The following is a 288,358-nucleotide window of genomic DNA, read 5'->3' as shown; positions in this document are numbered from 1 at the left end:
GGACTGGTTAAGCACAATGCATCACCTGCAATCGGTTTGTATTTGAGCCTTTCAGACCAGGGCACCCATGTTTTTTAGATCAATTACACTCTTTTAAATCTGTGTACTTCTCGGCTTTGGTCATTTCAATAATTCACCAATAAATAGGCATGGCACTCCAGGAGCTCACACCACTCACTTCGTTAATGCTCTCACTCGTCAGCCACACCAAACTGCACGGCACACTGCACTTCACAATGAATCCTGGTAACGCGCGGTCTATAATGCTTATAGTGTTATATAACACCTTGACAAATGGATGATTATTCTATGGTTCTTTCGGTAAAGTCACGTAGATAGAAACACAATAATATCGAAATGTCGTGAATTTTTTATATGTTTTATTCACTTTATTGTAATTTTTATTATTTAATTGTAATTTGTTATTATTTTTTATATCTACATGACTTTACCGAAAGAACCAAGAAGATTAATCCCAGCAGTCACGAAAGCTTTAAATCGAAAAATATTTTATTTTCTGACGAAATATTTATGAAATAACAAACTCAGTCATGAACGTTTTAAACAAATAGCTATTATCCATTAGGATAGTGCTCAGAATATATCTGATCAATTGAGGGTATGGCAGATATACGAAGTCATTTTCCAAATTCATAAAATGGTTAAAATATCTCACTTGTTACTGACAAAATGTGCTCTATAAGTGACATAGATTGTGAAGTCGCAATGACTGATGGCAGGCCCATGTTCAGTGGACTGCAGTTGATAATGTTCAAGTCATCTTTAATCCATACTCGAAGTGCAGCATCGCACTAAAACAATGCAACAATAATAATACAAAATTCTTACGGGAAACTGATATCGCGATAAAAACCACGTCGTGAAATTAGTATAGCATAAAAACATGTATGGGGCCGTCCATAAATGGCGTCACGCACCTAGGGGGGGGGGGGGGGTTCAGACATTTGTGACGATGTGTGACGATGGGGGGGGGGGGGTAGTGAGAAACGTGACGTCAAATAAAAATGCGCAACTTTAAATATAGACAACACGTTCTACTCAATAAAAACAATTTGGGGGGAAGGGCAGAGCTTTGTGACGTCATATCTGAGAGGGGGTCTGACTTTTTGTGACGCCGTGTGACGAAGGGGGGGGGTAAAAATTTGTCCAAACTCGCGTGACGTCATTTATGGACGGCCCCAATGTTGACTCGTACCCAGTGTTAAAAAAACACCAATATATGCTGTCCCTAAAATGTACACAGATGTAACCCACTAGAGGGCAGTCTTGCGAGATAGCTCCTGCTTGCCAATGCAAGTTATCCTGCATATTTCAAAGCCAAGCAGAAATTAAAATGAGTGAGCAAATTGGATTTCATATTCAGTGAACATTTGATTCATTTTATCTCCATTAATTGAAACTCTGAATGCATTAAACAGCACAGGCCCGCAACATTGGGCCCCAAGGTGACTGACACGTTATCAAGGCAATGCGCTACACGGCTGTGAATTAATTATACGCAAGAAAAGTTTCCGAGCTTATTTGTAGTAGAGAAATGCGTCACCGCGTGGCATAATCACCATTGTGATGAATACATTAACAAAAATGTAACTATGTAAATTTAAGCTGGCCATGATTATAGATTATGTTAACGGCAAACCTAACACACGATTAACTTTTAGCTATCTTTAAATTGAATTCTTAACAATCCACATGAAGCGTGGTGAATAGGTTAGTACGCCATTCACACTTCTTTAAAAATATATATATAGATAATAATGTCCTGAAAGGTGTGAAGAAAAAAAAAATCAAGGGATCCGATAATGCACACCTTTTCATGCTTAATTGCATACTCCTGATGCGAGGATATTATAAAATTTTCTATCCATGACCTGTGTGCAGGACTGAGAGTTAAAAAAAAATATTCCCAAAAAAGCCTCACTGAGTGTTCAATGCGTTTTTGTTCAAGAGGATTCCTCTTCCAGGCGTTAATGACCACCGGAGTACCGGTGTGTGCACGAAGCTTACAAGTGCAGCTGCTATACTCTGAGATTGCCAGGAGAAGGCAGTCAGCAAATGTGGACCCGATCGTGACGACACACGTTGTTGTCCCCTCGCACGCGTGGGTGTTCTCCAGGAGCTCCGATTCACTCTGACAATTGAACGATAATACCTCAATATTGATTTGAAGCTTTCGCGACTGCAGGAATCCATACTCTTTGGTTCTTTCGGTAAAGTCACGTGGGTAGAAAATAAATAGATCACGACGTTTCGATCGCAACACAAGCAGCCGTCATCAGGTGAGACAAACACTGCAGGAGATTTCGATTTAAAGCTTTCGTGACTGCAGGGATTCATCTTCTTGGTTCTTTCGGTAAAGTCACGTAGAATTGAAATAATCAAATAATAAAACATAATAAAATAATTCTCACGACGTTTCGGCCACAACGCAAGCAGCCGTCCTCAGGTGAAGACCAGGTCTGTCGGACGCTGTCTCCCCGACAGACCTGGTCTTCACCTGAGGACGGCTGCTTGCGTTGTGGCCGAAACGTCGTGAGAATTATTTTATTATGTTTTATTTTTATTATTTTATTATTTCCATTCTACGTGACTTTACCGAAAGAACCAAGAAGACAGCAGGAGATCTGAAAGAACCCAAGAGTATGAATACAGTACCTTAATAGATAGAGAACTGGGGCCGGCGGGGGGCGTGGGGGGTGGAAATAATTGGCGCTGACTCATTAAGTGGCTGCTGCCATTCGTGCTCGTCTGTGGTCCGACCACACGACTCTGCGTGGCTCCCTCTCGTCGAGTGTGAGCAGCGACTGCCGTGGCGATACCGCTGCAATTGACTCCACCTGATTAATGACACGATGTGAAAGTGTTTACACCATTGGAACCTCATTTGCCAGTAACAAATTATGAGAATTGGTTTTTTACCCTTTTATCTGGCAACAAAACTGACACATTTTTTTACAAGGAGTCATGTTTGCATAGACCACAATACCTGCAGTCGGAATGCAAAAAAAACATAACTCTGATAATGTATGCACAGTCCTTGAAATTGATTGCGCCTTTTGGCGTCATCTGGTCCAACACCATTGTGAGACTAGGCTCTAAAGCAAGCTGTCTCGGTGTGGACCAATACATTTCAAGGACTGTGCAGACATTATCAGAGTTATGTTTTTTGTTTGCATTCCGACTGCAGGTATTGTGGTCAATGCAAACATGACTCTTTGTAAAAAAGGTGTCAGTTTTGTTGCCAGATAAAAGGGTAAAAAACCAATTATCATATGTGAAAGTGATTTACATTATAATCATAAATCTCGAAAAACGACTCACTCCTAAATCTTTTGTAGTCATTTTTGTATCACTTTAGTATGTGAATTTTTATTCGTGCGTTGTTTTATTCTGGCTTTACGTGAACGAAAAGACACAAATTCGCTCGTTTTCTCATTGAAAATAGGTACATTTCAAAATATCACTGTCCTGGTCAGAAAAGCAAAGTTTGCCGGGAATAATAGCAATTTTCGGTACTTTTGAGGCATAAGCAATTAGGAAATAACACTTAGTACCCAGGAACAAAAACAATTGTGGCAGTGTTATCAAGCAGGCAAGTGTCAGGCTTGGCATGTGTGAGCCTTGCTCCCCGCTTGGGGTGTCCACGTTCCACCTGCACGTACCAACACGGCTGCTCAATGCGAGTAACTCATAATCATGATTGTTTGTAGCTCTTGTCCGAATTATTTATCTTGTAACAATAAAACCAAAACACGCGTCTATTTTTGTTAAAGAATTATCGCTCGAAGTGACAGTTTCCTTTTTAGACGTTAATGGGTTAAATTAGCGCGGTTGAATAAAAAAAGAATTCCCCAATTTACGCAGCCATTACGCTTAATTATTCGTAGCAGTTACCTGCAGCATTTTCGATGCTTTTTGATATGTCGTCACTTTTTAATTAACTTAGTTACCCCCCACCCACCCCCACACCCGAAACCCTCATAAAACATTGTATCTTTACAGCTTGAAATGCTTCGCGAGTACGAAAACGCTGCCTAGAGCCCGCCGCATTCTATCGTCACGAAACTGACTGCAAAAAAAACAAGTAATATTTAAAAATACTTTTTTTAAACACGCTTTAATTAAATGTACCGTACGAGTAATGGCAGAACTCCACGACTCCAGGAAGTGGCCCCGAGGCTTGCCATAACGTAAGGGACGATGGTGATTTACAGCCAACGTGAATTGAGCGTGGACAATTAGACCCAAGCCGAAAAATAAGATATAAAAAGATTGCTTTAAAAAATATATATTGTATTTGTAATGATAGAATATAGTATTGCCATCAGTATGACATACGAATACCAAGCTTGCAGTCGATACGACATTAAGATGTGGGTTACAATTGAGTTACAAGATTTGAGGATACGACAACAGACAGAGTTGAGGGTACAACAGACAGAGTGAGTTAAATATAAAAGCTTGTAATAAAAACAACACGCGTGCCCGGCACTTACGAGCCAAATTTTTTTTTACCCCCCCAAGCCAAAATCAGTAGGTTTCTTGGTTTAATTAGGGCATCCAAACATGACCTTCCAATACTGCAGCGTCGCGCGTGCTGTGTCGGAGCGCAGCGGGAGATTTCCGCTGCCGAAAATAAGACAGCAAGAACGGAATCGATTAAGCCCGCCCAGCTTCGTCGCAATGCTAATTGCTCCGTCGTAAGCGGCGCTGAGCATTTGCATCTTTGGTGGCCTTGATCAGGGAAATCTGCATTGGTTTTTGTTTTTTCCAAAGTCGACCGTCCACCCATGGCAACGGCGGAGACTCTTTATGGATGCATTGTCACACTCTGCGAGAGTTAAAAATTCGAAATTTGCATGCATCGTCTGCAGAAAATCTATGAACGTGATTACGTTGCAAGTTTATTAAAAACGTGAAGACTGAAGTGAGGAACATAGGTGACAGTCGTATTTTTGTGAACAGATTTGTTTTTTTTTTTCAAAAATGTGTCTGGAATAATCATGAAAGTCAAATATGCATATCAACTGCAATTTCAGAATGTCAGTGTTATGCCTCCCCCAAGACTCTTATTGTATAATGCAGTCAGAATGGTGCATTGTCTTTGAGTTGTGCGCCTTTTGGCGTTATCTGGTCCAACCCATGTGAGAATAGGCTCTAAGGAAAGCTGTCTCGGGTGTGGACCAATCAACTTCAAGGACAGTGCATACATTATGAGAGTTATGTTTTTTGTTTGCATTATGGCTGCAGGTATTGTGGTCTATGCAAACATGACTCCTTGTGAAAAAAAGTGTCCGTTTTGTTGCCAGATAGACGGGTAAAAAAACAATTTTCAATGGCAGACGTGTTTGCTTTTTTATGTTTGTTATTTCAATTTAAAAAAAAATATTTCGAATTAAATTGTGGTTAATTGCACCATGCTCTAAATTTTTTTATTTTTAAACATCGTGGAGGTTAGGATGTCACCATGGCTCCTGCGGGTCTGTGATCCATTGTCGAAGCTAAACAGGTGTTACAGAGTGTAGGTCGGAGACTATGATGTCTTTGTCAAGATGAACAGCCGTTCCTTCCATGATCATTTGGCGCCACCTCTGTGAATTGTAGGAAATAATAAAGTAGATAAACGGATCTCGGGGTGTTTGTTTCAGGTCCAAAATGGAATAACATATGCTACTATAACTAGGCGACCTTCCAATATCAATTTATCTCCGTAATAGTTTTTTTTTAAGAAAACAAACCCTGGACTGGTTTCAACTTCTTCAGGTTTCATCAGCATGGTGTGCCTGGTGCAACATTTGCCAATGGGTTGCTTATTATTATGGACGAAACCCAGGTTGAGTGATACATTTGATTAAAAATGAATGTAAAATGATGTCTTAAACACACTCGCATTTACGCAGATTAGAAATGACTTACAGGATATTTTTTTTTACGAATCATGGAATGTGTTAAAACTGGGATACATCCAGCCAATGTGCTGCTCAGATGTGGCCTAAAAATATTCATTTCGACATGAAATGCTTGTGGATTTTTTCAGGTTTTATTTATTTTCTTGAAAAATAATCATCTGCAGGATGTTTACTACATTCCGTAATTACCAATGTGTGTATGCATGCGTACAATTGCATGTGTGTGTGTGTGTTTGGGGAGCGGTAGTGTAGTGGTTAGCGCGCCGCGCTACGAATCCAGCGAACCGAGTCCAATTCCCGCTAACCACAAACACCGGTGACGATTATTTAACCGGTCCTGGGTCTCCCCTAGGTCGACTCAGCCTCAAATGAGTACCCGATGCGATGTGTTAACATCGCCACTGGGGAGACAAAGGCGGCCGGGCGTGGTGCTGGTCACCCACCCCCTCGTGTGCCGTGCCAGCCTTTATAGGTGCTCACTAACAGCACTTACCCCAACAGTCTGTTAAGGCTATACGGGGGATCTTTGTCTTTGTTTGAGTGTGTTTGCAAATGCACTGAAGATACAAAGGTGGCCAGGAATGTTTCTAGCTACACTACCCCAGCACATTCTGCAGCGGCCGTAATAGGTGCTCGCCAACAGCACTCGCTACCACAGCACATTCAATCAAATTGCGGATTTGTATGTGTGCCAGTGTGGGTTTTCAAGCTGGGTTAACCTTTCACAAATCCGCGCTTGATTCCTGACCATCGATACTCGGCACAGCCTACCATCAGGTCAGCTTAACCTTGCCGCAAGTACCCATTGCGAATACAAAATAAAATAATTGCCAGCTAACAATGTTGGAAACCGCTCTCTTTTCCCGTGAGCGTTGCGCATGGCTATTGAGTGAGAGCAGTGGCCTGTGATCAGCTGGTGCGTGTGGTCCTCCCTTGTCACCAGTCGCGGCCAAAAAGCACCGAACTGCCAGTACTGAAAAACCTGGCTGAGCTGGGGGAAATTTCAATTTTATGAAAACAAATGAAGGCTTCGTGCTACCAGCCTCAATCCTGCTAACTTGGCAGTGTCCGAGACAAGCATACGGTGCCCAGTGTGCGCACGGTTGAGGCACGCGGGGCTTGGCGTCCGCTCAAGTGCTAACGCATGCAGGTGGGGAGCAAAAATGTAGAGGGAAAAAACACTAATGCCCATCCTGTGTACATACTCTACTGGTAACAACAGCCACAATTTGCCATTAAGTGGTGGTGATGTCACCACGGTACTTGTGCCAGGCTAGGTGCACTTCCAGGCCATGTGCAGTGTTGGAGGCTTGCTGACAGGAGGCCACGCGACAGACCGAGGTGCCATGGGTTGACTGACTGAGATGACTGGCAAATTGACAACTTGTGCTCACTACTGCCCCAACCTGCGTTTCCGCAGCCCGGCGCTCTCCCCATGTGTGTGAACGTCGCTGCTCTGCCCTTCGCTGGTCTTGCTGGAGGGTGACTGCCTCCAATTTCCCAGTAGCGTCCTTCACAAGATCCTCACATATTAGCACACATGCACAACAACAACTACCACTCAATGACGGTGACGTCACCACAGTGCTTTTGCCAGGCGGGATATACTTTTGAGTCCGCAAATACTCATACACAAGCGCACACCCAGCATACAATGTTTCCATACTACATCAATTATATTTAAATGCATGGGAACTCTTCTTACCCGCAGTGATATGGGGGACCCATATTGGGGATCCTAATATCGGCAAGGTAATTTTACTCCTGCGAATAATAGCACAAATTCTGCGTGACTCCACTTATCTGCGAAAAGCTTCGCGAGTCTTAGGAGTCAGCTTCGCTGTATACTTTGGGTAACACTGCGGATACTATTGAGAAGTAGAACCACGGATAAAGGGAGTTTTAAGGACCCTACAGCTGCCGTGGCTAACAGTGACATGGGAATATTATTTTTCCTGTATCTTTTTTTGGGTACACGAAGCTTGAAGTAGGCACAACGAGTATCGGCTTACAATGCACAAGAATATTTTTGTAGTTTTTTTACCCCCTCCAAAATGCCACATTCTGTGGTGTCTGCATGAAAGGTTACAACTACATAACTGTGAAATGTTAGAGGTCAACTTATTACATAGCTCGCTTAAAGGGAATTTAAACAATAATTATTGAAATTAAGCTACAGAGCTATTTTTCAGAAGCAACCTGGCCACAAATGATAGCTCAACGAAGTGGCTTATCACGTGCTAATTGAAAGCAGCCAAATACTCGAAACGTATGTTTCTAAATGTGGAGGGAAAAACCGAAGGACCAGGAGGAAAAAACCCACGTGACCACAGGGAGAACATGCAAACTCCAAATATATATAATAAAGGTTATGTCGGGTTAGATCGCGTAAATATAATTGTGTCATAATTGTTTTTTTACCCTTTTATCTGGCAACAAAACTGACACCTTTTTTTACGAGGATTCATGTTTGCATAGACCACAATACCTGCAGTCATAATGAAAACAAATAACATAATGCACTGTCCTTGAAGTTGATTGGTCCACACCCGAGACAGCTTTCCTTAGAGCCTAGTCTCACATGGTGTTGGACCAGATGACGTCACGTCATCTGGTCCAACACCATGTGAGACTAGGCTCTTTAGTAAGGTTTGTCACGTAAACAAAACGTGCCAATTAGTTACTACTTCGGCACACCAGTGTGTTGGAGAGTAAACCCACTACATTTAGAATTATAAATGTAAATATCCAGGCATCAGTGTCGGAATCAAACCCACGCCCTCCTGGACACCAGGCGAGGTAGTTAACATCTCTCCACCGCGACAAGATTAACGAGATGTAAACAAATGGTGGCACCCACGGTTTACCTGCCACCAAGAGCGGACCATCGATTGACTTACAGCCGTCTATCTTGCTAAGGATTTCACCTGTCTTGATTGAGATTTAATCGTTGCTCTTTTGGGCTCGTGGGTCTAGAATGTTGATCTTACGTTTTACTGTCTGTTGAAATATTCCCCGTAACAGTTTCTCACTTGTCAATTTACACCATTGTTTTCTAATATTAATAAACAATTTTGCTTCGTGAAAAAAACGACACAATACGTTAATGATACAGAAATATATTGCATGCATGTGAATCCATGATTGCGTATTTACAGCTAGTGCTAAAGTTTTGTTACGTAGCATTATGTTATGTAAATGTAGGATTAATCCCCGATGGTGATTATAATTGGATCTGGTGTGAGTCTATGCGCAAGTTATATTGTAAAGAGAAGCCCCTTGATTCCTTTGGAATTGCACGCTTTGAAATTATACAGCATCGCCTGCCTGTCCAGCAACATTACTCCAAAACACTCAGCTCAAGCATTGTACACGAGACACAATTAGTTAAACATTTCCCATTCTAAAAGACGTATGGATCTGTCCACATTGATCCTGATAAAATGTAACCAACGTCTACTGAATCAAGATTTGATTGCATATATCGATATATTTACGAATATTTAACTATTACCTATACCCCACTGCGTTATGTGATCTTTATCCATTAAACATGATACTTTTTTTATGTTTAATTCTTTGTTTGATATTTTATTATTAACCTTTGCTTGGTGAGAACCTGAGAACCTTCATACGTTCCCCAGACTTTCAATTCATTGTTTATGGCTCCAGGTCTATAATGTTGCATGTGAAATATGAATAGTTTTTATATGGGGAGTTTTAAATTTAAAGCAGACTCTTTTGTGTTTGAAACCAAGACTTCATAAACATCTGCATGCTATGCATGGTTCAAAAAGGACCCAGTAAAGCACTTCACGTCCAAAAAAAAAGAAAAATTAATGTTCTGTGCAATAACAATAAATAGTAGAACGAATTCATATATTTTTTTTGGGGTTAGGTCATAAAAAAAAGATGTGTGTCGTAAACCGTCCTCCACCCGCCAGTCAATTGATGAAAGTGTCACGTGAATCAAACGTGCCAAATGAATCACCACCGATGTTAATACTAATAGGATTTTTCCTCTTTTTTCTGGCAACAAAACTGACACCTTTTGCAAGGAATCATGCTTACATTAACCACAATACTTGCAGTCAAATGCAAACAGAATATTGTTTTTTGTTTGCATTTGACTGCAAGTATTGTGGTTAATGTAAGCATGATTCCTTGCAAAAGGTGTCAGTTTTGTTGCCAAAAAAAAGGGGAAAACCCCTATTAGTATATTTTGGTACTGGCAAAGGAGGTCCCATGAATCACCACCGATGTTGTTGGAGAGTAATCTCACAGCATTGAAATAGGCACAGCGTTTCGCTCGAGGTGACATACAGCATTCTCAATTATTAATTATAATATTGGTTGTGAAAGCCCAACGTATACCAATTAATGCAGTTACTACTTAAAAATAATTCAGAATTCTAAAAAAAGGATGTGAGGCCAAAGGGCAATATTTGACCCATAATCCATGGTTTCGAGCTTATTTAAAAGAGTAATGGAAGTGAGCCAGTACATTCATTCCGCAAAAAGCACTTTAAGGTCTCACATAATAGGGGAAAAAAATACAGCAGCACTTATGCTAGATTTGAAGCTTTCGTGACTGCAAGGATTCATACTCTTTATTTTTTTTCGGTAAAGTCAAGTAGGTAAAAAAAATTCTATATTTTTTTTATAAAATAAAATAAATGAAAACTAAATTAAATCACGACGTTTCGGGCGCAACACAAGCGTCCTTCTTCAGGTGGGGACAACGTAGCGAAAGCACAACCGCTTGGAGGTGTAATGGCAATGTACGTATGTTGAATTTATGTTGAACTTCTTTTGCACCGTACGTAGCCAACCGTGCTAATCGGAGGTGCGGGGGAAGGACAACAAACCAAACACAAAAAGTTGTTTTAACGAGATCAGTTTTAAATCTATATTTAAAAGTAATTCTGCTGTGACGGTTCCACCTGAAGACGGAAGCTTGTGTTGCCTCCGAAACGTCGTGATTTAATTTATTTGTTTTCGTTTTTAACCTACGTGACTTTACCGAAAAAAACAAAGAGTATGGATCCTTGCAGTCACGGAAACTTCAAAGCTAAGGCTGTGTTGTGTGGTGGTCCTCCGACCTGTTGAAACTATTGAAACTGTTTTTTATTTTACCAGGTAAGGCCCACTGAGCTACAGAGCTCTTTTTCAGAAGTGACCTGGCCACAAATGATAGCTCAACGAAATTGCTTATCGGGTGGAAAAATATCACAGCCACATACTCTAAACGCATGTTTCTAAAACCTGAGGACTCGGAGAAGAATCCACACAACCATGGACAAAACATTTAAACTCCAAATATACAGTCGTCAGGGTCGGGATCAAACCCACGAGCTCCTGTATACCAGGTGAGGTAGTTAACATCTCGCCACGATAGCGCCCCTCTTTTAAGATGTCTAGCCAAAATGGAAAAGTAGGCCAAACACCCTCTAGAGGTACCTCTCGTGGAGGGCCTTCCAATAGCAGTACAATAGCAGGGTCACATCTTTACCTCTTCTGCCTTCGTCATATGCTATTCATTGAAAATGCTGCAGTGTTCATGCTTGCATAACTCTGCCGTGATTTGGAATGCCGCATAAAGGAACAGATATTGCATTCTGACTGTAGATTTGAAGCTTTCGTGACTGCAAGGATTCATACTCTAAGGTTTTTTCGGTAAAGTCACGTAGGTAAAAATAATAATAATAGAAATAAAATTATTATCATTTTTTTTTTTACCTACGTGACTTTACCGAAAAAACCTAAGAGTATTCTGACTGCACACTTGTTGGTAACTAAATTAAGTATCATATTTGTGCGCAACTGTCAAAACGCCAGGTATTCTCTTTGACAAATAATATTTTATTTGGTAGCGTATTTATTTATTTATTTACATCGCAAGTTGTCATAATTTCTAAAACAGACATAGCCCATACAAGATTAATGGACATGCTCTTCCCCAGACGTTTGGCCAGCATGTAACAGTCGGCTATAATGCCCTCTCTAGAGCTCCCTCTAGTGGAGAACCCTTCCGCCAGCAGTGGCATGAGCAAGGTATTTCAAGGGGTGTATCTTTGCATTTCAATTTACATTAACAATAAAATCGCCACGAAGCGACGGAACCAGTGGGAGCGCTTCAGAAAATGCAGTAGACGAAAGCAAAAAAAAAAGCACGAGACATTGAATAAGGGCCCTTTGTGTCGTCCACTATGATTGGATTTTACAAACATTGTGGCGATCATCACTTTTCGTCTGCCCTTTCCGTTCTTGAGTACCTTATTTTAGCTGGAAAATCGTCTCAATCGCCACCGCCACGACGATCTGTGTCACCGATGGTGACATGGACACACGCTGGCTGGCTGACGAATTGTTTGCAAGTGGTCACGAGCTTTATATGGTCTTGTTCCTCCATCCACCCACACACACAGATTTTCCCAGCTCCTAACCTAAGTTATTTCGTGAAGAATGTAGGTGACCTTTATGCCATCGGCAACAACCTTGCCGCACGTCGATAATGAATGTCTATCCAGCAAGGTGCTTGATTTACAGGGAACATTGCTGTTCTTTGAATACAGGTATTGTCAAGGCAGAATGCGTGGAGAACCAAAAAACTGCAGACATCAAACTTCAGCCATAAAAGGATACCAGTTACATCATGGGACCACCTTTGCCAGTACCAAAATATGAGAATAGGTTTTCCCCTTTTTTCTGGCAACAAAACAGCTGTTGTTAAAATGTTAAAACACCAAACTGAAACCTTTTACAAGGAATCATGTCTGCATTAACCACAATACTTGTGGTCAGAATGCCTTTTGGCGTCCTCTGGTCTAACACCGTTTTGAGACTAGGCTCAAAAGAAATGTGTCTTTGGTGTGGACCAATCAGTTTCAAAGGCAATGCATATATTATCAGAGTACGTTTTTGTTTGCATTCTAACCACAATTATTGTGGTTAATGCAGACATGATTCCTTGTAAAAGGTTTCAGTTTGGTGTTTTGTTGCCAGAAAAAAGGGGAAAACCTCTTCTCAGGATACCAGCTGTTTAGGCTTTGAAAGCATTGTATTCTAAATATCTTGCAATATCTGGTATTACCCCCTCATACACGTATGATGGTTTGGCATGCATATAGTATTTGGAAATAGTTTTTAAACACCGTTTGCTGTGTTTTGTTTGAATTTTCCACAGAAATGTTGAATAGTTTGCCAACGCTGAAGCAGCTCCATATCATGAAGGGGGGGGTGTGATTGCCCCCCCCCCCTCCTAAATTCCGGTAAGGTAAATAACTGTCAGTTTGGTATTCAACACCAGTGCCAATTGCGTTGTGGGTTTTGCAGCATTTCATCGTGCACATAGAGGGAAAGAGTTAGGGCAGAATGCACGCCAGATTCAAGCAGATGTATGTTGAACTTATTTCGCACCGTACGTAGTCAACCGTGCTAATCGGAGGTGCGGGGGAAGGACAACAAACTAAACACAAAAAGCAGTTCTAAAGAAATGAGTTTCCAATCGAGATTTAAAAGTGCATAGCTCCAGTGGCTTCCTAAAATTGGAAGGAAGAACGTTCCAGAAGCCAAAGAAGCGCATCTGGAAGTCCGCGATGCGGTGGCCATCTTTGTTCAATTGTTAGCCAAAAAATGGTGGCTTTACTCATTCTGAGTTGTACGCCTTTTGGCGTCATCTGGTCCAACACCAATGGAGACTAGGCTCTAAGAAAAGCTGTCTCGGGTGTAGACCAATCAACTTCAAGGACAGTGCATATCATTATCATCATCAGAGTTGTTTCTTTTTGTTTGCATTTTGACTGCTTGTGTTGTGGTTATTGCAAACATGATGCCTTGTATAAAGGTGTCAGTTTTTTGTACCAGTTGAAAAGGTAAAAACCTATTACTATACTTTACTCATTCTGTTTAGCGTTTAACGTTTAGAGTTTGTGCAACATTGACTGTGTCGTAGGCCCCCTGAGTTTTTGTATGCCTCCCAATTATAAAATATCGCGCTACAGGGTAGCATCGACGTCAACTGTTTTATTGCTGCAGAACCACTGACATTTTCCCTATGTAGTACCGTGTATATAAATGTAAAATATATTCCACATTTCATTTCCTGAGTTATTACACTTCCTTTTACTTCTGAAGCCGCGGTCATTTTCTCAGAATGTCTGCAGTGTCTATTTCCTCGTCTGCAGTGTTCACTCCACCTCCACGAGTGACCGTACATCAGATGCCTTTGCCGATGGCTTGCAGCTTACCCCATATCTGTTGCCGTGTTAGCGTTGCATCCTCAATGTTGTTTTGTTCAGGCCTAAAACTGAACGCTACGGCCTTCCAAAAATTCATTTGCGGAGCCCGGCAGTGCCCTTGAATGGCTTGTCGTGGCAAGGTGAGGCCGTGCTTCGCCTTGGTCGACAGGGTAGAGCAGAGCTAACGACATTCGTACCTCATGGCAAGGAGGCCCTGGGTTCGATTCACGACTTGGGTCTCTTCCTGTATGGAATTTGTATGTTCTCCCCCTGTTCTACATGGATTTCCTCTGGGTTCTCCAGTTTCCTCACATAGCTAAACAAAAAAAGCATACAATGTGTAACTGTATGGGAACCTCATTTGCCAGTAAAAATATGATAATTGTTTTTTTACCCTTCTATCTGGCAACAAAACTGACACCTTTTTACAAGGAGTCATGTTTGCATAGACCGCAATACCTGCAGTCATAATACAAACAAAAGAACATAACTCTGATAATGTGCACTGTCCTTGAAGTTGATTGGTCCACACCCGAGACAGCTTTCCTTAGAGCCTAGTCTCACATGGGTTGGACCAGATGACGCCAAAAGGCGCACAAGTCAGTTTTGTTGCCAGATAGAAGGGTAAAAAAACAATTATTATATTTTTACTGGCAAATGAGGTTCCCATAGTGTAGATGCTTGCCCCGAGCTCTCATACTCTGATGGTGCATTGTCTTTGAGTTGTGCGCCTTTTGGCGTCATCTGGTCCAACCCATGTGAGACTAGGCTCTAAGGAAAGCTGTCTCGGGTGTGGACCAATCAACTTCAAGGACAGTGCACATTATCAGAGTTGTGTTCTTTTGTTTGTATTAGGACTGCAGGTATTGCGGTCTATGCAAACATGACTCCTTGTAAAAAGGTGTCAGTTTTGTTGCCAGATAGAAGGGTAAAAAACCAATTATCATATTTTTACTGGCAAATGAGGTTCCCATAGTGTAGATGCTTGCCCCGAGCTCTCATACTCTGATGGTGCATTGTCTTTGAGTTGTGCGCCTTTTGGCGTCATCTGGTCCAACCCATGTGAGACTAGGCTCTAAGGAAAGCTGTCTCGGGTGTGGACCAATCAACTTCAAGGACAGTGCACATTATCAGAGTTATGTTCTTTTGTTTGTATTATGACTGCAGGTATTGCGGTCTATGCAAACATGACTCCTTGTAAAAAGGTGTCAGTTTTGTTGCCAGATAGAAGGGTAAAAAAACAATTATCAATGTGTAACTGCTTTTGCAGAATTACCTGCAAAATTCTCATTTTGGATTATACACATCAATATTGCCCCAGACTGAGAAAACTTGGCAGAACCCTCCTGATAAAGAGTCTTGAGACTCAGCGAGGCTTTCCTGAATAAGCAAAGATAATAACAATAACCACACTCTTGGCTTCGAATCTAGATAATAACAACCACCACCGCATTAGTAATTGATAAGCCCATCAGGTATCATTGACTGGCTCGTAGTGCCAAGGTAAAGTCGTGCTTTTATTGAATCTTATTTTTAAACCTACTTGATTAACTTCATGTTACATTTTATACATTGTCATATATATTTATACAAAGTGCGGCTTTATTTGTTTTATATCATTTAAACCACGTCAAGAATATACCGTGTAGTATTGTACAGTATGCATGTTCCACAGCAACACTTCAAATTATCCCTCCTCCTTTCCTGGGATTTTGTCCTCATATATTTATGGCTTTTAAGCCATCCAAAGGCAGTCATCCCAGAGAAGGTTTTTTTTTATGCACATTTCATGTATTTCACTCGAGATCATGGCCTGTCCTGTTCCAGTATAGGATTAGGGCTGCCGATCAATAATTCAATATCACCACGCAGGTATCTGAGCCAGTCGCCTGAGCCTGCCGGCTCCTGGGATATGAGTCATTTGCGGGTCATGCTTTTCCAGCTCATAAAACACACTGCCAATCATGTTTCTTGTTGGGAATTCTAATTTCAGCTAATAGGTATTTGCAATCGTGGAGCAATTAATGCCTATTACGTTAATTATAACCAATTTTTGCATTGTACTTGGGAAGCCCAAACGATTAATGTGCCTGTATATTTTTCCGCCTACATCTACTTACACGATGTACATGCTAATGGTTTCATGTAGGCATTTTCTTTAATGTACTCGACAATTGCGATTTCAATATGCATGCCAAAGTACTTTATGCATAATAAATAGCTGCACTGTAAATCCTTCCGTATGTGTACTGTCTTAAAAATATAACATTTACAATAAAATGCCACTGACTAATTTTTCCTTATTTAAACGTTTTTGTTTATTAAATCGTTTTCTTGACGCTTCATTTGGGGTGCACCGCGGTGGACTAAAGACGTTTCGCAGACCGCGATCTGTAAAGGTGGGCAGGGCCAAATCGTGGAACCCGTAGGAGAAATGCATAAGTGCGATTTTGTGTTATTTCGAAAATTAAATATTTAGTTTTGCCCCTGCACAGACGAGCCATGCTCGTGTGATTTGTTTAGTTAATAACAATAATTAACATTTATTTGTAAGAATAAGGCAAGGCCAAGAGACACGAAGACGCTAAATCGAATAAACTGACTTTAAGAAGATGTCTTTTAAGACGAGACTCAACAGTACCCACGTTATCGGATAAACGAATTTCCAACGGGTAGGAAATTCCGCAACCGTGACACGGCCACAGCAAATGCCCGCTCGACCTGGGGACGCAGCCGGTATCGAGGCACGCACAGAAGGACAGAGTCTGCAGATCTTAACGACCTTGAAGCGGTGTACGGATGAATTAATTAACTCGTGAATATATAGGTGGTGGTACCGGCCCATGCAAGGCTTTGAAAACTCGTAGAAGGCTCTTAAAATCTACTCGTTTCAAGACAGGAAGCCAGTGTAATGATTAAGAAAGACGGAGAAATGTGGTCACGCAATGGGGTTCGGGTGAGCATCCTGACTGCCGCGTTCTGAACAATTTTTAATCTACCAAGGACCTTATTTGAAGCACCAACCAGCAAGGCATTGCAGTCATCGATTCGCGAGAGAACAAGTGCATGGACCAGCCTCTCAGAATCAGCCGGTTTTAGATGTTTCGCAGTCGAACAATGATTCCGAGGTGAAATATTATTTTTTCGCAACCTTGGATATCAAAATAGAAACACGCCCTTTGTCAAAGATAGCATATTTGCAACATGTTTTTTTGGAAAACTCATAATTTTGTAAACCGTCAATTTATCGTGGATTAATACAACAACTAGTCACGTGACATGCTTCCTCTGTAATCCGCAAAAAAAGTTAGCCGATTCCTGACATCGCACAGCTGATTATTCCCGTAATCCGTGGCACACCGCGTTGGGCAGGAAAACATTTCCGCACATGATTTGGTTTAACCTCCTCGGTGTGCCACGGATTACAGGACCCATAATATGTATGGTCTCCCCGTATTAACGCAGATGTCTGCTGTACTCATACTGTGAACGAAGATTCGCCAAGGGAAGGGTGTGTTAAGCAGCCCGATCGCACACAGCACGCGCTACATGGGTTTGCAGAGGCCTGTCAGTTTTCGGGTGCACGAGTGGCCACCTTTTTTATCGTTCTCTCTGAAATAAGAACACAGGTTCGCTTGTGAATTTCAGTCACGTGTAATGTAATTATCAACAGGGGTTGCAATAATCAAAGAAGTAATAGCCTCTTTATTACATGGACCACTTTTTTTTTATTTGACTCTTTCTTCAACCCCATCATCTGCCACAGCATTTTCCAACTCCTATTTCAGAGAAGGGAATTGACAAAATAAATGTTGTGGAGTTTATTCGCTATTTATTTTTAGTTGCTTCTCCAATTCAAGATAAAGTTCCGTGTTTTTTTTTTATATAAATGCTTCAACCCCATTATCTGCTGCAGATAATGGAGCAGTGAATTTAAAAATATGATTTGGTTTGGTTGAGATTAATAGCTAACAGTTTTTTTGTCAGTTGCTTTTACACATGAAGATCCAGGCTGAATTTGCATTGTTTTAAACATTTATTATACACTTTGTTTAATATGCAATGTGATATGGATTCAGAGACAACACAAAAAGGGAATGTTAAATGAAATGCTGCATGAATTAGGCGTTGACATAAATGTCCAAGCCAATTTTTGTCTCCTGCTCATGCCCACTTTGGACTTAGCCTTGAGCTCGCTGTGTGTGCCGTGAGGGTGCATACTATGAGCTGCTTTCAACCGTCCGCTTGCCCTTTGTTGCTGTCGCTCAGTTATTGATGGACTTGCCTCATGCACCTGGGGGTTTTTAAGAGGCGTAATACGGGGAATGTTAATTTGAAGAACAGGTCATGACTTATTTTAATTTGGTCAAATAAAATAATTGCATGGTGGTGCAGTGTGAAACTCGGGTCCCCTCCCAGACACTGCAAATGTGATTTTGTCATCCATGCTAACAGCGGGGTACGTGTCAGTGGAAGAGATCCTACTTGATCATTGCTGCATGCAATCTGTGGACTTTGAAGAATTAAACGTTGTTGAATTGGAAACAGGATTAAAATACGTTAACCCGGGCCATTGCTGGTATCCGTGGGGTTTCAAGGAAGGGGGATTATTCCATATTATAGAGGGACAGGTGAAGTAATTATAGAGGAGTGGGATTTTTAATCTATCTGATAATCAGACAATTAGTATAAGGGTTCAAAGGTTCATCATATTGAGTTGTCAGCGTCCTTTAAACCCCTCGAAACACTGCAATTTATATATCATCCAAGTATATGCCCCAACAACAAGCGACGGTCGCACAGAGCTAAACAGCATATATGAGGATACTACCCAATGATTGAACGGGAATAAAATGCGTTTCAACACCATCAAGGGTGACTTGAATGCAAAAGTAGGTGACGGTGCAGAGACGAGAAGATGACCGGTAGATTTGACAGGAGACTAAAGAATGAGAGGTCAGCATCTACTAGAGTTCGTAGCCAGCACAGACATGAAAATATTGCATACCTTTAAAAAAAAATTGGGAATCTCTGAAATGGACGTTCAAAACCCCAAATGGGGATTTGAGGGGTGAGGAATGAGATTGACTTGATTCGTCAGACGTCTGTTCTCAACAAATACAACACAGAAAGGGAGCGCAGACTGGAGCCACGCACGCTGCAACTAGTTGCAGGCAAACCCAAGATAATGAATGTCAAAAATCTGTCAGTGGGTAGTTGATTTTAGACAAACTCTGTGCAATAGATTTAAATACCCAGGGGGGTCGATTGATAAAATGATATAATAAATTAAGCTGGCACAGTAATGGATAGTGCATTGAAAGGGGAGGGCATGGTTCGAAAGCAAACAGAAAGCAAATTGTTTTGAAACAACAAGTAAGTTGTTGAGGAAGAAGCGATATTTAAAGAGAGATGGTTATGCAATACTGAATATTGAATACACGTGTAGTGACATAGCGCTGACTGTTGGACAGTAGCAGCAACTGCAGGTGGGCACTTAACGCACACGCCGCTGAGCATATACGCGGCAGGGCGGAGGAACTGGGGCAAGGGTCACGGTAGACCTCGTGTGGAAGCTCCTGGAACCCTCTAAAGCAGGGGTCCCCAACCCCTGGGCTGCAGACCGGTACCGGTCCGCGCCCTGTTAGGAACCGGGCTGCACATCAGGAGGTGAAAGCGGTGAGTCCGCGCGTGGCCCGACCCCATTATTATATTTACCACAGTTTTGGTAAGCCCACAAGCTAACCTCTAGCCAAAATGAGTAAAAAACAAACGTTGCTGGAGAGCTTCTTTGAAAAAAGGGAAAAACCCAATGATGACCCCCCCCGCCGGTCCGTGAAAAAATTGTCTTCCACGAAACCGGTCCCTGGTGCTAAAAAAGTTGGGGTCCGCTGCTCTAGAGGCTTCGAGGAGGGAGGCGTGGCTAGGGCGGAGCCATGCCGTGCCGAGGGGAACAAAAGCAGCGGAGAGCGAGGGCTCCGGGCTGTGCCGGTTCTGGGATTGGACTCATCTTGTCGTCACTGTCGTCGTCATCGCCCTCGCCGCTGCCGCCTTCGCCCGATTATTGACGCAAAATAAATCGAGGAACACAAAATGGGAAGATGAAAGCAACAAAATGAGGTTGATGATTGGCAATTCACAAATGGTAGTGCTTAAAAAGAAAGGTGCCACCATGACTAATGATAGAGATAGAATATTAAAGTTAGTGGAAGAATTTGTACTCGAATTGTAAATGTATTGGCAGTTTACTTTCCAACACACCGGTGTGCTAAACGAGTAACTAATTGGCATGTTTTGTTTACGTGAGAACCCTTACTAATTGGCTGTGTAGTGTGGTGGCGTGTTTAACGACACGTATGTATGCGATCTAACCCAAAACACACTATGTTATGGATTAGTGGAAGGATGTTATCGAAAAAACTCATAGAGCCAAATAATCACACCGTCGCTCATATGAAGAGGACGTTCCAGATGTCACACTTGAAGTGACCTCTGCCCTTTCGCATGATGAAAAAGAGAACTCCTGGACCAAATGGTATAAACTGTGGACATCATAAACGCATGATCAATTACTGTTCAATAAATGTCCACTCAATATCTACACAGAAGTTAAATACCACACTCATGGAATGATGCCTCGATCATTCTTCTATTTAAAAAGGGCGATACGACTTACTTGAAATACAGTACCACAGACCCATTCGCCTCTTATGGCACCTATCAACAGTGCAAATAAAATAAGGAAACATGTACTGTATTGGCCTACCAACCATGGGAGCAAACGACGTTTAGGAAAGGCTTCTCTACCATCAACCTCATACCGTTCCATTCCCTGGCTACCACATTCAGATAAGTCCCCCCCCCTCCCCCTTAACTTGTATTTAAAAGCTTGTCTCTTGGATTCTTTCCTCACTTGATACAGTAAATTTAGCTGTGACGGTCCCACCTGATGATGGAGACTTGTGTTGCCTCCGAAACGTCGCGATTTATTATTTTATTTCTATTATTTTTATTATTTATTTTTATTTTTTACCTACATGACTTTACCGAAAAAACCTAAGAGTACTCATACAAGCTATGAATTAGATTTTGGAAAACGCTAGTGATTTAAATGACCATTGTGTCTAGGCTTTGTAGACTATACAAAGCACGCATCTCAACGTACTTACATGGAATCACCCACGCTCGCACGAACCAAGGAATAAATAAAATATGTTTAAGGATCATTCAAATATTATTTGAGTGTTTATCGAATGTCCGGGCAGATAGCCCGTAGGTGTCCACTGCACATTTCGTCATTTGTTTCCATTTCTCTCTGTCTTGTGCCAATATTGCTAAAGGAGTGCCACGTCTTTCTGGGCGCGAATCTCTAATGTCGTCATCGTCAAGACATTCTCTGTTAGCTCTTCCTCTCTTTCCGGTTCCCTCCATATTTTCGAACAACACAATTAAAATGTTCCTGTTGTTGTCCCATCCTACATGTGTCCACAAAGTGTCAGTTTCCTTCTCACCACTGCCTGCATCATCATCAGGTTGTCTTCTTCTCTGTGCAACATTTTTCCTACCTCTACGTCGGTAACTCTTTGGGTCCCGTTTAGATGCAGCAGTATCCTTCTGCAGCGATACATTTCTAGTGGCAATATCTGATCTATGTCAGTATATTTTTTTAATATCCAAGTGTCGCAGGCGTACAAAGCTGTACTGGTTCCCCAGGAGAGACCAAGAGAACGTAACAAATTGTGTTTTGAAGATAATTTGCATAAACATATGAACCTGGGCAAAATTAGACCTTTCTTGTATGTTATTCTATGGACATTTATAATTTTAATTGGCTGTGTGGAACTATCGCAGCAATGGTTTATTGTGTTTTGTTTGCAGTAATAGTCTCCTGCAGTAGTAATTGCAGGCGATTACAGCCTATGCTCATACATTGACATCGCCTTGTAATTACAGTCACCTAAGGAAGTCTGTACATCTGAGGAAATTCTTCATCAAAAGCATGGTGATCAACCCGTCACGTGGAGCATTACTACAGCCTTTCAATCATCCCCATAATACTAGATTTGAAGCTTTCGTGACTGCAAGGATTCATATTCTTAGGTTTTTTCGGTAAAGTCATGTAGGTAAAAAAATTCAAATTTATTTTATTTTACTTTTATTAATTTGAATTTTTTTTACCTACGTGACTTTACCGAAAAAAACTAAGAATATCATCCCCATAATGTAGATTGCTTATGCCATTAGATGCCAATGTGGACATGAGGTGCATGTCAATGCATGATTACATTATTTATATCATAATAATCATCACCCATGGCAAATCCACTGCTGGATGAAGGCTTCTCCAAGTCGTCGCCATCCCTCGCGATATAACAATCCACCAAGAACCTGTACACAAGCCCGTTTCATCGCTCCATCTCCTTGATAGATGCGGTCTTGGATGCGTTCCATTCCTTGGCTGCCACCCCATCACTAACCTTCATTTGCTGGCCATCAATCCTTCTCGCGACATGTGCTGCCTCAAGCCCCCTTACTTTTGTTAACAGTTTGAGTTGTCCTTCACCTGCGTATGTTCTATAAGCCACGTAGTTCTATTTCTGTCTCTCAATGTGATTCCAAGCGTGTATCTCCCCATACCTGTGTGCGTTTCAAAGTTTTTTGTTCCATTGTTTTTGACACCACGTCATAACAGGTCGCGCTCGCCGATTAAACTCTTATTCTTTAGGCGCACAATCGTTCTTACTCCCGAGTGCAATAACTAACATACAGTCTGTTCTCCTAGAACGCGTTATTTTCACCACGCGAAATTGATATAACGCGATGTACTAGGGAACACTATGCACTGCCTGTTTTATAGTAGACGTTAAAGATCCCCTGATGTTATTCGCAAGAGCAGGCCACAGTGTACCAGCCAGGGTCCAAATTAGCTCAATTAAAAAATGAACTTCAAATTACTCAATGGGGATTACACACACAGTGGCAATCACCCCACCCACCCCAGGTCACTTTTTCAAATGAGGCTATCCTGCGTCTCTGAATTCTCCACCTCGTTAGCCAATATAAACTGAAACTTATACATACTCTTAGTTCTTTCAGTAAAGTCACGTAGGTAAAAAATGAAATTAAAATTAATAAAAATAAAACAATAAAAAAACAATTTTATTCATTTTAATTTCATTTTTTACCTACGTGACTTTTCCGAAAGAACTAAGAGTATGAATCCTTGCAGTCACGAAAGCTTCAAATCTAGAATGAAACTTATACCTCATAATTTAATACAGGGACTCGTCTACTTACAAACGAGTTAGGTTCCAGAGGTCTGTTCGTAAGTCCAACTTTACTCCTGTAGATTCCAAACATGTTAAACTGCATGCACACTGAACACGGGAAATAACTTTAAAATATGTATAATCTTTTATAGGTATAGAAGATGACACCGGTTCTTCATTTCCTGCCGATGTAGATTGCCACCGCCGCCATTGCGTGGCAGTTGAACTTACAACTCTCGGTCCGAACAGGCAACTGGATATAAGGACAAGTTTGAATGTTTGTAAATTGAGGAGTCCCCGTATTTGACATTCTAACTGCTTGAGGCACCCACTTGCAGGAGCAGTTAGTTTCCAGATGGAAATACAAGTAGGCTGCCACTTCCTGTCCTGAGCATTGCAGTATCATGTATACACGCTTTTATTATAATTGTGACTTACCGAGTTTCTCTCCACAAGCAAAACTGCTGAACGTTGCATTGGCCAAATATCCCAAACAGGAGCCTCCTAACAAGTCTTGCGAGTTGCGATTGAGTTAAAACTATTTTTTTTTCTGGGTAAACAATGAAAGCCCATAATTGCAATGTTATTCATTTGTTTTGCAGTGCAATGTTTGCTGCTTTAAATGTTGACAGAAGAAAACGAAAAACTTTACCTCGATAAATGATTGCACTGTTCAGCTTTCAAATACGAGGAACAATTGATTTTTGCTATTTTAATTTTTAAAACCTTCAAGTTAAATTCATAAAAGTTTCAGCATGTTGCACACAGCTTTCCCAAGGTCTGACAGATTCACCAAAACTTTGTATGTGTGCAGATATATGATGTATATATATATGTTACTGATGCCACTAGTACATTGAGACTTACCCTTGCCGTAGGAATATGGAATGTACACCATTGGCTCAGGGTTGTAAACTGGAGATTATCACTGCCTGAATCACTTGAACTTTTTTTTTATTTTAAACACATTATAGTTTAACACGTAAGCCTTCGCGACCAATATAATCCATAATTTATCATCCATAATATAGGGGGTGTTTTTTATAGTTTTTTTTGTAAATGTGGATTTGCTCTCCAACACACTGGTGTGCTGTACTAGTAACGAATTGGTATGTTCTGTTTATGGGACAAACCTTACGAATTGGCTATGTGAGGTAGTGGTGGGTTCAACGACACATTTATATTTACGCAATCTAACCCAAAAAAACGATACTGTATTATGGAACATATTTGATATTTTTATTGTTTTGGTTGATTAATTTGCGAAGGCATCGTTTTGTTGAAACTACTTTCAATGTTATCATCATCGCCATTGTCATCCATGAACAATCCACTGCTGAATGAAGGCATTCTCAAGCCGTCTCAATCTCTGGCGATCCTGCAATATACAGTACGGCAAGAATAATCCAAGCACCTGCACACAAACTGATTTCATAGATCCATCTCCTCCGTGGAAAACTACTTTAATATTCCATTAACGGTGTGTCTGCTCAGTGATGACAGTCATGCTTTAGCAATTAACACACACTGAACAAACAGTATACCGCAAAAAGAAATGGTTAAAACGCACCGTTTATTCTGTACATCAAGAGGCAAGGCTGCAATTGCCCGGCTGATGTATAGCCTCGATAAAACGTGGCACTCAATATATTCTTGATGTCAATATTCTACAAACTATTGTTGTAGAAGAGTTCAATACCATACAGGAAACATAAATTACCGTTAGTATGCCAAAACAATCAGTATTTTCATTGAGCAGATCAATACCGGCGCACATAGTAATGACCCAAATGTTTAGACCTTGGGAGGCTGCCGTACACTGCATGCACATTGATTCCAAATGAAAAGCAGTTTTTTAAAAGGCTCATTTTAACTAACACAAGCGTCTGGTGCAATTCCCTTTAAAATGTTTGGCAGTATATCTAGGACAGAAGAAAATGTGAAAATGATATATCTATCATTTCTCTCCCTCCTGCCCATGCTATAATTCTTACAAAACTCCTAAAACATTTGAACTCCGGTTATAACCTTGAAATACGAAACTTTGTTGAGCGCTGTAAAATTTTCACATGGCAATTATATCCGATGATAAGTTTGTCTCGTATATGCGGCGAGGCGTTTTTTTTCTTATATAAAATGTGGCACCGTTCAACAGCTATCTGCTTAGCAAACATTTTTGCAGCGAGATACAATTAAAACGTGTGACAAGCGAAAACTTTTATTTTTCACTATACATTTACTCGATTTACAAATAAGTTGCGTTTTTTTTATTCAGAACACTCTCGCCGAGGAAAGGAACAGTTTCAGGAGTAACATTTACAAAAAAAAGTAAAGTTCATGTAGGTCATCTGTTAACATGCCATTTGCACAGAGGTTTTCCACACATAGCGGATATGTTCAATTGCAACACACGATTAAGCCTCGCAGATGAATGCAGAAAAAAATTGTACAGCTTTTATGACCGAGGTTCAGATTCGTCTAGAATTGGGCAGGGGTTTGTTGGCTGATAAATGTCATTCTTTTCTGTAAAATGGTTGGGAAAAACATGTTTTTTTTACAATCATGGTGATCGAATGTGAATAACGGCAAAATTAACAGCGAGAGCCCCAATTTGGATGACTCAGGAATGCTCAGCTATATTTCAGTGAATAAAAGATCAAAGTTAAAAGTCTGTATTCCTCATTACATACTTTTGTATAATAGTCCAAGTATAATGATGAAAGGCTAATTTAGTGCAGTGTGTTTAGCAACATTTGCTCATTGCTCATTAGCAAGCCATACTTCTTTGAAACACTTATCATTTGATTAAATTCAGTATCTGCTGCGTAGTGTACAAGCATGATAGTTTCTCATACGTTATTATATTTTGCCCTTTTTATATGCAGAAAAAATACCAGATATGTTTTAAGATAAAATTCAGGAATACACATTAGTTCCTGGATTTTTATCATCAAAGCCCACCGTTACATAAAACATTACACGGTTATGTACTGCATGCTAAGAATTGTAACCAGTGTAGTTAGCAGATATATATTAAGAGGAAGTATGTATAATTTCCTATGGGACATTGAAATTTTAAAAGTATAAAAAGTGAACATTTGTTGTTGACAATGCCAAATATTTTAAGATGGCTTTAAACGTTATTTTTCTTCTGGAGTAACAAATCATGAAACAAAATTATTAAACTTTTCACTACATGTATGTATACAACCTAATACCGTAAAAAATCTATTCATCACAAGAATGAGGGAATAAAAAACAGTTATACATGTGGTTTACAATGAATGTCACGGAAGAAATTTGTACTTAACATCAGACTGTTAAAATCCATCACGTCAAACATACGTGACCTGGGAGTGACATTCTGTGCCTGCCAACATCACAAATTATTTTTCTGGGACATATCCAAAAATGCCCCACATGCCATATATCTCAAAGCTAATACATTTTCCCTTGGAAAATCCCTCTCAACCGACGTTTGTTTAAATCCCCCACTAAAATATCTATTCTCGTGTGAATTTGATCCATCTGCATTCTGAAGGTAGGATACAAACAAGAACACCACAATGATGCACTTCTCTCCCTTATTTCTATTTTCAATTCCCCCATTTTCCTCATTTCTCACCCATACAGGTAATTTTTTAAGCAATTATCTGTGGGGGTATTTTTTTAAAGTTGTCAGGCACAATGCGGAGGTGGTATCACATTGTCACATATACCTATTTGTTTCGCCCAAAATAAGTGTATCGTGCACGTGGCACGAGCTGTACCATCCGGAAACGTGCGCATTTGTAAAATGCATCGTGTTTTGACAGGAACATAACAAGCTTGAGAAAAATGCTTTCATTTAATAGAGCTGAGAATTAGTGTCCACAAATAACTCTTACGAGCATGAGTTGCTGCGAGATTACCGGTTATTTTTTTGGTAATTTTGAAAATGTTAAATCGCCTTGAGTAAAGTGCCTGCTACAGGCACTGGCGATCACTACTGTGTGTGGCAGACCGTGTGTGCCACTGCGTTCTACTGCAGGACGAGCAAATCGTTTTTGCCAGGTGCATCCATTAGGGGTAATTGCAGAGACGCTGTGTTATGATTGACTGTCAGTACGATTACGCGAGCATGGATGAACCGTTCATTTACCACCCTTGGACACACCTAGTGTGCATAATTTGCAACTGATGCACCAGGTTAGAGTGTTGTACCGCTCATATTGGGCCATGCAGGTGCTTGATGGGATAGCTGGCTGCGATGCAATTATTTTGAGAAAACTCACATGATCGAGATGCATCCTATCACCGCCTCTGACATAATCACCACAATCGAATTTAAAGGAGAAACACCGGAACACCGATTGCAAAACCGGCCAGAACCTGCTGGTAAATGATCTCTCTCTACAAATGGCACGCTGCTCAGTAGGGCTTCTCCTGCAGGTAGTCCTTCATCTTGCTGGGCAGCGGCAGTTTCCGGATCAGGTCGATGCGCGTGCTCTGGCGGATGACGAAACGGCACAGGTACTGCAGCGACCGCACCTGCATGAAGCGCGACACGGGGACGGTGAGCCGCACCGGGTAAGTTGCGGAGCCAGGCAGGCGCGAGCGCGAGTAGCAGAAGGCGCCCACCTCCGAGTCGCGCACGGACCGCTCAACGAGCTCCACCACGGACGCCTGCCCCTCCGCCTCGAGCTGCTCGTAGAAGCTGAAGCGGCCGTTGGAGTGCTCGATGCGCGTGTGCAGCGTGCGGTTCTGCGAGCGGAAGCTGAGGCTGAGCAGGTAGCGCTCATCGGAGCTGTCGCGCACGAGGAAGGAGCCGTCTTGGAGGCCGTGCAGCTTCTCCTCGGCCTCCCAGCGCGTGATGGGACCCCAGTACCAGCCCTGCCGCGCCAGCTTCTTGAGCTCCTCCGTGAGGCTGGACACGGCGCCGGGCCCGTCACGTCGCACCGAGTCGTACACACGGCCCACGCCTGGCGCTGACGTGGGGTCAAAGGGCACGCTGTGCACTTGAACCCGGGAGGACGGCGGCACTAATGGAGATGCGGGCGGCCCATCCGCCGCGATGAACAATGCTCGCAGGCCAGGGGCGTTCGCTTCCAAAGTGTCTCGCTCAACTATGTTTCCATTTAAGGCACTTAAATTGTTGACGTCATCGCTGAGGATTAGCACCTGATCTTTGCTTTCGCATTCTGGCTCTCTGACAATGGCGTTGCACATGGAGAGAACCGTTGCTTTTTCTTCTAAAGAGACGGCTGCAACTTTGCTTTCTTCAACCTCCGAGTACCCTGGAATATGTTCCGAGTCCACGCCGTCCATCACGTTGTAGTTGAAATAGGCATTGCAGTTCAGCTCGTTGCATACTGCAGACTGATTAAATTCCATCATTGTCACATCTGGGTTGTGGTTGCCATCAAGACTCAGCTCCATCGCACAGCTGTGAGGGTCCAGACTTGCCTTGCAGCCGCCAAAGGTTACGTCACGACACTGACATCCGTTGGCCAGAGCTTTGAGAGGGAAAAAGTCCAAGTCAGCTGACACTTTAACATCCGCTTTGGTCGAACTACTGTTTCTGGGAGCGTTGCCTCCTGCTGGCAGGGGGACCACGTCGTATTGGTTGCCCTGAGCAAACCGGTTATGGTTGCAGCTTTTGGCGTGGACATCGGCACCCTTGCTTCCTGTGGAAGACACTGACGTTGCCGAAAACACGTCATCGTCCACCGTGCCGATGGAAAGAAAGAGGTTTTTTCCAACATTCTTCTGCCGGAAGGAGAGTTTCCGTCTCAGGGTGCTCATAAAGCCGTCGCTCTGCGACCTGTGTTTGCTCTCTCCTTCCAGGGCATCCCAGGGATTTGCATCCATGCTGCTTTTGTCTGACTGCAGCCCACCCTGGCTCTCCCAGGAGGCTTCGTTCTCCGTGTCTTGCTCTACCAAACAGCCAGACACGGTGGAGGCTTCATCCTTGGATTTCTTCAAGTGGAAAGACTTCCGTAGCGACACAAGCCCCTTCTTCATCCTTACAGCAGGTGCCTCCACTCAATTGCGAAACATGCGCTTCTGATGAGACAAAAGCTCGCCCTTGTCAAATTGTTTATGGGTTTCCCATGCCTTGACGCTACAGCAGTAGAGTGCTGTGCTGGGAATTGGCTTCTCTGAAACCTAACGTAAGACAAATAAACGGCATTTAATAAAACGTGGTATGCCGCATATATAAGAGTACATACAAGACACAATATAAAAAATAAGAGACATTCACAACATCAAAGACACTTCTAGTCTCTAGTCGGTTTAATTGCTGTGATGGACACTTTTATCTTCAAACCCAGTATTGTGCATGCAAAGCATGGGGCTGTCTAGCCGAGGCTCATGTATAAACATGGAGCCATGCGTAATTGGGCATATTGGAGTACAACTTTACATCCATGGGGATTATACGTGTACAGCAGCAGCATTTTTCAGGTGCACTTCTGATAAAAAATTTCAGTTAAGCTACATTATTATTTGAGGTGTATAGCATGGGACCAGATTAAGTTATCTAAGCAGTAATACTGAAAATAAAATGCACCTGTATCAATAAAATAATAGTTTCTAAATACAGTCATTCACATACCCTTTGTCAATCCAATGCTGGATGATGCTCCACCTGCCCATGCTATGTCAGTCATACGGGGGGGGGGGGGGGCTGGTTTAATAATATGTATCAAAATAAAAAAAATGTACTCTAACCATAACGAATGCCCGGCAAAGCCTTTTAAGGCCAAAGCATATCCCAACACTGCATGGTATGAACACATTAGAGCGATAAAATGCTTTATAAAATGCAGAAAACCAATAGTATGCCCACGTAGGAAAAGCACAAAATGAGGGAGGGAAAAAAATGATATTATCCTGTGTGTGGCCAGGAAACCATAGCTGGTCACTCGTCAGTATATTTTATGGGCGTTATACTCGGAACCAATTTAAAAGTTTTAATGAGGCAGAAAGTTATAAAATATAAAGGCCGTCCTGGGGGTCACTTTATAAGAGAAAGGAGGCATCTGTTAAACTAAGTGTTTTTGTCTTTGTTGGTGTTGTTACTTTCTCCCCCTTAAACATTTGTATTCATTAGACCCCCTCTTTGCCTGTGCAGTGTTGAGCACCGCGGCGGCGCAGCCAACGCCCTTTCACATGCCCTCCTACCCAGCCTCGACCACCTTGACACGCCGTCGCTGACGCCCAGGACAAATACACACGAGATACCTTCGTTAATTTAAATATACTTATGAGCTTCAGATGTGCTAGTACAATGCACTTGATTAGTATATATTTTGACTACTGTGTAAAGAGCAGTGGATAGAACAAATAATAATCGGGTCACAATGTAATGTTTAGATTGTGCGCAGCTGAGCAAGATTTTATTTTTAAGATCTGTACTGCTGTGTTCAATACGAGAGTGGGTAGAAGCATTTGCCTTTAGTATTATCGAATTTTTTTCTGCAAACAAATACAAAGATCTCTTCCCCCATATATCCTTTTACAGTGCTGTTTGCAAACACCTATTAGGACCGGCATGTGAATCAAGGAGGGTTGCGTGGCTACCATCACGCCCAGCCGCCTGTCTCCCCATTGCTGATGTTTACATACTGCACTCAGCGGTCATTTATGGCCGAGTTGATCTAGGGGAGGCCCAGAACAAGTCAAAATATGACTCGCCACTAATATTGTCCATGGCTGGAAATCAAACTAGGTCGCCAGGTTTGTAGCACAGTGCACTCACCACCATGCCATCAACCACCATACAGCACATGTACACACACACACACCATTACCGGGTAATAACTGTGTACCTCGAAACACAATACAAACGTGTGCTCAATGTTATCTTGGTCAAATTCGAAAGCATCCAACCAATTTGCGTTGAAATATTATCATGCTTTTACCACTTGAGTGCAGTGTGATTCTGTATTTATTGATCTGGCCTTTTCCACGATTATTAAAGCCATGGGGGAGGAAGAGTTAATGCACTTAATCTTGTTTATAATGCACCACAGCCAAGCAAGAGTACTGCACTCTGCCAACCATATATTGCCGCACTCATGGGGGACAGAAATGTTGACTGATGTCACACATATAGCAGTATCGCTTAGTAGTGATTCTTTATGTGCATCCAGTTAGATACCGCCTTTGCTAACCTGCTAAACGTGTTAATTTTCAATCACACAAAGGCATTAAATCACCCTTTGACGCCATATCAGGTTAACAATATCCAAACATGTGGCGAGGGTAACAGCTAAACATGTGTATGCCGTTGTCCTGTAGTTAAACTGATTATACCTAAATTGATTGATTATACCTACCCCATTAGTCAGTATAATCCTACCAACCCATTAGCAGGACCCACTGAAATCAATAACCTTGACAACTCCATCACAAAGGCAAAAAACAAAGATCCCCCGTATAGCCTCAACAGACTTATTGGGGACAGGCAAGTGCTGTAAGCGAGCACCTTTAAAGTCCCGGCACAGTACCTGGTGCGATGTTCACGCATTGCACCAGGTACTCATTTGAGGCTGCGTCGACCTAGGGGAGGCCCAGGACCAGTTCAGATAATCTTCACCGGTGTTGGCCATGAGCGACAATCAAACTCGGGTCACTGGATTTGTCTGCGCAGCGCGCTGACCACTACACCACCGCTCCCCCACTACCAACTCCCATCACTACGCGCACGTGCTTGTCACCCGATTGTCATCTGCTATGAGCACACAAACACAAAGATCCCCCATATAGCCTTAACAGACTGTAGGGGCAAGTGCTGTTAGCGAGCACCTATGAAGGCCGGAACGGTACACGAGGAGGTGGGTGGCCAGCACCACGCCCCACCGCCTTTGTCTCCCTAGTGGCGATGTTTACACACCGCACCAGGTACTCATTTACACACAGACAGACACACACACAAGTGGCCGCTCGTCACACTCACCTGCCTTCCGACTCAAGGCCATGCTGCTGCGCCTGTCAAGATTCTCAACATCCCTCATCGGCAGCGGCCACCACGGTCGCGGATGTCTTCCCATTCGCGTGGCGCTGTCATCGCCACACTGCGAGCAACAAACACAAAGAGACCACCCCACCACCACCACCGTGTAGCCTTAAACAAGAATGTTGGGACAAGTGCTGTTAGCGAGCACCTACGAAGGCCGGCACTGTGTTGGCACGCCACGGGGTGGGTGGCCAACACCACGCCCGGCCGCCTTTGTCTCCCTGCCCCCCAGTGGCGATGTTTACACACCGCACCAGGTGCTCATTTGAGGCCGAAGTCGACCTTGAGCGGAAATAGAACTCGGGTTACCGGGTTCGTAGTACCGCTCACACTACGGCGAGCAACAATCACACAAACACACACAGGGAGAGAGAGACACACAGGGAGAGAGAGAGACACAGGGAGAGAGAGACACAGGGAGAGAGACACACACAGGGAGAGAGACACACACGGGGAGAGAGACACACACAGGGAGAGAGAGAGAGACACACAGGGAGAGATAGACACACACAGGGAGAGAGACACACACAGGGAGAGAGACACACACAGGGAGAGAGACACACACAGGGAGAGAGAGAGACACACGCAGTGTCAGCACCTTGGAGACATACTCAAAGTGCAGGAGGGGTTTCCACGAAATCAACAAAGAGCAAAACAATTCATTTTTCTCCCCCCACGCTTCGTCGTCGTCGAAATGCTTTACTGTATTGACGTTCTATTTAGTCGTTGTTGTAGTATGTACTATGTATGCAGAGCATTTAAACATCTGACCACTTCTGACAACCGATGCATTGACAGCAAACTGTCGAGGGATGATGTCTGGTCAGCTGTACGAATATCTTTGTTTTGCATAATTATCGTAGGTATTTAGACGTTTTTTTTTATGAGGCCCATCAGACCCAATAACAGGGCTTCAGTGCCATACAAAAGAAAACAATCACGTCTTATTTTACCTAACATCATAGGAAAATAAGGTTTATAGTTTATTTTTAATTGTGAGAATCTCAGTGTTCAGGCAGAGCATTCCAAATCTGACAATTACTAACAGACAAAATATACAAATATCCTCTGCTCAGAGATTTCACTTTCAAAACCTTTAACAAAAAAAAAACCATCCCATGACACGCAGAGTACAAATAGCCTGCGTGGAAGCAGAATTTTTGTGTTGTTGTTATAATAACTTCACAATTTTTTGCGTGAATTGTCCCTTACCATTACATATTAACGATTGCTTCAATTGCAATCAAAATGTTTCACGGAATCGCAGATGACGAGACCAAGTCCCCACCAATACCCAAAGCGACTCATTAGTGTTGAGCAGAGACACTGGGGCCTGACTTTTAAAATTCAACTTCACATTCTTTCGCGAACATTTCAACTCCCATAACCACCACCAGAAGAAGAAGAAGAAAGGGTGGTGGTGGTGATGGGGGGAAGAAAGTGTTCCTTTTCAATCGGAGAGAAATAAAATCAAAATTTATTTCGATAACGACGAGAAAGTCACCACCACCAAAGGCAATTGTGGTGGTCCAACTCGCTCGTACCGAACGTATTAAACACACCGTGGCACACACACGTACCACTGAAATAACCATCTTCACGGTTTAAATTAGCATCATCGCCACCATCCCTCCCTGAGCGAAACAACAACACAAACACACCGTGCCCCATGCTTTAAATCACCCGCGCGTACGCCTTGAACCTCATCCGCCGTTGTGCGTTGATGCTCTCCGTTCTGACCTGCACAGCTGCTGATGATGTTGCTGCTGCTGATGATGATGTTGCTGCTGCTGTTGCTGCTGTTGCTGCTGCTAATGATGTTGCTGCTTGCTGACCGAAGTGTCGTTTGCTTTCGTTTCATCAGCCGGCTTGGGGTACCGTGGTTAGTCAGCCAAGGTGGTGGTGGTGGAGGAGGAGATGATGATGATGGGTGGGTGGTAGAGTTTGTCGCCTAAGTAGATTCACGCCAATCTTTACCGAGGGACCCTATGAGTCCACCTCGAGATGTCTGCAGCTCTGTCATGTGGCATCACCAGCCGCCCGCCCAGATGCCTGCCTGACTGCCTGTCTGCCTTGTCTGTCTGTCTGCCTTGTCTGTCTGTCTGTCTGCCTTGTGTGTCTGCCTGTCTTGTCTACCTGCCTTGTCTGTCTTGTCTGTCTGCCTGGCCGGTCGTGGCTGCTGCTGCTCCAGTGGCCACGGGCTCACGGACGCAGAATTTTCACGTCACCGGCTCGCCCAGCCCCCTCCTCCCCCTCCTCCTGCTCCTCCTACTACTACTCTCGTGGGCCGCGCGGTTAAAGGGACGGCGTTCACTTTGTGTGTGTCTCTGTGTGTGTGTGTCTCTGTGTGTGTGTGTCTCTGTGTGTGTGTCTCCTGTCTCTCACTTTGTGTCTCTGTGTGTGTCTCTGTGTGTGTGTGTGTCACTCTGTGTGTGTGTGTGTGTCACTCTGTGTGTGTGTGTGTCTCTGTGTGTGTGTCACTCTCTCTCTCACTCTGTCTCTGTGTGTGTATGTCTCTCTGTCTCTGTGTGTGTCTCTCTCTGTCTCTGTGTGTGTGTCTTCTCTGTCTCTCTGTGTGTGTCTTCTCTGTCTCTCACTGTCTCTCTGTGTGTGTGTCTCTGTCTCTCATTCTGTCTCTGTGTGTGTGTGTCTCTCACACTCTGTCCCTCTCACTCTGTCTCTCTGTGTGTGTCTCTCACACTCTGTCCCTCTCACTCTGTCTCTCTGTGTGTGTCTCTCACACTCTGTCCCTCTCACTCTGTCTCTGTGTGTGTGTCTCCTCTGTCTCTCACTGTCTCTCTCACTGTGTGTGTATCTCTGTCTCTCACTCTGTCTCTCTGTGTGTGTGTCTCTTACTCTGCCTCTCTCTCACTGTGTGTATATCTCTGTGTGTGTGTCTCTCGCTTCAAACTGACGCACGTGCAAAAGACACCGCGGGATGTTTTATTTGTAGGAATCCGATGAGCTATCAAGTGACCCTCGTTTTTTTCTTCTTATCGTTGCACAGATGTTTAGCACTTGCCCTCCCCCCCCCCAACTGTCCGTCAAAGTAGCCTTTAAAAAGTAGCCCAACATTCTATTAAATCAGCCTTTAACTGAATGTTGGGGCAAGTGTTATTTTTTATTGCTTTTGATAGAGCAATAAAAAGACAACCATCCCTCGTATAGCCGTCAGAATGAAAATAAAACTTTTTTACTGGAGGAATCTGATGAGCCATAACGCTCTTTTTGCACAGATGTCCAGCACTTGCCCCCAAAGGTGTGTTAAAGTAGCCCGTCTGTATAAAGTAGCCTTTAACAGAGTGTTGGGGCAAAGTGTTTTTTGTATATAATTGCGTTTGATAGAGCAATAAAAAGACAGCGATTCCCCGTATAGCCTTCAGAATGAGAATATTTATTTATAATGAAGGAATCCGATTAGCTCTAAAGCTCTTTGCACTTGCCCCTACAGTCTGTTAAAGGCTCCAGTTTGCAGACATATTCTGATTATGAAGGCGATACGGGGGATCTTTGTCTTTGTCCCAACAGTGTGTTAGAGTAGCCTTCAAGAGACTGGTGGGGCAAGTGCTGTTTTAATAATTGCTTTTGATAGAACAATAATTTTCAAAAGCAATGTTATATCTTTAAGACGAATGAATTCGGAGTAAATATTAACTTTAATTATTCACCAACGGTCATCATTCTACATATGAATTTCCTTTGGCGGTACAGTACTTTAAATACATGACTTTGTGAAACACACACATGCGATTAAGATGCGGTATTGAAGATGTGCTACTGGTAGTAACCTCCTGGTTACACCAGCCCACAGGGGATTATTGTGTCCGTCCGTCGTGCAGGGAGGGGCTGGGTGAGGAGGGAAGGGCTGGGTGGGGAGGGTGGGGAAGGGCTGGGTGGGGAGGGAGGGGCTGGGTGGGGAGGGTGGGGAGGGGCTGGTCACCCCGTGGTGCCCTTATAAAACTCAACGTTTAACCTACTCACGCCGGCTTGTGCCCGCCCTCACAGTCGGGCATATTTGCGGAATACACCACGCCGCCGTTGACCCTGGCCATTGACCGAGCAACCCAACGTTCCTACCAGCTCCCTCCGCAGGAATGTGTTTTACAGATGCAAAGTAGAGACAAAGTGAGTAACCTGTATATGTAAACAACATATCCCCCGAATAGCCTTAACAGACTCTTGGGGCAAGTGCTGTTAGCGAGCACCTTTGAAGGCCCGCACGGCACACGAGGGGGTGGGTGGGCCAGCACCACGCCCGGCCGCCTTTGTCTCCCCCAGTGGCGATGTTTTACACACCGCACCCAGGTACTCATTTGTGGCTGAGTCGACCTAGGGGAGTCCCAGGACCGGTTTAGATTAGTATTCGTCACTGGTGTCTGTGGCCTTGAGCGGGAATCGAACTCGGGTGGCTGGGTTCGTAGTGCCGCGCGCTAACCGCTACACCACCGCTCCCCCAACTGCACAAATGCAAAGACACACAACACATTTCTGCGGAGGGAGCTGGTAGGAACGTTGGGTTGCTCGGTCAATGGCCAGGGTCAGCGGCGGCGTGGTGTATTCCGCAAATATGCCCGACTGTGAGGGCGGGCACACGCCGGCGTGAGTAGGTTGAACGTTGAGTTTTATAAGGGCACCACGGGGTGACCAGCCCCTCCCCACGCAGCCCCACCCCTCCCACCCCCCCACCCAGCCCCACCCTCCCCATCCAGCCCCTCCCCACCCTCCCCATCCAGCCCCTCCCCACCCTCCCCACCCAGCCCCTCCCTCCCCACCCAGCCCCTCCCCACCCAGCCCCTCCCCACCCTCCCCTCCCCACCCAGCCCCTCCCCACCCAGCCCCTCCCTCTCCACCCAGCCCCACCCCTCCCATTTTTGGATGCACGACGGACGGGCGGACACAATAATCCCCTGTGGGCTGATGTAACCAGGAGGTTCCTACCAGTATTATTTTTTTGTCAGATATGATGAGCACATATGCGCATGTAGCCCGTGCATATTTAATACAGGCGTTGAGTATAAGGTTGTTGTCTTTTTTCCGTGTTTGGATCGTACAAATTGTTAGTTCATGTGCCAGCTCAAAATTAGCTCGGGTAATGCGAGACCAACAAGTTACTGTGATGAATCACCACCGTGTGTTAAATAACACGAGGCAGAGAATCTAGTTATAAATCTGCCATGGAAATTGTTAAAGCGTGTTTTCTTCATTCGCACAGTAAAATGCCAATTTAGCAGTTTTTTTTAAACCCCACTGCATATAAACCTGCCAGTCTTCCAATTATTGATAATCTGAAAGCACATCCTTGTGACTGACACTTTACGATAATGTGTGTGGGGAGTTCCTAATACAAACCACTAACCTCTTGCCTTGCGGGTTCACACTATTACATTAGCGAGCGCATGGTAACAATTTTACATAAAGTGTAAACATGTAACCCCAGTTGACAAGCAGAGCTGAACAGCACCTCGTAAATTTACATTGCCATATAACCTCCAATGCCACAGTGTGGCAGATACTAAGCTCATAGAATCAGCCTTAATCTACTGCTAGATGCAGTCTTCACCAAGCCACTGCCATCTCTCATGGTTCTGCAATGCAATGATCCATCTGCAAGTTCCTTCAAACAAACTGCTTTCATTTCTCCGTCTGTGCAGTGGAGGTCCTCTATTGCTCTTCTCGATCACCCCCAAGCCCACTTTCATCAACACTCAAAGTGTTGTGTCTTCCACATGTCCTGCCATCTACACATTCAGTGTGTTCCTCTTCCTGCATCTCGGCAAAAATCCCTGCATCATCGATACACATTGATCTAGCGGCGCTAATAACAACGGGTTATTACGGGCTTGGCACGCATTAAAGTTTTTTTAAAAGTTATTAACCAGCACTCTGTAATTTTTTTACGTCTGTAGTTTCCTTTTAATGCATGTCCCACGTGTTTTAATTGCCCTCTGTTCCTCGTGCCTCTGATATTGCATGCACGGCAGCCTTCACAACAGTGACAAGGTCGTGGATAATTCCAGTCGCCATGACCGTGTGTGCCTTATGCCTCCGATTGCCCATGGTGCCTCAACCCGCTCACCATAGCCTCTGTGCAGCAGCGTTGTGCCCTTGTTAAACAACTAGCTGACATGTCTATTTCATCTACGTGTGTATGTCTGACCCACAGACTATGTCTATATAAGGATGAAGGCGGTTTGAGAGGGTATCACAACGTTCTGAGAACAGGCTATTCAAATTTAAATATACATCCACTGAAAATATGACTCCTGTATCCTTAATACATTGCATTTGGAATTTACAAAATAACAGCAGGACTTCCAACGTGTTCACTTGAGTATGTGCTGATAACCTTCAGGAATTATCAAGTCGTTGTAGGTTTAACTTTTCCCCACTCTCTGCTGTGCTTAACAGCAGAATTCCATCTCATTGACACATGCCAGGGTGATCTTTCTTGGTTGCCATTTCACGGCAGATTTGTGTCATTAGCGCTACCGAGATATGTCTGCCAACAGAAATGCATCAACCCAGGGTTGCTGTTTGTCACGATACAATCGGTATGACATCTCTGTTCATTGTTTTGCTGTCCATGCTTCTGAACATGTCTCTCAATGTGAACCTGAGAATGCATATATTATGGTTGCATTATAATGCTTCCTGTGAATATAATACACTCTATATATACATTATATATGAACAGCCAAAAACATTTTCGGAATGGCATATTACGTTTCCACCAACGTATACACGTTAATTTATTTTCAAGTCACTTTATTTGCCATATAAGTTAGCCACCTATTTGACAGAGCTTCAAAAACATTTATTTTATAAATAATGTAAATGTGTTTCGACACATTTTCTTTATACTTTAATGAAATGTTTTGATCTCCCACTAAATACACACACATATGTGCCTCCATGAAGTGAATTCTTCTGTATAATCCCCTTGGAGGGTAGTAAAAAAAATCGGTGGGATTTTTTTTTTGTAATGAGAATTTAAGCACCATACGTTATCACACTTTTATCTGATAAATATCGGCACCTCTGTGGAGCTAACATACGGCACTGCATAATGTATTAGTCCCTCTTTTAAGGTTATCTGTGAGAGGGAAAAAGAATTGCCTGACAATTAAACTCACATTATACAATGATGCCCTGCTGTTACTGTTTAATGTCACTCATTTATTTAGCACGTTAGTGTTTTTTTGCAGTTGTGCATCATTTCTGTAATAATTGCATATGCTAGATTCTAATGCTTATCGCCGGCGTAAATTTTATGAGCGGTAGTCAAGATGTTTTGAGAATGGCTTTGTTAAAAGTGCGCATACACTCCTGCTTATTGAGGTGCTCCATTGCTCCGTGCGATAGCCCTTAAAACCACATAGTCTACAGTACGATGCATATTCGAAGATGTGGCCTCCGTTATCGGAATGTTTTAAAATAAACACAACGCAGAGGCAATGCATTACTCGGCATCATCATCATCAGCCGTGATCAACCCACTGCTGGATGAAGACCTCCCAAAAGCCATCGCAGCTCCTCGTGATCTTGCGTCACGAAAATCCAACAAATAACTCCACATGAACTGGCTTCATCGCTCCGTCTCCACGGTCGACGTCCTCTCAGACACGTTCTCTTCAACCCGAAGCTTTTCCTGCCAAATCACACGAAACGTACAACATCTCATCGCGTATCAGATGCTACGCAGGTTGAGCCTGGTAAGTGCTTGAATGGGTGACCGCCACCAGGGCTTGTCAGGTGTTATAGGCTTGGTCCGGCTCGGTGACCAGGACATTGCAGCGCCGAGTGTCACTCCTCAAATGCCTGGGGTTTCTTTTTTCTCCAGGTACTCCGGTTTCCTCCCACATGCCTATCATCAATGGAATTGTCCAGGACCCCTCTTGAAAGATGAAACCTTGAGACTCTGAGAGGGTTTCCTTGGTAAAGAATTGATACTATACAAGGTTGAAGCGATGAGATGTTTTGTCACTTAATTTATCATCATCAAACGTGCTGTTTGCATTTCTGGACGAAGGCCTCTCCATCTCGCTGTGGCACAGGAGCCGATCTCATTGCCCCATCTTTGCAATGGCCCTGCACTTGGGCGTGTTCTCTACTTTGGCTGTTTTCTGTCACCAGTCTCATCCATCAGCAATAATCCCTTCTAGTGATGCTATGCCCAAGCCCACTTATTTTTATAAAGAGTCAAAATAATGGTATTTGTTCTCGAATCCATGTGTTTCGTTCCTTCTCAATGTCAGCACCCATGTTGGCCCATATTCAATACCCTCGGTATATAATCCCTGTAGCACAATTACTGCCGCAGAGACGAGGCAACTGAGACACAAAAATCCATAGCAAAAGCGGTAGCCTAGTCACATGGTTACCCAGAAGCCTCGCTTTACTTCTCTGCAACAGAAGGCTATTACTCCGTAGCTTAATTCCGTGTATTTGTATGTTTCTCATCGTTAATGTTCTTAATCTTATTTGCTTTATATTTTAGGAGCCTACCATGGCTCAAAAAGTGAATCTTTTGGCACCCCACTCCAGCTTGACAAAGTGACCATTTTTTCTGCCAAACAGGAAGCATGTCTGGCTTCAGCACAGATATTAATTTGATGATGCTCCTGCAGAGCGAACCTCACCAAAGAGGACAGCGATTTTTGCTCATCTGGGAGTGATGCACGGCAAAAAAAGGGTTGTGAGGCACGCGCAGGGATTATTTGCTGTGTATTTCCCCATATTTGCTGGAAGTGCGCGACTCGTATTTACAGCCATCGCGAGATGTATAACGAATGTGGTGTGCCGGGCGCGTCAATACTTTCCCGGTCGCTGACCCAGATAGGACCCAACTCACGTTAAACCTGGTCACGTGGCCAGCTCCTCAAGATTGAATGCCACGGGAGATGGGCATGTCTCTTACGCTGGAGAGAATGCGATGTGACAAGTTGACCAGGCTAACCCCACGTCAGGACCGACGGGATCACCGCGGGACCGTTGGCATTGGTGACGATAAGGAAGGCTGCTTTCCGCTTACTCCCCATTACGTCGTGTCTGAGTGAGCCCATCCTAGATTTTTTAAATGATATTTTTTTATTTTAGCAGGTAAGGCCCACTGAGCTCTATAGCTCTTTTTCAGAAACGACCTGGCCACAAATGATAGCCCAATGAAGTGGCTCATCACGTGAAATCTTCTAGCAGCCAAATACTCTGAACGCATGTTTCTAAATGTGGAGGTAAAAACCGGAGACCACGGGGAGAACATGCAATCTCCAAACATACAGGAGTCAGGGTCGGGATCGAACCCACGACCTCCTGTATACCAGGCGAGGTAGTTAACATCTCTTAACCACCGCTGCACCCATCCTCAAGAGGTAAGGGCACAAGAATGGTGGGTGGCCTTCAAGCCGCACACACAGCATGGACCTGCGGGGAGCTAAGGGCCATGAAGCTGCTTGCCGTAAGCTAATAAAGAGCACGTTGATGCATTCAATATCTCCATGGGCACGTTTTTCAAGGCCGACAATTTGCAAGTGGCTAAAGTAACTTCAAGTCATCCGGTACTTTTGTAAGGCACTGTAGGCCGGATTCTTTGGTCTTCAGGGAAGTATTGTCAGTTGTGTTGGCGCTGCTTTCGTCCATCCCGTCCACCAATGTGGAAAGCATTGGTCGACATGATCAGTGCGAAGGGTAATGGATATGGGCTGATGTGGTTGCCACCAGCGACATGGAAATAATAAGGTCTGTACTCTTGCGAAAACATCAATTAATGCATTCCAATTAAAGATGAAAGGATTATACATTATACCTGTACGTCTGTTTGTAACGCCAAGGTACAATAACTCTCATGAAGACGATCCAAGAGGAACTATACTTTTGTAAAAAGTTCTGTTGCTTTTATTACATTTGCCTACATGGGCGTATAACGCCCCACACATTGGCGCGAGCGCTACGTTTGTATGTTGAACTTCTTTCGCACCGTACGTAGCCAACCGCACTAAACGTTGGTGCGGGGGATGGACAACAAACTAAACACAAAAAGCAGTTCTTAAGAACAGTTTTCAATCTAGATTTGAAAGAGCGTATAGTTCCAGTCGCTTCCTAATATCGGAAGAAAGAGTGTTCCAGACGGCCGCAGAAGCACATCTCAAAGCGCGCGATGCGGTGACCGTCTTTGTTATTATTGCCTTAAAAAGAAACACTTCCGAGGAGGACAAACGCACGTTTGACATCGTCACAGAATCAATTCTCACGAATGGTTTTTCTTCCCCGATTGTACAGTCGTTGGTTTTGGCACCCATATATTCGGGCCCTCTCCTCTCCTCCGGGAGCACAGAGGGTTCCGGCCCGCACCGTTTGTGCCAGTCAAGCAAGCGGCGCCTATGCGAGCATATTGCTTGTAAGAAGAGTTATCACGAGGATGCACGTGGCAATAGCCCAAGCGACAATATAATAGTGGGTGTCTCAATGTCATTCCGGGGACCCCTATCCCCTTACACTGCCAACGGTTGTCGCGCGATACCTTAATGTTGTGTCACGGTGTTCGGTACTCGGGTTGCATGAACTTGTAGAGTGGTGGTGAACATTATTAGGATTCATTCCAGACCTGTGTCTGTTGTATTCCTGGGTCAGATGATAGTCCCAATCCTGAGTTGGGTAGTTATTATGTTGTGTTTGTATAAGTTGTTCCTTGCTGACATTGGTTTAGTAAACATGCTGGTGCGAAAGTTCTCGGTTCAGTTATGCATTAAACGGTGCTTTTCGTTAACGTTTTCAGGATACCACTTTCAGTAGAGATGTTTTTTTCTATGTCAGAGTCTCGTCTGTAGTCACAGTTGGTGCAATGTGGAGAAAATGTCAAGGATAGTGAACACGAGCTTATGTGGATGCCAACATGCTCTACATAAAATGATTTTATGTAAAAAATTACAATTTCACTTCTGTCTAAGCGCAATTTCAAATATGCATCTCTCAACGCTTCTTTGCACACTTTTCAGCTTTTGCTTATTTTTTCTTCACCAATGGTAGAAGTTTCCAACACATGGCAGTTGATATGCACCGATTGAAAACGATCTTTTAATGTTTTGACATTTTTTTCAATGCAGTGATATATTACATTTTCTATATATGCTGTATATAACAAAGATACGTAACATAATGTGATAGACTTGTATTAAAATATTTATACTGAATATGCATAATGGTAAATTATTATTCAATATTAGAGACTTTCAAATGCTGTCCCCAATTTTGAAATATCATAAAAACACATCTTACACCTTAATTTAATAATTCACCAAAACGGATTTTTAAATGCTAAAGGTACTGAATATTTTGCATGCAGGGAATTGGTTGAAATTAGATAACACACATTGCAACCGCACTTATTTGGTTTGCCAGACTAGAATTGCTGGGCAGTAGCACAAGGAACGAGAGTTAATAGTGTCATCTTTGGGGGGGAAATGCTGCAAAAATGTAAGCAGGCTTTGGACAGGTGGAACAGAAAGATACGGTGACAAATGCCCCCACACTCCCCATAACCTTCCTTATATGGATGTATCAGTGAGTATGAATCTGCCAATGTGTGATGCCCTACAAAGGATATGTCAGCCTTTGTCCATCCATTGTATAAAGCGAGTGAAGGGAGCGTTGAGGTCTTACTGATGAATCCCTTTGATGTCGACAAATTTTCTCGTGCCACGGCGCGTGATGAATACCCACCGGCAGTACTCGGAACGATGCCATGGTAAGCCTCGGAGAGTGGCTGTTTTGCAGCCTTGATCTCATGAGCTGGTCCAAGTGCATCGCGGTGTGTAATGTACTTCGCTGCTGCAAACCCATTTCGCGCTTGGTGTTTACGGGTTTTTTTGTGTATCTTCAAGTCAGCTGCTGGTGTTTTTACTACCCGGTAGCTCACAAGTTGGAGCATGCAGGTCACGTGACCTGCAAACAAACACACGCATTGTTGCCATCACCGTTTATATTGTATTGCAGCCTAGCTGACATTACAATTTACAGTTCATTGTCAATCCAATGGGCTGAATGGCAACAGGCAATACGATAAAGCGCCGAGAGCCTTGGTACAGTCCTCCCCGTGCCATGCCGGTAATGGGAGTGATATGACCAATGATCAGTGCATTGTGAAGGATGGAATGGTTCAGATATCACTCGCCACCAGTGGTAGCCATGGCTGAGAACCGAACATCGGCTGCTGGGTTCATTGCATAGTGTACAAACCACTTGTGCCACTCGCAACACGGACACGGTCTTATCAAGCCCTTAAATTATTTTTAAAAAAATTATTTGTATTTGCCATTTGTACTTGTGCATCACTGCTAACACAGTTTCACCAAATCATGTGTTGAGCCTTTGCTGACAGCCCCTTAGCGGCAGTGTTGGTGGATAGAGCAATGCATGGCATTCGTGACACCCACCTGCAGAGATGTGCGGCTATCGCCTCTGGGTCGGTGCTTCAGAAAGGGTGCGCCCTGGTATTTTCGGAATGACGGGAGCGAAAATGACCTCACCATTTTGCACGTTGGGACGGACGCGGATTCTCCGTGCCGTTCAGTGGCCGATCCCCCTCACCCGCCCCCACCTCCTCCTCTTCATTGGTTGTGGCGCGCAGTGCGTCGACCCCCACAACTCCCCTCGGTCGCGCATGTGCAGGTGGGGGCAATCAGTGTGCCGCCAAGATCCGAGCAAGGTCAAAGAGTAACGCCGTTGGAATGGAGGGGCGATCACAATAACAAAAGTACGGTAACGGGGACGGTGGAACGAGGACTCGTGTCGTCAATCCGAAACTATCGGTATGCCCCCCGGCGCTCTTCGATGGCTTTAAGTTGCCACGCTGAACATCCCGATCTACAACCATAAGGAAGTAAATATCTTGAATGTGTTCAATAAGGGCCATTGCCCAAAGCATTAACCCACTCTATTTGGTTTTATGGTCAGCGTTTGTGAAGCGTGTGTTTTGTTTTCGTATCGCTTTCTGATCGTATAGCAAGTAGGTGATGGACAAGTATCTGGATTCTAGATTTGAAGTTTTCGTGACTGCAGGGATTTATACTCTTAGGTTTTTTAGGTAAAGTCACGTAGGTAAAATAATAATAAAATAATAATAAATCACGACGTTTCGGAGGCAACACAAGTCTCCGTCTTCAGGTGGGACCGTCACAGCTAAATTTACTGTATCGAAACGTCGTGATTTATTATTTTATTTTATTTCCATTATTACTTTTATTAACTTTTAATTTCATTTTTTACCTACGTGACTTTACCGAAAAAACCTAAGAGTAAGTATCTGGATACTTGCGTGTTAGTTCCCCTTGCACGTGTATTTTGTCTGGTTTTTTTATCCCTCGCGCATTCAAATCTTGAATAAGAAATGGGCCAAACATCCTACAAAGGGTTATCGTAAAAAGCATCGATACTGATTCATCCCTGGAAGAACAATCGACTCGTGTTTCGTTTATAACACTTTCAACAAATTGCACATATAACGCAAACCTAGTTTTAGCGCAGTTCACAATACCAATTTTACCAGCAGAAATGCACGTAAGCATACATTACGCATGAAGTATTATTATCAACTTCAAGGAGAGTGCACATTATCAGAGTTATGTTTTTTGTTTGCATTATGACTGCAAGTATTGTGGTCTATGCAAACATGACTCCTTGTAAAAAGGTGTCAGTTTTGTTGCCAGATAGAAGGGTAAAAAACCAATTATCATATTTTTACTGGCAAATGAGGTTCCAATGGTATTATTTATTCACTTTCATAAAGTGCTACTTTTATTAAGCGTCATGGTATATGCTTATTACAATCTCGACTTTGGTAGTGATGTTCGTTGGAGGACTATGGATACATTATGTATCCATGTGAGTTTTGTTTAACCGAAAACGACCTTGAATTTTAATTGAGATATATAACCAAGGGCAATGTCTGTTTACATTGGTGTTCACAAATACAATGAAAATACCACAGATGCATCATAATAGCTTTGATAGTTTCCCGCGTTGTTTTTACTTCAATGAGAGCCCGTACTGCGCTTAATGACATTCAGGACATTGACATGACGGCAAAGTAACTAAGATAAAGCAAGTACACCCTTGATAATATCCAATAACAACAGGTGATGCAACTAAGCTGCCAACATGGTTCGATTTCTGCAGTGCGGTACTCATTCCTTGTGCCACTGTGGCCTATTGTGTTATGCCACGTACAAATCCGTTACTCGTTTAACACATTCCTGCGGAGGGAGCTGGCAGGAGCGTTGGGTTGCTCGGTCAATGGCCAAGGTCACCGGCGGCGTGGTGTATTCCGCAAATATGCCCGACTGTGAGGGCGGGCACAAGCCGGCGTGAATAGGTTAAGCGTTGAGTTTTATAAGGGCACCACGGGGTGACCAGCCCCTCCCCACCCAGCCCCACCCCTCCCACCCCCCGCCCAGCCCCACCCTCCCCACCCAGCCCATCCCCACCCAGCCCCTTCCCACCCTCCCCACCCTGCCCCTCCCCTCCCCTCCCAGCCCCACCCTCTCCACCCAGCCCCTCCCTCCCCACCCAGCCCCACCCTCCCCACCCAGCCCCTCCCTCCCCACCCAGCCCCTCCCTGCACGACGGACGGACACAATAATCCCCTGTGGGCTGGAAAACCAGGAGATTCCTACCAGTAACACATTATATACCATATTCTCTGGTTTATAAGACGTACTCGTCCCGACACGATTTTAAAGCAAAAGTTAGGAGCGCGTATTACCATCCGGAAGGTGTGTGTGTGTGTGTGACCAGATTTGTATAACTTCGTGCACACAAGACGCAAGTTTTTGGGGCGCCTTTTACTTTCAGAAGCGTGTTAGAATCTTGAGACGATGGTAACAGCCGTGTCAAATACAGTAGAGCTAAATACACAACACCTTACACGTTTACAGGCACATTTATTTGCACGTGATCCATGGTCCAGAGCAGGTATTGGTCTCACCAAAGATAGCAAAAAATTTGCCACGTCGATTTATTTACACGGCTAAATAATAGTGAATTATTTGATAGCCAGCTCATTTTATAATGTTTCACACAATTCACTATTATCGGCCACATACGGAATTTGAAACGACTAAAGTAATGGCACATCAGGTGGTTACCGACAAGGCGAGATATCTCGTGGACTAATGGGAGCATTATGGTTGTTATTTTTTTTCTCTCTACGCTGTTGCACGAAACTCTTTTATTTTGCCCCAGAATGTTGAATTCTACTTGGCGTTGCGTATCGTTTAAGGCGCCCGAAGAACACGCTTCCACTGTGGAATGTGCGTGCGCATTCCCTCATGTGAAACCCGTGATTGGAATTGGATCACCATCCAGAGAAAATGAAGTCACGCACCTACAACGGGACTCGCTTCCTTTCTTTTCCCAGTTACGTGCAGCATCGCTTTAAACATCAGCGCGGAACGCCGCACAAACCCTCGAATTTTTGAACCTTTGGACCGTCTCGGCTTGATGGCACAACTTGATTGTGCCACGTGGCAAGGAGCCACCTCTCTGCAAATGTGTAATCTTGAAAGTTTCACAAAGATTGATTTCAGTTCCTTTATCATACAATAACAATGCACTTGTTTTACCCCCGTTTACACAGGATCGTGGTAGTCGCTATAAAACGAGTCGTGTTTATGGTAAAAAAATATATAACAAGCACAAAAGCGCTCGTTGTGACTACATATAGAAAGTAGCATTCACATCATCATTAAACCGCTTCGGAGCATTTTAAAACACGGCCATAGAAGTGTCAACCCTCGGCATTGAACGTGATGTGTCTGTATCGGTGCGTACCAAATGGACGATAGCAAATGAGCACTTGTGTTGATGACGTGACAGCGAGGCAACTGGTACACCCAACGGAATTGTTTTTGTAAAAAAAAAAGGCAGCTTTTATCCGGTTTCTTTATTGACATGATCAGGTGTTAAATCGGGCACATTTTAATCGTCGCATCCTCGTTACCAGGTGGTTTATATTGTTTCGTGTACGCTGGAGGAAAGGATGAGCAATTTGCCAGATGTGCACGCGTATATGCGGCCATCTAATTTTAAAGGCAGTCTTACTAAACCATTTACAGCTTGGCGACTGTAAATTATACAATTATCATGACAATACTTTGCGATTACATGTATCATAAAAGGCGGTTTAAGAATAACGGTATTCATTGAATAACCGTCGCTTTAGGGCTTGCTTAAGTACATGTGGAATATCATACTTCATGAAAAGCACATAAATTACACTTTTATGCCGATTTAGTCCCTTGTTTGAACTGCGTCTTCGTGAATGGCTATCATTTACCTTGGTATCACTTGGAAAACGGCTGCATTAAAAGCCTGACTTCTGACATTTCACTGAAATGCACACACAAGGCAATTTCAAACACCTGCTAACATTGGGCAAATATGACTGGCTTTTGTAGGATTTTAGGACCTGGAGATTAATTTAAAGCCCAAAAAGAGGCTTCCGCTTTTGGGGAGAGAAACACCTCAGCGGCTCGTGAAGCAACGCTTTAGGGGGTTATAACTGTAACGTGTGATATATTTTAATTGGTGTAATTTGTTTGTATTAATATACCGTTCATGCTTTTCAAATACTGTACCCTAAAAAAATACCAGCACTCTATTATAGCTTCAATGTATCAACTTGTGTTTTTTTTTTCGAATATATTGAAGAAATATTATTTAACCTTAATATTAATAAAAGCTGTACATTTGCAATATGAACATATTTTTTTTAAAAATCTAGGTACTGTACCATAACAAAAAATAAAATTGTTTTAAACTGAAATCTTTAAATGTATTTATTGTATTTGCTCCATAAAAAAAAGGAAGCCATCTTGCAAATATTCAATTAATTTTCTTGTAAAATGTAAATGTGTACACACATCGTATAAAACACTTGACATCCCATTCTACTACATACGTACTAAATACCTTTTTTAATCTTCATATAGTAAGGCACGCATACTGAACATTTATATTAATACACTCATAATTATCGACGTTGTGATATGTCTCAGGGTTTTCTCTCATTTTCTTTAAACAAGCGTTTTAATCGTTAAATACTCTTACACGGGAAACAATTGAACACTGCATTCACTTGCTTAAATTCAACTAATCAACAAATGGGGATGATACAATTTCATTAACATTACAGGCCATGCTTTCAACACCGTCCGCAAAAAGTGAAGAAATAAAATAAATTCACGAATGACCACCGCCTAGTTGCGTGTTCACGGACACGTGCGTTCAACCTACTGGTTGTAAATGTTCACTTGTGGATCTGTTGGGACTCGCGCGTCCGTGTTTGCCGTGTGGAACTCCACTGCCTGTATCTGAACGATAGCCACGTTCGTGGCGTGGACTGCTCTCTGTACGTCGCCGGGGTTGCTGGGAGCATTGGGGGCATGGGTCCCCTGCCAGGCGCGGAAGTCACAGAAGCAGCTGCCACCGTACAGCAATGTCACCACGAAGGCAAAGAACTGTCAGGGTTAAAAATAAGCCAGTGGGCAAGATGGAAGGGAGGGATCAGGATGAGGTTGGGGAATAGGATATGGAGTGATGCAGTGGGGAGTCAGCAGGCAGGGTGGGGGAGGGGGTGGTCGAGGGTGATATTTGCAGAAAGCAGTGGCAAGCACTTTTGGCACAATAATTACTTCCAGCATACATATTATCATCACAGCTGAGGTCTAATGAAGGCTGAAGGATATTCCGACGCTCACTGTAATGTCAAAAGTACAAACGTGCCCTCGATCGCATGTTGATAATGTTGTACAGTTTAGTGTGGTGTACATTTTAACTATGACGGAGTGTACATGCACGTACGTGGCATTCTATGGCACGCACAGTTAAATGATTTTTGTATAGCAGAGCCGCAGTGAAAATGAGTATGAGATAAGTGGTTTTCAAATTGAACATCTCGATCACATGATTACAAACCAACGGCATCACTAAAGTAACTGGCATTATGAAAATGGGTGTACCATACGTGTGATATTCTCTAATAACTTTCTGTTTTCTTACATAGGTGTTTAAACATTGATCTCTCACGATGAATTCAACGCAAGGCTGCTTTCACAATTTCAAGAGAGTGATTTGTTTTCAAAAGCACATAAACAATTTGATTGAATCTGTACAACACATGCAAAAGCCACCTTAGCGTTACGGGATTCACAATTTTCGTGGCAAAAATTGGGTCACTAAAAAAGTTTAAAGCCTCTTGAAATAGATGTGAGGGTTTTTTTTATTTTCTGTAAACACTGACAGAACTGGCCGGTCAGCTAATCGATAACTCAATCTTACACGCAAAACTGCTACATAGTGAGTTCCAATCACGCGCCACTCTGTAAATAAATTTCACCCGGTGTGCAAGGGAGGTCAATTGATCTCGGAAGAATGCAGAATTTTTTTTTAAAGGAGGTTGCTATTATAACATTTCCAAACCAGTTCGATCAAATAAAAAGATTTAAAAATTGACAAATCAGCAAACCAGTCATGCTGCACAAAAAAGTTTTATTCGTGTTCTGTGTAGATTTTTTTTGTTATATAAAAAAAACATGTCAGGGTGGCAGTTTTGTAGGTAAAGCTGTTAGTACCACATTGGCAGTGGCAGCTTTCTAAGGTCTAGGAGCTGGTACGCCACGCTCGGTAACTGAAGCCAGTGTTGGCACCATAACAGCAGGTGACCACAAAGGCAAACACCTGCAGGGCAAAGGCAGAGGTGGAAATAAAATCATAATAAATCACCAAGATTCACATTCTGCCGATCAGCACATCAGTTTTAGTGCAGTGCTTGTCATTTAAGCATCACCGAAAGGCCTATAAAGGAATGTTCTATTGATGTATTTACATTTCAATTAATAGACTAGGTAAGTGTGCAAAATTGCACACTTCTCAATATGAGGTGGTTAAGGATGATGTCTGGTACTCGTGGGGTAGGTGATGGAGGCAGTTTAAAAAGCATTCTGGAACGCACCTGCGTTTTAACAATTTAATTTTCATAACAAATAATGCCTCAGTGTGTTTCACTGTCACGGTGAATATCACACAGTAATGAATGCATTTGTAATTGGTATCAGTAATTTTAAATTGAATGATGATATTGGGTTTAAGTTAAAATTGCAAACATTTTATTTCTGTACCACTAATTTCACTCATAACTAAATGAAAAGCAATGCACAACATACTTAACCTCAACAGGCCCTTTGCTCAACTGTATAGTAGCAAAACATATTCACATAGAAGTTCGACTTCAAGCAACAGGGAAAGAATAATGAAAAATGTTTAAAATTCATGAAATCGATTTTAAAAAGTCGTGCCAATTTATTTCTGTTGTGCTATAGGAGTGTGCCCCATATATTTCAAGACTGGCTACAGAATAGAATCGCCACAGGACTTCTAAAACATCATTCAATTGGCCTTTGTACCAATTATACAGTAGGGGGTGAATGTTATCACGTGATCCACAATGAGATTGTTGCATGGCAGTCAAACCGATTCATTCACAAGGCTGGAATTTGGACACGTCAGATAATATGTGTTTTGTGTGTACGGTAATCAGTGACTTATACTCTTAGTTTTTTCGGTAAAGTCACGTAGGTAAAAAAATGAAATTAAAATTAGTAAAAAATAGAATAATAATAAAATAAAAATCACGACGTTTCGGAGGCAACGCAAGTCTCCGTCATCAGGTGGGACCGTCACAACCAGATTTGCTGTACGGCAATCAGTGACTTATACAGCACATCTGGTTGTGACGATCCCACCTGATGACGGAGACTCGTGTTGCCTCTGAAATGTCGTGATTTTTATTTATTATTATAATTTTTATTTTATTAATTTTTATTTCATTTTTTTTTACCTACGTGACTTTACCGAAAAACTAAGAGTATGAATCCTTGCAGTCACGAAAGCTTCAAATCTAGAATCAGTGACTTGACTGAAACCAGAACCTCGCAACACCTAGGAATAGGGTTTAATCATGGGTGACTGAAATCCATGTTCGAACTCAACATCTCCGTAGCGCCTCTCCATCCCCCACCTCTATGTCAACAATTTTAGACTTGACACACAGATGAGCAAAGCGCCTGATGATGTATTATTGAATTACCTCACAAATTTTATATTGCACATTGATATTATCAAATTCAACATCTTACACACTATAATATAATCGTACTAGTGACATTATATATTAAAAAAACACAAAGCATTCAATTTAGCAGGTTTAGTTTAAGATCAGTATTGTCCATGCAGTAGAGACTACGTTGAGAATACAATTTAACTACTTTTGAGTTGAAAGGAATATATACAATGGCTTGTGCTCCTAATTAAAAAAACGATGTTTATATAATTAAAAGATCAATCATTGAGTAACACAATCATTCCATTATGCAGGTGTAAGCATCAAACATTGACATGCAAGCAGAGACAAAGTGGCCATCTGTTAGAAATATCAGGGTATTCAATATAAAATAATACATTTCCTTTATTCAGTTTTTTTTATTTAGCATAGCTATATCGAGAGCAGGTTGGCAAAACCATACCACTACGAAAAGTACTCACTCAACCCTACTCCTTACCCCCACCATCTGCCACGTGTGTGGGTACAATGTCACGGGCATTCAATTCGCGCCACCGTTGCGCTTTGCTAATTTTATTTGCCGGCTGCCGTGTACTGTGGCACAACAGCGGCAAAGGGAGAGAGAGAGATCCCACTCTGCAAGCTAAAGGACCTCATTTCCACTCCAGTACTTCTCCAGGACCTGAGGGCTCCGTGTGCCCAAGCGTGAATAACGGCGCTGTTCACGTATGCCGTTTCCCAGAATTTCAAACAGCGCTGTGTGCGCTCATTGAACAGCCAGGTCAAACTTGGCAGCGACTCTAGTCGTGCCCAAAGGTTAAGTGACATCATTGTAAGTTTCTGTCTCAGAGACTGGGGGATCGGGGGCGGGGGGGGGTCACAAATCCACATTTCTGCAATTGGTGATGAAGGTGTCACAGCGATTAGGCCACCCTCTCCACTCTGCATGGGCCACGGATGAGCATAGAACTCGCCTCCTATGCAGCTTGAGAGAGGCATAATGAAAACCATTGCTCTGCACTAAGAATGACGTTTATGGCTCACGGGTGACTTCAGCCAAAATGAGACTCCTAATTAGGAAGCCTCACTTCAGCAGATCCCTCAGAAATTATTAGATTGGCGAGCGCTGGCTCGTGGATTATGATTGGTGGTCTCAATTGCGTTTAAATTGAAACGGCTGGCTCTTATCTTGAAACGTAGCTAGTTGGCACCCGAATGCGGCCACCTACTCTCTCAAATGCTACCATAAAAGTCCCTGGATTTATTTCAACCCAATACATTTCAAGTTCCTTAATCCCCTGATATTTCTTGGACAGCGAGAAAGGATTTGAAGCAGAAAAGCAATGTTTTTTTGCACACAGAATGGTAAATATGTATTGGCACTGTACCATTCCAACAGCAGATATTGCTCGCAATGAAAAGCAAAGTGGAGATCTTTGTTTATATTCATACGATACCCTCAGTGTCGGTGTGGTGCAGCAACATTGCATTAACCCTGGACAAGAATCCAACTCAGACGTGCTCATGTTATGGTGCAGTGTGCTTCAGTCTACCTCTTCCCGTGTCCGTCTCTTTACAAACGCACACAAACCTGACGAACCTGTGTTTGTTCGACGGCATTTTTTAAGTGAAAATATGCAAACGCAACAAAGCATACTTTATTGGTACCATGAAGTGTGAATATTCGGACATTACTTTCATACAAGTTGTCTTATTTTTGTGTTTTCAATGGCCACAAGTGAACGTGCAATACTAGGTCTAATTTGCAAACTACTATGTTTACAGATCAAATCATTGGGTCTGTTTGGAGCCTTGGCGTATTTTTCGTATTAACTTCTTGCACATCCTCCCAATTAGGAAACAAATTCACTTTATCAGGGTCTTGCCCTGTTAAAACACTCACAATTTTACAATGTGATACAAAAAAAAATCATAATAACAAAAATAAAACTGTTGCTGGTGGATATGTGGACAACATACCGTGGATGCCACCAGGTGTGATCGCTCATATCCTTCGTATATGTTGCTGCTTGCGGCGTCAGCGATGGCAGCGGTAAGATAAATGACTGCAGCAGCAAGGTTATAGCCAAAACCCTGCAGTAAGCCCCACCCAGCCCGCACCCACGACAAGTCCCAGCGGAGAGCGCACACCGGCATGCAGCAAGCACAAGAAGACAGAGAGACAAGGGAGAGTGGTGGGGGGGTTATGAGTGCCTAGCAACCGGAGCTCGCAGTGAATAAAGGCAGCACAGTCTCGCAGCCGACCAAACGAGTCAGCTCAGGTTTTCCTGAGCCACCATCATCATCATCATGAGGTGGAGCCAATACAATGCCGCATTACACTGAGTGGCAGTTGAATGTGAGGGCATTCATTATGTAAACCACTCATCTGGCCACGCCTGAATTGGGGAGAGCCAAGTCTGGAATTTAGTTTAATCTGGGCAGGGCACACATCATTTGCAGAAAAGTAACCAGGCCATCATTTGCCGTTGGGCCGCAATGATCTGACCAGAAGTGTATAATCTTCCAGCAGCCACTGCGATGTTGTCAATGTTTGAAAACAATGCCAGCCTTGACTGCTCCATATACATTTATCAAGTAGTTGGTTTATTTGTCAATCACCGTATGCTATTATATTGTGTGCACACACTTGGAATTGGTATTCAGATAATTGTATAATGCAGTGGAGACCTGTCATTTCGCAGAATGAATTCCACGTGACAGAGTTCCAAAAAAAGAACCTCTTGTGCAACATGCCATTCCTTTTGCCCCTCGGGTCATTTTGCCTGTGTTCTGTAATCATCGCGTGCCACTGTAACACATGCTCTCTGTAACGAGCAGCCTCGGCTTGTCTCGTACACACGTAGGCGTCTTCAGTTCCATTATGCCCTTCCGTTTTCAACGAGTAGGTATTTTATACTTAGGGTTCGGTTTTTTATTTCACCTCTACAGAATTAGAAAATACTGCAGTGAGTTGTTTAGTACAGTTACAAGTTTTCCTGAGAGAGCAAACTATGGAGAATAATTAGATACCCCTTAAAGCTGAAAACGGTGGGATCCTTTTACAAGTGTGTTCCAGAAAGGATAAAGCCTTTTTACATTCAATACTTCAGCGCTTCACTGTTAAATGGTTATTTTGTGGGATTTGTATGCCACTTTGCGTGACTGTGCAATGCATTACCTTAAAACTTTACAATGCACAGGTTCCATGTCATTCACTATTAACCTCCACCACACGGACAATTGTAGCTTGTCTCTTATTTAAACTAAAGTGTTGTGAAGCCAATGTGTGCACACCGTGCAAGCGACCATAATGTAGCAAGCACGTCAATGTCGGTCAACCCCAGATAATAGCTGGTTGCATTACCATCACGGATGCACGAGGTCATGAATGGGCATGTTGCAGGTGAGGATCAGAATTAAACGTGGGCCAATTTCAGCATAAAAAAAAACAAAGGGAGTATTTCCACACCTAAGCAATCAAATGATTTACTTGAAATATTCCACCAGTGCATCACTGGGCAGCTACCAATCCAGGTTTCCGGCACATTTAATTGCAAGCATTGCGGCTCAACCAACCCTCTCCACCTTAAGTCGAGGAATTCGACTTGCGTTTTTTTTAGGAAGCACCCACCAACAAGGCATGCGCGAACCTTCCCCAGAGATGACAGTGGGCAGCTGCAACTGACTGCACCTACCGTGGCGGCAATGTGGTGCCCGTACATATCGAGCCCATCGCGGGTCCAGGAGCTGGCTATGGTTGCCTCCACTATGGCAGCCGAGAAATAAAGGACGCTAGCGAATGCGTTGAAGACCAGGCCCTGATTGTACAAACAGCAAGTGGACATTGAGAGCTACGCATTCGACTAAATTACATCTTTGTTAACGTTATGTACATTTAGCAAACTTTTTTTTTTCCCCGTCAGATATAATGATACGTTTGTGTTGTTTTACTTTATTGTAATCTGACTTGGTGAGTCATGATTTTATCGTTATTACGATTGATATGGTATTTTATATTTCTGTGGGCTGATACAACTTGATCAAGTGCAACCACATGTCATGTTATGTTAAGGGTTTTTTTGTCGCTGGTAATAGCTCCTGCATAGCAGCACGAATAAACCACTATTCATGTGCTGCAGTGGAGTTTGAGGTTTAAAATATGTCAAGTAAAAATGTATTCATTTTTAAAATAAATGTCAGCCCTTTGCCAGTCTACTGCTGGATGAAGGCCACCCCCGTGCCATGTCGGTCACGTGGGTTGGTTTGACCAATGACCATTCTTCACTATGCAGGTCGCCATCTTTATAGCAGAGTGAACCAACAGCTGTGCCACCATTCGACTACGACGAATACTTTACGCTCATGTAATTGTGTGCATCAGCTAACTTTATTTCGGTTAACAAGCTGAAAACTGAAGAGACCAGGATGATCTCGTTTGCAAAAATTACCGGGGTATCTCATGCTTTGGTTCTTTCGGTAAAGTCACGTAGAAGGGAAATAATAAAATTTAAATATAATAAAATAATTCTCACGACGTTTCGGCCACAACGCAAGCAGCCGTCCTCAGGTGAAGAACAGGTCTGTCAGCGTCTTTCCAACAGACCTGTTCTTCACCTGAGGACGGCTGCTTGCGTTGTGGCCGAAACGTCGTGAGAATTATTATATTATGTTTAAATTTTATTAATTTATTATTTCCCGTCTACGTGACTTTACCGAAAGAACCAAGAAGATGAATCCCTGCAGTCACGAAAGATTTAAATCGAAAAAATCTGCTCTATTCTTGTTGGTTCAGCTCAGGTAGGGATTTTATAACGGAGGGCATGCTCTGCAAATTGAATAGATATTAGGACATTTGTGAGCCCTGTTGTAACACATTCAAAGATTCTGCTAATGTTTTAAATGAGCATGAAATGTTTTTTTAAATAATTAATGGCGATGCTCTTTGCTATTCTCACTTTGTTTTTAAAGTGGTGGCACAGCAGCTGCGATGATAGTAATGAAGTGAAAGTACTTGAGGAATGAACATTTTCTCCATGTTTAATCCTGTAACATAAAGCTCAACGGAGCCACGAACAGGATGTCATAGCTACACACAACTTATATTTCATTATAGACAAAAAATAGGAAATCACGTTGATACATTTAAATGTAAAAATGTTGAAGAATTTAATAACTTCAATAATAACACGATATAACAAATAATCAAATGACCCTGAGAGTGCTCCGCTCTCTTTGGATTTTGGAAGCTATTTAGGGTTGAGACCAGTCAATACTTGTATGAGAGACTCTCTTGGTATACTAGGTTTCGCAGGCTTGGGCTATGAGGTGCATTGGCCATGGCAATTCAGCTATGGATGTTTGAATATATGTGTGTTGCTTTGATTGTTATCCCCTTCTATCTTTTCTCTGCATACTCTGGTTTCCTTTCACATGCCAAACACTCATGAAATGAACTGGCCAAACTTTCTAATTTAAAACATGTCCTGAGACTGGGTAATAATGGCCATTATTTTTAATGATTTCAATACTTTACTTATGCAGTCCTTCGAGCTGGAAAAAAAGTTGAATAAAATAAAGTCAGTTTGATCGTTTAGATGTGTACCGTGCATTGGTTATCTGGCTAAAATGATCAAACTCATTGCACTCAAGAACCTGGTTTTATTATGAGTGGCTGCCTGGATTGAAACCGTGAATCTCAGCAGTATAGTCCATGGCCCCAAGCAAAAATTTGAACCACCTAAGGTATGAAATCTTTTACACATTTATTTACATGGATAATAAGACTCATTTAAAATATTTTATAAAAAATATTTCACTGTTATTGACCACATAGAGAAATCGGAACCACAAAGGTGATGCCACGCCAGGTGGTACTGACAAGCGACAAATCCGACCTGGGCTCATGGACTAGTACTGGCTTGGTACTCTTTAAACAGGGCAGTATGGAGCCCCGTGGGTTACTCAACCAAACCTTTTCATGCATTCAATATTTAGAGTGGGGCCCCTGTGCGTCTCGAAATCTTACCACCAGCGACCAGTTGATGTTCTGTGCCCGGGTGTAGAGTGCAAAGAGGTCGACAACGAAGAAGAAGACGGTGAGAAGCCAAAAGAACACGGCCACGAACAGGACCCAGCCAAGTGGAGGCACGGTCGTGTAATTGGTGGCCGCGACCAGAGACCAAACCAGGAGACCAAACACCTGTGCACAGGGGAAGGTAGATGCCACACAGACGACGGTAGCTTTGCTGTCTGCGCGTGGCCTGCATCCTACACTGCGTGCGAGCTCGTTGACGGTTGATCTTCTAACAGCCATAGTGCTCGATTCACCTATCAGCGGTCAAGTTGGTTTCACTTGAGTTTTACGCAGAAATGGCAATTCCCGATGCGAAGAGTGGAAAATCGGGCAACATGCTTTATGCTAAGATGAGATGGCAATCGGGCTCAGTTGATTATCATGATTGTAATGTCTCCTGTCTTTGCAAAAAACATCGCGTTTCAGCTATGTGTTGCATAGGTAAGCGATTTTGTCTCAAAAGAGGAAATTGGCATTTTTGTATGTCTACAATAGTGATTATGTGTCTTGTTGAAGGGATTCCAACAGGTTCAGACCCGTGTATGAGAAACAGTATTTCTCAGCCAAAACACATGCTTACAAAAATGTATGTGCATTCATGAGTTTCAATATATGCTTAAGTGTGTGTGTGTAAACCAATTTGCACAGTGAATCTTAATGTAAGAACATCTCATTACAATACAGCCCCATGCTAAAAAGTCAACACATATCACACATTGCCCCTATTACAAAGAAACGCTGCGTCAATATCGTGGACGGTGCGTACAGAAAATCTTTAGTTCATTACAGGTCTCTGATGTTTGACTAAAACTTGTGCATTCCTGTGGAAAATTGAGAATTGTTGTAAACGGAAATGATTTCAAGATTGTGGCATTGTCATTAGTTTCCGCGTGACATCAGCATATAGCAGCACACTGTACTTTCTACATTTTAACGTTTATTACTCTTAATACACGTAGATGTTAGAAAGTGTAATTTTTTGTTTATTATGATAATTATTTCGTCAGATCAAAGTGCTTTGCCCACCCTCGCAAGCCACGGGTAGAAGACTATAGTTTGACATAATCAGATTTCGGTGTCTGCCATCTGTCCCATAGCTTCACACTGGAATGGATTTGCCCCTATCAAAGAGCAATCCAAATCTTAGTCAATTTATGGCCGAGTCTGGATAGAGAACAAACAAACAAAAACCTGATTCACGAGTCATTTTATTTGGTAATATACATGAATGTCTTGTGACACCTCAAACTTGCTGCCTTGCTTCCAAATTCAAACCCCTTTGCACACTGCAGACACATGAATGTATTTGCTAATGTGCCCAAACGCATTGAATGTAATACTGCAGGCAGCAGCAGTGACTTAGTGTCTCCCACTCGTAGGTCATGTCGGCTAAAGTCCTTATTGATATTGCGCCAGAAAGTATTTTCAGTTACCAATTACCAGGGCTCCTCTCAGAACCACACTTAGATTACTCACCGTAGCCGCAACCGGTGGATTAAGCTTCAAACCAGTGAGCAATGTTTCACATGTGCACGAGTCATGGGAAAGCCTAAATGAGTCTTAAACTGGGTGGGGTTAAAGGTGTTTGCTCTTTGCATTGCTTTGAGGTTTAGTGTCAAGCCACGATGTCGTAAGTCATGAGCAATTTGTGTCCGTGACCAGCCAAGCCTTGTCTTTGGATAATATCAGTGCACAATGTCGAATAGTTTCATATGTTATATAGATTTTTTTTGGAAAAAATTGTCCTAAAACTGTAATCCTGTACTAAATTAACAACATAACTGTGTATGTACGTACGTTTAACTTATTTCACACCGTACGTAGCCAGCCGTGCTCATCAAAGGTCCATTGCATAACTATGCATTGCATAGCTCATGTAATGGGCATTAATAATTACTAACTCTTCAACGATTCACCTACCTTTTGATTTCCAAAATTGTCACGTTTCCTTTTTTTGTGTCACATTGTGGTCATTGTAGCACCTCTTGGCCGTATGGTTCAATACAAAATAAATGTATAAATAGAATGGATTCTTACACGCTACATTTTTAATGCATGTGTTGCGTGAGCACAAGAATCCATTTTAATTGATGAATTGATTATGTGTGTACATACACTGACAATTAATGCAATATTAGTGTAGCAGCAGTTCCCCCAATGATGAATTGATTGCGTGTGTGAGCAAACGTTACAAGCACAAATAAGCACAGAATTTTTAACAACAAAAAACATTTTCCCAACTTAACCCCAACGGTGAACGTGGCACACTTCTAATGCATGAATGTAATACATGTACAGGTATTATGAAATATTGACATAGCAATACACGTATAATCACGTTACTATAAGTGCTGAAATTATGCTTATTGTTTATACCTGAATATATTTCTAACTCCATATTAAAGCTGCGCTATCTGATCCGATTATAGAAATAATCGATTACTCTACCGATTACCAATTCAATTATACACGATATTGGATAACACGAAAATAGTTTGGGGAAAAAAAGCCTCACCTCTGTTCCTGCGTGTGCCACTGGACATAGGTGAAATGTGCTGATTGGTGACATCACTAGCATTATCAGCCTCATTACCCTGGGCGTGGTTTGTAGGGGGTTTCCTGCCTTCAGGAGGTGATGTCGGTGGGTGAGTGGAGGCGTGTTTAAAGGGACCCGAGAAATCCGCCACAAAAAAAGTCGTTGATTTAGAATATTTAGTTGATTTACCAACTTTTTCGACGAATCATTCCTAGCTCTCGTCAATAATATTGAACAATTCAAGAGCTTATTAGCTCACAGGGCAATTCTAAAGTAACCGTTCAAACTGAACTGCAAGGGAAGCAAGAAGGCACACCTTCGTGACTTTGTTTGCTTTCATTTCCTACACTTTGCACTCCGTTCGTTGTTTTGTGTATTGTTGCAATGTTCTGACCCACCCCCTCCTGGACATCTGTGAAAATGAGCTTCATAGCTCATCGGATTTCTCCAGGATAATTAAAGATTCTCATTCTTAGCGACTGTATTGATTTGCATCAGGTACAGCAAACATAATTATTGCATAGTGGTATTTACAAATTCAACTATTTGTACTGCCCCAACTGTGCTGCCGTGCCTCCTCCTAATATTCAGTCAGTCAGCCACCCTCTAGTGGGGAATAAAAGACTATGCAAAAACATTCTTAGGGAGAATATGGTTAGGACACGTGGCACGCCTGGTTTTAATCATTTCAATAACATTTTGAGATGTCTTGCAATGCTCAGAATTCCATGAATGCGACAGCAGGTGTGATAAAAAAATATAGATTTTACCAGGTAAGGCACATTAAGCTATATAGCTTTTTTTTCATGAGCGACCTGGCCACAAATGATAGCTCAACGAAGTGGCTTATCATGTGGAAATGTATAGCAGCCACATACTCTAAACACACGTTTCTAAATGTGAAGGGAAAAATCAGAGGTCCCGGAGAAAAATGCACGTGACCACGGGGAGAACATGTAAACTCCAAATATACAGGCGTCAGGGTCAGGATCGAACCCATGGCCTCCTGTATACCAGGCGAGGTAGTCGACATCCAGCGAAACGTCGTACTCAAATTGTAAATGTTGTAGATGTACTCTCCAACACACCGGTGGGCTGAAGTAGTAACTAATTGGCGTTTTGTTTACTTGACAAATCCTTTACTAATTGGCTGTGTCGGGTGGTGGAGGGTTACGACACATTTATACTTACGCGATCTAACCCAAAAACCTTTATTATGAATAATATTAGTCGCGAAAGCCTCCGTGTTAAACTGCCTGATGCCTGATTGTAGCGTCGTCTATTTTGGCAGTTTTATGGGAATGCTTTTATAGCCTCGGGGCCAACAGCAAACTTGAACCCGACCTGTGAACCATGGTTTCAAATGCACGTGTCAATCGTGACACCGCCACTCCACCAACAACAGTGGTATTTCAATACGTCTTCCTTACACTGCGAATAACCTCCGCTATCAAGGTAGCTGACAATGTCTTTTGTTTACATCAAGACGAAAGTAAAGGTTGTACATGAAGCTGTAAGCTTTTGTTAAAGGATAAGCGTTGGACAGAAGTTTGAACTGCGTCGTTGAATTATTTGCGGTTGTACAAACGGTATTGTCTGCACAAAAACTGAAAGTCTTAAACGGTCTGCAGCAGCACATAAGGCGAGCATGTGAAACAAATAGCGGCCGAAATGTTGGAAGACATCTGGGTCTTTTGTCGCCAGTGGGGACGTCGAGGTTTTGATGGATGAGACTAATGGGCTGAGATGTGTTTGTGTGGTCTTAGTGGCTTAACTCAGGCTGCTGTCTAATTACCGTGAACGTGTCTTTCACGATGAAGAAAAATATATAATAGGCGACGTTTTGGGCAATCATCCTTCTTCACAACGCATAAATAAGTTGTTTTTTATGCAGAGAAATTTGTGGATTTGTTAATAACAGACGATACCTTTAAGGAAAACCTGTCATTTTTGGCATCTATTTAGACTACGTTTAGCTTTCATTTTTTTTATTCCATTCACTTCACAGGACATTGTGACTCACTATGTAAAGTATATATTTAAAGTGTATAAAATGGATTGCCTTTAAGAGTAAATTGTTCGTGTTTAGGCTATTTATACATTTTATGTTTTTTTACTCATACAAAGAGTAGCCAGCGCTGACCGTGTCCTTCAGATAAGTTAGCCTTCTGAGCACAAAGTCCACTGCTGGAAAATAATTGTCTAATCTGGATAGTAGTGAACCCCATCTCATTAGTTCTCAGTTGTTTATGTCTAACCAGAGTCAATAGAAAATACATCTGTTGGCTGATCCAGCCTCACGTGCTTTTGAGAAATTAAGTCCCGTGGCATGGAGAGGGAGGGCATGTCGTGACGTCAATGAGAAACGTCGGGGTATAACTGCGAACAAGCTATTAACTTTTCTCAGTCCCGTGGGTGGCAATATCTTTGAGCAATTGAGTTTCTTCCTCGGTTATTTCATGCGGTCGGAACTACTGAAAGGGAACACGTGACGCTGAACGGGAGTGAGAGAGGCGTTGGTGCCTGATGATTGATCTGAATTTAATATCACTTTGTGCTTCACAAATGTATGCAGACGAATTAACACGGACACATTGACGGTAATCCACGTATGTAACTCTCCCACGTGTATACGTTCAACAGTTGGCAATATTCAGTACTTTAATATTATTCTAAATTACAAGCATTGTTATTGCCAAAGTTGAAAGATTAAACTTAGCAATTAAATTACTCAATTTCAACGAGTGAATTGATTAGCCTCATCCAAAGCCTGCCCTAAATATATAACAACATATTCACATGGTAGCTTTTATCTAATGATTAACAGGCTACTCGCTATACAAATAATCCTATAATAAAAGTCGCAAGATGGTACATATTAGTTAGTACATGCAATAGGCACATTCAGAACGCGTTTTGGATAAATATTGCAAAGTATTACTTTTCTAAGGCTTCCAACTAACTTCCCTTGGAGCTCGCAACAAGTTTATTTATTTGCATTTACACAGCGATGTGTTCATGTTTTTAATTCACAAATGCCGCAGTTCATTGACGAAACATCATTCACAAGCGATTCACATTGACAGCATGAGTTCCTGTTTTTTTAAATCAGTAATTAAGTACAAACTAATAACTCTGCCAAAGTTCCACATACTTTACCAAAGTGAAAAGCCCGTAGCAATTAAATGGCTCCATATCGTGATCAATAATGAACTCGAAAATCTAAAACTGTCACGTTGCCAGAGTGCCGAATTACAATTTACAGCAATATTCGGTCATAATTCTCATCATCTCTGTTGCAATTGCATCAGACAAGAAGAGCAGTAGTCTTCTTTCGTAAGAAGTTCACCTGATCAAAAAAATCCGTATCCGTGACAACACAGAAGTACTTACATTATTGAAATGCAGGTGTATGCAACGGTTGAAGGCAATGTTTTATGAGTGTTTGTCGTACATGTCGTGTGCAATACTCACTATTTCGAGGATCATAAGAATACCCGGAATGGTTTTCACAAATCCTTTGTCCAAAGCGATTTGTGATGACGATTGTGCTGCCGGGTAGCTGCTGGTTGTGTTCGTTGAAACTTTGTCGGGGAAATCGGCCATGGCTGAAGCTGCTTACACAGCCAACGAAACAAATACTGCAATAACAATCTGAGCTTTACAAAACTACTACTGAGGCTACACCTGCAACGCTATCTTATCTGCTTGATTCAAACTGGACACGCGCGTACGACTGCCACAAATACGTCTCAAAAAAGACCTGTTCGTCAATGAAGCAAGCGAATACGCGTGTTAAGAATCGTCGACGAGCTTAATGTTGTCAGCCGGCGAATGTGACGTAGGGGACGTCCGTCTATGAGCTAAGCTCAGCAGCAGTCGGGCAGGTATGTCTTGCTCGGATGGGGGCTGGAGGAGACACTGAACTTCAAGTCTGAGCACATCCCGTAGAGACACCTCGCCCTCACCTGTGCGAGCACCACGCCCCCAGTGGGCGTGACTCATCACCTGCCCTGTGACGTCATTCCACGCGAAGAAATCTGCGGCATCTTCTTGGTTCTTTCGGTAAAGTCACGTAGAATGGAAATAATAAAATAATAAAAATAAAACATAATAAAATAATTCTCACGACATTTCGGCCACAACGCAAGCAGCCGTCCTCAGGTGGAGAGCAGGTCTGTCGAGGAGACAGTCTGAATGACATTCTGAATGACATTCAGACAGACCAGCTCTCCACCTGAGGACGGCTGCTTGCGTTGTGGCCGAAACGTCGTGAGAATTATTTTATTATGTTTCATTTTTATTCTTTTATTATTTCCATTCTACGTGACTTTACCGAAAGAACCAAGAAGATGAATCCCTGCAGTCACGAAAGCTTTAAATCGAAATAAAATCTGCGGCAGTTCTCGTTCAATCGGCCGTTGCGAATGACTCTGGTGGTCACATGTCATGGTCCCCATGACATAAAGACAAAGACTCCCCCCCCTCCCGTATAACCTTTAACAGACTGTTGGGGCAAGTGCTGGGAGCGAGCACCACGCCCGGCCTCCTTTGTCTCCCTCGTGGCGATGTTTACATATCGCACCAGGTACAATACTCATTTGAGGCTAAGTCGATCTAGGGGAGGCCCAGGACTGGTTCAGATAATCGTCACCGGTGTTGGCCGTGCGCGGGAATCGAACTCGGGTCACCGGATTCGTCACGCAGCACGTTAACCTCTGCACGACCGCACACACACATGACATGGTCAGTGTGCAACATGCATGGCGTAATCTAGATTTGAAGTTTTCGTGACTGCACGGATCCATACTCTTTGGTTCTTTCAGTAAAGTCACGTAGGTATAAAATTAATTAAATCACGACGAATCGGGCGCAACACAAGCGTCCGTCATCAGGTGGGACAACCACAGCAAGAAACAATTGCTGAAGTAGGCAAAAGGGCTGCTGTAACAAGATGCTATATAGGTAAGAGATGATGGAGGAGTCAGGGAGGAGAGATAGAGAGGGTGGGGGTGTGGGGTAGGTAGAGTGGGGAGCTGCAAGACGACAAAATGCCGGGGCTGGGAAGTGAGCGGGCTGGGGGTAGGAGGCTGAAGAAACTGGAGATGCGGATATGAAGGCAAATTATGAAGCATGATAATTGGTGTTTTACCCTTCTATCTGGCAACAAAACTGACACCTTTTTTACAAGGAGTCATGTTTACATAGACCACAATACCTGCACTCATAATGCAAACAAAAACATAACTCTGATAATGTGCACTGTCCTTGAAGTTGATTGGTCCACACCCGAGACAGCTTTACTTAGAGCCTAGTCTCACATGGGTTGGACCAGATGATGCATTATGACTGCAGGTATTGTGGTCTATGTAAACATGACTCCTTGTAAAAAAGGTGTCAGTTTTGTTGCCAGATAGAAGGGTAATAAAAACAATTATCATATTTTTACTGGCAAATGAGGTTGCAATGGTGAAATTATGAAGCAGTTAAGGTTTTACCTGGTTAATAACATCCTTCCAATGATTGCTCAATTTGTATCCATCTTCTCGGTTGAAGTTATATCTATGTTTATATATCTGGATGGCTTCATGAACAAACCTTTGATAGTAGCCTGAATGTTTGCAGAGCACCTTGGTCTCGGAAAAAACAATATCATGAGAGCCCACAGCATTATAGCAATGGTCAGCCACGGCGGAGGTATTAGTCCTGCCGTGTTTCAGATCTGACTTGTGCTCGCGAACACGGTCCGAGACATGTCGTTTCGTTTTCCCAATGTAACAATCACCACAGGTGCAACTCAGTTTGTAGACTCCAGGATATTGCATGTCAGGAATGACATCCTTCACAGATGGGATTAGATTACGGATTTTGTGTACTGTATGGCTGACCATTGCCGTGGCTAACCATTGCTATAAATGTGTCGTTAAACCTGCCACCACCTGACAGCCAATTCGTAAGTTTCGTCACATAAACAAAACATGCCAATTTGTTACAAGTTCAGCATACCGGTGTGGTTGATAGTAAACCCACAACATTTACAACAAAAAACCTAGTTTGTGGATATTGGTCGCGAAAGCCTACATGTTAAACAGTTAAAGTGTATATATTGACAGTGTTCGCCACAGCACGGGAGACATTCATTATTCCTTGCTACTGTTGATAGTGTGTTCGTGATACAGCAGCAGGAACCTCGGTAATCAAAGCACTCGTATATGCACAGTTATATGGTCTTTAACAAACAAAACCAATGAGAAAATAACTCAAAGGTGCTCACTTGAATTTGCATGCGCGAAAAAAAAGGGGCCATCGTCCAAAACGTTGCCTATGTTAGAGTTTTCCTTTCCAGGCAGTGTTTTGATAAATGCGATGACTTTCATTGCTTGGAATTACATTGCGAGATGCAAAGAGGAGCACAGTGACTCGAGAACATACGCGGGTTGAGGCCATTAATACAACTGTCAATCGTCTGGACACGTCGCCAGAATGAATGATGGCGGCGGAGTGGTAGCTCATCATCCATGGCACGGAACGCATCTGAGAGTGCGTCCATTGCGGAGGTGGAGGGATGAAATAGGTTTGTGTGCAGGTGCTGGGTGAGTTGTTAAATCGCTAGATCGTGAGAGATGGTGGCAGCTTGGGGAGGCCTTCATTCAGCAGTGGATAAAGCATGCTTGACTCCGATAATGATACCCAATAAATGGCAGTGCAATCAGACACGACCACCACAGCCCTGCGGAGCAAATCATGCCGTTATCAGTGCACGGTCAGGTCAGTTTCAGAGTAGAGGCAGGCACAGACTTGGAGACGCACCACGCGTTTACAGCTGCCCTATAATTTCAAATTTATTTTTGAAGGTGATTCGACCCTGGTTTGTTAAGGCATTGTACTTTGTGAACCTGTTGTTTCGTTTGCAATAACAGCCACAGTGCACTGAACTTTACAATGTGTGTTTTGAGGCAGGCAAATTGTATTGACACACTGTGCTCTACGTTATCTGTGTGTTTTTTTAATAGCCCAAGCAATGACGATCTTCGCAGGACCATATACAGTTCCGGCGGTCCTCGACTTACGAACACGCGACTTACGAACGCCCGCACTTACGAACCAGCTTCGAAGAAACATCGACTTCAAACGCGCACTTGCAAGCTGAACCGCGGAACTATTTTGTTCAGCAGAGCGATCCTGAGTCAGCCTCACGCCTGGGGTGAGTGGTTGTGCGTGTTTTTTTTTAAGTGACTGTGTGTATATGTATGTACTTGAACTTGATGTATGTGAACGTAACTGTGTGTGTGTGTGTGTTCGACACTTCACGTGGCCTCAAGGTGCACACGGCCTGGCACAAGCGTCGTGGTGACGTCACCGCCACTTAGTGGCGAATGGCGGTTGTTGTTGTGTGAAAGTGAGTGTGTGCGCGTGTACTAAAGTGACATGACATTTGTCATTAAAAGTACGATGTCATAAATGGATGTAATGTCCGGCGATGTCATCCTTTTGGATCACGACGAAACAATAATTTTTTCCCGTATTCGAAACATCGTTACTAGGCCATAGTTTCAGGTTTTTTTAGATTTATCTGAACATTGGGAGGACATCCCTGGTTTCCACATCCAACCTGCAGCAAACATGCAATGCCTGACGGTTTCCACATCCAACCTGCAGGAAACATGCAATGCTTGACCACTGTTCTTGTTATAAAACGCTGTTTCTGGCAAGAGCAGGCTTTGCCTTTCAGCAGAATCAAATAATGACGCTACGTGCTCAGCCCTCTTTACATTGGCAAAGCGATGTTGTTACGTATACGCCATCTTGAGTCATTTGTAGGTAATCTTTTAGCATTGGGATGTTTGGCCAATTCCAGTTACATTTTTGAGGATTTTTTTTAGCTAAGGAAGTGAACCAGAGGGCCAAAAAAATACATGCAGAACAAAGAAAGAACTTACAAATGCCACCCTAGCCTGGAATCGAACTCAGGTGGTTGTTCTTGCTGTGAGGCACACGTGTTCGACCACTACGCCACTCTGCCACCCAGTAGTTTGGAGGAGGGGATAGTGGATTACACAGAGTTCATGTGCACTAGATATCCACCTTCAGAGATGTCAGTAAGAGACAGTACAGCAAGTAGGATCCGCACTCATGTTTATGGAGTTTCCGTTTAATACCCCCTGGCGTGCATAGGATTACTCTAGGTATTTTTTTCACGCAAAAAATACTGTCCTAAATAAGTCTCATGTTTCAGCAAGGCTTGGCCAGGCATAATAATCATTATTTATTCTACCGCATATATTTACGTGGTTGTGCTACACAGCTCTCCAATATCTCAAATGGAGTTTTAGGTTGTTGCGACATACGAAGCTCGTACATTGACATGCTAATCTCTCACAATACAAAGGCCACTTCCACAGCCTCAAGGAGACCATCTCTAGCCCCGCCCTCTTACCCTGATTCTGCACCCATCTCAGGCCTATACAAGACCTTGTTTCAGTAGCTTTCTCTCTCTCACCTGTGTTGCAATCGAAACGTCGTGATCTATTAATTTACTATCTACGTGACCTTACCGAAATTTCCCAAGAGGATGGATTCAATGCAGTCACGAAAGCTTCAAATCAAGATTGAACCGCCTCTACGGGGAGGGTTTTCACAGAACTGTTAGATATTTTAACAGACTGCGAGACAAGAAGGCTCACTTGATCGAGTCTCTCACCTTTATGAAGATATGCCGCGACACCAAGGTAATACCGATCGCCTTCACACTCACGTCAGCTCCTGTCACTTCTCCTAATGCTAAACGGATCTTGTTCAGGGCTAGCCGAGCCCTGATCTCAGAGAGAATAAGAATGCTCCGATTTGAACTTGATAATTTAGACAAGACTCTCTTACAATCTCACTTAGCATTGAGAGAAAAAATGTCCACATCTGATTGGGACCATGTAGATAACATGATAGTTTCTTCTGCCGCTTCAATGTCAGCCAAATTTAAAGTTAACCTGATTGCTAAATTCAACTTCCTGTCTAAAAAGAAGCAAGATCCACATGTTAAAAAAATTACATGTTAACAAGAGTGTTATTAATCAGAGTGACAGCCCAATTTCTGACAGCCTAAAATCGGTATTTGCTTAAGGGTTGAATTTCGCAGTCACCCCTAAACACATTCCAGTGGATGATATCATTGCCCAGGTCGATGTAGCCCTCAAAGGCTTAGGAAAGATCCCGGCAGATGTAGCAAGATCTGAAATCGCTGTTATCCTCAAAAACTCTAAGAACCCCATTAGCAACATCAGCAAGGACAAACGTTTTGAACTCGCTCAATTAAAAAAGAGAGATGATATTGTCATACTCTCAGCCGACAAGGGCAACGCCACTGTCATCATGGATAAAACCTTATACAACACAATTCAGGACCTTCTTATAGATGCTAGCTAGACCAAAATAAATAGAGATCCTACCAACCGCTTGGTTACGAAAACCAACAATGTCATCACTAACTCGACTTCTCTAATCGAACCAACCAAGCTGCTCTCTCTAAAAACTTCTGCTGCTAGACCACCCAGATTTTATGGCCTTCCAAAAATCCACGAAAAAGGTACACCGCTCCATCCCATCGTCTCCACCATTAACTCACCGTCCCATCGTCTCCACCATTAACTCACCCACCTACAAACTGGCACGATTTCTGTCTGAGACCGTGCTTCCATTCACTGGCAAGACCACCTCAGCTGTACTTAACTCAGCTCACTTGGTTTATCTAATCAGACATCTCACTGTCTCCAGATAATTTGCTTGTCAGTTTCGATGTAGTCTATCTGTTCACTAAGGTACCTGTGCCTGACACCATTGCAATCATTGAAGACTTGGTCGAACAGGGTCTGAATTCTGATGTGCCAAGTTTGGTGAGGCACTGCCTTACCAATACTTACTTCACTTGGAATGGTACATTCTACAAACAAGAGGAGGGTATCCCAATGGGTTCTTCCTTATCACAAGTGGTAGCGAATGTTTTCATGGATAAATTTGAGACAGATGCCATCCAGACATCCACCCCACGTCCTTTCTTGTGGAAGAGATATGTCGATAACACATTCATCACCTGGCCACATGGCCTGCCAGCACTGAATCAATTCTTCAACCACATCAATTCCATACACCCAATCATCAAATTCACAATGGAAGTGGAAAAGGATGGCACATTACCATTCCTGGATGTTTTGATCGAGAAGAGACCTGATGGCTCATTGGGACATTCTCTCTACAGGAAAGCCACTCACACGGATACCTATCTAAAGCCTGACTCCCACCACCATCCAGCCCAGAAGAATTCCCTCATCAAAACACTACACCATAGGGCCCATTGCATCTCCGACCAGCACCACCTAGCCAGTGAGCTGGAGCACGTACACTAAGCCCTCAGGATGAATGGATATTCTGACCGTACAATCTGCAAATATGTCTCCCCAGCTATGGGGAGACAACCATCTGAGGACCCAATCAAAACCATCACCTTGCCATACATAGCAGGGGTTACCAAAACTATTTCCAAAATCTCAAACAAACACAAGATCCAGGTTCGTTTCAACACAGTACACAAAATCAGTGATTTGATCCCATCTGTAAAGGATGTGATTCCTGACATGCAATATCCTGGTGTCTACAAACTAAGCTGTGGCTGCGGCAGCAGTTACATTGGGGAAACGAAACGACATGTCTCGGACCGTGTTCACACACACAAGGCAGATCTGAAGCACAATAGGACCAATACCTCTACCGTTGCTGATCATTGTTTTAACGCTGTGGCCACACACGAAATTGATGTTTCCAATACGAAGGTACTCTGCAACCCCACAGGCTATCATCAAAGATTTGTTCATGAAGCCATCCAGATATATATACACAGACACAACTTCAACCGAGAAGATGGGTACAAATTGAGCAATCATCCTTCCTGCGAATTTAGTTGACTCTCTGAGTTGCATTATTATGTTGGATGTCTTTGTATTGACGGGCTGGATGTCCTTCTCGCTCAGTCACCAATGCTGCGACATACTAGGCAAGTCACCGATGCTGCGACATACTAAGCTCGTGCATTGACATGCTAATCTCTCACAGTACAATAGCCACTTCCACAGCCTCAGGGAGACCATCTCTAGCCCCGCCCTCTTACCCTGATACTGCACCCATCTTAGGCCTATATAAGACCTTGTTTCAGTAGCTTTCTCTCTCTCACCTGAAGACGGTCGCTTGTGTTGCGATCGAAACGTCGTGATCTATTAATTTTATATATACGTGACTTTACCAAAATAACCAAAGAGTATGGATTCCTGCAGTCACGAAAGCTTCAAATCAAGATCGTACCTCGTGTTGTTCGGACCGATGCCTGATGATGTTTCCTGATGTTGCCTGATGTTTCGTCCCATGTGCTGGGAGCCTGTAAAGTCCAATGCACATGAAGCCGGACAACACGCGGTAACAACTTGAAAAGACATCGGAGACAATTATGACTCACCATCATCAACGTGATCAACAGCCATGATCATTCCACCGATGGATGAAGGCCTCCCCAAGGCGTCGGTCTATCTCACACGGCACTGCATTGACGCAATCCATCTAACGCTGATTCTACCACTCCATTACTGAAGTGGACGTACTCTGGGGCATGTTCCGTCCTTCGGTTGCCACTCCACTGGCAATCCCTTCTAGCAAAGTGTAAACCTATCCAAGACCGTGCATTCTTTGTAGCAGTCAATGTGATATATCTATCTTGCATGTATATTCTGTAATCTGTTTCTCTTCATATCGATCTCATTGTAATTTCAAGTGTGCATCTCCCCATGCTTTACTGAATACCTATCAGCGTTTGTTCTATTTATTTTGTTTGATCTCTGATCTGCACTGATTAAAAGCTTTCCTCTCAAGGCACATTTGTCTCTAGCCTTTCGTGATCAAGCTGAGCCATTCAGAAGCACTCCATCTAATCTGTCTTGTTATTTCATCATTTTGATCTCGGTTTGTCTTACATAACTGTATAAGCATGGGTACTGTACGCATATTCTGCTGTGGTTTCCATTTGCGACCCTTTGGCAGATATTTCCAGTTGTCTGGTGAACTTCTTGCGCGTGCCTTGTATTTGCTCATTTATCTGGAGCCCACCTCAAGAGCTGACAAACATGGGTGTTGTAATGTCCAATGGGTCTCGCAGCCTGCACTCTCACCCCCCTCCTGCAAATTCAAAATTTGTCTGCGTGGGTTTCTTTCAACCTCCAATTTAAGTCTCACACTTCACCTCTCCTCCTTCAACTACACTTGCTTCCCATTTACCAATCCGTTGTCTTTTCAAAGACCTGACATCTCTCCATGGCCTTGCCCCACATTCACAAACTTCTCTGTCTCTCGCTCTGTCCATCCTTCTCCTTGTGCCCAATCTCATTTTCGACCCTTCTTCCTCCACTGAAATAAACTTCCCCCTGTACATGATAAGCAGTCCCCCTCCTTAACATCCTTTCATTCCTCTCTCAAAGCTCCATCTCTTCTCCATTACCCGTTCCCTTACTCATCCCTCCCCTCGCCCCTCCACTGCTTCCCATCCCTCCCCTGCCCTTTCGTGACACCTCTGTGCCCTCTCTTGTAGTCACTCATTCCTCGGCCCTTGCACGCCCCCTGCCATCTAAATTACTCTCTTGTTCTTGTTACTGCTTGTTAAACTATGTAAAGCGCCTTGACCTAAGGCCCTCTATCATTATAAAACAAGATCAGATGCGTTCGGAGAACTCGAAAGACATTGCTGCAAAGTTGGAATCGACATAAATTGGCTACTGGAGTAAAAAGTAGCGCTTTCAAGAAATGAAACACGCGTAACAATAGCACTGCTTTTAAAGCCATTACGTGTTTGTTATTTATGCTTGTTGCACCACTGCTAATGCAGTCCTGCTATTTAAAAAGAAAGTATTGTCAAGAGGATGTTTCTTGAATTTGACGTATTTTTTTTCTCCATAAACTTAAAAGGTCGAATTTGATCAAATAGCAAAGTAACCGGGGGACAAAGCAGCGCTGGGTTTCGATATTTGCCGCTCGTGTGCATGATCATAAAAAAAATACCTTTCAAAGTCAACCCCATAAGCGTGTCCTGCAATGTGTAGTACATGCACGTGACCAGTAGATGGCACATGTGGAATTAAGTTGCAAGGTTAAAAGTGAATGGCAAAAGGGTCAAGATTGTCCAGCCAACGTTGCCACACCCTGTCCACCACACGCACACTTCCACGCATCTGCAAAAGGGTAGTCGTAGTAGGTACATCAATCTATCCAAAGCGAGCACCGAGAGAAAATGATAAATCCATACGAGCGCTGTATTCTCTTTTGACTTGGGTGCGGAAACGCACAACCACACACGGATCGCACACGTGTGTCTGCTCTCCACGTTGAGGTGTAATATAACGTTACCAACATTTTCCACTGCAGCAATGTCGTCCCCTTGACTCATGTCTGCATCTCTGCCCAGACCAACATTCCTGGCACAAACCCACCTGCTTTTGCTCCTCGGCAACCCAGCCAAATATGGAGCAGATTTCTTTTTTTCCCAATTTTGGTTTGGAGTCAAGTCATTTCCAAAATATCTGCAGAAATGTATTCGCTTTTACTGCACTCAATAGGTAATCAGATATACAGCACTGTACACTTGTCGAGAATAAACGATGGCTATTTTGTAATTTCAGACAAACTTAAAAGTCCATTGCATAAATAACTGTAACGTATAAAACGTGACTTTTAAGATTTAAATTTAAGTGCAGTGATTGGAAGAGGAGATGCGTGGGTCTGTTCTGCTCCTTTGTAGGAGACAGACTTGGGAAGTTACATCCCTTACAGAAGTTTTATGTTCATGGTCAATCAGATTGATAAAATCGTGCCTTGCGGTAAAATCGTGTCTTCAGGACCCTTCAATGAAAACACACTTAGCAAAGGACACAAACACTTTTTGGAATGTAGCCATGTAAAGTAGTACGGAGAGTCGTGGATAAAGTATAATACAGATGAAAGAGCTTCATGAATGCTTTTTCATTACGATGTGGCTGGGTGGATCATGGTCTATTCGGGTTAATGTCTGTCGTGGTACAGAGCCAAGGGCCTCTGTGGTCATGGGTTCATTGCCAGTGGGAAGACAAAAGTTAAAGACGGATGTTTCTCATGGGCCAGGGAAGTTCTCACGAGAAATGGCGCTGGTCTGTTATGCCTGTTATGCAATTCACGACTTAATGAACGTAACACACCGTTTGGTCAAATTAACCTTGGGATTGCACACTGAAGTGGAGGAAATTAAGTGGTCGAACCAGTAGAGGGCATAATGACACAGAAATGAAATAACAAATTAGGCTTTGAATACCAGTGCGCTTATTCGTATGATATTCATTTGGGTGCAGCGATGCATCACGTCTCTGATTGGTGGTGATTCTTAAGCTCACGATACATGCATTTAATCGCGTTTGTAAGAATCAGTGTTGTTTAGTTAAGAGATCTATGTGATGGCTTGTTGTGACCCCTCCCGCCGCTAGAGGTCCCTATGAGGGTTGTTTTTATTCAATCGAATCGAGGAAAAATTCATGAATCACAATGGAGGAGGGGAGTTAAATTATTATGGACCGGTGTGATTAGGTATGGTCAAACAAGTCCCATGACCAACAGTGTGGGAAGGCCTTCACCCAGCAGCGGATGCATAAAGAGCTGTGCATCATTTAACAGTTACTATGTACGGGTGGCTTGGCATGTGCTCACATTGGCGCAACTTCCAATGTAGTCGAGCAAAAGTAATCTTATTCTCTTTCTCATCCTGTCCAGTCCCTTTAAGAAGGCTGCTGGAAACTGTTTGCGATCCTCATCATCGTCATCATATCCCTTCTGCTGGTGTCATTCTCTATTCTCATGCCTCCTCTTTCACCTCATGAGGCCAATCTTTTCTCGGTCGCCCTGTGTGCCTCTATTACCTTCGACTGTGCTCGTGTTGCCTGCCATTGCTTCTTTTCTGGATTCCTGTTTTTGGCGACTATGTTAACTAGTAGCCAATAACGAAACATAATTAAGATCCAATTTCGATTTAAAGCTTTCGTGACTGCAGGGATTCATCTTCTTGGTTCTTTCCGTAAAGTCACGTCGAAGGGAAATAATAAAATAATAAAAATAAAACATAATAAAATAATTCTCACGACGTTTCGGCCACAACGCAAGCAGCCGTCCTCAGGTGAAGACCAGGTCTGTCGGGGAGACAGCGTCTGACGCTCGGGGAGACAGCGTCTGGTCTTCACCTGAGGACGGCTGCTTGCGTTGTGGCCGAAACGTCGTGATAATTATTTTATTATGTTTTATTTTCATTATTTTATTATTTCCCTTCTACGTGACTTTACCGAAAGAACCAAGAAGATGAATTCCTTATTGATGATGATTATTCGTGGGATCGATCATTTAGTGCAGGTTTGATTTAATCGAGCACACCTCCTATTATATTGCCAGGTAATGGTATGTGTATTGTGGCTACTTTTCTATTCTTGCGTGTGGCAGCAATGCGTTCAGGAATTGAATGCCAATATCGAGGTCTGCTGGCCATGAGAGGGCTTCGTGAGCGAGTTAGTGTAGTTGTGCTGTTCCTCCATTGAAGGATTGCAAACTACTGTGGTTTACTCTTTGGTCCATAGTTTGAGTTGCATGGCGACAGTTGTACTGTGGCTTATCTTTAATATTCAATTTCATGTGTGGTACTGAATATGCTTAACCTTAGCAGGACTTCTAATTAGCAATGAAACATGATTATGAATTAATTAGTTCGTCGTTACTTCCTAATTGGTGTTATATATTGCACACAAAACATAAGCAAGAACCGTGTAATATTCAAAGAGATTGTTTTATTACAATAAAAAGCTTCATTAGATATCTTACATGCAAAATAGACGCTGAGTTTGGAGTAATTTGTGGTTCATCGTGATATTTTATTTGGACAGGAACAATACCTTCAAATGTATTTCCAAAGTTATTACTATCTGGTAGTTACAGTTTTAATAGTTTAATGTAATATGTAGTGGATATTCCAACAACGCATAAAACGGGTGCCAGTACATTTTGTTTAGCAAAGGGATGTTAATTGAAATTGTAAAAAGTTAGAGAAAAAATAAATTAATATCAACTTTTCACAAAAAAGTTGGTTACATTTTTGCCTCGTAAGCATTTCTGGGAGAGAAAAAAATTATAATAAAGTTGTAGTGCTTACTCAACTAATTTCGATGCCCAAATTACACTGTCATGGCTTTGGGGACCATAGGTATTGCTGAAATAGCACCTAATACTGTTGCCTAGTTCATTCAAATAAGATATTATCTTACAAATAAAATGTGATTCTCGCTTGACAATATATCATATACACACACACAAACTGTACACACATAGTTTTCATTTTTGAAAACTGTGATCTCTATTGTACACATGTATACAATGTACACCAAAGAGTTCAGAAGACACAGACAAGCACTTTGCATGAGTTTGCTCAGTTTTTTTTTCATACGTGTTGTAATTTCTTGTTTTTAATGCATGAGCTAAATGTTGTTGTTGTTTAGATATACGGACGTTTCACTTGCCACGTGCGTTTTATCCAATAGCCGATATCAATGGCGCTGGTCTCGGGCCTGTTAAGCAATCACTCAAAACTAAAAAACAACTTGGATGGAAGATTTTATGACCACCGTACCTGTAACCTATATGCCCTTCTAAAAGCACATTCACAAACCCTTATTCTCATGGAAATGCTATATCGCAAAAAATAAAATCGGTTGTTTATGCAGTTTCAAAATCCTATGACATCGCCAAAATTACTGTTTGAGCAATATTACAATTGTTTTGTTTCAATAATGATGCAGTTCTCGTTTTAATTGTTCTGGTATGAAGTCCTAACCCATGCTCATTCCTTCCCAAAGGAACAATTTCTCCATTCAAACTGCATTGCAAATAACCACAGCAAAGAGAACACAAACTGCATCATAGAGTGTTAATCAAAGTCCATGTGCTAAGTTGTAGTCGATTGTACATAGTTACACAGTACTTCATTACCAAAACAACATCATATTAAATACTTAGCCAATGGCAGACTTTTGCAAATTACAGATACACATTACACGTCTCCTACAAACGACTCCACTTAGATCACCTTACATAGGGAAACAATATTATTGTTTTGCAGATCACTGTCTTTCCCAAAACTGGCTGCAATATTATTTCTGAAGGTTTTTTTTTTTACTTTTACAGCATATAGGGCAATGTTAGAAAAATAGTCTCTTCATTTTTCTTCTTTAAACGTCAGCATTTTAGCATTCGCCCTGTAAAACAGCGCCGTCTCAAACTCTCCAACCATTCTGTCACACAAAGCTCTACTCAACAGAATCAACACACATTCAACCCTAAACAGCATTCGTCCGTCTACATCTTGGGCTGCTGAGTGTTTTTTAAAACCACTACGCAAAACACAAGGTGCTGAACGCCTAAAGTACTTTATGAAAATATCCCAACGATGTATCTTATGAGTTTGCAAAATGATGACTTAGATGTAATGCAAAAAAACAAGAAAAAAAGTACAAAATTCAAGATGTATGACTGTTTTCCTGTGGACTGAAATGTTGAAAGTATGAATCTGTTTTTATTAAAGTGGCGTGGTTTTGACGCTGGTTTGCTATGAATGGTGCCATGAAATATGTCTGTTTAGACTAACTAGTCTCAAACTATGTTCACACTGGATACCCACAGATTTGTACTTAACTATTAACAAGCAATGGCAAATACATTTAGTTTAACCCACACAGCAACGGTAAATCTCACTACGGGGGAATAAAATCTGATTAATATGTAATGCAAGCAAATACCCTGAAATCGTTGTTGAAATATGTAAAACTTTGATAAAAGCAAAGTAAGAAATATGCTGAATGTGGTTTGTGAGAGTCAGCAAGTAGGCAAACTTAAACATGTGACTATGATTAACATGTTCTGTTACCAACGTAAAGTGTTCCATTTGGTTTCACAAAGTGCATTTTTCAAAATAACAAGTTTGAACAAGGGAACAAAACGCAAAAGAAAGTTAAACAGAAGGGGGAAAAAAAGGAAATAAAGTTACTGCATACAAATCCATCAATATTGACCTAAAACAACATATCTTACTTATTTTTGCTTGTCAGCGGTTCATTTTTTTAAGCATTGTGTAATCTGAGCTTAAACACACACATTCACACTAGAATGCTCGAAGAGACCTTTGGAAAGTAATTTTCTTGGATTCATACATGCTTCTTTAACACGTTTCAATCATAATAATAATAAAACACGTGTGTCCATTCAGGGCACCAAAATAGTTATACAAGTGCTGTCATTTAAAATAAAATGGCAGCATATTACAGAAAGAAAAAAACTAATTTTGAAACAAAATTGCTACTTATAAAAGTAGGTTTAGTAAAAATAAAATAATGCTCATTAGAAAAAAATATTTTTCAGGGAACTAGTTTGAAAGAGTCTAAAAGATTTTGTTCATATTGTTACATAAAAGTCAGTGTTTTCACGGCAAAGGCTATATGAGTGGCTATGTTTAGTGGGACAGTACATTTTTTCCCAGGTGGCTGTATTTGTTTAGTGGTTAAAAAAGTAATCCAAGTACCAAGACCGAGACTTATTGGTGACTGCGTAAAATGTTTGTTTTACTCTATCCGACTGTTTTGGTTTCCTAAAGGCACAATGTCTTATTAAATTGAATGAAAGCGTAATTGTGTTCCATTACACCATGCACCTTTTTAGCCTTTGGTAATAACATGTGTGTGTGTGTGCAACGTTTGTCCAATACAGCATGACATCGTTGAGATGGCCACAATTAAACATTAAATTTTGTGCTCATTTTAACAAGTAAAAGTCTACAGTTCACATTTGTGCCACAGTGGATCTCTCAAGAATCTGTGGCTGGGGCTGGGTCTAGAAAGGAGGAGGGACATTGTGCGCAGAACATCTCCCTACACTTGCAACTCCGCGGTGCCCATTAACCCCAGGGCTTGGGCCTCCTCTGGGGTTAACCCACTCTTCAGGGTTCGGCGGACTGCAAAAAAAAGAAACACACGCACAAAAGACACACGCGCAAACACGTACGCACGTCATCGACGTCAGATAAAAAGGCATTTAAAAAAAACAGTCATGTCCTCAGGATTACAATTACTGTACCAGGATTATTGATGATCCTCTTGGTCATTTGGTATGCATGCCAAACAGCTCAGAAGAAGCACACTGAGACACCTTAATGAGATTGTGGTGGATGGGGGTAGGAGATGAAACGGATGAGGTAAGAAAATACTAAAGAGACGGTGAGTAATACGACTGGGTAGGTTTTTTTTTGCGGTTGTGCAGTGACGCTCCCCGATGTGTTTTTCGGGCTGCGCCAACAACACCATTCCCTGAGGTTTCTCCCCTCCATGCGCTGGGAATTCAAGTTCCTGAAGGAGCTCCCAGCCAGGGCCGGATTAAGGTTCTTCTTCTTCTTGGATCTTTCAGTAAAGTCACGTAGAAGGGAAATAATAAAATAAAACATCATAAAATAATACAATCTCACGACGTTTCGGCCACAACACAAGCAGCCGTCCTCAGGTGAAGAACAGGTCTGTCGGAAAGACACCGTCTGTTTTTCCGATAGACCTATTCTTGATGAATCCCTGCAGTCACGAAAGTGTCTGTCTTTCCGACAGACCTGTTCTTCACCTGAGGACGGCTGCTTGCGTTGTGGCCGAAACGTCGTGAGAATTGTATTATTTTATTATGTTTTATTTTAATTATTTTATCATTTCCATTCTACGTGACTTTACCGAAAGAACCAAGAAGATGAATCCCTGCAGTCACGAAAGCTTTAAATCGAAATTTAAGGTTCTTCTGTTTCGTAGGCCTTCAGTGATAACTTTCCACAGTTGCTACTGCTGCTGCCCCATGTCACGACTGCCACTGGCACTCCGCTTGTTTCACGCGGTAATAGTTCCAGCCGCTGGACAGATGTCGTTACTGATACGCTCATTGTTTGGTCTGTGCCTTCATTTGATGGGAGCGAGCACTGCGTGCCACCGATTAGCAGATTCAATTTGAAATTTGTTGGGGGGAATAACAAGGTAAGCCTAAAGATATTACGAGCAACAATGTATTCAACTATTCCATACGATGGTTATATCGGCTGACGCGTGTTTTAAAAGAATGCTGTTAATTTTCATCCATAAAATATTCAATGTTCTGACAGGATGACCGCATGGCGAGCGCCATATTGCTTTAATTTTATCTTCTTGGTTCTTTCGGTAAAGTCACGTAGAAGGGAAGTAATAAAATAATACAAATAAAACATAATAAAATAATTCTCACGACGTTTCGGACACAACGCAAGCAGCCGTCCTCAGGTGAAGAATCGTCGTGAGAATTATTTTATTATGTTTTATTTTTATTATTGTATTACTTCCCTTCTACGTGACTTTACCGAAAGAACCAAGAAGATGAATCCCTGCAGTCACGAAATCTTTAAATCGAAATGCTTTACTTTCGTTTAAGCTTAAAATGTTTGACTGTTATTTTAGCTGTAATGTGCCTCAACCTGCTCCATAAATATATTTATTCAAGAAGATATCTTGGTTTACTTTTTTTAACACACAAACAAAAAAACACGGTCGCATTTTTTTCCGTAGGCCCTTCAGTTTCCATAGGGCCTAGGGCACAGTGCCTACTGTAGTGCCTACAGTGCCCTAGGCATAGGCCTCCTGTGCCTATTGGATAATACGGCCCTGCTCCCAGCACGTGGAGCGAAACAACAGACAACACGTGGAAGAGCTTAAATAGTGGGTACATTCATGCTTTAAGATATACAAACGGCACTGAGTTAAAGTCGCACACATATGTAATGTATTAATTGCAATACACATTCGAGGGCAAAAAAAAAGTCATGCGGATTTGGAATGCCGATGCAGCATGAGGGGAAAAAATTGCTCCCGCCATCTAATTGGAATAATAATGAATACAATCTTTACGTTGAATTGCATTGGTTTTCTCACTGAAGGTTTTCTCTTGCGGTACTTTAAAACTTAGTCTTGTATAAGAAATGCGAGCCAGCCTGCACATTATTTGGTAATTAACTGACAATTACCTGATGCCCGATATAAAGTATGTTGTGATATTATGTGACACAGCTGTACAATCCATTTAATTCCTACCTTAGTTTATTATAAAGTACCACATCCTGTCGCAACCTTTTGTTTTAAAGGAAACATTGTCATTATCGTGACATGCAATACCCTTGAAACCTGCTACAGTAGTAAGAGCTGCAAATGTCTCTAAATGCTACAGAAACAGCCTTGGAAATTCTATAACACATTGATAGCCAGGCATTCTGGACACCTGGATGCAATTTAGCATTGGTTAATTGCATCCTATTTTGTGTGACCTATTGAGTGAATCTTTATTCTGTTGGCTTCGATTGGCATCACCGTAGGAAATGTCCTTAAGTACAGGTCTGTTGAGCGCACGTGTGCTGTGTTATAATAAATCACGTCGTGATGGGGATACTCTGCCGTGGTGTGATGGTCAGCAATAGGGCTGAACGATTAATCGATTTCATATCGAAATTTGAAAAATGCGATTATCAAATCGCAAAGGCTACGATTTTTTGCAATTTTATTATTTTTATTATTATAACTTTATTTATTTAACTTCACAATTGTTCTATGTTTGATTGTTCTATTTCAATTAAAAGTTTTTTTATAAATACATGTTGGAAGTAAATTAATATATTTTAAGTTCTCATCCTTGCATTAGAATATATAGAGCAGTTCATATTTTGATGGTATCATGTGGTAATGATCCATCACATGTTTTACATCTACTACACAGTGAATAATGAACTGAAGCTTGACTTTAAAAAATTTAATCGCAAATCAAATCGCAATATCTGTCAGAAAAATCGCAATTAGATATTTTCCCCAAATCGTTCAGCCCCAGTCAGCAACACTGGACGGATGTCACCGGTTCTACTGCATCTACCTGGCGCGCCAGTTGAAGCAATAGTGCACATTTCTTAAAGTCCAATACCGCCTCTTCACCTGGCAGCGTAGATGGGTGCATCGGTTAATACTCTTAGACTTTTTGGTGAAGTCACGTAGGTAAAAAAATGAAATTAAGATTTATAAAAATAAAATAATAAAAATCACGACGTTTCGGAGGCAACACAAGTCTCCGTCATCAGGTGGGACCGTCACAGCCAGATTTGCTGTATCAAGTGAGGCAGGGATTCCAAGATGCCTCACTTGATACAGCAAATCTGGCTGTGACGGTCCCACCTGATGCCGGAGACTTGTGTTGCCTCCGAAAAGTCGTGATTTTTATTATTTTATTTTTATTAATTTTAATTTAATTTTTTTACCTACGTGACTTTACCGAAAAAACTAAGAGTATGAATCCTTGCAGTCACGAAAGCTTCAAATCTAGAATGCATCGGTTAAGTCGATCGGCAGGTCACGTGTGGTAGGGTGAGACGTGGATACTCCCACTTCTTCCCAGATGTTTGGCCAGCGTAGAATGGGTAGGCCAAATTAACTCTCTAAGAGAGGGGGGCTCTCTCTAGCTGTCTCTAGTGAAGGCCCATCCACTGACAGTGGCATGAGCAAGTAATCGCAGTGCTGCACCTTTGCCTTCTTTCCTGGCCTATTTGGCTCAACTGTTTATGTTACGTTCAACTAGTGTGTGCACTTGAACCCTTCCAATGGTGTTTTGAATGTGTGTGCTCTCCTGGGGACCCGACTTGTCTTTTGTTTATAGTGTGCAACCCTTACCAAAGGATCCTGACCGATTTAAAAAAAAAACGTCCCACAGGATTCTATAGGAATTTGAAATTTCCTGTAGGATGCGGTAGCATTCCCATGGGATTGCTGTGTGATTTGTTTCGCAAAAAAAGTAGGATCTTGTAAAAAGGTGGCAAAAACTGCAACAGATATTTTATATTTTTTCATGTTTGTGCGTTGAATTGTATAGTTTTTGTTTAGTGAGATAATATTAATGACACCAAGAAATATTAAAGCCCATCTATGCGATTGTCATGATATTTAAGTAATGAAGAATGTGATGTTAAAGATGACTACGTTAAAATAAGCAATAACTTGAATGCTTTGCAACGCTTTAAAATCTCATTCGTAATACTTTTGGCAGAACATGTTGCATGGATAATTAGAAAAGGCAAGATGGTAGATGGCATAAACTGTAAAGAAAGAGTGTGTCCAGATTTTTTTTTTTTTACAGATGCCACGTTTTTAACTGCACAGATGACAGCATAAAAAAACACGTCTGGAATAGAGCGCACAAGGTCGTACAGAGACAGACAAAGATTCCTCTTTTTGTCGGGGCAAGTGCTGTTGGCGAGCACCGATAATGCCAGGCGTTGGTGGCTATGCACGTGACCTGTACTCCAGCAATGTGGAGGTAGCGAAGGTTGGTGCATAGCACAAATGTTGTGAAATTCCCCTCCAGCAGGTGTCAGGGTGGCTTGCCGCGACCGGAAAAAGGCAGTACAGCAAGTTTACTAATTGCCATCTGTTTCCATCTGTATGGGGATAGAGTGTTGCTCCCTTGCGCGCGGGGGTTTTCTCAGGTTTCCTCCCACTTGTATAAACACTCATTCATTGGCTGAAAACATCTTGAAATAAAAACCCAATGCAGGACCCTCTGGAAGAAGTCCTAAGACTCACTGTGGCTTTCCCAGATAAATTAGCTTCTTATTATTCGTATTATGACGGGCATGGCACACAGAGTGGCATCGCCTGCACCACTCCCAGCTATCTTTGTTATCCTTGTACTGATCTTGTCACACCAAACCGGGCACTCATTTACAGTTTAGGCTAAAGTCTGAGACCCTCAGATGTCACTTGCCACTGATGTAACGATAATAATTTACAGTACTGCTGGGTGAAGTCCTCCCACACTTTTCAATTATGGGGGTTGTTTGCCCATACTTTACTGCAGTCGTCAGTGCAGGTTGATAAAAGGAGGGGGGAGGGGTGCGATTGGCAGGACTGGTTCACATATCACTTACTAGTGATGCTTGCCATGACTGGAGATTGAACTTAGGTCACTGGTTTTATAGTGCACTAACGACTTAGCCTAACCACTCATCCACCACTCCACCCCCCACTGATATATCCCAGTTCCCCGGAATGCTACCACGCCTTCCTGCACACCATGCATATGCATAAAGGGAGACATGTATGTGTATATAGGAGGTCGTGGGTTCGATCCCGACCCTGACACCTGCATATTTGGAATTTGCATGTTCTCCCCGTGGTCACATGGTTTTCTCTCCGGGTCCTCCAGTATTTCCCTCCACATTCATAAACATGCTTTTAGAATATTTGGCTAGGATACATTTCCACGCGATAAGCCACTTCGATGAGCTATCGTTTGTGGCCAGGCCGCTACTCAAAAAAAGAGCTGTACTGGACAGCACAGTTAGGCCTTGTCCGGTAACATTTTAAAAACATTGTTGTTTAGTTTAGTTCTAAAAACTATCAAGATGCACCGCATTGCAGAGGGGCCGACCGGGGTGCACTGTGTGTGCGAGGGGGTGGGGGGTGGGGGCTGCTGAAACCTACGGGATTTGCGGTTGGCTCGGGAGCGACGTCGCTCGCGAGTAGCTGCTCGCTGGCACGGGGCCTGCGTGGCCGACTTGACGATGCGGTCCATGATCTCATCGGTGGCGTCGTCCGTCGCATTGGGGGAGTCGTCGAACACCGGAGCGCTCCCCGTGCTCACCCGGCCTGCAACCAGGCGAGCGGGAAAAAAATGTTTCATGTTAAAAAACACGAGCCCTGCTTAATGCCCGTCATGAATCGCTCCGCCGGGGCAAACATTCGAGGTACCGTACAGGTCACGAGTGAAAATAAGAATCATAAATCATTAATCTGGCATTGTCAGCGCCATTATGTTGGTTTTACTTTTCCCCAAACTGGAAGTGGAGAGGAGAAAAGAGAGAGAGAAAAACTCCTTAAAAATAATCAAAACAACAAAAAATATTTTAAACCTTCTAAGTCACCCTTTAGGGTGTTGATACGTTTTGTCACATTGTGAAATATTTATTTTGATAAATATTTGATGAGGTTAAACGATCTGGGTTCATTATGTGTATATTTGCATTACTTATGCAATTTAATAAAAGCCTGTCCAGAAGAAGTTTCTCACACATAAACCATTGCGACATAAACTCAATGAAGTTTTGTTTGTGTTTTTGGCAGGGAGAGGCAGTGGTAATGACAATAGCGTTTGGTCATGCGCTTTGACGTTAAAATTACACTATACTATTTATCTGGAATGGGAGGTTAGAATTATGTCAAACTGTTTCCCCTTGCTTAAATTAGCAACGAGTCTTATGCTCAGAACTGTTGGGGATCCAGAGCCATTATTGTCATTCCACATATCTGTGATGGAGCTACCAGCGAAACATCGTACTCAAAGAGTTAATTGTTGTGAATTTCTCTCCAGCACACCAATGTGTGGAAACACCACGAGACAACCTTATTAAATGTGTTGGGTGGTGGAGGGTTTACAACTAACATTATACTTACGCCCCGATCTGACCCAAAAATCGCAATGCATCATGATATTGGGCATGAAATCCTGGTCGTGTTAACGTCTGTCGCGGATTAACAAGGGGGGGGTGGGGCTTTATCTTGACCTGTGTGTGTGTGTGTGGCGGGAGCGGTAGCGTAGCGGTTAGCGTGCTGCGCTATGAATCCGGTGACCCGAGTTCGATTCCCGCTCACGACCAACATCAATGACGATTATCCTGGGCCTCCCCTAGGTCAACTTCATCGTCAAACGAGTACCTGGTGCGCTGTGTAAATATCGCCGCTGCGGAGTCAAAGGCCACCCCACGCCCCTCGTGTGTCGCCGTTGCCGGCCTTCGTAGGTGCAGCTACGCTAACGGCACTTGCCCCCGCCGGCCGGCTCAGGTTACTTGCAGGGGGAATCTTTATCTTTAAATTTCGATTTAAAGATTTCGTGACTGCAGGGATTCATCGTCTTGGTTCTTTCGGTAAAGTCACGTAGAAGGGAAATAATAAGAAAATAAAAATAAAACATCATAAAATAATTCTCACGACGTTTCGGCCACAACGCAAGCAGCCGTCCTCAGGTGAAGACCCAGGTCTGTCGGGGAGACAGCAAGACCAGGTCTGTCGGGGAGACAGCGTCTTTGTCGTTGTGGAAATGTCAAAACGGGAGCGGCTGTCGGGCGATTCACTGACCGCGGCTTGCGCGGGCGCGCGCGCGCGTGCGAATCCCGGGCACGGACGAGTGTAGCCCGCCGCTCGCGTGCACGGACGTGCGCAGGACGGCCTTCATGTTTTCGTGCTCCGCATCGTCCTCGGCCGCCAGCTGCCTCCGCACGGCCGGCACCGACGCCGACGCCGTCAGCGGCGACTGGGCACTGCCGCCCGAGAACTTCCCGCTCTGCGTTTCACGAGCCGTGGCCGTAGCGGGAAAAAGGGGAGCGGGGCGCCACAGTTTTGAAGGGATGTTAGGAAGTCACCGGAGCTGTGCGACTTTTAAATCTGAAGTGAAAACTAATTTCTTTAGAAGTGCTTTTTGTGTTTTAAGTTTGTTATTCTTCCCACCCCCCCACACCTGTGATCAGCACATTTAGCTACGTACGGTGCGAAAGAAGTTCAACAATTAATCAATTAACACCTCCGTGCGGTGGAAGAGGGGTTAGCGGACTGCACTGTGAACCTGACGAGGTTGATTCCGGGCCATGGCTTAACGCCGATCTCGAACTGGCTCAGCTTGGTGAATATTCAAACAACGCTCATGATCGACATTGCATGGATTGGCAAAAAACATTATCATAATTACACATGATTAATTAGGGTGCTCTTTTCATTTGCATATCCAGTGCACTGCATGGAAGTTTCTTCTTTCTGCTACGTAGTGGCCAACATTTGCAAAACGTCTTTGCAGAACATGACATGTGGTTGCACTTGATCTAGTTGGATCGGCCTCATGCAAATATCCAAGTACCGTATGCTGGCGACTGTAATGGTACTTTAAATGGCGCTATTTAATGAAACTAATATCATGGCTCACTGCACTGTGAACCCAGTGGGTTAAGTTCAATTCTCGGCCAAGGCTAACATCTGTGGAGGGGGTTGTCTGAACCAATTGTGCCCCCCCCCCCTATCAACCAACACTGATCAGCATGTATGTTGTATGTATGTTAACCTTCTTTTGCACCGTACGCTGCGCTAATCGGAGGTGCAGCTGGCTACGTCGGGTGGTTAGGTCAAACAACCCCCATTCTGTGGAGAAGCCTTCATCCAGCATTGGAGTGATAAAGGTCTGTAATTATCATGACATTATTATTATACAGCAACGAGATCTTAAAAAATGTGTGTGTGCATGCCAGGAAGAGTACGATTGCAATGGGGGAGAACCCATTGAGACTGGATGTCTCTTTTTCAAGGGGGATCTGGGTCAAGAAGTGACAATGGAACAAACTTGACATCAAGCAAAGGGGAAAGGTTAACATCCCCCCCCCCACCGAGGATTAAAAGTGAGACAAGATCAGGGAATGGAATGGGATGGAAGTGTAGAAGGTGTGGAGCTGCTGCTCATCTCCTGACTGTAGAAAAACAAATTTGACTTGAGTCAGTGGTGGAAAGTCTACATTCCGAGGGCGAGGGTCAGCATTTGAACTCGCGGCCTCGTGATTGCGAGTGCTCTAACCAGAATTAACATTGGAAGGACACGGGACAATTACGTGAAGTAAATTGCGTGTGAAACTTAATATCATTGTTAATATAAAATGTATGATAACGCACGGAGCGGATAAACCCTGACTATAACAAACCTTCCCCTCCGTGGTGCTTACAAGTTTAACGCATTTGACAGTTTAATATTTATTCTTCTGCAACTCCTGTTCTATGTTGCCATTATAGCTGATTATTTTTTCCATTCCTAGGACGGCGGCGGGGGCATCTTGCTACGATTACGTTCGACTGGTGGCTCGTTAAAGGAGATACCCCAATGGAGGTTGGAGAAAAAAAAGTTGGCAGGCGTACAACAATCCTGCTCCCCTGTTCTGACAGGCGCAAGCGGCAACGGTGCGGAGTGCGACGGCCATGGGACAGGAGCTGCCTGCAGTGACGGCAACAGTGGGAGTGCAAACCACTCCTTGTCCCGCATGAAAATGCTGAATATGTACAATTGTCACATCATATAGCACTTACACCAATACATTGAAAAATCCCATGGTGCTGGTGTTAAAATATAAGTATATTCTCATTGCGTCTGTATGGGGTTTTTTTTTTTTTACAAAAGGCTAATTTAACAATGTAGCAGACATTTCGTTTGTAGTGTTTTCCATGGGAAAGCCTCGAAATAGTTGTTAGAATAGGCCCCCAGATAAATGTCAAAGCAATTTCTCTTTTGAGGACAGTCATAGGTAAAACAATGCATATATGTGAACATACACAATCGTATAGGTGGTTTAAAAAAATGAAATGCTTTGAAACGAGATATGGACAATTACAATGCAGTCTTGTAGTTTTTCATTTATCATATTAAGATCATTGTTCTGGGGTTCACTTACAATTACGTTAAGTACATAATGGGGCTCTTAAATGGAACAGTTCTTTCGAGAATTATTATTATAAAAGGGAACATCCTCTGTAATTTTCCTCTAAAAGGTGAAATTCTAGATATACTCTCCTTGAGGCCGTGTGTGAGGCTCGCAGCCGAGAGGATTAAAGTTCAGTTACGGATTACTCAGTCACAAAAGTATCTCGCATACTGTACATGGCGGTAGGGGGGGGGGAATTGCGCAGCTCAGCACGAAATAACGAGCCACATATATCTTCCAACTCCCCAGTGCAAAAAAAATGCAAACAAATCTATTGTTTTAACGTTGCTGCCCTTGTAACCTTGGAAATGGTGCAGAATTGGCCACATGGTGCAGGTGATATGAACAGCATTTGCATTCTTTGTTTGCGGTTCAAGATAAGCACTCAACTGTAACACTAACCGTAAAAGCTAGCTCTATCGCTACCACTCTAAGTGTAACTCAACCTGCTAATGCTAAATGCGAACACTTATCTTAACGCCAGTCAATCCTAGTTCACATATTCAAGATTTGACCTTAGAAACGCATTCAACTAATTTGCCTCGGAGGGATACTATTGCATGGTGTGTGTATATATGCGCACAGATGCAATGCGGGTGTTCCATTTCAGAAAGTCAAACTTGCAGGACTAAAGATGCAGTTTGCTGCAGTGTGGACTGCGGTAAGGTGGATTTACGTAATTAATGAACGTTAAATATTTGCCGTGGTGTGTACAGTGGTGGAAATTAATGAAAAAAAATATCTGTAAAAGGTCGTCGTCCCATCACAGTAAAAATGCATTCGCATTCTCCTTTGCCGAGGGCTCTGATTGTGTAAAGTGCTGCACAAGGGGGACCGGGGGTACGAGGGAGAGGAGAGAGGAATGGATCAGATTGCATTCGCGGCCGAGACGTCCCAACTGTGCACCGTGCGTGCAGCCCCCCACGCCATCACCGCAAGACAATCGTGCAATTACAGCAACTCCGCTCGGCATTTACGTTAAGTTCGAGTCAGTGGTCTCAAATGGAAAGCCTGAATACTCGAGGGGAGTTGGGGTGGGGGGGGATAATCTGTTCCCAACTTTTTCGCTACTGGCACCCCCTCCCTCCCCACCCCTAAAAAAATAAAGATGGTAAACTCACACTCGGTATGTTGTACGAACGTTGAACTTACATTATTTATATTCTTGGTTCTTTCGGTAAAGTCCGCTTGTGTTGCGATCGAAACGTCGTGAGTTTTTTTGCTTTTATTATTTTCAATTTATTTTTTAATTTAAATTGTATTATATTTTCTATCTACATGACTTTACCGAAAGAACCAGGAATATGAATTCCTGCAGTCACGAAAGTTTTAAATCAAAACTTACATTATTTGCATTAAATGTAACTCAGTATATGAATGACTCTCACCATTGTCACTCAACACACGTGTGCATCACAGAAATAACTGGGCAGTCGAACGCAATACTAAAGCATGGTAACTTCTTAACGTGTACGGCTACTCTCATAGATGCATGAAACTATTGTGTTTGTCAAGCAATGTTATATCTAAATGGAGGCAAAATCGAGCAAAATTCACTGGGAAAATGTATAATAATGAAGGTTTTTGGGTGAGATCGAGTGAGTATAAATGTTTCGTAACCCTCCACCACCCGACACAGCCAATTATAAAGGAATTTGTCACGTAAAAAAAACGTCAATTAGTTACTACATTTACTCTCCAACGCACCGGTGGGCTGAAGTAGTAACTAATTAGCGTTTTGTTTACGTGACAAATCCCTTTCTAATTGGCTGTGTCGGATGGTGGAGAGTTACGACACATTCATACTTAAGCGATCTAACCCAAACAACCTTTATTATGATACATTTTCCCAGTGGATTTTTGCCCACCTTTTCGACCACCTAGTCTATATGTAACATACCATATGAAAGTATGCACATCCGAAAGAAAGTCTGGTGGATTAACCAAATATGACTTGTATTTAATTTACAGCCATTTGTTAATTCACTGCTGCAGGAAGGCTTCACCGCACTGCACTGACCATGGCGGTTGTTTGACCATACTTCACCACGCTGGTCATTGCGGGTTCATACCCGCCACTGATGCTAGACTTGGCACAGGGATAAAACTCGTCTCGTTGGGTTCGCAGTGCAGTGCCCTGATCATCCATGTCGACACTCTCCTGCTTTGTATTGCAATGCGCATTAGAGACAATAGCAGCAACCGTTCACCGGAGAAGATGTGAACACGCGGAGAGATATGACACGCGCGCTGCGCATATTTGGAGGAATTTCAACCGCTTTTTTTTTAATCTTGGATTAAGATCAAAGCGGCCGTTGGGATCGGTTTGCACAAGAGCCAAGGTGCAGCAATGCTCCATCTGCAGCGCACTGTTAAATGCCGTCGGACCATCGAAAGGCGCCGTGCATCATCGAGCTGATGAAACTTTCCACAAATGCTCCAAACAAACCGCTATGGTACTTGTACACCCTTAACGGAATTAAATGTATATTCATATTTCACCCTCAGTATACTATGTGTGAAATATTTGTTTTTATTTACAATGCTTTTCTTTTTACCCGGGAGAGCCTCAGTGAGTATTTTTGCAAGAGGTTCCTGCAATACCGCTGCTGACTGCTGTGTGTAATCGCAGCTGAGTAATTGCAGGAAACTTTTCAGCATTGCAATGTTTTGGGCAATACCACGCAGTAAACATTTTATGCTTTGCTTTGTTTTGATTGTAAAGCTATAGTGCCCTTGTGTAGATACGCTTATGCTGAGCTGTGTAAAAGATTTGAGCAGCAATTTGCGAATGATTAGTAGAACTTCATTCTAGATTTGAAGCTTTCGTGACTGCAAGGATTCATATTCTTAGGTTTTTTCGGTAAAGTCACGTAGGTAAAAAATTAAAATTAATAAAAGTAAAAGAAAAAAAGAAAAGAAAAATCACGACGTTGATACAGCAAGCGTGCTGTGACGGTTCCACCTAAAGACGGAAGCTTGTGTTGCCTCCGAAACGTCGTGATTTTTATTTAATTTTTATTTAATTTTACTTTTATTAATTTTAATTCTTTACCTACGTGACTTTACCGAAAAAACCTAAGAATAAGATAAGTAGAACATTCATGGGTATTTGTTAGATTGCAAACCTATCGGATATGTATTTAAATCCTGATAAAAGCATTGTCTCTTTCAACAACAACCATCTTACTTCATTGCTGTTGCAGTCATTATTGCAACCCTCCGAGCAAGGCAACTTTCAATCTTACAGGTTGACAAAGCAAGCTACTGAACAATCTAGAGTTTACAAAGTTCAGTGCACTTGTGGCTCTTACATTACCTGTGATAGTATTTTCAATCCCGGCAAAGGTTAGTAAAGCACTGACAGAAACGAGCTGGTCTTGTGAAGGCGAGGGTGTAAACGTGAGTGAGTGAGAGAGTCATGTATTTGTGTGGTGTTTGGGTGCACACGTGTGTGTGTACATGTGCATGCCTTCAACCAACAAGGCCCCATCTAAAACGTGCTTTGAGTTGACGATCACAAGAATGTGGAACATATATTCCTTTTTTGTGTGGATGTATGTCCCTTTGATCAGAATGAAAGTGTTTATTTAGACTGCATGAGGAATCCGATTATCCATGAAGCTCTTTTTATAAAGATGTCCAGTATGGGCGGGTCAGTGTGATAAATGACAAGGCAATTGAAAATAAATTTCCTGAAAAATAACGTAGTGAATTCAAAATGAAAATAAAATGAAAATGCATTTTGCATGTAGAAAAATATCATTGGCATTCATGTTGTATATTTTCAATTCCAAAATCTTTACGTCCATATTTTTTTTAAGTAACAAAATTTGAAGAAGTAAAATAACAATTAAAAAAACACAGCAAACATTTTATTGCCTCTTCCCCCAACACAGCAGATCGGTAGGTTGTGTGTGGTAGGGTATAGTCAGGGTACTTCCACCTCTTCCGAAACATCTGGCCAACGTGGAAGAGTAGGCCAACTAAGCTTTAGAAGGGCTCATAAGCTCCTTCTGGTGGAGATCCTTCTCCCCCCCTCCCCAGAGTCACGTGAGCAAGCAATTACAGGGCTGTCCCCTTTACCACCACCTTTACTGCCACCTTTTCTCCCGACAAAAGCCATACATTGTGGGCACCATCAAAGCGTGATTTAAACGAGGCCCCAGGAGTGAGCTGAGCAACGCGGGGAACACGATGAGGGTTAGTAGTGAGTTTACATGTTTCAGGGTACTCTACCTCCGCCGCCTCTTCATCGTCGGTCTATGAAGAAGAGGCAAAGGCGCGATGATGGGACACGGGTGGGATGCAGGAGGAAACAAATGCAGAAGAAAAGCAAAAGAGTTACGAGAGAGAGTACGCTTGATCAAAGTGACTACAATGAAAAGTTAAACAAATTTCGCGAAAAGCACATTCCAAATGCAATACATTTTGCAGATAGCGCTGGTTGGCAAAACACCATTTGTTATGATTTTTTTTTCTCCTACTTTATCGTACTTTCTTTGCCGTGGCTACGGCCAATGTAAACTGGCCAGTATAATTTGTCAAGCGGGATTAATTGATCTTTTTTAAAGCGTGCTTCTGAATGCAGGCTTCTCGAAAGGAAGGAGCCTACATTTGAAAAGGACTCAAAAGGATGAAAATAATACTGCCTGGCGTTTCAGTGTGTAACGCTATCGGCACATAAATAATACAGGAGGCATAACTGAAGGGACATCATGCATTAAAATTAAACAGATGGGCAATGACAGGAATTGCAAACAAAAGATACCACATTGTAATGAATAGATGCTTTCAACACAAAAGATTGATTTATTTTTTAAGAAACATGTACGAAAGCAGTGAAGCTCTTTGTCGGTGAATATCTGTAATGTATAACAGTGGTGGCCCAACAGTTGAAAGAATATAATGATAGCTGTTGAATGTGTTTTTTTCCTCAACTATAAATTCAAGGAAAATGGCAGTTTGAACGTTAACAAAAAAGGGTTATTGTTTATAGTCACTAAACATACGTAACTGAACATTTTCCCGCTACTGCAAATAGATTTTATTTTTTTATGAAACAAAGTATGAATTTTATAGCATGTAATAATTTGGAATGTAAATTTGAAACAATTATCCGTTAAAAAGGTTTACCGACTGTTTAATGTTGACATTTTTCATAACATGAAATTCATGTATTCATCTTAACCCTGAATTATTGTTTTGTGATTCCAAGAAGTAATGCTTACTTTATATCGGTATTTCTGGTCTCACTACGGGGCAGATGATGCCTGCTGTGTGTATGAGTTAACGTGCCGTTTACCATCCCATAGCAACCCGAAAGGAATGCTGTTAGGGCTCTATAAATGTGGAATACACCAAATGATACTTTGGTTGAAACCTACATTATTTTTATTGAATGTAACTCGATATATGAATGACTATCTCTCACAACTGAGCTTAAATCACCCCTGTCCACATCACAGTAATAACTGGGCAGTCAAACGTAACGTAACATTATAGTAACTTTTATCATGTAAGGCTACTCTCATAGATGCATTAAACTATTGTTCAGTCTTGATTTGAAACTTTCGTGACTGCAGGAATCCATACTCTTTGGTTCTTTCGGTAAAGTCACGTAGGTAGAAAATTAATAGATCACGACGTTTCGATCGCAACACAAGCAACCGTCATCAGGTGAGACAAACACAGAAGGTGAACTGCTGTCGCAGGAGTAAACTATTGTTGTTTTTTGAATATCTAAACGGAGGCAAAAACTGGAGCAAAATTCCACTGGGAAAAATGAATCCTGTTATTAGAATAATGTGCGACTGCGTAGGATTTAGCAGTTTCCCTTGCGTAGGTCTCTGATGCGTTCCCGGGTTGTACCGCGCGCTGTTCGGCACGGTGTCCGACGGTTCGCTCCGCCACGTGCCGGGAGATTCTTTCGGAACTGATCCTCCCAACACAAGGGTGGGTGAGACGTCAACATACGACCCGGCCATTGCAGTAACGGGACCATTACAGACGACAGTACGTGCCATAAGCAGGCGATGCGCAGCGGGGGGCGGCTTTTGCGATCGATTGTTTTTTGCGGTGGCTGTCATGGGGGGGGTGGGGGGGTGGGGGGGTGGGGGGTGGGGGGGGGTGGGGGGCTGAGTGGTGTGGGGGTTAGTTCCACGTGCAGCCTCGCGGGGAGCCACGCGGGGGACGCTGCCACTCACGTCGGTGATCATCTTCCCCCGAGTCTTGTTGCGCTCGCGGTGCGTCGCCCGCTTGAGCCTCTGCTGCAGCACGCGCTCGCGCGCCGTGCGGTACTCCAGCGCAAACTCGCTCACGATGCGGCAGAAGCGCGTGATGCTCACGTCCCGGATGGAGTAGGGCGCGTGTCCGATGAACAGCATGAACGCGTGGAACCTGGCGACGGCGAGAGGGGCGGACGACGCACGTCAAGCCGTGGGCTCGTTTGGCCGACGCGCCGTAGTCCACGGCCGTCATTTGATCACTGAATCGATAGCCTCGTGTGGCCGGTGTGTGAGCTCGCCTGCGATTAATCGCACGTATAATTGTGCGGGTAGCCAGGTGGGTGTTTTTTGTTTATTTTAAGTGAAGACAATGGTGACCGGGGATAGGGCCCCCGAGCCCCATGTGCTCTGTAGAGTACAAGCCTTCCAATTTAGATTTGGGCGGACTCCGTGCTGAGAGATTAAGCTGCGGTGTTGTGACGCGGAGGGTGTTACCGCTCACTATTGCAAATACGCAAATGACCTTAGGAAGAACATGTGGAAATAAAGCTTTGCCGTTTCACAAACCCCTGGTGCTCAGCTGTTGCGGAGTCGCCCACAATGCGGAGTGCCCGCTCATCGTCGCCGAAACTTTATGATTTTTGTTGTTGTCTATTTAAGCTGACATGTCCCACTCGTTAGGAGTCGTGGGAGGAGAGGGACAGGGCGTGCCGGCTACGCTGTAATTGTTACGCGGTTCTAATCGTGTAAGAATCACGATGAGAAACATAAAAGAACACAGACAAGTATCATCCGCAGGCAGACACATCAAGGTGGCGACAGACACCCTCGATCACCTCTTCATTGTTCGGGAATCAGTTTTGTACCAAACCACGGCAGCTTTCTGTGCACTGTGGCTCTTTGTGAGCCAACTGTGTTCACTGTGGCGTAAGCGGTTGTGATTCCACTGCGATTGACCACTGCTTAAAACTCACATCACCTCCAAAACGACAGCGAATAAATGCGTCCAGTAGTTTCAGAATCTTTATTTATACTGGGGGAATCCGATGAGCTGTAAAGCTCTTGTTAACAGCTGTCCAGGAGGAGCGGGTCAGAAAGTTACAACAAACGATACAAAAACACGGCAGTGAAAAGTGCCGTAAAGGTAAGCAAATCCCTAAAAAAATTAAGTCAACAATTATTTATTTTCCCAGGAAGCAATTAGATAATCTTTCAGAAGCAACCTGGCCACAAATGATAGCTCGACGCAGTGGCTTATCGTCACGTGGACATTTATAGCAGCCGAATAATGTGAATAATCTGAAAGTAATGGAGCACCAGCAGGGCAGGCCGAGAGAGAGGTGACTTGGCATGGTGAACCAGGACACAAAGAGCTGTGCAATGGACGTGGCGATGGTCGAGTACAGGTGTAGAGGAGTAGAAGAGAGTAGTGGCGTCATGTGCGTTGTCCGGTGCGATGGCGTCACGGGACGTGGGGTCATGCGCACTGGACAGCGCACATGACGACACAGCTCCTCGAGGATAAAGGGGTCGTAGCTGGAGAGTAGGGTCGAAGTAGGGTGGAACGGGGGGAGCCAGGGGCAAGAGGGTAGGAATAGGGGATAGACAGCGTCAGGGATGGACGTTGCCGTGCTCCTCGGTCGGCCGTGTTGGCTGATCCCACGGCCGGCGCAGAGGAGACGTGTGTTGTGTAGCCCTTAATAAACGACGTGAGTCGTCGCCAACTCTTCTACACAAGGAATGAGCGAAGGGAGTCTGACCCGGGTCGGCAGACGCCACACGAGTAACGGGGAATGCTCAGAAGAAGATCGAGTCCTCAACGGACGGACATGCATGCGCACACGCACACACACACACACCTGTTGACGATTCTCCGATGCACGATCTTGAGGATGATTATTCGCTCGGCGCAGTCTCGGAGGAACTCGGACATTTTGGTTTTGAGCACCGGCTTGGTTTCGTGCTTGGCGATGGCCTTCAGGTGGTCCCAGCAGGCCCGGCACCTCCGCTCCATTTGGTTCAAGTTCTCCTGCACCTGATCAAAGTCCACCTGAGTGGTGGCAACACCGAGACGTTAATAACTTTCCCAGCTCCGGCTGCTCCAGCCGTCTCTCTTCAATCCCTGTCTCTCCGTAAAGTTATTCCTCCCAAGGGCAGATGCACGGATCGAGCTCCCTGCATCCCATCCAATCTCATTGTATGTTTGTTGAACTTCTTTCGCAGCGTACGTAGCCAACCGTGCTAATCGGAGGTGCGGGGGAAGGACAACAAACTAAACACAAAGAGTAGTTCTCAAGAAATTGGTTTTAAATCCGGATTTAAAAGTGCGTAGCTCCGGTGGCTTCCTACCCCTCGAAACACCACACCGCGCCAGCGATCCAGCACTTTGGAAGCGAGCATTGGTGTGTCCTACATATTTGTGAAACTCCCAAACCCACTGCGCTGTGAGGTAGGCAGCATGCGGCAGGTTGGCCAAATCTGTGTGAGGCTTTGCTTGTTATCCTCTCATATGCGTGGGTCTTCTGTGGGTACTTCAATTTCCTCCCACATGCCAAACACTCATTATTGGAATTGGACAATTATTCCGATACATGACCCTCCTAAAAACTCTCAACAGTCGGTGATGTTTTTCTGGATAAACAAACGGCTGTGTTTGCTGGTTTCCCATTTCGGAGACACCATCATCCGGACACGGTTGAATGTTATACCCAGCTCGATCAGATTCTTTATTTATGTAAACAAAAGGGGCCAAGCGTTGTCAGGACAGTTTTGCTGCAACTGAAACTCATGCAGCTGAGATATTTCTAAAAGTGTTTTTTTTTACATATATAACAGAAGGCTGAACGTGGCTAAAGGAGCTCATGTCATAGGGTTACCGAGCCAATCGCGCTGCTAAAATCCCGTGGTCAAGCACTCAATTGACTCCGCATTTAAAGTAAAAAAAAATGCCCTGTGCAGCAAGTTAGACGGTTTAAGCAAAGTAAGAGATTGTACATATTTGCACACAGTCGATTCACTCATCACCTTCCAACGGATGCAGCTCTTTCACGGCACTACTTTCCACGTGGAGATGAGAATCGCAGCAGCCGAAACGCGCGTTCGATAAAACCGCACTGGGCGAGGTTTTTCCTGCGATAATGTCTGCCGAGGGCCCGCAATTACCCATCACCACCCCTGGATATCACATGGCACGCGGAGTGAAGCATCGCCGCTGCTGCTGCTACTGCTACTGTCACCTTGGCGGAGCGTGTGATGGCGCCGATCTCCGAGTACAGGTCCGTCGTGTCCGGGAACTTCTCCACGACCATGTTGCACACGTGGTGTAGCAGAGACTGCTTGTGCACCGTGTCTTTCACCTCCGGCACCTTCTCCAAGTAGTACAGCTCAAAGCCTTTAGCCTGCACGGTTGTGACCGGCAGGAGAGGGGTCTCAGCGCATAACAAAGTGCATGCGCCACTGGGGACGATATTGCACCCAGTGTTTTCAGCTTCCATCTGAATTGAATTTCCGTTGGTTGCTCAACCCGAGCTATACTCAAGAGAGATGTCGATTGATCTGGCAAGGTGGCACTCACTTCCGCATAATTAGGTTATGAGTTTAATTCCCAGTTGGCATTCAGCTCATCACCCAGAGTAACGCTCTGTGGGATGTCACAAGTGGCTGTCCCATTCCCTAGACTGGCCTCTGCCATGGAAACGTGGAATGTCTACCAACGGCTCAGGACCACCAACTGAGATTACAACTGTCTCATTACGGATGTTAGCAGCTACACTATTTGACTTTTAACGATCTCAATCAATGTCAGTTTCACATGAACGTAAATATTAGGAAATACCAGGTGGCTAAAGCAGTCCGATGCAAGATAATGGTGTGTGCCGCCGGAGCGCAAAGGCGTTCAGAGTCGCAAGTAGAGCTGGGATCATTAGTCAACTGAGTCGATTAATTGATAAAAACATTGTAATCGAATACTTATTTTGTGCTGAACAACTGAGCCACTTATAAAATGGCGGCCACCCTGACATCCTGCCCCCCCACCCCTTAGAAGTTACAGGTGCCATGGCGTGGCCGACGATGCCGATGGCGTCACCAAGCGCCACCCGTCACCAACCCATGGGGAGAGAGGGGGCGAGACGTTTTCCCAACGATGGTCATGTTATCCGATTGGTCGAACAATTGGCGCCGACAATTGGGGGAACCGTCGATCACTTAAATAGTCGGAGAGCCCCGGCTCTAGGCCCAGGCAACTGGGAATGGAGAGGCTTACGGTCCCACTCACGTTTGTGCCGTTGAGGAAGTTCCCCACAGCCAACAGGGTGGTGAGGATGCATCTCAGGGTGCGATTCTTCTCCACCTGGTCCATCCCCTCCTTGATGTCCTGAAGGGGCTCAGCCACTTCCTATGGAAGGCACAAGACACGTGGGGTACGCAGATCAGGGCTTGAACTTGTACGTATGTACGTGGGACTCCTTTCGCACCGTACGTAGCTAATCGGAGGTGTGGGGCTTCACTGGTGTCTCAAAGTGAAAGGACTGCTTTACGTGCGGCACCCAGCCGCGCTGTTTGGAACACGCCCTCCTGTATTCGGAGAGATAGAAAACTGAGTTGACTGTCGACACTTTGATACGCCGCGGTGTATTATTATCTTTCTTTATCAACGAATCTCTAAACTGGAGTGGGTTTTTAATTTGCAGGACTGTGTATACAATTCTGCATTTACCTACCAGTGGCACGATGACACAGGAAGTGCTCATCATTAATGAATAACTGCAAATAAACAGCCGTTTGACACGCTCCTCTTTAAATTAGCAAATTCGTTAAGTTATTTTATATTCATGTTAAAGTGTCTCCATACTTCAGTAAGCAATTGCATGGCACTCATTTGCTTCGGTGGCTGATGGGGGTAAGCTTCTCCATCTAACTACTGCTGTTGATTTTCGCACCAAAGTGGTACTCAATTTAAAACCCTGAAGGGATGATGGGCTGAGTCAACCTCCAACCAGGATTTTAAGGAGCAACCTTCCGAATGTGAGCCACTCGCATTTCCATTGAGCCACTCCGCTGGTTACTCTATACGCATATCTACGTATCAAAATCATGAAGAAATAAGAACAGACTTTACCCTTCCTGGAAATAAAACAGGTGTTAAGATGTTAAATTACCAAACAGATACCGTTCGCAAGGCATCAAGTCAGCATTAACCACTCTGTTCACCTTTTGGCGTTCTATGGTCTAACACTGGTGAGACAAGGCCATACAGAAGGCTGTCTGTGGTGTAGACCAATCAGTTTCAAGGGCAATGCATATATTATAACCAGAGCATGTTTGTTTGTGTTGCCACAAGTATGTGGCTAATGCAGACTTGATGCCTTGCAATAGGTATATATTTGGTGTACGAACATCTAAAACACCTATAAACGAAATTATTTTTATTTGACCAAGTATAGCTCTTTTCAGAAGCGACCTGGTCGCAAATGATATCTCAACAAAGTGGCTAATCATGCGTGGTGGCTAATCATGTGGAAATGCATAGCAGCCGAATACTCTCAATGCATGGTTATAAACGTGGAGGGAAAAACCAGAGGACCCAAAGAGAAATCCACATGACCACGGGGAGAACATGCAAACTCCAAATATACAGGCGTCGGGGTCAGGATCTAAACCACAACCTCCTGTATACCGGGCGAGGCAGTTAACATCTCGCCACATTGGCGCCTGATTTATTACTCTGCACACGCCTAACCCGAGCGGGTTCCCACAAACCTTCTCCATCGTCTCGTAGTCGAGCTTGAAGGCCCAGAGCTGGAGGCGAGCGGAGAGCTCGCTGATGGACGACAGCGTGAGCAGGAACTGCTCCGCAGAGCCGAGGGGCACGTCGGGGTTCACGAGCTGCGCCTCCGTGATCTTCTGCTTCTCCTCCTCCGTGGGGATCATGGTGAGCAGTTTCTGCAACGGGCCACCATCAGCAACACCGTGAGCACCATCGCAGGCAAGGGATTTCGCCGACAGGGTAAATGAGTGTGCGGCAGAGGTCGCAAACGGGTTTTGATTCGATAATTTTTTTTTTACCCTTCTGTCTGGCAACAAAACTGACACCTTTTTTACAAGGAGTCATGTTTGCATAGACCACAATACCTGCAGTCTGATAATGTATGCACTGTCCTTGAAGTTGATTGGTCCACACCCGAGAGAGCTTTCCTTAGAGCCTAGTCTCACATGGGTTGGACCAGTTGATGCCAGATAGAAGGGTAAAAAAACAATTATCATATTTTTTACTGGCAAATGAGGTTCCAATGGGGTTTTGATTCCTTACCCATACCCGTACCCGGCCGCACCAGGGTCGCAAACGGGTACCCGTACCCGGCCGTACCCGTACCCTACCCGTACCCGGCCGGGTACGGGTAGGGTACGGGTATCGGGTACCTGATTGCGACCTCTGGGATGAAGCCATGTTGCAGGTGCGGGTGGGTTGATTCTAGGAACTTGAATTGTGAGAAGAGACAAGACGTTGGGAAATGAGTGACAAACGGTTACTCACCAGTGACTCACGGTCTACCCGTACCCGCCCGCACCAGGGTCGCAAACGGGTACCCGTACCCGGCTGGGTACGGATAGCCGGGTATCGGGTAGGGTACGGGTATCAGGTACCCGGTTGTGACCTCTGGTGTGTGGCTATCGATGAGGAATTCTGATCTGACAAGCCCGTTTGGAGGCGTGTCTTACTTCGATGCCCTCCTTGTTGAGGGCGTATTCGTCAAAGTTGAGGATGGCGGTTTTGATTGTGCGCGGTGGTGGAAGGACGGTGAGGCCAATGTTGATGGCGTTACTCCGCTTCGAGTCCAGCACGATGAGCTCCTGTCGCTTCCCATCCGTCGTGCTCCTCTGTAAAGACACGGCGAGATTTGTAAAAACTAAAAAAACTAAAAAGTCAAATCTTGGACTATCGACATAAAGAAGTACATACATAGCATGTATTTATGTAAGTTGAACTTCTTTCTCACCGTACGCAGCTCACCATGCTAATGGGAGGTACACACAATAAAGCCATATGCTAAAGTACATAACACAAAATAGTTAATTATGCATCGAACTATGAGCCGTATCTAACAGAGAAGGTCCTGGAGTATGAACATCTGGCAGCTCACCAGCTTTCGTTCAAGCGAGACTGACTGCTTACGAGACACTGCTGAGATTATGTACTCCAAGAAACCCGCGTAGCTGATGGAATGTATGTGTGTAGAAATTATTTTGCTCCGTATGTAGCCAGATGTGTAAGAAATCTTTTTTTTTCATGTGAATGGACAGATGTTAATTTCTTTCCACACTTCAAGGTGTGATTTATCATTATCTCTGCCCTCGCTCTACTCTCAAGGAGGCCGACTGCCCCACACATTAGCCTACTGCCAATCATATGTCCTTACACAACGCAAAAGTAAAGGTGCGGCCCTGCAATTGCTGGGTCACGCCACTGCTACCGGGAGCGACCTCTTCCGGACGGTACGCTAGAGAGCGCCTCCACGTCTGGCCAGTCGCCTCGGCAGAGGTCGGAGTATCCACACCAACATAGGCAACCTACTGATTGGCAAGCTGTGAATGATTACTGTGACTGTCATAGGGCAGCGTTAAACACTAATATGGTGACTTTTGGATTGATGCCTCTGCAGCACTAAAAACGCAGTCACCTTAAAACAATGCACATCATAAATTAGAGCCCACTGATGCTTCCATCTCGTTTATTCGCTGATTAATTTCAATGTCTTACGACAAAGGGAGCACCGAGGTGCAACATTGGATGTCACTCACAATGCGGTCCCGGTAATTGCTGGTGTCATGTGTCACTACACTCATTGTCGTGGATACTTAACAAAACATGACATAACATAGTTGATAACACATGTCAGACAACTGCACCTCACTTGACCCACGTGTTATTAGTCGTACGTGAAGAGGGCGACGCAGGGCATTTCAGAATATGGCAACGTTGACAAACAAATTACAAAAATAGTAGGTCACATGTGCTGGCGTCACGGTCCAAAGTTTCCGAATTTGAAGAATTGCTCGCAAATTACTGAACTTGGTAAAACCGCACAACAACAACAGCCCCCCACCCACCGTACATGACAACACACATTTCCGAAAGAACCAAGAATAAGTTGACATAATAGACTGCCAGTACGCTCACTCAGTTTAATAACCAGGCTACAGTCTACATTATAGACTGCCAATACGCTCACCAAGCTTAAGAACCAGGCAACAGTCTACATTATAGACTGCCAGTACACTCACCCAGCTTAATAACCATTGCTACAGTCTACATTATAGACTGCCAGTCCACTCGCCCAGCTTAACAACCATCGCTATACTTAACACCAGTGAATTTACACCTGTCTTGTTGCGCGTCATAAATATGGCGCCATGAGGCCTACACCAAAGTATTCTCATTTACAAAAGTGGGCAGTGCATATCCTCATGGTTGGCCTGAATCCAGTCGTGGAAAGTCCGTTTACCCAAGGCAGTGGGACAGTCTACGCACAAGTACGTACTTTAAACTTCTTTGGCACCTTACGTACCCAACCACGCTAATCGGAGGTGCAGGGGAAAGACAACAAACTAAACGCAAAAAGCGGTTAGAAATAAACATTATAATTATTGTAAAAATGATCATTACACATGACGATTACTGTAAAGTTACCGACAAAGCTCTGCTCATCTCATCAATGAATCGTACACCGAGCTGATTTATGATCAGGATCTGAACTGGCGACCTTCCAGTTGTGAATTGAGAACGTTGCACCAGGAACTGCTCAACACGACGACGATCGCGACGACGCCACCGAGAAACCCTCACTTTCGTGACGGGCAGCTCCTTCGACTTGGACTCGAAGAGGATCTCCAGCTTGTTGGTGTCGACCTCCACGGGGTCGAGCGAGGCCCACAGCGAGCTCTTGCCGTAGCGGTGGTTGCGGTGCTGCCACTCCGTGTGCCGCACCTCGCTCCAGAAGAGCCTCACGGTCTTCTTCTTCTTGAGGGAGTGGGCGAGAGCCGGCGAGCCGGGCCCCCCGGGAGTGCCCTCGCGAGCCTGGTGGGCCGGCGAGGCGAACAGAGGGGGCGGAGGGAGGATGAGGCCCGTCAACGCCGACGATGGTGGCATTGTAGGAGGGCAGCCCGGAGGTGGCGGCGGCGAGAAGAGCACAGAGGCCATGGACGGGAAGATGGGCGGCGGTGGTGGGAGCGACACGGAGTCGCCCGAGCGTAACAGCAAGTTGTCAAAGTCCAGCATGTCCACGTCATCCTCCTCGTTCAGGTCCGTGAAGTCCATGTCTGCCGAGAGATGCATGGGGTTGGTTGACCAATGCTTTTGCTCCTGAACAACACCCAATAATAGCATGTGTCTCATTTTCAAAATGTTGCCCATCCGGGCAATCATTCAATATGGCAGTGGAAGGTTTTTGAACCACAATAGCTTGCAGATCTCGTCAAGGATCATAAACCCATCACCCAAACTCCGATCATCCGCACAGTGGCTTTTGGCAAGCCATCAAATAAAGACAGTCACTGCATCGCGCGCTTTCGGATGCACTTCTGCGGCCGTCAAGAACACTGTTCTTTCCAATATTAGGAAGCCACCGGAGCTATGTACTTTTAAATCTAGACTGAAAGCTAATATCTTTAAAACTGCTTTAAGGATTTAGCTTCTTGTCCTTCCCCCGCACCTCCGATTAGCACAGTTGGCTACGTACGGTGCGAGAGAAGTTCTACATACATACGTCCTCATCCAGTAATGGATCGACAAATAACATTACCCGCTTTTGGGTAATCCCTCATAAGTTCGAAGACTTTAGTGAATTCATCAGAAGCCACCCACAGCTTCATCCCCATAGCTGCGGAAGCGAGAAAACGAGAACCAAGACCCCCTCCGTTTATAATCTCTGGGCCGAACCTTTGATGCGAAGCTCGTGCGTCTTGGCCAGCATCTGCTCCCACAGCTGATCCGATTCCTTGCGGGGGGGCGGCGGAGGAACGGGGGGCATCTCCTTCTCGCCCTCCTCGTCCTGCTCGGAAGAGGCGACACGGCTGAAGCGCTCCGCAAATGTCCGCGGACCGCTCGGCTTGTCGGGAGATACGGCGGTCGCGTCACGTGCCGGAGCGATTTCCCGGCGAGCGCCTCCCTCGGGGATCGTAGGCGATGACACCCGAGCCAGAATGCCCTCCGCCAGGCCTGGACATTGACGAGGTGGAGCAAGGAGACAATACAGCATCATCATTCTCTGAAGTGTATTCCCGGATTTTACTGCGTAGGCCGGCCGAGAGCCCGAGCCGATCAGCAACACTCGACGCTTGCGAGAACAGCGCTTCATAGCCCATCGGATTCCTCCAGTATACTCTTATATAAGCGCACAACTTTATCTATCTGTGATGAACGCTGCACTTTCCATCGTTTTCATGCAGGGGGCGCTGCAAACCTACGCGCCCCCTGCATGGACGACGGAGGCGCAGGGACAGACGTTCGATTACGTTGAAATAGATCTGCAGATGGCGGTCTTCTCGCACGGCCAGCTCTATGTCGCCTTATCTCAATCCCGCAATCCCAGACAGGTGAAAGTCCGCATCGAACTGAACCCCCAGCAAGGCCATCTACTTAACGACGAGAGAAAATTCACACGAAATGTCCTTTTCAATGAAGTCTTCCAGATGTAAAATAAAACAATACAATTAAAAGATGTTTTATTTTAAAACTTCAAAACGGAGCATCGGGTGCTTGCGTGAATGCGTCGTTCGTGTGCAATTTTTTCGTGACTTTCTTGGCCGAAGGCCGTAAATGGTTGTGAGGGGGCGCCACAGGCACCCCCGAACAACCCCAAGTAAATAAATATTCAGATTCTGAACACCAGCAGCAGCGACATCCTCCCCACACAGAGGACGAGGGCCATTACTGCCGGGTCGTCGTTTCTCCGTGACAACCCCGCCGTATGGAACGCCATCGTTGTGCCGCTCCAAATTGGCAGCAGTGGTCGATCTAACTCGACTTGAAGGGACGCGTAGAGGCCCCACCACCTCATTTGCCTGGTCTTTGAGTGAATCAGAATCAGAAAATGTATTTATACTCGAGGAGAAATCCGATGAGCTAAAAAGCTCTTTTCCACAGATTTCCAGTCGGGGAATGGGTCAGAATGTTCCAACAACAAAAAATTAAAAAATTCGATCGGAGTGCAAAGTATTGGAAAGGTAAACAAATCACTTAAAAAATATGCAAATAAAACTAAACATTGATTTATTTTACCAGGTAAAGCCGACTGAGCTCATCAATTATTTTTCAGAAGGCACCTGGCCACAAATGATAGCTCAACAAAGTGGCTTATCAGGTGGAAAATTTAAATCAGCTTGGCTCTGTGTCTCAGTCATGGTCATTTATGTCTATTAAATATTGTGCACGCTACAAACCGTATTGTTATTAACGTAATATAATTGAGATAGAAAGCGAGTGGCTAAAGCCAGAAGATATAACACCTCACCCAAGATGGATAAGCAACATTCAACCCAGAACGAGATAGCGTTACAAATCGTTCTATTATATCTCTTGCCGATAATACCCTGCAACAAGAGCCATTGCCAAGTGCACAATAAATCGTGAAACATGAAATCATAGCTCACCATCTGGCTCATTCTTGCTCGTATCTTCCGTCTTCTCTCCGAGTCCAACAGGTTCGGAATTGGTGCCATTGGTCAGGCTCTGCACGGGCATCTGATCGGTCGCCTCGCCGCTCTCCTCCTCAATGGCTTTCTCCTGCGGTCTCTTCTCTGGAAGGCAGGAAGCAGACAGGGCTTGAGTGAGTGCGAAAACCCCAGAGCGTCGGGCATGTCCAGCTAACGAACCCGCTTCCACGTATTCTGCTGTTAGCATCCGACCACATACATTTTCGCAGGGCGCAATCCGAGAATGCGTATACCATCTGCTGTAGCCCTGTGCATTAAAGACGAGGCATGAAACGATTCATTCCCCCTGATACTTAACGAATTGCCATGTTCAGGGCAAATGTTGAATTCAAGGCTGGATTATTACGTCTTCTTTCTACTGTAATGTTCGTATCATCTAGAAACTCAACACGTGCGCTAATGACACTGCAGTAAAGAGGAGGTGAACCTCTCTGGCCTATCTCTGTATGTGTTAGGAAGAAGGGCCATTGGTAAAAACAAAACATTGTCTATATGTTTTTCCTTTTAAGGCCAAAGTGTTATCTTCTTCTTCTTAAGTATGGCTGGGGAAGCAGTTAATGCTTGATCTCGAGGTTAGTAATCCATTCGACGGCTTCAGGTGAGAGTTCTGCTGTTGTTGTTGTCCTTGTGCACCAAACCCAATGAAACATCACCAAATGTTTATATCATCTGGTTCATTTGTTCCATCCCATTTTATTTCATGAGCCTAAAAGTGATCATGTTAAATAATGTGCATTAATTGTAAATTACTGATTCTGACAAGCATTGTGGGTATAAAGAAAAATACATTTTAATGAATGAAAATATTAATTTTAATGTGACTATTAATGTCTCCCGGAAATCATTTAAATAAAAGGTCATCATATAATTTTAACATTGTTTCTATTCATTAAGCGCATCTCATAAAGGTTCACAAAGCACTGTACAGCACACACTGGGCATAGCAATGATGTACTGTAGATGTGCTAGAACCATAATCGTCAGCAGCAATGCCCAATCCACTGCTGGATGAAGGCATCCCCCAAGCCACCGCCAACTTCTGCGATGTACCCAGCACCTGCAACGTCGACTGATTCCATCGCTCCGTCTCCTCGGTGGAGGTCACCTCAAAATGCATTCCATTCCTAGACTGCCACTCCGTCAATATCCTTGACCATCGTCGTCTGGATTTTTTTTTCGTTGTCAAATTCCAATTAACCTACGACAATCTTTAAATATCCCACCTTAGCAGATATTTCTGCCGTTTTGTAATAATTCTGATGCTGCTGAATGCACGACCCTCCCTCCCCCCCCACCCCCACACATAAGCCACTCGTCCCTGTTGCGTTGGTGTGGGGCGTAGCATAAACGCGATTGATCTGATGTGATGTGTTTAAAGTGGAAGGGGCCGCTTCCATCAGTCACGTGCCACGTGAGCCACATGTGGGGTTGTTTTTTTCTGTGTGTGTGTGTGCGTGCGTGTGTGTGTGTCTGTGTGTGTCTGTGTGTGTCTGTGTGTGTGTGTCTGCGTGTGTGTGTCTGTGTGCGTGTGTGTCTGTGTGTGTGCGTGTGTGTGTGCGTGTGTGTGTGTCTGTGTGTGTCTGTGTGTGTGTGTCTGTGTGTGTGTGCGTGTGTGTGTGTATGTGTGTGTGTGTGTGCGTGTGTGTGTGCGTGTGTGTGTGTCTGTGTGTGTCTGTGTGTGTGTGTCTGTGTGTGTGTCTGTGCGTGTGTGTGCGTGTGTGTGTGTGTCTGTGTGCGTGTGTGTGTGTGTGTCTGTGTGTGTGTGTGAGCGCAAAAAACTGGAATCTGAAGAAACGTTCGTCATGGAGCGGCGGCCGTTATTCTCCCCCCCCCCCGCTTCTGTCTCGACGCTCTCTTGGGAATCCCGACATAAATCCAATGGCCAGCCTTCCCCAGGTGTGGATGCACACGAAAATCGGGGGGGGGGGGGGTAGAGCAGATGAAAAGGTGGTTGGGTTGCTTGTTTGATAGAACTTTCCTCGGAGAGAAATACAGCCCCTTGTAGCAGTTCTTTCAACAAACCTCCTTTGAGTTAATGCCGAGATGTATGGGACATGAGCGCTATTCCAGACGTGGTCCAAGCATTATTCCTGGAATTGTAGATGGTGCTGCTGGCCCACGCTAAGATTTAAATGAAAATATCCGTGTACCAGGTTTCACCACGTAGCATCACGGCCAAGAGAGATTGCTTTCAACTACAAGTTACATTTTGCCACAGCAAAGGACAATTGCGATCAGCTGTGGTAATTTTAATCCACACATTCACGGTTGGCTGTGTAGTTGTCTCACCTGATGACGATTGCTTGTGTTGCGATCGAAACGTCGTGATCTATTATTTTTCTACCTACGTGACTTTACCGAAAGAACCAAAGAGTATGGATTCCTGCAGTCACGAAAGCTTAAAATCAAGATTGTACCTCAACCTGCAGAAGGTAGTTCATCGAGTAAGTTTGCGACCTCGCCGTTTCAAGCTTGAGTGTTTTTCCCTCATATTTGTGGGTTTTCTCCAGTTACCCGAGCTTCCCCCGAAATGAAAAGTTCTCACGAAGAAGGTTCACGGAATCTCTTCATGTAAAATTATCTTGAAGGTCAAGGAAGCGTTCTCTCTTTTTGAGTCTCAACGAAGGAAAGGAAATAAACGATCGCGTGGTGAAAAAAACAAAAACGCCTCAACGGTCGGCAAAACACGCACCTGGCTCCTCCTCAGCGCGATCGCGTTCAAGGGTGCTGCTGGCCGACGAGCTACTGGAGGCCGAGCAGTTTTCCTTCTCGTTAACGGCCTCATTCTCCCGCTCCTTCGCGCTCAGGGGAGCCACCTCCTCCGCCGCAGCTACAACAGAGGAGACAAACGCTGCAATGTTCACCGCCGCTGGCGAGGGAGTTTCATCGGGCCTGGGAAACTATTTTGTGTTGTTCCAGCGTGGCCTTGAAGTTGAACTGTGGTGATGTGGGCACCATTGCCTGAGATGATTTAGATTATTTTGCTACTATAAATGTCTGCATGATAAGCCACGTTGTTGCGCTATCACTTGTGGCCAGGTCGCTTCTGAAAAATAAGTTAATACCTCAGTGGGCTTTGGCTGATAGGATGGGGATGGTTTAGTTTAATTTGTACGTGTTTGGGTGATTTCTTTACCTTGTACTTTCCACCCCTATTGTGTTTTTGTATTGTTGTTGTAACGTTCAGACCCGCCCCCTACTGTGAAAAAGAGCTTTATAGCTCATCGATTTCCTCCAGAATAAATAAATATCCTCACTCTGATTCTGTCTCTCCCCCAAAGCTAACTCCGCGATGCCACGACTGTTTCTCAGGGGTTGACCTGGGTGAAAGTGGGACACGCGTTGAATAAAGCCACGCAAGATGAGCCAAGCGCAAGAGTTGTGTTGCCGAGGCAAGGCCGTCATGGAAACCTGGGCCAGACCCAGTTGCCTGGTCCATTAACCCAGCCGGGTTTATTTCCGGTGGCAACGCGGCATCTGCGTTGTGACTCAGAAGAGTATTCATATTCTTAGGTTTTTTCCGGTAAAGTCACGTAGGTAAAACATTAAAATTAAGAAAAGTAAAATAAAAATAAAATAAAAATCACGACGTTTCGGAGGCAACACAAGCTTCCATCTTCAGGTGGAACCGTCACAGCACGATAGCTGTATCAAGTATTATTAATTTTAATTTTTTACCTACGTGACTTTACCGAAAAAACCTAAAAATATGAATCCTTGCAGTCACGAAAGCTTCAAACTCAGAAGAGTGTTGTTTGTGAGCCCTAAGGAAGATTTGCCCTTTGGTGGTCACTGGAGAAAGACCCTCGGAGGTGACCGTGATACCTGAGTGACAAGAGACCGAGCTGTGGACATGGTGCAATTGGGTGCAGCCACAAGTCACGCGACCTGTTCGGTTGCTTCATTTTACACGCAAATATAAACAGCCCAAGTGTCACGGTGCGGTGTTTTAGAGCGAATGCCGTTCGCGAGCACCGACTGAAACTGGTTTGGTACATGAGGCGGTGCTGTGTCCAGCAGCACACCCGACCGTCTTTGTCTCCCCAATCTTCCACATTAACAAATCACACTTGATACTCCTTTAAGGTCGAGTTAACATAGCGGATGCTCAAGATACCAACTTGCCACTGGTGTTAAGCATTGCCAAAAATCGACTCCAGTTAAATGAGTTTCAGACACACACTCATCTAAGCTATTAATAATAATAACATAATAGTTCATATTGTCAATCCACTGCAGGGTGAATGCAACCCCATGCAAGCTGTGCCGGTCATATTACTAAGCATTAAACCCTTTTAGCCAATTTTTTTTATGATCATATCCTTAGAGAGCTTTAATCCCAGCCTTCTTAAATGTGACACTTCACTAGGATGTTGATGCTGCAGCAATGTTTAAAGTGAACTCAAAGGAACATGTTTATCCTGGAACACTAAAAGGCAGCATCATTCATCTCCCACACTTGATAATAATATTTTATATATATATAAAATCCTTGTCAGAATTCCGAGATTTCTTATTATCGAAGTCTGTGGGCCTCAAAGTTCAGGCTAGCGGCTCACGGAGTTTGGACCGCCTCCCATTAAGCAATAATAATTCCTTTCCTTGGGCAACATCCCTCGTGTGGTCCAACACAAACACTCACGCTCTTCTGTAGTCTCCTCTGCCGCTTCCTCTGGAGTCTCCCTGGCGTCTGCGAGCCGCAGCGACGAGCTGGGGGTGCTCGGGACACGAGCAGGGGGGGGTGGCGCAGGAATGCCGGCGGGCGTCGCAGGCCGAGAGGTTGACGGTGACGGCGCTGGTGAAGCGAAGCGCGCGGGCGACGCTAGTGGCGCGGGAGATGAACACGTCACAGGCGACGGCGACGGCGATGGGGTGAGTGATGGGGCGAGTGATGGGGCGGGTGATGGGGCGAGCGATGGGGCGGGTGATGGGGCGGGTGACGGGGCAGGTGATGGCGTGGGTGACGGTGCAAGGGCTGGTGATTGTGAACGAGTCGGCGATGGGGAGTACGATACCAGGCGGGGTGACTCAGCTGAACGGACGGGTTGCGGAGAGGGACAGGCTGATGGTGTCCCTGGAGACTGTGATACGAGGGTCACGGGGCTAGCGTTGGTTGAGGGTGATTGCAAAGTGAGGTTGAGCTCCATCCTGACTTTGGTTCTGTTACGCAGCTCCTTCTCTCGCTCCTCGGCCGCAATTCTCTCCAGGTAGCGGTTCCTTGGAAAGGAAGGGAAAGGCGTCGACGATCATTTACCATTTCTTTGTTCGGCTGAAGGCTGACGTTTTGGTTTTGTTAAAAGTTTCAAACCTCACGTGTTATTCTCACTAATGTTTTCTCGAGATATATTATTTCATTAAGATTATTATTTTACAGACGGTATTGCTGAGGACCAATTTAAAATGCGCACACACACACTTGTATTCATGCATGCGCACTCATACGCTCGTGAAAACCATCGTTAATAACACGCCTGCTTGCCAGATAAGTTTGCAAACCTTAAAATAAATATTTGCACGGTGTGACTAAAACATAATTATTTCTAGAAAGGTGAATGCGTTGCAAACATTCTGGAAAAGCCAACAAACACTACCTATGGTTATTGCCCTGTACATAAATTAGTTTAACCCTCTGCATCTGTAAGAGGCCTCATTTGCACGACGAAAAAGCGGAGGACGAAAACAAATATTCCCCATATAGTCTTCAACAGACTGTTGGGGAAAGTGCTGTTAGCGAGCACCTATTAAGGCCGGCACGACACACGAGGGTGTGGGTGGCCAGCACCATCCCTGGCCACCTTTGTCTCCCCAGTGTTGATGTTTACACACCACACCAGCTACTAATGTAAGGCTGAGTCGACCGAGAGGATGCCCAGGACCAGTTCAAAAATTCGCCGCTCTTGTTGGTAGCGAGCGGGAATCAAGCTCAGGTCGCCGGTTTCGTAGCGCGGTGCGCCAACCGCCGGCACCAGCGCTCACCATTTGCAGACCAACACAGGCGCACACAAACAGACACACGCAACGACGCAATGTCTTTTCTCTCTCTATTCTTGGCCGCCAACCAGGGCATCGCACGACGAGTGGATCTCCGTGAGAAAGCCGCGCGCTGCCCTGCGAGCTGCAATGGGCGTTCTACAGACTGAGGCATGAGGGAGCGCACGCTGCACTAATACAGGAAACAATTTGTTGGGTGGGAGGGGCGGCGGGGGGGGGTCCCTAGTGGCACGAGACGTCGGAGACGGCGCGGAAATGCCAGCACAGGGCTGGCCTTGGGAACAGCGACGCAAGGGTGCAATCATAGCCCCAGACTTAATTAAACCGGGGATTTGCAAAACGGCAGAGGCAACGGGATGGGGAGGGATTCCATGGGTCTGATTTGTTGTGCTCGACGCTCGCAGGCATGATAATGCATTTTTTAATTTACAGTTTGGGCGAAATAAATACGCGAATGAACAAATAAATAAAAATGATACAATTCATGTTTGTGAGCAACGACTAACTGTTGGAATTTTTTATACGATAGTGGGTAAAAGTTAACGACTAATTAAGCTTGGCTTTAACTTGTTTAGCTTAGATGGTACAGCGGTCGCGCTCCTATTCGAGTACAGAGTTCAAATCCCACCCAAGGTCAACACACCCATCATACTTCCAGAGTAATGTAAAACAAGTACCATAGGATAACACACCACTGACTTTGAAATGAAAAGCATACGTGCTGTGTAAAGACCCGTCCGTGCCACAGCAATGTAACATTTCCACCACTTACCCGAGACGTTCCAAGAGAAATGAGGACTGAAGACCGCTCGTTTTAGACCGGAGATAATGACTTTGTGTGCTTAATTGCGGTTTCCTCCTTTACGTCAAATATTATTTACACGCAGGCAAATGAGCGTTTTGAGAAAACACTGCGGGAAGCACATGCAGGCACACCAATACCTCTCTTCTTTCTCTCTCCTCAGCCTCTCCCTCTCCTCCATGTACTCGCGACTACTATAGGCAGGAGAGCAAAGATGCAGACAGCTTTAAAGGGTCACGGAAGATAAACCCGTTGCTTATCGACGTGACATTTAAAAAAATAAAAGATGTAAAAATATTGGAAAGGGGGATAAAATTGGAAAGGGGGAAAAAATGAAGACACGAGCAGATCTTCTTGGTTCTTTCGGTAAAGTCACGTAGAATGGAAATAATAAAAGAATAAAAATAAAACATAGTAAAATAATATATGTTCTATTTTCATTATTTTATTATTTCCATTCTACGTGACTTTACCGAAAGAACCAAGAAGATGAATCCCTGCAGTCACGAAAGCTTTAAATCGAAACACGAGCAGATGTTAAGCGGATGAAAGTGTAACGTTGCACAGGAAAGCGATACTGCGGAAGCACCAAAAGGCATTGCGGTGAAATGTAATGATGGAAAATGAATCCTGCAAATCCTGCGTCATTTTACTCCTTCAGAATCCGAAAGCATTTCCCTACACAGGCGGTCTGTAGCATGCGAAGAGAACAACTAACAACCAAATACGTATCCAATGTTGCTATGCAGGCTCTGCATTTCAAAAAGATAAATGTGCATCCCTGCAATTACTTGCTCATGCCTTTGCAGGAGGAAGAGTCTCCACTAGAGGCTATTTTGGCCTACTCTTCCGCACTGGCCAGATCAAAGGTGCAGCTCTCACGCTGGCAAGATGTTAACTGCCTCGCCTGGTATGCAGGAGGTCGTGGATTCGATCTCGACCCTGACACCTGCTGTATATTTGGAGTTTGCATGTTCTCCCTGTGGTAGCGTGGATTTTTCTCTGGGTCCTCCGGATTGTCCCCTCCGCATTTAGAATTATGTGTTTCGAGTATTTGGCTGCTGCACATTTCCACATGATAAGCCACTTCATCGAGCTGGCGTTTGTGGCCAGATCGCTTCTTAAAAAAGAGCTACGTAGCTCAGTGGGCCTTACCTGGTAATATTTTAAACAAAGTTTAGTTCATACTCTTAGTTTTTTCGGTAAAGTCACGTAGGTAAAAAATGAAATAAAAATTAATAAAAATAAAATAATAAAAAGCACGACGTTTCGGAGGCAACACAAGTCTCCGTCATCAGGTGGGACCGTCACAGCCAGATTTGCTGTATCAAGTGATTAATTTTAATTTCATTTTTTACCTACGTGACTTTACCGAAAAAACTACGAGTATGAATCCTTGCAGTCACAAAATCTTCAAATCTAGAAAGTTTAGTTTAGTTTACAATAGTTTTAGAGTCTACCCCTTACCTTTTCCCCCTCCCAATATAAACCTCCATGTCTCCACCACCTTGTCCCCAGCTGGGTGGAGCAGTGAGCCCAGTTTCCCACCTTGACCGGGCGCCGTCGCGTCGACATCGTGCTGCTGTTTGTGGAATTTCTGTTAACCCTCCGCCCCCACCCCATTTCGTTTGGTGATCGGCACCTTGTATCGGGGTGTCACATTGAGGTGTATTTTTTGTTACATTGGGAATGATCTGGCCCGGGCTCACGGACTATCCGTGAGCGGGGCGCTCGCCCGCCGCTCCACTCACTTGTACTTGTTGCGCTCCTCGCGCTCGATGCGCTGCAGCCGCTCATCCCTCTCGCGCCGCCGTCGCTCGCGTTCGGCCGCCAGGGACTCCTGGTGCTGCTTGTACGAGGACGAGAGCAGCCCAGCTGCAGTCCTGGCACTGTTGGGAATTCATGGCGCCCTTAGACCGACCGCGCGTTCGTTCCGCGGTGCCGCTCGCCGCTGTCACCCGCACGGCCTGTAACTCTTCATTTGGAGAGGTTGTGTTTACAGCTGGGATCGTCTGCTTATTTGAGTGATCCAATCGCTCTGAGCGATTGCCGGTTTGATGGCAACTAATCGGACAACACGAAAATAGTCGGGGGGAGGGGGGGTGGAATTTCTCGCCTTCTGTGTTCCCCGTGTGCCGCTGGACGGGAGGTGAAGGATGGGGATTGCTGATGTCACCAGCGTAGTCAGATGAGTCACACTGGCTGTGGCTTGAAGGGGGGTTTGCTGCCTTCAGGAGGCAGAATGTTGGGGCGGCTGCTCTTTTTTAAAATGCATCACTGCTCCTTTCCAAAGCACAGATAGAGGATGATTCTCCCACTCTTAAGTGTCTTTAACTGGACGCTTTAGTTTGGCTATTGGAGCCTTTGGCATTTACAAATGAACCCTAAGAATCATAAACATGGTCTCACATGACTTGCAGAGAGCCACGGTTCTTAAATAAACACTGGCTGTGAAGGTATTACTTATCTTCGTTTTCCTATCAATATTATTGTTCCTAGTGTGACAGAGACGAAATCCGCATGTAATGAGTTTACCTGTCCATGGCTTTGTTGCTATTCTTGCCGTCTGCCGCCTCACTGCTGTGATTCTGGCTGTATGGGCTGCCGGCTGCCTGGCTGGCCGGGGAAGAAGGGCTCCCGTAAGAGCGAGCGCTCGGCGTGCCGTAGACGTTGCCGTTGTAGTTGACCCCCGCGGAATACCTGTTGGCACAAGCGCAGTGCAAGTGTGCCCGCACGCAAGACAAAACAGAGTGATCACAGAGCCACTTGTTGTTCACGGAGTTCTGAAACGGGTGACCACCCAAGTCAGGACATTCTTGTTGAAAACACACACACACAATGGCAGGCTGTAAAAACCACACGCGGTGACGACCTTTAAAGAAAAGTGCCTGGAGATCTTAAAGCAATCTGAAATCCCAACAAAATCATATATGGTTCTTAATCTATATGGTTCAACGATGGACAATTTGTTACAATTTTTAAATGTGCTTGACTTAAAATAATTCAACGTAAAATTGTTTACTGAGTAAGGGTATTAGTCACGTAACTTCTATATGAATAGATTTAACAACAACAACACAAAACACCAGCTCTAAGAGAACTGAGCTGATCATCTGTCTGGCTAAGGGCCGAGGGCCTTTGTGCATGCAATGCACGCCTTTGTGTGTCGTTACATCTATGCGTTTCCAACCTGCATTAATGTTTTTGTTGTGATCAGTTTTCTCATTATTTTCAGATTTGATTTAGTTAATACGGTAATATGCATATAGATGATACATATTAGAGTATTTACCGATGCGGAGACGTTTTTTTTTAAGTTCTTGAAAGAACCACATTTAAAAACGATTACACATTTCATTAAAATAGCGAAGAGAGGAACGCTCGTATAATCTCTGTGTAATAACCATGCGGTTGTACCGAAAGGACAGATGAGCAGCCAAAGCTAAGCGTGACCTTCAGGGGTCATCTGCACGGTGAGCGAAGCAGAGCCATGCACGAACCCGATGCCAGGCACAATACTGTGAGCCACATTCAATCAAATAAGTTTCGCACACATCCTGCGTTGATTAAATTAGACACACGTGTCATCGGCAATATGCCCAACCAACGTTGGCTTGTTGGACAGATGAACACGGAAACGCTTATTATTATTAATAATAACTATATTTTTGTTGTTTGGCCAATGTGTTATCAGCATGAGTTTGCAGAACTTATTTTATAAAGCGAATCCCCTCCGCAGGGAGAACACGTTACGCTGCCAGGGAACAGGACTGCAACGAGATACTACGGGACCTTTCCCAAACGTCGCGTGCAATTAACTCTCCGTTAGATATCTTGTAAAAGGTAAAGGCACAGTGCTGCCATTGTTTGTCCACGCCACGGCTGGTGGACGCACCTCCACTAGAGGGAGCTGTATAGAGGCCCCTCTAGAAGGAATTTGGCCTATTCCTCCATGGTGACCAAACATCTTGGAAGAGGTGGAAATACCCACTCTGTACCCCACCACATGTTACCTACCAATAGATAAATTACCCACATTGCCGAGAACAGAATATGTTTGTTTTAGTTTAGGAAAATATTGCTTCACTTTATTTCCATTGCACATCGTGCTCCTTTGAGTCTCGTGAGAGCTACATCAAAAGCAACCACTCGTTTGGCATGCATTTGTTGTGCAAGTCGCTGGTGAATGGGAATATAACACCAGCAACCCTGCAATAGGAAACCAGCATCTCAAAGGAGTAAGCTCAGTTCTATCAATTGTAGTCATACCATTGACCTAAAATCACTCCCTAAATTTCCTCAGATTATTAAAATCAAATCCACCTTTGATTTTATGTGCATGCAAGTGCATGCTGTTTTACGAGGGCCGGCCAGCACGTGGAAGGCTTTACCGGTTGGGAGTGAACGTGAAACTAGATGCGAAGCGAAGAGGTTTGGAAGCGAAAGGTTCATGTGATGGCTCCAAGAGTCGTGAGCCGCTCTCAGAGGCTGCGGAGCTAAGGGAGGAAAGTGCCAACGGGAAAGACAAACGCATAATAGTTTGCGTAGCTTGCATGCAAGTCAGAGGCAAAAGGCCAAACGAAGGTCAAAAGGTTGAGGAGCTTTCCGAGGACATCAGTTTGGTGGCCATTGTCTTGGCTCAGAAAATGTTGAAAGCAACTGTGTACACGAAACAGATGAATTTAGAAAATGCCATAATTTAGTTGGTATTGCGCGTGATATATTTGTTTTAGGCATGAAACTGCCTAAAAAAACTTTTGTTTTTTTAAAGGGTCATAACTGCACAATGAGTGGAAAAATATGTTCAAAGAAAGATTCAAATGTGCCAATATTATAGAGGGAAAGTACAAGTTAGTCACGAACTGTTTTGAGATCCTGAATTTCATGCCACGAGTGCCGATCTTTTTGGTTATTTATTTGAGGATAAAAATGCCATCTTTTAAAATCTAACTTAAAAAAAAAACACATTGCAAATTAGGTTTAAACCAGTATTGATATTATCAATAAATAATTTCCCGCACATTAACATTCTGCCAATTTTTAACAGCATGGCAATTCTTCAGCATAACAAGCAGAACAATACAACTAAAGTGTAACAACAAACTTAACAATCGTCCTCCATAATGAAAAGCACCAGAATAACTACCAGGGATTCGTGAGTGTATTACTACAAACAACAAAGGCAACATTTACACTGAAAAATACTCGGTTTGCAAATCTGGTGAAAAAGGCTGGAATGCTGAACCTCTTGAGATGTTATTTGAAAGGGAAAAAAACATATCTTGATTTGAAGCTTTCGTGACTGCAGGGATCCATACTCTTTGGTTCTTTCAGTAAAGTCACGTAGGTATATAATAAAATTCAAATAAATCACGACGTTTCTGGCGCAACACAAGCCTCTGTCATCAGGTGGGAAAGCATGGTCTGCTGCTGAGGCACGTCGTGATTTATTTGTATTTTCTTTTTTATTCCTACGTGACTTTACCGAAAGGACCAAAGATTATGGAATAAAAATACATTCTCGTAAAACACAAATGACATCCAATACCAAATATAAAATATAATATTAATATGTGAATGCATCATTATCACCCATTTAACCATTCTTCTAATTCCTTATGTCACCCATCTGAGCCAATCAGAGACTGACACATTTAGATATATCTCATTATTGTAATTTAGTAGATACTTGGCAACTATCCTTTGTTAATATCGAAGTAAAAAAAGACGTAAATGCCTCATTCGAGCTTCCATCACTTTGTCTCCTGGAGACTGATGCGTGGGGATATTTGGTTAATTCCTTTGAATACATGTTTTGCATTTAAATAATAATCTACAGTCATGTCCAAGCATATCCATGCTCAAACAAATATGAACTTTGGAAGACAACATAAAACGTTGTATTAATGAAGTGGTGTATATTTTAGTAAAGAAAACTCAACACATTCGTCAATAATAATGCTTCAAAAGGAAAAAATAACATGAAATAGGTGATACTTCAAGCAATGGATGATAGTATAAAGTGAAATTGTGCTTTTTCACCACAGCCAACGCAGCATCACCAAATCATTTGCTACATTTTAGAAGGAACATTGGTGACATCCGTGTATAAAAAAGTTGCCATGTAAATAATCAATTACCGAGCAACTTAGTGGTGAATTACCACAATTCGGGGTCATGGTTCACTAATCATGTTTTAACACTGCGGTCAATATAGCACCTCTAGTGGCTGCAGTAATCATGCGAATCCATTACAAAATAATTGAATATCATATCCACGATGTTACACAAGTAACACAAACGAACGAATCGAGTTTAATTGTCGGATCGTTACATTGCCGAATCAGCGGCCCATGCGTGAACAAATTTTGTAATAATCGTATTCGTCAAAAACCGCATTCCTGTTGGCCTCCACACCGCTGCCACTGTAGCGGCTGCCCCTGACCCTTTTACCTGGCCGCCGCCGGTGTCCCGGCCGCCGTCGCCGCAGCTGCTGCCTCGTCCTGACGCTCGCGCAGGGAGGCCGGCTTGTCCATGGGCTCATAGCTGAAGAGGTGGAAGGGAGACTTGGGCACGTACGGCAGCCTAACGGGCAGGGCGGCAGGCGAGACGTTAGCAGCGTGGCGTGCCGGGGTCGCGGCCCGCGACCGGAGCGTCGCTGCGGGCGCCGGCAACGCGACCGCCGGTGGCGGCGATGGAGAAGGCGGCGTAGAGGAAGGCGGTAACGGAGATGGCGACATCGGGAGGCGCTGCGCCGGAACGGGCATGCAGGAGGAGGCATTTTGCACGAGGGGCAGCGACTTGGCCAGAGCAGAGCCAGGGGATGATTTAGCGTCCGCTTGGAAGCAGCGGTCATTCGTCTCAGAGCAAACCGCAAGACTTTAGTTAAAAAAAAATAATTGGGAAAAAAGGGGAAAAAAAGGTTCATGTTAGAATTCTTGGCAAGACACAAATAGCAAAATGAGGCAGAGGATAATGCATTGAAATTCAGTACAGGAAAGCATTGCCTTAATTATTTGGATATTTTGCAGGGAGTTCATGGTGACATGAAACTTTTTTTGTTAGGTCGAGTCGAAATTTTTCTTCTAGAAAAAAATATTATTTAATATTTGTTTGGGATTCATATCGCCTGCTTGTAAAATGTCCAAATATTTCAATGTTTTCATACAATCGATCCCCAAATATTTTGTTATTGTAAATGAATAGCATAAAGTGTTAAACCGTGAACATATACAATAATAAAAATGAAATTACATTCCAAAAAAGTAATGAAAAGATACAAAAAAATTATAAAAAAAGTGTTCATGGTTAATAAAGTTAAACATTAGTATTTTCTCATGTAGGATGTTAGTTGTTTTTGTGAAAACAGTGCCATTAAAAAAGCTAAAAAGATTATTACAATAATAGCAATGTTCCTTGTTTCATGAAACAACCAGCATAATAAAACAACACTTTAGTAGCCAATAGAAATTACTTAAACCCAGGATTAATTGCCTGCTCATATTTTTGTAATTACGTGACGATTAAGAGTTTTGTTTTAAATGTATTTTCTCCTTTTTTTTCTTTTGCAAATCACTAGTGTTTTAAGAGTGCGCCGTTAAGAGTGTAGCCAAAATATTTGGGTAGAAATCCAAAGGGCATCCAAATGCACAGCCCTACTGACAGCCTCGCGTGAAATAACGCATGCCATGTTGAGGTGCGATCACACTCCTCCCTGTGCACAGACTCTGCTACCTCTCATTGGTCGGCTCAGCACCAGCACCACATTCATCATCAGTATCAGGCTCTGTGATTGGCTCTTCCTCATCGAGACCCTCTCTGCACGATTTTGAGGCCCGAACGATTGGACAGGTTTGGCAATGGGGATGGGCGGGTGGCAATGGGAAATCAGGAGACACAGACAACAGAGATCCAACAGAAGAAGAAGAAGAAAAAAACAGGAGGGAGAGAAGAAATAAAACTAATGAAAACAAGGCAACAGGAAACAACAGTCAGGAAAGTTAGGATGAAATGAAGAGATTTGCATGCACAAGTGAAAAAGTGCAACAGAAACAACAGTGTATTATTTGTAATGATGAATGCCTATGAGAACAACTAAGATGCGGAATGACATTGAGATTGCTATGAATGCTGGCACAGTTGCCTGTTGATAAACTTGATATATGAAGTTTGACATCTGTCTTCTTTGTACCGTAGACTTATTGCAAAATGATTGTTTTGGAATGTAACATCGCAACAAAAGAGTGAATTCCTTTGTAAAATAATTCAATAAAGACATTCTTTACCGAGAGTTTTATGTGCATTCGTGTTTCTGGCACATGTAACCTCTGGGGCTAAGGTGAATGAAAGCCAGCTACAATGCAACGGTAAATTAATCCACTCATCCTATCAAACTGTTGAAGCCTAAGGCGTACATTGGGATAGAGTCAAGATTAACAATGAAGTGTTGGTTGTCAATTTATTTTGTAAATTTATTTCCATGGTATACTGGCATTTAATGACGGACCCTCGACCATGCTTTGCTGGGAAGTATAACGTCCATTTTATAGAAGTTTCTATAGGGTCAGGATATCAAACTGGCAACCTTATAAAATGCAGGGTTTACAATTTAATGGCACGGTCATTCCTCCACAAGCATTTTGTTTCCTACGCGCAGTCATAAAGTCAGATATAAAGTGGTGTTTTTCAAACATTCATGTGTATTTTTATAGTTTTTACAGTTTAATTGTACCAAACTCCCGGCGAAATAGGCTGAATGTGTATCCTGTACCCTGGTGGCCTGGAGTTCTCCCAACATCGGTCGATGATCGTTGCCAAACCCAACACAGCACACCGGCACGAGAAAATGTGGCCTCTTTTTTGCGAAAAATTACCGCACCAGATCACCAGCCAACTTTCCTTAAGCTTGGCGGGTTTTCGGAAAAATTTGTATCACAATATTAAAATGTACTTGACCAAATGGGCTGCATTATACCCACATTTGGCAACAGATTGTATGTTGTGTGATTTTCGTTAGTTGTTTTTTTATACTTATGAGATCCTTATTGAACCACACATGTATGTAAAACATTTGCTTATTTCACTAATTTGAGTTACTTAATTAATGTTATGTTTGTCCAATTGAACAAAAAATTACACTTTTATAAACTTCAACACATGCCAAAATATTATATAAATAGCTCTTAAAATCCTGTTATATGAATGCACTTTGAAGAAAGCAAACATACTATTTTCATGCTCAAGGATGATTACCTCAAAAAAATAAGGCACGGGCAAGTTCACGAATATTCAGCGGCAATAATTTGAGGAAGAATTATTATTATGTTTTGAAACGTGATTAGGGTCATTTCATTAAAAAATTGCATTCAATCTTAGGCTAGTATCGTTTCATTTAAAAAAAAAATCACATTGTAAACAAATTGCACTTTCCTCCTAGACTACAGAACCATTTACTATAATAGACGAACCTGTTATCATCGGTCCACCATAGAACACTATCCCTAAATTGCTGTGGTATAACTGACGGTTTGGAACTCTTTGGGGAGATTATTGAGTGACATGAAGAATAGGAATTACTGGCTGAACTAATGGAAAGTGCGCTCTGGAAACTATAATGAAGCACGCTGACCGAACAATGAAAGCATAATGGTATAGACGAAAGCTTTGGGTACCCAAAGTTTCGAGCTAGAATCTCATAAAGATACATCAGAGTAATACATAATCAAAATGACATCAACAAAGCTACACAAAATGTATATATCATCATTCGAGGATACTTCATAATTAAACATAAAATGAATGTGTTTAATGGACGAAAAGTGTTTGAAGTGATGAAATGTAAGATCATGTTTTGATTAAATGTGTTTAGAACTTCGATAGGTTTCTGTTGGAGGGAACTGCTGTCCAATAGATGGATACGAATCCCAAATCTACGCCTCACAAAATAATTGCCATCATCCTGGAAAAGAACAAATAAATGCTAGCCTTAAAACACACATGGCCAATATTGCTTCTTTTTGAAGCAACGTGGCCTCACAATTGCCGTAATTTAGCTTAAACTTTCAAACAAAAATTAAACAAGTCAGTGAACATCAATGAGTCCACTTTATGGTCCATAAAAAAAAGACTCTCATTTGATGTTAAACTTGTTTATGGCCAGACCGGGAAAATCCTGCTGCCTGCGCCGCAGCTCATGATGCAGGACAAAACGGACTTGAGTGCCGTGTGACGTCACGTGCTGAGCGCAGCCTGAGTGCTAGTGGGAGGCCCAGATAGATACCACGCCTTGGCCCAGAGACAAGGCCCCTCTCGGTGCCGCCTGCTCACATCCTGCCCCTGACAGCTCCCAGGAAATATTCTGGCGTTGGGCCCTTCTTGAGTGGACACTTGAGTTGCTAAACGGCACGGCTGGATCGTGGTGTCGCGTGTTCCACATTGACGTTTTTGACATTTGCGAACAGATCCCATCGCATTGAAGTAGCCGAGCATTACATTTTTTTTCACATCAATGCGCACACGACTTGAGTGGCCGGAATACATTCGGTTAAAAGGTCTGATCTTGTGAAGGTCATATTCAATGCTGCATGGGGAAAAATATAAAATATATTATTCGATTCACAAAGCTCATGCCTTCTTTGCCACAACAGCACAGTTGGAGTAAAAAAAAAAATCAGATTTCCAATGTGGCCTTAGCGAATATGTAAACCTTTGTAATCTGGCGTGAGTCATAGGCTGTTTCATTTGAAGTTTGTATTATTTATTATTCGGTATTATTCATTAAGTTGGCAGCTGTGCTCATTAGAACTACACAACCAGAATGCGGTTTTCGACATAGCATATACGAAGCACACCACAAGCCCCATTATATTTCACATGAGAGCAGTACCATGTTTCCATGAGACACGAGAGGCATTCGCCATTACCGGGATGCCGATAGTCACCTACCCATTGCGCGGAAGATGAAAAATAACCAACCACTTTAGCAACCTCGGAACTTTTGTGTCTGCCACATGAGTGCTGGCAGACGTGTGGTTAAGTCTGGATGAGGTTCCTGGAAAATCCTCAATCCTTCATCCCACTGATCGGCACGAAAGCCCTCGTACCGAGTTAAGTTTGAGGTTTTCTTAGTCATTCTTTGGGCCTCAGAGGCATATGCTTTAAATAAAATATTCCCACCTACCCTGCAATGTGCAGATTAAATGAAATGAAAATGCATGCAAAGGAAATGAGAGATGTGGATTTTGCAAAGGGACCTGTGCTACAATAATCACTGAGAGAAAAAAAAAGATTCCTATTGTTGTGCCAAAATGCAATGCAAATATATATTTTTTTAAACCTCAAGTCTATCATATGGTCATTTTTTCCTACAAATATCTACTACCGTACTCTCTGTAACATAAGTCACACCATCCTAAGGGGAGGGGGTCATATAACCCGTAGGCGCACACATGTATGTGTATGACTGTTTTGCATAACTTTCTTGACACCGGCTACTATTATGGGGTGCATGTTACTCTCGGGAGTGTCTTCTAATCCACGGAGTGTGGAAATATATTTTCACATCTGTAATATCTAGCATGGAACAAAACATTTTTTACCCAATTTTTGTTCTGTTCAAAGTGGCTACCTTACATGTGTTTGATATAATTCCTAGCAAAGACACACTTTGCACGTTTTATTTGCAGAATTTGGACACGTCACAAACCGCCTCTTATTCGGACGTTTTGGTTATTCCAGACTCGCGGTCGCCTTGCTTTGAGATTAAGCGCAAAATTCGGCCACAATTCACGCACGGTGCGCACGACTTATCCATTTGAATTCCAACCTTGGAAGTTACTCCGGTTTTTCATACTTAGAAATATAGCACGGAAAGCAGCGCAGGCAGTTTCACTGTCACTTTAATCCATTTTTTATCTGATGTCGTGGTACTTATTTACGCCAGAAATGTTACCGGGGTGATTCATAATTTAAGTATTCTCTACGAGCTATTGAAACAAAGCCAGCATCACGTACAGTTTTCATGAACTGCAATAACGTCCCAAGTTTGTTTAGACTGCACCATGCTTTTGTTTTCCACTTGCATTTCCTAAAAAAACCAGCATAGAGCAATAATACCTTCTGTCTGGAGCCACGGACACAGATAGGCTAATCTAAAGGATGCAGAATAGCCTTCTGTTACATTAGAAGTGACATACTGATCGCATCTTGTTTTCTACATTAAAACTCCACTGGCTTTGTTATTTTACTTCCAGAGACCCACTAAATATTCCCAAGCCAGCGCCAGTAAACTGGTCGCGAATTATTTGCCAAAGATTTAGGTCAGCGTACATGCTGTCCGTGCTTTTCCTAAGATTAGCGACGGAGTCAGATAAGCGTGTTTTACGACCTGGCATCCCGCTGTGACTGAAAAATTCCGTGGTGGGAATTAATTTGCGTTACTTCGAGCTGAGCGGCGAAATAATTCCCTTTGCAAGTCCATATAACCTATTAATCATAACTCTCGCAGCAATGAGAAACAAAGCAACACAAGTTCCAAATGTCCCCCAAACCTCACGCGAGAAAATAAATTTGGCCATTAAGGAATAAGCTCACTTACTGTGAGCTGACTTGGCACAAAATGACACGAGGACTCCGAGTGTAAAAATGGGCCTGAGAACCATCACACATACGCGGCGGATCAGACCACGTGAGCCAACACCAGTTCACTTGAATGGTCCCATAGCGTTCTTTTCTTGTTTAGTTAAATAAAACTGTTGCTTTAAAGAAGATAAAGGCAAAGATCCCCGTATAGCCTTCAGCAGACTCTTAGGGCAAGTGCCGTGAGCGACCACTCATGAAGGCCAGCACGACACATGCCGCCTTTGCCTCCCAAGTGACAATGTTTACACACCGCACCAGGTACTAATTTAAGGCTAGGTCAACCTAAGAGAGGCCCTGGACCGGTTCAGATAATCGTTGCTGGTGTTGGCCATCAGCGGAAATCGAACTTGTGTCGCTAAGTTCTTGGCGCAAGCACCACTAATCGCTACACCACCGCTCCCCTGATTGCTATAAGCCCTGACACTCCAACGCAAGTCAAACAACATTGTCACCCTTTCTGATGGACATGTTATTTATGCACTAAGCATTGGAAACACTTTCGTTTTTCTTGGTCAACTGCAACAGCTTTTATTTTCATTCATTAGTCATCTGTATGCCAATTATTGTTTAAACAGGCATTTTGGCAGAGTAAAAATCCTCTATTCATAAAAAAAACAAGACAGCGTTTTACTCTGGCAAGAATATAGGGAAAGTATGATGGTATGTATTGACTTTAGTAAATTCAGAATGAGTGGGTACATTTAATGGCTGTGCCATAACACCAAACAAAATGTTTTCCTACCAAATTACATCACCAGTTCCGTGTTGGTGTCTGACATGAGCGGGTATCAGTCAGTGAGATTCAATCTGCTGAAGCCTTGCTGTCTTCCACATCGTCGACAAACTCATTAAACCACTGGGTCGCCCCAGTTATAATTAATATGTTGAAGTTCGTAAAGCATAAAGCCAAAGTGTCTCGATGCTTATCTCCTGTGGATGTCCTGTGCCAGTGGTAAAAATGCCACATTCCCATGGCGAGAGGGAATCGACCTCTTCATGAGACTACGACCGTCGCGTTCCCACAACGCAGTACCCATTTATCAACTCTGCAGTGGAGGATGGGCTGAGTAGTGCACGCACACCTGACTGGTGTTTTAATCTCGCACCCTTCCAATTCTGAGTCCACCACTCAAACCAAAGTCCCACGTGGCTATCTTTCTAAAACAAAACAAACAAAAAACCGCAGCCTCGATATAACTCTTGCAACTGACGGTCGAATTGTCCTTCCCCGGCACCTCAAATCAGCACCATTGACTACGCATGGTGTGAAAGAAGCTCAACGTACACACACGCACACATTCTCCCGCACCTCCGATCAGCACGAACGTGCGAGCCGCGCGAGCACCGCCGCCGCCGCCGCCGTACCTGACGTCCCCGTCGTCCCGGCCGTTGGCCGTGCTCTGGCTGCTGCGCGACGACTGCGAGGAGAGTGCGGGCGAGGGCGGAGCGCTCCGCGCCGCTCCGTTCTCGAACGCCGAGTCGCCGGCCGCGGCGCTCGACGGGCTGGGCAGGAGCGCCGAGGGGGCGACCGGCGACGTCGGCGAGCGGCCCCTGCCCGCCGAGTTGTGGCGCCGGCTGCGACGACGCTCCAGGCCGCGCTTCTCTCCGCCGCCGGCGCCGGCGGAGGAGGAGGAGCAGGCGGAGGCGGCGGAGACGGCGCCCGTGAGCGACGTGCGGCGGCGCTCCTTGCGGCAGCTCGCCGGCGTGCCCGCTCCGGATTCGGCGTCGCCGTCCTCCAGACGCAGGGCCACCTGCGCCGGGGCGAAGGCGAGTTGGAAATGGATCGTTTTTAAAATCCGGTTCGCTTTGTCAGACCGGCTCAGAATTCCAGAGACCAGGACGCGGTCCAATTTGCGAGAGCGACGATGGGCATTAGTCTTAATCCCGGTGTTGTGTAGAAGAAGACCTGATGATGCAGGCAGTGATGAGAAGGTAACTGGTACTATTTGGACAAGTATGTAGGGTGGACAACGGGAGGAAAATTTAAAGTGTGTTCTTCGGAAAAATGGAAGGAATAGGAAAGAGAGGAAGGCGTAACAGAGAATGGCTTGACGATGACATGAAGAGATTGGTGCCAGAAAGACGTGGCATTCCTTGAGGATATTGGCACAAGACAGAGGAAAGTGGAAAGAAATTACGACATGTGCAGTGGACACCGACGGTCTATCTGCCCATGGACCATGATGATGATGATGACCTGGGGCATTAGTCTTATCCTTGTCTTATATAGATTTATAGAGCGCCTTATTCCACCAAGGCGCTTTACAACAATGAGAAATTTGTACGTAAGATGATATTGGTTGATAATTGTTTTTTTACCCTTCTATCTGGCAACAAAACTGACACCTTTTTTACAAGGAGTCATGTTTGCATTACCATATTTTTTACTGGCAAATGAGGTTCCAATGGTGATATTGGTTGAGTTAAGGAGTGTGGTTGTTATTAAAAGTGGTGGTGTAGTTATGGTGATGGTTGGGAGGACAGGTGTGAGTGGTTAAGGAGGGGTTTGGGGTCGGGGTAGTGATAGGTGTTGGAGTAGCAATAGGGGTAGTGATAGGAGTTGGTGTAATTATCATTACAATTATGTAATTATAATTATAGGAGTTGGGGTAGGCCTGGTCATAGCTGAGGTGCGGGGGCAGGGGGTAGCAGTAGGATTGGCTAGGGAGAAGAGATGAGTTCTAGGGGAGGAACGGAAGCAGGTTAGTGAAGATGATTGTCTACCAATAGGGGGTGGTGTTTGCTGCTACGCGTGTAAACCCAATTGAACAATTTGATGGTAGTTTTGAAATTTGGCAAATTTAGACCCTGACGGCGACACTCAATGGCCTACTCTGGCGAATGATGTCAGGGGATCTTTAACATCCACCGTCAAGCACAGAGCGAGTATTAATATGCTTTTTTATGCCCGCAGTAACAATCAGGAAGGCCGCCAGAACCCGTGGAGCTCTGGACATAAGCGGCGATTGTGCTACCGCTAGACCACGTCGCCACTAAAAATGTACTCTTACGCTCGTGACGCATGCATCGAATCATGCCGGTTGAGAATCAATTCCGTACAATTCACGCAAATGATACACTAATACTACATGTAATCTGGATGTTGCCATAGGATGCTGGTATGACACACTGGACTTGCAATCCAGAGGTCGCTGGTTCCATTAAGTCTTTGGCACGGCAGTTGACACAATGGGTAGGAGGTTTGGTAAACCTCTCTCCACTGCCGATGTCCACTCAGCAGCATACATGGGTACAGCACAGTCAGTTGATCATCAGGTCGCACGTAAAGTGTGGCTACATCCACCTCTTACAAGGTATTTGACAAACGTGGAAGAGAAGGCCGGGGCTTTATAAAGCTTCCCTGCAGTGGCCTAATCGATCACAAGGAGGGCTGCACTTTTACCTGACATTTAATGGAGCGAATGGCGTGAAGAAAACTGTACAAATGAAAATAAAAAAAACAATTCATATCGTGTGGTCCACATCGAAACCGGTCATCTTCACAGCGGCTTTTGGCTAACCATCGAACAAAGGCGGTCGCTGCATCGCCCGCTCTCAGATTCACTCCTGAGGCTGTCTGGAATGCTCTCCCTTCTGATATGAGGAAACCACTGGAGCTATTCACTTTTAAATCGAGATTGAAAACTCATTTCTTTCGAACTGCTTTCTTTGTTTAGTTTGTTGTCATTCCCCCGAACCTCCGAGTAGCACGATTGGCTACATACGGTACGAAAGAAGTTCAATGTACAACAACACAACAATATTTTTCCAAGAATACATCTGTGACATAATCATCCTACTCATCTGTTGTGATTTGATTGACATGACTTTCGTGTAAATGTGTAATTTATCAAGTGTTTACTAACATGCAAAAATTGCGTCACAAGAATTTAATAATATCGATGCTTCGGTCTCCACAATACCACAGTTGTAAACAAGGCAAATTGTAAGCACATGTGATAAATGTCACAGCCGTGGTTTAATGGCAAGAGAGGCAGGGGGAGCCTTTGTCATTTTAGTGCAAGGCTACCCTATGTGGTCTGCCCAGACCAAAACGCGTGTTTGATGAACAAGCCTTACTCTGCTGATGAGACCCACAAGGTCAAAACCAGTCCAGAGTTTAGCGTGCTACAATCCAACGTAATGCCGGTCTGGAACGCCAACATGCCAATTGACAAATAATTTTCGATATATATACGTAGAGGTGCATAATGGATGTATGCTGATATTTATTGGTCGTACATATTTATACATGAACACTGTACGTGTGAAATTTCGATTTAAAGCTTTCGTGACTGCAGGGATTCATCTTCTTGGTTCTTTCAGTAAAGTCATGTAGAAGGGAAATAATTAAATAATAACAATAAAACATCATAAAATACAATTCTCACAACGTTTCGGTCACAACTTTCAGACGCTGTCTTTCCAACAGCCCTGTTCTTCACTTGAGGACGGCTGCTTGCGTTGTGGCCGAAACGTCGTGAGAATTGTATTTTATTATGTTTTATTTTTATTATTTTATTACTTCCCTTCTACGTGACTTTACCGAAAGAACCGAGAACACTGTACGTGTGCTTTTATATTTGCTGAATAAAAATATAAATAATGTTCAGCTCTCTGTCTTTCCACTCCTGGGTGAAGGCCATAGAGCAGTCGTGTGTGAGAATGATTTTTTTTATTTAATTAACATTCAAAATTAAAACCAGAACGTCATAAACTATTCCTTCCCTAGCATTACTTGAAAGGGCGTTATTTGCATTTTTCTCACGTGGTAAATATCCAGCAACAACAGGGACATAATAGAATGTTTAAGTGATCCAATGTGAGTAGTTTCAACAATTGAGCCAGCACACCAGCAAGACACTGGCCAACTCTTGCAGTCAAGAGTTAATATCCCGATGCAGGAAATTCATTGAGGCTTTATTGGATCATTAAATGACATTGTTGTTTAAAATAATCATCGTTTTACTAACACCACCTCGGCAAGAATAACATAACTGCAGATCCTGGCTACCCAAGGGATGCTGCTGTGATGCAATGGACAGCATCCTGGATTGGCAGTCCAGAGGCAACCGGTTTGACCTCCTGGCTTTGCAATTGAAACGGTGGGTATGTTTGAAAAAAAATCCACCCACCCCTGTCCACCCATCAGGATAAATGAGTACACCAAAGTTAATAGACAGTTGAACCTCATGGCGGGACCCCGGGGTCCCATAAGCCCCCGGCTCTCGCGTAAAACTGCCATTTTATGTCTGTTGAAGGCGACCGATATGGCAATCTATTCCTCTCGACGAGCTCTACACGATGCCGCTAATCGAAGTTTCAAAGTTTTGTTCATGACTACGGCAATTTTGGCAACGACGGGTGCTTGGTGAAGAACGAGAGGATTGATTTCTGGTGGGTCGCGGCGTTTATGTGCGCGGTGCAACGGAGTCACCAAAAATAAAAATAACCATTTTGACTTCCGTTTATTCAGGACCCCGGGGTCCCACCATGAGGTTCAGTTCGTGTGAAGTAAAGTGTGGGTACTGCCACCTTATCCGAGACATCTGGGCAACGTGAAAGAGCAGCCCAAATACTCTGTAAAAGGGCTATATTAAGGGTCCGTCCATAAATGACATCACGTGATTTTGGATTATTTTTACCCCCCCCCAAAAAATTAAACATGTTTTAAATCGCTTTCAACTATTGTCATTGTAGTGCATATTTAATGTGGCGCTGCACTCTGATGTTGTAGGAGAAAACATTTATTAAAAAGTCTATTTAATTAAGTAGAACGTGTTGTCTATATAAATTTAAAGTAGCGCATTTTGATGTGACGTCACATTTCTCAACCCCCCCCCCCCCCGTCATCACACATCGTCACAAATGTCTGACCCCCCCCCATTTATGGACGGCCCCTAAGCTCTCTCTAGTAGAGCCCTCTTTCTGCCAGCAATACCATGAGAAAGTAATTACAGAGCTGCGCCAGCCTATCCCATAACGAAGTATTTTGCTCAAGCTCCAGTCATAGTGACCCCCCTCCCGCCGCCCCACCAAAAATTTATTTCAGGTTTACCAATCTCTATTCAATTAGTACGCAAATCAAGCCACTATATATATGAATAGTGTGTCCACTCTATGGCTGGTGATCACGGAAAGGAGCACAATGGGGGGGGTGGTAGGGGGGGTGGGATCTTAATAATGTACATATGTTGAACTTCTTTCACCCCCTACGTAGCCAACCGTGCTAATCGGAGGTGTAATGACCAGAAGTGAGAGAAACACTGCCATGGCCAGGGTTGAAACGAGTGACCAAATGTAAGTAACGAGCAAGCACTGCTGAGCGTGACCACTGGGAGCTCTGCACTTTTAAATCTAGATTAAAAACTAATTTCTTTAAAACTTCTGTAAGTGATTAGTTTTTTGCCCCCACCCCCACCCCCCCCGCGCACCTCCGATTAGCACGGTTCGGCTACGTACGTTGCGACAGAAGTTCAAAACGTACACACATACGTACACACCTCGTAGATGTTGAACTGCTCCGCCAGGTCCCGGTCGCCACCACGTTTTGCCAGGTGCCTCTGTGCGATGGCTTCCATTCCTTGTTCTTCGAGGCAATCCGACACGTCGTAAAACGTGTCCTGGTCTGGAAGGGCTGCCAGGGTCTGCAATGCAGACGGAGGAAAACACACACGCGCACGACCATGCCAAGTCTGCACATCAATAATGCTTTACACCCCCCCCTCTCCCTTATTATTTCGTCTCGGCGACGCGTAGTAGCAATTTGGAGATTTTCCATGATCACACGAAAAGGTGTTGGAACCTCTAGCCCTTTTTTGTCTTTGCAGGCCCTCTTGCAAATGGATAAGCAGCGGTTGAGCTAAACCCACCAGAGCCAATTAGGTGGTGCAGGGTTATAGTTCAATTAATTTTTTTTTACATTATGCCCACACGACGACCTAACCCAAACTAAACTAATTATGAATCATGATATTGGTCGTGAAAGCCCATGTATATAATGAAACAAGTCACTTTAAACGAAATATGTTGACGTTTTACTCCAGTAAATTCACATTGCCAGGTTATATCAGAAGAAAAGTGTGATTTGTATATGAATCTAACTCTATTGATGTTCATTGCTACTCGGCTACTTTCCGCTGACTCTCACGTAGAGATGAATTGGCTCCATACAACCACCTAACAATGAGGAACACTCCATGGCTTTGTTGAGGCAGTGTAATTGACTCATGTGTTGAGATGTTTTTGTTATTTGTGCTTGTGCACCACTGAAATTTAAGTATAACCTTTTTGTTTGCATGTTAAAATCGCCAACAGCGGCACAATAACGGAACCAGCAAATCAACAGGGCAATTTGTCTCTTCCATTCCACCGTCTATGTTAACGACAACAGTATTTTACAGACCTCTGTAAATTCACTTTCTTAATTAAGTCTTCCACAATCAATGGGGGTTTTGACCATACTTCCCCTTTCTGGTCATTGCAGGTGAGTAAAGACGGGGATCAGGACCAGTTCAGACATCACATGCTATAGATGCTAGCCGTGGCCAGTAATCGAACTCCGCTCGCTAGATTCAGAGCGCAGTATCACCGCTTTCCCCCACCTACAAACCCTGCGCTACGTTGCAGCCTGGCACGGCACTATAAACCCCGCTCCCACTTGTACGCATTTTGCAAAGTCTGGCTTGCGCCAGTGATCGAGCGCATTCTGACGTGTGAGGTCAGTCCGTTTTGGCCCCGCGCGGGTTCAAGCGCGGACGCTCGCGAGCGCGCTCGCCGTTGAGGGGCTACCACAGCCGGCTCTTGACAGGCGAGCGAAACGTTGACAGCCATTGGGGCTGGCCTTGCTAGCAGGCTCCATTGTGAGAGGAAGAGGAGGAGGAGGAGGCGGTGGGGAGGGGAGGTTGTTGATGTTGGGGGGGGGGGGTCGACTGGTGGCTTGCGCTGCGTAGTTGCCAACCGGTGAGTGTCCACAGGCCGTAAAGCGGCTCGTATAAAACGTAGGTCTTGAGAAATGTTTTGTCTGCCGTCGCTGAACCACTCGCATCTGATTGTGCATGGAGCCACACGGCAATGTTTTTGGCCTGTTGTTCCTTTTATGATTAAGCGTTGTTAATTCAATATTACGTATTCTTTATCTATGATCTGCTGCTACTCAGCAAGAGCACAAGTGCCATATAGCCTGTTTATTTATAAGCTCAGAGCCAGGATCCAGGGCTGCTAATGCACGGTTTTCTGGCAATGGCTGCATGTCTCCGTCCAATCAAAGCAGCACTCTGTACGTTGTAGCTCATCAAACAGCTCTGAAAAGCCTCCAGTAGGTTTATATCGTTCATTAGAATAACAGGGTCTCAAATATAACGCCAATATATTTTTGATAGTTGTAAATCCTACACCTATAATATTTTATGTTCCAGATAGCTTATGTAAGGCGAAAGGACATACGCTGGATTATATGTCAAGCAAAGTATGCCAGTTTGCTGGTTTTTATCTGCTCACAGTTCAAAATGTTTACTCAAATGCAGGTCTTTACATTTGTGAAATTTTATAAGCATTTTTGACGCAAATTTGGCTAATGCCCTTACCCTATCCCTTAGCTCGATAAAACATGAATAAATTATGGTTGTAAACTCTATATTTGTTTTTAAAAAAAGAGCTGAAATGTACCCAAACCAAATTGTAGACCTTGAGGGTGAGAAAAATTAGGTGAGAAGACATTAATATTTTATGAGAAAACAATGCGACAGGCCTACCATTTAAGGTGGAGCAATACCGCATAGACCAGTCAGTCTACAGTACATCGAGCATGCCAAATAAGCCAAGCCATCAACAGGAAATGCTGAATCTGATAAATGCGGCATAGACCAGCTTGAGGATTGCTTTCTGTCTTAATGTGGCGCAGTAGTAATTACCTTGTTCAGAAGCGTCATGGCAAAAACCAGCAATTCTGTGTCAATGCCATCCTTCTCATCCAGGATGGCCAGAATGTTGGACCATGGCTTAACTCCTGGAAGAAAAAAACAATTGCACATTACAGACCCATTGTAAAGCAGTCACATCACGACCACCCACTTTCAATACATCCATATTTAATTGTTCATATTAATTCATTGTCAAGTAAGAACTCCAGAAAATGTTCATATGATTAATATCATGAATTAAATTGATAGACCGTTGTCAAACCACGGCTGGATGGAGGCTGTCTTGGTCATTGGAGTTGTCTGACCATACCTCACTTTCATACGATTAGATGATGAAGGTAAATGGTAGAGGTGCGACTGTGCCATTGCTCGCTCACGCCACTGCTGTCAGAAGGGCCTCTGCTGCTCTCTAGAGCACCCTCCAGAGGATCTGTTGGCCCATGTCTTCCACACCGACCAGACAGTGTGGAAGACGTGGGAGTCCCCGCGCTTTACATCACCACACGCAACCTGTTGATCAATTCAACTGGAGTGGACTCATTTATAAAGCTGGGTGGACAGGGATTTAAAAAACTTGCACCAATGTTTCAACTGTCACGCCGCGAGATCGAACCGGCAAGTCCAGGGTGCTAACGCTATTATACCTTTATGTTTGATGTGGTTATATGAACACACATGGTCTGATTTCTCATAATCATGAAAGATGTTACTGAACCATGAAGTTAAAACCGGTTCGTATCCTATCTTTCCTTCAGGGTGAGCCTATGAAAAAAAAACAATAAAAAATGAAATGTCCAAAAGCCTGTGATGGAAAATTTATGATTATAGTTAAATCCTCGAAAATTTTATAATTCTTGTGTGTGCCTGCAACAACAGCACCCATTCACCACTAAGTGGTGGTGATGTCACCTCAGTGGCCGTGCCAGGCTCCGTGCACTCTAAGGCCAAGCACAGTGGTGAAGGCTTGCTGACAGGAGGTCAAAGGGCAGACCAGATGTTATGGGTTTGGAGGAAAAAGTGGACGCACAGACGCACATGTGCACCCTTCCCAACACGCACGTGTGCGCATGAACGGAGCGTTTCACCGGTACCTGATTTTCTGTCCGTTGTGTTTACGGCCTTGATGAACAGAGGCGCATTCGACTCCGTGTACTCCACAAACACCACGAGGAGCTTGAGGGCCGTCTTCACTACAAGTCGGAACTGTGGAGAGAAACGTGGGGAAGAGGAGGGTTGTGGGGCCCGAGAGAAGGGAGTGAGAAACAACACAGAATGGAAGTAGTCATTCGCGCTTTTCAATTTCTATTGTGACATTGCAGACTCTGATTTTTCATCTTCTTTATTTTATTTACTACGTATCCTTCTTTCGCTTATTCGTTGTGCCCGGTTGCACTTTATTTTGCGCGCGGTTGCAATTTACTCTACTCGGTCGGTGTTAGCCGCTGAGGTCATGACGGGTTTCTTTTCTCATTCCTGTTGCTGCTCCGTGCCCCTTGTACCGTTCCCTTGCAATGTGCACTGATGCCGACTTTATTGGCACGTGAATTTAAGTTCAATTGTTCTATTGAATCCTTTGGAGCAGTCTGACCATGTAGTCAATTTAAATTATCTTTGACTTCACCGAACGCCCATATTGCCGTGTGTACGCACAATTTCAATGTTGCTCAAAATGTGTTTGCAGTATTGCAGGAAATGCTTAAAAGGTTAATGTGAAACACATTTAGAAACAGCATCCCTTGAAAACTAAAACGCAAAGGGGTCTTGCACGTTCGTCGTTTACAAGGGGTGGTGCGGTGGGGGGGGGAACAAAAAACAATTAAAGTTGAAAATAAAGCACACGTGTCAGCTCTCCGTGGGAACTCGGTCAACTGCAAAAAATCAATAAATAATTCTCGAGAAAATTTGGCAGAAATTGGTGGCCAGCTAGTTGCACATTAAATGTTGGCGACTTCCCAGCAGTAGCCTGTCTAGAGGTCATGCACAACATTCACTGGAGGTGTCCTATTACTCCCAAAACAAAAAAGCTAACGTTGTTGCATTTTATTCCGGCTGCCAGTAGCCTGACTTCCACTAAACAAAGCCCCCATTAGCGGAAAACAATGCCCTGTTATCTAAAACTGGAGTTATATACACTATTTGGAGCAAGTTTATTTTACGCTTTGGCGGAAGCTTGGCAGAGTATGCTGTATTTCTTTAAGCTTTATGTAAAATAGTCGTAAATTGTAGGAAACTTAAAGGGGCCTTAAGAGGGTTTTATGGCATTTTTTTGGTGCAAGAAGGGGGATTAACTGTATCTTGTTTAAAACAAAATCTGTAATTGAACACAAAGTCCAAAGACGATCTGATTGCAGACAGCTAAGCTGTAACAAACCGATCAGTATAAACCAGTGCTGTATAAATTGTGAACGGCAGACCTGCTCTCTTCAGCAGGGACACTTTGTGTGCTTTGTTTATTTTTACTTCACATTTTTTGCGCTGTTAAGAATCAATGCTACAAATCAGAACAAAGCAAAGCACCTCCAAAATGCTCTCCGCAAGCCAACCGGCGTATGAGACATCAGGAAATTTACAACTGGTCTCCTTCACACGAATTAAATAACATGTTATCCATCACAAGCAGTGGCCAAGTAAACAAAATAAAATATTATGATTAATTAATACATGTGGTAATAATAACAATCACCTGGATTTTCTTGCATTTTGAGTAAATCAATTATATTCTGTTCTTGCATATGATGGCAATATGCTCAGGAGATAAATGCCAATGTCGAGGCCTACTAGCCATGAAAGGCCTTCAGGAGAGAGTTTTTGTAGTTCTGCCGTTCCTCCTCTATTGAAGGAGCAGACTTACAATACTGTGCTATTAATACATTGTCCATAGTTTGGGTATGTACAATAGCTTCCAAAATAGAGGTTATACTATATGATCACTCCCAATATGCAGTCTACACTTCAGGATGTACTGTCTTCGCTGTATATTATATGAATACCGTTTAAGCAGGCGAGTCAACAGATATAGATATACATTTTTTAAAGGACATTTTACTTATTGACAAATATAGAACGACTGACAGGTCTTCCATGAAGGGATTCATAAATATCCCTGAACGCACCAAACGTCAGAGGAAACCGTGGTCTGGTTAGTACGTGAATGGGAGACGACCAGTAAAAATCAGGTGCTACAGATTTCGGCTAAGGCAAAGGTGGACTGGAGGCAGCAGCATGTCATTGTTATTCTTCAATCAGCCTGGACATGGCTTTGATATGTTTCGCCTTGTGTGGATGTGCATTCTCCGCCCCGTTGTTCACGGTACCCCAATACCCCCCCCTCTCCTGCATAATTAATAGATTTTATCAATCGGCCTAACTCAGCTGGTCCAACACCATGTGAGACTAGGCTCTAAGGAAAGCTGTCTCGGGTGTGGACCAATCAACTTCAAGGACAGTGCATACATTATCAGAGTTATGTTTATTGTTCGCATTATGACTGCAGGTATTGTGGTCTATGCAAACATGACTCCTTGTAAAAAAAAGGTGTCAGTTTTGTTACCAGATAAAAGGGTAAAAAAACAATTATCATATTTTTTCTTTTGATAAATCAGTTGTAGGTTGTTAGAAAAATCCCAGAATGTTTTGAATGCAAGGGGACTATGGATAATGAAGCAAATGCTGTGGAGTTCGGCATTTATAATAGCCAATATTTTTTAAGTGGCAATACACTGTGTATCAAACGTATTATGACGTTTGCAAACCTACGAGCTATTAGACAGTAACTTTATATTTTATTTAACGAGGTAAGGGTCCATTAAGCTAAATAACTCTCTTTCAGAAGTGACCTGGCCACAAATAATAGATCAATTAAGTGCCCTATCATGTGTAAATTTATAGCAGCCAACACTCAAAACACACGTTTCTAAATGTGAAGGGGAAAACCGGAGGACCCAGAGAAAAATCCACACGACAACAGGGAGAACATGCAAACTCCAAATATACAGCAGGCGACAGGGTCGGGATCGCACCCACGACCTCCTGTATACCAGGCGAGGTAGTTAACATCTCCTAGCCACCGTGATGATGATGAGAGAGAGACACGCAGACTCCAAATATACAGCAGGCGACAGGGTTGGGATCGAACACACGACCTCCTGTATACCAGGCGAGGTAGCTAACATCTCCTAGCCACCGTGATGATGATAAGAGAACACGCAAACTCCAAATATACAGCAGGCGACAGGGTCGGGATCCAATCCACGACCCCCTGTATATCAGGCAAGGTAGTTAACATCTCGCCAACGTGGGTGCCCTTGGGATGGGGTAGGTTCGCGTCTGTTGGCTGGAATCTATTTGTGGCCCAGGTGATGTATTGAATGAAGCCGGGGAACGGCGCTCGTTCACTGCGCTCTGTCCATTAGCGGACAGCTTGATATCGTGCACATGCTGTGAACAAGGACCAAATAAACCAGGTCGCATAGGTTCTATCCCACCTCTCATGTTGTTTAAAATGGCGCACTTGTGCATAACATTGCCTGCTCATCTTTTGCACAAACAAACATGAACTAAAAAAATATTTGAATCGAGAGGCACGCGTTAACGTACGATGAAAGTTTGAGTCTGGGATAAGTAAAATAAAAGGTATAAAAAGGATAAAAATACGAAAACGAGTTCATAATGTAGGTGAATTGTAACATACGAATGTAAGTTAGTTAGATGGCATCTAAGAAGGTGGAGTGACATTAGGAAGGAGCAAAATTTATTTTAGGGTGGTTGAAAATCTAAGAAGATTTGGATTCTTGGAATCTGAAACTCCATCTCATGCCCCCCCCCCCCCCGACAATACAGTTAAGTGTTGTGAACTTGCATTTGTGAATTTGTGTGTTGTGCAAAGATCAAAAAGTCCGCCATGCGCTGGTTTGTAGATATTTCTCACTTTCGTGTTAAAGTATGGCCAGCCCAACCACCCACTATTAAGTGGGCAGCTCATATTAATGTAATTCCAATCCAAATAAATATTCCAAAAATGGCAGCAAGTACATTTTAACAGGCACGAAGGCATACGGATGCATTCTCGGAAACTGTTCTTGTGCTTTTTTTGTTGCTTTCGGGCGAAGGACACTATTCTTCATCTAAAACATTCACTCTCTTGGGACACTGAGAGAGTGAATGTTTAGACGAAACGGCTCTGCTTTCGGGAGGCAACGTGGGAAAGGTGGACGGAAAGACTTGTGGCACTTGCAGCTCCAGGTGGCTTGGCGGGGGGTGGTGCGGATGATGAGCAGAGTGCATTCTGGGAGGTGGCTGTGTGTATTTCTGAGCACACAAAACCGCAAAGGTCGCTTGAAAGAGAAATGTAAATGTGAAACAGGTGGGCTTCCATGCGCGTGCACATGCAGGGGCAATGCCACGGTCTGTAAGGCCTCTCCCGTCTTAGAGGATCTGGCGTCTAAACACCCCTGCACCACACTACCGGATTCCAGACATTTGTTTTTGTTATGCGTCAGTCTTTTTTATTTTATTTTTTATGAGAAACAACAGTTGCATTTGGTGTACTTCCGTAATTGTCCTCGCTTCTGCTAATGACATCTAAATAAACCTTTCCAGTTTCTGCATTAGTAACTTTATGCAGGATATACAAAATATGACTGCTCACATTTTCACTTGTCTATGATGTATTCCGGTGAATATATTACGTTAATCTGTGCGAGTGGAAAGCTACACAGGCTTAAACAAGCAGGCCACTGCAATGTTATTATATTTCACGAGCAAAGAGACCGACGAAACTAAATATATATTTCCATTGGCAGCACTTTTGTTGCAGCTTTCCACGTGTTTCTCTCTCTCTCCACCTCTTGTTGAAATGATGAATGTGTGAAATTTTAATTCAAAGATACAGTAGGGGAAGCATGTGCATTTGAAAACAAATACTATTCTGCTTCAACAAACTCCAACTGATGGAAGAAGAAAAAAAAAGTCATGGAATAGCAGCTAAAATATGAAAACAAGGCTGCCGCAATGACAAAATAATAAAAATAACTTTGGCTTGTAACGTGCACAGTATTCACTCATTCTCGATGAGAGGAACAACTCAGAGAGGCACAAGAAAGCATAGACAGGCAGGAGGGCAGCCACGCCGTCAGCTGGCGCCAACAACGATTGCCCAAGCTCTAGGGTCCTCTACATATTAAGGTGTTGCAGACGAATTAATGAGTGTTCATATGTGGGAGAAAATTGGAGCACCCGGAGAAAACCCTTGCATGCAAAGGGGAAACACTCTATCCCATACAGACGGAACAGGTGGAGTCCACATATTTGCTGTACCGCCTTCTCCTGGTAAGTCAGGGTATAGAACCTCGACGCCCAAGAGAAGAGAGTTTCACAATGTTTGCGAGATCCACCAACCCTCGCCCCCCACAGTGCTGGATCACAGGTGTGATCGAAACATCTTTCAAAATCTGAAATTCTAGAATATGAAATCAATTGTGGGGGGACGCGCTGTCCAATACAGAGGGAACAGGTGAGGTCCACATTTGCTCTCCTGCCTACTGCAATGATGCCTACGGGATAGAAGTTTGACGACATTTGAGCGATCCACCAATGCTCGCCTCTGCAGTGTTGGATTACAGGCGTCCACCACCCCCCCGCCCCCCGGCAAAAGGGAAATTGGACCACGGACATTGGGGAACATTTGGGACAGTGGCGGCTCCTGCAAAATCTCTCAGGGGGGGCAAATGTCTGGATGATTGATAAGGATAAGGAACACACATGCAATGGATAAATTAACAGCTTAAGCATGTAAAGGCAACTTCACTTCTTTAATATTAATGAAAAATAAAGTGACTCTTACAATACATCTTGTTTGTTTCTATACTCACTATTAAAACAAACCACTCAAGTTTCTTTTATTAAAGATTCTACTAGGTGGCGACAAATTATATTGTTGGATGAAACGTGCTTACGTATGATGACGTAAGCACGTATGATGACGTAAGCACGTTAGGGCGAGCCCTCCCGGAAGCCATAGAGAATGCATTGCAGCGCCCCCGTTCGAAAAAAAACATCTTTGAATGTAAGTCTATGGGACCACTCGGGGCGATTCTCAGCTGGAGGGAAATCGCCCAAAAAGAGGCGGTACTCCACAGAACGTAGCATGACGCTGATTGGACTATATCCAGAGGCACAGTGACGGCTAGCGTGACTCTGTGGTTGAATGACATTGGTGGTGCGTCGCCCAATCGCCCTAATGAAGAAACCGCCCCTGATTTGGGAATGGCATTGTCTGAGCCTGCGTATTGGGAGGGCTTCATCCAGCAGTACACAAATAATCATCATCAGTCATGGTCAATCCACTGCTGGATGGAAGGCATCCATCCGCAAGCTATTCATGATTCTTGTGATGTAATAATCCACCAGGTATCTACACACAAACTGATTTCATCGCTCAATCTCCTTGGTGTGAGTCCTCTCCATTATTGTTGTTATTCACCATCGCCCCTTCTAGCGTATCCTGGGCAACCTCACTCACTTTCCTTTGTAGTTTACACGATGCCAGTAACCTGCGTGTGTTCAGTAATCCACACATTGCTCTTTGCGTCTCTCAAGGTAATTCCAAGCATGAATCTGAAAGAACCAAGAATATGAATCTGTCCTTGCTTATCTGCACACTTGTCGCAAAGAATAGTGAATGGATCTCATGGCAGCGACTTGTGAATTGTTGTAGGTGACTATTTTGGGAGCACCTTATCTCACAAGGTGTATAATTATACAGACAACCATGGAGTTGAAAACAAATTATACGTAAAGTGCGTTCAGCTACAATTACCATAACATATATAGTTACTCTAAAATAGTAAGTATATGTACGTATGCGCATGGGGAGAATCGTGGCAAGTGTGAAATCGATGGAAAAGAGCAAAATTGCCAAATTCGTATGGCATCACCAAAGAATCTGAGTGCAGGCATGCTCACAATGCCTGTGCATAAAATAACAAGCATTCCTCAAACATTAGAGCACTTTCTGTCCAGAAGGAAAGAGGTAACCTTATCGCTAAACACTCGGCTGCTATAGGTCCTCTCAAGGAGAGGAAAACAGAAGCTGTTGGCATGTTGGCAGGCAGCAGCCACTGCACTGAATAGCAACGGGTTGACGCAAAGTATCCTGATAACTCATTGTGGGCAGTTTATTGTTTGGCAAGATTTCAGGTGCAGGCCGGATTAGGGCAGATGGGTGGAGCTTTGTTCGAATGCAGAGGGTATTGCATTGAATTGCTGAACAAGCCTCAGCCTGCAGTTGAGACTCGGTTGGATACATTAATCCACACTGCCCATTGAAAGATGGATTCAATCATCATCATCATTATCGTGAGCCACTATCGATGGCATGAAGCCACCGCCACCTCTTCACACCCTCGTGCGATGCAACAATCTACCTGGCACTTTCACGCAAGCGGATTTTCATCGCTCCGTCCCTATGCCGGACGTCCTCTTGGGTAAATTATCTCCTTGTGTTGTTCTTCTCGGCCGCTGGGCCTCATCCCTCGTAACCACTTGTCCTGCCCAAGCACACGAGCTTCTCTTATCGGTTAAGATAATGTCTTTAACCTGTGTGTATATGTTCCCTAATCTTTCCCTAATCTTTACGTATCTCAATGTAATTAGAACCAGGAAACTCTCAATGCTTATTTGCACACTTTTAACAACATTCTTTAATTTTCCGCATGAAATGCTCATGTTTCTGCTCCAACTATCGTAGCAGGTAGTCATTTATTCACGGTATATACTTATAGTTACGTATTTACATTAGCAACTGTCTGTCATCGAGAACAATACCACGAAACACAATATGCATCATTTATTAAATTAATAATATTCTTTTAACTGCTTATTTCAGAATTTGAAGAGAGAATGTGAGCTACTAGATCCATACACTGACTCAAATTTTTATGTAGTTTTACTGAAAAAAAACGAAGTTAATCCTTTTTAGGTATTTCTATTGGCGCTCCAAATCACTGTTCAAACATCGCCAAACAAGGCACTGGTCGAAGCTGTCAACGGCTGAAATTGAATACAGATGCCGCTTCAAAAACGTTGAGGGTGTTACTATGCGCTTCGATGCTCAACCCTGAATGGAAGTTAATGCAACTGCCATTTTCAAACACGTATAGCAGAGGTTGCAAACGGGTTTTGATTCCTTACCCATACCCGTACCCGGCCGCACCAGGGTCGCAAATGGGTACCCGTACCCTGGTGTGGCCGGGTACAGGTACCCGTTCCCTACCCGTACCCGTACCCTACCCGAAATGAGTGATAAACGGTTACTCACCAGTGACTCACGGCCTACCCGTACCCGTACCCGGCCGCACCAGGGTCGCAAACGGGTACCCGTACCCATACCCGGCTGGGTACGGGTAGCCGGGTATCGGGTAGGGTATGGGTATTGGGTACCCGGTTGCGACCTCTGACGTATAGACGAAGTTGATAAATAAATAAAAATCGGTGAAGGTAAACAAAAACACAAAACATTCGAGTAAAACTATTGCTGAGCTCATCAACGACTGCCGTCTTATGCTCGTGGAAAATCAATCAACGTTTGACTCCTCGAGTTTAGTGGATTAGCTGACTTCTGATGGGACAAAACCTCCCCATGAATGATGTGTCTACGTGTTCAGTGCTCCACGCATAACGTTGACAGACAGCGATGTGAATCAGGGCCACTGTGAAATCTGCACCGGATTTCACGGCACTGGAATGAACTTCAGTGCCTGGGAAGCGGCTACCCAACACACTAGCCCCGTGTCGCCGATTCCAAGTCGCCAATTCCATCTCCGATTTCCACCTTTTCCGCAAAAAGGTATTCGACTCTCGTCTGTTTGATTTGAAATTGCATTATGGAAATAAACCTAATCCTCAAACTGCTGCGGTTAGAAGTGTTTGGCGAATAAAAACGAAAAGGTTGGATGGATGTTCTCTTGCTCTTCTGCACAGCGATTAAAAACGAGAGTGAAAATCAATCTCAAGCCTGTGGCTGTACATCATTGCTTTACACAAGAGAGCAATGCATGTCACCGAGGGACTAGCATATCGAGTGCAGAGCTTACCCCTCTCAATGCCTAACACTTTTAAATAGTGCTCCTGAACTGCACTACCAATGACCCTGCACTCAAGCCTGGCTATGCCAACGCATTTACATATACGAGGTGCATTACTGAACCTCATTCACGTGGCATATGTACGAAGATTTGGGGCCGAGATGGAATGTTAGTTAGCCCACACCTACTCTTTTGCAAGGAAACTAACAGTGCGACCAAATTTTTATTTTTTTCCATGCACATTGCCCCCTATCTTTCAGTTATCCATCAACCCCTTGGCATCTGCTACACTGTTGCACTTGAGTTCCACATCGCCAGTCTTTTAGTTATTAACCACGGAAACCAATTACGTGCAAAAGAATAACGTGCAAATAATGGCGGGGGCAATGTATGTGGAGAAAAACAACGTGGGGGGTGGGAGGGGGGGGAATTCGTTAAAGAGCACGGTGGAAATGTCCAGCTTTTGTCCTCGGTAAATGTACCATGTTGCCACTGCTGAGAGTGGCGATTTACATGCAAAATTTGGCGTTCCTGCATTAAATACAATAGTTTTGAATGCTGCTAACTGTTTCGATTTAAAGCTTTCGTGACTGCAGGGATTCATCTTCTTGGTTCTTTCGGTAAAGTCACGTAGAAGGAAAATAATAAAATAATAAAAATAAAACATAATAAAATAATTCTCACGACGTTTCAGCCACAACGCAAGCAGCCGTTCTCACCTGCCGTCATCACCTGAGGACGGCTGCTTGCGTTGTGGCCGAAACGTCGTGAGAATTATTTTATTTTATTATGTTTTATTTTTATTATATTATTATTTTCCTTCTACGTGACTTTACCGAAAGAACCAAGAAGCTGCTAAGTGTGTTCGATGTCCAACCAGTAAATCCCTCACAATGTAAATCCTCCAAGGCTTAGAAAGTATGTGTTGGCGCCCTGTGGCGTGTTTCCCATCGTAAAATTCCTTTACATTTTGTGTAATTGTTCAATTCTATGAGCGCTAATGGCTTTGTTTGCATTTTACAGGGTTTTTCAATTTTAATCGACGTTTATGATTGACCTTCATGGCAAAAAAAAAGTCACATCTTTAAATATTAAATGTATCACTGAAATTACGATGAAAAGGACATCAATAACTTTTTCCATTAAATGTCTGCTAATGGTAACAAGACACAAATAATCACCAGGAATACAAATAAATCACGTACCAAAGTTCAAGGTAATGTCAGCAAAGGCAAAAAGGTAAACGAGCCTGGCTTGGGTCTCTGACAGATGATGCTATATATATATTATTATATATATTATTCTAGCATCGAGTACTTGCCAATGTCACCTTTAGCACTGAGCAGGTAATGGGTTGGTGGTGGACATGGCGCTTGCTGGCTTTACTGGCCTTCATAAATGCAGCTCGCTAACAGCACTTTCCCCAACAGCCTGTTAAGGCTATAAGGGGGGATCTTTGTATTTGTCTTTGCTGGCTTTATCGATTATCAAGTGCACACTATGGCCCTAACACTGTCGACTCTATCAGCATGTGCTCCAATTGGATTAATGCGGGAGATCTTTGTCTTTGTTTAAATACGTGCACGCAACACGGTGACTTCATGCACATTTATTTTAAGATGGTGTTCGCAACACAAATAAAGCATCGCACGTAAAAACTAACATTATTCATACTCTTTTCTTCTTTCGGTAAAGTCACCTAGGTAGAAAAATAACGAAAGAACCAAAGAGTATGGATTCCTGCAGTCACGAAAGCTTCAAATTAACATTATTAAATGAGAAAAATAGCAGTATTTGTCAGATATACAAACCGTATACACAGAATGGACTTGGATCAAGTCACTGCCACCAACCACAACTGCCACCCTCTCTACCTTTTCAACTTCAACACTGCCCTGATTTGCATCCTTGCTGCTGAAAGGTACCTTTGATGCGATGAGAGAATAGAGCCACTGCACAGTGTCGTTGTGGGCGATCACGCCGTTCATGCCGTCCACGTACAGCATTATCTGGCCCAGAGCTGCCGGAAACACACACAGCACAGGTTCAGGTAGAGGCCAGGTACAGAGTCATGTTCAACTTGGACAGCAAGGATCCCTCTGCGGTATCCAAGCACTTCAAAGATGACTCGTACAAGCCTGACAAATTAATAAAATAAATCATGGCTATGCATTTAATCTTTTAGTAAAGCAAAGGCAGGACAAACTGTAATTCTTTAAGACGATACAAACTTTTTTTTACTTAATTCCAAAGAGTTGAAGTTTGTTTGTAAATCTGTCTTTTGTCATGACTGGCTTTTAACCGCCACCCAAACACAGTGCATAGCAATGATGGAAATAATAAGCATGGGAAATTGCTGATTAACAAACGTGGCTACATTATTGTACAAAAAAATGTGCTTCTACTGCAATGGGAACTCGTGAAAAAAACACATTCAAGATGACAACGTCGCATATCCTATTCACTGGGGAATGTGGAATCGGCAGGTTAAGTAAAAAGGTCAGATATGTGAACACCTTTAGAAAATGGAAGTTACAACCACGTACAAACATTGCCGTGAGTGTGGTCGGTTAATTGTTGAAGGCGAATATGCTATGGTCGGATATGGAATGTTGTACTGTACTGTAATGTTTATTGAAAGGATTGTGCGAGTTCCTGAGTGACAATTATTAATAACATTAAAGCCACTCAATTTCCAGTACTTCACACAAAAACCGGTTAAAAATACGAACGTTTTTTAAACCCTTAAACATCTATGGAATTTCTAAAACTTCTGGGATTAAATTTGAACTCTCGCACGATTAAGTAAAACTGTCCTATTTTAATTCATGGGACTTCATAATAGCTTTTTTTTAACCAAACATTTACAGTACAATTTTACTGAATGCCTGGTACAACCCAGCAGAGAAGCCCACATTCTTTCTTTGCGTTTTTTTCTGATGTTGTTTAACTTTCTTCTGGTTAGCATACATTGCACTGAACGTACAGAGACCTGCAACCATACAAAGACAAAGATCCCCCTTATAACCTGAACAGACTGTAGGGGCAAGTGCGGTCAGCAAGCACCTATGAAGGCCGGTACAACATACGAGGGGGTGGGTGGCCAACACCACGCCCGGCCGCCTTTGTCTCCCTAGTGGCGATGTTTACACATCGCACCAGGTACTCATTTGGGGTTTAGTCGACCTAGGGGAGGCCCAGGACCGGTTCAGATAATCCTCGCGGGGATCGAACTCGGGTCGCCGGGTTCATAGCGCAGCGCGCTAACCGCTACTCGACCGCTCCCCATACACGCACATACCAACACGCACACTCCCAGATATATGAACGCGTTGCTGAGCCACATTTGTCTACTTGGCACGGATTCCTGGCAAAGGCAAAATTTATATTTGAACGCTGCTCGGATTTGTTGTGTTTGTGTGTCGATGTGATAGACGTTGAGAATTGTTGCGCAACATTCCTTAAATGGCGTATATCTATTAGGGCTGCTCTGCAACCAATCTCCTCATATTGCAAACTTGATTGAAGAGAAGAAAAAAATGGCACGTATTCAGCTAACGTAAATTTATGACACGTTTCTATTTTGTCGTGGGATGTTGCCACGGTGTAAAGTTCAACACGCTGGACTTGCAATCATCCAGAGGTCGACAGTTCGATTCAATGTCTTGGAGCTGCAATTGAAACAACGGGGCAAGTCTCCTCACCCCCCACCCTCACTCCACCTCTGCCAACCCAGCAGCGTCAATGGGTTCACCACCTCCACCACAGTTAGGTGATCGGCAGGTCACGTGCGGTGGAGGTAACCTCTTCCAATACAGCTGGTCAGCATGGAGAAGGAGGCCAAATACCATCTAAAGGGGCTCTCTAGAGCTCCCTCTAGTGGAGGCCCTTCTGGCAGCAGTGGCGTGAGCGAGCAATTGCAGGGGTGAACTTTTACTTTACATGTTATTATTGTTTGTATTTTTAAGTCACTGCGAGAATCAAGCCTCTCGTTTAAGGAGGGTCATTCGGTCTACTTTTCGACGCTGTCTAAATGAGGTTGAAGAGATGGTTTGGGGTACATACATTTGCCCCACCTCCGATTTGGACATTTGGCTACGTACGATGCAAAACAAGTTCAACATACACAATCTATTGTCCACGTAACCAACCACAGCTATACTACGGCTGGAGTGGCGTTCATATTCGTTGGTGGCCTTGAGCCAGGGATAAGAAATTTAATGTTTCTCCATTGGAAGCCAACTGTTCAGTTCCCACCAAGTCTCAGCAGTTGTCACTCAATTTAGTGGCCTACGGGGATGATGAGCCGAGTTGACCATGACCATAGTTCGAACTTGCGAACTGGCAAATGACATACTCAGCCGATCAATTAAGTTTGTGTGAATACATATAAATCAAGCAGTGTGGTGGTGGCATGCGTAACAAAAGTGAGTGTTGTTTTGTAACTAATATTATTAATAATAAAAATATTACATACGAGCATTCTAGATACAATCTTTAAAGGCATCAACATGTATTCTTAGCACATCAGTTTGTTGACGTTTGTTTAAAGTTTGAATAACTGTTAAGAGTCTGTTATAGGTCCATGCACCAGTTTGGTCTGATTAATTTCGTGCCAAATGTAATTTATTTTCCGCATGAACAGGGGATTGCCTTTCTCATTGACTTCACTGGCCAGTATTGGGTTGTAAACGTACACTCCTGAGACCAGGTCTATGGCACAGCGAAGGAGCACAAACCTGAACACAATAAACTGACTTTTCATTTGCGCCCTGCATGCTCTGCGTCAGTGGTTGTAAATTTTAAGTCTACGGGTGTCCCACTGGAGAGCAACACAAAAAATATATGGAAAGACATTTTTTTGAGAAAAAAAAAATCTCCAATGAAACTTAACCCTGCGCAAAGAAGCACGTTTACCAAGCTCATATTTTTGCTCGGCAATCAGATTTATGGAAGCCGAAATGGTAGCCTACCGTTAAAACTTCTTAGTAGCCGAACGGTAAATTCTATAGAAAAAATATCCTATAGGATTACATCAACAACAAAAAAAAGATTTAGGTGATCCTATAGGAAGTGTGGAAAAACAGTAGTCCAAATGAATGTTACGTTTCACGCAATTATATAAATCACACAGTTTAGTATTTACCTCCAAGTAAAAGAAAAGGTTATACATTTTGGGAAAAATCTCCTTAACCACCACAATGGCACTTTTCTCCGTGTAATTTTCTACGGCCAATGCTATCCCTTGAGCTCACCATGGATACTCATGAAATGTTTTAGCCATTCATTGACTCGCAAAAATCTTGCGAGCAAGAGCTTTGTAAAAAAAAAGCAAAATAGCATACAATTTCACCCTTGATGTTAAAGGCTTGATTGCATAATGACAGCCTAATCTGGAATCTAAGAGGGACTGACAGTGTAATGGGGCATGACGATTGCAATGGGATCTCTGCACGCTCACCTAAACGCTGCAAGGTGTACGTACAACTGGCACACATTTAGTCTCGTCCAAAAAAAAAAATCTGCCACGGTCTTTTTTACAGGTCTTTCACTCGGGTCTGCCGTGACCCCCGGGCTAAGGTGCGTTGTTGATACATGCTGCGTCGGAAAGCTGGGAACAATTTTATAATCGCCCCGAACGTAATTGTACTCAGGTGGGCATTGAATAAAGTAAACAAAAAAAACACACACACAAAGGCAAATAAGTTACTGCAACACATTCCGGCAATTTCTGCACAATTTAGTCCGTGTGTGTGTGTGTCTGAGAAACCTATTTTGTATTTCTCATTTTGCTTTGCTTATACTGCATAAAATGTATTCGGTCGAAGGTAAACACGCAAATACATTTTACATGATCCCTGTTATAAGTAATATAAACAGTTATGCAATATATGTGTAAAGTAAACACATAACGCATGCATTGATATAATTAATTGTAATATATGCAGGAGCCACGTTACCGATGGAACCATGGCATTTAATTGAACGTCAAAACGTTGCTTATACAGCCACATTGTGCAGCAGCTCATATAGTTACCACATGTTTACTGAAAAATCCCGTCTCTAAATTTGTATCAACAAAGGGGGCTTTTGTTAAAAAGTGTTTAATTCTTGTGGTTTATCAAAGTGCAGCTCATGATCTGCGAGTCCTTCTGGAATTGCGACGCGTGAGAGTTGTCTGGGAAGGTGCAACTCTCCAATTGCTGACCCATGGCACTGCTGGAGGATGGGCCTCCACATAGAGAGAGAGCTCAACAGAGCCCCTCTAAAGGGGTATTTGGCCTACTCTTCCAGGATGGCCAGGTTCTTCATTTTATTTTAATGGAATTTCGAGAGTAGTCATTGATATTGTTATTATCAGCTTTTTTTATTTCGCTTAGATTGTATCTATATTTGTGAGTGTAGTTTTATTTGTACGTACAGCCCTTTGAGATACTTCAAAATGAAAGGCGCTTGATAAAATAGAGGTTGTTATTATTATTGCTAAGACTGTATCCCACCACCACACACGACCCACGACTAACTGCACTTATACCCATTCATACTCCTGTGTGGACAGAGCCAGTGGGGGTGGGGGGCATTTAAGAAACTTGCACCAATATATTAATTTTCGATTTAAAGCTTTCGTGACTGCAGGGATTCATCTTCTTGGTTCTTTCGGTAAAGTCACGTAGAAGGGAAGTAATACAATAATCACCTGAGGACGGCTGCTTGCGTTGTGGCCGAAACGTCGTGAGAATTATTTTATTATGTTTAATTTTTTTAATTTTATTACTTCCCTTCTACGTGACTTTACCGAAAGAACCAAGAAGAATATATTAATTGCCGTGCCGGGAAATCGACTTGGCAACTTTTGCATTGTAAGTCCAGTGTGCTAACCGTTAAGCCACAGCAGAATTCTCCCTGAAAGGCGCGCAGATGTTAAAGTGCTGACCTGTGAAATGTCACTCTCCCCTGCCATTAGAGAGGACATATAGAACATACAGCAGACACGCGGTCTTGTACGTTTCCAAAGTTAAACATCCCCTCCACACTCTTTGCGGGAGTTGACAGTGAGTAAAACGATTCCGCAATCGTTTATAGAAAACGTGTGGGGAGTCTGTGGTGTCAAGCACGACACAAGGGAAAGGGTTATCAAACCAAATGCTGATGTGTTCATGAACGTGCATTGTCTACATTCTGCGTTTGGCAAGTATGCACCGGCAGTGATCAGCTGGGCAGTTGCGTTAAGTTCAAGAAATGTGCAATCATTTCTAAGCTCCTCTCATGCCTATTCAGTACGTATTTCAATAATTATTTCGAATACTCAACGTTCATGAGAATTGCAATTTAGCACCTGGGTGAACTATGGAACACTGCTGTATTAGGTTGATTGCACAAATAAGTAATAAAACACCTCTGTGCTGAACTGTAACCATTATTGCATGCAAAAAAAATACTGCAGAGTAATTTAAAATGTGAAAAATAACATTTGGGGAAAAATTAAACCCCTTCAATTTGTGACGCCAATCCAACCACTACAGCAGTTTCTACCTCACTTTACTTGATATAATTCAACATCAAACAGGCTGAATGGTGATGCAGCACTCACCTATTCAGTCCTGTCATTCACTCAACGGCAGTCAGACCCCTCCTTATTTCTCTTCTGTCTCTACGAGTATGATTACCGTTCCCACAAACTTCGCTCCTTGATTGCTCTGCACACATTGAGGGCTCTTTCTGCAAAGCCAGCTGCTTCATCTCATCCGCATCATGTTCAACCAACCCACTGCAGGTCACAACACTTCCCGACCCTGACGCCTGCTGTATATTTGGAGTTTGCGTGTCTCTCTCCCCGTAGTCGCGTGGATTCTTTCTCTGAGGGTCCTCCGGTTTTTCCCTCCACATTTAAAATCAACGTGCATTTATCGTATTTGGCTGCTCTACATTTCCACGTGACAAGCCACTTCGTTGAGATATCATTTGTGGCCAGGTCGCTTCTGAAAAAGAGCTACAGAGCTCAGTGGGCCTTACCTGGTAAAATAAAAAAGAGTTGAAAATAAAAAAATAGTTGAGAGTTTTCAGTTGTTCCCCTTTTAACACTTCTATTTCCTCACTTTGACTTTGGAATTCCCTCCCACTGTCTATTTTTTTAAGTTTCCATAACCTTGTTCAATTTAAGAAACGTATGAATTATTGCAAATTACACAATCGAGCAGTGCTATTTTGTTGCTGTCCACATGGCATTCTGGGCCTGTGTTCGGTTACTGTGATTTACAAATAAAAAGCCATCTAGTGCAATGAATTAATTATGCAGCTGTGTTCAATGCACCCTGCTTTTCATACAGTACAATACAATATTCGGTGTATACAGATATGAGTGCTCATGAGTGATATTACTCTACCATTGTGACAAATTAGAAAAACAAGTCATGTGACCTTTTCGTGGGTTCAGCAAGGCATTGTTCCAAAAATATTAAATAATGATTTAATCTGCTCTCCATGGTGAATTAATGGCAGTTAGAAGAGAAATTACTTAGCATCAACCACATGCCTTTTACAGTATTACACATTCCTCTGACATGTGCAATAGTGACATCACTGGGTCAAGCTAAGAAGTCAAATATCTAGGCTATCACTTACTCAAAATGGCCAGACCAAAGCAATTGTTATTTTTACATCAGTCAAAGTATTACAACACAAGCAAGGTAAATTTTTATGTCAGGGTATGATATTTAAAATTACTCCCATCAATTACTTTTAACGAGTTCACTTATCATTGCCAGGGCTACGGGGCACACAGCGTTGGAAGTAATAATGAATTTCAACCTCTGACCGAGACGAAAGTGTCCATAAAACAAATGGAGAATATAAATGACACATAAAATCCACCGCTAAGCAAAGAGAAAATAATTTTAGCTGGCAAAATAAGAAAACGTGGATTGTTTCTTTATTTTAAAGCTGCTATTCAAACGTTAAGTATCACTTTTGCAATAATGTGCCCGAGATCAATTTACGGCTGGACAGGTTTAGCATTCGTGAAAAATATCGGGCAATTAAAGCAAAGAGGTGCCACACACTTTTTGGCTCCACAGGTCAAGTGTTTATCCAAGCCTTCCAGCAGTGACACGGTCACATATCATACGCCGCAGTGCATTCCAGCTTTATGTGCTCAAAAGGCCAGGTCTAAAATCATGACTCACGTGACCAAGTCCTCTCTAATATTGACTGCAAAGCTTTGTTCGTGGTGGCAGTGAGTAAGTGTATTTTCTTAAGAGACCATTGCTTCATGTATGGACATGTCTATTCATATAATGTGGTGTGATTTGTAATTAAAGCTGGCATTTATTGTTAATTGCGTTTAATTTAGTTTTTTGGTACAACACTATCGGAGAATTCGCCCGCGTTAAAGGGCATTTCAAAAGCAAGCATTCTCTCTGAAGTTCTGCACGTTATTGTTCCACAAACTATTAGTATTGTTAACCTTTTAAAACAATAAGTTCAGAACTTATTAATATCTTCATACGGCATAGTATAAATTACCGGAATTTTTTGTTTTAAATGTTGTTTAAAAAGTGTATGTTCTGCTGATCCTTGTAATTCAAAAGCTGAGTTAAGCATGCATTGTAAACTGGTTAAGATGCGATGCATACAAGAGCACTGTGAATTTATGAAGTGAATAAAATATATTCATATTAATATATGGACCTTTAAATAAAACCAGGGAAATGATAGTGTAAACTCTCATTATTAAAATTACCGACATGTAATATAAACTGTGCAATGGAGGTTGCTGAAGACAAATTGCCAGGTGACTCTGATATATCGAATGGCTTGCAATGAAACGGCTGCAAATACGAATTGGGAATTGACTCAGTCCATCATCCCTCTGAGATTAATAAAATAAGTAAAACTTTGTGAGGAAATCAACAATGAATGTCTAATGTATCGACTCGCCTCTACCATAGGAATATGGAATACCCATCACTGGCTCAAGGCTGTAAACAGAATACAAGCATTGTCTCAATGCTCACATGAGCAATTAATCACTTTGAAAGGCAAACTACACGGCACGTATTTTAGTGTTGGGCCCCAGAAGGCCACTGATTCTATATACGGATATTACTGATGTCTACTAACGCAGTGACTAACCACCCACACAAACCCCACAGCCTGTGCAGTGTCTACCTTAGCCAACACGGCTTGTGCTGCGGAAAATTGGTAAGGTGTACCTCGGAGTATGTAGTTCTGGTAGTTCTGGTCAGCATCATCGCCCACACGGATGAGGCACGTTAACCCCTCTGCATTGACAAACTCGTGAACCAGGTCCTTGTCATCCTGACACGCACACACACACAGGCAAGGAGGAGAGGTGACGGGGAAGGGACATGTCAACACTGAAAGACACGGGTGAGCATTTCAATGCAGCATTCTAAGAACATTTTATTGACTTAAGAAGTCACTCCTTTATGAAGCTAGTACATGTGTGTGTGTTTGAAACTAAACGGTGAAGTTAACTTTTTTTTATTTTATCAGGTAAGGCCCACTGAGCTATATAGCTTTTAATCAGAAGTGACCTGGCCACAAATGATAGCTCAACGAAGTGGCTTATCACGTGGAAATGTATAGCAGCCAAATACTCTAAGCGCATGTTTCTAAATGTTGAGGGAAAAACCGGAGGACCCGAAGAAAAATCCACGTGACCACGGGGAGAATATGCACACTCCAAATATACAGGCGTCAGTGTCGTGATCGGACCCACGACCTCCTGCATACCAGGCAAGATAGTTAACATCTCTCCACCGTGATGCCTCTTTTGTTAGAGTGTAGAGGGAGCGGTAGTGTAGTGGTTATGGCAAGGCGCTACAAACCCGGCCACCCAAATTTGATTCCCACTCATAAACCAACATCAGAGTTAAATATTTGGACTTGTCCTGGGCTTTGCGTAGGTTGACTCAACATTAAATGAGTACCTGGGGAGACAAAGGTGGCCAGGTATGGTGCTGGCCACCCACCCCCTCATGTGCTGTGCCTGCCTAAATAGGTGCTCTGAAACAGCACTTTGCCCAAACAGACTGTGTAGACTACATGGGGGATCTTTGTCTTGTGTGTTTGCAGCTTCAGAAGCTCACACCAAAAAGTATGTTGTAATTAATGGGATACCACGTTCATGGATTTATCATATTTACACGTTCAAGTAGTGTTCAAAAGCTATGGCTAAAATGCCGACACTGCATAAAACAAATTGCTTTTGGAGGTCACGGCATGGCCTGCGATATGAGATTTCAGCTGTGCATGCCAAGCCAGCGATTTATAAATCAGTAGGGCATTTTTTTTATGTCCTGTCTTTTTTCTGCACACGACAACCCTCATATTTTTCTTGTTTTTTATTTCTTAAAATATAAATAAAACATTTCCTTGTACAGGAGCATGTGTCATCATCCTGAAAAGCTGATAATCTATCACTCTTGAGGGTTTTCTTAGTGGGTGGCTAAGCATAACACTGTACGAACAATCCCCGTTTCACTCCCACATTTTCACTCCCACATTTCGGCGATCACGTGCTGACTCACGCACATGTCATCTACGGGCTGAGGCTGCCAATCCATAGGACACGTCCGATGTATCCGTGTGAATTATCTTCATAAAAAAAATGATAAGCAGTTCAAGATAGAGTGCTTATCTGCTGTGTGTCATTCAGAATAATACACTGTTGTTCTACTGGGGTCAATGGGGGACACTGAAATGTCATAATGTATGGGTTTATACAATAAGAGATTTTAAAAATATAATTACGTGCAGCCCTTTGTCAATCCACTGATGGATGAAAGCCATCACATACCACGTTGTTTCATGGGAGTAGTTTGACCATACTTCACCGTTGATGTAAACTATGGACAGGAATGAAACTCAGGTAGCCGGATTCCTAGTGCAATTCTCTAGCTAATACACCGTCGCTCTACCCACAGGTATATGCAGTACAATTTAAATCTTAAAAAAAAATTTGATCTAAGAGTATAGACATAGACTACGAATATTCAAACATGCCCAGCTGTATAAGTAAATGCTGATAATATGTCTACAATTATGTTGGCATCTGCGTACTCGCAGATACAAAACAATGTATTTTGCCAGTATTTCCAAGCTCTGTTGAGCAGCTGGTGACCCATCTACTCCCCCAAAACAAATTGTTCCTCTCACAATGCCATAAACTCTTCAGATGAAGTGTCATTGTGCAATGTTTCCCCTATTAACTTGTCTCGTACACACATATATATATAAATCTCAGGTAAGGGAAGGGAGCAATGAATTTGTGAGCGAAGTTTCGTGTCTTGGGGATGAGATCACCACCTCCTGAGCTGTCGCCAAAGGTTATCCCTCAACCCTGCAATGATGATATCACTCTGGCACCTTGATTCCCTTACAAACTAGTGCGGTGATCTTTAATCCACCCACCATAGACCTCGCCCCTTATCCATTTCACATGTCTTCTACCTTTGAGCGAGACCTTAATTACAGGAGGATTTATTTTACTCTTGGCACTACACCATTTCTGCAAACACAGGCTGACCGTCGCTCCTAGAGGAAAACAATATTGATAAAGTGGGCCATCGCGTTCATGTTATTTTATTTTTGGTTTTGTTTGTTTACATTATCCGCCCGCCCCTCTCCCCTTCTTCCCTTTGCTCCTCCCTCTCCTGAAAATCTGGTGCTCCTGATCGTTGTCCTCTAACGGTGGTAGGAGGGTTCTTGGAAAGGAAATAAAAGGGAGGAATATTTGTTTTCTGCTGCAGCTCGTGTGTAAATAATAACGGGAGAAATCTCCCGCGGAAGCTAAACAACGTTCTCGTGAATGTGAAGCACTGGCAAAGAGGGTGACGATGTTTTCCGAGAGATACACAAACCTCTGGGTGCAAAGTTCGTGTGGATTGAGATTTATTTCTGAGTTTGTTGAAATGTCCAACTGTGAGCGCGTGAGCCGCTGTACAGCATTCTTTAAAAAATACGTTGATGCACACTGGTTGACCCATCCTCTTTCCAATTCTAAAGATTCTCTCGCACATTATTTGCACAAGTGGGACACTGAGTGCTCGTGTCACGGCTGAATTTACTACCCGGTATGAGCCACACAGAATAGAAACAAAAGCGAGCCTTCTTCTTACTCTGTCAGCAATATATCCTGAGCAGCTACATTTAGCTCTTCTTTGCAAATTTATTTAATAATGAAACGATGAATAATAATAATCGTAATCTGTTTCAGAGGCATTCAAAGAAAACAACGTGGTATATTTACATATATTTGAGCTGTGCAAAAAGTTTTCATCGCCGTGCAATTTATCTTTTAAAGGAGCCATTGGTATTTATTTTCGTTGTGCAAAAATATAATTATTGGACGTAAACTTTCCCTTGTCCTCCGTTGAACCCTACAAACAAGCCATGGCAGGTCCTTCAATTTGTGCTTGATGGCTTCCTCTGCCTGGCTAAGGGCATTCGAGTGGATTTCTGAGGCAGTTCCTTTTTTAAAGCGGGGGCGGCAGACGAACAAAAAAACTTTGTAAACAATATGATCGGAGACCAAAAATATGCTCTATTATTTCCGGAGTTGTGATGGGCCCTCGCGATTTTGATTCTCTCCGTATCTGTACATCACACAGAGTGCAGTGGGGCAGGTGCCATGGGTCGTTTGCTGCCAGGCAGTCAGAAGGAAGAGATCTTGTTACACCCCTCAAAGATTCCTAAAGTTAAGGACCTATCCTGCCACTGTAAAACAAAAAAAACTGTTACTCCACATACCAGTAAGAGGCTGGAGGATTGACAGGATGACTCGTGAGTAGCTCCTGATGAACATTTAGTCGTTTCCTCTCCACCTTTTAGTTTAACAGGTTCTTCTAATTATTCCGTCTACTTATTTCAGTTTTCTTTTAAGCTCATGTTTTTGCACATTCCTTGCACCTCCCCTTTCTGTTATTTTACTTGTACTTCACCCGTTTTATCTACACATCGTAACTTTTTCTCCTTCGTTGAAATTTCCGTACAATAATCTTGTTTACAGCTCCTTTCTCAGCCACTCCTTTGCCTCTCCTGAGCAAAAAAAAACCTAGATTTGAAGCTTTCGTGACTGCAAGGATTCATACTCTTAGTTCTTTCGGTACAGGCACGTAGGTAAAAAAATGAAATTAATAAAATAATAAAATCACGACGTTTCGGAGGCAACACAAGTCTCCGTCATCAGGTGGGACCGTCACAGCCAGATTTGCTGCATCAAGTCTGGCTATGATGGTCCCACCTGATGACGGAGACTTGCGTTGCCTCCGAAACGTCGTGATTTTCTTATTTTATTAATTTCATTTTTTACCTACGTGACTTTACGGAAAGAACTAAGAGTATATAAAAAACCTCCCTCTATCCCCACTCCCACCCGCCTCCCCGGCTACCACCAACCAATTTCTCTCTTCCAATTGCCACGTCGACGTGCCCCATCCTTCGCTCTTACCATCTCCGCTCTTCGCGAGCGGAAGTGTGGCACACTCAGGGGCATTTGCTTTCACAAGCCCCGCCGAGCTGGCAGCCGGAGACACATCAATCCATCAGCACTCAGTGCCGTGGGGGCGGCAGGGAGAAGTCTCTCTGGCAACTAACCTCATCTCCACCCCCCACCCCCTCAACCCCTCCCGCCACCGCTTACTTCTGCTAGAAAAAAGCAAACCATCGAGAGGGCCGCCTCGTGATTGGCACATCTCTCTGCTCTGTTTCCAGTCAGCCCCCGCACCCGGACCCCCAACCCGCAGCGCTGCCCTCTACGCATCCCACCCAGCGGCTTCTCCGACTCCGCCGCTTTCCCCGCCGACGCCAGTGACTCTGCAAAGAGGCTCAAGGTCAGCAGCAGGAGCGGTGGCGATGTCCGTAGTTTCAGCCAAGCGAAATCATTGACGTTGCCAGATTAGCACGGTTGGCTACGTTACTGCGCGAAAGAAGTTTAACATACATACACCGTATTCTTTGGGTCTTTCGGTAAAGTCATGTAGATAGGTAAAAAAATAAAAAACTACGACGTTTCGATCGCAACACAAGCGACCGTCATCAGGTCGCTTGTGTTGCGATCGAAACGTCGTTTTTTTAACCAATCATTGTGACTTTACTGAAAGACGCAAACAATATTAATTCCTGTAGTCACAAAAGCTTCAAGTCAAGATACATACACCACGTCTTGCTCGAATGAGTATTGAGACAGTGCTCATCTTCCATTTAAAGCAATGTGCCAGTGGTGCAGATCCCACATTTTCATTATGGGGGCGAGTCTATTCATTGGACGACCAATGATGGACTTACTCACAAAGTGGTACTTATTATATCGCCCCTGCGGGGATGATGGGCTGAGTCAACCGCCAGCCAGGAATTTGAACTTTCAACCTTCTCCTTGCGAGCTGCGAGCTCGACCGCTGTGCTACCACCCGGTGTCACACCATACTGGTAATGCCGCATCGCGATGGCAAATTGTTAGCTACCTCGCCTGGTATACAGGAAGTCGTGGGTTCAATCTCAACCCTGACGCCTGTATATTTGGAGTTTGCACGTTCTCCCTGTGGTCGCGTGGATCTTTCCTCGGGTCCTCCGGTTTTTCTCTCCACATTTAGAAACATATGCTTAGAGTATTTGGCTGCACTACGTTTCCACATGATGATAAGCCACTTTGTTGAGCTATCATTTGTGGCCAGGTCACTTCGGAAAAATGAGCTATATAGCTCATTGTGCCTTACGTGGTAAATACATATTTTTTTAAATAGTTTTTAGCTCATAGCATCATTACAAATACAATTTTGTAATTTGAAATGTAAGCAAGTGAAGGATAGTGGCATTTCAGCTTAAACTTTACCGGTAATCAATGCTAGAAATGTAAATGGATTTAAGTCTGTTACGTCAGAAGCCCTTTGACTCACCTGGAAAATTTGCTTTAAGGAGAAAAGGGCTCTCCTGAGTTCCCGGCCTGTAGAATTGTTCAGCTTTTCTGCAGGACACAAAGCGACAACACAACAAGCCATTAACACATTCCTGCAGAGGGAGTTGGTAGGAACGTTGGGTTGCTCGGTCAATGGCCAGGGTCAACGGCTTCGTGGTGTATTCCGCAAATATGGCCGACTGTGAGGGTGGGCACAAGCCGGCGTGAGTAGGTTAAACGTTGAGTTTTATAAGGGCACCACGGGGTGACCAGCCTCTCCCCACCCAGCCCCACCCCTCCCACGCCCCATCCAGCCCCACCCTCCCCACCCAAACCCTCCCTACCCTCCCCACCCAGCCCCTCCCCACCCTCCCCTCTCCACCCAGCCCCACCCCTCCCATTTTTGGATGCACGACGGACGGACACAATAATCCCCTGTGGGCTGGTGGAACCAGGTGGTTCCTACCAGTATAACTTGATGGATGATTGAATGATATTGTGTGCATAAAGAATTAGCGTGCAATGTAATTACAATTCTGAAAAGGAGACGTTCAGCGTATGGTCATCCGGTAGTACTGTTGTTACAATAAATGGACGCTTCTTGGAATGACTTCCTCCCCATCGTATTTTAAATAGCATGGCATCTGCGGTTCGTTTTGTGTGTTTTTGTATGTGCAATGCAGTACAAGGCTTATGTAATAATAATTACAAGTGACAATTTACGGCCCTTTGCCAATCCACTGCTGTGCTGCTCATGGTGGGGGGGGGCTTTGTGTTTAGTTTGTTGTCCTTCCCCCCCACCGCACCTCTGATTAGCACGGTTGGCTACGTACGGTGCGAAAGAAGTTCAACACACATACATACATACAGTGCCGGATTATCCTAGTAGCAAAAGTAGCATATGCAACAGGCCCCGCACCTTCAAGGGCCCCGCGCTAAATGCTTTCAAGCTATCAATTCCGGTTCAGTGATTCTGCACTTGCTCTATTACTAGAGTACGATACTGCCTTCAACTTTTATGAACGACTGGGTGTTTAAGGTTAGCGATTTGCCGTATTATCTGGCTGTATAGCAAATAAAAAAATACAATTACTTTATTATGCGAGTTAAAAAGTTTGTGTCTTAATATTTAACGCGTTTTCATTTATTTAGGGCCTCCTTTATAACATATGCTACAGGCCCTGCACTAGCTTAATCCGGCACTGCATACATACATGCCTAACCAGGCTGTTCAGTGCAGGTCGGTGGAAAAGGGTGGCCCAAGATTGGTTCAGATACTACTCAATGTTGGCCAGGGAAGGGCATTGAACTTGGAGCCGCCAGATTCATAGCAGCAACGAGCCAAGCACTTCTCCACCACTCCACTCCCAAGCACAAGATTTACTGCCTTCATGATGATGTTGGTTTTTCCCCCCCCTCCGACAATGAAAGAGTGGCTGCGACGAGACAAATGAATGTTTGTGTTAGCGTCTCCACCTCTCGCATCAAGCGCTCATCAACTGTGAGGCTTTTATCTCCAGACAGCCTCCTCGCCCGGCTACGTGTATCTGATCGCATCTTTTCTTCGCACGGGGAAATTTCGCACGCGCGAGACAAACCAACCGGGCGTTGCTCATTTGACAACAACTCGGGCTGAACGATTAATCGATTTCAAATCGAAATCGCGAATTTTAAACAATGCGATTAAGCAAATCGCAAAGGCTGCGATTTTTTTGAGATTTTAAAAGTCCTATTACTTTATTATTGGAATTGTTTTATTTTTTATAATTATAACTTTTTTTCTTTAACTTAACAATTGTTCTCTGTTTGATTGTTTTGATTTCAATTAAAACATTTTAATAAATACATGTTGGAAGCAATTAATATCTTTTAAGTTCTCATCCTTGCATTATAATATATAGAGCAGTTCATAATTTGATGGTATCATGTGGTAATGCTCCATCACATGTTTTAAATCTATTACACAGTGAATATCGAACTGAAGCTTCGCAATATCGGTCAGAAACATCGCAATTTGATATTTTCCCAAAATCGTTCAGCCCTCACCACAACACAGTCGAATTGCGTTGGGTCACGGCGTGGAAGAGGAGTGAGGGAGGGAGGTGGTGGTGGTAGTTCGAGTGAGGAAACAAATCGCTCAATTTACGATCTGATGTCGCCAGTGGGTTTTTTTTCTCCCCTTCGTGTCACGGTGACACGACGCGGCCTTTCGAGCTCGCAATTCGCCGCGGGCTCTCGGCCACAGTGCGGCCGAAGCTGCCGATCCACGCGCGGCCTCGATCGGCACGAGATCAAAAGCTTGGGTCGCGAACGCTCGAAGTGACAAAAGCCAAGCGAGATGTTGCTCACCGCTCGCCGCCGCTGCTGTGCTCAAAAGCAACATCAGCCTTTAAGAAAACATAACCCCTAAGTGCATTTAAGGAGGAATAAAGGTGGGGGGGGGGGCGGGAAACAACGAAGGCTCTATGTGTTAAGCTGTATGAGGCTATTTGTACAGAAAATTCCCAATTGCTCCGTGGCCCAGTACCTCTTGTTTTGAAGAATGTGGGTGTTGGCGTGGCTGGAATACTTTTCTGTGGCGGCAAGGCCACCACCTGACTTAGTTTTCAATTAAGTTGCATTTTTCCCATTCCGCCCGTCAGAGAATCCTTTTTTGCCAGCGCAGTAATTGCTGCCGAAAGCCAAAGGATAGGATCACCAAATAATGCGGCAAAAGTCTGCGCATTTTTCTTCTGATTAATTCCAATCACGGGCTGATTACAGCAAATCAAGTAACAAGTATAACCAAGAAGCGCCCTGAGAAGCCGTTTGATTTCTTGGCTTCTTACAAACTAAAAGCAAAAGACCCTTATACTTTCCAGGTCATTGAAACTTTCCTGAGAAACATTACTATTATTACCTAATTGCACACACCACTAACAGAATGTTTCCCTGAAACAATGTGTCCGCTAAGATGAGAGGGGTTCAAAGAATGCTCTAAGGCAAGAGTATAAATAAACTCTGGCAAGAATGGCTTTCATTTAAGACAATTATACACTTTTGGATCAGTGTTTGAGGTTCATTTTCACAAACGTAGCTTTTATGCCTTAAGAAATGTACACATCTGTTTCCGTGCAATATCCTGCATTAGACATCAGCACGTTATTATACAAACTATATATGTGTGTACTCTATTTTATATATATATAAATGTTTTGAGTTTCTTTTTAAAAATTCCTGCTTTTTTATCAGCATGCATCATGAGATTATATTCTATTCTTGCACGTGGCTATATGTTCAGAAGCTAAACGCCAATGTTGAGGAATGCTAGCCAAGAGAGAACTTCAAGACAGAGTTTTTGTAGTTGTGCTACTCCTCTCTTGAAGGAGTGCAAGACAATGCATGTATTATTAGAGCAGGTTTCTTTGCATGCTTTGCCACAAGTACGTGTGGTTAATGCAGAATTGACGCCTTGCACAAGGTATCTATTTGGTGTTTGGACATCTTAACACCTCCTGTTTTATTGCCATGATGAAGGGTAAAACTTATTTTTCATCATTTTTTAACACCGGCCAGAAAGGCCCCACAGACACAGTGGTTTACTGTTGGCGAAATATTATGAGATGAAGAAACCATCTCGCAGAAGTGAATGTGCTCCCTGGGTCAGAGAATAACTGGATGGTTTATTTCACAAGACTTCTGGAATATCCTGAATGTGCGATTTTAATTGCTTACACATTAAGTGGCGCACTCTGTCGCTTACTCTGACGTGAGATCGTCACGTGACGGTCAATCCGCTATGAAGAAAAAAATGCTTCTCACAACTGGAATTCAGACAAATTAAAATGTAAAACCAATTGTCATTTATTTTCATCCAATCTATGGTCACCAGGCTGAGACCATCAACGCACTACACCCAAGACCTCAGTGTAATCGTGGGTGGCCACCCAAATTCGACCCGAAATCTCAGCGATAGCTGCTCAGCACTTTGACCTCCTTGGTCTGGTGCACTGATCTTTTTTTTTTCAGAGTTCAGCAAAATGCAACCACTCATTTTATGCAGTTCTGTGTGGTCCACCATTGCATGTTTCTTTGCTCGTTTTCACAATCTCCACCTGATGTAATACTGAACTTGCAGATCACTTTAGCTCTCTGTGTTTAGGTCTAAACTGCACTGCATGTATCTACGTTCAACTTCCTTTGCACCGTACGTAGCCAATCGTGCTGTTCTGTCGTCAAATATTAAGCCAGGTCGCTCTTGCAAAAGATACTCACATTTTCAATGGAATCTCCGAGAGTAAAATATAGTCAGTATTTATGATCGTCGATACATTGTCCGAGGCCCTCCAAGGTAATTTCCCCTGTGAATATGAATCATTCTCAGTTCCACTGTAGGGATACTGCCATGGTGTGTGTGATGGTTAGCACAATGGACTTGTAATCCCAGTGTAGGAGATGAAAGAAAGAATGGGCAAGTTTCTTAAATCTCCCGGCCTCTGTTTACCCAGCATTAAAACAGGGTTAGTCATTTGGCAGGAATTGTGTGGTAGAGTAGAGTGTCGGTCCTCCCTCCTCTTAGAAAATGTCTGGCTCTCTAAAGCTTCCTCGAGTGGAGGCCCTTCCCGCAGCAAAGGCATCAGCAAGCAATTTCAAGGCTGCACCTTTAACTTTTACCACCATAAAAGACTTCAATTTGAGGTCAACTGAATTCATTTCACCGTGTTCAATTTGAACCGACTGTAACGGGCACAGACGGTGTTAACACTGCCAGAGGTAACACTTGAGCTATCCCCAGTGAGCCAGAGAAAAACACTTGTTGAAAAAAAAATATTGAGTTGACACACTTTACTGCCTTGTAACAACACGTGGTGCATTATTACACATTTGCCATGAAGGTACCCAAATAGCACTAAAACATTTGGCTGTATTAATTCCTGCACGTATGCACATGCAACTTTTTTTCATAATCCATGTCTTTGTGTAGTATTGTGCCTTGCCATGCCACGAATACTTTCTCCAGAATTTTTGAATTTAAACAAACTGCAAATCAACCTAAAATACAAAACAGCTTCTTGGGTTTTTCTTTTTTTAGCCGCATAAAAAATAAGCATTAACTTGCATGGAACCTTTCCTTCCAAACAAAACTTCAGCATTTAAATAATCCCCATGAAAGTCTACAGGTGCCTCAGATTCATGTGGAATTCTTTAAAGGTTTTGCTTTAGGGTGGTATTAGCGAATTTTCTCGCACATATTAACCCGTAGCAATTTTCATGTATTTTTAAAACCGGTGAAAATGTTAATATTTTAATCCACTTAAGAGACGTGTTAGATAACTATGAACTTTGTTGTTCACATTAAGAGCACTTCCAATTTGAGCATGAACCAAGTATGCATTGAAACTATACAGATATATGGAAGTTGTTGTTAATAACATATCTAACACTGATGGATGTATTGATCATGAGATATACCTGACATGCCTCATAGGATCCAATGAGCATTTTGCAAATCACATAACGTTCGGTGGGATTGTTTCGTGATCGATTTATTGCAAAAACAAACAAGACTCTTTCACAAGACTTTAGAATTGTCTCTTATTTCTATTGGCCGCAACTTATTAACACAGAATGTTCTCATTTGTGTTGCAGTTCATGAACAGTGGAGATGATCGTGCAACCGTCTCTCTTTGCTCCCTATCAACAAACACAACATGTTGACACCGATACGCGACAAGCGGCCGATTAAACTTAGATGAGCCGCTCAGACACACACACGCGCACACGCACGCACAGCTCAAATTGGAAATGATGCTCAATCCACGCAGAGGCGTCAGCATAAAATGATGCCCAGACGCCCAATCCTGCCAAAGCCGGCGATGGTTCGAGACAATTCCCATCCTGAATTCTTTTCAACTCCTTGCCAAAACACAGGCGAAGGGTTTTTTTTTTCCTGTTCCTTTTCATAAAAAAAGAGGATCATTGGCATCCAAGGAAATGTTTCCTTTCCAACATTTTTTTCTAATTGAAGCACTCTACACGTCTGCACGCTTTGTGCTACCTAAACTCGACTACTTTTTATTTTACCAGGTAAGGCCCACTACTGAGCTCATAGCTCTTTTGCAGAAGTGACCTGGCCACAAATGATAGCTCAACAAAGTGGCTTATCATGTGGAAATGTATAGCAGCCACATACTCTAAACGAATGTTGACTCTAAATGGGGAGGGAAAAACCGGAGGACCCGGAAAAATACACACGACCACGGGAGGAAGAGAAAGAGAACATGCAAACTCCAAATATACAGCAGCAGGCGTCAGGGTCGGGATCGAACCTACGACCTCCTGCATACCTTGCGAGGGAGTCAACATCTCGCCTAGCGCAGCACCCCACCAGCGCAGAGCGAATCGCTTTGCAGGAGCGCTCCGTGGCTGCTGCAGCGCCGTGCGGCCATCGCGGCACGTCTCACAGAACTCGCGCGATTGGGGGGGCAGCACCAACGCGGAGATGCGGCGGTGATCGCGCGGCGCGCCAGCAAGATGGACTACAGCCACACGAGCATGGGAAGGAGGCGAGTAGGAAGAATCAGCTCCCTAAAATGGGAAAAGATTCGCGAAGCGGTGGACGGAGAGTATAGTTCATGGGCCGTCAACCAAAATAACAAGAAGAGCCACTTGATGTTCGAATTCCGTAAAAAAAACTCAACATTTCAAGAGCCGCCAATGCATGTGAATACGAGTCGGCGGTCCTCAATGAACAACAACGTCACGAAATCAGTTGTTAAAGAGCCGCATGCGGCTCCGGAGCCGCAGTTTGCCGACCCTTGGCATAGCTAATGGTTCAATCACAGGGTTTTCGTCTTGGGTGCTTTTAAATCGATGTACAAAATCGTCACTGCATTGAGGATTGTGCAAATGCCCCGTCATCTTTGCTCGTGCTGTGCCCGAGTACAGGTCGAAGTGCGGCCCTTCAATTGTTTGCCTGCGACATTGCTGGCGGAAGAGTCTCCGCTCGCAGGAGCTCTCGAGAGCCCCTCTGTGTGGCATAGTTGGCCTACTCCTCCAAGCTGCCAACAGTCTAGGAAGCGGTGGGAGTAGCCACGCTTAATACTACCACCATACACGACTCGCCAATCGACTAACTGCGTGCCATGCATTCATTGTGGGGAAGGCTCTCAGACAGGAACAATCACTGTCCAGTTGTCGTTTTGTTATCTCGGCAACTACGGCGTTGAGTTCTCTTGTGGTGCACAATGTAAAATCACGTCTCCATACCCTGCTCTCTTGGTGGCGCGGCCCAATACTTCCTATTAACTTGGCAGCGGCATCGTAAACGGGTTTATTGCACTCTGGTATTAGAGTTGTGTTATTCGCGCCATGCTCATCAATGTACGACGAAGTATGAGCTTGCCCTTGACGGACATGCCAATCGGTGCGATGACACCAAGGTGTGAAAATAAACACTGCTGAAGAATTACACAATTAAAGCAACTGCATTATCACTTACTTTTTTCTTCTCTCGAAATACAGCGGCCTTATTGAGTTAGTTGCACATGGTACATCTGTCGTCAGGCCTGAACACGCTTCACAATTTCGAACCCCTCTGCCCTGCATGTCTTTTGCAGAAAGCGATAAAATACCTGACAAGAATATCGACGGCTACACGAGCACCGGATTTGCAACCCAGAAGTCGCCAGTTTGGTCTCTCAACACGGCGATTGAAAGACATTTACGGGTTTCTTAAATCCTCCCGTCTTTCTCGACAAAGCAATAAAGATGGGTCTTCACCACAGTTTAGTCAATCGACCTGTCGTGCATGATATGGGGAAATGTGGGGGTTACTCCTGCTATTTACAAGATGTCTCGCCAGCGTGAGAGAGTAGGTCGAATGCTCTCTGGAGGCGCTCCATACAGCTCCTCAGGGTCACTGATGCTGACAAAAATTGAAGTGCCTACACTGAACCGCACCCAGCACATCTGTAGCAAGGCCATGCACACACTCCGATGGGAAAATGGAATAATTACAGGGAAATTTATTGTACACACAAAGGCCACGACACCAGCAATTTTCAATTATGTTATGGAGCCTTGAATGTGCCCGAGCCAGAAGACAGGATGTTCCATCAATCAAGGATGGTATGCTTAATTGACTGTGTTTCCACAGCACATTATCTGGACGGCCGAGGTAACTGCCTGAAAGGGTCACAAAAATAGAGGGCTCCACAGTTTCAGGCAATCACGATAAACCTCTCGGTGACCCAGCTAAGAGCCCGCGTCCATCACCGTACAAATGGCGAACTAAAGAGATGCCTCGGTAAGCATCCTGGTGCATAAAACTGGCATCTAGATTGTTTGTGCATAGTATTTATTGGAATGCGATGACCCTCGATTATTGAACAATATCTCTTCAGAAGTATTAAAGGGAGCACATGAAAGAATTCAAGAAACTAGTGCATGGTTTTATAGGAGCAGCTGTGAACTAGGGGCATAAATGGAACGGAATAGAAGAATTAAAAAAAGTAGAAAAACTAAAAATAGCCGGATTAACGGCAAAACGTCGACATTGAAGCCACATGTGTAGGGTTGAGAACGCATTCTTGCTCTTATATCTTTAGTCGGCTATCATATAACCGGCGACAGGGATGAGCCAGATGAACAGCGGCATTCTCGACTGTTTATCCAACCGTGCCTTTTAATTCTCTCGATTCATATATAAATATGGGGATGTCTGTTTCGCATGAAACGGGATGAAGAAGAAGAAAAAAAAAGCGCGCGACCACCTCCAGCGTGGCCAGACGCTCGGAACACACGTGTTCCCCCGGCAGACTCCCAGATGCAAGCCCCCCACCGCAGCCTGGCACCAACCCCACACAGAAATCGCCACCGTACGCTCAGCGGCGCAACACAGCCCCCGCAGTCCCGAGCGAAGAGTTCGGTGATGCACCGAAGGCTGTAACAAACAAATGCCTCTCTCGCAAAGACCGCATACTTAACTCCTTTCCTGGCCACCCGCACTGAGACTTGACTGTATTTACATTTTTTTGCCCCACTGTTTGTGACATGAAACAGCTGCGTGGAAATGGAGCGCTACGCACGCCGGCACACGCAGGTCTCCGCCGACGACGGAGAGCCACGGCAGCGCAGACCTGGAGATGGAGGTTTTCGTCCGAATCCGACCGCACTCAACTTGTGCACATTTTTTTCCAAAATAACAAAACCCCCGGCAGCACGTAAATAAATGCAGCGGCGCGTTATTTATTTATTTCACAATTACAGCTTTTCCGCGTTTTTTTTTATTTTGAAATGGCAAATTTTTTTTGTTTTGGGCAGCCATTTATTTTTTTATTTACATAAAAAAAAATCGACAAAAAAATCCCTGACCTCTCCATAATTCCCATGCGTGCTGCGAAGCTTAAAACTGGGCTAAGAAGAGCACAAGTCTGTGTATGGACAATACGTCTTTATGCGTGGCCCTAAGGAAACAACAACTCACACAAAGGCTGGACTGTGGGAAGAATACTGTGGGCAAGTCCACGGCTTGGCAGTGAGTGTACGCACGCCCTCCATGGACGCCGCTCTTTCTTATTTTTGTTCCGCTTTTATTTTTTCTCAAAAGGTAGAAACCATTGCCGCCGAGGGGCCGTGCTTGACCCACGACCGTGGCACGGATGCGACGCGGACAATCGCCCTGGTGTTTAATCGCAGATTCTAAATGTCGTTCGCGTTCTGCAGTTAAAGGTTAAAGCGATGCGGCACAAAGGCTCGCTGACGCTCGTTTATTTATATCGGGGCCTTTTCGTTAAATTAACGGGCACTGTTGGCGCCGCTAGGTAGTGCACTGTGTAGGGATTGGCACCACTAGGTAGTGCACTGTGTAGGGATTGGCACCACTAGGTAGTGCACTGTGTAGGGACTGGCACCGCTAGGTAGTGCACTGTGTAGGGACTGGCATCACTAGGTAGTGCACTGTGTAGGGACTGGCATCACTAGGTAGTGCACTGTGTAGGGATTGGCACCACTAGGTAGTGCACTGTGTAGGGATTGGCACCACTAGGTAGTGCACTGTGTAGGGACTGGCACCGCTAGGTAGTGCACTGTGCAGAGACTGGCATCACTAGGTAGTGCACTGTGTAGGGACTGGCATCACTAGGTAGTGCACTGTGTAGGGACTGGCACCACTAGGTAGTGCACTGTGTAGAGACTGGCACCACTAGGTAGTGCACTGTGTAGGGACTGGCATCACTAGGTAGTGCACTGTGTAGGGATTGGCACCACTAGGTAGTGCACTGTGTAGGGATTGGCACCACTAGGTAGTGCACTGTGTAGGGACTGGCACCGCTAGGTAGTGCACTGTGTAGGGACTGGCATCACTAGGTAGTGCACTGTGTAGGGACTGGCATCACTAGGTAGTGCACTGTGTAGGGACTGGCATCACTAGGTAGTGCACTGTGTAGGGACTGGCATCACTAGGTAGTGCACTGTGTAGGGATTGGCACTGCTAGGTAGTGCACTGTGTAGGGACTGGCACCGCTAGGTAGTACACTGTGTAGGGACTGGCACCACTAGGTAGTGCACTGTGTAGGGACTGGCACCACTAGGTAGTGCACTGTGTAGGGATTGGCACCGCTAGGTAGTGCACTGTGTCGGGACTGGCACCACTAGGTAGTACACTGTGTAGGGACTGGCACCACTAGGTAGTACACTGTGTAGGGACTGGCACCACTAGGTAGTGCACTGTGTAGAGACTGGCATCACTAGGTAGTGCACTGTGTAGGGACTGGCATCACTAGGTAGTGCACTGTGTAGGGACTGGCACCGCGAGGTAGTGCACTGTGTAGGGACTGGCACCACTAGGTAGTGCACTGTGTAGGGACTGGCACCGCGAGGTAGTGCACTGTGTAGGGACTGGCACCACTAGGTAGTGCACTGTGTAGGGACTGGCACCGCGAGGTAGTGCACTGTGTAGGGACTGGCACCACTAGGTAGTGCACTGTCTAGGGATTGGCACCGCGAGGTAGTGCACTGTGTAGGGACTGGCACCGCGAGGTAGTGCACTGTGTAGGGATTGGCACCGCTAGGTAGTGCACTGTGTTGGGACTGGCACCACTAGGTAGTGCACTGTGTAGGGACTGGCACCACTAGGTAGTGCACTGTGTAGAGACTGGCATCACTAGGTAGTGCACTGTGTAGGGACTGGCATCACTAGGTAGTGCACTGTGTAGGGATTGGCACCACTAGGTAGTGCACTGTGTAGGGACTGGCACCGCTAGATAGTGCACTGTGTAGGGACTGGCACCGCGAGGTAGTGCACTGTGTAGGGACTGGCACCACTAGGTAGTGCACTGTGTAGGGACTGGCACCGCGAGGTAGTGCACTGTGTAGGGACTGGCACCACTAGGTAGTGCACTGTGTAGGGACTGGCACCGCGAGGTAGTGCACTGTGTAGGGACTGGCACCACTAGGTAGTGCACTGTGTAGGGATTGGCACCGCGAGGTAGTGCACTGTGTAGGGACTGGCACCGCGAGGTAGTGCACTGTGTAGGGATTGGCACCGCTAGGTAGTGCACTGTGTAGGGACTGGCACCACTAGGTAGTGCACTGTGTAGGGACTGGCATCACTAGGTAGTGCACTGTGTAGGGACTGGCACCACTAGGTAGTGCACTGTGTAGGGACTGGCACCACTAGGTAGTGCACTGTGTAGGGACTGGCACCACTAGGTAGTGCACTGTGTAGGGACTGGCACCGCGAGGTAGTGCACTGTGTAGGGACTGGCACCACTAGGTAGTGCACTGTGTAGGGACTGGCACCACTAGGTAGTGCACTGTGTAGGGACTGGCACCACTAGGTAGTGCACTGTGTAGGGACTGGCACCGCGAGGTAGTGCACTGTGTAGGGACTGGCACCACTAGGTAGTGCACTGTGTAGGGACTGGCACCGCGAGGTAGTGCACTGTGTAGGGACTGGCACCACTAGGTAGTGCACTGTGTAGGGATTGGCACCGCGAGGTAGTGCACTGTGTAGGGACTGGCACCGCGAGGTAGTGCACTGTGTAGGGATTGGCACCGCTAGGTAGTGCACTGTGTAGGGACTGGCACCACTAGGTAGTGCACTGTGTAGGGACTGGCATCACTAGGTAGTGCACTGTGTAGGGACTGGCACCACTAGGTAGTGCACTGTGTAGGGACTGGCACCACTAGGTAGTGCACTGTGTAGGGACTGGCACCACTAGGTAGTGCACTGTGTAGGGACTGGCACCGCGAGGTAGTGCACTGTGTAGGGACTGGCACCACTAGGTAGTGCACTGTGTAGGGACTGGCACCACTAGGTAGTGCACTGTGTAGGGACTGGCACCACTAGGTAGTGCACTGTGTAGGGACTGGCACCGCGAGGTAGTGCACTGTGTAGGGACTGGCACCATTAGGTAATGCACTGTGTAGGGACTGGCACCGCGAGGTAGTGCACTGTGTAGGGACTGGCACCACTAGGTAGTGCACTGTGTAGGGACTGGCACCGCGAGGTAGTGCACTGTGTAGGGACTGGCACCACTAGGTAGTGCACTGTGTAGGGATTGGCACCGCGAGGTAGTGCACTGTGTAGGGACTGGCACCGCGAGGTAGTGCACTGTGTAGGGATTGGCACCGCTAGGTAGTGCACTGTGTAGGGACTGGCACCACTAGGTAGTGCACTGTGTAGGGACTGGCACCGCGAGGTAGTGCACTGTGTAGGGATTGGCGCCGCTAGGTAGTGCACTGTGTAGGGATTGGCACCACTAGGTAGTGCACTGTGTAGGGATTGGCACCACTAGGTAGTGCACTGTGTAGGGACTGGCACCGCTAGGTAGTGCACTGTGTAGGGACTGGCATCACTAGGTAGTGCACTGTGTAGGGACTGGCATCACTAGGTAGTGCACTGTGTAGGGATTGGCACCACTAGGTAGTGCACTGTGTAGGGATTGGCACCACTAGGTAGTGCACTGTGTAGGGACTGGCACCGCTAGGTAGTGCACTGTGCAGAGACTGGCATCACTAGGTAGTGCACTGTGTAGGGACTGGCATCACTAGGTAGTGCACTGTGTAGGGACTGGCACCACTAGGTAGTGCACTGTGTAGAGACTGGCACCACTAGGTAGTGCACTGTGTAGGGACTGGCATCACTAGGTAGTGCACTGTGTAGGGATTGGCACCACTAGGTAGTGCACTGTGTAGGGATTGGCACCACTAGGTAGTGCACTGTGTAGGGACTGGCACCGCTAGGTAGTGCACTGTGTAGGGACTGGCATCACTAGGTAGTGCACTGTGTAGGGACTGGCATCACTAGGTAGTGCACTGTGTAGGGACTGGCATCACTAGGTAGTGCACTGTGTAGGGACTGGCATCACTAGGTAGTGCACTGTGTAGGGATTGGCACTGCTAGGTAGTGCACTGTGTAGGGACTGGCACCGCTAGGTAGTACACTGTGTAGGGACTGGCACCACTAGGTAGTGCACTGTGTAGGGACTGGCACCACTAGGTAGTGCACTGTGTAGGGATTGGCACCGCTAGGTAGTGCACTGTGTCGGGACTGGCACCACTAGGTAGTACACTGTGTAGGGACTGGCACCACTAGGTAGTACACTGTGTAGGGACTGGCACCACTAGGTAGTGCACTGTGTAGAGACTGGCATCACTAGGTAGTGCACTGTGTAGGGACTGGCATCACTAGGTAGTGCACTGTGTAGGGACTGGCACCGCGAGGTAGTGCACTGTGTAGGGACTGGCACCACTAGGTAGTGCACTGTGTAGGGACTGGCACCGCGAGGTAGTGCACTGTGTAGGGACTGGCACCACTAGGTAGTGCACTGTGTAGGGACTGGCACCGCGAGGTAGTGCACTGTGTAGGGACTGGCACCACTAGGTAGTGCACTGTCTAGGGATTGGCACCGCGAGGTAGTGCACTGTGTAGGGACTGGCACCGCGAGGTAGTGCACTGTGTAGGGATTGGCACCGCTAGGTAGTGCACTGTGTTGGGACTGGCACCACTAGGTAGTGCACTGTGTAGGGACTGGCACCACTAGGTAGTGCACTGTGTAGAGACTGGCATCACTAGGTAGTGCACTGTGTAGGGACTGGCATCACTAGGTAGTGCACTGTGTAGGGATTGGCACCACTAGGTAGTGCACTGTGTAGGGACTGGCACCGCTAGATAGTGCACTGTGTAGGGACTGGCACCGCGAGGTAGTGCACTGTGTAGGGACTGGCACCACTAGGTAGTGCACTGTGTAGGGACTGGCACCGCGAGGTAGTGCACTGTGTAGGGACTGGCACCACTAGGTAGTGCACTGTGTAGGGACTGGCACCGCGAGGTAGTGCACTGTGTAGGGACTGGCACCACTAGGTAGTGCACTGTGTAGGGATTGGCACCGCGAGGTAGTGCACTGTGTAGGGACTGGCACCGCGAGGTAGTGCACTGTGTAGGGATTGGCACCGCTAGGTAGTGCACTGTGTAGGGACTGGCACCACTAGGTAGTGCACTGTGTAGGGACTGGCATCACTAGGTAGTGCACTGTGTAGGGACTGGCACCACTAGGTAGTGCACTGTGTAGGGACTGGCACCACTAGGTAGTGCACTGTGTAGGGACTGGCACCACTAGGTAGTGCACTGTGTAGGGACTGGCACCGCGAGGTAGTGCACTGTGTAGGGACTGGCACCACTAGGTAGTGCACTGTGTAGGGACTGGCACCACTAGGTAGTGCACTGTGTAGGGACTGGCACCACTAGGTAGTGCACTGTGTAGGGACTGGCACCGCGAGGTAGTGCACTGTGTAGGGACTGGCACCACTAGGTAGTGCACTGTGTAGGGACTGGCACCGCGAGGTAGTGCACTGTGTAGGGACTGGCACCACTAGGTAGTGCACTGTGTAGGGATTGGCACCGCGAGGTAGTGCACTGTGTAGGGACTGGCACCGCGAGGTAGTGCACTGTGTAGGGATTGGCACCGCTAGGTAGTGCACTGTGTAGGGACTGGCACCACTAGGTAGTGCACTGTGTAGGGACTGGCATCACTAGGTAGTGCACTGTGTAGGGACTGGCACCACTAGGTAGTGCACTGTGTAGGGACTGGCACCACTAGGTAGTGCACTGTGTAGGGACTGGCACCACTAGGTAGTGCACTGTGTAGGGACTGGCACCGCGAGGTAGTGCACTGTGTAGGGACTGGCACCACTAGGTAGTGCACTGTGTAGGGACTGGCACCACTAGGTAGTGCACTGTGTAGGGACTGGCACCACTAGGTAGTGCACTGTGTAGGGACTGGCACCGCGAGGTAGTGCACTGTGTAGGGACTGGCACCATTAGGTAATGCACTGTGTAGGGACTGGCACCGCGAGGTAGTGCACTGTGTAGGGACTGGCACCACTAGGTAGTGCACTGTGTAGGGACTGGCGCCGCGAGGTAGTGCACTGTGTAGGGACTGGCACCACTAGGTAGTGCACTGTGTAGGGATTGGCACCGCGAGGTAGTGCACTGTGTAGGGACTGGCACCGCGAGGTAGTGCACTGTGTAGGGATTGGCACCGCTAGGTAGTGCACTGTGTAGGGACTGGCACCACTAGGTAGTGCACTGTGTAGGGACTGGCATCACTAGGTAGTGCACTGTGTAGGGACTGGCACCACTAGGTAGTGCACTGTGTAGGGACTGGCACCACTAGGTAGTGCACTGTGTAGGGACTGGCACCACTAGGTAGTGCACTGTGTAGGGACTGGCACCGCGAGGTAGTGCACTGTGTAGGGACTGGCACCACTAGGTAGTGCACTGTGTAGGGACTGGCACCACTAGGTAGTGCACTGTGTAGGGACTGGCACCACTAGGTAGTGCACTGTGTAGGGACTGGCACCGCGAGGTAGTGCACTGTGTAGGGACTGGCACCATTAGGTAATGCACTGTGTAGGGACTGGCACCGCGAGGTAGTGCACTGTGTAGGGACTGGCACCACTAGGTAGTGCACTGTGTAGGGACTGGCACCGCGAGGTAGTGCACTGTGTAGGGACTGGCACCACTAGGTAGTGCACTGTGTAGGGATTGGCACCGCGAGGTAGTGCACTGTGTAGGGACTGGCACCACGAGGTAGTGCACTGTGTAGGGATTGGCACCGCTAGGTAGTGCACTGTGTTGGGACTGGCACCACTAGGTAGTGCACTGTGTAGGGACTGGCACCACTAGGTAGTGCACTGTGTAGGGACTGGCACCACTAGGTAGTGCACTGTGTAGGGACTGGCACCACTAGGTAGTGCACTGTGTAGGGACTGGCACCACTAGGTAGTGCACTGTGTAGGGACTGGCACCACTAGGTAGTGTACTGTGTAGGGATTGGCACCACTAGGTAGTGCACTGTGTAGGGACTGGCACCACTAGGTAGTGCACTGTGTAGGGACTGGCACCACTAGGTAGTGCACTGTGTAGGGACTGGTACCACTAGGTAGTGCACTGTGTAGGGAATGGCACCGCTAGGTAGTGCACTGTGTAGGGACTGGCACCACTAGGTAGTGCACTGTGTAGGGACTGGCACCACTAGGTAGTGCACTGTGTAGGGACTGGCACCACTAGGTAGTGCACTGTGTAGGGACTGGCACCACTAGGTAGTGCACTGTGTAGGGACTGCCACCACTAGGTAGTGCACTGTGTAGGGATTGGCACCGCTAGGTAGTGCACTGTGTAGGGACTGGCACCACTAGGTAGTACACTGTGTAGGGACTGGCACCACTAGGTAGTGCACTGTGTAGGGAACGGCGGCGCTGCGTAAGTCCAGGATGCACGCGTCTTCAGAACGCAGACACCTTCGAAGCAACACATCGTAATCAGGGGGCTCATCTTGGATTACAAATGCTTTTGCAGCAAAGTAGCGCACGGGGTGTGTGGGGGGGGTCTCGTTGGTGACTCATTCTTCGCTCCTGTCTCCTCGTGCCGACAAGCCCGGTCTAGCTGCGGGAGGAATCCTGCCCTCAGCATACCACCAGCTCTGTCTTGCTCCCTTCAACTGCCTCAGCACCCCACCACCCCACGCCCCCCCCCCTTGCCTCCACTCAGTAAAATGATTTTTTTGCTCAACGTAAATTACTGTCGCTTAATGGTCCACCTCCAATATCCCCCCAACACCCCCCAACTCCCATACCGCCCCCTCCTCCACCCCCTGCCAAGCCCTGTATAGCGTAGCGACATGGTTGGGTTGGCTGTGCACAGAGGGATGTTAATCTGTGGAATCCCCTGTTAAATACATTCGGGGGGCAGGTTCCTTGGGCTGTACCTTGATCTGTTTGTTAGCACTCTCCATCTGCATCAAAGAGCAGCTCTGTGAAGGGAGGTGGCGAGGGACTGTCGAGTGAAGGGGCAACACGAAGACACTTTGTAGCTTGAAACTCGGGTTTCACGAGGCCGGATTTCAGGCCACAGTGTGGGCACAGCAGGACAACTTGTGGCGCCATTCCATCCGATCAGAAATGAGGCATTTTATGTTGTTAATGTCCCCGGAGGATCGCAGTGAGTGAAGGGTAACAACAGCTTGGGGCGTTTGAAGAATTTCCTTGAAATTCGGCGGTTATTTACACCTTTTTTTTCACAGGGTAAATAAAAGAGCACACTTTCTTTTCTTCGAGAGACGAAGGCTAAAGTAGAAATTTTAATTAAAATCATCGCAAGGCGCCTTTGAAGAAGGCACGCGATTGTGACCGCCTCTGGAAGGGTAGTAACTTGAGAACGCTTTTTATATTTTGTTGTTAAATCAGTTGCTGGCATTCACCGACTCCATGAACGTTTCTGGGTTACGTCGTCGAAAATGTGAATTGATTTTGATTCACGAAACTGGATTGAAACCAAATGAGTTTCCTGTTCTCCGGGAAATAAGTTTCTAGCCAATAATCGTTAAATGTGGCCGGAATTTCCACACTTAACCACACTCGCCAGCACGCGGATTCAGTGCAATGGTGCCGTGGATGATGGTTCTATTGAAGGATATGTTAGACGCTGTCTTCCAATGTAGCCAAACAGCAATGTTTTATTTTCCAAGTGAAGTTGGAATATGCCAAACAAAACTGGTAGGCCTTCTTCAGTAAGTGTGTCTTGCTGTGGTTATCCCCACCTGATGACGGACACTTGTGTTGCGCCCGAAACGTTGTGATTTAATTTATTCATTTTATTTTTTACTTACGTGACTTTACCAAAAGAACCAAAGAGTATGGATCATTGCAGTCACGAATACTTCAGATTTATATTGGTATACAGTTCTTTGTTAAACATAGCAGCAGCACCAACAACAAATGCAATCAAACCCTCAAAATCTGCCCTACATAACTGTGTCGTCATAAATTATGTGTTATTTTTCTTGCTTGGTTATTTTAGTACATTTTATAGGGTCTCTTTAAATTACTCAGAGGTCCTATATAATGTTTTAAACAGGATGTTCTCCGTAGAATGTATTTTAAGAACAGCTGAATTCTTTTCACAAAAACATTTCAAACTTGCTCTGCGTTTAATTTGGTTCATCATATTCATCCAGAGTTGTTTTTGTACTTTTGCTTCACATCAAAATGGTGTGTGAGCATACGACAGCAAGACAACTTCGTTGCTGTTCCAGTTTTAATTCGGGGTTTAACGACGCATCTATTCATAAAGTAACAGCTTATGAAACCGGAATCAAATTGCACATGTAAGAATGTTTGTTTGTTTTTAATTGTGCATATTGTATCGACATCATAAATGTGTCCAAGAGAGTAACAACCGTCGTGGAGATAGAGAAATCACATCGCTCCATGTTCACTTTCTTTCACCAGGTGAGAACTAAAGAGATTGGGATGAGTCTCATTTGCAAAGAGTGACCCGGGGAAGGAGTCTGCCAGTAGGGAGCAATGATTGCTGCTGCGTGTGCATAGCCCTAATGGAGTCATCTGTGGGTAATTGCCGTATTGCAGGAGAAGGATGGTAGCAGCCTTGGGCCTCAGGGAAGGTGACGGGCATGGAGAGGCCTTCATCCAGCAGTGGGTAGGCAATGGATGATAACGATGACAACTGGAGGCTGCCACATTCACAGCAATATATAAAAAACTAAAATATAAACATTTCTTATTTAATTGCATTGCGACTGAATCCATACAATGGCTTGAACTGCAAGCCGAGGAAGCTATTACAAACCCAGTTTTAAGAGGTCTTTCTAAAATAATATAATAAATACATATTATTTACAACCCTCCCCACACCGCATCGGTCACGGGGTTTCTTTGAAAATACTTCAACCACACTGGTCAATACACGGGTCGATGCAGAGGGGACGGGCTCAGGACCAGTTGACATTTCACTCGCCACTAATAGCCATGTGGTGGACTCAATCTCAAGTCTCCGGGTGCATAGCAGAGTAAACAACCCCACCGTGCCACCTCTCGCGTATTAAATTATTTAAAACAGAACATTTGAGCAAACCAAAACCCGTGGTTTTTCACTCAAACGAGCGTGGAGTTGCCTTCAACGCCGATTTACAGCCCTAAGCCAGTGGTGGAAATTCCACAATCCGATGGCATTGGACAACCACTGTCGACCACCCCAAAAAGTTGTACTCTTTTTAGCCATCTCAGATGGCTCAAAGGTCAAGGTGGATGCCCTAAGCATAGAGCACCATCCACACCCCGTTAAGTTCGTAATTATTTTCTCAGAATACCGTGGTTCAAGACCAATATCTCACACTTATATTGTGGGTCACTCAAGAGATAACATACAACAAGTACTATACTCTTTGGTTCTTTCGGTAAAGTTCCACCTGATGATGGACGCTTGTGTTGCGCCCGAAACGTCGTGATTTATTTTATTTTATACCTACGTGACTTTACCGAAAGAACCAAAGAGTATGGATTCCTGCAGTCACGAAAGCTTCAAATCAACAGGTACTATATTACACTAAATAATTGTCTTGTAGGACAAACTGTGAGCCTGCCAATTAAATCCAGAGGTCACCTCTTGGCACAGCAGTTGAAGCAATCGGCCAGTTTCTTAAACCCCCTCCCCCACCACCCCTGCTTCTGATCCACCTAGGCGTGTAGATGGACACACCACAGGTCGCCACAATCAGCAGGTCCACTCTTGTGGGGTAGCGTGCGGGTACTCTCACCTCTTCCAAGGCATCTGGCCGGCATGGAAAAAATCGGCCAAAGTACTCACTGGAGGGAGCTTTCTCGAGCTCCCATTAGTTGAAGGCCCCTTCCACCAGCAGTAGCGTGAGCGATCAATAGCAAGGGCCGTACTCAGTCACGTAGAAGGGAAATAATAAAATAATAAAAATAACAGACATGGTCTTCACCTGAGGACGGCTGCTTGCGTTGTGGCCGAAACGTCGTGAGAATTATTTCATTATGTTTTATTTTTATTATTTTATTATTTCCCTTCTACGTGACTTTACCGAAAGAACCAAGAAGATGAATCCCTGCAGTCACGAAAGCTTTAAATCGAAATTTAAGGGCTGTACTATTACCCTACAGATAACCAATACAATAGTGTGCAATCTATACAGCCTATAGAATAAATTAGGCGTACCTTTGTACAACGGAAGCAAATAGGGCTCGTCTCAATTTAAGTAAATGGATACTGAAAAGACAGCTCAATTGGTATGTATACATTCCTTATCAGCATGAGCTTTTGCTAAAAGTATGCGACGTCAAAGGCTTAATGCGTTTATTTATATATTATCCGTATGTGGCTGTAAATAAATAACTAAATACATGTCCATATACAACCTTGAATCTTCAGTCGGTTGTGCAGAATTCCTCCCTGATTGATTCGCATTGCGCCGCACTGGTACAGAGCAACGCGTCCTTTAGAGCACGTGCTTGAAATCACGCAGTCCTCCGAGGCCACCACGATCCATATTTCTCCGTCCATCATTTTAATCCTTTCGAACGGAAATGGCGTGATGAACTCCGTTTACGAATCCGTTGGCCAATGAGGACAACCTTAATAAAACTGGTCAACACACTTTTTTTTCTAGCATAAGGTATTCCAACGGTTTTAAGGTAAATTTGGGGTGCCGATTCCAAATCTGGCATCAGTTTTTTGTCTATCCCATCAGGTTTTTGAGATATCAAATATTGCATTTTCAATAAAAACTGCAGAAGAAAAATATAAAATAAATGTGGATATCTACATAAAATGATATTATAAACACACTATCCTAAAAATACTGCACCATATTTTAACACTAAAGCAGTCACTGACTCGCAACAACTTGCAATCATAAGTGACAGAGTTAATTTCCGGTAAAATCAATGAAAATGGGGTATGCCGATCGCATAAAAATGAATGTGATAGAGCAAATCTGAGATCAGATTTGGGATCAGCACCCTGAAATGAGTCTAAAACAGCTGCAAAAGTCCAGGCCAGAAAAAAATGTTATTTTTTTGTTGCGACTGATATGAACGCACGCTGCAACACGTGGGACCACCTGCAGCAGTCTTTATGATCGAGTGTCAAGTTCTAAAAAAAGGGACGGGATTATTTTCAAAAGGGCATATACAACACGAGCACAGCCTTCTATTAATAACACAGCTCCCTGTGAGCCATCGTGAAATGTACACAATGCACGCTCGGTGTAAATTAACGTAATCAGACGAGACTAAATAAAGTCTCAATAAAGACCCAAGAGCCCACGCGGGTGTATTGTTTTGTTTGCAAACGTAAACTACTTCAAAGCGTCTAAACCTGTTTTTTTTTAAACAGCTGGATCCATTGCATATAAAATTCACGGCCAGCAAAGCAAGATGACAATTTGCTTGTCCAAGGTGTGACTTTCAAAAGAAACCTCAAAGTATTCATGTCCGTGTAAACACATCATTTTTTTTTCATTTAAAAAAAAAGAAGGGGCAAGGAAGGGGGTGGGGGGGAGGGAATAAAAAAAATCTTTTGATCTGCGAGATTCGCGCTGACCGGCTCTCGGGTCATGCAGATTGGCGGCGCGAGTTCATTTGTAACTCGAGAAAATCCATTGGACACGGCCTTTTAACGGCCTGCAAGGGGCGTTCCCCGTGTCAGGCGCGCTGGTGCGATGCTCCCCTAAACATTTACAAGCGGTGGGGGACGCGGCGGCGTTTTTCACGCTGCTGTGACCGTGACCAAGCCCCAATAATGTCCCTGTGCCACCATCGTCAAAAGAGGAACGCGTCGGAAGATTCCGGCGCGAAAGCTCATTGTCCTGCCAGCATTGAAACATTCCTGGGTTGGCCTAATCCATAATGGTATTGATATTATTGCCAGGCCATGGCAGAGATTATTGCCAGGCCATGGTAGGGCTACGGGCCACTTGGCTTGAATTCTAGTCCCCGATATGGTGAAATCAGCCCGGCAAACTATTGTTGGCCCTGTGGATTCAATGGTTCCTTCCATAGTGTAGAATTACCACAATCTGCTCAGTATTTCCAACACTCTTGCTATGTTTTTAGTAGAGTGACACTTTGAGTTCATTGTTACTTGGTTTTCAGCAGAGGAAGTGGAGTGAGGTGAACTGCACAATCACCCAAACGGAGTTCGGTTCCTCGGCAGGTTGAGCATATAAACCGGTCCTGGCTCCAACCCATGGTGAATATTGTGGGGAAGTATAGTTAACAACCACAAAGACTATATGGTGTGTGGGAGAGGTATTTATCCAGCATTGGATTAACAATGGGCTGCTGCAGATTATTATTGTTGACTATTTAATAATTATATGAAGCGTCAAGAGTTTTAAAAAAGTAAACTGCGAAGAGCATACGTAAACGCCCCTATGGTTTTATTGTTCTATAGGTTTAGAATTTTAAAATCACCAGTATGAGTATGTTGCTATGACATTCATATAAAACACATTCTTGCACCATTTAAAGAAACATAATCTGCCCGTAAAAGAAACATGGACCGATTTCATAAATACAACGGCAAGCAGTCCATCCTTATTCCACTATTGGCTTTGTAAAAGCACGCGCAGATGCTTCACTTTACTCATTCAAGACGAAACTTGAAAAAAACAGATATATAAATAGGTGCACAAATAACCGAAGCATTGCATTGGCAATTCGTGCACTGATGCATCTGATTTAAGGATGAAATGTTATGTCCCGGCGAAATGAATGTGGGAAAAAAAAACTGTAATATGCTAATGAGCGATCTCTTAGGAGTGCCTTAATTCCCAGGATTCAGTGGCATCAGACACCACTAAGGCTGGCTCCTTGCTTCGCCTAGCAACATCACAGCGCGGCGCAGAAAAGGCAAGACAAGAGGTTTACCACCACCACCCACTACCCCCCATACCCCCCACTCCCAAATCTGATCACCTACTTGTGCTTCCCAAAGTGGAAACAGACCTAGGATTGAAACGGCGAAATTGTCCCGAGCTTCACAAGCTTCAAGCCGCCGTCGCAAAACTCGACGACTTTTACATCGAGGCACCGTGAAACAATATACGAGTGAGCCCGAGTTACAAGGCTAACGTCACGAAGCTGACGTGTTTATTATCAACCTCCATTGTGGTCTTTTTCGACCGTCACGATTTGTGTTTGTTAACTTTGCCCGGCGCATGGGAGGATCCCATGCTCGATGACAGGGAAGTAATCCAGCACTTGGAGACTGCTCGGTTCAAGCGCTGCTGTAAACAGATAAACAATGAACTCTGCAACCTTTAAGCCTGCGAGGTTTTTCACTTTCACAGCTTCAGAGGCTCAAATAACAAAAAAACTCAACACATCTGTCGATAACTCTGCCCGAGAGAGGATGAACTAAACACAGAGACAGCACAGACGGACAGAGCTGATGCATTAATGCTTTCATCCCTTTGTCGAAAACCATTAGCAAAAATAATTTATCATTGAATCGAATCGTGATTCTCGAATAGTGATAAGTCATCAAATCGCAATATCAGTAAATCATTAGAAGTACTGTCAGGCACTAACATTCAAAATGTTAGTGCCTGTCAGTACAAAAAAGAAAATGAACAATATCATCACTGATTCAGCTTCATTAATTGAACAGACCAAACGGTTTTCTTTAATACCTTCTGCTGCTAGACCACCCAGATTATATGGCTTACCAAAAAACCGTAAAGAAGGTACACCCCTTCGTCCCATCGTCTCCACCATTGGCTCACCCACCTACAAACTGCCCGATATCTGTCTGAGACCTTGCATCCATTCACTGGTAAGACCACCTCTTCTGTATTTAACTCAGCTCACCTGGTATCCTCAATTAAATACATCTCACTATCTTCAGGTGACTTGCTTGTCAGTTTCGATGTAGTTTCTTTGTTCACCAAAGTTCCTGTACCCGACACCATTGCAATCATTGAAGATTTTGTCCAACAAGGATTGAATGCTGATGTACCGGCCCTGGTGCGACACTGCCTCAACAATACATACTTCACCTGGAATGGAACATTCTACAAACAAACTGAAGGCACCCCAATGGGTTCTCCCTTATCTCCGGTTGTAGCTAATATTTTCACGTGGAAATTTGAGGACGCCATCCAGGCATCCACTCTACACCCGTCCTTGTGGAAGAGGTACCTAGATGACACGTTTGTCATCTGGCCACATGGCCGACCGGCTCTAAACCAATTCCTCAACCACATCAATTCCATACACAAAGCCATCAAATTAACCGTGTAGGTAGAAAAGGATGGCATGCTACCTTTCTTGGATGTCCTTATCAAAAAGAGACCAGATGGCTCAATGAGCCATTCTGTCTACAGGAAAGTAACCCATACTGACGCCAACCTAAAACCTGATTCCCACCACCATCCATCCCAGAAGAATTCCCTCATCAAAACGCTACACCATAGAGCTCAATGTATCTCCGACCATGAACACCTAACCAATGAACTCAAACACGTACACCAAGCTCTCAAGGCGAATAGATATTCTGACTACACAATCCGAAAAGCCATCTCCCCAACCAGTGATGGCTTTGAGGAAGGAGCCATCTGAGGATCCAATCAAAACCATCACCCTGCCATACACAGCAGGGGTAACCAAAAATATTTCCAAAATCATGAACAAATGCAAGAACCAGAACCGATTTAACACAGTACATAAAATTCGCGATCTGATCCCATCTGTGAAAGTCAAGATTCCTGACATGTAATATCCCGGCGTCTACAAACTAAGTTGTATAGGCGGCAGCAGTTACATTGGGGAAACTAAGCGACACGTCTCGGACCGTGTCCATGAACATAAGGCAGATTTGAAACACGGCAGGACCAATACTTCTGCAGTGGCTGATCATTGTTTTAATGGTGCTGGCTCACACGAAATTGATTTCTCTAAGACGATGCTACTTTGCAAGCCTACTGGCAATCAACAAAGATTCGTTCATGAAGCCATCCATATATACAGACACAGAGACAAATTCAACCGAGAGGAAGGTTATAGACTCAGCAATCATTGGGAATATGTCATCAACCACTTTGGGTCATGACTTGACTTGTGTTTTCTTGTCAATCAACCTCCACCGTCAGCAGTGTGGTGTGTGGAGCGGGGTGCAGGGATTTCTTGGCGGCCCTTTGCTGCATTGGCATTGCAGCTGCATTGGCATTGTTGCTGCATTGGCATTGCTGCTGCATTGGCATTGTTGCTGCGTTGGCATTGCTGCTGCATTGGCATTGCTGCTGCATTGGGAGGTACAGTATATATATTTTTTTCTAGAAGCAACCTGGCCACAAATGATTGCTCAATGGAGTGGCTCATCACGCGGAGATTTATAGCAGACAAATACTCGAAACGCATGTCGACTCTAAATGTGGGGGTGGGGGGGACGAACCAAACCAGGCAACGTGCGTTTAGGCAATAACTCACATAGGCCCAAGCATGAGGGTACGTCCACATCTGAAACTTTCCCGTAAGAGGTGGTCAAGGGATGGGCAAGCGACCCGACAGCCACGTGTCACTGCATCTAGGATGCAACACACAGGCAGCAAGCTCACGGGAATTCCACGCCCGCACGGTGACACCAACGGTAAAACCCAATCACGCCGTTCGCTCCATCGGCGAAGGTGCTCCTGGCAATTTACTTTCAAGTTGCTTCTTCAGCCAGACAATCCGTGCTTCACGGCGTTGCCTGATCGCGTCTTAGGGAAATGCTTCTTTGGATTCTTTGGGATTTTCCGTGGACGTGCCTTAAGGCTCAACGGGAGGAACGCGAAAGTAACCTAGCAAGAAATAAAAATGTAACAAAACGCAGGACAGGCATCGAGTGATCACTAGCACAGTGTGAAATCAAATGCTCTTAACTGCTGGGTTGTTGCTGTGATGTGTTTTTTTTCTTAACATAAATAAGCTCTTAAACTTTTCTAAAACTATTCATGCTACGGTATCACTTTCCAAGGTGATAAAACGACGTGCTTTTCATTGCTGTTCATCTCGTTTACCTTGATGGGCCTTGCCAGGTAGGGGATGCTCACAATGTATATTTTACATACATCTATAACTGCTGTGCCAACGCACTGCAATGGTTATAACTCAGGTCTTGCAATCCAGAGGTCACCAGTAACTTCGATCTCCAAGCACGACAGTTGAAACAATCGGCAAGTTTCTTAAATCCCCACCACCACAGCAATATGAATGCGTACACTACAGTTTATCAATCATCATGTCACGTGCGGTGAGGCAAAGTGTAGGTAATTCTCCTATATCCTCCAAGATGTCCGGCTAGTGTAGAATAGCAGGCCTAAAAGCCCCTCTTCTGGCTATCTGGTTCTCCTTTTACCTTTTAACTATTAACACAGGAAGTAGAATTTCCAAGATGATTCAATAAAATATTTGGAGTTGCGGTTCACATCCTTTGCAAGCGGTACACCTTTTAGGTAATGATCCCATCAAGGCAATGTGATATACACGCATAAACGCCACTAAAAGCAGGTGATGAAAACAAATCAAAGTACAATATCCACGGGGCAAGGTAAAACAAAAGTGGGAACAGGAGGGGGATCACGGTGGCACTGGAGAGGGCATGTCGAGGGGAGGTGGGGTGGGTGGTCTCTATTGTTTGTCAAGGCCCCTTTCGGAACCCTTTCACGCAACAGTGCGGCTGATGGGGAGCACCTGACAGGCGGCGGCAAGAGCAGAGGGAGCCGTGCGTGCGTGTGGCTGTGTCCAAACACACCGGCCTGCTCGCGCTCACTTTTGAAACTGGATCATGACTCGTCCCTGCGGGTGCCTGCCCTTCGTGGCGCAACCCTTTGCGACCGCTCTATTAGGAAAATTGCTAACAGACAGCGGTGCTTTCGGAGCACGGGGAGGTGGTGGGGGGGGGGTGGCCGTTGCACGCAAGTGCCAGCTTGCTAGAAACGCAGGCTCGCAGTTGGGAGGGCCTTTGGACGCCCTGTTTGGAGGTCGCTTCCTGGCGGAGGCGCTGCTAGGGTTGGGTTTGGTTGCTGGAATGCGCATCATCAATGCACGGTGGCATTTTTCGGACGCCGTTGTTTTGCCGCGTGCCTTCGCGTAACAACCTTTCCGAGCGGCATCCAAGCTGTCCGAGGCTGCTTGCTGTACGAGGGTTCCTAATGAACACAGTGTGTGTGTGTGTGTCCATGTAAAACCACTGGTGGGAATGCCAAAAGCAGGTAGGGCAGCCGAAGGTTTCCTTCTTCCGCTGTCTTGTGGATCCATATGACGTGTAACACTCCAAAGACCATTGCTAACATGTGCACTCTTTTATTAAAAGCTTCTTTCCTGTAAGCAAGTGTCAGCGATGCCAGTAGTGAAAGCCATATTTTCGCAGGGGTTATTCGGGGCCGTGCCTCCAGGATGACCTGTGCAATGGTGAGATCGTCGTGCCGTGAACAGTAGCAGGGTGCTTCAGAGGTGATGACAATAGCTTTGGTAAAGTGCACTACAATCTACTAACCCTGATGCAACCTCTTAAAAACCCTATCATCGGGCTGGGAATTTCAACAAGACTCATAAAGGGCTCCACGCTCAGTTATTTCCAGATTCCTGGCCCAGTTTGTCTCTTTATGATGGCCCAATGCTTCCACGCTTAAGCAACAGGTGCGCAGATATTTATCAGAAGCTGCTGATGTAATTCTTGCAAGGCCGTATCAAAACAACGGGCCGCGTGGAATTTAGCCGTTTGATCAAATCGTCCCACATGTCTATGCAAGACTTCACCTCGCAGAGGAATTGATGAATGACACGTTACATAAATTAGGGTGAAGAATATGCGCATGCCCATATTGGGGTTGATTTGAGGGTTTTTTCTCTATCTCATTTTTTGGTACTAGCCAATTAATGTATGTTGAACTTATTTCGCACTGTACGTCGCCAACATAGCCTTATAAATAACAAATAAAGACGTTTTGCCCCTTATGATACATAAGCATATCCATAAAATGTCATCACCAGCAACAGCAGCCATGATCAGTCCACTGCTGGATGAAGGCCTTCCCATGTCGTCGCCATCTTGCCCAGTTCTATGATATAGCAATGGACGTAACACCGCACACAATCTTAATTCACGCTCCATCTCCTCAGTGGGGGTTTCTCATGGTCACGTATATTAAGATCCACCTCCATCATGACGACTTCCGAGAAAAGCAAAAGCAATCGTGAAAATGAACACGATTGAAAATGTTCCTACGTGTATGCAGATTTTTTTTTTTTACAGTCGTTTGTCGATCGACTGCCATACAAAGGCCTCCACGTGTCATGTCATGGGGGGGGGGAAATGACCAGACTTCACGAAACCAGCCAATGCAAATGTTATGAATGGGGGACCCAGGATCGGTTCAGACATTACTCACCGACTCAGGGTAGAAAATGGCTGCGAATTGAACTCCGGTCACCAGGTTCACAAGTGTGCTAACCAATACATCACCATATGCAGAATGGCTGTGTGCTTTTTTTACACATTTTTATGTCCTGCTTGAAATCAATACATCGCCGCTCCACGCACCATAATTATACCTCATATCAAAATACGGCTAAACCGGTAAAAAGTGAATAGAGGGCATGCAAACGCATGTAACTCGAGTAATGAATTCCACATTACGCATTGCTAATAGCCCTTTGGCCTAAGTGCTTCAGTGCACTATCAAGCGCATGTGAAATTGCTATTTATTTATGGATATTTTAAGGAGCACAATAATTTAGACCCTAAATGGAAAGCTTCCAAGCCACGGTCTAATGTTTGCAATGACTGTGGGCCGGCCAAATGTCTGAAAACAATTGTTAACTATCTCCATTACCCATAGTGGCCGCTTGTTGTGGACTGACAGCTGTTTTTCATAACAGTGATACTGCGCATATCAAACGGGGCCATTACCAAAGTGGTGCAGCGGGTGGAGAGCTGGCTAGAACCGTGGCGGTGAAGCGGAGGCTTTGATTTATGGCGTGTGCGCACGTTTGTGTCAGCATCCTTTAAGAGCTTCCACCTGCAGACTCCCTGCAAGGCGCATTTAGCCAACGCCAGTAATCAGCACAAGACAGATATGGTCTCTCAATTTTTCAGCGCCGGCCATTAAACACGGCAAACCGTCTTGCTGCAGCTATCATATTGTGGCAGCGCACGCCTTTTGATTTACACGCCCAGAGATCGTGACTCGCTGCGATTTTTTTAACGCGGAACATGCGCGGCGTTTGCTTTGTGTGCAAAACGTGGCGGTGCTGGGGGTGACGTGGGGCGGGGGGGGGTTGGAAGGGGGGGTGAGACAGAGGAAGAATTGAGCAAATTAAAAACACATTTACATTCACAAAATAGGCGAAACATTAGTGAGCGAGCAAAGTTGGTCTTGAGGGTTGTCAGAAGAGGCTCTGCGCGTGTAAGGTTACCCAAATCAAACGAGACGTGCCTTTATATTGTAAGTCGTGGCCGCTACAACCGTTCTCCTTCGCCTCTGACGTTCGCATAGCTTCTTGCCAACGGCACTCGCGAAATAGTCGGCAGTGTCACTGCGGAGGTGCACTGGTTAGCACAATGATGAACCTGGCGATGGTTGAAGAGCCGATTCTGGACTTGACGCTCTGCGCTCACCTCGGAGTTACAGTCGACGAGCACTGCCGCTGTCTCGTCTGCGAATGTCAATGTGGCTCGGAGTCTCCACTGGTGCAGCGCTATTCAAGACCGCTGTCATTGATTCATGGCTGGGTAAACGTTCTCAAGAAGAAACGCAGCCTCGCGGCTGGGACAATACTTTTGCCATGAGCGTTATCCAGCACTATAGCTTATGCCTGTGCCAGGGCGGAACTTGCTTCTAGATTTGAAGCTTTCGTGACTGCAAGGATTCATACTCTTAGGTTTTTTCGGTAAAGTCACGTAGGTAAAAAATGAAATTAAAAGTTAATAAAAGTAAATTTCGATTTAAAGCTTTCGTGACTGCAGGGATTCATCTTCTTGGGTCTTTCGGTAAAGTCACGTAGAAGGGAAGTAATAAAATAATAAAAAGAAAACATAATAAAATAATTCTCACGACGTTTCAGCCACAACGCAAGCAGCCGTCCTCAGGTGAAACCCAGGTCTGTCGAGGCGACGCTGTCGCGGTTGAACGGATCGAGGTATGGATATGGTATCTGGACACCCCGGTTGTATACGTTGGCTTCATTGTCAAGATCAATCCGTACTGGTTCGTTGAAAGCAAAGCTGAAATGTTTGTGTCTGCTTGAACTAACAAGGCGGCGTTATAAGCACTTGACAACCTTTTTCTTTTCTCTCCATTCCAACACAGAGGGAGTCACATGATGCTGCCCACCCCCTGTTAAGTAAATACAAGCCCTGCTGGACAGGTAAGGGACCTATAGTAATAGGTTTTGACCCTTTCAACTGGTACAAAAACTGACACCTTTATACAAGGCATCATGTTTGCAATAACCACAACACAAGCAGTCAAAATGCAAACAAAAAGAAACAACTCTGATAATGATATGCACTGTCCTTGAAGTTGATTGGTCCACACCCAAGACAGTTTTTCCTAGAGCCTAGTCTCCATTGGTGTTGGACCAGATGACGCCAAAAGGCTTTGCATTTTGACTGCTTGTGTTGTGGTTATTGCAAACATTATCCCTTGTATAAAGGTGTCAGTTTTTGTACCAGTTGAAAGGGTAAAAACCTATTACTATATTTTGCCACTGGTAAAGGAGATGTCTCATAAGGTAAGGGACTTGTTGAATCAACGGAGTCGAGGCAGCAAAGCTAATCCAATGACTTGAGGTGTTGCTGCTACGCAAAATCCACGAATCCACTTCCCTGCAGCGTACCCTCGTGTGAGAACACGCGGTCCGCACTTTTAATGCCATGTGCATTTGAAGTTTCATTTAACCATCTCCACATCGTAAATTACGTGGTAAAAATAACGAGGAAGTGGCGTGGAACAACGTCTGCGAACCTGTGCGTTGATATTGGTGGCACAGGCGGTGCATCGGCCAGTCGTCTCAGTCAGTCTGCCCACGGCACCTGGGTCTGTCCAGTGACCTCCTGCCAGCAGGCGTTCGACACCTGACGTGCGGTTAACGTGCACATCGCCTGGCACAAGCGACGTGGTGACGCCACCGCCACTTAGTAGTGAATGGCGGTTGTTGTTGATATATTGTATTCACATTATGCGATGCATAGGGCAATCAAAGTGATGTATAGAAACTAGATGGCGTGCTGGTGAGACAAATTATAGGTGCCTCTTCCAAGATGTATGGTCAGCATGGAAGGCGAAAAGCACCCTCTAAGAAAGGCTTCCTGGAGCACTCGTGGAGACCCTTCAAGAAATTGCAGGCCTGTGCCTTTACCTTTTACAGTATACAATGACATGAATGGCTGTTCTGTTAAAGATGCTGTAAAAAATCAACCTAGGTCTATAAGTCAGGCGGATATTAGCCCATGGATGTGTTCTTTCTTTGGCAAGGGGGACTTGAGTATCCAACCCACACTTTGTTCCAGGATTCACATTGCACCGTCGTTGCCTCGAAACAGACATTCACACAAATCCAGCTACACACACTGATTAATTATTACAGAATGTAAAAAGCTCAATTGAACAAAGCCTCTTTTGTAAAAAAAGTTCATAATATTGACCTCACTCCCTCCCACAAAACACACGAATAATAATGTTTATCCAGTGGGTGAGTTACTTTATGCAAAGCTATGCTTCAATCAAATTAATTTCCAGTTAAATATTTAAAGAGAACCACAAAGCCCGTATTGAGTGAGCTGCAACCCATTGATGACGTGATTCGCAGCATTGCTGTGCAACTCAATGATGCGTTTGAAGGCCACAACACAATCTTAGGGCTATTGTTGATGGCAAAGTTCTCTGGAAATATGGAACTGCCATACAAATCTCCATAGTTACTCGTCGTAAATGTGTTGCTGGTGACGATCGCCCTAATATTGCCTTAGTACAGCGCATCGTGGCTTTGAGCTCTGTGTACGAGACACAGGATGCGCATGCAAGATGGAGTTTGCTGATGACGCACTGCTACAGTGCTCCCCAGAGGCAGCTTAAGGCTCATTCACACGTGACAGGTCGGAGGGCACATGTGCACGTGACCTGGTGGTGAACACAATACTCATGTGCAAAGTCCGGACACTCCCACTTCTTCACAGATGTTCGATCAGAATGGAAGAGGAGGCCAATATAGTCTCTAGAGGGGCTCTCTGGAGCTCTCTAGAGTCGAGGGCCTGTTGGTAGAGTAGCATGAACAAGAAATTGCAGGCCTACACCTTTACCTTTTATCACCGTTTTTCAGCTTGTTACCATATGTGCTATATTCGTTGTCTGTTTTAATCCCATGCCCAACAAGTCCTTGTAATGCTGCTATGGGGAATTATCCCTGTGCTGGTGAAGTGGATGGTTAGTGAGTCGGTGACATCGTTTCCACGAGTGACCCATGGCGTGTAGTGTCATAACTTGAACCAAACATTTTTATTTGCTTTTAATTTCTTGCCGATTTAACGAAATTAAAATGTTCACAAAGTGGTTAGGCAAGTCGGTTTAGTAAAGCCCGTGAAGATGAGTGAATCTTACCAATATTAGGAGGTTAAAGCGCAGCCCTGCAATTGCTGGCTCATGCCCCCGCTGGCAGAAGGGCTTCCACTAGAGGGCACTATAGAGATCCCCTCTACAGGTATCTTAATCCCCTCTTCAACGTTAACATGTTTTTTTTTAAACCTTATCAAGTAAAACAAGTAATTGTTTATTTTTTTCCACACTGACCGTAATGAGCGCATGATACCCATTTCCACAGTCGACTGGTGTGATGCCCTTGGTGTTGGATGGAGATATTTATAAAGTCGCAAAATTATCAGAGAAAAGCTTTAAAACGATCATTATTTTAACCACCACCACCAACAACACCTGTGCCTCTATTTGTATATGTTATGTATTGCAACCTATTGTGGAAAAAAATGTTTTAAAACATAACCCTTATATTCGGCACTGTGTACATTTTTTTTATAAGAACAAAGATGCAATCTCACTTGATGCATCCAAACGCATCGAACATCGCCAACGCCGTGGCAAGCTGCGCTTAGAGATTCCCGTTTGTACGAAAACGTTTTTTAACCATCAAGAGCAAGGATAAGAGAAATAGATAACGAGGCTAAAAATATGTCTTTCTAATCATCTTCATTATCACGTTGCCATTACTTCGCAATAACTAAATGTAATTGCCTAAACAACATGTTTTAATGCGACACTGATTACTGCCAACCTTTGTCCTGAGAGTGAATGATAATGATAGCCGCACATTTCACAATGTTCTTTATTTCCTTTGTTAATGGAGGGATAGAGAGAGACAGAAAAAAAATCCTTTTCAACACACATCGGGCATTCCCACGCAATTTTATCCCCCAAACTTAAAAAATCCCGTCTAATTGTTGCGGGACGGAGGGGGGGGTGGTTTGTGAGGAGCTTGCGAGAATACCGTTCATTCAATAGCATGGACATGCATTGTGGTCCAAGGAACGGCTTCAGACCTCTGAGCGCGGCGCTAATCCGCTCGAAATAAAGGCGGTGGCACAGCGGCGGGCACCACTTCTCTGACGCGAGATTCTCCCCGGCCCGGCCCGGCCGGCCAGCCCCCCACCCGGTGCTGCTCACAGGTGCCAGTGCACCCGTGCACAATGCGATAGCCTTGCACACTCTCTCTCTCTCTCTCCGTCACACGCTGACCCCCTCGACCCATCCTGGCTCCCTCTCTACCAAAGAGGGCGCCCCAACCCCATGCCGCCCCCCCGGGCTCCTAAATCTGAGCCTCCGTGGCTCGGTGCACGCACTTTGTGCTAAGGTCGCGTGCTATTTCAATTCGGGCACTGCCGGCGAAGAACGATCCAGGAAAGGCGAAAGATGAATACTGGGAACATTGCTAGGATGAAGGAAGTTGAAGAAGGGAGGATGTTGAGAGAGAGAGGCCAAGAGGCGGACATAGATGTTGGTTGGTGACTTCAAGGAAGTGGTAAGATGAAGGAGTTCAAGATTGGATCGATGATGGGAGATTCAGCCAAAGACCTCTCCATGGTTGCGAGATGTTAACGACCTCGCCTGGTATGAAGGATGTCGTGGGTTCGATTCTGACCCTGATGCTTGTATATTTGGAGTTTTTATATTCTCCCCGTGGCCATGTGGATTTGTTTCTGGATGTTCCATTTAAGAGTTTTTGCCGACGATAAATTTCCACATGACGATAAGCCACTTCGTTGAGATATCATTTGCGGCCAGGTCGCATCTGAAAAAGAGCTATATAGCTCAGTGGGTCTTATCTCGTAATATAAAAGTTTTTTTTTCTTGGACAGAGGACTAAAGAAGGAGTGCTGTGTCCTGTGTGTGTGTGTGCACCCCCACAGTGGGGAGCGGTGGGGCAGTGGTTTGTGAACTCTCACTACAAAGCTGGCCACATAAATTGGATTCCCGGGCCACGGCTAACATCATTGGCAAGAAGTATCAGAACTTGTCCTGGGCCTCCCCTAGGTCGATTCAGCCCTGAATGAGTCCTTAGTGCTGTTGTAAACATGGGCACGGTGGAGACTAATGCGTCGCGCTGGACATACCACCCCCTCGTGTGCTGCGCAGATTGGTGCTCATGGCCAGTACTTTCTCCAACAGCCATAAGGCAACGTTTTATAGCCCTGAGCCAATGGTGGAAATTCCACATCCCTAAGTCAAGTACCGTTGACTGCCAACAAAATGCACGGGACAATATGTTGAAATGCTCACATCATAGCCTCAATGTTGTAGAAAAGGGGCTCATGACACACACACACTTTTCCGCAGCATAGTGATGCTACTAAAGGGTAAGAGTGCAGTTATTTTTTTATGTGTTTAGAGTTTTCTGACAGTTTCGTTTATTCCCCATAAATCAGGGCTTTAATAGAATATAAACCAGATTTCAAACAATCTTGGGTTCCAAAAATACATTTTTTGATATAAATTTAATGTGCCATAGGTAGAACCTTGTACCGTGGGGCATATGGATTTTGTAAACCTTTTGTTTAAAAAGTTCAACTAAGTTTTTAAAGAAAGGAAGTACATTATCACCTACAGCTGGACCCTAGATATCTTGAAAGCATGCGTGTGTGCGACCACTTTCCATTTATTCATGCTTTCCCTCAAACCTGCTGTGTTTAATAATACCTTTGGAACTCTGCCACTTTTTTCACTACCCAGGGCTATTCCTCCTTCCACCGCTGTGCAGAGAGAAAGGGACATGAAGTGAAATAAATAAATGAGCGCAATAAAGAAGCTTTGGGCAGTCCACCACCTGCCCCAGCAAATATCCATCCCATACCTGCTACGCGGCGGCGGCGGTGTCGGACGGCAATACGATGACACTTCAAACTGGATTCTTCGCAATAGAGGGAAAAATAGGGGGGGGGGGGGGGGCGACTCAATTTGCAAAGTGCTGCCTTTGCCAAAGTGCGCCCGTCGAATAAAACAAAAACCGGGACTCATTTCAAACCCACGAACGGCAGTGCTCCAGGAGGACTGCGGCTTTCATTCAACAGCGCCGCCCGATCAATGGCTCACGTGCACAGGGACTGATCGAGGGCTCACCGTCGAAGCGGTTGATTGATTGCCCGGGCTGCATTGTGCCGTCAGCTCGCCGGCGCTGTCCACCAAGGCCACAAAAGAGAGCAGCGAACGCAGGTCCCCCCCCCCGCTCCGCTGCCCCGCGCGCATGATCTCACATCGCTCATTAGGCCAGGCGAGGCACACTTTCCCACGTCCGGCTAACAATGGAATAGTCCGGCCAAACAATGGAATAGTCCGCTCTGCTTTGTTCACATTCTGTCCGTGTGGACAATTGCTCTGCTCGAGTGCCTGGGCAGAAGCCACCGGCCCCCCCCCCCGTCCTCTCCTCTCTCTCCCGAGGAAGACGTATTGGCTTTGTTTTTTCATGCATTGTTTATAAACTACTTCTAAGACATTTTTCCCCCCCATTGAATTTCATGTAAGTGTTCAACAAGGCCGTAAGCAAGGCCTAAAGATTGTGGTGTTGTGTGCGTAGATATAGATGTGGGTGATTAGGCAATCATTACTTTTCAAGAAATTGTGAAAGTATTCGCTTTATGCTTGAATAGTTCAATGGGGCGATGGTTTTTGTACAGTCCTGCAGGATTTTTTTTCATCGCAAATTGAAACAAATTCAAAAAACATTCCATAGCAAGACTATTGAATCTCATAAGTAACTCAAATGTCTATAAATTGTTTTAATACATTTTTTACATCCTGAAGGATATTTTCATTTTGTAAAGACTAACAAGCTATAATACATGTTTTTGGTAACGAACTACGATATAGTTGAGCGGCCTGCTTTAATATACATTTTGCAAAAGAAGTCCTTTCTTCCATTTGTTTCCATTGGCCCTGAAAACCACCTACATCAACAGGTGCCCAGCCAAAATATTAGCTGCATTTATTATTTGCTTTTCAGTATGAAGCTACATTCTTGCTAAGGTAGCTGAATATGAACATGCGTATTGCACACTCCATATATGCTAAGTGTAACTTTGTGTAAGTTTGGCAAAGCATTACAATACTTAGATGTTACAGTGTGCAGCCCAAAAAAGTATTTCAGAAATACTTTGTCTGATAATCAATATTATTCGAAGCATTTTCCATTCCCATCATCAATAAATGTAACTTATTTGTTGAGAAAACCACTTTTGATAATACAAACAGATGGTGATTGGGTCAGCACATTTGGTTTGATCGTTGGTTTGATCGTTGGTTTGATCGTTGGCGATCAAACCAAATGTGCTGACCAGTGGAAACAAGTTCGCCGCTTGTTGCAGAGGCTCGTTGGTACGAATCCAGCAGGTTTTCACTGTAAATACTGCGGACTGTGTACCAACCATAAAATATCCCATGACGCAATTCGAAAGAGTGGGTCATTATGTAACCGGCATCATTGTCCAAAATTGCTAAAACATAAATATTTATTCACAACTGTGATTGCTGCAAAAACCACTGCAGCAGACTGTGTCTGTGCAACACGAGCACATCCTTTGGAAGTTCAACGTGAATACGTACATACAGCACCTTCGTGATAGCCTCGTGCAATGGCAACGGCGTGAATGACAAATGTGCACACACAATTTGCTGTTGAAGATCACAGCAGGTCTGGGGGAACCTATCATGGCCCCCCAGAGCTGTACGCGACCTTCACTTCACGCGGCTCGCTGCCACGTGAGGCCTACCACTTGGAAACGGCCCACAAACAATATTTATCTGTCGCTGCGCAAGCGTCGCACTAATTTGGCGGTGGAGGGGAAATATTTTCCATCTGACAAACTCTGTGCTTCAAATGCGTTGCACACTCGGTCACTTCCAACACTCGCAAGAGGCCTCTTGCAGTGAAGGAATTGACTGAGGTGTCTGTGTGTGTGACTGTGAGGTTGCCAGCCAGAGGTATTTGAAAGTCATATTCGGCCCTCTAGAAGCAATGGGTTGCCAACCTGTTGTTCACCTTCTCTAGCTCTTTAGCATGTACAATACTTTGCACTGCTATCGTTTTTTTTCCGTATTGATTGTTGTTGTAACTTGCTGACTCGCCCCTACTGGGCATTTGTTAAAAAAAAATAGCTTCATAGCTCATCGGATTCCTGCAGAATAAATGAAGATTCTGTTTATGATAATAATGCATTGTCGTATGTATTAGTGCAATATGTCTTTGTTCTAAACTAGGACTAATGAGTTAAACAAATGCAGTGTGGTTTGGAAAATACTTTATTTTCGTATGGCCTATTTATAAATAACATATCATTTGTTGGGGTTTTCTTTATTTCAAAGGGACAGGTATTTGTCGGTGCTTACTGTAATGCTCTTGGCGATCATGAGCCAGAGGTGTACATTCCACATTTCCATGGCGAGGCCTTGCCTCTCTCAATGACAGCCATTGTTGACGTGCCATCACATGATTAGCTGAATCAAACCAAGCTAAGGATGTTGAACTCAGACACTCGAAAATGGTCGTTGTGCTGCTTTATTAACCAAGCTATGTCGCTACACACCTAGACTTAACGTTATACCTAAAACAAGCTCCGAACAATAGCTGGCATGGTGTAAGCTCGCCGTGACATGTTGGGATTTACTAAAGGAGCGGCTTCTCAGCCAAGTCTCTATCAATATGCTGAACCATCTACAATCGCTTTCACAAACTACGCACGGCCACTGTCACCATACGCTGTACACTGCCAAATATGTTTGAGTCGAAATAAAATAAAAAGTGCTCGTTCTGAGCCAGCCCGGGCAAGCGTGGCATTGTGTTTTTTACACAACTAGAATGAAACGTGTTGCACTGGAAACCCTTTGGGCGTGTATATAAAGCGCACCTAAACCATTACATTCAAGCTGCATAATAGCTCGGCAATTATACGAGGCAGGTGCGACAATGACCTCCTGTGCAGTAGTCAGTGCTGGGCTTGCATGTTGACATCAATTGGGGTAGCCCAAGTGATGTGCAATAGGTTCCCCATATTAACTCGCCAGGCAGTAGCTGGACGTGCAAATATAAATGCAAAATGACAGAGACGATATCAAAATGAACATTCATTTAATGATCCGGGGAATTACAAAATAGACCACTCAGTAAGTTGTCAAAGGTGTGGGATATGCAGGAATGGGAATTTGGGGCACTTGTGAGAAAATGATCAAGCATTGGCTATGTAAGGAGTTTTCAACGACACATTTGATTACGGATTCTTACAATTTTGAAAAATATAATTCTTATTTTGTTTTACCAGGTGAGAAGGCAAGAGACCAGGATGGTATCGTTTTTCACGAATGATCTCGGTCACCAAAACGACAAAAGCAACGCAAACAAAATAAGAGCACAGCGATTAGCTGTACAGGTCAGACAGGACAGACGCATGATAATTATGACAACAATTATCGCAATGACAATGATGGTTAAGATAATTGAACACTTTAATGCCGGTCACGTGTGTGTGTGTGTAGGCCGAAAAGTGATGCAAGTGACATTTTAATTGTTTAGATTCCAGCTGTTATTCTTGGCTATTAACATTTGCCGCGTAATTTCTACAGACTCTTAATTTGTTGGGGCCTGAAAACAAATTATGCCATTTAACAAAAATAGGTACATCCAAAATAGATATATTTTAAAGCAGACTAGCAATTGTTTGTCAAAAAATTACTCGAAGCATTGTGTTTGCAAGCATAAATTGTAGTTGATTAATGTTTGGTAATTAAGTAGCCAGCTGTGCTCACTGGTAGAGAGAGCGGCTCGCAATCACAGGATTGTGAATTCAGGACAACTTTGTGGGGAAATCCACAGACTTTTCCCCACCAGCTCAGTGCTGCCAAGAAGAGATGAGCACCACCTCAATGCTCATGTGAGGAGATCACCTTTGAGTTGACTTTCACTGATTTAAAATATACTTTGTTTCATTGAAGTCCTTTTAAGTGCCATTCTTTACTGCCCCTTTTGACCTAAAAAGTCACTCTGAGCCACGATTGTGTGAAACCCGACCCCGGACCAATGCAAAAGTTCGTGATGATTTCTTTTTTTTTAAACCACAACAAGACCTCTGCCGAGATATTTATTTTAAAAGCACTTAGGTGTTGGGGGAGGGGGTGTGGAAAGGGGTAACAAAAAATGAGAGAGAAAGAAGCGGCCTTCATTTTTTCACACGGCGCTGGAAGAAACGGGACAAAATGAGCGATCGGTGCAGTGGTCGTGAGATCAGTTTGCGCGGAGAAATATTAACGACGCGCGGTTCGGGCTCACAGGGCCCAGCGCGTGGCAGCGGCGTGAACGTCTCGTGAGATGGCTGGGCTATATCGTGAAATATTAAATAAAAAAGCAAGGCACGCGAGAGAAAAAATTCCATCGCAGCATCCATGATCTAAGCGCCCTCCTTTCCCACCGCGAGCGTAGGCCAACGAAAGCACGGCGCCTTTGCGAGGGCCGTGTCTCGCTCGGCTGACGCACGTCTCCACGCTTTTAGAAGCAATGTGGGGGGCTGCCGAGCGCCATCGGACGGGGCTGCTTGTGACAAGTTCTCTAAATAGCAGCAGCGAAGGGGGCGGGTTGGGCTGCAGGCCCGTGGCCATTCACGAGTGGGAAGAATGATGCCCCGCATAAGCCGACGCTCCATCCGTCCCTAAATTTATCCGCAAACACCTTTTTTTTTTTAGAAATTACACTTCGGCACTGTAGGCCCTCTCGGGGTTCAGGAAGCCGACAAAGACTCAACAAAAACGAATCTCAGAAGTTGGAATCGTACGCTGTGTTTGCGGAAAAAATACTGTTACGGTTTAAGCTAAACTAAAAATTACGTTTGACTTCAGAGTGACTGCTGTGAGGGTAAAGTGCCACTGGTGCTGATATGTGTGGTAGCACATATTTAAGGATGTGACTTATCAGAGCAAGATAAATATAAACGCGATGCACATCACACTTCTCGGAATAACTTTTTAAATAGTATCCTTGCACATAAACATATCTCATTGGCTCTTACAGGAAGGAAACATCAGGTATTATTTCTTAGGCTTCTATGAGATTTTCTTCCGAAAATATCTTCGTGATAGTCTTAAAGGGGTCCTGAGGGTATTATTTATACACTTAACTGAAGTATACATTATGAAAACAATGCTCAATCTTATTGATGTCACACATATTTATCCATTCAAGAAGCGTGTTCCCCTTTAGAGCAAATGATTAACAGCACGCTGGTTCGGCTTAGTCACTGAGTAGAGAGGCGACTCGTCTGAGTGGCAGCGAACAGACTTGAAGTGATGTCCCGGACAGACACTGGGCTGAGGTGTCACACACTCAAGTCCCTTTGACTTCCTACTCCCCGAGGGCTGTCAGGGAGCTCGTGCGTCATCCTGCCGACACGTCGCAGAGCGAGACAGCACACGTCAACTGCGCACGCCAACTGCGAGATTTCATGTCCTGGCCCTATCTCCCCTTTGAGAGTTTTATGATTTCTATAACAAATATATATTGCCACTGTAATGCCATCAAAATCGGTTGTCCAACCCAGGACACTGTGCAAAGGGAATGAACGGTCATAATTAGAGGCCCGTAAACACCCTTGCTTGGTGTAGGCCCTGCTGTGAACCTGCACTTGTGTCCGCCATAAAACTGTCTTCATTTTAACTCAAAAGTGTGAAGCCCCCAGGAGGCATCTGGCAATTCCAGAAACATAAATAACCTTTACTGGTTTAACACGTAGGCTTTCGCGACCAATATTGTTCATAATCAACGATTTTTGGGTTTAGATCGCGTTATTTATAAATGTGTCGTAACCCTCCACCACCCGACACGGCCAATCAGTAAAAAAAAGTGTCACGTTGACAAAAGACAAATAGTTCACTGCTTTAGCCCACCGGTGTGTTGAAGCGTGAAACCACAACATTTACAATTTGAGTACGACGTTTCGCTGGTAATTGCATCCAGCATCATCGGGCAATTCGCCAGATGATGCTGGATGCAATTACCAGCGAAACGTCGTACTCAAATTGTAAATGTTGTGGTTTCACGCTTCAACACACCGGTGGGCTAAAGCAGTGAACTATTTGTCTTTTGTCAACGTGACACTTTTTTTACTGATTGGCCGTGTCGGGTGGTGGAGGGTTACGACACATTTATAAATAACGCGATCTAAACCCAAAAATCGTTGATTATGAACCTTTACTGGGTTATCCAGTGCCCATTTGCGGTGCCTTGAGGGTAGATGGAAATGTAACAAGGTGAGCTAAAAAAAACTACTCTTGACATGCTACCCATTAAATGGAAAACAATGACAGAGGAGCCGTGATGAGTGACGGGTTTGCAAAGAAGAAATCGGAAACAGAAAGCGGCCGGGTGGAGTGGGAGGCAGGAAGGGCGATTAGATGATAATGTGACATGTGACATTTAAAGTATGTTGCATGGCATAGCTGTCCCGTTATTTGACTCCACCGCAGCAAAAACCATACTGCCGTTATCAATCATCCATGTCGATCAAATGCTCTAACGGTTAAGTGCCCTGCTAATTGTGTATGTTATACTCAGGGTCAAATCAGGTGGTATTTATTATTTTAAAAGAAAGGATTATCTTTCCGTGCCTCAGAAAACGGCACTCGTTTGGCAATGTAATACTCAGGGACGATTAATTACCAAAATGTAATGAGTGTGGTGGCTTTGTCAACGTCACAAGTTCTAATGTCCCAACGGATGTGGTGAGGGGTGAAGAATCGAAGGATGCTGGGGGCCAGAATTGCACATCGTGTTGCCACCTCGCTTCGTCACAATGGCCACCTCGCGAGGCAATGAGTAATATTACAAAATACTTTTTTAAAAACACGCTTTAATTAAATGTACCGTACGAGTAATGGCAGAACTCCAAGAAGTGACCCCGAGGCTTGCCATAACGTAAGGGGCCGTGGTGATTTACAGCAAACGTGAGTTTAGCGTGGACAATTAGACCCAAGCCGAAACATAACATATTAAAAAAAAGGTTTAAAAATATATTTTTTATTTTTAATGATATAATATAGTATTGTCACCAGTATGACATACGTATACCAAGTTTGCAGTCGATACGACATTGGGAAGTGGGTTAAAATTTAATTACAACATTTGAGGATACGACAACAGACAGAGTCTTGGCATCAGTATGACATAAGTATTTCAAGTTTGCAGTCGATAGCACATTGGGAAGTGGGTAAAAATTGAGTTACAAGATTTTTTGAGGATACGACAACAGACAGAGTGAATTAAATAAAAGCGTGAAATAAAAAGCAGGGGAAGCATTTCGCAAAAGCCACAAACAAAAGGTCAGCAACAGGTGCTGGCCTGTTTTTTTTTTCTTTCATAGCTTGGAAATTGCGGTGCAATCAGAGCTTAGATGCGAGTTTGTGGGTAAGCCTGCACATGTGGCGTTGTTCTTGAATGTTCTGATCGATTGTACTTCACCGATCAATTGAACCCCCCCCCGAACTTTCTCATCCACGTGGGAGATAAATAACAATTACAATAATAAGAAAAGGGATGAAAATTATAATTGTTGTATGTCACAAAGGTTGTTTGACCATACTTTGCCTTGCCGGTCAGTACGGGATGGTGAAGGGGGAGCCTGGGACTGGTTTGGATATCGCTCGAAGGTATACACACACTGTATAGAAGTGAAATCATGTCACATGTAAATAAAAAAATAGGATGTAGACATTTTAAAATGCCATGGTAAAAAGACTGACATCGTTTACTTGTGATTATTAACACTGGTCAACAAAAAAAAAATTCTGGCCTGGACTTTTGCAGCTGCTTTAGACTAATTTCAGGGTGCTGATTCCAAATCTGATCTCAGATTTGCTCTATCACATCTCATTTTTATGCTATCGGCATACCCCATTTTTCATTGATTTTACCCGAAATTAACTCTGTCACTTACGATTGCAAGTTGCTGCGAGTCAGTGACTGCTTTATTGTTAAAATATGGTGCTGTATTTTTAGGATAGTGTGTTTATAATATCAGTTTATGTAGATATCCACATTTATTTAATATTTTTCTTCTGCAGTTTTTATTGAAAATGCAATATTTTATATCTCAAAAACCTGATGTGATAGACAAAAACTGATGCCAGATTTGGAATCAGCACCCCAAAATTACATTAAAACCGTTGAAATACCTTATGCCAGAAAAAGTGTGTTGACCAGTGTAATATTCAATTGCCTATGTCCACGTCTCGTAGAGCCTCAGGAAAGTTACTTGAAGTCAGAATGTAAGGCTGCTGTTTAAATCATCAGATCCAAACTTTAATTACATGGGACGAAACACAGAAAGGAAGGACCATTCTGTTCACGCAAGATGTAATACATCTTAGTGTGAGAACAGGCACTTTGATATCCTTACCATGTTAGTCGATTTACGGCTAACATGCCATCGAAAAATAGGTTTCTGGCCAGAGTGCTCCAGCGTACACCGCAGCATCCCGAAGTGATTTGCGATTCTGTCATCGCGCACACGTGCACCAAAAGGTGAAGCATCGTTGAAGGATGTGGACCTCAGCGATTGTGTCAAACGAGCTGGAAAAGGGCTGCAGCGAGGAAAGGAAGTTGCGTACATCAAATGTCACTTGGTGCACATTGAAAGCAGCAGCAAGAGTTGGTTTTAGGTTTTTTTTTTGCAATGAAGGCAAGAAACGGTCGGTCTGAGGTGGGGCGACGGAATTTATACGCAACCACAGAACAGCTGGACCCTGGTTCTGACCACTCTCAATGGTTCTTTTCATCCCGATCTGCCAGGCTATTTCCAAGCCCACTGCTTCCGAAACATATGGTACAATTTCCAAACAAAGTGCAATCATGCACAGCTTCTCGCCGTGCAAAAACGGAGCTCGTGGTAGCTACAACTATAACAGCAAATTCATCCATCAATGCCTAAATTACCTGCTCTGGGTGCTAAAGGATGAATAACGTATTTTCAAATGTATTAAACAAACTACATTGTTTTGCATGCATATGGTTGCAGCATTTAAAAAAAAAAACATTTAAAATGCCATGCCTCCGTGTAAATGTTGTTTTAAAATCAACTCATTGTCAGTTGGGTAAAATGTTGTATTCTTAATAAACAAAATCTAGCTAATGCATGGTACATATATGACAAATCTACATTTTAACAAATTGAATAAGCTGGGTACGCTTCCTCGTGTTGATGCTAAGAATCCCAAGCTGAACACAGAACTATGGGCAAAGATAAATAATAGCCAATAAAATGGACGTGCATACCGGACATTTCTTGTGAAAGCACTTCTTAGGATAGAGACAATTAATGAAGGAAACCCTTCCAAGCTCAGTTTTTTTTGTGAATTATATCTTAGCAAAAGTCCAGCGGAAGCACACGGGAAGATACAAAAACACCAGCTAATTTGGACACGACATATTTCTCTCTCACTCTCACATACACTAAACAAAATACACGACATTCCCCCGTATGGCTTTATCAGGCTCACGAGATGTGGCGCTGCTCGCACTACGCCCAACCGCCTTCTATCTCCCTCGTGCTCATGTGTATATACCAGAGGTGTGGACTCGAGTCATGTGACTTGGACTCGAGTCAGACTCGAGTCATGAATTTGATGACTTGCGACTCGACTTGGACTTGCATAACAATGACTTTGTCCCACCTATGAGATGTGGACTCGAGTCATGTGACTTGGACTCGAGTCAGACTCGAGTCATGAATTTGATGACTTGCGACTCGACTTGGACTTGCATAACAATGACTTTGTCCCACCTATGAGATGTGGACTCGAGTCATGTGACTTGGACTCGAGTCAGACTCGAGTCATGAATTTGATGACTTGCGACTCGACTTGGACTTGCATAACAATGACTTTGTCCCACCTATGAGGTGTGGACTCGAGTCATGTGACTTGGACTCGAGTCAGACTCGAGTCATGAATTTGATGACTTGCGACTCGACTTGGACTTGCATAACAATGACTTTGTCCCACCTATGAGATGTGGACTCGAGTCATGTGACTTGGACTCGAGTCAGACTCGAGTCATGAATTTGATGACTTGCGACTCGACTTGGACTTGCATAACAATGACTTTGTCCCACCTATGAGATGTGGACTCGAGTCATGTGACTTGGACTCGAGTCAGACTCGAGTCATGAATTTGATGACTTGCGACTCGACTTGGACTTGCATAACAATGACTTTGTCCCACCTATGAGATGTGGACTCGAGTCATGTGACTTGGACTCGAGTCAGACTCGAGTCATGAATTTGATGACTTGCGACTCGACTTGGACTTGCATAACAATGACTTTGTCCCACCTATGAGATGTGGACTCGAGTCATGTGACTTGGACTCGAGTCAGACTCGAGTCATGAATTTGATGACTTGCGACTCGACTTGGACTTGCATAACAATGACTTTGTCCCACCTATGAGGTGTGGACTCGAGTCATGTGACTTGGACTCGAGTCAGACTCGAGTCATGAATTTGATGACTTGCGACTCGACTTGGACTTGCATAACAATGACTTTGTCCCACCTATGAGATGTGGACTCGAGTCATGTGACTTGGACTCGAGTCAGACTCGAGTCATGAATTTGATGACTTGCGACTCGACTTGGACTTGCATAACAATGACTTTGTCCCACCTATGAGATGTGGACTCGAGTCATGTGACTTGGACTCGAGTCAGACTCGAGTCATGAATTTGATGACTTGCGACTCGACTTGGACTTGCATAACAATGACTTTGTCCCACCTATGAGATGTGGACTCGAGTCATGTGACTTGGACTCGAGTCAGACTCGAGTCATGAATTTGATGACTTGCGACTCGACTTGGACTTGCATAACAATGACTTTGTCCCACCTATGAGATGTGGACTCGAGTCATGTGACTTGGACTCGAGTCAGACTCGAGTCATGAATTTGATGACTTGCGACTCGACTTGGACTTGCATAACAATGACTTTGTCCCACCTATGAGGTGTGGACTCGAGTCATGTGACTTGGACTCGAGTCAGACTCGAGTCATGAATTTGATGACTTGCGACTCGACTTGGACTTGCATAACAATGACTTTGTCCCACCTATGAGATGTGGACTCGAGTCATGTGACTTGGACTCGAGTCAGACTCGAGTCATGAATTTGATGACTTGCGACTCGACTTGGACTTGCATAACAATGACTTTGTCCCACCTATGAGATGTGGACTCGAGTCATGTGACTTGGACTCGAGTCAGACTCGAGTCATGAATTTGATGACTTGCGACTCGACTTGGACTTGCATAACAATGACTTTGTCCCACCTATGAGATGTGGACTCGAGTCATGTGACTTGGACTCGAGTCAGACTCGAGTCATGAATTTGATGACTTGCGACTCGACTTGGACTTGCATAACAATGACTTTGTCCCACCTATGAGATGTGGACTCGAGTCATGTGACTTGGACTCGAGTCAGACTCGAGTCATGAATTTGATGACTTGCGACTCGACTTGGACTTGCATAACAATGACTTTGTCCCACCTATGAGATGTGGACTCGAGTCATGTGACTTGGACTCGAGTCAGACTCGAGTCATGAATTTGATGACTTGCGACTCGACTTGGACTTGCATAACAATGACTTTGTCCCACCTCTGGTATATACTCCCCCGGGGACTAATTTAAGGCTGAGTCAACCTCGAGATGCCACAGGATCGGTCAAGATAAGCCAGTGATGTTAGCGTGGCCAGGAATCTAACTCACTTCACCGAGTTAGAAGTGCAGCTCGCGCTTACCACTACGCTACTGCTCCCCTCTCTCTCACAAAGACAAACACCCCCCGTGTAGCCTTAACAGACTGTAGGGGCAAGTGCTGTTAGCGAGCACCTATGAAGGCCGGAACGGTACACGAGGGGGTGGGTGGCCAGCACCACGCCCGACCGCCTTTGTCTCCCCAGTGGCGATGTTTACACACCGCACCAGGTACTCATTTAAGGCTGAGTCGACCTAGGGGAGGCCCAGGACCGGTTCAGATAATCGTCACTGGTGTTGGCCATGAGCGGGAATCGAACCCGGGTCGCCAGGTTTATAGCGCAGCGCGCTAACCGCTACATTACCGCTCCCCACAGACACACACGCACGCACGCACACAGGCACGCACACAGGCACGCACACACGCACGGGTGACTTTAATACGTTTTGACTTCTTCGGAGGCTCATTATAAAAAAAAGGAAACTCGAAATTCCCTTGGGGACTAGAAGGCCGAGTTCAGTGACCTTTCAACTTTAAGTCACGAAAAGTGCTCCGTATTAAAAGGAAACTAAACAGTTGACTTCAACTGTCAACGAAAGCACAACCACAAGCTAAAATAAACAGATGTTTACCAAACTTAACAGTTCTGGAAACATTTTGTTGTAGTGGACAAGTCTTAACTAAGCCTACATGCGGTAATTACACCATTGTGCAGATTACATTTATTGTATGGATATATTAAAATGATCCATTTCCTGAAAAAATCTTTCACTCCATCAATAAGTATGCCTTGAACCACGAATTTGTATCTCATGTGGCCACTAGAGTTTCTGCTTTGGAGTCGCTGTCTGATTGTAGGTCAGAGTCCATTTTTTGGACCAGCTGTCCGGTAAAAATTCTCACGCAAAACTAGACTATAATATGTCATAATTTACAATTTCCTGTCTGCTATAAGCACCCGAGCACTGCATGTGTCCACTTCTTCCTTCAAGTAGAGTTGGCGACTATTTTCCAATCCCGTATTATCTTTACATGTTCCATTGCTTAGGCTAGAGAGCACATTTGTCTGTTACGGCTTCCCATGCAGATGATGCCATGTCGTTTTGTTTAATCAATCGAAGGCCCCTGGTTCGCGTTTCTGTCACGATGCTCACCACGAATCTTGTTTTCACATGCTCAAAGGCAACCTATTGATGCGGCAAAGTAAAGTGGATGATAAAGTTGCAATAGAAATGACACCAGTGGCAGGGCTGAAATCTATAATTTATACAACACTTTGTCAGTCCACTGCTGGGCGAAATCATCCCCAAGCCATGTCCATCATGGGTGTTGCTTGACCATACTTGACCATGCTGGTCAGTGCTGGTTGGCGATCACGGGGCTCCAGAACCAGTTGAGAAATCACTCATCATTGGTGTTCTCCGGCCGCCGGGTTCAAAGCGTGGTACATTAACTACTGTGCCACACCTCCACCCCCCTAACATATGTGCATAAATAGTGTAATAGTCTCTTTGGTTCTTTCGGTAAAGTCACGTGGAAAGAAAATTAATTAAATAATCGAATACGACGTTTCGATTGCAACACAAGCAGTCGTCATCAAGTAGAACTACATTTGAGAGAGAGACAAAACAGACACGGAGACACACAGACAGACACACAAGCAGAGAGAGACAGCACAAAGACACACAGAGAGAGACACACAACATAGACACACAGAGACCCAATGCCTCTGTGTCGTATTCTATTATTTAATTTATTTTCTTTCTACGTGACTTTACCGAAAGAACCAAAGAGTAATTCCTGCAGTCATGAAAGCTTCAAACAAAGTGTAATAGTGATGAGTCTATGCTGTGTAGATTGATCCCGTCTCCTCTGTCAAATGTTTCCAAAAGGAATAATGCATCCCAATTAGACTGAATTGGGAAAAAAACAATTTGATGTCTATATGTATATATAATAAAATAAACATTATTATGGCCTACTAATTCATTGGGTTTATGAATGGGCACCTTAATTCAAAAGTGCACATTGAGTTAGGTTATCTTATTTGCAAGGGAATTTGTAGACAAGTAGTGAGATTTAAAACTAACTTTCAACTATTTTTAGTTTACTAAGTCAGGCTCACTGACCTATATAGCTCTTTTTCAGAAGCGACCTGGCCACAAATTATATCTCAACGAAGTGGCTTATCATCCTGTGGAAATATATATCAGCCAAATACTCTTAAAAGCACATTTCTAAATGTGGAGGGAAAAACCGGAGAACCAGGAGAAAAAAAATCACGTATCCACGGGAAAACAAATTGAAAATATAACTGCATCACGGTTGGGATCGAACCCACGACCTCCTGTATACGAGGCGAGGTAGTTAACATCTCGCCACCACGGCACCCCGTTTGACCTCCAGCAGCATTTGTTTTTGCTAAGCTCGGCCACAATCCCCAGCACAATGTGAGGGGTGTCCTCACACGCGACGGGCACTTCTCCACAATCGGTCACCGCGTCTGCGCGTGCAGATGGAATCATTCACAAGGCGGCAAAACGCTGCACATGTTGACGATTAGGCACAGGAGTGATTTAGCAAACAGCACACTACACGGCCCCACCAGCGCTAAGAATACATGTTCACATGTGTGGTTCGTATGTGACGTTGCATAACATTTGTGCGGGGGTATTTCCTGTAAAATTGCTCACCGAACGAGAAATGAGAAACTTGAAAGAATAATTTTAGCTCTCCAGTTTTTGCTGTGGCGTGTTCTCAATGTTTTCCTTTCCCTAACTGTTTGTAGCAGTGCTATCATTAATTTATAAGCAGTATTCGAAAACCATATGCGGGCGGTCCTTTGAGTCCAATCAATACATGTATTAGACCTTAAACGTAAAATCTCCTCGAGCTATGCACTTCACGACTCACTCTATTGAAGTTTACAAGCCTGCTAATAGCACAACTCTTGACGGATTTCACGAGCCGATGTTGAATTTTAAATGTATAAGCGACGCCGTTCGTTTCACGATTCACAAATTACCGTATAATGATGTCACTTCACAAGTTGACGATGATGGGACATGTCATGCCTTTGCTCAGTCGCTTTACAATTGTCTTGGAAAAGACATTGATACCCACTGACCATAGTCATTCTGATTTGGGATGATATTGAGAATTCTAATGAGGTTTTAGAAACGAACCAAAAAAGTGATTACACTTTAAATGCTTCAATTTAGCAATCACGATCCTATTATCCGGAGCTGAAGTTAGGTGATAATGTGTTCTCCAACACTGGCTTCAACACACATAAGCCATGCAGTTAATGTTGTTGTCGCTTGCTTAGGCAATGAGTAATCGTCTAGAATGGCTATTTCGTACAGGACTTTACCATATTCACTGACAGAAGGGAGTCCCTGTTGTATTATATAGAAGATGTTTATTTAAAACCGTTGTAAAACACCCATCGGCTATGGCCAGACATCTACTCTGTTTATTGAATCGATTGGAAGGGGGCTGATATCCAAGATACTGACAGTTCAACAGAAGCATGTTGTCTGACATGGACAGACTTTTGTTGGTTGCAGTTTTTGGATCACCCATTCTCTTTGAAAGGCTCAGCAGGGCAGCTAGCACCACGCTTTGCATTTTTCTGAGTCTTTATTTTCCACTTTCTTTCAGTTTTTTTTCTCTTTTCCCCCTGTTGCTTCGGAAGGCCAAGGAGCGTTAGCCCCGCTTTTTTGCGGTGCAGAATATTAAATAAAGCAGAGATGGCTTGGCATTCATCCCAACGTGGCCACGTGGGACGAGTGTGAGGACAGAAGGACAATAAAGAATCATTCAAGAGGAATTGAGCAGAAGGACGGCTGCAGTTACACTTTTCTCATTTGTTTTGGTTTGGAGATTTTTTTTTCCATCCGAAGCGGCGTTAATCTAAAAACCACTCTCCGATGACTTATGCTTGAAAAGTGCATGGCATAGAGTGCCAAGTTTTCAGAAATGTAGCATGTCTCCTACACATCTGCATCTGACAGCTGGCACACACCATTCAACACGACCGCATTACTTAATCGGAGCAGCAGCATGGGGTGTGCAGTAGATTGTCCGCCACTCCACATCACACCGTCACCTTTAAGGGGAGTCACGATGCAGGGCTCGACTTCACAAAGTGCGCCGAGTGAAGGAAAATATTCCACCCCTTTGGACTGACCAATCCCAATTGCCTGGCCCTGGCTCAAAGGTTAATGAAAAGCAGATATCAGTGAGCTACGACTTGGGCAGGTCAAATTCAAAAACCTTTCTTTGGTTGGTCATTTGAATGGGCACATATTAACCTGCCAGTTAATGTGCAATATGCCCTTCATACCAAAGTTGCCTAGTTCCGGCTACGGGAGTGAATCTTTGGAACATCCCATCATCAGGCGGTAGCAGCCAGTTGTGAAAACAGTTATCCCGGGGAGTGTGACTGTGTTTAGGCTGTGGGGACACGGAGATGCTGGCCTGCGCGGTGAGGTCTTAGAGTGGCGAGGCACCCTGTGGTACGGTGGGGGGGGTGTGTCTGTTTTTACAGCTGAGACACAGTCACTTACATCTGAACCTCAGTAGAATTAAGACTTTATCTATTGCATGGTGAGACGATGATCTGTGTAAGAGTAATATACTAATGTATGGAGCTATGCACTTTTAAATCTAGATTCAAAACTCAATTCTTTGGAACTCCTTTTTGTGTTAATTTTGTTGTCCTTCCCCTGCACCTCCGATTAGTAGGGTTGGCTACGTATGGTGAAAAAGAAGTTCAACATACAACATTGGAGTGATAAAGGGCTATAATTATAAACAACACAGCAAATAGGGTTATAAAAGTATTGAATACCGCTTGGTATTTGATTGTGAAAATAGCAATGAGCAGTGGTGACTGAAATTTGTTTTTATGAGCCTTGGAATAATATTACTTTTAAAAGATAAACTAATGTGGAATTGCAGAGCAAAATCTTCTTGTCACCTAATGTGAATACATTTTTAAAAACATATATACGTGTTTTGGCATCACACCTCCGCCAGAAGAAATACACATCATTCACTGTCGAGTAAGACTTGAATAAATAATGGGATAAATAATCTTTCTTATTTGAATCGAGTTGCATGGGTATACGTAACTTACCCTTTGCTAATATAGAATTGTTTATCTCTAATGGCTGCCACTGTTGCTGTGTGAAGTTGATTTACACTTTGGTTTAGAGTTTGTTCCTCATTATAACTCTCTAATTGCATAGAATCATTCGCTTGCAGCTTATTTGCCATTAAATGGTATGCAGTGATTTTAAAACTATGTCCATTTAAAAATATATTTAAAAAATATGGACATTTGTAGCCTGCTCATGAAAATAATGTTTTTTTTAGTTATCTATTTAATTTGCATCTGTTCTATTTATCATCCTCGGTCATTATTAATCCACTGCTGGATGAAGGCCTCCGCAAGCCGTCGTCACCATCTCTCATAATCATGCAATGTAATAATTCCCTTGTCGTGCACATTTCCCCCCAAAACAATCCATAAATGGTACTTATTAAAAAAGAAATTCAAACCACAGTATATGTATCATGTTGTCCTACACACCAAAGGCAAGACTAAATGCTGAAGCTGTATATTATGTGTTGGCTATTCAACAACAACAACAAATATGATAGCATTTACCACATCCATTAGTGACAGTTGGTTGGCATAGACCAGGGGTCGGCAACCAAAATAACAAGAAGAGCCATTTCTTTCCAATTCGGTACAAAATTCAGTATTTCAAGAGCCGCAATGCATCTGAGTACATACTGTACATACGTACATATCGTCAAGAAGCAGCCCGTAAAGAGCCGCATGCGGCTCCGGAGCCGTAGGTTGCCGACCCCTGGCATAGACCTTGCCCGCAGAAAGAAGACTGAAAAATCTCACAGTGCAGGCGACACGGCCTTTTAAGTGCAAAGATTATATGAAACGTGCAACCACCGCGATACGCAGCTTTGAACGTGTTTACTTGAGTTTGTGCCACGGCTGAGATCAGAGTGAGTTGTGTGTGTGTGTAAGCTGCCGTGGTAACACCAGTCTTTTTTTTTATATACACGCGAGATTAAACGGTTGCCACATAGCGTACAGAGTGAATGTATGACCACACAATCACGTTCCAGAGTTTGCGAAAATAAACTCAGGGTTATAAACTATTATTATTAGTCAACAATTCATATAGGAAATGTGAGTATGTACAAGGGCAATGAGTCATCTGCAGCATGGGTATTAAAGGCAGGGCTGGCATTTTAAAAACACATGCATACACACATATGTGCAGTGTACTGTATGTTCAAACAGAAGGAAATCTATTTTTGAGCAGAGCTAATTAAATACTCGAATATCCATTACCTTTTAATGCATCTGCTGAATTATATCTGCTGTGTTATATCTTTCAAAGTGAGGTTTAAATAAAACTTAACATTACTTTGGAGTGACTTGTTTCAATTGCATCGTAACCTTCGTACACATGTGGCATATGCACAAAACATGCAATGCAGACTTTAGATGACAACATGTGTCTACTTCTGCCGCAAAACATAACAGACTGCTAAGTCAGTTTCTGTCCACAATATCAGGCTACCAATATCCCCAAGCTCACAGGGAAGCGATTGCATTACTTTAGCGGCGTGACTGTATTTAATGACGCGCACACGAATTTGCAAGCGTGTGTGTGTGTATCAATGCTTTCATTTGTGTGGGTGCTTAATGCCAACGGTAGGCAACATACCGATGCATGCATTCACCCGCACCGAGAGCTGGGTTCTCAAAACGATACTTTGTTTCTTGGATCTCCTGCAAGCGATAGATAGTGGTGTGGGGCAAATAGGATGGAGGGCACAGGGAAAGAAGACAGACACACGATGTAATTATTCCGTCCCATAATAACTTCCTTTAGCTTAGAAAAAAAAACAACGATGTAGGGTCAAGGACAGTCCAAGCAGCCGATTTTTAATCAACTTCAAAAAGATTTTGTTTCGCCCGAGCCAAATCTCCCTTGGACACGGTGGACAAAACACCTCTTGAGATGCAAGTGAAAGTGTGAGCGTGCCTGTGAGCGTGCGTGCGAGCGAGCGAGTGAGAGCGAGGGGAGAGAGAGGGGCAAAGAGCGAGACTCTGTGCTGGATACAAAATAAAAGGAACATTTCAAACACAAGCGATCAGCAATACAGGGGCAACTGAGATTCCTGAAGCTGCGTCAGTGTCCATTCATCCATTGAATCCACTGACTTTAAGGGCACATCAATATAATTCACAGCTCAGTATAAGGCCCTGCTGACCACACTCCCACGCACGGCAATTCAACACAGAAAGCGACGTTGTTTTCATTGCCCCAATAACGTATTAGAGCGTGGCCAAATGAAATAATAAATAAAAATGTAAACGTGTGCAATGGTCACATCCAAACTGTTACCACATGTGTATTACTGTACCGTGTACGTATTCATACCGCCGCATTCATTTCCGCAGTGCCGGCTCAGGTAATGGTGCTGCCACCTCGGTCGCGAGGGTTCAATCCCTGCGTCTGTACCCAGGGAGGAGGGCCTCCCAATGTCAAGTCACCTAACTGCAAGTATCTTGGTGTGTTCCAGGTGTTGCTAGGAAAGAATGATGCGAGCTGAGCATGGTGCGAAGTCACACAGTCCCCCCAATGCAGCATGCCAAGAAACAAGCTTTCCCTGGCAGCACTTGGCTTTATCATCCATCAGGACCACAAATATAGGGGGGTCCTTTATCCATTATTCATACAATGTTGGTATTCATTGCTAGGTTTTTCCTACCAGCAGTGGAAGTGGTTATCACGATTTATTTCATTTTATCTGCACACAACACTTTATTTCACTCGAACGTCATACCGTAGCTTTCTCCATCACACCATGGTAACAGATAATCGTCATCCCTATGCCATCGCGATGGTCATGCAGTCCATTGGCAGTCGCTATTGTGCGAGTTTCAGGTAAACGATGCAACTAAACTATTAAACTAAACTATTCAAATATTGTTTTTATTTTACCAGGTATGGCCGACTGAGCTATATCGCTCTTTTTCAGAAGTGACCTTGCCACAAATGATAACTTAACGAAGTGGCTTATCACGTGGAAAATTATAGCAGCCAAATAGTCTAAACGTACGTTTCTAACGAGGACCCGAAGAAAAATCCACGTGACTACGGGGAACCCTCGACCTCCTGCATACCAGGCGAGGTAGTTAACATCTCACCACCGTGGTGCCCTAGATCATGGTGGATACGGAGGCTGAGTGGCGCAGTGGTTAGCAGACTGTGGTGTGAACCCAGTGATCTGGGTTTGAGACCGAGCTGAGGCTAACACAAGTGGCTCATAGTATCCAAACCCGTCGTGGTATCTCCCCACCTCCCAGCCACGTTCCTCGCCCAGCGGAGCGTGTTGGTTTATGTGGAAGCCTTAATTGAGCAGCGGACTGACAAATTGTTGTAAAGTAATCGTTTGATTCATTATTTATCCACTTCCTTATTTGTGTATTTCAATGCCATACTATTGGAGGACCTTAACACTATTAACACTACTATTCTATTAACATCAATGGATAATGGCTAACTGGTAAAGCACATTCTCAATACTCCAAAGCTGGTATGAAATGTTGTAGAGATTCAACAGTTTTCCATAGCAATCCAGCTGTGTGCATCTATACAGTAGATGTATAAGGAAATGTACTTTGACTGAGCCACGATAACTTCTCAGTGAATCCCTACGCATCAGAAATGAACACCTCGGCAAAATGCAATGGGCGATAAATACAATTTGGCTTATCTCGAAAGCATTTCACAATAGCTGCCCGCAACAATTTTGAAAGATCACATTGATTGTCAGATGGGCCTCAATTATTGGACAACATCTTTGAACGAACGCGTAGGCTTGAGGAGCAAGTGGCTTAGGTGGAGAAGCACAACCCAGCTTAATCCCTGTAATCTGTGAAATAGGATCATAGCTCCTAAAAATGTCACTCCTGAGAACACTTGCGCCTCTACCACTGTCAGCGCTGTAATTTGGCCTCTTAGCAGAGGAATGGAGTTTGCTTTATTGCTTCTGCAATAAAGAAAAAATGGTGGAAAAAAATAGTGCTTTCTTAAAGAAAACTACCCTCGTGTGCACAATTATATCTGGCGGAAAAGCCCTGTATTACATTGATGACCTGCACTGATTTTAATGTGGGGGGTTTTTTTTTGCGTAAAGTATACCCTGTCAAGTTGCCATAATCCCCTCTAAAAACGTTAATAATGGCCCTTGTACTCAAGGATTACTGCAGAAATTTAACACTATAACAATGGTGGAACTAAGTGCAGTGGTTTAATCTCTTATTTGCTCATACAAAAAATGGGTGGTGAACCGAGAGCAGAAACAATCCAACGATTACGATTTTGGCCGGATCGCCATTGAAAAAGAACCTCTGAGCTCAATGGGCCTTACCCGAAATAAACTGACTGATGAGCTGACTGAGATAAATAAAAATGCAGCAAAAAAATACACGATTATTAAAAAACATATTGAAAATATTGCGAAAAGCGCATTTCGTTATATGACAATGCTGTTCATGGCCCCAATTTGCGTTTTTGTATCCGCACTTTCTTTGCTTTACAACATAAAACACATTGACATCAATAAACACGATTTGCACTACAGTAAAATGGAGAAAGAAAAGCGATTGTTGCTATGAAGCTCCTTTTTATGCCCTGCTGAATGACAAAGTCATCCTCACGGAGAATGAACGATTAAACGAATTATTGCTCCCCCGAATGGCAAAAATATTTCATAACGTAGCGTGGTATTTAAAATGGCCCGCTCATATATTTTGTGCGGTGGCTGCTGAGGAGGCCGCATTAATCCCACTGTTGTTTGGTCAGGTGTGACGGCCATTTTGGACCAATTCTCCATCGCTGTTATTGGAAGAAAAGGAGGAAGGCAAGGAGTAGTGGATGGCTTTTTTCGATCACCTTTTAACCTTCCACATTTCCACTAGCCACGTGCAGCAACTGAAGCAGGTGTTTCAAATGGGGTTGGGGGGAGGGGGGCGCATGAGCCGAGACTGATACTGCATAAATCATGCAAATATTCGGCAAACAATATTTCTATGTCGTCCATGGCACAGGCACCGAGCTCGCGAGATCGACGGCGCATGACGGTAAAGCGGTACCGCTTCGTCTGCGGCGCAACTAATTAAATACCATCGCTGGATTTATGCACAGAATTCTGATCGTTTGGCTACGAGTCAGTTGCTTTCCTGCATGGAATACATTTCACGTGAAATATTTTGCTCACAGAGCAGGTAGCCAAAAGCCATCCTGTGCTACCTCGGCTCATAATTTTCAGACATGCTGGCCCCACCCCTTGTCAAACATCCACCCAAGAAATGTGTGTTCCTCTTAACACACCTGGATTTTGATGAGATTTTTTTTTAAATATAACACGATATTTTTTTTTTTAAAGGGGGTGGAGTGGTGGTGCAGTGGTTTGTGCACTCCACTATGAAATCCTGGTGATCCGAGTTTGATTCCTGGCCACGGCACCTCTGATTTACTCACACCTCCAATTAGCACGGTCAGCTACGTACGGTGCAAAAGAAGTTCAACAAACATACATTTGTCAATGAAGAGTGACATCTGAACTATCCCTGGGCCATACGTTCACCACTTGCGCTGACCAGTGTGGTTAAATATGGTGAAAGATTCTAATGACCATCATGGCATGGGGAGGCCCTCATCCAGTATTGTATTGATGAGTGGCTGTAAGTGTAAGCTTTGTTTATATATGTGAAAATGTATGGAACACAGGAATGTGGTCAACGGTTGGCGTAGACGTTTACATTTCAATCCACAGCACGCAACATTAATACATATAACTATTTTACAATTAATTCTGGTAATATGGCATTTTTTAAAGCAATTCAATATACCATTTATTTAACCTACTTTTTCGAATCTTGCTGAACCTGCAAAAATGTCTACTCTTCATCTGTTCCGTATTTGTGCTCTCAGGTCTGGGTATTAATGGGTTACAAATGTGTTTCCAATGTTATATATTTATTGTGTTGGTTTTGCTTCAGTGAATATGCAGTGTTATTGCCGAACATAGTGAGACTACTGAACTCATTGCACATGTGACGAACGTATCAGAGGCACAGCATTACCGCAAAACTTCTTTATAACTCGTCTGTTACTTTTGCCCAGAGCCACGTCTTCACGAGTCCCCAGGTCAAAATCAAGAACACAGCAGCACCATTAACCCCCCATCCCAGCACCCCCACTTAAACGTCACAATGAAACGGCATCAATAGAGCGGCGCTTTACGCAATGTCAAGTTCGCTAATCGAAAAGTTCATTGCGAAAATGGTTATCGAATGCGATGTACGATTCCGGGCCGACAAGAAGAGACACCCTGCTAGTAGCCGACCCATTAATGCCTCCGCATGACTCCACGGCCTGTGATACCGCTGTAGTAATCTCATATTTAGCGTTTGTTTGGACCATTGATCAGAATGCAAGCCGGTGCGTCGCGCCTGTGTGCTGTTTATAGGACGGGACTCTTTTCGCATCGAGACGCTTACACGGCACGCCGGAATATAAAATAATAATAAAAATGTTTAAAGGGACCGTCGCAAAGAATTCAGTGGCATCAGCCCAACTCCCAAAAGAAACGCTCGCAAGCACAAGCTATTAATACGGAGGCCTCATTCTATTTATGTCACGTTGAACAGACGAGTTGGCACCCAGCATGCCCTATTGGCCGTTTCGGCACGGTTTTCATCAATGGTCGATCATAAATGAGAACCTGTTTGACATTCTAGCATTAGTTGCCTTCAAAGTGAATTCCTGCTGTGGATAATATGGTCCTACGCACAGGTAGTAGTAGTGGTGGTAACAGAAGTACAAAGGTGCACAGTGATCACAGAACACTGCCTATATTTGAACAGAAGGATTATATTAGCATGAAAAATGTCGGAAATAACTTTGCAATAAACGCTGGCGCACGCTCATGAATCACAACGGTATTATAATATCGCCGCTCTCGGCTAAGTATAACGTTCAGTCTGCTCTTCAGAGAGGGCTTCTGAATGGTCGTTACTGTACTGTATATGCTGCTGGTTGCTGCCCCTCAGCTAATCTCAGCTCATTCTCTGCATTCTTGACCAGAAGTAGCTGACAGCCGGGCAAGTGCTTATACAGCTTAGGCGCAGATGCACCGAGCGATCCCTTCATCCAACAAAGGCAAAGATCCCCCATATAGCCTTTAACAGACTGTTAGGGCAAGTGCTGTTCGTGAGCACCTACTATGAAGGCCGGCACGGCACACGAAGGGTGTGGATGGCCAGCACCACGCCCGGGCATCTGTGTTTCCACGGCGACGATGTTTAGACACTTGCACCAGGTACTCATTTGAGGCCGAGTCGACCTAGGGGATTCCCAGGACCGGTTCAGATAATCGTCACTGGTGTTGGCCGCGAGAGGGAATCAAACTCGGGTCGCTGGGTTCGTGGCGCGATGTACTAACCACGACACTGCCGTTCCCCTACTTCCAACATGCACACACAAAGGAACGCACAAGCAGACACCAAAACGCTATAAACTATGATGAACGCTAAACAGCACCATTATAAAACAAACAACGTATAACTAACATTTGACCACCAACATCATTTTGGAATTTTCCAATAGCCATGTTTGTATAACAATTTAGCCTGGGACAATGAAGCACTTTTCATGAAGCTAGCCGTAATGCATATCAGTATATGCAGGCCCTGTTTAACAATGCAACAAGGAAAATGCCTGACTGTGATATGCCACGTCTGAGAGCGGTAACATTGATTTAATGCTTTTGTTGTGACCAACACAAGCCATTGTGCACCAACAAGCTTCTTAACTACCGAAATATGTCACTGGATCGAATCAGTAACAAGCGATATCACGATCCATCACAATATTCTAACAAACATTAGCATCGATATCACAGCCTATGGGTTTAACGAAACGCACCACGGCTGATACAAAAAAAGTTGCAAGTTAAACTGGAAACTTCAAACACAAGTCGGAGACTTGTGTTGCCTCCGAAACGTCGTGATTTTTATTGTTTTATTTTATTAATTTTAATTTCATTTTTTACCTACGTGACTTTACCGAAAGAACTAAGAGTATGAATCCTTGCAGTCACGAAAGCTTCAAATCTAGAATTAAATGGAAACTTCAACTTGGTGTTGTTATATATATTTTTGCAATGCCCTACAGTTTTTGTTCCTAAAGGCAGCAATCAAAGTAAACTAATTCTGGTCACGCTCACAAGAAACAAAGCTCAAGGTCATAACAGAAAGACTTTCACATTTGATTATTTTTTGAGCGCCGTCACCTCATGTAACGAGAAGTTGTTCTTCCACCAAATAATGCACCCTGTACCCAAAACCTGTTTGTGGCCTTGTTTGCATCATTTTATAAACGTCCAATAAACGCGTGCAACACATAAAGCATAACGAAGAATTATTGCACCTCAATAACTCACAAAGCATCTAAATAATGATCACACTCCAAAAAAAATGCGTTTTTGTCGCATATGTTTTCCAACATCACAAATCTTCACGCTGTTCGTACATCAGAAGTCAGTATTGAATTTGTGGTTGAGATGTATTATAGGTTCGAGGCTATTTCGAAGTGGGGGGGGGGTGATAGGGAGCATATTTTCTGAGTGAAGTCTCGCAACCGAGCTAACAATATCAAAACGACTCTTCAGCAAATGTTTAGTGCAGACAGAGCATGCAACATTAAACCCCACGGCCTGCCTGCACAACATAGAAGACCTAAACGCCTAGGTTTGCATAGCCATTGCAATGGTACGTATTTGTTTTTGGATTTGGTGACATGGTAGTTTTATGCCAAAATGATTGTCATCGACCCTCCACGACCCAACAAGAGATATTAATTGTACGTGGTCCAGTGTATCGATCAAATGTTCACCCATAAAGCCTCTCCTGATGGGTGTCTTAAAACAGTTCACGACCTAATTCAACGTCTGTGTACGACGGACTTTTCGCTCAAGATTGCTTTGAGCTTAATCGGGTTAAGTGAGCTCGGAAAGCGAATGTTGCAATAACAATTATGGAAGCCGCTGCAATAGAGAGAGGCACACGCGATGAAAATAACATCGACTGAATATGAATCGTTAATATAGCCCTTACATGTCTTTTGACGTGAATTGAAAACAAATATATATGAAGCACCAAGATGAGGGTACACAAATAGAGAAGCAAAGCGTGGCAGCAGACAAAACGTGTTGATCATTTCCTCTAGCGAGCACTCACGTGGTCAGTGCTTGACCAAGTTTGGGCAGCTTTTGAGAAATGTGGCGCTAACATTTTTAAATGTGTTTGAGCCCCGGGTCTCAGAGACGGCCACGGTCAGTGCTATCTGGCCGCTAGACTACGTGTTAACAGACTGGCTCAAATGTAACAAATATCAAGCCAATGATTTAAACTTGGCCACGTGCCCGCCTCGCGTGAGAATGTAGATGTCTTAAACAGGGACGTGTTTATTTTGATGTCCCTTACAATGAATAGCGCCCGTCCAGCATTGCACGCAGTTACAGTGTAATCGGTTTAAAGTGTTCAATGCGGTAAAGCCTTCATTATAGCGCATTGCTTTCCAGATAACCTCAACATGATTATCATCAACAGACACCATTATTGTCAGCCACTGTTGGATGAATGCTTCTCCATGCCGTCAACGTTCCTCATGCTGCTGCTGCGCGTGATGCCACACTCGATCTCTCTCTCACTCTCTCTCCTGCACGTCGCCTGATCTCACCATCGCTTCACCTTTGCGATGGTCATCCTCTTGGTGCCCGCGCTCTTTCCTTTGGCCACCGTTCCATCATCCGTTGGGCCGCCACGTGTCGCGCCCATGCCCACTTCACGTGTTTGTTAACGGTCGATATCACGTCTCCAATTAGGGTTGTTTACCCTCGACACGTGCGGTCGTGACTGCAGGGATCCATACTCTTTGGTTCTTTCGGTAAAGTCACGTAGTTAAAAAATAGAATAAATTTAATCACGACGTGTCGTGCGTTCCTCTCCGTGCAATGTCATTCCAAGTAGCATGCACCTTCTCCATTCTCTTTCAGTACGCTTTTTTTATATTTTGCTCCGTTTAATTTGTCAGTGTCCACGTTACAGATCCGCACATCAGTGCTGGCAACGCGCACTGAAAACTGTCACCTGCAGGCCCATTGCTATGTCGGGTTTCCTGATCAAATTCAGATTTTTTTTTCTTCCTCCCAAAATCACTCCATCCCGCTCTAGTTTGCCTCTTTAATGTATCGTGTTAAGCCTCATACACTCTCAATAACTGACCCAGGAATGCATATTCTACTGTGGTTCTCCAAAATAACAGAAGGTTCCACATGACTCGTTATTAATTAGAAAGTGCGTTATGTCATTACTCTAATTACATGATTTGCTGCGGTAATCAAATAAGTCAATGTCTACATTCACAGGGGGTGGTGGATGTGCACGTGGCCTGTAACCCGGCACTGTGGAGGCAGCGAGGTTTGGTGGTTCGCACAAATGTTGTGAAACTCCCTTCCAATTGGGCCTTGAGGTGCCATTCCCTGCCCTGCCAGTAGAATGCAGTAAAGCAGAGTGTGGTCTAATACCATCTGTTCCTTCTGAGCGGGTTAGAGTTTTGACCTCACACACGTGCGTTGTCTCTAGGTGCTCTTCTGTCCCCCCCCCCCCCGCACGTATCAACACTCTTGAACAGTATGAAAACATCTAAATATATCGAGGATCACGGAACTTGGACAATTGTTGGTGCCAGCTCGCCGTCTGGCTGCTCTCCAGCTTGTCTGTGTTTTCTCAGTGATTGCAAAAATGCGATTTGTGTGACTTGCGCAATGCCAAACTATGCATTTAACCTCAAACTAAATTTACGAATGGTGTTCACGACATTTTCAAATAACTATTGAAATGCACGCGTGGAGTTCCCCATAGTAGGAAATGCACAATTGTTAGCAAGCCAACCGCATAATACACAACACACTTTTTGTCCGCTGTGTAGAACTCAAGAACAAACATTAATACGTGAGAAAGGATACAGAAATAGGGAAACAATGACGTAAGAAATTGTACAGTACTTGGACTCTTCAACTGTTTCACCTTGGTGCTTTTCCAAAATACAAAAGAGTTTTTTGTGACAATAACGCACTGTTTCGCAGGGCTAGACTTGCCCTGAACAATCACAATGGACAGATAATTACAAGGCATGCTGTTATAACGCAGGGGTCACGGGCAGCACAAAGGCACACTCTGGACAGGTCAAGGGAAGAGTGGACCATTTATGGATAGCAATGCGTTGTTAATCTCAGTTGCTGAGCAAAGGCCCAAGATACCCAGCGGTCAGTGGCAAATTGAACTTTTTTAAGGTTTTTGAGAGAGCTACTATGTTACTCGAATGCCTGAGAAAAGAGATGATGGGAGAAAATTTTAAATTTTAGGAGTGCGAGGAGTATGAGCCGTTTCTTTATTTGCAGAGTGGTGGTTGAATATGGCAAGGATGGGTTGAAAGTCATTTTTGACCAGCTAAGGCCCACTGAGGTATATTGCTGTTTTTCAGAAGGGCCTGGCCACAATGATAGCTCAACAAAGTAGCTTATCATGTGTAAATGTATATAGCAGCCGAATACTCTAAACGCGTGTTTCTAAATGTGGACGGAAAAAGCAGAGGACCCAGAGACAAATCCACGCGACCAAAAGGAGAACATACAAACTCCAAATATACAGGCGTCAGGGTTTATGATCAAACCCACAACCTCCTCCATACCAGGTGAGGGAGTTAACATCTCACCACCGCGGCACCCCTATATGAGACCGAGTCCTCAAAATGTGTGGAGTTAACAATGAGCGACGTTTATGAAAATGCATTATTGCTGGAACACACTTACTAGCCATGGGTAACCCTGGGTATTTTGAAGCCCCCGGTAGAAAGCACGGAAAGTGATCCGCAAAGCACATTTAACATGACCACATTGCCACTCTCATCAAAAACCTGTTGAACTAATTCGTAACCACAACAGTGAAGGTCAAGCCGAAGCCAAATAGTTTTCCTGTTCAGGTGAGAACTGGAATGTATTTCATATAAGTTGGCGGCCCTAAGTCAGTGGTAGAAATCCAACTTTCCCATGACCGAGAAGAGTTCCTACATAGAGTGACCACGAGTGAGAACGCTCAAAGTGGTACTCATTTCATTTACCCAAGGGAGGTGACAATCAGAAATGATTCTTCACTAGGGGATTGAACCTGCGGCATTCTCATTGTGAATCAAGCGCTCTCACCGCAATATATACTCGTCAACGATACATCAGCGCAATTGCTGGCTCTTAGGTAACCTGAGCTCAATTGCCACTTCAAATACAGCACGGCCAGTGAGGCTCGTTCACTTCCTCCACCGAGTTAAGTTGCTTGCAAACAGGTGAGATTGGATCTTTGAAGTTTCAGGTCACCAACACTGCAGTCGGCCAATGACGCATCATGTGTTGTCTCCTAGTATCATGACAAACTCAACTGGAATGTCTGAGGAAAATAAACAGTGTTTGGTCTTCCGTTCGCAATCAAACAAATGAACCCACTGGCAAGCTTGCACTTGGTTTTAACAGCACGCCAGAGTTGTGGTTACGCGTAGTAGTCAAGGGACGCGAGCTAGCTAGCAGTAACAGACTGTGTATTTACACTGCGATATCGTTTCACTCATTGTGCACCGCTCTTTTGCTTACTTAGTTCGGATCACCTCGTTGCTAAACAAATGCCCAAGCCTGTTCTATTCTTAGCAAGGCGGTGCAGCTGAGAAGTTGTGTAATTTTTTTTTATATGGACAAACAGCTATGGAAAGCAGGCATTGCTTATTTTGTTATTAACATTCTCACAACGACGGTAAATTATTATTTTCCATCCGTAAGAATCACTTTAGCGTTTGAGTCTGGTTTGTTAATATGCTTCTGAAAAACCCAGTAAGTCAACATTAATTTTAATGATTATATTATCAAATGCTGTAGTTCCACGACATATCTTTGATATTCTTAGTTATTGTAGATTTAATATTGTGCCAATGAAACATTTAACTTTGAAAACAGTGCTATTTTGTAAACAATGCCTAATTCAGTTGCGGTGGCTTTATAAATGCCGTCCTGAAATAATGTGCAGGGTGTAATATTTATTCTAGGGGTGGGTTAAATATTAACTAACTTTTGTATTGCCATAAATTATAATTTATGATGACAAACGCCTTTGAATATACAATACAGAATGTACAAATGTAGATTTAAGTTATCTTAAATAAACAACAAATTGAACTTTACCAATTGCTCTGTTACATAAGGCACAATTCAGTTGTGATTTACAGTCGAACCCCATTTAAGTGTTGCAAATTGGATGAAAATGTGTACGTACATAACTTAACATGTTAAGCCTGCACTATTTAACTTGAACAAAGTATAAGTCTTTGGTGGCTGCGCGTGACCCAATAAGCGAGGCTCATATTGTTTCAAGCAACGTGAGAAAAGTACAACCCAACTCCAGCACCCTCCATCACCATCCACACTCCCCCCACACCACCTCCACGTGTCCAGAATTTCAACTCACACACGGGCATGGATTGCCACCGGTTCGGGCTTGACTAGGACAGCCCAGGAATTGTTCGGCAGGCAGGAATTGATTCGTACCGAGATCTGGTACCGGTATTGTGTAGAACTTTTATCACAGTAAATGGAACCGTTTTGTTAGACTTGGGCTGACTGAGAAATATATTTGGGTTTGGTCTATAGTCGAAAATGTGGCAACCATATATGTTTGCTGCTATGCCCATGCAAACACCACCTTGTGTCAGACATGTGCAGATACCAAGGATTATCCACACACAAAGGTGAGCTTTCGATTAAATTCGGACAGTGTAGAGTTACATTCTTATTTGAATTCGATCTGTTTAATCCAGCTGTAAAACTACATCGGTAGGCGAAATGCAAACCTTGTAAGAGAACATACTGCTTTATAATCACAGTACTGTATACATGAGTGCATGTGCGAGCATTCTGATTCATCAGCGCACGTACTGGCAGTGAACTGTTCCCTTCCCCAATGTGGAAGGTTGTCGGCACACAACATTCTAACAAGGCATCTGTTTAACTACCAGAACGGTATTTTATCATCTGGCATAAACATCATAAGTGGCGTCGCAACGCAGAATATCCCTGGGTTTGATCTTCCACGAAGCTCATGGTCCACCCTAATCTGCATCTGCACAAACTATGGCAGATGCGAATACCTGATGCCGAAATGGAAAATTAAAAACCCTCCAGTGTGCGATTGTGGGCATCCAGAACAGACCGTGCAGCGTATAACGACGCAATGTCCCAATCCACAAATACGAAGGAGATATCACAGTGATGATGATGATGATACACCACTCCGCTGATCTTGACGCAGGCTGTCTCGTTGTTGCTCTGCGTCTACATCAGCCGTATAAAAGAAGAATAATAATGGCTTGCCACTACAAGCAATGTCTAACTCAAATTTCGATTTAAAGCTTTCGTGACTGCATGGATTCATATGCTTGGTTCTCTCGGTATAGTCACGTATAAGGGAAATAATAAAATAATCAACATAATAAATAAGCATAATAATATTTATTTTTATTATTTTATTATTTCCCTTCTACGTGACTTAAACATAATAAATAAACAATAATTGTATTTAGTTTATTTTTATTATTTTATTATTTCCCTTCTACGTGCAATTAGAAAGAACCAAGAATATAAATGTCTATCTCAATTAAGAGTTTATTTTTACATATATATACATTCTATAGTGCTGAGTTGCAAACATGTCTTGACACCAAAGGGAGAAAATTAATGAATTAATCACTCCAAAAACTGCTTTCAAAGGTGTGGTGGGTATATAGCAGATGCTGAAGACCACAAGTGAACATTCACAATGGGGCTAAATCGTCATATAATCCAGACTTGCTTGCTGACCTGCATTCAAGCCCGACAGACCAAGAAAACTAGTAATCTGTCCGGATGTCTGGAAGTGTCTGACAGAGAATGGAATACGTCGCAGTGTGTGACAGAAATTGTTAGGGCTGCGAATAATTCTCACCTCGCCCTCCTGCGATTTGATAAATCGTCAGGATTGATGGTTGTATTTCAGTGGACGTTTGGGGATTCGTCGTTGATGCGAACCCATTGCATACAATATATATTACATTATTTACGGCTATTTATTAATCCACTGCTGGATGAAGGGCTCCCCGTGCTGTGTGGGCCATTGTTTGTTAGACCGTACATCAATGTGCTGATGAGTGCGAGTTGGTGATGAAGGGGAGGCCTAGGACTGGTCTAGACGTTGCGTGCCGTTGGTGTTAGCCGCCAGGTTCGTTAGCACATTGCACAAATTGCTTTGCCACCACTCCGTCTAAAACATACAGACGAATCGAAATGCATCAGATTCTTAAGCGCGTGCTTCAATGCATGTATCACGAGCTTAAAAAACCGATATTAATTAGAGAATCAATGCATTGTTTCACCTCTCGCGTTGATGGACTGCACACATATCGTAGACCACATATATATGGTACATTTAACTGTGTGTGTGGACATTTATACAAGAGTTGCGTACTAAGAGTTCAGCTTCCGCATGTAACCCGCCACGTATTCTTTCCATTACTCACATCAGGTGCGGAGAATAGAAAGCAGTTGACATATTTACTGCGGAGCATTATATTACAATTAACTACAATAGGGCCACACCTGGAATTTTGAAACATTGAAAAATGTAATCTATGTGCTGTGATGTGCAATCTGTGCACGGGACACACACAACCTTAGCGCAGAGAGGGCCATAGTGGTATGTGCTCCAACTGAACGCTAAAAGTAACATGATAATTATAAGATTTTACAACCTTATATCAAATTACTGATTGATAAAGGCCACCCCGTGCCTTTTGGTCAGTAGGGTTATTTTAACCACACTGATCGTAAGGGTGCAATAAACCTGGGGATCTGAGTTATAATTCCAGCCATGGCTTACATAAGAGGTGAGTGGTATCGTAAGCAGTCACCATCTAAAGGATTGTTTTTAAGCCATTGGTGGTGATTGACATTAAAGTATCTGTGGATTAGGCAGACAAAATGCACACTACTTTGAGCTTGTCATTTAAATGGGTATGAGGTATGAAGTCGACTATCATCTGCAAAAGGAGTGGATCGCATTGTGGGTGAAAGATCATAAGTCATGAACAAAGAGAACAAATCGTGTTGGAGACAACATAGATACTTTAAGAACACAAGAGATAATGCATGAGTTGACCTTTCAGTTTGAGAAGCTAAAAGGAATTCCACGCCTGCAGATTAGAGTGGACACCAGATGATGGCAGTTTGTCGTGTGCAATACCATCCACAATCAAATACTTTACAAATCTTAAATTTCGATTTAAAGCTTTCGTGACTGCAGGGATTCATCTTCTTGGTTCTTTCGGTAAAGTCACGTAAAAGGGAAGTAATAAAATAATAAAAATAAAACATAATAAAATAATTCTCACGACGTTTCGGCCACAACACAAGCAGCCGTCCTCAGGTGAAGAACAGGTCTGTCGGAAAGACAGCGTCTTTTTATGTTTTATTCTTATTATTTTATTATTTCCCTTCTACGTGACTTTACCGAAAGAACCAAGAAGATGAATCGCTGCAGTCACGAAAGCTTTAAATCGAAATACTTTATAAATGTCAAGGGATTTAATCACAGACCTCTCTCCAATATGTCCAAGATCATGGAAACAGAATGATGGACAATGTAGAGGGCAACCAACCACATGGACAAGTCGAACTTGTTGATGCTGCTGCGGAGGCGAGATTTTATCGCTATTGCCTGCTATGGAGGAGGTTGTGGGTTCGAACCCAACCCTGACGCCTGTATATTTGGAGTTTGCATGTTCTCCCCGTGGTAACGTGGATTTTTCTCCGGGTCCTTCAGTTTTCCCCCTCCGCAATTAGATTAAATGTGCGTTTAGAGTATTTGGCTGCTTTACATTTCGACGTGGTGATAAACCAGTTTTTTTGAGCTATCAGTTGTGGCCTAGCTGCTTCTGAAAAAAGCAATAGAGATCAGTAAGCTTTACCCGGTCAAATAAAAAATAGTTTTTAGTAACTGGGAAAGGTTTTCTATTTCTATGCATATATAATGGTACCGTGCATAATACTCTATAATGATTCAGATTATAATTGTAGCCAATGCATTGTACAGTATATGCAACATACACAACTCCGAAATGTGACACTCAAAAACGATTGCTTTGCGTGCTTTTAAGCTGTTTTGGATCACGGGCGGGTTGCAATGTGTCACAAGCCACCTCTGACACATGCGTAACGAGGCTTACTGGGCAGGGACGTTTAAATTATGTCTGGAACCTCACCCCATAGCTAAGCCCAAAACAATCACTGGAGTGCATTATCCACAGCCATCTGCTACCCACGCATACATACACACAAACAAGCAATTACATAGCAAGCCAGCATTGCATGTTATGTGTTACTTAATAACAACTTGGAAAAATTAGTCTTTGAGTCAATTAAGCCACGAAAAAACGTAATTTGCTCTACAAATTGCTAGGGCTCCATAAAAAACGCTGGTGCTGAGTGTGGTGTTGTTGCTGTAGGACCCTAGAGCTGAGTGTGGTGTTGTGGCTCAAAAACCCTGGTATGGAGTGTGGTGATGTGAGTTGAAGGGGGACATGGGGTCAGATGGTTATTGGGAGAGCTTTAGCAATGGACCTGCCCTTGGGCAGAGAAGCTGAGAGATAAATAGTCAGAATAGCAAGTGACAAATTCATCGATAATTCAGTCAGGCATTAAAATATATGTCCAATGACATACACAGCCCAAACATGATATGTAATACTCTTAGGTTTTTTCGGTAAAGTCACGTAGGAAAAAATAAAATTAATAAAAGTAAAATAAAAATGATATGTAATTACGTTCATTTGAAATATAGAATACACATTCAGTGAGCGTTACAGAAACAGTTGACGACTAGGATCTGGTCTTGTAGAAAATAGATGCAGTTGCTGTTAGTGTACACCTATTTATATTAACACAACGCATGAATGAAATAAACACTTCATTCAACCAAGTAAAATCAAACACTGCGATATTCATCACCAAATAAACCTTCACGTGTCTCTTTAAAAGAAAAAAAATACAAGAATTCAAGGATGCTGTTGAATACAGTGGTCTCAAACTGGTCACTAAGGCTGCACTTTAAAAACACAGGCACACAAAATGTGGGTTTGCCTTTCATTTGGTTTGGCTCAGCTTTGTGGATAATGTTTGCATGCAGGGCTTTCGGCTGCTTGGCACTACGAAACACCCACTCATCTGTATACAGTAGTCCAAGAGAGAAGTCCTGTGGTTGTGCAAGATAGATCATTTCACGATATCGTGAAATAAAATCTGCTGCTAACATGGAAGCGTAGGCGAAACTACTCTTTCAGGAGCTTCTGAGAGTGGAGGCTCTTCTGCCAGCATTGGCATGAGCCAGAGCTTTGCCCTTTTACCTGCGATCTAACTGCTCCCATAACTGTGTAATTCCACTTACAAGACTGCTGCTCAGCTATTCGAGAGATTCCAGCAATGCAAAAAAAACTGTTATCAATTTGTATATAACCGATGAACACAACAACAACAATAACAAAAATATCTTTAGAATCAGAATCAACAGAGATATATATGTGTTAAACGGCCACCAACGCTGGTTGTCATTCTCCACTCCTTTAACGTATACCAGTCAACTGAATCAACAGCTGCTCCATGCAAGAAGTGACTTTTTGGCCAATTTCTGTATTCTTTCAGTCCTTTCATGCGGTGCATCTGCCGATGGATAGGACACGCACCCGCTGTCCTCAAAGAAGCCCTCCAGTTCGTCGCGCTGCTCGCCCAGCGTGGAATCCAGATCCAGGTATGTGCCATTGTGCGAAAGCTGCAGGGCACAGTCATCCAGCTGCGGAAGAGCACGCAAAGCACAGGGAAAATGTCAACACCATTGGAGCCTCATTTGCCAGTAAAAATATGATAATTGTTTTTTTACCCTTCTATTTGGCAACAAAACTGACACCTTTTTACAAGGAGTCATGTTTGCATAGACCACAATACCTGCAGTCATAATGCAAACAAAAAACACAACTCTGATAATGTGCTTTATGACTGCAGGTATTGTGGTCTAGGCAAACATGACTCCTTGTAAAAAGGTGTCAGTTTTGTTGCCAGATAGGAGGGTAAAAAAACCAATTATCAAAATGTCAACATTTAACGTACCGACCGCATCGACCACCGAGCACCTTGAGTTGATGTAGCAGACTTAAAAATATGACGAGAGAAAATACTCACAAGGCTGCAGGGAAATTCTTTGTCGAGACTATGATTCTGTATAATAATGATAAGTTGTGATAGCTTGGGATGATTTTCACTCAGCTGTGGATTTATCGTGCCTGATGACGCTGCTGATGATGATAATGATGTCTTTCATTTAGCCAGGAAAACCTCACAAAATCTCAAGAGATGTTGAGGTCATGCATTGGAATTTTGCATATGTTTGATTAGTTTGTTCTACCACCCAATCAAATTGCTCATTGCTCAGCCTCAAGACTAGTCCAGCACATAAGAGCCACATGAGAAAAACATGTACACGTAGTCTGCGACTGTGTGATTAATCAGTGTTATAATTAGGTTCATTTTCAGATCTGACTATGAAAACCAAAATGATAATTTACACTCCCTTGAGACAATCCACTTCTGGATGAAGGCGGCCTCCCCATGCTGTGACATTGACGGGTTGTTTTTTTACTTTATTATGCTGGCCAATGTAGGATGAAATAGGGGAGCCCTGGAAAGGTTCAGATATAACAAATTGCCACTGACATTAGCGATGACCAGGTGGTAATTGGACGAGGATCACTGCGTCCATAACGACGTTCACCAACCGCTGGGCCACAGCCTCCCCATGATGAGAGAAAGCTCGTGTTGAATTGGAAGACGTTTCAATATCATCATTTATGTTTAAATGGACACTTTTTTTTCACGACAAAGGGAAGAGTATAAAAACAGAGTTTTCATAATGTACATTAAATGATCTGTGTTATTATAAAATCTTTAAACACTTGGTCATAGCCTCTGATGTGGGCCACAATGTGCTGCCACATTGCTGTATAATGGAATTGTTTGTACATTCACGTGTGTTTTTTCATCTAAGCTGCAAAACCACAACAAAGTCTTGCCCTAACACATGGTGACAGATCCTAAACTAAACACGAATATTCTGAAACTTCTTAAACAAAAAAGAAACATCAATAACACATTGCACAACATAGAGACATTAATATACACTCTTCTTTCAGGAAATGAAACACATGAACACCATATGGAAGAATCAATGTACGGCATTTAATTTCACTTTAAAATTGCAAGACATTACTGCTGGTAAAAAAAAAATATTTCCTTTAATTAAGTAACACAATGTTTGCTGCAGAACATCAAAACATTGTAATTGCTACGTGGCTCAGAGTAGGTTAATTTGTAAGTTATATTTGCAACAGCGATAGCACCAGCCCTGAGCAGGTATTATTTGGGAGCATGTTACGCGACTTCAATAATAATAATACGCTGGTGGTGAGATGTTAACTATCTCGGCAGGTATACAGGGGGTCGTGGGATCGATCCCAACCCTGACTCCTGTATAATTGGAGTTTGCACGTTCTCCCCATGGCAACGTGGATTTTTATCCGGGTCCTCTGGTTTTTTTCCATCCACATTTAGAAACATGAATTGAAAGTATTTGGCGGCTATAAATTTCCACGTGATCAGCCACTTCATTTGTGGCCAGGTCGCTTCTGCAAAAGAGTACTATATCTCAGTGGGCCTTAACTGGTAAAAAAAAACATTGTTTAGTTTAGTGTGAAACAATGAAGGTAATAGCATTCAGTAAATATACGGAATTTATTTAATATTGTTTCTATCAAGGCCGTAATTCAAATATGCTCAAAATGTCCCCCCTAATATATTGCTATAAAATACATTTCTGTTTATATGATTGTGGTTATGGTTGTACTTTATAAATCCCCAATCTCTGCCATTACATACAATGAAACAAGAAAAGATAAAAAAAAAACGGAGCAATGTAATACAATACACTATTAGACATTATTGCAAAAAATAATCAAAAAGTCCATCCCATGTGTTAATTAATTTTTTTATATTTTAGGCAGAAAATGGCAGGAAATTAGTTTTCAAATTTAGATTTTTTTTTTTTCCTCTGAGGGGGACCCCCAGAACCCCTGGAAGATGTATTCCCCCCAATGTTGACTCCATGGCTACAGCCTTGGTTTCTATAATGGTGGAAAAAGTGTTATTTATTCGCATCTGAATTGAGGTAATAGTCCCGTGCACACCTAATTCATGAATTTGGCGCACTCCATTATCGTCATCAAGCCCTAAACTTCTACCTAGTTTGCTGATGCCTCGTGCGGCCAAGGAATAGCGGTTCAGTGCTATAGCTTGTGCCAAATGTACCCAGTGAGCTAGAGAAAGTATGGGGCCTTCCATTTAGTACGTACGCAAAATCTGTCTTAATCCACGCAGAAACGATCAAGGATGAATAATCTTAACGTGTTTAAGCAAACAGAAAGTCCACCGCCGGTATCTAACTCATGTGAAGGCCAATGTAGACAAATTATTATCGAGGCTTCACCCTCCCCCCCCCATTTCCTATGCATACGTACATTGTCATTAGACCCCCATACGCAAGCATACGCATTTGGGTGTACCTCCCCTCCCCCCTCCATGCGTACGTACTAAATGGATGGCCCCTATAGCAGAAGCCACCAGCAGCAAAGTACGTACTGTACAACATGCCCTCGTTATTCGCGAACTTGCTATCCGCGGGCTTAGCTATCCGCAAATCGCATCAGCAACTCTACACAACTGCATCGAGAGAGAGAAAGAAAGTGATGAGATAAAGTGACGAGATAAATTGATGACATACAGAGACGTGTCATTATACTCGTCATTCATTACATAGCTTATTTGCGTCTTTATTTAAGGTGATTCATTAAAAATATACGTTTTCCTAAGCCAATATTATTATCCGCAACATTTTATGTTCACGCGAATCTCCGGAACGTATCCCTCACGAATTTCGATGGAACATTGTCTAGGTGTAGTGGGCCTCGCTGTGTGTGTGTGTGGGTAAACGTGTCAGTCAGGCGGTCGTGTCGCGAATTAGCATGCTGCACTATGAACCCGCTCACGGCCAACACCGGTGACGATTATCTGAACCGGTCCTCGGCCTCCCCTAGGTCGACTCAGCCTGAAATGAGTACCTAGTGCAAGTGTGTAAACATCGCCACTGGGGAAACAAAGGCGGCTTGGGCGTGATGCTTGCTACCCACCCCGTCGTGTGCCGTGCCAACCGTCATAGGTGCTCGCCAAATAAGCACTTGCCACAGAAGTCTGTTCAGGCTACAGGGGGATCTTTGTCTTTTGTATGTGTGTGTGTGGGTAAAGGGGACTTGGCAATCAATGACAGCAAGTGGCACGTGTTGAGCGAAAATTGGCCCACACCAACCGCAGGACTCCATGGCTGGTTAGCACATGCCATGTACCCTAAAAACTGACCTGCACCATTGGAGCCGTGGAACAAGCGAGCCGTTTGCACGGCTTTATCTGAGTCATAAGAGCTGTGTTTACGTTCCTGGACGCGCTCTGCAAGCCAGCAAAGTCAACACGGTCAACTTTGATAACGCTTGGCCGAGATATTTGACGCTTGCATCACGCAGGCCAAGTGTGTCTGTGCTCAGACAATACCCGGCGATGAATCCGCCACGCGTGAGGTTGACTCATCAAAGGCACCATAATTGTCTTCACTGATCTAGAGCGTGCGTGTCAAATCTTACATTTGAGCAAAACAGGGCCATGTTGAGGTTTTTTTTTCTTCTTCTATAGTTCCCCTGGCTTGGTTGGAGCATGTATTTATCAAATACAGGTGTACAGTGCATTCATGTGCAACAGCTGGCACGTATCAAGAGATGGCACGCTTTTAGGAACGAGCTGTACCCTTCACGAAACTTCTCTACAGTGTCAGCGATGGCTACAATCACCCACGTTGTTTGATTTTCCCACAGGAATCTCTCCCTCTCATCTAGTGTCACCCCAGGGAGCGATGCGTGAGTGTTTATATGACGATAACAGACGGTCTAAACACGCTGCGTTTCCTTCAGTCTCGGAGAATTCCAGATGTGCTCTTTAATTCTGTTATAGAGATGGATAGGCAAGTATATCCTGGGATTAAACCATAGACTAACCCATAACAAAGCGTACAATAATATTGTATGCCCTCTCAGCGTGTGCTCATACGTATGCGCTTGTTTTTATTGTGTCTTACACAGTTGCTCAGCACAGGTTCAAAGGCCCAACACGTGTCAAGTGGCCGCTCACAAAGAGCACCATGAAAAGTTGAAATAGATAAGAATTATAAAGGCTTGGGGGAGCGGGGGAAAGAGACGATGGGAGGGAATTCCAAAGTGGAACAGTGCAAGGGAAGACGTCGAGAGAGAGAGGAGAAGTGTTTGTGACCTGCAACACGGTGAGTGAACGCAGTGTGATGGATGAAACTGAACAGGCTCATCCTCCAACATGGGTTGGATGCATCAACGAGGGAAGTTCACGTGAACAGCGACCATGGCAGTGGTGATAGGAAAGCAATGGGGTAGTAGTGATGGATGAGCGATAGGAGGGAGGTGTCTGCTTGCCGGTGGGGTGAGCTAGTGATTCGAGTGAAACAGTGAGCGCTGGATCATCAATTAACGTGACTTTTATGTTGAATCACCTAACTGCTTTACAGGTTTACGTGCAAAAAAAATGGCACTCATTTGTGTGGAAAAATATCCACTCCTGTAAACACATCCAATGTATACTGGCACTTTTTTTTTACTGAAAGAGATTGTGAACTTCTGTATAGATGTGTGTTTTGTCTTCTTGCACTGCAGTGTTTTGAATGTCTTACTACTTTATAAGATAAATGTTTATGACACGTGGTGATGTACTATCATCTCTCACACCGTTCACTCCTTGCAGTTGTCATCTAGAACTCCCAGGCAACGCCGTAGTCTCCTGATAGTCTGGAAGTTAATAAACGACAGTAATAATTGTACCTTAATACATGCATTGGATACCAAGTTTACTTTACTGAATGGATAATTAATGACTATCTTCTAAACACAACTGACTCAACAAGTGATGCTATGCAATCCTTTCATTGCGACTTATAATCGAGAATACGGTTTGTAATTGTATTTAAGAATATTTCGATTTAAAGCTTTCGTGACTGCAGGGATTCATCTTCTTGGTTCTTTCGGTAAAGTCACGTAGAAGGGAAGTAATAAAATAATAAAAATAAAACATAATAAAATAATTCTCACGACGTTTCGGCCACAACGCCGAAACGTCGTGCTTGCGTTGTGGCCGAAACGTCGTGAGAATTATTTTATTATGTTTTATTTTTATTATTTTATTACTTCCCTTCTACGTGACTTTACCGAAAGAACCAAGAAGATGTATTTAAGAATATATCTATTTTTTTCCACATTGGTGAATGCAGTACCTCCAGTTAATTCGTACATGGCACACTTTGATGTGCCGTGTACACGTTCAATGTAAGCTGAAGAATGTATTTCACATGATGAAATTATTCAGCATTGCAGTGCATCATGGCAACTGCTGATACAGCTAGAAACTACGTTGCATTTTAACGCCACACGAGGAGCGAGCTTTGACACGGCCCAGCACCTTCGCCACTTGTTGCAGAGTTTCATGGTTCGAATCCAGCAGCTGGCCCAATTATTCCGGCTGATGTCATCCACAAGAGTAGGCCCATTGTATGCCAGCGTCAGGTTGCACATTACTCGATTGTGACTGTGCATCGCGATCATGGCCCCTGACTGGCAGACGAATGGCCGTTTGCAGGCCAGGTCCTGAGTCACCCTCTGTCCACATGGACAACTGCTACTGGGGTGGTGGTGTGCCCTCTGAAATGTTTGAGATGTTATGTAAATCGCTTCTGGAGACGTCCCGACCCAACTTTGCAATAGAGTCCAAACGTTTTGAACATCTGTAAACAATGGAAGTTACACCACGCACTGGGTGCAGATGGGTTAATTGGTCAGGCCGCACACGTGACGGTCAAATGTGAGATGTTGTTACTGTTACTGTGTTTTAGTTGGTCGAATGTTAGAAGTAATAACAATTTGTTTATGTGTGTGAGCCTTGGATCTTTTTGGGCGAGCTTTCAGAGTGACTGCCAGGGTCCCGGGTTTTATGCCATGCATGTCCCCCCTCCTGAGGTTGCACAGATATGGCACGTTTTGTTTGTTTTGAAGGATGTAATCAATACCTGCCACATTTCTCCTGGCACGTTTATAAAAGGGTTGACATTCAAGCGAGTTGTTTGGAAGCACAAGATGATCGCTTTCCTGTAATTTCCTTCGAGATTACAGGAAATGGCTGGAACGTTCTACACACGTACTACCAGCAGGATCACGTGGGGTGAACCTATCCTGGGAGTCTGCAATGGCTTGTATGACTTCGTGTGGCTCTGCCTATATAAGTAGCTGTACATATATAAAACCATGCGTGTCTGTGTGCATGTGCAGACTCCGTTCATGTGTTTGAATGTCTGTCCATGTGTAAGAAAGGCTGCAAATGTGCATTGTCTTATCTCCAAAGTATAAACATCTGTGATGTGACGACAACATATTGGCATGAGTATTGTCTTGTGTGTACTTGTAACTGTGTGTAAATGAATGTACATATGAACGTCTGCGTGTTGCATGTACGCGTACGGTGATGTGTAAGGAGTGGTTGTGTAGTGGTTAGCGCACTGCGTCACGAACCCAGTGACCCGAGTTCAATTCCCGCTGACGGTGACGAATATCTGAACCACTCCTGGGCCCTCTCCTAGGTCTACTCAGCCTCAAATGAGGACCTGCTGCGTTGTTATAAATATTAGTACTGAGGCGCCGTGCTGTCCTTAATAGGTGCTCGCTAACAGCACTTGCCCCAGCAGTCTGTTAGAGGCTATAAGGAGGTGGTCTCTGTCTTTCGCGTGATGATGATGTCTGCAGTAAGATTCTGCGTGCGTCTGCGCGTGTGTGCGCACACACGCTGTCTCAGCATTGCTGGGGTTATCACCGGGGCACTGAGTAAATTGAAAGATTATTTTTTATTTGTCGAGTGGTAACAGGCCCAATGCCAAGATTCGCCGGTGGTCTTGGGATTGTGTAATAACGTGATTTAAAAAGGTTAAATCTAGAGCTGGCAGTCACGTGGGGATGTCAAATACAAAACAGAGGAGACAAGTATTTGTATATAAATGTGCAGTTGTTATGTACTTATATGTTAAATAAACTAAATACGGTAAAGATGGTGCACTGTAATTGTAAGCTCATTCAACTGCTGGCGAAAGGTGCCACCACTAGTTAGAGCTGCAGAGAGCCTCCATAGAGGATGTTTTGACCTCGAGGTGGGAATACCCAAACTTGATCCCACCACACGGGACCTGCCAATCGACTTACTGTAGCAAGGGGCCGTCCATAAGTGACGTCACAAGATTTTGGACGATTTTTGACCCCCCCCCCTTGTCACACGACGTTACAAAAAGTCAGACCCCCCCTCAAATATGACGTCACAAAGCTCTGCCCCCCCCCCCCAAAAAAAAAACATGCTTAAAATCGCATTAAACTATTGTCATTGTAGTGCGTATTTAATGTGGCGCTGCACTCTGATGTTGTCGGAGAAAACATTTATTAAAAAGTCTATTTAATTAAGTCGAACGTGTTGTCTATATTTATTTAAAGTTGCGCATTTTGATGTGAAGTCACATTTCTCACCCCACCCCCTCGTCACACATCATCACAAATGTCTGAACCCCCCCCCCCCCTAGGTGCGTGACGTCATTTATGGACGGCCCCAAAGGTGGGAGTTTGGAGTAAAATAAACGTCCCCATTGTTTCAACTGTCGCGCTTGAAGATCGAGCCCGGCTCCCTCTGGATTTCAATCCCCGTGTGCTCACCATTTTACCACGGCAGCATCCCCGCACCAGCGTATGGCGTGCTTGATAACTACCGCAACTACAGCACAGAACTGCTGTTATTGAAATGGACGCCTTGAATACCACTGGCTTGTGGTGATCTCGAGAATGCAGACCTTTTTAAATCCTTTATACAGTATTAAGTTCACTTGCTTGCTTAGGACCGTGCAAATCTTTCGGTCGTTTTTTAACCCACTTCCCGTAATCCAATCGAGCTGACATTTTGCACGCAGACTCGTTGTGCGTGACAATGCATTTTCGTGAGAAAAAAAATTCCAAAATTTGACACTGTTTAGGGAAATTTTTTTAAATATTTAATTACCAATTGTTTAATGCTCCCAGACAATCATCTGACCCATAGGTGGCAGCCATCTCAAGCCAGAGGACTAGAGGACTCTAGCCGCCCCGATGCCACGCATATGAAGGATTTATAGTGAAAAACTTTGTTTTTACGGGTTAATTTTTTTTCCCCTCTTTTAAGCGAGAATGCACAATAATCCGAGGCGGCACGGGCGGTTGCTCCCGTAATGCACACAAGAGAATCACAGAGGTGGCACGTGACAACGTGAATCAACACGCAGTGGATAATCGAGGCATCGGCGGTTTCACTTGGTAGCTTGCGGGCCGTTGTAAGAATGCCTTCGCTTCTTGGCCTCGTGACACCGCCAAACAGTTAAGACTTTGGCCCGATTTTGATTTGCACGCAACAAATTTGCGGGGGAAATTACTCAATCGACACGAGTTACAATATTTCTATGGACAAATTTCTATCTACGTGGCTTTACCGAAAGACCCATAGAATATGTATTCCTGCAGTCACGAAAGCTTTAAGTCAAGATTCAGAAGAGACATCGCACGCTTATTTTGGGACTGCATAATCTCTGGCAGAGATGTCCCTCTCTTCTCTCTCGTCACCTCCCCACTAGATTTGCTCCTGGTTATAACTCCCAGTTGCGATTCTTCGCATCCGTTATCATTACGCAATGTGTAGTAAGTTTAATTCGGCTTGGCCATGGTACTGACTGAACTTTTGCTTGCATTGAACAGACACTAAAACGGAATCAGATAACTTAATCCTGTGGGTTTTTTTCTGTTTGCCAGTTTCCTCCGATGCAAATACACGCGCATTCTTTCATCGCATACCAAACAGTTACGCATTTCAGTTAAACTGTAATTTTCGCACTTTTGAGACCACCTCTTAATGCCAAAATGAGCACTTACGGCAAACCGGTCCTTCTAGAATTAACACACACACCCGCTGTGTTTTTGGCTAGCAGCTGTGTACTTATCTCAATTTCTACTTTCGCTTGTCAACGAAGGTTTAGCTGGAATGTGTCTGAGCTTGGCCTTATGGCTTAATGTTTTATCGTGAACATGATAGCGGTCGTGCTGCAGCCACTACAACAGTGGGACAACTCAAATCGTCTGTGGGGGGGGGGGGGTTTAAGTGAAAGATGCATGCAGAGCCCAATATATTTTTGTACGTACGTGTTTGCATTTGGCATCATTGCTTCAACAAACATTGACACAGCACAAGTGTGTGGGCACTGCAGTTCCGAATAATACTGCTTCGTTCTCAACACGAGGCTTATGAAAAACTACAAAATGTGGCACTTGCGACAAGTATTGGCCAAAGTCATGTTGCTATTTTTATTCAGAATCTTTTTAACCTGTTTTGTAAATAATAATAATAATGGCCCTTTACTCAGGAAATCCTCAACAGTGCCTCGAAAAAAATTAGGTGTCGTTATTTGGATATTTAACGAATGCCTTTATTTAAAAAAATGTTAACCTCCTAAAGTGTTCAGACAAGGCATAGTGTGCATTGGCAGTGTGTGAAGAGTGCTTAAGCGCAAGTTCGTGAAAACTATGGATTTCTACAGTTTGAAATCATACACTGCAGCAATACGCGTGAGCCAATGCATCTAATATATATGCCCCATTCTTATTATTTTAACCACTCCCTTGCGTGGCGAATATATTTATTTATTTTTAATCATTTTCCAAAACACCTTTTGCCACCGGTGTACGCTTACAATGAAAACAAGTCAGATAAGACACGTGCTGGTGTGTTTAGGCAGATTGAAGCACTTAATGTGATGACCCCCATGGGAAGACTGTAATGCCATGCCCTAAGACGCCTCTTATTGCCAATCAGTTTCCACAGCATACCATCGCAGCTTCGATAATATCCCACGCTTTGATATTTGCATGGAATGAGGGATTCTCACCACGATAAAAATCTCCGCGGTCCCATCCACTGCCAACATACAGCAGCTCGCAACGACCAGCAAACCTGGCCAATGACGGCTGCACCCTGCAGAAGGTTTAAGCAGCTCTGCAGTGTTGGTGTTTACACACAATGTGGCCGCTGTGACCGCTGCCCGTTTTCTTTTGCGAAGACAGATTGCGGGGCCATGTAGCCTACCGTTGCCCCAACACTGCAGTGGGATAACGACGTCACTGCCGAGTAAGGCGCACGCGGCGACATAATGCGGGAGAAGGAAAATGCATTGAGGGCCATCTGCAGCCGAGTCGTGTCGGCCTTCGTTTTGTCAGTAGAAGTCGATGTTCACGCCAGTGACTTCTGCATCCAGGAACTATGGTGCCCTGTATTCTCCAACATTAATCTCAGCTCTTCGGTGTTCACAATTTGCTGTCAACTTTTCTGTGTGTGCTGTCAGCATTTATTCTCTGTTTTGTAGAAGAAGACTGCTAGGGGCATTCGTGAAATGCATAAACCGCTTTGTTTAGTTCGTTGTACACTGGTCACATCGTCCAGAATGTGCCCGATCTTATGAGACCTCAGAAGCCAAGTAGGTTTGAGCTTCGATAGTGCTTGGATGAATGACCACCGCACACACAAAAAAAACAGGCACAGAGGGCAGTGCAGAAGACTCCGTGATTTTGTTATCCCCCCAACCTTCCCCTACTCGAACTGACCAGCGTGGTTAAGTATTGTTACACAACCCTTGATGCCTGCATGGCAGTGGATTGACAGGCAGTGGGTTGACATGTGGATCTGTGATTTATTTATTTTTTTGCTGGTAAGTTATATCTGCTCTGTTATTTTTTTCCAGTTCCATTTGATGGCATTACTCACTGGCGTAATACACGTTATTTTCGTTGCCTACATCTGCTAAAAATGCTTCGCATGCACAGCTGTCGAAATGGCAATGTAAAGTCAGGTTCCTTTACACGAAAGATCCCTGGCTATGACTGGAACCCAAATCTCTATGACAATGGGAACGCCCCCCCAAAGTTATTAAATTACAGGATGAGAATGAATAATTATAGGATTGTAGTTATAAGTTTAATGCAAACCAGCCCAAAATCTGAAAAAAGTTTAATACATTATTTGTAGCTCATACTGTAGCCCTTTAAATATGTGCGCTACCATATTATAATGCCTTACGTACATCTTTAGTGCTATTGGGTAGAGCAGAGTGCTTAGTGAACTGCACTATGATCCTAAAAACGTAAGTTTAATTCCCAGCCAAGCTAACTTCAAGTTATATCTCAACTGGTCGTATGCCTCTCTTTTACCAACAGGCCAGCATTAAGTATGGTCACATAACCCCTATATCCAACATGATATACTGAGGCCATCATTCAACGGCGGATTGACTCAAGACTGTAAATGATCCTCATGGCGGTACTCCGGGGTACCAAATAATACAAACTGGCCGAGGCAATTAAATATTTTATTTCTGGGACACTATTTTTTCCAGGGTTGTACTTAACTCCGTGACTGGGGAACCAATCAATCCGAAATCAGTGCCACTACGCGATGTCGAAACGCAGCGAGGACGATTGCGCTGAAACCCTGAACGTTCGCGCTACGCACCGTAGTGGTGCATCGTGTACAGCTCGTCGAGATGAGTCGATTGCCGCATCGCCGACCATCAGCAGACTAACAGTAACTGCATCACGGACATTATGCCAGGGGTACTATGGTACCCCGGGGTACCGCCATAAGGTTCAAATGATAAAAAATAAGAATGATACTTGATATACAGTAATTCAAGGTTGGGTACGATCAGGAATGACACCATTCATCTCCACAACGATGGGGTCATTTGTCATAATTCATGGCCACGATTCAGTTTAACAATCAATTCTTACTTGTCTCATTTTGACCATCTCACTTGTATTGCTTCTCATTTTTTTTCCGTCGTCAAATTATATAGCGACCGTAAGGACATTGTTTGCATGAACTGTAAAGTCAATTTCGTGATTATCTGGATAATGGGGGGAGAAGATTGGCCCAGATGATGCAAAACAAATGTACATTAGGCTGTAAAAAAAACGTATTCATCGTGAACCTTTGTAGAACGGGGGCAGGAGGGGGAAGACGTGGAACGCATCGTCGATTCTTATTGCTCCATAAAGTAATCGGTTTACTCGTGGGTGAGTTTGCGTCCACTGAACCTTGACGAGTGAGGAGAAACCACCCAGCAAAACCAAGCACGCTTAATCTGCAACCCACATAATCCACCCGCGGTTAAACAAGATCTAACTGTACACAATAGCTTCTCACATGCACAATTACATTTATGCACCTTGAGAATAATAATTAATTCCGATCGATACACCATTGGATGCCTCGTAAATCCAACAGCTATGAAGCACATGGCAGTACGACGTTTTTTAAGGTTTGGCCACTTCAACTAAATACAATTGAGGGGAGAGGCACCTTCAAAAACTTTCCAAAATAATCATCAGTTTATGGTACATTTTCCAAAATATATATTCTCATATTAAAATACCGAACGATGCCAACGTGCCAATCTTGTGAGCAATACCCGCATGGAAAATCGCGTCGTCCTTTAGTGTAACTTGGTAGAAATATTGTAAAAAAATAACCCAAATCTTCTGGCCCAGTGTGTATCATAGACAAATGGACATTCTTGGGAGGGCTGCATGTATAATACCACATAAAGACAAATATCCCGCAAAAACTCTTATATAAGCACACAACTTTATCTATCTGTGATGAACGCTGCACTTTCCGTCGTTTTCATGCAGGGGGTGCTGCAAACCTACGCGCCCCCTGCATGAACGACGGAGGCGCAGGGACAGACGTTCGATCACGTTGGAATCGATCTGCAGACGGTGGTCTTCTCGCACGGCCAGCAGCTCTATGTCGCCTTATCTCAATCCCGCAATCCCAACCAGGTGAAAGTCCGCATCGAACCGAACCCCCAGCAAGGTCATCTACTTAACGACGAGAGAAAATTCACACGAAATGTCCTTTTCAATGAAGTCTTCCACATGTTAAAATGATATAAGCTTTTAATGAAGAAATAAATGTATCTAATTCCAAACAATACAATTCAAAGATGTTTCATTTTAAATCTTCAAAATGGAGCATCGGGTGCTTGCGTGAATACGTCGTTCGTGTGCAATTTTTTTTGTGACTTTCCTGGCCTAAACGCCATAACAACCCCTAGTAGCCTATAACAGACTGCTGGGGCAAGTGCTGTTAGCGAGCACCTATGAAGGCCCGCAATGAATACACAAAGACAAAGGCTCCCCGTATAGCCTTAACAGACTGCTGGGGCAAGTGCTGTTAGCGAGCACCTATGAAGGCCCGCAATGAATACACAAAGACAAAGGCCCCCCGTATAGCCTTAACAGACTGCTGGGGCAAGTGCTGTTAGCGAGCACCTATGAAGGCCCGCAATGAATACACAAAGACAAAGGCCCCCCGTATAGCCTTAACAGACTGCTGGGGCAAGTGCTGTTAGCGAGCACCTATGAAGGCCGGCGTGGCACACGAGGGTAGGTAGCCAGCAAGATGCCCGGCCATATTTGTCTCCTCAGTGACGATGTTTACACACTACACCGGGTACTCGTTTAAGGCTGAGTCGACCTAAAGGAGGCACAGTACTGGTTCAGATATCCATCACCAATGTTGGCCCTTAAGCAGGAATCAAAGTTGGGTAGCTGGGTCACCACGGCACTTGTGCCAGGCTAGGTGCATCTAGAGGCATACAATATGCTATGTGATACACACACAGACAATATACTGTAATTTAGTATTGCAGACAATTTAGCCTTTGATCCAATCGTCTAGAATGTGCTCGCTCTTGCCATATCCCAGAGGCTACAGAGTTGAGCCTGGGTAGCATTGGGATGAGTGCTCACCGTGCATAACAGGTGTTATACACTGTAGGGCTATGTTGACGGCAGTGCAGTAACAAAAAAACATCATTGTACTTTACTTCTAAGTCCCCTTGGCCATGCTCCCCGGCTTCACCAACCCGCAATTGACCAGCATGATGAATGAAGCACGGTAATCTAACGCCCGCAACCCGCACGGACATGGGGAAGACTTCATCCAGCAGTGGATTGATAAAGAGGCCATACACAGCATACAGGAGGATAAGTATTGCCTGCGCATGCCCTCTGTCCAACCATACTGCAAAGTTATCGGGCGGACCGGGGGGTTGGTGCCAGAGTCTAGGCCAATTATTCGCCTATAAATATCCTGGCTATTTCTTTCCAGCACAAGCTGACACCCTCTCTGACTCAGCCCCCCACCCTCTCTGCACGTGCACCGCACACTTGAGCCAGGGAACGCCAGCTGACGGTGTCCTGTGCATTTTGCTTATTTGTTAAAACGCTCACCAGCTATGTACAATATATACCTCCCCCCCCCCTCCGGTTCAGCGTGTCTGTCGGTTGATTTAAAACGAGAAAGTCTTTTTTTGTTTCTTTTTACCAGGAAATAATATGCATGTACCCACCCACGATCATATCAACCGGAATGTGCCAGGTCTCGTCAGATCTCGAAAGCTAAGCAGGATGGGGTTGGAGCCTAGCAATTGCTGGGAACACGTGACCACCGTGCGTGCAAAGGCAGGCGCTATAGGCATTGTTGGCAGTCCAGCAAAGTACAGTTGTTCAGCACTCCCTCTCTACCGTCAGCAACACACATTGCATTGACCACGTGATGAAGTATAGCCACCCATGACCGGCACGGTGTGGAGATACCCTCATCCAGCAGTGGATTGGCCAAACGGACTGTACGTGTACACACGCATTCGACAGAAAGCAAAGTAATCGCACAGCCGTGCCATACATCTCACAAAGGAAACGTAGCAAAGAGTTTGGAATGATATAAAACAAATTATAATAACTGACCCCGAAAAACATGACTCTCATTTCCATATCAAATCCCATGAATCATATGAGAAGACAATGCTACTTCTATGATAGTCAATAATTACCAATTGCATAACATATCAAAACCCAGACTGCAATATCAACGAATGGCAAATTAGTAAAGTCATCGAATTCCTTTTGCCTCTTTTCTCCCAAAACATTTCATCCGTGTCATGTCCTGAGATGAAAACATTTTCATTCAGAATGCTCACAGAAAGCGGAACTTCATATCGTGTTTGAGAATTCCCTCTGGGTATTCTTATCGTGGAACTACTTCTGAGGCCCCCTTTCAGTTGCCCCATAGTCACACATGTCAAAGTGTGTGTCTTGTGGCAATCAAACCAAACATGTGTGGCTCGGCCTGATGTCCTTCTAAGGGCCAGGTCCGGACGGGCCAGTGGTCAGGGACCCACCGGACCAGCGGTGGGTCAGCCTCCCCTAGGTCTAGCCAGCCAGAAGGCTAGAGGAGTCAGAGTGACTAGGTACGATAGCCCGGAGGCTGTACCTCCCCAGGTTGTGGGTGGAAGGGGCCATTACCCCTTTGTGTTAGGGTTTAAGTGTACCCTGTTATATTATAAATAAACCGTGTTGCCTCTACGACGACTCCATCTCCCTACAAGAACATTACACATGCACTAGACCTGAGAGATGAAATCTGCATTTTTAAGTGCATTGTAATGTCATGGGTTGTTTTTTTGTACTGCCATTGGTGACCGGGCTGAGAAGCTGAACTCTCAACAGAACTGCTTTAATGGTGGTTTGTTTTGCCCCGGTTTCAACATTCACTTTGGCGGCTGAGATGTCGACTTAATAGCCGAACAATTATGGGAAAAGGAAAGATCGCTCCAAGATTATTCTTCTCTAGCAATGGCATTTTTTTAAATCTCCAAACGTTTTGACAGCCGATCATGAGACCCGTTTAATGTTTTCCAGTCCACGCACCAGTTTCCTAAGGTTAACTGCTCAGCGTGTGCATCGTTGGGACCTCCCGAGCAGTTACCTCTCGGAAAATGCCATGTGCACTTGCAGTAATTAAAACGTCTGAAGATGGAAATACTACGGTTGGAGAAGCATTGTCTTGGCAAGAATATCTCCTTACCAAGATTTAAACCCAGAATCTCAGCTGTGGTCTGCTCTGGTGTTGGGACGCCTGTGACATTGGACCACTGAGTCACGTGACCAGCTCGGTAATGCATATTTAATGACAAGTTTGAATATATGAGAGTGGAAGGGATACAAAACAAACTGGGATACTTATTAAAAGTAAACACTGACATATTAATAGACCGAGTAGCTTCTTCACATCAAAGCATTTGTTAACTCGCCATGTCCCAGAAGAATGTTAAGTTCACACTTAAAAATAATCAAAATTTCATATCTGTATATGTTTACACTTTGACAGTTTACACTTTGTATCAACAATACATATATTACATCAATAGTGGAAATTCTATTCTCTGGATAGAATTACCCTGCCGTATGAATGTAGAATTTCATCACTGACTCAGGTTTTTTTCTACACCAATGAGTACAGAATCACACTCTTGTGAGCATAGAGACCCATTGATTTTAATGTTTGCCAAAGATGTGTGAACAAAGCATTGTTGGTTCATCAACTACAGCAACTTCGATTCTTCATCTCACGGTATATGCGTCGAATTGCGAGTGTCTGTTCAGATGTATTGTCGATGTGATGGATTCCCCTTACCCCTGCAGCCACTAGTGCAAGGGTCGGCAAAACCTGCGGAGCGCGAGCCGCATGCGGCACTGCAAGGACTGCTGCTTCGTGACGTTATTTATTCAGGACCACCGTCCCGTATTCACACGCGTTGCTGCTTTTGAAATATCGAGGGTTTTTTTTTTTTACGATTTTGAAAAAAAGTGGTTCCTCTGGGCTTTTTTTGGTTGCTGACCCCTGGCCCCAGTGGATGCTAAAATTAACACTATATAAAATAGAAAGAGAATAATTGACCAATGAATGAAATTGCTAATTCTGAATTGTGACAATTAAAGTATCCGGGCTGTTGTGATCATAACACCTTGAGTGGACTAAGCACTATGCGTCTGCTCCGTATGCACACACACAATCTAAGGAAGATTCCACCAGAATGTAAAATGCAGAATTGAACCAAAATTAAACAATGCGGTTAGATTTGGCTACTATAACATCCCACCTATGATCTAAGTCACTTGGATGCGCTGTCACGTGGGGCCAGGCTTGCCTCTGAAAACGAGCCAATAGCTCAGTGGGCTTTGCCTGGTAAATAAAAATAGTAAATAGTATTCACACATTGCAGGCTGGGTTGGCCTAGCATTTACATATGAACAATTTATTCGTGTTACAAAACGTGGGGTTGTAGATGAACGAAGGCATGGTTCTAAAGTTTTGGAATAAATTATGTACAAGATCCCTGGTGTAAGAAGCGTGTGATTTATTGATCGATAGACCCCCATCATATGCAACATATATACCTGCAAATGTGTTTCCTTTATACAAATGTCAACCGATAATAAATTGATGCCCAGCAAAAAAAAAACCACAACAATGGTGTCTGGTGTTAGCCCTGCGGGGCTGGGCACTCACGACGACCTATATTACTGCGCGCACGGAACAAAGATCAGGACCTCCAGTTGACAAACGACCACGGACGCGTTTTACAGCCGTTGTTGGACGTCTGAACATCACCAAACAGACGGGCAGCCTTGGGTTTCACGCACTGCCCTCCATCCGATCTCCTTGGGAAGCGTATTGGCATCATTGTGCAGAGAGAGAGAGAGCTCCTCTGCCCCGTCAAACATCGAGAGCAATGCAACTCATAATACTCATACCAGTGCAGTTTCATTTGTTTTTACCATACTTGCATTGATACATTACTGTATTGTGTATCAAGGCGATGGCCATTTCTTTTGTGTTATGTGCCGTGCATTCAACAAATGCATGCCCTATTGAGTTGGGCTTGGACGTGGGTTTTTTTTTCCTTTCTCACAAATTCCACGACCAGACGAGAAAAAAAGAAAAATAATTTCATAGCTACTTTTGAAACTGGCTACCGTGATCCCATAAATCCAATACCTGTACTGTATATAGGTTAACACACGAGGAGTTGTTTTCTAAAAGCCCTTTGCGAATTGGCAGTCTGCATGCATCTGCATCGCATTATGAAGCAGCAGACACACGCGCACACACACACACTAACATACGTTTGACGTTGCATACTCTCGCTGTCTCTATAACGAAACATATTTCGATACTCTATTGACCAAACCACTGATGGGATAAGGGCCTCACCCACACTATGTCGGTAATGGGGATGAGGTTTTTTGACCATACTTCACCATGCTGGTCAATGTTATGAGGGCCCAGGACCGGTTCAGGTATCACTCACCACAGATATTGCCCATGTCCAGGCATCGAACTCGGGTCACCGAGTTCACAGCGACGTGCGCTAACCACTTGAGCCACCCCCCCTGCCCCCACGTAGCGCTCCTCGTCAACGTATAAAGTAAAAGTATGCATTGTGTATAGACGTTAGAGACATTGTCGAGTCTTAAACCACTTTAACCGGTACTCTATACTCGCAAGACGTAAATACATATTTCTAACGTGTTTTGTCGCCAACCTCGGACGAAACGTGATAACGCATTTACATTTCAAACATGTCGAAAGATGGAAGGAGAGAGCGAGAGAGAGCGAGAGAGAAAAAAACGAGTGGTTGTATTTGAAAAGTGGAATGTAAGTAGCTTACAGGCCACTTGCAGTTACTTAGAGGAGCAATTCGGGAATGCGTTGTGTGTTTAAATGCGCCCGAGACGCTTCGTGAGCAATGAATCATTAACTCATCCGTGCGTTTGTGTGACTTGTAAGGCGATACACCCTCGCCGGCCAAGACGGCGTTTGAACTCAACGAATACGGGCGGAAAACGGGGGGGGGGGAGAAGAGAGGGGAAAAAAACACACACAAACACTCGGTTGCAGTAAATCACAAAGCATCGGTAATTATATTCTTGGTTCTTTCGGTAAAGTCACGTAGAAGGGAAATAATAAAATAATATGAATATAAAACAATACAAATTCTCACGACGTTTCGACTGCAACACAAGCAATCGTCATCAGGTGTGAAATCCACAGACGATTGCTTGTGTTGCAGTCGAAACGTTTTGAGAATTTTTATTGTTTTAAATTCATATTATTTTATTATTTCCCTTCTACGTGACTTTACCGAAAGAACCAAGAATATGAATCCCTGCAGTCACGAAAGCTTTAAATCAAAATTCATCAGTAATTAATTATCAAACGGCGATGATGTTAAGCGGCCTGTCCGTGTCTGCCTTTTGCATCGAGAGATGAGATGAGAGGGGGTGGGACTCGCTCCATCGAGAGAGGATCCTGTGTGGTTTTGTCGGGTGGAGGGGGGGCGGTGTAAACTACTCGAGTTGTAAACTGTGGAATATATATACACGCCCCGATGATATCAGAGTAGCAGTTATAGCCAGCGGCTGTTTCAGAGCCACTTTGTTTTATATATAGAGAGGGGGGGGCAAAGCTGCGCTCTGTTTATTGCAGTAAACATTAATTGATCGCTTTGCGAGGCACAAAGAGACAGCGACGAACGCGGATCGATGTGATCGAGATAGCGATTCTCACGTGACCTGTTCATTGTGGAGCGTACACTTGCGGTCTGCAACGTATCCAGTCGATATCCAGAGGGGGTGGGTGGGTGGTGTGGGGGGCTGTGTAATCACGAATTCATAATATTTGGTTATTTCCGTAAAGTCACGTAGATAGAAAAATTATAAAGAAATAAAGTGAATAAAAATAATAAAAAACAAAACAACACTAAACCATTAGTGTTTAAAAATATATTTTTTTTTTATTACCGTAACTTTATTTTTTTATTTTTCTATCTACGTGACTTTACGGAAAGAACCATGGAATATGAATTCCTACAGCCAAGAAAGTTTCGAGTCAAAATTGATCACGCGCGCAGTTTTGCGTGGACTTACGGCAATCATTAGAATCATCATCTGTGGGGAGTGTATCTCATGGGTTTGCACCATCATCCTACACATGGCAACGCGGCACCCCCAGGGTTCTGTTTTCTTTCGCAGACCTCCTGCTCTTCTTATCCTCCCCCGGTCTCACACCCCGAGACGAAAGCTCGCACCCCCCCCTCCAACCGATTGTATGACCGTTGCAGAACGACACCGATTCTCGTCGTATGGTCGTGCTTGCTGGCTAAAGGGAGGGAACACGTGGATCGATCTGCCTCAATCCCCACCTCCCTCTCCCTGTTATCCTTCTTAGATCTCAGCCAGCCTTCATTATCACCTTGTTGATAGATCCTAAACAAATGACCCCCCGACGCTTAAATGCTTCCGTCCCAGAGCTTCGATAATTATCACCCTGCGGATGCAGGGTTGACTAAAATCACACACGTTACATAGGGGCCTCCTTTGCCAGTACCAAAATATGATAATAGGTTTCCCCAATTTTTAAGAAAGCTGTCTCTGGTGTGGACCAATCAGTTTCAAAGACAATGCATATATCATCAGAGTACTTTTTTTCTTTGCATTCTGACCACAAGTATTGTGGTTCGTGCAGACATGATTCCTTGTAAAATATTTCAGTTTGGTGTTTTAACATCTTAACACAACTGTTTTGTTGCCAAAAAAATGGGGAAAACCTATTCCCACGTTATATCGACCTTTAGATCACCTTCTGCCATCTCCCACCTCCTGTCCCACCCGGATCCCCAGACACCCACCCCCATCTCCCAGTGCGTGGCATCATCTTTTTTTTCAGTTTCATTTATTTGGTATAGCCCTGTAAGCCATTGGGCTCTTGAATCTGGTGCAACCGCAACAAACAAAAAAACAAAAACATGAACAAGAAAACATCTCAAAGTGACTATGCGCAAACAGAAAAATCCAGGTGACAGTAAAACCCATGATCTCTCACCTTGTGGGGGGCTTTGAGCAGACGGTGAACTCCCGAGATCTGCTCGATGAGTGGGGTGTCCTCCAGAAATGTGTAGGTAGGCGGTCGCGTCGGCTCGGGGAAGTTGGTACTGGAGAACGGGTCCGTGTCGTCCAAAAACTGGACTCGGCACGTCAGCGTGGCCATCGCCGTTCCGTGTCCCGAGTCTCGCTGTTGCTGATGACTAATGTAGCCCCAGCGCTAATGCACGGCAATTTGTGTCGCGCGGACGCCGTGTGCGCGTGACGTTGATGATGATGATGCTGATGACTATTGTGGCTTAATCCAAGCGGTTATACGGGATGCAAATACGAAACCCCCAATTTAAAGAAACGTGGATTTTTTTTGTTATTTTCTTTCTTTCCAAAGCCGGATAAGTATAACAAGCGAGAGAGAAAGAGAGAGATACAAAAAAAAACACTACGACGTAATAATACAAACGTCAATGAATCCAGAACGAAACCACAATTCTAAAGGAATTAACAAATAGACACGCACGCCACTCAAAGCAACCCCCCCCACGACTGCGTTCGCTGTATAGGCGAAGCTATCAAAATGAAGCGACCGATCCGACCAGGGGTGCCAGCCTCAACACTTGCTGCTGCTGCTGCTGGTGCTGCTGCTGGTGCCGGCGTTGCCTGGGGTCTAGTAGTGGCGGTGTTGCTGCTGCTGTTGGCGGTGGTAGCGAGCGGCTGCGTAGCGCAATGCGCGCCTGCCCACTGCGCTCATGTGAGCGAGCGTCTTCTTCTCTCGCAGCTCTTCAGCCTCTCGCCACCACACACGGCCGTGTGGTGATGATGATGGTGGTGATGCTGCTGCTGCCGCTGCCGGCTGACGCTGGCAGTCGTAGCAGTAGTGGAAGCAATGACATAGCCCCCGAATGACGGGGGTCGCTGCCGCTGCTGTTTCGTCGATGGGATGGGTGGGTGTTGCTGGGAGGAGGAGGAGGTGGGAGTGAGGAAAAGAGAGAGAGGGGGGGGCTGGAGGTGGGGGGTGGCTGGAGGAGTCCGGGGATGGATTTGGAAAGGAGGAGGAGGAGCGCATTGATGGGGCTGACGCTGCTGCTGTTGTGGAACGCAGATGCGCGTGTCGAAGCCGGCCGGGACGAATACGCGTAGCCAATGTCCATGCGGCAGTAACAGCGGCGGGTTCGGTTTGTGCGCACGTTTTATGGGACGCACTTATTTATACCCCCAAAATTCGCTATATGCGGTTTGGATTCGCTCATATGCTGTCGGACGTGGGACAGCAACATTGTGTGTGGTGTGTACGCAGCTGTCTCGTGCGGTTTCGCCGTGCGCACCCTTCTTTTGGAACACATCTACCGCATAAAGCGAGGGAACCCTGCATATGATTGTGGTTAGCGGCGATGTGCTACAAAGCCAGTGTTGTCTGAGTTCGATTCCTGTCCAGGGATAACATAACCAGAAAATGGTAACATAATTATCAACCTGGGGCTTACCCGGGAACGCATCTCAACCTTAAGTGGCTATTGTACGCGATGCGCTGTAAGGCCTTCAACGATGGGGAGACAAAGGCGGCCGAGCGCGGTTGTGGCCACACACCACGCCATCGTGTGGACCCTGTGCCTCCTTAATAGTTGATCACTTACAGCGCTTGCTTATGACTGTTGAGTGATCTTCGGCTTTAGTTTGCTCCCAGTAAGTTGAACAGACTCTTTGGCAACGCGCGTGTGTGGTTCTGTCTCCGTGTGTCGGTGTCGCTGTGACGCATCAAACAAACCCCAAAGGAAGCACTGAAGCGGATAGCTCACAGAGTCACAGACTGGACAAGCCATCGTCCATACAGGGTGCTGAGTTCTGTAACTTTTAGTCGAACAGACGAATAATCGTGCATTCGTGTGAAGTTTACCTCTCCTCTACTTTGCAGTGCTGTCTTGTTTTTGTATTGTTTGTTGCAAGGCCCTAGCCACGGAGTCAACATTGGGGGGGACCAAATCTTCCAGGGTGTCTGTGGGTCCCAACCCAGAAAAATATCTAAATTTTAAAACTAATTTCCTGCCTAAAATATTACAAAAAATTCACTAACACATGGGAAGGACTTTTTTTTACTATAATGTCGAATAGTGTATTGTATTACATTGCTCTGTTTTTAGTCCAGATATTGTGGCCAAGGTTTAGCAAATTGTTGTTTTTATTTACATAGCATCTCAATTTTTTGTATAGCTATATATTGGGAGGACATTTTGAGCATATTTTAATATTGCAGTTCTATCGACCTTGGTTTGTTGTAATGTTCTGACCCACCCCTACTGGACATCTGCAAAAGAGCTTCATAGCTCATCGGATTCCTCCAGCATAGATACATGTTCTGATTCTGAACAGCTGCAATGCGAATGGATGCTGCCCGTGATACGATGTGGATATAATGGTCAGCTCGCTGGACTTGCAATGAATCTTCCTGCGCGGAAAGTTAAAACAATAGGGACGTTTCTTAAACCTCGCCGTCCTCTGTCCACCCACAATATGTACATGGGTACAGCCTCAATTAGTCTATTGGCAGGCCGCGTGTGGTGGGGTAAAGTGTGGGTCCTCCCGCTTCTGCCAAGACGTCTGGCCAGCAAAGACGAGACATCTCAACTATGGAGAGTATATTTAGTATATTGATGATACTGATGTAGTTTATATTTTAGTTTTTTACGTGGTGGTTTAGCTGCTGCAGCTCCTTACTATTAAAAGTCCTTCCCTTTATTACTGCTAACCCTACTCCCTCCCTTTGATGCTGCTAATCCTGCATAATGCACGGACATAATATGACTTTGACACCCCCCCCCGACCTCCTACGCATTCCACAAGTAGTGACTAATCCCATATCTGCATTTCCCATAAATATGCAAAATTCCTCTTGATATGCAAATCCCTATGTCAAGGCGCCCTTCCCCCTCCAACCCAGCTTAAATATACGCTGCCAAGCATGGTGGTGCTCATTCAGACGCTGTCTTTCCGACAGACCTGGTTTCACCTGAGGACGGCTGCTTGCGTTGTGGCCGAAACGTCGTGAGAATTATTTTATTATGTTTTATTTTTATTCTTTTTATTATTTTCCTTCTACGTGACTTTACCGAAAGAACCAAGAAGATCTCAACTATCTTGTAGAGGGGGCTCTTCAGAATTCCCTCTAGTGTAGGCCCTGTCGTCGGCAGTGGCGTGAGCAAGAAATTGCAGGGCCGCACCTTTAGCTTTTACCATTCTAATACAAGGGAGTGTAGCGTCCACAGGCGAATGCAATGCACAATATGGAACAAGTCTCAGTTTAGTTACGGTGGAACTTTTACCAAAAAATATATCACAGCAGTTTGCAATAATTTAATATACAGAGCTGTGTGGTGTGCTTGTGTTCGAAACAACTATCCATATATATTGAAATATGCATGGTGATCCGTGTTTAAATACCGCACTAAATGAATAGTTTAAGGTTAAATAGACTACTGAGCCGTTAATTCCCAATCACGCACCCACATTTGGGTCCTCTCTTAAGATTTGGGAGATCATTGGCTTGAGACCATTTGCTCGAGTCAATCGCGGCCCGGATTTGAACATCTCGTTCACCAATGATACATTGCCGTAGATCTACGAACATTGTTGTAGCCTTTTAAAAAAACGACACTCGCTTTTCACGTGAGATGGGTGACAGCAGCAGTGGCCCACGTGGGACGGTGACGGCATCCGGAGGAAACCTTCTAGCAGTGGATAAACAATCGCCGATGATGAGTACGATTCTATCTAATTGCATCGCTGTACCTGTAGCCTTTAAACAACGGAAATGACTTCAATGTCAGCATTACCGCGTGTGCGTTCTGGTCCCCGTTTTTGTTTGTATAATTCACACATTGTGCGCTGCCACTTGTTTTGGATAACGCCGAGATATCGTGAGCGTGTTCATTGTGAGTGCTGATCTGATATTGCCCTCTGCTGGTACAGAGCAAGTTGCCGGCTTGGGTTTATCAGGGAATCAGTTGCTTTGGGAACTGTTTCTATGGAAACTCAAAAACACACACGCACAGGCACAGTAGCTGGTGTTGTTTCCCGGTAATTTAAATTGAGTAGATCACGTTGCCTGAAAAGTTCCGCTTAAGCTAATTGCCGTAGAGAATGCCACAAAAATGGTTTCAATTGAGATTCCATTTTAGTCTTTTTTTTCACATAAAAGCCAACGTGACACAAAACAAGCTGTGGTAATTGTTACGCCAATTTGATGCAATTGTAGATTTGTTTTCAAGTGAGCCTCAGATATAGTGATAAAAAAAGAATCTCGTTTTCAAAAAATAAACATGTTTTTCATCACCGTAACTCAAATTATCCTAAACGACCCCTTGCATACGCGTTTAGTTATGACTATCTCTCCCGATAAACATCTGTCTGCAAAAAAAAACGTGGAAAAACTTGTGGCTTGTGTCTGTGGGTTTTTTTTTTCTGGAAGCAATTTAAGTCTTTTCTATTCCCCCCCCCCTAACCGATGTTATTTTTATGATCAGTCGGTTTTGAACGAAGCAAAACAAATGTTTTATTGCTTGCCAAAAGTATCTGCTCACCATAGAAACAGAGAAATGTGTAATACGAAAGGGTATGGATTGCACAACTTTTGCTTCGGTATACTCCAATCTGTTTTTTTACGTTGTGTTCATACTTGTTCATACGGTACAATGCTGTTTGTAATTATCCCCGTAGACAGCTTCTGTGTCATCATCATCATCAGCCTAGGTAGATCCACTGCTGCACGAAGACCTGCCCAATCCGCCTCCATCTCTCCCGATCCTTCGATGTTTTTAATCCTAATAGCACCTGCAGACGAGCTGATTCCATCGCCCCATCTCCTCGCTGGAGTAGACCCGATGGAATCAGCTCGGGTGTTTCAAGAAAGAAAGAAAATAGAGATTCAGTGTGAAGTGACCCAATATCCCCCAAGTAATACCATACAGTAGACTATTGGGGGCACGTGTTGTTGGTGAGCAGCTGTTATGACCAACATGATTTCTTGAAAGAGCCTGTCTGACCACCTCTATACCCAGTTGGCGTTACCCCTTCCTTGAGTCAAACGTAACGCACAGCACGGGATACTGCTCGTGTTCAGTCAACCTCGATGAGGTCCAATCCACCTTCAAATTCTGCTCGCTTGCCACTCTTGAACATAATTCAGGATGTTGGAATCTTACCGCAATGCAATCACGCACACGAAGACAAAGTGCCCCCCGTATCGCCATGCAGACTTGTTGGGCAAATTGCCGCTAGGGAGCACCTATTAAAGCCGGAAAAAGGGAGCAAAAATATGACCAGCACCACATCCGGCCACCTTTGTCTTCCCATGGCTGCTGTTTACACGCAACTTGAGGTACTAATTTCAGGAAAGATTTCACCTCGGGGAAAGCCAGGATCGGTTCAAATATTCGCCACTGATATTGACTGTGGCCAATAATCAAAATCGAGGTCATTGGGTTCGTAGTGCAGTGTGCTAACCACTACACCACAGTGTATAGATGCACACACTCATGCACTGTGTAAAACCAAAGAAGGTTTCACAAAAGTTTAAACGCCAAAATTGAATGCATACGAGCACAGTATTTATTGGGGATAGAAGCACAGCACCCGAGTTAATATGCCGTCTACTCTAACCCTTTACCTACAAACTTGATCCAAATCATCTTAAGAATTCCAAGAATCTTCGCTGATACTGATCGCGTGTGCTGGATTATTACACGAGATCAAAGTACAAGGTTCAGGTATCGTATTTCCTTTCTCCGTCACGTTGCACATAGGCTTCACATTTCAGACCATAATGAATGATATTGCTTTGTTTCAAGTGTATTTAGAATCTGTGTATTAACAGGCAATATTCACCATCAACATATATTGAATTTCTCATAAACACTTAAATGCTGCTAAACAAACTGCAAAGGTCCCATCTCTGTGTATTTTGGGTAGATGTGAGGTTCAAATACTACTTGTGCACTACTTATTTATAAACTTTACTAAAAAAAAGAATACACCAATGGCCAATGCCACAGATAGTTTTTTTTTCAATAGATATATTCACATGTCGCATAATGGTTTGCACACTAGACTTGTGATCAACAATCGCGGGTTCAGTCCAATCTCGGAGCAACAGTTGAAACAATGGGGCACGTTTAATAAATCCACCACCCCTGCCTTTGTCCACCCAGCAGAATAAATATGTACACCACAGTTCGCATGTGGTGGTGTAAAAGTGTGGTTACTCCTGCCTCTAACAAGACATCTGGCCAGCATGTAGCATTCGGAAAAAACAGCAAAAAGTTGAGCCTTCACTAGAACTTCCTCAAGTGGCAGGCACTTTCTGCCGGCAGTGGAGTGAGACATCCATTGCAGGGCTGCACCATTTACCACCTTGTATACACCGAGGATGGTAAGGAAAGCTTTTAAAAAAGCCAGTCATTGTGGAAAACAACTTATGAAAGTTAATTATTTGGAGAAAGCCTAACGAATAAGTAAAACCCTACACCAAATGAAAACGCATATTACTGTCTCCCACGTCATGGCTAAACATTGACTACACACTGGCATAAGTGAACCACTATGCATCACCTCTCAAGTCTTTTTTTCCAGCACTCAGCATTTGGCATTCACTTTGGACTTGGAAGACATCAATGCACAGAGGCTGGAATCAAACCCTAGTTGCTGGGATATGAGAGCAATAGACTAACCATTATGTTCTGTGCACATGTTGAATTCCAAGAATCTTAAACATTTCCGAAACTACTAAAATGATCATGTGCACTGGATTAATGCATGTGTCTCAATAAACAAGGATGTGCTTTCACAATGTCTGTGAATGTATTTGGTGGAATAGGGCTTTGAGTCAAAGATACAAAAGATACAATGAATGCAAATACTTTGTTACATTAACATCTGAAATATGTTTATGAGCATCAACGCAGTGCTGTATAATCACATAAACTTTAGTTATAAACATGCAAGTTATGCTAAACAGTTGGCAATGAATATGACAGGAAATAATATTTCCAATGTTCGCTGAAATTAACCAGATTTTTGTTTTTATAAACATATGACAAGCTGGTTACCAGCCAATCCTATGGACAAATTTAAACGTTTTCCAAATGCCCTGCAAAAATACAAGGTAAAGATGCAGCCCTGCATTTTCTTCCATGTTGAACTTCTTTCGCAACGTACGCAGCCAACCGTACGAATCGGAGGTGCGGTTCTTGCTTACGCCACCGCTGGCAGAGAGGCCTCTCCACTAGAGGGAGCTCTAGTGGGAGAGGCCTCTCTAGAAGGTATTTGGCCTAACCCTAACCCTTCGGACACTGTTCAGCCGTCTGGGTAGAGGGTGGGAGGGAGTATCCACACCTTTCTCCACTGTGGTGTACATATTTACACTGCTCAATGGACAGAGGCAGGGTCATTGAAGAAACTTGCACCATTGTTTCAAATTCCGAGCTGGAAGATTGAACCCGCGACCTCTGGATTGCAAGTCCAGCGTGTTAATAATTACACCACGGTGGCATTTCTAAACTATATTCTTCATTACAACAAACGCAGTTTGTCCGACTGTGAATTGGTCTGTTAATAATGTGATGGAGTTTAAAAGACATTTTTTTTGTCAAATTAATATTAAATATTCTACTTTTAAATTAAAGAGTACATCCCCATTACTCTCATCGCAAATGTTCAAGTGACCGATGAGCGCGCACGTGATATGTGGACAACAGCAACGTTAGAGATGGTGTTACCTAGATCAGACACAGCCAATGAGTAAGGTTTGTCACGTCAACGGAACACGCCAATTGGTTACTAGTACAGCACGCCGGTGTGTTGGAGAGCAAATCCACAACATTAACAGTGTGAGTACGACGTTTCGCCAGTAATTACAACTAGCTTTGATCTAACCGAAAAAACTGTATTAGGGATATTGGTCGCGAAAGTCGACATGTTGAAATGTTACCTCGATATTTATACTGCGTAACTTTTCCCCAGATCTCAAGTCAATGAATCAGAGGAATGTGAATGGCTGCTGGCTGGACATTTTTTTTAAACCCCAGAATATGGAATGTATTTATTATGAATTACATATTTTACCTCGATGAGCATAGTGAACATGTTTCATTCATTCTTTAATTGACCGAGATAACCAGTTATTGCATTTATTCTAGCATCATTCATATAAATGAAAGCTCAAAAGGCTGTAGAATTTGTAACATGCACAGTTTTTGCACGTGGTGGGGTGGGGGGTGCAGAAAAGCACAGACAAGCAGGAAGGCAGAACAGCATTGGCGCCAACAACAATTGCCCAAGTTATCTGGTCCTATATTGTGGAATGTCTGACCAACTCCATTCGTCAGTGGTTTGCATGTGGGAGTCAACCGGAGTATATGAGGGGAAAAATTATACTTGTGTGTGGGAGGAGGCTATCATCGCGCGCTTTCAGAAGCCGCTTCTGTGACTGATTAAAACTAGGCTCAAAAGAAAGCTGTCTCTGGTGTGGACCAATCAGTTTAAAAGACAATGCATATATTATCAGAGCATGTTTTTTGTTTGCATTCTGACCACAAGTATTGTGATTAATGCAGACATGATTCCTTGTAAAAGGTTTCAGTTTGGTATTCTAACATCTTAACACCTGATAATTGTTTGTTTACCCTTTTATCTGGCAACAAAACTGACACCATGTGAGACTAGGCTCTAAGGAAAGCTGTCTCCGGTGTGGACCAATCAACTTCAAGGACAGTGCATAATTTATCAGAGTTATGTTTTTTGTTAGCATTATGACTGCAGGTATTGTGGTCTATGCAAACATGACTCCTCGTAAAAAAGGTGTCAGTTTTGTTGCCAGATAAAAGGGTAAAAAACCAATTATGTTTTACTGGCAAATGAGGTACCAATGATCTTAACACCTGTTTGTTGCCAGAAAAAAGGGGAAAACCTATTCTCATATCAAGGAGGTCCTTGATGTAACTCCATAATTAATTGACCCCGAACATGTTTTTGTTCCTTTGCATATTCATTTCTGTTTTAAATAAACCTTGCTTTAAAAAATATATTAAATAACATCTTAACTTAAAGCTTTCGTGGCTGCAGGAATTGATATTATTTGGGTCTTTCGGTAAAGTCACGTAGGTAGAAAATATAATCAAAATAATAACAATTTCACGACGTTTCGATCGCAACACGAGCAATTGTCTTCAGGTGAAAAAATAAGACGATTGATTGCGTTGCGATCGAAACGTCGTGATATTTGTATTATTTTGAGAATCTTTTCTATCTACGTGGCTTTACCGAAAGACCTAAAGAATCGAAATTCAGTTTTAGAGAATTCAATGGGGGGTCACAAGACATCTGGCTCACATTGGAGATTGAAAACTCGTTTCTTAAAACTGATTTTAGTGTTTAGTTTGTTGTCCTTTTCCCGCACCTCCGGTTATAAATGACTACAGATGTAAATTACTCCACTGCTGTACTGCAATACTCTACAAGCCATGGGATGACAACCTCTACATCACAGGTACAGTACTGTACTAATGTGAGTTTCACGAATTTGTTTGATCCACAGACCCTCGCCTCCAAAGTGCTGGATTACAGGCGTCCACCATCAATGCCATGGGTCCATTGTTCCTCATGGCGATAGTGAGTGGCTACTTAACTCGGTACAACAACAAAAACGATACGAGTGCTGTGACTAACAGACGTTGCTTATATGTTAGGATATGTATATGTATTGTAAAAACATTTTCGTGATATACGGAGTGCAACTGTGGTTAGTGTGCTGAGTTATAAACCCTGTTACCCTGTTTCCCGCACCTCCGATTAGCACGGCTGGCTACGTAGGGCGCGAAAGAAGTTCAACATACAGTACATACATCACCTGAGTTTGATTCCTGGCCTTGGCAACATCAGTGGCGAGTGATATCCAGATCGGTCCTGGGTCCCCCGCCTCTTCACCATGCCACACTGACTAGCATTGCCAGGCATGATCAAACAACAGCCACAAGGCATGAGGGGGGGATCTTCATCTAGCAGGACAATGCAACCAAGTACAGCTGAGACGGTCTTACCAGTGAATGGTTGTAAGGTCTCAGACAGAAATCGGGCCAGTTTGTAGGTGGGTGAGTCAATGGTGGAGACGATAGGAAGAAGTGGTGTACCTTCATTATTGATTATTGGTAATCCATACAATTGTAATGAGAGTGCGCCACCTTACAGGACGACTGGGTGGTTATTGCAGATACGTGTTATGTTGTCTCACATCCAATCAGTGAGAGGGATTCCATCTGGGTGAAAGGTAAATGGGCGGAGCTAGCGGGGAAGCCTGGAGAGCACTCTGGAAGGTTCCGAGAGGGGCGTGGCTAGAGGCGGGGCTTAGCCCGCCGAGAGGGATATAAGCCGAAGCAACAGAGGACTCGGGGTCGTCGTCGGTGTGAAGAGCTTGGGTCTGAACGTCGTCACCTCCTGCACTCCCACCATCAGCCACGTGGAGGGCTCTACCAGCAGAGCCGCTCCCAGAGGTCGCAAACGGGTTTTGATTCCTTACCCGTACCCGGCCGCACCAGGGTCGCAAAGGAGTACCCGTACCCTACCCGATACCCGGGTAGGGTACGGGTACGGGTACCCGATTGCGACCTCTGGGATGAAGCCATATTGCAGGCGCGGGTGGGTTGATTCTAGGAACTTGAATTGTGAGAAGAGACAAGACGTTGGGAAATGAGTGACAAACGGTTACTCACCAGTGACTCACGGCCTACCCGTACCCGGCCGCACCAGGGTCGCAAACGGGTAACCGTACCCGTACCCGGCCGGGTATGGGTAGCCAGGTATCGGGTAGGGTACGGGTATCGGGTACTCGACTGCGACCTCTGGCCTCTCCTCTCTCCGACACGCGGTCAGCCAGCAGCGGGGAGGAGAGAAGCAGGCCGCGATGGAGAGAGAGACGCGTGCCGTACTTCAACTTAAGAATAAATACAACTGAACTTAACCCGTGTCGGAGATGCTTATTACACAATCTGGGTGGTCTAGCAGCAGAGGGTATTAAGAAAAACCGCTTGGTTTGTTTGATTAAAGAAGTCGAATCCGTGATGATATTGTTTGTTTTTGTAACGAGGCTGTGTCTGCGGCAGTCGTTACATTGGGGAAACTAAGCGAAATGTCTAGGAAACGTGTTCGTGAGCATAAGGCAGATCTGAAACACGGTAGGACCAATACTTCGGCCGTGGCTGATCATTGTTTTAATGCGGTTGTCTCACACGAAATTGATTTCTCTAAGACGATGGTACTTTGCAAGCCCACTGGCTATCAGAAAAGATTCGTTCATGAAGCCATCCAGATATATAGACACAGACACAATTTCAACCGAGAGGATGGGTACAAACTCAGCAATCACTCGAAGAACGTTATTAACCAGTCTAAGTCATAACTGGCTGTAATGTTTCCTATTTAACACTGTCCGTTGCTCACCATTTTTTGTATCCCTCACATTAACATAACCTCCGCTCAATATGCCGAGGCCCACCGTTTTGAATCCCTCACATTAACACAAGCTCCTCCGCTCATGCTCCCCCAGGGCTCTTGTGCCCTGCCCACTCCGTTCTGACACTTGGCCTACGCCCATTTTAAACCTTTATAAACAGTTTGCCTTTAGAGGCCATCCCCTCTGTTTTTCTCCACCTGATGACGACCGCTTGTGTTGCGATCGAAACGTCGTAGTTTTTTGTAAAAAAGAAATTGGACCTATCTACGTGACTTTACCGAATGACCCAACGAATATGAATTCCAGTAGTCACGAAAGCTTTAAATAAAAAAAACAACCAGTTTCTTAGAATATAGACAGTGTAGGATTATGATGTATAAGCGTATATTTTACTCCCGTGGAAGTGCCTTGCGCCAATCGTCCCTACATGAACGTCTGCTTAAGCAGAGTTTCAAAAAGAATCGAGCTAAGGCTTGCGTGCAACTCCGTTTATTGACGTAAACGTTTTGATTAGACCAGGCTCAACAGAGAATTCAAGTCTTCAGGTGTGGCATTGTTAAACCAGTAGGGGGCACTATTAATGCTTCCCCACTAACCGAAATACTGCAAACACTTTACGAAAAGAATGAGTCTCTGTAACAACTGGAGAAAACATTTAAGAAGAGAATAACACAGCCACTTCGTGCTGTATGTAATTATTAAGCATTGCTTGTGTTTTTGTGTTGGTTTCCTCTGTGAGATCCCACCACATGAGGTGGCCGGATGTCTCAGAGACGGAACTGCAGAGATCCTGCGTTTAAATCCTGAGAGTCACCTGTGGTTGATAACAATAATGACACAGTCATGCCCTTTACATACCCAGGAAATGTATCCGAGTCTCAAGGCCCCTTTTCAGGAGGATTCTGCTTTGGGATAATTATGTAAATTATTTTATTTCAATAGAGCACCCTTTACACTCGGGCGTCTCAGAGTGCTTCACATAACATCTCATCTCAAAACATTACAAAGGGCACCCCCAGTGGCAGCTGTCCCTGTGAGCTCAGGATGATTTAGCACCTGCCCTGGAATCGGACAGGAGTCTGACAGTATCGAGGGCGTAGATTAGTTGCTATGTACAGCATATAGAGTAACCAGATGAGATACGTGCAGGGGTAATTTTCCAATGTGGCAAATTTGGACCACTCCGGCACACTAAATACCTGATTAGTATACAATGACGTCAGGGGACCTTGAATGTCCACTGTGAAGCATATGGTGCATATGTTGTGGTTAATACACCCGCAGTAACGACTAGGGTTGTCGTGCCAGGTTCGAACCACAAACCTCTGCAACAAGCGGTGAATCCAGTACAGCTGGGCCACGTCACCACCCCCAGGACATGTTGCGACTCGGGTTTAATAGGGTTTAAACCAGTCTCTCATGTGTAGTGAGTTAATGGGTTCAGTCATTTAAACTAATACATCCTGAACAACAACAAAAATAATGATAAACCATGATGCAACAAAATAAAAACTCATGGCATGATAACCGATTTAATGAATTCATTAGATTAATTCAGTTACGCAATTGCTTCTTGTGCACAGCCCCCGTTTGACAATTGTCAGGTTACATGGGAGATGTACTCGCCAAGTTGGGCATGCTTTACCTGGTCCGTCTGGACACGAGTGAGTCGCGACAATCTGGAGAGAGCCACCTGCAGTTAAACAAGGTTCTCAATTGTGGTGAGTTTATGGTGTCAGCCCAGTAACATGTAACATACACTAAAACAAATTTAAGTTAACTCGTGAATCTTTCAGCTCTGAGAACTAAAAAAAATATTGGTTTGACTGCCATGTCACATATATTACTCCAGGAGGGGAATAGGACAGGGTCCCCTCTGTGTAATACAAGTGGTCATTTGAAATGGTCTCAGAAGTACGCGTATTTTGTGATATCGCCTTCTATCGGCCGTCCTCTAACAACGAGGCGATGCCCTGCTCGACAAAGAGTTTTAAACGGAGGCGAACGACATAGCCGTGTTTACACTACCCCCTAGTGTCTGGAAGGGCCATGGAGGCTTACTGGACCGAAGCTTCCACACCAGATTGGTAATTCCGCACAAACCATAATAATATAATAAATAACCATTCAAATGTATCATGCGCATTCCATCCAGGGATCCCAATGCGCAATGCGTGGAAAGCAGCAAAACAAAAGCAGAACCAGGGCAACCGACCAAACTAAAGAGGGAAGGCCACTTTAAAGAGGTGGGTTTACAAAGCAGACTTAAATGTATCTATCGACTCTGATTGCCTGATTTCAAGCGACAAGGTGTTCTATAGCTTGGGTGCCAAGCTAACAACAGCCTGATCACCAGAAGAGCGCAACCTCGACCCTGGGAGTGCTGAATAGTTGGAGAACAGACGATCTTAAGGACATTGATTGAATATATACATAATTGTATTAGTCCCTGCAAGTAATATGGGGTGAGCCCTTTTAAAGCCTTATAGGTTAGATAGCAGTATCTTAAAATCCACTCGGAATTTGACCGGAAGCCAATGAAGAGATAAGAGAACTGGTGTAATGTGCCCACGGAATGGTGTACGTGTAAGCACTCGAGCAAGCTGCATTCTGCACACGCTGGAGTCTGCCCAGTACTTTGCTCGGTATTCCAACCAGTGAGGCGTTGCAGTAGTCGAGTCGGGATAACACGAAAGCATGGACCAGTCTCTCCAAGTCAGCAGGTGACGGGGAAGCGATGCATTCTGACAATATTTCTTTGGTGGAAAAAGAACATTTTAACCACCTTAGATGTATGTGTCTCAGAGGATAATGGCCGGTCAAACTGAACACCAAGGTTTCTGACCTCCCGTGTGGGACTGACATCGTGACCATCAATCAACAAACGAGGCGAGCCACGACTGGCTGGGCAGCCATCCCCCTATGAGAGTAGACACTCTTTCCAGGTTGGTGAAGCCAGTGGCTTCGCGCCACCGATGTGCAAAGGTTTTGACAGCTGGTGAAGAAAGAAGTTAATGGTGTGTCATGCAACATATCGAATGCGTAAGCACAAACAAATTGAACATATAACAAATATAAGGAATACATTACCGTGTAACAACAACAAAACAGAATGATAAACCATGATGTAATACAATTTAAAATAAAACTAATGGCATGGTAATCGATTTAATGAATTAATTCGACTATTACAGTTATGTAATTGCTTCTTGTGCACAGCCACGTTTGACAATTGTCAAAATATATAAATGCGAGATATACTGGCCAAGTTGGGTCAGCTTTATCTGCCTGGCTTGGTCCGTCTGGACATGAGTGAGGATAGGGTCTCTACTTGTGAACATTTGACTTACGAACTTTCAGAGATACGAACAAACATGTCCATATGTCCAGTTGCCTGCTCGGACCGAGAGTTGTAAGTTCGACCGCCGCACAATAGATGGCGGTAGTTGCATCTACATCTGCAGAACGTGAAGAACCAGTGGCATCTATATCTGCAGAACGTGAAGAACCAGTGGCATCTACATCTACAGGAGATTATACAACTTTTAAAGCCATTCCCCGTGTTTAGTGTACATGTCGTATAACATGTTTAGAATCAACATGAGTAAAGTTGGACTTACGAACAAATCGACTTACGAACAGACTGCTTGAACCTAATTCGTTCGTAAGTAGAGGAGTCCCTTTAGTGACAATCAGAAGTGCCAACTGTGATTAAACCAAGTACAGTGAGTTGATGGCCTCAGCCCAAGCGCCAATATCTGCACGTTAAAAGTGGGTACCCCACCTAAATTGGATTAATTCTGTCACTCAGGACCAATATATCAGTTTGAGTGTCACGTGACGACCATTACGCTCATGTGCGGAGTGGATTAGAAAGTGCTGCTATGTACTGTGTGGACCAGAGGTCACTTCAGAATCTGTATCAGAATATTGATTTATACTGGGGAAATCTGATGAGCTATGAAGCTCTTTTCTACAGATGTACAGAACGTTACAACAACAACACGATCAGAGTGCAAAGTTTAGAAAAGGTCAACAAATAACTTCAACAAATATACAAAATCTTAGGGGCCGTCCATAAATGACGTCACGCACCTGGGGGGGGGGTCAGATATTTGTGACGATGGGGGGGGGGGGGGTGAGAAATGTGACGTCACATCAAAATGCACAACTTTAAATAAATATAGATAACACGTTCTACTTAATTAAATGGACGTTTTAATAAATGTTTTCTCCTACAACATCAGAGTGCAGCGCCACATTAAATACGCACTACAATGACAATAGTTTAAAGCGATTTGAAGCATGTTTTTTTTTGGGGGGGGAGGGGGCAGAGCTTTGTGACGTCATATTTTAGGGGGGTCTGACTTTTTGTGACGCAGTATGACGAAGGGGGGGGGGGGGCTTACCAGGTAAAGGCCACTGGGCTATTATCTTCTTGAGAGGATCGCCAAGGTAACTCTGTGATATTCCAATTTATGGGCCGTTCTCGAATACAAAAGGGTTGTGCTGCTCTGTGATAGATCCGAATGGATTCTTCCTCTCGTGGTGTCGCCCTGAAAGCACGATCTGGAATAACGTTGGAGGAGAATAGATTTAATCGTAAACAATAGGAGGAAAATGAATGAACGTGGGGAAATTATAAAAAAAAATATCAATATTAAGATATATGTCTAGATATGTATTTCCACATACTCTATACATTTACGATCATGAATGCGTTCCGGGACTAAACACCACTTCGGCAAACTGAGAAAAATGCTTCTAGGTCAATGCTACTGCATCTAATTATTGGACATGACCCTGACATAATAGCTGTATTGTTACATAAGTGACTGCTTCACAAAATGAGGATGCCAACGTGTCTCATTCCAAGAACCAGAGGATAATTATATCATTGCAGCGTGCCTCTGGGGTATGATTTTCTCCAGTATGTCTACAACAAACCTCCAGTACGAGCTGAAATGGCACAATGTCTGGAGGGACCCAAACAACGGAGATCCAGAATTTGAATCCAAGCAAGCATCCACGAATACATTGTGCGGGAATATAGTACATGACATTATGGTGGATTGTGGGTAAAAGGTATAAACAAAGTAAAGGTGCAGGCATGCAATTGCCTGCTCACTCCACTGCTGGCAGAAGGGCCTCCACTCGAGGGAGCTCTGGAGAGCTCCTTTAGAGGAAAATTGGCCTACTCTTCCACGCTGCTCAGACATCTCCGAAGAGAGGGAAGTACGCACACTTTACCCCACCACAGGTTACCGGCCGATGGACAAGCTGTGGTTAACCCATTTATACGACTGTGTGGACAGAGGCGATGACATTTAAGAAATGTTCCAATGCTTCAATGGCTGTGCCGGGAGACCAAACCAGCGACCTCAGGGTGGATTATAGTTAAACAAATCAAAAAGATGTCATAAAAATGAAATTTCCTTGTTTGTATGACGAAACTGTCTCTTACCTGTGTTGTCGCCCAGAATCCACACACCAGCACAGAGCACCTTTTGTAAAATGTTGTTGTTACAGTATTGTGCTTAACGGGCCTCGTGATTGTCTGTAGATGACCGTTGCCTAAATTATTGGGCAAGTTATCGATATCCATTCAACAGTGTTAACATGCCACTCTCTGGTAAAAAAGAAAATGTAAAGTTTAAGCCTGAGGGCCCATAGCCAAATGGAATAAAATTACATTGCATTATTACATCTTGAAAAATAACCTTTTCTGAATACGTATTAATAAATGTAATCATGCTATTCTGTACCATGCTGAGTCTCAATTAATTAGGCATATTCTAGCTGTGAGAATTAAAACATTGGTCTCTCTACAGCAGGGCATGTGAGAAGGTGCACCGCCAAGCATGGATAAGAGGATATCACAGGAACATCAGGAGTACTAAGATCATCTTTCAAAGTCCTCTCATATGAGTGATGCACTGCCTACTGCCCAGACTTTCAAAATGGAAATTCACCAGATAAAATGATGGCAAGGGTACCATTGTAATTGACTTTGAATACGAAAGGGAAAAATACATTTAAAGCTCTTTCAAATATATTATACCGATATAATGTATCCTAGTCTGTAAAATTTGTATCTTCCTCATTTATGCTTGAGCACGGATGAATGTAAATGTACAGTATTCTGGCTTTGAAACACAATACCACCGTTCATTAACGGGATTGTATTATTATTATGATTTGATTTATTTTTGTTGCATTTTCAGCTTTTACCAACTGCGTCGACGGGAACGGGTGGGCAGTTTCCAGCTGCGATTGAGTTCACTTCAAAGAGCTCCCACAAAAGGTCGCGGACACAGGAGATGGTTGTGTGCATCCCCTCGGCCCTGCCACTATCAGCCGCGAATCCAAGAGGGGCGATCCGTCAGCACGTGGGAGTTGCTTTGTTGCTGCCCCCCCCCACCCCCCCCCCCCCGACTTTCTCATTGAGGCCTGATTTAAAGAGGTGCCTGCCACCCGAGTGCTTGTACTTGTGCAACAAAGTGTGCCCCGAGCATTAATTGTGCCTTTTATTTGCACACGAATGCACGATTCACTCCAATAACTTCGCATTAAAAAAAAACCTCTCTGTTCGCTTTAAAATAAAATACACTTTCGAATACCGTTTTGAGCCTCGTGATTTATTCATTAGGGGTTTAAACACGTTTAGGTTTGCTTTGCTACGACGTATTGCATTATGAAGCTATTTAAAAAATACTTTGTTTTTAATGATCAAATTGGGATGCATTTGTGATAACAACAAAAAACAACCGTGTGCCCTTCGAGATGTTAATCCAGAGCCAAACACTTAACTTCTGCCATGCAGAAAGTTGATAAGCCTTTTTTTGTTTAAACCACACACGGTGTTTGCCTTGGAGCGTTAGACACACACACACAAAAAAAGAACACGAGGTGCAGCAGGTAAAATGCACTCCCCAAAGTATAGGATGCCTCTTTAAAGTGCACTCTCATACAAAAGTGAGCCCTCTCAACCCCCACCACGCTCACAGCACCCCACGCTAACTACTAAACCCCTTCCATCACCCACCCACCCACCCCCAACTCTCTCCTCTCTCTCTGGTCCATTCACGATGGGATCGCTGTTATGCTAAACAAGTGGGCCAGAAGAAGAAGGAAAAAAAACCCAGGGCCTCACAATAGCGACAGTGAGAGAGTGACACGGAGACACGGGGGGGGGGGGGTGGTGGTGGGGGGGGGTCCTAAAGAAGGAGTGGAGGGATTCTTGGGTCAGCATTGGGTAAAACACACACACACACAAAAAAGAGCGGGAAGAGACTTTAGAACGCATCTTCCGTAGAGTGCTTGTCAGCAATCTCGCATGGATTTATTGTTACGTGTGTGTGTGTGGAGGAGAAGAGAGAATGTCACTTCCCCTGTCGGCGTGTTTAGGGTAGAGGCTGTTGGGTCGAAAAACAATCCCCGTGCTGTTTAGGTCGAGGGATAAAAAGTTTGCGGAGAGAGATTTTTTTGTCGGGCGGATTTATCGCGGAGGGAACTTTAAAGGTTAGGCGCTAACCATTGGACGAGAAAGAAGAGTCGCGGAGCTCCGCAACGCACAGGTGAGCTCCACGTAATAGTTCATGAATAGTGCTCGTTTGCATTACAGGACTGCGAATGTGTACACTCGCGTTTCTATAGTTTAAATTGTTTTAAAATAATGGGTGTTTTTGCTCGACGGTAAGACCGTGATGCAGGTGTTGCACTTTTATCTTCGGTTTTTAATTTTGCGTCGTGCTATGTTTGTGCTGGGATATTTCACGTAAAATAAAATGTATTTCTGGGGGTTTTTTTAAACGTACAAAGCACCCATGCTTCTGTATGATCTTTGAGCAAGGCGCATTCCACAAGTCTATGTAATAATTCGGCTCAGTCCACCATTGTATGGCATCTTAGTCACGGGTAGGGCTTAATCATATAAAGGAACGTCATGTAGACGAGCCTGACTTGCTTGATCTGCTGCTCTTTAGAATATATTTTAAAAACCAAGTGCTTGTTATCTGAAACATTCCATTTAATGCCATCGATTCACTGCTTATAATAATCCAGTGTTCCTCGCTGTCATGTGAGGGATGGAGAGTGGTGGTTTGGGGAGTGTGAGTGGTTTGGAGAAAGTGTTGTTCCTGCCTGTGTCATATACCGTGCTGTATTACTGTGGGCGTCTGTGATCGTATAGACATAATAAACCACGTTTGTGTGGTTTGTAAGTAAGACATCAAGCAGACAAAACTGTCTCTTCAAGGGGACTCACTGCTGTCATCGCAAGGTCCCCCATGTCACAGCACATTCTAATATAGTCCTGCATTTTAGAACATTCGACAGTAATTGATAACTATGGTATTGCTATGCATGAAACAGTGCTTGGATATGAGTGATTGCAGTTACTGTATTACCATTTTTCGTCAAAACTACTTTTGGAAGAAACATAAGTCTGTTTTTTTTTTTCAAATTTTACTCTACAAAGTAATTTTAGTAATATATTCCCCCACTGGACACACACTATTTACGTCCATATATATAATCCACATTGTAATAATATATCTAAACAAGACTGAAATTATGTTAATATATATTGTGATTAAACCATTTTGCCTTCAGCCCTAGTTTTCACATTTTGTCATTGTATATCTGTCCCAATGTCTTTTCCACATATAAAAAACAAAAATCTGTTCAAATGTTTATTTTATTAACACTCAACACAATTGCTTATCCACATACAGAAGAGTACATTATTCCACTCGTGGCAAAATCACCCAGGAAGTACCCAATCTCATCAGATCTCAGCAGCACGTACAAACAGGTCGTTATATTTTAACACGTGGTAGGCTTTCGCTACCAATATCATCCATAATAGACGTTTTTTATGGGTTAAATCGCGTAAATATATAAATGTGTCGTTAAACCCGCCGCCACCCGACACAGCCAATTAGTAAGGTTTGTCACGTAAACAGAACGTGGCCAATTCGTCACCAGTACAGCACACCGGTGTGTTGGAGAGCCAAGCCACAACATTTACAATCCGAGTACGACGTTTCGCCAGTAATTACAACAAGCTTCATCAGGCGACAGCCAGATTTGTGGAGAAGTCCACCTGTTTCGTTCCTTATATAGAGGCGTAAATGTGGTGACCACACTTTTGCGTTCTTGAGTCAACGTGCATTAGGTTGCTATAGGACTGCAGGCATACAAGGTGGACAGTGGAGGGGCAGTACAGAATGATCTATCATTATGCTGTACTGAACATCTGTGAAAAAAGAGCTTTATAGCTCATCGGATTCCTCCAATATAAATTCAGATTCTGATACTCTACGCTGCGTGTTTGCTTCCACATCTATGCCTCCCTCTGCACTGACCAGTACGATGAAGTTCAGAGGCTCTCATCCAGCAGTGGACTGACAAAAAGAGCTAAACAGTGTACTTAGTAAGATTACTCCCAACATGTGCTCTTCAATATTAATGTTCACAAAAGTATTTCTTTATTGCCCAGATATAATGTGTCTCACTATACAATTCACAATTCGGAATGTCCTCTTTCATAGAAACTGTTGAAACCATAATTTTGTGGGTAATGTTCAATTGTTCACACTGGTTATTTTATTGTTTTTATTTTCTATCTACGTGACTTTACCGAATGAAACAAGAATATGAATTCCTGCAGTCACGAAGTTTTAAGTCAAAGTTGAACACAATTTACTGCCAAAAAGTGCAGGAACTGACAGTTTTTGTGTATCATTTGTTCAATTCTTGGCAGTAACTGTGCTGTTTACTGGTATGCCACATGAAGTAATTCTGACATGATGTATTACTGTAATTATACAGCATATATGTGTAATACTGGATTTTTTGCATAAACAAATTTGAGCTAACATTACGACAAATGCCTTTTCAGCCATAAAAAATATATAAATGTAAACGTCCTACCAACATAATCTTTGTCTAGATTAAAATAAAGCTATTTATTTATGGTACAGTACTGCATTTGTAAATACGGAATAGTATGTTAATATTAGATGGCCCTTATAAAAAATATAATTTTACAAATTACGGTAAATTAGTCTTATAAACGTTCTCATGAATTCCAATTGTCCATAATAATGACAACCCGAATTTCGTGTCGTCTGGCGCTGCTTAAATGTCCAACAATTGTTTACTTACTCGGAAAACCTAAAATAGGACTTTGTTTAACGGGCATAATGTGCCGGCAGTTTTAGTGTGCGTTGAGTTGGTAGGCAGACCAGCGAGGGCAGGCGTGAGAAGGTAAGTCGATACAGGTGGGAGGGATTTATGGTTGATTCAACCTGCAATGAATAACCCCGAGTCAGATTTAAGAGAATGCCTCGCGACAGCGCAGTACCCTGGCTCGCCCCTTTGTGCTGGGCTTTAGCAAAACGCCGGAGCAGCATTCGGACACAAATGCCGGCGCTCCACATCGGAAAGCATCGGGATAAGGGAAAGGGCAGAGGGACACAGGATGAAAGGAAAACATCGGGGTTTAAAAAAAAAAGATTGCAAAGACAAAAAGAGACCGGCTAAGACAAGCACTAACCTTTCCAGGCTCCTGAATAATCCCCCGCACGGCTGTGCAGAATGTTTTGCAGTTAAGGTGTGGTCACCTGTACAGAGTTTGGTTTCAATGGTGGCAGCAATTATTGGCATTCCAAACCTTTGAGTTGTACAAACATTTGTTTAAAGGAACCCTAAATTTAGCTGTGCTATTAGAAACAAAATAAAAGCTTTAAAGGAAATAATAATAAGTATCCATCTCTTGATACAAGACCACTGGTGTCCATTATACTGTCCAGGTATTTTGAAAAATATTGTTTTTATTTGAGATGCGCAATGGGTAAATCTACTCTACACTACTGCATTATTACCCTGTGGTTGCTGCAAACTTCTGGAGAACATTTTTAAATAGACAATGAATGTCTAAACTTGGGCAGCAGGGCGGGGTGCAGTCGTAACACTCGCGTCTCGCAGCAAGAAGGGCCGAGGTTCGATTTCTGACTTGGGCCCCTTTCTGTGTGGAGTTTGTATATTCTCCTTTAAGGCATGGGTTTCCATGGGTTCTCATGTTTCCTCCCATAGCAACAGACACATAGAGAAGCAACAGACACATATACAATGTAACTAGTATTGGCCAAACATCGCAATGCTGAAAGATTAACTGCAAATTACTCAAATGGGATCGCACACAGCAACATCACTTCCTCGTGTGAAAATGTGGCAGGACTCTCTGGAAAAATCGTTTAGACATATGCTTTCCTGGGTAAACAAGCATAATACATTACACTGGTCAACAAACTTTTTCTGGCATAAGGTATTCCAAAGGTTTTAAGGTAATTTTGTGGTGCTGATTCCAAATCTGGCATCAGTTTTTGTCGATCACATCAGGTTTTTGAGATATCAAATATTGCATTTTCAATAAAAACTGCAGAAGAAAAATATTAAATAAATGTGGATATGTACATAAAATGATATTTTAACACTAAAGCAGTCACTGACTTGCAACAACTTGCAATCACAAGTGACAGAGTTAATTTCGGGTAAAATCAATGAAAATGGGGTATGCCGATAGCATAAAAATGATGTGATAGAGCAAATCTGAGATCAAATTTGGAATCAGCACCCTAAAATTAGTCTAAAACAGCTGCAAAAGTCCAGGCCAGAAAAAAAGTTTTTTTGTTGACCAGTGTTATAGGAAAATAAAGTTTCCAACAAAACCTTTTGCGCAAAAATCTCATTATCAATCGAGCCAGCAGATGGCAGAACAGGTCTGAAGTGTTTCACACATTTGGGAGCCTTGATACCTGTGCAGAAGTCACTGATATGATTTTAGATTGGCGGTTATTACCATTTACTATGATACTCTGCTGTATTTTAAACATGCAAACTCCAAATATACAGGCGTCAGGGTCGGGATCGAACCCACGGCCTCCTGTATACCAGGCAAGGTCGTTAACATCTCACCATCGCAGCACCCCCAATACAATTACTGCATTATTGAGTATTGTCCCCTCTTCTTCAATTCTGAGATATCCTTTTCATGACATGTCCCAGGTTTGTTTTTATACCTCCAAAGGTGGTGACTCTCTTTGAATCCTTTCCATTTCCAAAGTAAGAATAAAAAAAAAATCCAGTTCAATAAATGTGCATGCAGTATTTAACTTGCATTAAGCATATGATTTGAACTACGATAATATCGTTGATAGATACCTCAAATATGCAACCAATATATAAGTGCCATCACAATAAACTGGTGGAAACAATCAGCAGGCCGGATACAGCCCGTGACTTCATTCCATTGGCCCAGACGAGGCCTACCACTGCACTATGTTGAACTTCTTTCACACGGTACGTAGCCGACCGTGGCAATAGGAAGTGCGATTGACACTTTGAAACTGCCAGCAATCAAGAGGGGGATAGGTTTGACCTGTCAACACTGCCTTTCTCAATTTAGCCCACTCAGTCACCTGTTAGGCGAACGTGTGGGACGTTACCGCGGAGGTAACAATCGGTAGGTCACCAGTTCCATCTCTGGCACGGCAGATTAAATAATGGGCAAAGTTTAATAACTTAACCCCCCCCCCCCCCATGTGGTTCCAGATTAAAATGTGTACTCTCACTTCTTCCGAGATGTCCTGCCAGTGTGGAAGAGTTGGCCAAATACCCTCCAGAGGGGTTCTATAGAGCTCCATCGAGTGGAAACCACTCTGCCAGCAGTGGTGTGAGCAAATACTTGCAGGGCTTCCCCTTTACCCGGTCACCTACGAGGATAAGCCAACATTATTATCCTTAATATTATTGAATAACCCTAAGATATGTGGTCATATGTGACCCGCAGAAGGTATTTGAAAGTCCTATTTGGCCCTCAATAAGGAGAAGGGTTGCCCACCCCTGCCCTGGACAATGAGATATGAATCGTGAGGTTGGTGTAATTACCCTATCTTGTTTATGGCATCCAATGAAATTAAAGATAAAAACGTGAGTCTAATACTACAATCGTAACATTCATTATCGAGAGAGTTGTTTATGGTATAATGACAGAGTATTTTTAAAGTCGTGTGGTTTCAGAATAATTTACTTGAAACGCCATGTTTATTCCCTAATTGTGGTAAATGGCTTCGTTGAATTTACAATTAAAGTTGTTTATAATATGCTATTTTAAGGTCTTTGCGAAGAAAAGACTGCATTGTTGTATATTTGTGCTGAGCGTTGCCATGTGACTACTGGAAGCGAGGCAGTTTAACACATTTCAGGAATACAGTTTTATTATGCGTGCTTACCTGGGACACCCTCGCCGCGTCTCGAGACTCTTTTTCAGGAGGGCCCTGTCAAGTTTTCGCAGTAGGGGGCAATGTTGCCATGTGGAAGCCGAATGAACCCTTTCTCCCGTTCCCAGACAACCGCAAATTGCAGGGCGGGTGCCGTTCACCACTGAATCTCGGAACACGCGAGCGGTTAAAGCGTTAAAAACAATTTAGACAGGCATCGCGCCGTTGTTTTTAAAGACATTGGAGTCACCGCAGATAACTGTAGCGACACGACCGCAATGCAATGACAGCTGGCGTCAAACTGTGCCACGCGCCCTCCCGCATGGCTTTGTGGGAGCCTCGGTACCGATAAAGTTATTTTATTTTCGTTTTTCTTCCGGTTCCGTACATGATAATTATTATGACGTACACGTATATGTCGTCGAAACGGGAGAAGGTGAAATATATTTTCAAAAAGGATAAAAAAAAATATAAGAATAGATTTTAACCTTTCACGGAATAAGAACAGTTGTTAAGATGGTCATACACCACATAGATACCTTTTGCAAGGCACCAAGTCTGCATTAACCACACGTACCTGTGGGAAAAGGGTATCCATTCGGTGATTAAACATCTTAACACCTAAATTTTGATTTAAAGCTTTCGTGACTGCAGGGATTCATATTCTTGGTTCTTTCGGTAAAGTCACGTAGAAGGGAAATAATAAAATAATATACATATAAAACAATACAAATTCTCACGACGTTTCGACTGCAACACAGTAATGTATACAATCTATGCTATAAGAAACTTTATTTTTCCCATATACGAGATGATCTATCAGTCGAAACACCGATTTCAGTCATTTCCTAAGTGCCATCGAGTAAGTACAGTATCCATTCTGACCAGCAGGAACCAGGGACCTATGGTATGAATAATGAGCTATGTATGGCCTCTGACCTTTGACCTAGGTATAAAAAGGTGACCAAAATGTGTTCACCTTGATACTCTTTTGTACCTTAAAACATTTCTAAACTCTTTTCCCATTTACATTTTTTTAGTTAAGAGTTGGGAATAGTTTGAGGTGTTGCACATAATTCTCAAGATGGTCCGATAATCGATTTGTATTGGATAATATAATCATAACTTTTGCTGCTACGTTCTTGTTGTTTTTTTCTGGCCCAGTATCTGGCAGTACGTTCAACAGTTCTGTAAGACTCCAGAGTGCCTTCTTTGCACATACTGTATTAATTTACTCCAAGTTTTGCACATATTGCATAACATGATTTATTTGCCCCTGCTGCTAATTAAGATTGAAAAATTATAAACGTACAAACAAAAATGATAGGTATTTTGCGCATGCAAACTGTTTCCGTACAGCACCTTCGATTAGCACAGCTGGCTATGTACGGTGCAAAATAGGTTGAATATAGATGCATACATATGGTCATATACAAAAAAAGTCGTATAGAGAACATAATTAGATACCATGTAGAAAATGACACAATTCAGAATGTTAAGAGAAGTTGGTGGACGTGTCACTAAAGGGCCGTCCATAAATGACGTCACGGGATTTTGGACGATTTTTGACTCCCCCCCCCCCCTCGTCACACGGCGTCACAACAAGTCAGACCCCCCCCCCTCAAATATGACGTCACAAAGCTCTGCCCCCCCCCTCCCCAAAACCATATTTCCATTTTGAAAGTTAAACATGCTTGATATCGCTTAAAACTATTGTCATTGTAGTGCGTATTTAATGTGGCGCTGCACTCTGATGTTGTAGGAGTGTTGTTATAACAATTATTTAATTTATTTAAAGTTGCTCATTTTGATGTGACGTCACATTTCTCAAACCCCCCCCTTGTCACACATCGTCACACATGTCTGACCCCACCCCCCCCCCAGGTGCGTGACGTCATTTATGGACGGCCCCTAACAGAGATGATGGTCAGTTAATAAAGAATAAGAACGCAGCGGCCACTATTTAATGGGAACACATCCGTGAGGATGTCCGCTGAGACGTAGCTATGACGTCAGTGCAGGTGCTGGGTGGATGTTTCCATCGTAGGATCATGAGAGTTGGGGGCAGCTTGGGGGAGGCCTTCATCCAGCAGTGGATAAACCACGGCCGCTGATGCTGCTGATGACAAACGAAAATTACACACATCCTACGTTGTGATTCATCTCCCTTGTTGATGTTGTCGAGGTCTCTTAAAACACTGGGAAGCGAATGCATCCGGCTGCGTGTTTCCCGGATGTGCGGCAGCCAACTTCTCATCCCCCCCCCTCCTCCTCGCACCCCCCAAAACAACCCCCCCCCCCCTCCCACCGATAGGGACAAGGGAAAGCAGAGGGGGGTGGATGTGAACAGGAAGCGCCAGTCGGAAGCGGCCATTGTTCATTGTTGGGTACACGAGGTTGCAAGCCAATCACCACGAGGGAACACAAAACAAGGGGAGTCAATTGCAGAGGGAGAGTCATGTAATTCTCCTGTGCAACCTCCCCACTTCCCCCCAAAACAATCTCAAAGAGACAAGCAATTTGAAAAGTGGGTTAAAGGCAGAGGGTTTTTTTTTACTAAACAGGAAGCAACAGCATTCAATAATAAACAACTTGATTAGGAGCAACAGTCAAGGCTATGGTTGCAGGAGAGCATGTATGAGAAGTGTGACGATTCATTGACCCTCACTTAACCTCCTGCCCAGAAAACCGATCAATTACCGTGATCTCATGAATATGTTGCAGCCCTGCAGCGTGACCGTGCTGAAACGGGGAGGGGGAATATACAAAAAGACTCAGTGGGAGGTGGGTGGGCACAACACAATATCAAAACAACATTAAACAAACGTTAGCAACGCTAAACAGAGTAACAATATTGACCGCTTTTTTCCACGGTGCATGTTGATCCCTCGCTCTTATTAATTGCGTACGAGGAAAGGCTGTGACGATTATGGTTTAAATGCCGCTGGTGTTAAATATTATATGTCATCATCATTCTTTGACTTGACTGTTAGGCTTTAGAAGGGAGTGGGCGGTGGGGGTGAGCTGTCTATCCCCATCCAGCCCCTGTAATGTTACGGGACTCATCCACTGCATAAAACATATCCTCGTCATCATCAGTAGCCACTGTCAGTCCACTGCTAGATGAAGGCCTCCCCCAAAGCGCCACCGTCTCGCGATCCCGGTGATGCAAAAATACATCGAGCACCTGCACACAAGCTGACCTCATCGCTCCGTTCCCTCGGTGTTCGTGCTCTCAGATGAATTCCGTTCCTTAGCTGCCACTCCGTGTTTATTCTTGACCATAGTCCAGCATCCCTTCTAGCGGCGGCATGTCCTGTCCAAGCCCAACTTACTTTCCGTCATATTGAGGATGAAGTCATTAGCCTGCGTCTCTTCTCCAGCGCCACGTGTCCTTGCCTCGGTGCAATTCCAAGCATCAATCTCTCCGTGCTTCTCTGCACACCTTTCAGTGTTGGTTCCATATTTATTTTAATGACCACATTTTTTTAAACCTTCTGCTACAGAAGGTGGTACACACTGATTAAAACAAATTTGAATTGACAAACATTGACTTTTATCGACATTGTCTGATGTATGTATTGTGAGCTTAATGATACATATTAATTGATGCAACATTAACTATTGGTGGATAAAAACAATTATCAGATTTGAAGTTTTACATTTTTGGATTTCGCGTGGCTTGTTTCTGAAGTAGAAATAACTCTCAGTATTTAAGACACAAGATAGCAAAGTCTCTTCATTGCTGTTTCAGCCACAGACAATTCCATTGAATTATAAATCATGTTTTGCTTAGATGTCTTTTTCACAGGCTAGTCACCCATCACAATCAATATTCAGGCTCAAACCTGCTTAGCTTCCGGGATCTAGTGCATTCAGATTGATGTGGATATCGGCTAAATTGTAATCCATACACAATTGAGGAAGCCGTGGCGCAATGGTTCGACAGATGGGAAATTAACCCAACGACCTGAGTTCGAATCCCGGCAATGACTCACATCAGTGGGGAGTGACACCTAAACTGGCCCTTGGGCCCTCCTTCACCAACGCACAATGACGAGCGTGGTGAAGTATGGCCAAACAGCCCTCGTCACTGAGATGGCACGACTTTGCATTACGCCAGCAAAATTACCTAACCCAGGACCTCCCTGAAAACCCCTAACGAGGTCATGAAAAGCATCGTAAAAGCGAACGCATAGAAAAAAGATGCAAGGGGATCATGTCACGTGTACATCCCTGAACCCAGTGGGTGGATATTCCACATTCCGGTGATTGATGCAATGCGATCCACACGACAACCTCGATCTATCCGAAGGGCGTTGCAGTTATGCATTGCCGTGTGAATACATCGCAGCTGTTCACGCGCTCCAAAGGAGTTGTACAAGTGTTCAGGAGGATAAGCGGAGCGTGATGAGATCACCCTTATCGCCAGTAAACATTGAACACTCTTCGGGACCTGTATTGTGTTGGCCACTTGTATAACCACAGGAAGGGTGTGTGGGTGGTAATTTAGTCGGGCTGTTTGCTTAAAGACGGATTTGCTCATTTCCTTCAAGGCTCATTTATTTCCACAGTATATGGCCTCGCTCTCATACTCGAGTGTACACACGTCTGTCTGTCTGTGTGTGTGTTTGGGTTAGGTCGACTTAGCCTCAAATGAGTACCCGGTGCTGTGTGTCAACATCGCCACCAGAGAGACAAAGGCGGGTGCCGGCCACCCACCCCCTCGCGTGCCGTGTCGGCCCTCATAGGTGCTCGCTAACAGCACTTGCCCCAACAGTCTGTTAAGGCTATACGGGGGTTCTTTGTCTTTGTGTGTGTTTGGGTACGCGTGTGTGTATTCAAAACATTGATTCTAATGTTAATAAACAGGTACCCTGTACTAATGGCCTCGAAAATAGTTCCAGAATTTCGGATGCCAACGAAGGCTTCGACTGAGAGATCAACAAAGCTGCACATGGTGGCCACGAACTCTCGACTTGACAGGGATTTATCACGAACTACAAGATACTTGACTTCGGAAGTTTCAAGTAGCACTGCAGAAAGTACTATGTCCTAATGAAGCCCTATTGCTGACACGTGATAGCACAGCCACATACCGCTTTACTTGCAGGCCATGATCGCAAAGCATTATGACCTAATTCCGAATGTGTCCCATCTCGTCAGATCGCGAAAGCTAAGCAGGATTGAGCTTGCAGAGTTCTTAGATTGGTGATCACCATGCATGGGCAGGTTGGTGATCTCCAAGCATGGGCAGGTTGGTGATCACCAAGCGTGACCAGGTTGGTGATCACCATGCATGGGCAGGTTGGTGATCTCCAAGCATGGCGAGGTTTGTGATCACCAAGCATGGCGAGGTTTGTGATCACCAAGCATGGCCAGGTTGGTGATCACCAAGCATGGGCAGGTTGGTGATCACCAAGCATGGCGAGGTTTGTGATCACCAAGCATGGCCAGGTTGGTGATCACCAAGCATGACCAGGTTGGTGATCACCAAGCGTGACCAGGTTGGTGATCACCAAGCATGGTCAGGTTGGTGATCACCAAGCATGGTCAGGTTGGTGATCACCATGCATGACCAGGTTGGTGCTCACCATGCATGGCCAGGTTGGTGATCACCATGCATGGTCAGGTTGGTGATCACCAAGCATGGTCAGGTTGGTGATCACCATGCATGGTCAGGTTGGTGATCACCATGCATGACCAGGTTGGTGATCACCATGCATGGCCAGGTTGGTGATCACCATGAGGGACCAGGTTGGTGATCACCATGGATGACCAGGTTGGTGATCACCATGCATGGTCAGGTTGGTGATCACCAAGCATGGTCAGGTTGGTGATCACCATGCATGGTCAGGTTGTTGATCACCAAGCATGGCCAGGTTGGTGATCACCATGCATGGTCAGATTGGTGATCACCAAGCATGGTCAGGTTGGTGATCACCAAGCATGACCAGGTTGGTGATTAACAAGCATGACCAGGTTGGTGATCACCATGCATGGTCAGGTTGGTGATCACCATGCATGGCCAGGTTGGTGATCACCAAGCATGACCAGGTTGGTGATCACCATGCATGGTCAGGTTGGTGATCACCAAGCATGACCAGGTTGGTGATCACCAAGCATGACCAGGTTGGTGATCACCAAGCATGGCCAGGTTGGTGATCACCAAGCATGGCCAGGTTGGTGATCACTATGCATGGCCAGGTTGGTGATCACCATGCATGACCAGGTTGATGATCACCATGCATGACCAGGTTGGTGATCACCAAGCAAAGCCAGGTTGGTGATCACCAAGCAAAGCCAGGTTGGTGATCACCAAGCATGGGCAGGTTGGTGATCACCAAGCATGACCAGGTTGGTGATCACCAAGCATGGCCAGGTTGGTGATCACCAAGCATGACCAGGTTGGTGATCACCAAGCATGGGCAGGTTGGTGATCACCAAGCATGACCAGGTTGGTGATCACCAAGCATGGCCAGGTTGGTGATCACCAAGCATGACCAGGTTGGTGATCACCAAGCAAAGCCAGGTTGGTGATCACCAAGCAAAGCCAGGTTGGTGATCACCAAGCATGGGCAGGTTGGTGATCACCAAGCATGGTCAGGTTGGTGATCACCAAGCATGGTCAGGTTGGTGATCACCAAGCATGACCAGGTTGGTGATCACCATGCATGACCAGGTTGGTGATCACCAAGCAAAGCCAGGTTGGTGATCACCAAGCAAAGCCAGGTTGGTGATCACCAAGCATGGGCAGGTTGGTGATCACCAAGCATGGCCAGGTTGGTGATCACCAAGCATGGGCAGGTTGGTGATCACCATGCATGACCAGGTTGGTGATCACCAAGCAAAGCCAGGTTGGTGATCACCAAGCATGACCAAGTTGGTGATCACCAAGCATGGCCAGGTTGGTGATCACCATGCATGGCCAGGTTGGTGATCACCAAGCATGGCCAGGTTGGTGATCACCAAGCATGGCCAGGTTGGTGATCTCCAAGCATGACCAGGTTGGTGATCACCATGCATGGCCAGGTTGGTGATCACCAAGCATGGCGAGGTTGGTGATCACCAAGCATGGCCAGGTTGGTGATCACCAAGCATGGCGAGGTTGGTGATCACCAAGCATGGCGAGGTTGGTGATCACCAAGCATGGCGAGGTTGGTGATCACCAAGCATGGCGAGGTTGGTGATCACCAAGCATGGCGAGGTTGGTAATCACCAAGCATGGCCAGCTTGGTGATCACCATGCATGGCCAGGTTGGTGATCACCAAGCATGGCCAGGTTGGTGATCACCAAGCATGGCCAGGTTGGTGATCACCAAGCATGGCCAGGTTGGTGATCACCATGCATGGCCAGATTGGTGATCACCAAGCATGACCAGGTTGGTGATCACCAAGCATGGCCAGGTTGGTGATCACCAAGCATGGCCAGGTTGGTGATCACCAAGCATGGCCAGGTTGGTGATCACCATGCATGGCCAGGTTGGTGATCACCATGCATGAGCAGGTTGGTGATCACCAAGCATGGCCAGGTTGGTGATCACCATGCATAGCCAGGTTGGTGATCACCAAGCATGGCCAGGTTGGTGATCTCCAAGCATGACCAGGTTGGTGATCACCAAGCATGACCAGGTTGGTGATCACCAAGCAAAGCCAGGTTGGTGATCACCAAGCAAAGCCAGGTTGGTGATCACCAAGCATGGGCAGGTTGGTGATCACCAAGCATGGTCAGGTTGGTGATCACCAAGCATGGTCAGGTTGGTGATCACCAAGCATGACCAGGTTGGTGATCACCATGCATGACCAGGTTGGTGATCACCAAGCAAAGCCAGGTTGGTGATCACCAAGCAAAGCCAGGTTGGTGATCACCAAGCATGGGCAGGTTGGTGATCACCAAGCATGGCCAGGTTGGTGATCACCAAGCATGGGCAGGTTGGTGATCACCATGCATGACCAGGTTGGTGATCACCAAGCATGGCCAGGTTGGTGATCACCATGCATGGCCAGGTTGGTGATCACCAAGCATGGCCAGGTTGGTGATCACCATGCATGGTCAGGTTGGTGATCACCAAGCATGGCCAGGTTGGTGATCACCAAGCATGGTCAGGTTGGTGATCTCCAAGCATGGCCAGGTTGGTGATCTCCAAGCATGACCAGGTTGGTGATCACCATGCATGGCCAGGTTGGTCATCACCAAGCATGGCGAGGTTGGTGATCACCAAGCATGGCGAGGTTGGTGATCACCAAGCATGGCGAGGTTGGTGATCACCAAGCATGGTGAGGTTGGTGATCACCAAGCATGGCGAGGTTGGTGATCACCAAGCATGGCCAGCTTGGTGATTACCATGCATGGCCAGGTTGGTGATCACCAAGCATGGTCAGGTTGGTGATCACCAAGCATGGCCAGGTTGGTGATCACCAAGCATGGCGAGGTTGGTGATCACCAAGCATGGCCAGGTTGGTTATCACC

General features: G+C 44.1%; 3 protein-coding genes and 1 long non-coding RNA gene across 5 annotated transcripts; all 4 read right to left on the bottom strand.

Annotated features, from left to right (window-relative positions):
- Positions 1-27,032: 27,032 nt before the first annotated feature.
- On the bottom strand, positions 27,033-34,647 carry SOCS6 (suppressor of cytokine signaling 6). Its single transcript, XM_078602038.1, has 3 exons — positions 34,184-34,647; positions 32,384-32,501; positions 27,033-29,586 (listed from the first exon to the last, which is right to left on the bottom strand). Exon 3 carries the CDS (start codon positions 29,440-29,442, stop codon positions 27,850-27,852), a length of 1,593 nt encoding a protein of 530 aa, XP_078458164.1. The 5' UTR covers positions 29,443-29,586; positions 32,384-32,501; positions 34,184-34,647; the 3' UTR covers positions 27,033-27,849.
- Positions 34,648-48,358: 13,711 nt separating this feature from the next.
- Positions 48,359-65,088, bottom strand: LOC144723332 (plasmolipin-like). 2 transcript variants are annotated; one of them, XM_078602036.1, is made up of 5 exons: positions 64,640-65,088; positions 58,582-58,755; positions 56,252-56,374; positions 54,534-54,647; positions 48,366-49,953 (listed from the first exon to the last, which is right to left on the bottom strand). In XM_078602036.1, the coding sequence occupies exons 1-5, from the start codon at positions 64,769-64,771 to the stop codon at positions 49,726-49,728; spliced, it is 771 nt and encodes a 256-aa protein (XP_078458162.1). In that variant the 5' UTR covers positions 64,772-65,088; the 3' UTR covers positions 48,366-49,725. The 2 variants fall into 2 exon arrangements, with proteins under 2 accessions (XP_078458161.1, XP_078458162.1); XM_078602035.1 differs by lacking the exon at positions 56,252-56,374 and having other exon boundaries at positions 48,359-49,953.
- Positions 65,089-77,023: 11,935 nt separating this feature from the next.
- LOC144723330 (FH1/FH2 domain-containing protein 3-like) lies at positions 77,024-256,056 on the bottom strand. The gene is made up of 27 exons (XM_078602034.1): positions 255,113-256,056; positions 233,740-233,846; positions 216,523-216,587; positions 162,123-162,190; positions 156,417-156,522; positions 148,131-148,225; positions 137,215-137,326; positions 136,115-136,209; positions 133,706-133,849; positions 128,568-128,953; positions 121,017-121,148; positions 117,099-117,263; positions 116,315-116,452; positions 112,413-112,987; positions 110,463-110,600; positions 107,708-107,854; positions 105,996-106,274; positions 104,904-105,376; positions 102,779-102,937; positions 101,819-102,001; positions 100,335-100,454; positions 99,295-99,456; positions 97,918-98,108; positions 96,038-96,230; positions 87,460-87,664; positions 85,810-85,974; positions 77,024-80,252 (listed from the first exon to the last, which is right to left on the bottom strand). Exons 1-27 carry the CDS (start codon positions 255,275-255,277, stop codon positions 80,170-80,172), a joined length of 4,851 nt encoding a protein of 1,616 aa, XP_078458160.1. The 5' UTR covers positions 255,278-256,056; the 3' UTR covers positions 77,024-80,169.
- On the bottom strand, positions 200,070-209,662 carry LOC144723331 (uncharacterized). The gene is made up of 2 exons (XR_013586146.1): positions 204,198-209,662; positions 200,070-203,720 (listed from the first exon to the last, which is right to left on the bottom strand). It is a non-coding gene; the product is annotated as an uncharacterized LOC144723331 (long non-coding RNA).
- Positions 256,057-288,358: the final 32,302 nt, after the last annotated feature.

The sequence above is a fragment of the Lampetra planeri genome, chromosome 17 (genome assembly GCF_965212315.1).
Source record: "Lampetra planeri chromosome 17, kcLamPlan1.2.h2, whole genome shotgun sequence".
NCBI lineage: Eukaryota > Metazoa > Chordata > Hyperoartia > Petromyzontiformes > Petromyzontidae > Lampetra > Lampetra planeri.
The sequence above is the reverse complement of the archived record's forward strand: the minus strand, read 5'-3'. Positions and strand labels throughout refer to the sequence as shown.

Bases quoted from the DNA above. Each gene is read 5' to 3' on its own strand.
- LOC144723332 (XM_078602036.1), bottom strand. From the start codon at position 64,771: ATGGCCGATTTCCCCGACAAAGTTTCAACGAACACAACCAGCAGCTAC. The intron at 58,756-64,639 runs GTGAGTATTGCA...CCCTGTGCACAG, and splicing joins TTCTTATGATCCTCGAAATA to GTGTTTGGTCTCCTGGTTTG. The intron at 56,375-58,581 runs GTAAGATTTCGA...TTGTACAATCAG, and splicing joins ACATCAACTGGTCGCTGGTG to GGCCTGGTCTTCAACGCATT.
- SOCS6 (XM_078602038.1), bottom strand. From the start codon at position 29,442: ATGAAGAAGGGGCTTGTGTCGCTACGGAAGTCTTTCCACTTGAAGAAA.
- LOC144723330 (XM_078602034.1), bottom strand. From the start codon at position 255,277: ATGGCCACGCTGACGTGCCGAGTCCAGTTTTTGGACGACACGGACCCG. The intron at 116,453-117,098 runs GTAAACTCATTA...AATTCCCAACAG, and splicing joins AGCAACAAAGCCATGGACAG to TGCCAGGACTGCAGCTGGGC. The intron at 100,455-101,818 runs GTTTGTGGGAAC...TGCCTTCCATAG, and splicing joins ACTACGAGACGATGGAGAAG to GAAGTGGCTGAGCCCCTTCA.